This window comes from Mesocricetus auratus, unplaced genomic scaffold (assembly GCF_017639785.1).
Source record: "Mesocricetus auratus isolate SY011 unplaced genomic scaffold, BCM_Maur_2.0 Super-Scaffold_100021, whole genome shotgun sequence".
Classification (NCBI taxonomy): Eukaryota; Metazoa; Chordata; class Mammalia; order Rodentia; family Cricetidae; genus Mesocricetus; species Mesocricetus auratus.
The window spans coordinates 17659976-17921876 of NW_024429202.1; the positions used below are offsets into that span (position 1 = coordinate 17659976).

The 261901-nt window shown below is 42.9% G+C and overlaps 2 protein-coding genes across 5 annotated transcripts; one reads left to right on the forward strand and one right to left on the reverse strand.

The window, feature by feature from the left end:
• Nucleotides 1-27901: 27901 nt before the first annotated feature.
• Nucleotides 27902-119234, forward strand: B3gat2 (beta-1,3-glucuronyltransferase 2). Of its 2 annotated transcripts, XM_040729138.1 has the most exons (4): nt 27932-28596; nt 74537-74681; nt 115006-115154; nt 115232-119234. In XM_040729138.1, exons 1-4 carry the CDS (start codon nt 27997-27999, stop codon nt 115316-115318), a joined length of 981 nt encoding a protein of 326 aa, XP_040585072.1. In that variant the 5' UTR covers nt 27932-27996; the 3' UTR covers nt 115319-119234. The 2 variants fall into 2 exon arrangements, with proteins under 2 accessions (XP_005072480.2, XP_040585072.1); XM_005072423.4 differs by lacking the exons at nt 115006-115154; nt 115232-119234 and adding an exon at nt 77589-78133 and having other exon boundaries at nt 27902-28596.
• Nucleotides 115709-197560, reverse strand: Smap1 (small ArfGAP 1). Of its 3 annotated transcripts, none has more exons than XM_005086523.2 (11): nt 197321-197560; nt 168901-169034; nt 157847-157932; nt 151426-151501; nt 145906-145986; nt 140793-140873; nt 131904-131994; nt 122874-123001; nt 119384-119549; nt 118343-118650; nt 115709-116642 (listed from the first exon to the last, which is right to left on the reverse strand). In XM_005086523.2, exons 1-11 carry the CDS (start codon nt 197436-197438, stop codon nt 116508-116510), a joined length of 1404 nt encoding a protein of 467 aa, XP_005086580.2. In that variant the 5' UTR covers nt 197439-197560; the 3' UTR covers nt 115709-116507. The 3 variants fall into 3 exon arrangements, with proteins under 3 accessions (XP_005086580.2, XP_021078962.2, XP_005086581.2); XM_021223303.2 differs by lacking the exon at nt 197321-197560 and adding an exon at nt 183262-183347; XM_005086524.3 differs by lacking the exon at nt 145906-145986 and having other exon boundaries at nt 197321-197559.
• Between the last annotated feature and the right edge of the window lie 64341 nt (nt 197561-261901).

Genomic DNA, 261901 nt, shown 5'->3' on the forward strand with positions numbered 1-261901 from the left:
TCAAGAAATTTTTAAAAGGCAAATGAGAGCCTTAGAAGATGTTCTGCATGGACTAGAGAGTGATTTGTGATGGCTGTGTTTTCTATTTTGAATGAGTGATTCTGTTAAATATCTAGTAAGTTGAAGTAAAAGAATAAGTAGAAAAAGTCTCCTGATAGAGATAGATGATAGATAAATAGAAATAATATAGATAGATGATGATAGGTAGATGATAGATAGATAGATAGATAGATGACAGACAGATAGATAGATGACAGACAGATAGATAGATAAACATCATCCAGATAGGTACATAAAACATCCAGCAGAAAAACCACAGAGGAAAACCCTTTAAAGCAGCAGGATGGAGTTCCCAACAGAGACCATCTAGGGTGGAGCAATGAGGCTTCCAAGTAAATGAACAAAGAGACACAACAGACAGATAGAACATCATCAAGTCAAGCTCTCAGAACATCCAGCACAAACCAACTGGGGAAACTGAGGCAGCCAGCTGAAATTCCTGACTTCAGTTTTGACTCCATGGCTCCGCCACACATATCTGAACTTCCGGCTTATCCCTGCTGCAGGCACCTCTGTGTTGTGGGATAAACAAAAGGAACCAGAATCTGTTAGAAACAGTTCCCCTTCTAGCTACCCTCAACGGCACAAGGTTTTTTACTCTTGAGTTGCTCTGGAGAGGCTATTCCCACCCCAAACTAAAGGTCTTGGGAAATACTTTGGTGCAAATATACTTGTGTCTGAAACGAGGTCGGGTGCAGTCCTGCTTCTACTTGTCACCCAGCTTCTCACAGAGAGCTCAAACCGCACGTGACACTTTATCAATATAATGTACGTGACAGTCCCCAGAGAAGATCAAACAAAAAAATATCTGTGAACCTAAATATTCGTATTGGGAAATAACTCAGAGTAGGGGAAAGAAAAAGAAAAAAAGAAGGAGTAATGACAGCCTGTGGAATTATGGGTACTGGTCAGTGAGAAAGTTTTGCATTGTGGGATTGACAGAAGAAAGAACGGAGAAAGGGATAGAAAGCTTATTTAGTAAAATAATTCCTGAAACTTCCCTGATGGCAGCTAATTGGTGCTAACCTTTACCTGAAGTCGTGATTTCTATCATTTCAAAGCCATCGTTATTTAATTAGAGAAAAGTTAAAGGATTTCATTGAGTCTGAGGCTAACCAGAGTGTTTGGAAACTGGCTTTGGAAAGTGTAAGTGCACGGGTAACGCAAAAATGGCCATGGTTCCAGCACTCGGGAGCCAGAGACAGGCGGATTTCTGTGAGTTGGAGGCCAGGCTAGACTAACAGCCTCCAAAACAATACAGAGAAACCCTGTCTCGTAAAAACCAAAAAAGAAAAAGAAAAAATGAAAAAAAATGGCCATGTTTATGGATGGCAAAACGAAGTGACTTCTCACGGGCTTTTGCTCTACCTAGATTCCACCGTTGCCTTTGGCAAGATTAGCTGTTCCATGAGGTCCAGAGCTGCTCCTGTCTCTGCCTCCCCAGTATCAGGATTTCCAGCTCACATTGCACCGTGTTCCGTTTTTCATGTGGGTGCTAGGGATTCAAACTCGGATCCCCGTGCTTGCTCAGCAAGCATTCTTCCTGAGCTGTCTTGTCTCATCAGTTCCATTGTTTCTTATTTTGTTTGTTTCATTTTGTTTTTGACACAGGCTCTTACTCTGTAGCTCAGGCTGATCTGGAACCCTCAATAATCCTCCTGCCTCTGTCTCCTAAGTGCTGGTTTGTAGGAATATGCCACTACACCCAACCCTGGTCTCTTCTTAAAAAAAAAAATATGTGTGTCTGTGAGTATGTGCACATGAGTGTAGTGTTCATGGAGGCCAGAAGAGGGCATCTTATCCCCCTAGAGATGGAGTTACAGGCAGTTGTAACCTACCTGATGTGGTGCTGAGAACCAAACCCAGGTCCTCTGTAGGAACAGTACCTTCCTGCTCATAACCACTGAGCTATCTCTTCAGCCCCTCCCTCTTGTTCTCTCTTTGTTTCCTGTTTTACAATGTGAGCGGTTGCTGCACCCCTGTACTCCATGTTTGGCATTGTTATGTAGCGCCCCCAGGAGGGGTCTAAGGAAATAAGTCCACCCAATATTGGACAGAAGCCTCTGGATCCATGAGCTAAATGAATACTCATCTCTGTCAAGCTAATTATCTCTGTTATGTGACCACAGTAGGTCAGAGCTGACATCACAGTCCCTGACTTGATTTCCTCATACCACCTATTGGAAACGTGATAATGTGAACATCGTGTTTATACCCATCCACACAGCCAGTCCAAGGAAGTCCCTGTCACTCCCCACTGCTGCTGTTGACAGCCTGAACATACCAAATGGTTTCAGGCCTGCTGTTTTCAAACTTTAAAGCATTTTGCATTTAACTCATTTACAACCATTTACAAGTCCATTAGTGAACTTTTGAGACAGGCCAAGTGTCATTACCATCATCTCACGTATGAAGGAACTGCTCCAGAAACCGCTGTCATATCTCTCCTCCAAAGTTTCACAAAAAAAAAAAAGAGAGACCTAACCATGCTACTGTGAAGAATGTATTTTTTTAAGTGCTGCTTTTATTCTGTGGTACTCTCTACTATTGAGATGCAGATGCACTTTCAGTCAGGCCCTAAGATAAATTAGCTTCTCTATACCAAGGATTTCACTGGACTACCTGACAATTATAAACACTTAAGGCTACAAATTAGCAGGTGCATGTTGAGGGCACCAGCAGAATACTAAAAAGAAGCATTCAGAGTTGTGTCAGCAAACTGTGTCCTAGAGAGTAATGGACAGCCCAAAGCTATTTAAGCTTCCTGTTTCTCATTCAAAGTCTCCCACACTATATCCCTCACGACAATGAAATGCTCCCACAACTTCATCTCCCACTGTGTTATGGCAAGATGCGAAGATTCATTCTTTTCTTATTTATACTGCATTGCAGCATCAGCCCCAATTACCCACGCAAACTTGATTACCACAATGAAGATTAATTAGCTATGATGAGCCTACTGACATGAACCATAGCCTTTGAGTCTTTCGTGATCCTATCTACATGAGCTCAGGATGGTCTTCAAGGAAAACCATAGACGTTAACAAGAAGCATAGACTAGCTATTTCTCTGTGAACCAAAGGTATGCCTGCAATTAAATCCAGATCCTTCAAAGTCAGCATCATGGGAAGACCAGGCAGTGGTGTTTGGAAATAACTCAAGAAGTCTTTTGAAAGACACATAGATTTGTCTCACTATGGCCAGACTATGAATATGATTTGCGTATGCTTGCAAACACTCTATGATGTCACCAAAATAGATTTTTCCCAAGCTTGATTCTAGACAATACAGAGATAAACTTACTCTAGATAGTCTTGGAAGTAGCCGAAATTCAAGTCTACCCTTAAAAAATAAAACTTTGATATTCAAAACCGATGAATCCAGCAGACGCTAAGTGTTCAAATAGGGTTATTGAACTGAAATAATGTGAGCCGATCTCTTGAGACAGGTACAGAATTATTTCTCTTGTTCTTTATTGTGCTTTCACTCAGCTCCCTCTCAAGTGCTCAGAGCCAGCTCGTTCCCATTTGGAAAGAGAATGGAGTGTTCTTCTTTGTTTCTTTTTGGTTTTTAAAGCAAGATTTTGCATTTTTTTGTTTATCATTTTAGATTTATTTTATTATTTTTAACTGTGTCTAGGTGTGCATACCTCCATATGTGGGTATATGTACGTGAGCACAGGGACCCATAGCGGCCACAGTTGTCAGGTCCCCTGGAGCGGGAGTTACAGACCTTTGTGAGTGCTGCCACTTGTAGCTCTAGGACTTGAACCAAGGTCCTCTGGAAGAGCAGCCATTGCTCTAGATGCTGAGACTTCGGCCCCTAGAGTGCTCTTATTTGTTGAATATCAGAAAGTGCTCACTGGTGCATTTCTCTTAGCTCTCAAGCCTCTATTATTACTCCCATGTAATACTTGAGTAAACTGAAATCCAGGTAGATTCAGTGCCTTGGTAGTGAAGGAATTGGGTAGTGAAGCCAATTTGAGTTTACAGAAGAACATTCTTTTGCCTACACTGATGAAATAAAGCAGAATGAAAGCCCCGTAATCTAAACAATGTTAACCAAAATAAAAACACAGGCACTGGGGGGATGGCCATCAGGAAGGCGAGTGTCTCCCCAACATGAGTACCTGAGCTTGGGTTCCAACATCAGAGTTAAAAAGCCTGCAGTCCAGTGCTGGGGAGGTAGAGACAGGAGCATTCTGGAACTTACTGGCCAGCCAGTAGAGTCAAATAGTTGCACACCACATTCAGTGAGAGACCATGCTTAAAAAGCAGACAAATAAATGAGGTCAGGCTGAAGATATACATTCCAGGGGTGAAGAGGGCTTGCTGCCATTACAGAGGACTCAAGTTCAGTTCCCAGAATCCATGTCATGTAGATCATAACTGCCTGTAACCCCAGCTGCAGGGTCTGGCACTCTTCTGACCTCCACCAACAACTTCCTGCACACACTCCTACCCAACACACACACACGCACACACAGAGAGAGACAGAGAGAGACAGAGAGACAGACAGACAGAGAGAGAGAGAGAGAGAGAGAGAGAGAGAGAGAGAGATGCTCAACTGCCAAAAGTCATGTCCTAAGCATAAGCAGGAGGCACTGACGTCAGGACTTCCTACGATCAGCCCCCCTGAGTTCTCACAGTTCTTTATCCACTTAGCTTTCTAGAGGGTGAAGAAAAAGGGAGGCCTCTTGTTCTCCTCAGCCATTACCAGTGTTTTGTCACATGAGAGGAAAACATCAAATGCACTTTAGGGTAGCAGCCTTTGCAGAAGGAAGTAGGGCACACTGTGTTTATCAGGCAGCACGGAGAGTTGCAACACAGAGGGCCTGGGAACAAGCAATGCATCCTGATTAAACGAACGAACATTACTCACCAGCTCAGCTCAGGCCCATGCTGTTAACCCTCTGAGGGGCCTCTCCGATAGCTCACCTGGAAAGGAGAGAAGAGGAACTTTCCCTGGACGCTACACCAGCTTCCCAAATTCAAGGCGCATGTTTAATATAAAAGATTAAATTATACCAGGCAGTAGCGGTTCCACAGCAGTTTCTTGGCTTGCTATCTGTGCACACATAAACACAGTAACATCTTTAAGGGGGAAGCCGGGGAAAGTGTTTAGCATGGCTAGGTAAGATTTGCAGCAAAAACAGGCATAGCATCAGGGTAGTTAACTGTGGAATGCATACAATGCTAAGATATATTTTTCGTGCATATTTTCTTCTTCCTAAAACATTAAGATAGTAATGGACATTCCTCTCAGGGACTTTATCTGATGTGCACTCTATTATTGTTTTCACATATAGGAGAGAATATGTATCATTCATATCACTTCAACATATATGTGCACAGATGACACGTGTAGTGTTCGCCTTGGCAAATGCCTTGATTCCATGCATTTATTTTTCATTAGAAAAGCTATGATTTGGTATACAAAATTTTCGGAAGAACAAAGATTGCACCTAACGCGTTGTGGTGCTGAGTGTTGTCAATTTGACAGAGTCTAAACTCACCTGGGATTCTAGGCCTCTGGGCATGCGTGTGGGGGCTATCTTGATGCTCTTAATTGGTGTGGGTAAATCCCTCATAACTGTGGGTGCGTCCATTTCTTGGCAGGGTGTCCTGGGCTGTGTGAAGAGGAGACCACTAATTGGGCACGAGTGTGCTTACCATCATTGCTGTCTTCTGACTGCGGCTACTTCAACACCTGCTGCCCTGACCTCCCCAACGCGACCTGTGAGTTAAGATAAGCCTTTTCTCCCCTGAGTTGCTGTTGCGACAGTATTTTTATCACAGTGACAGGGAAAAGAAGCCAAGACAGGTGGTGAAGCTGAAGTAGACATGCAGGTCTTGCCATTTTCAAAAGAAATCCGTCTAAACTGTCTGATACTTCTGACTTATTCAAGGAAGTATTGTCCTTTCCATGCCCGCTGTCTGGCATTGTCGTGATAGACATTAGTTTCAGTACGTGACATTTAGATTTCCAGTCATGACCATTAGTGGTAATAAAAATGTAAATACATTCCCCATATTTAGATAATTGGGAGTCCACGAGTCTCTGTCACAATGGCTGTCACTTCTCAAAGTGCTGGCTTCCCAATGAAGCCCTAAACACTGTACCTTTGCTTACTGCCCTCGCTTCCAGATTGCATGCTCAGTACGACACACACACACACACACACACACACACACACACACACTCAACTCCAGCTTCTTCCTCCTTTGCATCTAATTACCTGCCTTCTGAAACTGTGGCTGTCCCGAAGATACTGAGGACCAGTGGAGAAACCAAATAACCAAACCAGTGAAATCAGGTTTGACAAGACGCCAAGTGTACTAAGGCACGTTGCAATCCCATCCTGTGGATTCTCTCAGCACCAAAAGGGCTTTCCTTACTTTAAATACATAGATATTTAAGGCACCATTAAAGATGTCAGCTGTCCTCCACTAGGTAAATGGAGCAGGGTTTTTCTACCTCCACCTAGTAATTCTGTTGAAATATCACTTTTATTAAAATTAGATATTCTCACTAGGCTCTAGTCACCCTGTAAATTGGCGAATGAGTCACCTCTCTCTCCTCTCTCTCTCTCACACACACCGTCTCCCTCCTTCCTTTCTTTATACCCTTTCACATAATTTTAATGTACTCTTTCTACCAAAAGTAATTGACTGATTGGTTTAATGAAAAAATTCTTCACCCACATTTTACTGAATTTTAGGAAGAAAATTCAATGTGAGAGTTATCCAAATTTTCTTTCCAGGTTAGGAGGAAATCACACACTCCTAACTGTAGTGACAGACCCCCAGAATAATGAGGTCTCCATCCACAATTAACTAAATTAGCCAGGCAAACTGAACTTAACAAGAAGTCCCTAGTAAAATATCTGTCTCTTTGTATGGAAGTCGTTAGGGGATTTTGTTTACTATAAGCCACTACCACCAGAACAAATACATATGAATAGAGCTTTAATTCTTCTAAATCAACTTTTAAAAATATGTGTCCTGGTTCAGTAAAAAGCCAGCCACATCCCTGGAACCTTCTATATATCCAATTATGTTGCGGTTCAAATTGATGTGCACAATGATAGCCTTCAGCCATCAGGAGCCTCAGTCACCTAAGAAAAAATCAATTATGTTCTGTGCCTTCCATCCACTGGAGTATAACAACAGCAATAAAACTGCAGGATAGTTCTTGACAATAGCTGAACCACAACCACCTTTGATTAACTCTGTGCTGACCTCAGAGTCCAGCCAGCCCAACCCTTCTTGATCAGACTCTACCATAGCAAACTTTATCGTGTGCTTATTTCTTCTTTCAAATGTCTCACATGGGTCTCTAGTGTTAAGACCTACTGTGCTGTGGATTTCTGAGATATTATGCAACCTACCTAGTGCCAGGAGATATTTGTCTGATTTGAAAACTCAAGCACCTCAAAGAAGATAAAACCAACTTAAAATTGGTTAGAGACACAAGAGACAGTTTAACAAAAGTAGTAAACTGAAGACCGTGAGTGACAGAAGCACCAAAATGCAAAACTATTAAAACCCTTCAGGTGAAGCAGTGGGTTTTGTCATTGTCCTTTTAGCAAGCTTGCCTTTGCTCTATAATTCTTCATTTCACTGAAATTCTCCTCCGATGTTTGCAGATCATAAAATGCCTGGATACTGGAGACTCAAGGCTCCGAGAGCCAGTCAGTGGGATTGTAGCCACAAGTCTTCAAACACTAAGGCCCAGGGCAAAGAGGGGTAAAGACACAGGGTGTCCCTTCTGCACTGTTACTGTAGAACAGCCTCGATGTAGAAGAGTGTATCTCATCTGTGCTTCTTAAGTTTAAAACCAGCCTGAAAGATAAAATCCCACGGGTTAGAGAGGTGGCTCAGCGATCAGGGGAACTCATTGCTCTAGTGGAGGACCAGAATTCTGTTCCCAACACATTAGTCAGCTTACACTATTAGCTCCAGGGAATCGGATGCCCTCTTCTGAGCTCCAAAGACAATTGAAGATGGAGGTTTCTGTCCCTCCTAGTCCCACAGCCGCTTTGCCCCAAATAAACACACAAAGACTTATATGAATTAATAAACTGTTGGCCAGAGTCTAGGGTTTCTTATCGGCTACCTTTGTCACTTGCCCTCATGTGTACTTACACACACACATACACATAAATAAATATTTTTTAAAGTATAAAATCTTCACTAGCAGAAGCCAAATACAAACTTACAGTATGAACAAGAACCATGTCTATAAATTTTTCTTTCTCTTAAAATATAAATATTGATTTAAGTCCATGCCATCTGGACTTGCTGCGGAGGGGCTTCCTACAGAGACTGTCACTTTCTCACTTGCCCTCTAGATATATATGTGTGTTCTTCTATGTCCAAGAAGAGGCTAAGTAACGGATATTGACCTTCTTGCCATATCCTAGGGCTGTAACACTTAGAATGTAGGAGGCACAGAGGTCCTTGTACTCACAGATAAGCACTAGTGTGTTAGCACACAGGGTTGTTCCTTCAAGGGAAGGAGTGCATGACCTGTTATCCACTCAGAAGGCTGGGAGCAGACTTTGCATTCTAGCCTGGTGACCTTTGCACTGCCTGTGTGGCCTCACTAGACCCTCCCCAGACCTTTATCATAAACTTGTTTCTCTCAGTCTATAAAACCTGTCTTTATGAAAGGTGTCACATGTACTTTACATAAAGTCTCAATGTAGTCACATCTGATCTTTATTTAGCTTCCTTTGTTCCTGTAGGACATCTGTGTATGCTTTGTTGTGCACATGGGATCCAGCTAGTTATCACTAGAAGTTTTCACCAGATTATACTGTGCTTAAATATTTCTAAAATAAACCACTGGGGGGGTCAAACTCCTGAAGTTTGAATCAACACCAGAAACGTATTGATGTTGAAGTGAACTGCCTTCCTTTGCTGGCCATGTCGGTTGTAGAGACCCCTGCATTGGAGGAAGATAATCTTAGGCTGAGTCAGTGTTTGGGTACACAGGGAGGAGGGTTCTGTTGAAAACATCTCCTGATTTAGCTAACACAAGAGAGTCAGGGGGCAGAAACCAGTCAAATGATAGTTTACCTTTTTCTGTGACAGGTGCAAGTCTCTTAGGTGCTTAATTAAAGAGTGGGTGTGTGAGTCCTCAGAAGAGAGCTTTGCTGTATTGTCAATAAACTGTAGTCAAATTTCAGAGTATAATATAAGAATACTACTGATGTAATTAATGAAGCAACGAATACCATAAGTACAAATGAAACTGGAAAAAAGGGGGTGTTATTTAGATGTTTTCCCATGTTAGGAACATGGAAATTTTGAAATCTTTCACATCTCAACAAATGAAAATATGATATATTAACTGTGAATAAGGCATTTGGGAGCAATAAAATAAACAAGGGAAATATAAAGCATCCACATAGACCAACACATAGCAAAAGTGATTCAGCTGTGTTCCAACTTGCATGTCTGACTGTGGTGGTTTAAGGGACATAGATTCTAAAGTCTATGGAACAAAAAATGCTTTAGGGGCTGAAGAGATAGTTCAGTCAGTGAGGTGTGTGCCTCCCAAGCATGAGGACTGCATTAGATTCTTAGACCCCACAACCGATGCCTGGTATGATGGTGCACACTTGTAATCCTGGCAGTGAGGAGACAGGAGGGTCATTGGTGCTACACGGCCAGCCAGCCTAGCCTTGGCAAGAACCAGAGTAATAATGAGGCTCTGTCTCAAAGGAAGTAGATGGTGTTCCTGAGGAATAGCACCCAGAGTTTGTCCTCTGACTTCCACACATATGCACACGCTCACATGGACGTATTTGAAAAGGCCTTGAAAGGGGACTTGAAGATGGCAGCTCAGTTTTTTTTTAAACATCACTGATGACTGGGGTAACCTTAAATGCTAAAGCTCTCCAGCCTCCATGCCCTCCTTCGGAGACCAAAAGGATTATTATCTGCCATCCCACAAATTGTGTGGATGTAGTGTAGTTTAGGTTTCAGGATTTTTGTGTTTGGAATTACTGTGAAATGGCTTGTATTATCAGGTTCCTTTTCAGTTGAAATAAAATCCATGGTAATTTGTTTAGAAAATTGAAGGAGAATATGAACTGTATGAGAGGGGAGAACCCTGTGAAGGATTTGTTCTCTCTGGGTGGAACTGTACCAATCTGTCAAACATATCTGGTTACTCTGAGTCAGTTTTTGTTTTTGTAAGTATTTTGAGAGAGGAGAGAAGAGTTGTTGAGATATAAGATCATTATAATGGCTCAGACTCAGGTCAGTATGATAAGCAAAAGAAAAATACATGAATTCGGCTCAGAACCAACACCACACACACCAACCAGAGCAGGCTCATACATGGTACCAGCCCTCTATCGTATCACAGAGTGTGAGGATATATGTTGCATACACTGCACTGGCATGCAGATTTGGGGCTATAATTAATGTATGATATAAAGTATGTTGGGGTATCTTTTATGTGCATAGCCTGTGGGGGAGACAAAGTCCTAAGATGTGGAACTTCTAAGAGATGCTGAACTTCAGTTGGGCTCCCACACCTATGCCCAGACCTATCTGTGTCTTTTTTTTTTAATAAAATACAACCCTAGCAAAGAACCTACTAAGTCAGCATAGCAAAAGCTTCCATGTGTCATACTGATCACACTCTGTTCTGATCAGGTTCCTAATCCTCCACCACTATGTCTGATCACATAGATGGTCTTGAGGAAGGATCTTGAAGGTTAGATAAGGAAGAATCTGCCCTGGTCCTGATGTTGCTAGTTTTAGGTTGCTCTCTGTTGCTGTGATAAACAGCATGACCACCCGCAACCTGGTGAGGAAATGGTCCGTACCACCTACAATGGGCTGGGCCCTTCTAAAATCAATTAGCAATCAAGAAAATGCCCCACAGGCCAATCTGATGGAGGCAATTCCTCCGCTGAGATCCCCCCCTTCCCACGTGTGTTGTGTTGACTCCAAAAGTAACTGTCACATTTCCTCTTACCAGTTACCCATCTGATGGCCCAACCTCCTCCTTGGTTCCAACTCCTACTTGCCTGAAGATATTCAGAGTTTTCAATATTTATCCCCACGTTATGGCCTCAATACATTGCTCACATGAATAAAATCTGTCACTGCCTTTTCTGGTTTCTTTTTTGCCCTGGTGCTAGGAATCAAACCCAGGACCTCATGCATACTATACAGATAGATATTCTCTCACCAAGCTACGTTCCCAACCTCAGTTCACCATCTGTAACCAGTGGGTTGAATATGTTTTTTTAAATATTCTTCCCATGAGGAATGCAAACATAGCCAAGGGTTAGGAAGGAAGTTGGAGGAAAATGACAAATATCTACAAAATGCTACTGTGAGAAGATACTAGTAAACACTATAACTGAAGTACAGTGTTGAATGAAGGTACTACCTGGGAGGAATAAGAAATCCCCCAAGCTTTCATTCAATTCTAGGCTTTGGAATTTAGGTACAACTCTTGATAGAAGGGTCCAGAGAGACAGAGCAGAACATTTCAAGACAAGCTGAAAAAGATAGATTCGAGCCTTAGTCTGTGCATACTGAGTGGGGGAACCATTTCTTTGTGTACCATATCAGAGGCTGGGATGTTCACGAACAAGGTACTGGTGGGTTTGCTGGGGGTTGCTCTTTGTTTCTGATATAACGCCTTCCTTCTGCATCCTCAGGTGACAGATTAGGAGGTGGGGGCACCTATCTAAGGCTGACCCTACAGGCAGAAATGAAAGAAGAGCTGGAGCATTGATAAGGGCATCCATCTCAGCACAGAGGGGGATTCCTCATGACGAAATCACCTCCCAAAATGCTTCATCCCTTAATTCCACTGCAGTGAAAATTGTTTCAATTGGAGTTGAGGAGAGACACAGAAATGTACCCTCTAACACTGAAGTGTGTCAAGAAAACAGTGACCACTGGCCCAACATACCTTGTTACACACACACACACACACACACACACACACACACACACACACACACAGTTTTAGCTATTCCACAGTCCCACGGCTGCTATTCTAATGAATTTCTTTTTTAGAATAACTTAATCAGTTGCCTTAAAACTTAATAAAATATTGATGAAACCTTCAGTAATAATTCTAATTTTTATAGTAAGAACACAAAAACCTAAGCACATTCATCTTTTGCACCAGCTGTGACTGTGCAGCGCTCTGCTGAATGTCCATGAGAAATGATCACAAACCATTAAATTAACCCCTTTTCCCGAATGATCACATCTCAGTTTGGCAATTGCAAGCTGTACTATGGTAATTTTTATATTTAATAGTTATGGTGGCTAGCTCTTCATGAAATAATCGATTCATACACAGAGGAATAAATTGGTTTTGCAGCCCAGAAGTAGTGAACTAAACAAATGAAGTGAAATAAAATTTGATTATAATAAATCTAATGTGGTAAGTGGCATATTTAATAAAACCCATTGCTCCTCATAGATAAGAAATCCCTGACACAGATGTGTCAAATAAAATGTTAATTACATCATTGGAAAATTACATAATAGCTCATCTTTAGTGGAACAGGTAGGAAGACTTCTACATAATTACTTCATTGAAAAATTAAGTAGTATTATGTTTTATATAAAAAGTTATGCCAAGAATCTGAATAAAATTTTAGTCTAGCTTCCTCAAGGAAAGTATATTATTTTCAAGTGCTATAATACAAAATTTTTTAAGTAGATAAAATAAGTCTGTGGTGATATCTTGCTTGTACAAATAAAGCCTGCCTGAAGATCAGAGAATGGAGCTTGCAACTAGCTAACCATAGAGGTCTGGAGGTCTGTAAAGACAGACAGGAAGTGAGATGGCAGGGCAGAGGGAGGATATAAGCAGGCAGAAACAGGAAATTGCTCTCTGGTCTGCTGAAGACGCAAAGAAGGTAAGTGTGGTGGTGGCTTGCTCCTTCTCTCTGATATCTCAGCATTTTCCTCTATGTCTGATCCTGGGTTTTGTTAGTTAGGCCAATTAAGAACTCCTTTTCCACAAATCTAGCAGAACTATTTGAAATTCATACTTCCAAACTACAATTGTAAAGTAAAATTCACTTATTCTAGATACATTCCAAGATGATAGATCAAAACCATGTCATTGCAGGAATCAGAAATTTTATTTGAAAGATGAATTATTCTTTTGCATTTCTGCTCCAAACCTGTATAAATTAAGATGAGAATTTGTATGTCACAGTATTTGTTGAGATATGATTCTGGAATTGCTTGTTCTTATTCTTCATTTTGAAATGAATTTGGCACACAGACATAATTGTTTTCCTGGATTTTGAGATATATTATGTGTATGTATGTATGTAAGTATATCATAGTTTTCTTCCACAATTACTTATAGAAATTTGGAATGTTATGTAAAATATTATAAAATAAAGTAAGAAATGATGAGGAAGGTTGGCTCAGCGGGTGAGGGTGCTTGCTGTGCAAGCCTGGAGACCTGAGTTCTGATCCCCAGCACTTACATAAAAGCAGATGCTACAGTGCAAGCATCTGTAATCCCAGAAGCCTAAGGGAAGTGGGAACAGAGATAAGGTTACTCCAGAACCACAGGGGCCAGATAATCTGGCTTACAAAGTCTCAGACACCCTGTTTCCAGAAAGAAAGAAAGGAAAGGCAAGGACTGACATCTGACATTGTTCTGTGATCTCTGCACTCCGATCATGACATGTACACACACACACACACACACACACACACACACACACACTCACACCCTTACAGACATACATCACACTCATACTCACATAAACACACACTCGCACTCTCACACACATACACACATGCATACACACACTCACATAAATATATACACACATGCATACAAACACTCACACACAAATACATCCACACACATACACACTCACAAACACACACAAATTGATGAGGAAAACAAAATAGATTTGAAAGGGGAGAGAGTACTGCGAAGCCAGAGTAAGGTTTATACACTGGCATGCAGCATGAAATCTTTCACTCCTCATGATCTTACAGTGACAAGCCTTAATTTTGTTTCTAGGATTTCTTTTGTTTGTTTGGTTGGTTGTTTGGTTGGTTGGTTGGTTGGTTGGTTGGTTGGTTGGTTGGTTTTCCCAGACAGGGCTTCTCTGTGGCTTTGGAGGCTGTCCTGGAACTAGCTCTTGCAGACCAGGCTGGTCTGGAACTCACAGAGATTCAACTGCCTGTGCCTCCTGAGTACTGGGATTAAAGGCGTGTGCCACCACCGGCCGGCTGTTTCTAAGATTTCTAAGAAATTGTTATGCAGAGCACACTGTGTATCAGAGGGTCTTACAGGAAATCCTGATCTGAACACAGAACCATTTCTAGCCCCACATACCCTTCCAGTCAAAATGTGGGCTTCCGAAAGTGGGCAATGATTTGGGGGCCGCTTTGATGGGTAAGGAGAAGTGGTAGTATGGGATTCCCACAGCGGGGTCTCAAAATGTGATTCAGCCTCTACTGAGCATGCTCTCTCACTCTCCTTGTCCCTCCACTGTGTTCTGTCTTCCTCCCCTTCCCTCTGGCCTCAGATGTGGAACCCAACCAATATGTATAAAGAACCACACACCACACACAGAATTCATTTCTTGGAGGCCTGGAGTCTTCCGAATGAGCCTGCAAACATCATGGAGCAGACAAGCCACCCACAGTTTCTTCGAGGAATTCCTGGGGCAGAGATTCATGACCAACATAAACGATCCTTTTCCACAGTAAGTTTTAAGGTCATTTATTAGCCCGCAGAAGAAACCTTGAGACAAAACAAACCGGTAGACACTCATCCCATGTTTGAGAAGGTTTTCTCCCCTGGGCTCTGATGGAGAGAACAATATAAGGATGGGGTCCCTCACAATATTTTCAGAGTACAGTTCTGTGGTGTCACCCTAGTGACATTTTGGAGAGACTGAGTGTGATTTACAAGGGCAGAGTGGTTGAAACAAACACAGGAAGGGACAGGAGTGTGGTTTACATTCATAGCTCTCTGATGGCCTGACCCTGTGGAAAGGCAGGCTGTGATAGCCACAGGCCGCACTCTCAGGGATACCTCAGATGTTATACCACTGCTGGGGCTGGGGAAGGAAAGGAATAGCAGGCAACTTCTACTCCTTCATTTTCAGTCCCTACTTCAAAGATTTACTTGAATAATGCCAGTTTTTTTTTAATGAGGAGTTAGTGAAGGACGTGGGGTTTATGGATGAGCAATAGAGCACGTGCCTATCATATGCAGACCCTGCATTGGATTCCCAGTACTGGAAAAAAGAAATAAAAAACATTAGTGAGTGTCAGTGATGGCGCACACCTTTAATCCCAGCACTCAGGAGGCAGAGGCAGGTGGATCTCTGTGAGTCTGAGGTCAGCCTGGTCTACAGAGCGAGTTCCAGGCCAGCTAGTGTTACATAGTGAGACTCTGTCTCAAGAAAAAAAAAAGTAGTTATTGAAGCTTTACCTGTACACGGGAATTTATATCCATCGTCTTACAAATCTGAGGCATAGATTTTTTTTTAACTTTTTCCCTTTGTGGGCTTCTGCTTGAGTGGTGCTCTCTGCCAGATACAGCATTTAGGTGCTCCTTATTGCTTATATAGCAATATTCACCAGTATCCTTTACTCAGCTCTGAGGTGTGTGTGTGTGTGTGTGTGTGTGTGTGTGTGTGTGTGTGTGTGTGTGTGTTGATTAGGGAGTGAACAGGGTTTGTGCCATTCTGATTGGCTGAATCCCCTGATGCTTGTATTATTCTAAGTACCCAGCAATGTCTGTCCAGTTTGCACAGATTCTAGAGGTTTCAGTGTCCCCACATATGCTTTATAATGTCTACAGCTGTGTGACAGACTGAGCATGTGGCAGCCTCCGGGGGTGGCCTCGCTTTGCTGGTGTTATGTGTGAACTCCATCTCTCTTGCTAGCCTGAAGAGGCATCCTTTCTTTTGGGAGAAAGTTTGATTCATAAGAAGTCTAGCAAGTTTGCTTCATATGGCCAGGTTCGGTTCAGACTACAGATTGAGGTAGGTGTCAAATCCACTTAGAAAATTGAAATGGGATGCCTTAGGGCAGCAGGGTTCCTGGAGCCAACTGTGTGACTTTGCCACCTCCAAACACTTCCGTGTTTAGGAGCAGACAGGAGCAAACTTTGGTTTCATTAACTAAGGAATTCCACCTTGTTGGAGGTCAACTCTAAATCGGTGGGTTTTGTAGCCATTTCCAGCAGCCTGAAAGAGTTGCCCTGAAGGGAAGCTCATGAGACTGGGGAAGCTTGCCAGAGTCTTGGAGCTCAGAAAAATTACAAAATTCACAAGCCCCTCCCCCGAAGCCGAATAAGCAGCAAACAATTGCATGGGAAGGTATAACACGAATAATAAAAGACTGATACTGGGGTTCAAACTTCAAGCTGAAGATTAAGGAAGCAAATCAGCTGACCACCAGCTCTCACCTCCACCTCAGGCTGAAGGGCTGATCCATATACAAGCTCCTCACCAAGCCTCAAACTGCTGCCTCTCCTCAGTGTGGCTGGAGAATGAGAGCCTCCTGACACTGATTTATATACCTCTCATGAGTCCTGGGATTAAAGGTGTGAGCTATAATTCTCTTTTACACTGATTCAGTCTTGGGTAGATCCGGGTGGCCTCAGACTCAAAGAGATTTGTCTACCTCTTAATCCTGAGTCCTAGGATTAGAGGTGTGTACTCAGGACTCAGCTTCTGGCTGCTGGGATTAAAGGTGTATATCACCATCGTCTGATCTCCGTAGCTTGAGGCTAACTTTGCTTTCTGAATCCTCCGGCAAGCTTTGATAAATCATATAAATATATCACTACAGGAAGGTGATTGCTCAACAGAGCTGCCTGTATGATGGACAGGGAACTCCAATGATTCTGCTTTTACCAGTCATCTCCCATGCTGGAGTTGGCTTTTTGGTGATTCAGCTGCCTCTGAGTCATGCACCCCTTATCCATGCTCTTGAAGTAACCAGTAAACCCATTGGCTTAACAAGCTGGAATTGGGTAGGACAATCTCCTTGTCATCAGTCAGCACAGTTCTAACCAAGGATATCATCTTGTTTTTTGGGGGCTCTGAGCCACCTAACAATAATTATTATTACCTGAACAATGTGACATAGGATAGGGTGGGGCGTTGGGTCACATGGTATCAGCTTGCACGCTAAGGGACTGGAGATGAAGTCAGCCACCTCTGTGGGTGGGAGTACTCTCTGGGAAGTGAGAACTTGGTGACTTCTCAGGGCAGGACAGTAGGAGGCACTGTTTAAGATTTTCCTGGGCTCAGTTTCCTGGACTGGCATTCATTATTTCGGTTTGTTTTAATCCTTTAGCAAAACTGAGCATAGAAAATTCAAGTGGGCTCTATAAGTTCTTCTACCAAAGAATTGAACCCAAGGATGATATTGGATCTTCACATTTGTAATTGATGACTGATTCAACACATTTTTCCCAACCATGAACCTTCCTAGGTAGCAAGAATAAGGAAGTCTATAATGCTTACTTTATTTTTATGGAATTGAACACTGAACCCAGGACTTCATATGTGCTAGGCAGACATTCTATCACTGAGCTATGTTCCCACCTATCGACTTTTTGAAAATAGTAATAATTTTCTTATTTTTTAATTATAATTGCAGCATTTCCCCTTTCCCTCTCCTCCCTTGAGCCCTCTGATACACACCCCTGTGCTCTCTCAAACTCACAATGTCTTTAACTGCTTTTATATATACATCTACATGTATATATAATATATATTCCTAAATGCATATAGTAGCTCAGTCTGTAAAATGTTGTCCATATGTATATGACCGAGGGCTGACCTTTTGGTATTGGATAGCCAGTTGGTGTGATCTTTCCTGGGAAGACTCCCCCCCCCCCTCAGCCTTCCCCGTGGCCCACACTTCTTTGTCTAGGATTGTGGCCTCCAAGTCTCCCCACTTCTGTGTTAGCATCTCCATTGGTATCTGCTATGTTCCTGTCCTGTTTAAGCAACCACTATGTACTTGTAAATCACAACCCATGGCACCCTGGTAAGCTAGAAAAATAGGGCCTGGGGGGGGGGGTTGGAGGGGGAAAGGGGAGGAGGGGAAGGAGAGGGAGCTGGGATTGACATGTGAAACAAGCCTGTTTCTAATTAAAAAAAAAAAAACAGAAAACACTTTGACCAAAAGTAAAATGATGATGATGACGATGACGATGATGATGATTATCAAGGAGTACAGGAGAAATAAAATAGAAGTAGGACAACGAACCAGGAGCAAGTTCCTCAGCCGGAATTCACAGACTTTCTGAGGCTGTGTCAAACAAGACGAGTCCAGCATAGAGAGGCAAAGTCTTGTAATGGGATCCACACATCCGCTGGAAGGGCACTGCCTGAATCCGGGAGTGGATCTCAGTCTGGAAGGGACTGCATTTAGCTTTCTCTCATTCCCTTCAGGCTTCCCAGAGGATAGAAGAGACCCAGTCACAGATACCTTGCAGCACCCCAGGGCTTCTCCTCAAAGGCCTCATATTAGCTAATTTTCTTGTGGCTGGGTCAACATACAGGACGAGCACAACTTAAGGCTTATAGTTGATTTGGGCTTATAGTTTCCGGGACCATGGTCCCTCGCGGCAGGGACGTCATGAAGGCATTCACAGTTAACAGGTAAACACTGTGCTCGGTTCGCCTTCTCCGTTTTATTCTCTCCAGGCCCCCAGCCCACCGAATGCCCCTGCCCACATTTAGGAAGTGTCTTTCCGCCTCAGTTAACCGAATCTAGAGACTTACTAACAGACATGCCCAGGCCTTTGTTTCCGTGGCAATTCTAAATGTTGTCTTTTACAATCAAGAGCAAAGGGCCAGGTGTTAGGCATTCCTTTCCATTTCCTTCTACTCTAGAGTTCCGAGAAGGCTTGGGAAGCCTAGACGAGATCTTAATTAGTTTGTTTTTTTAACTCATGTAACATTTGCAGATTTAGCGCCTGCTCAGGCCAATTTCTCTCAGTCTTCATGAGGATGGGAGGCTGAGGGAGCCATACACCCAAGCCTTCAATTATGACTTTATCCCAAAGTAAGTAACCAATCTGAAACCAGGCTACTGAAAACGTGGTGGAGAGAGGGCATGTACTAATGGGCTTCCTCTGTCTCTTTAGCTTTCGTTCCACTTAAATGCACAGACTGGAGGATGACGCTGTCTGTGCTCAAAATGGTCTTTCTAGTCAGTTCCACAGGCCAGCAATCTCTGGGAACACCCTAGCAGGCACACCAAGAAAAGTGTTTTAATAATTTCCCAGGCATCCCTTCCCCCATCAACTGACAGTCAGGATTATCTGTCAGACACATGAAAAGACCGCTTCATAAATACTGCCGAGTATTTTATTAGACATTGAAAAAAATAACACTTACGTATCACTAAGACAATGGCAACTTCTGATGTGTATGTGACTTTATTTGGAATGAAATAAGTGGGAAGCAAGCTGATGTTGGGGATGAGGGGAAGAAAAAAGCAAAATAACAGTGAGGAGAAAATTAAAGCAGTCCGGATGCCGTGTGCTAGAAGCGTGTCTACCAACAGAGCGCGCTGAGGGATGGACGCTGTACAGTTTCTAGCGCTGAGGATTCGTCTTTCTCCTGGTTGGCAAGAGCCTTTGTTAAAGGACAAGTGTAGGGAGAGATCTTATGCACCCGTAGCACTGACCACACCCGTGTGGGTGCGTTCATAGATACCTAGAACATACGGGGCATAAAAAGAGCTAGGGGGATGAGATTCTCTCTCTTTGGGTTCCGGTTTTTGGCCTGGAGAGCAGCCTGTGGACCTTTGGTTCTCGGCTTTCTTGGCTTCTCATGGAAGTGATTTCCTCCTCAATAAGATATCATAGGACATCCCTATCTTATGTATCTTAATATTTCCACATTAGACATGGACCCATTCCTGGGAATCCCCAGTTTCTCCACCATCTTACATCTCCTACAGAAGGACCGTAAATGCCCCTTTCTCCCCAATTGCCCCAGCTCTGATACAGACAACCAAGACACTCCTCTCCTAGATCTAGATAAGCATTTTTGTAGTGTTATTCCTGTTTAAAAAGGAGGTCCACTCACGCACTGTGGAAGCCAATTCTCAGGAAATACTGCCCTGTTCCTCCCAGTTCCTATTGTTATAAAGGGACAAAACCGGGTGGGCCAGTACTGAAACCATAATCTTCTGTCCGAAAATCCAGGCCTCTTCACCACTAATTTGTGCTTTTGCATTACAATGACTACTTGATTATTTAAAAATGCAAGCAATCAGTCTTATTTGAATTGTCACCAATTCCCTGCCTGTTGATTGACCAGAAGTGTTCCTTTTTGGATGATGATGATAATAATAGCAGTCAATTCTTACTGGATACTTACTGTCTTATTGTTCTAAGGGTTATCTGTGTCCCAACTCATTTAATCACAAGTTCAAATGCTGAACAACTTACATTTACAAATCAATTATCCATTCAGCTTGAGATAGTTGTAAAAGTAGTTAAAGAAATATGGGTGGGCTTTGGAATGAAAAGCATCACTGATTTTAACTTTGTAGCATTGTGTTTAAGTATGTTTGGTGCATCAAACAGAACCTATTTCGTGACTGCTTTTTATAAAGCATCCCTTGGTTTTAGGGGCAATACCGTTATCGTGTTCATTTATCAAGTGTAGAGGCAAGTTTAGATAGATGTGACTAATGAGTGGTTAGGCACCTAAGATGGATTTGGGACCCATTTTATTGAGGTAGCACTTTTCCCTAGGATTTTTCCATGTTGCCACCCAAGAGTTTCAACATGAGTCCCAAGTAATCTCTAAATACTGCAGGAGTCATGCAGACCAGGCACAGTTCACACATTTAGTCTGGGTGTTTTATTATGACCAATTTCAAACTAATCAAGTGTCCAGATCCTGAACAATAAGAGGACCTCAACCATAATAGCCCTGAGACCCAGGCACTGGAGAGTAGATTAGCACATGCCCTTCATGTGGAGTGAGAGGGCTTTCAAGTTGTGGTAGGTGAAGTGTGACTCGCAGCAGTGAGGCTGTGGTTTGTGAATGATGACTTTGTTGGCTTGCTGGCTTTCTATTTGAATAGATTTCTGAGGCATTTATCTTGAAAAAAATAACTATACTCAATTTCACATCCTGTATACTATTTCTACTTTAAATTGCACTCTCTCACTGGGCTCCTTTGCCAACTAGGTTTCTGTGGCTAGAAGGTCTTCACCAAGAAGACCCTGGCTATGAACCAATAGGCAGAGGAGTGAGAAGAATCAAACCTCTCTTCATTCTGAGGGATTCATCTTTCACTTAGACAGCAAACACATGTCCAGACCACATCACACTTAATTTGGCTCTGAAGAAACAGAAACTAATCAAGTCTGGCATTTCAATTGTATAACTGCAGGCTCATAGAGAAATATTATAAAAATTTTTAAAAAGCCAGAAGATTACCATATTAGAAGAAATTGAACTTAAAAATACAAACTGTGTTCCCTTGTTCTGGTTCTGAGATTGATGGGTGGGTTGCTGATACAATGTGTATTTGTGTACAGGGACTAGATTTGCCTATGAGACAATGAATTGAGAGTGCTGTCTTCTTTAAGAAGACACTAGAAATATTAATCCTATCTACATGTACCTTGTGTGTGTGTTGTTCTGCCCAAATTCTGAACCCCAAAATCACCAAGAGACCCATTCCAATGCAAAAGCAAAGAGTCTTTTATTGTTTAACGAGTTAACTTTCTTAATTTGGACCCTTCATCCATTCATCATGGTGGTGGAGTGAGAAGGACCCGGAGAAACCTCGAAATGGGGAATTTATTGGGGTGTGCAAGGGGAGTGTCTAGGTGTATGCAACAGTCTCAGGATTGGTGCACTTCTGGGCCTGGGCGACCTGTTCTGTGTTGATTGTCAACTGGTTGCTATGGCTTATAGGCCCTCCCAAGGTGGTTGCTATGCTCTGCATGCCACTGTTACTCCACTTTTACCATAAGGCACATCCAGAGCTGCCAGCTAACTTCTGATTGGTTCCTTGCCACATGGAGGATATCTGACTTCCTAGTGACTAGGAGGTGGGGCAAGGTCAGGCAAGCACATGTTGCTGAGTCAGGGGCCTTTGTCTTGCTGGGTCTTTTCTGCAGTCTGTCATGGCTGCTAAAGCAGGGGACTGGGTGAGGGTCTGATCCCTTCACTAAATACACACACACACACACACACACACACACACACACCACACACACACACCACAAACTGGTCACAATAAGAATCAAGAAGAGAATAGGATATTAAAAGTTTAATGCAGACCTGAACAAGGATGACACCAATAAACATGAGAATGTAGAAGGGGGAAATCGCACTTTTAAGTGAGAATCCCTCCAGTCCCAGGGGATCTGATAATCTCTTCTGACCTCCAAGGGCAGCAGACACGTGGAACATAGGCATACATACATACAAGCTAAACATTCATACACATGAATATATACATAGGCATACACACATGCAAGCTAAATGTTCATACACATGAATATATACATAGGCATACATACATACCAGCTAAACGTTCATACACATGAATATATACATAGGCATACATACATGCAAGCTAAACATTCATACACATGAAGAGAAGAGGGATTTGACTGAATAAACTGCATTTTGTTCACAGCTGCAAATATCGGAAATTTTAAGAAAGCATTCTAATTTCAAACAATTCTGGCCTAACATGATATTTGTGGAGAGTTCAGATGCATGAAAATAAAAACAAATGAGCCATTTAATATGTGATCTGAATGTCATGTTTCTGACAGTGATCAATAAAGCCGGTGGTATCCCTGAAATATGTTGCTAGAGTTACTTGACATAATTCTTTCATATAGCTGTGTCTGATATTTGGACAGAAAGCACTTCTGTTCATGTGCATGTCTGTATGGTTTAACTCATCACCAACACTCTCCCATTAGATCATCATTCACATAGATTAGTTGTGAGTCTCTCTATAAACTGAACTGCACAACTACATTCTCATCATATAGATATTTTAAAATACTTAATTGTATAAGGATTTTCTTCCTTGATCTCTTTCTTCCTTGACTAAGAATACCAAGGATGTCCCCAGTGCTCACTTGAAGGTTGATTTAGTCACACTAGCAAAACCCCAGGCTCAAACGTCAAAAAGGATCAGTTCAACTCCGTGGGCTAATCGTGCAGCAGGAGTCATTGCTGCAGATGCCTCATCACAGCAAAGGCAAATGTTTAGTCATTACACATGCTTTCTGTTAGCTCCCTAGATGGGAATTTTTTTACCTTTGTGCATTTGAGAACAAGTGAATGCAGGAATGCCAGCAATCCAAGGCTTCATTAGTGCAGAAGAAGCAACACTCACTCCGCTACACAAATAATTAGAGAGATTAAATGAAAATAAACACGGAGAGACTGAGCAGAGGCTCTGAAGTTAGGTAATTATTTTAATTACTCTAGTGGCTTCCACCAACCTTCATTATCAACCACAGATCAAATTTCAACTCTTTTATCCAAGGATAGCATGAGCATGTGCTACCTGGAAAGGCACAGTAGCCACCCAGAGATGATACTTCAGAAGCATGACATTTTCCTTAAGCTCTTATCTCTAGTAGTTTCCATTTCAGCACTTGATAAATTCTACATATTTTAAATGTGATACATTTTTACACTGGAAAGTATTCAAGTCTAGACCTTTGTTTTTCTGATGGACATTCTTAGTAACTTAGTTTTGACATTCTTAGTAACTCAGATTTGATCATGGGTGATTTGGGGTCACATTTTTTTCTGTCAGAAAATGAAAAGCAGTATGGCGTATTCTGCCATTTGAAATAAATGTCACTTGGAATCATACCATCTTTATTATATATTCTTTATTTAGGGTGATTTCACCTTTACATTTCTCTAACTTAGGAAAAGACCATACTACATACACCACCTGGAACCCCCTCCCTAAATGTGGGGCCACTAATGCCAGTCTTGCTCAGAAACATTTATTATTTTATCCTTGTGACAATTATGATTCACAGAGATCTCCAGGGTAATGCCAATTCTTCTAGAAAATATCCAACTTAGCCTTTTTTAATCCTTTCAAAATCCCATGGAGCATATTATACGTTACTACCCCATTTTCCAGATAAGGAAACTGAGCCACAGTAGAGAGGACAAGGAGTGGGGAAGGAGAACTGTGAGGAAGAGGAATGGATGAGAAAAAGCATAAGGATGTGTATGAAGAAGACATAAGGAACCCACGACTTCATATATGTATTACTGACTTTTCTGTTGCTGTGATAAAACACCATCACCAGAGTGACTTATAGAAGAGTTTGTTGAGGCTTACATTTTCAGAGGTTGGGGAGCAGAGGGGGTTTTCACGGGCAGCCAAGCATTTTCCTCTCAGAGCCTACCCCCAGGACACACCTGCTCCATCAAGGCCACACCTCCTAAGCCTTCCAGAGCAGCACCAGCCGGGGGGACCAGCTGGAGTGTTTAAATACGTGAACCTAGAAGAGGCTTCTCATTCGAAACACTGTCATCTGCTAGCCCAAGAAATAAAACCTAATTTTGAAAAGTTAAGCAGACTTTCAGAGGCTCATTGACTCAATTTATACAAATAGAAAGTGGCCTAACTTAGCCCGGGCGTTGGTGGCGCGCGCCTTTAATCTCAGCATTCGGGAGGCAGAGGCAGGCAGATCTCTGTGAGTTCGAGGCCAGCATGGTCTACAGGGCAGGTTCCAGGACAGCCTCCAAAACAAAACAGAGAAACCCTGTCTCAAAAAAAAAAAAAAAAAAAAAAGAAGAAGAAGGAAAGAAAGAAAGTGGTCTAACTGACAACCAAACCTAGGAACCAAGACGATCCCCAAGAGAGGAGATGAAACTGGACACAAGTTGAGGACTGTGCTGGATAGTTTTATGCCAACTTGACAAGCTAAAGTTATTTGAGGCTTCCTTGCCTGGTGGTGGTGGCGTTCACCTTTAAGCCCAGCACTCAGAGGCAGAGGCAGTGGATCTCTGTGAGTTTGAGGCCAGTCTAGTCTACAAAGCCACACAGAGAAACCCGTCTTGAAAAACAAACAAAAATGCCTCCGTAAGATCAGACTGCAGGCAAACCTGAAGGGCATTTTCTTAATTAGTGATGGGGGAGGGCACTGCCCGTTGTGAGTGGTGCGATCTCTGGGGTCTATAAAGCAGGCTGAGCAAATCATGATTAGCAAGGCAGTAAGCAGCACCCTTGTGTGGTCTCTGTTCCAGCCCCTGCCTCCAGGTTCCTGTCCTGGCTTCCTTCAATGATGGACTACAATGTGGAAATGGAAGCCACTTTTCCTCTCCAGCTTGCCTTTTGACCATCGTGTTTCGTCACAGCAATGGTAACTCTAAGGCGAGGACAGTGACAGTGCTTGAATGTGGTTTAGGTATTGTTTGGTATCAGCGAATTTTATATGCTAACGTCTCACGTTAAGTTCCATGTGTAACTGGTTTCCTCCTATCTTTGACTAGCCCTGTTCTGGAGAAAGCACAATTCAGTGCAGGTTTGATGGTATAGTGGTCTAACAAAGATACTCCTACTTACAAAGGTTAGTTGTGTTTTCAGTATGACTCACTAACCACCGACTTTTACTCCCAGTGTCACAAGGCATCTCTCCTCAACCAAATTTAAAATGCCCAAGAAAGTAGGGGAGGTTTCAGTAGCCACTTTGGTAAAGGAGGAGATTAGACGGATTTGTGTGTAACCTTCAAGAAAATAACGAAAGCTTGTACCAACTTCCCTCCTTTCTCTCTACACCGGCATGGACATCTCATGGCCTTGGGTAGAAAGCGGGCGGGGTGTCTAATGGAATCATCGTTCGCAAACTTGGGACTCACCATCCTGCACAGCTTTGGGTTCTGGGTGACACGGAGAAGGTGGGACCAAAGGGCAGGACTCAATCGTGCAGCAAGGACGAATTTTGAAAACTCGCTCCTGGTTTTCGACTATCTAATTGGGCCGTTCTGAATGCTCAACAGTCACGTAATGACAGACACTGGGCCCAAGTGAAGGATGGACCTATGTGAAGAGATGTGTGTGGGGCATCTACCCCGGTACTCTGCTTGCCCCACTCCACCCCCGGATGTGGTCAGAAGAATTTGGAAGGTTTAAGATTGAGAAGGTCAGATTATGGAGGAAGAGTGACTCAGAAGTGATTTCTCTGGGGCGGGAATGGGTGAGGAGCGGTGAGTCCCTGAGGCTCCCTTGGGTGTGTCTAGCAGCATGGCCCCCTCATAAGGACAGCCTGGGGTTCAGCCAATAGATCCTCAACAACCAAGCATGGCTCTGCTTGGCGTCCTCTGGCCGGCCCGATTGATGGTACCATCTTCCATCCAGAAAGACCAGTCATTTGCAGCCAGGCTGTGCTGACGGGGTGTGTGGTGAGGAAGCAGCGGGTTATAGCCAGGACACCCGCGTTCTAGTTCCATTCTGATAGTTACTACTGACCTCGGGAATCCTCCAAGTCTCCATCGTCCACTCCCTTCATGCAGAAAATGAAGGTGACTCCACTTGAAGGCCTCCTTGAAAGGAACCCAGGAATCCCAGTCGCGAGGAATAATTCCTAAGACTGCAAACACGGAGGGCTCCAACGTGAAGAAAAATAAGTTAAACGTACTCAGCTGGAGTTTTCAGAAATTCATCCCCCAGAGATTCAACTGTAGCCGACCAGCGCCGGTTCCAATTGATTCCTTGGAACCGGCTGCCACACACGCCTAGCACCTATGTGCGACACCCCTCCGGCTCCGTGGGCTTCTGATGATCTCTCCCTTTCATGAGAAAGCGGTTTTCCTTGCTGAGATTCTGTACACCAACCCCACAAGCTAGGAGCCAGGGAAGGGACCGGGTTTTTTGCCCTGTCTGCCTCTCTCCTCGGTCTCCCCTGGTTAGGTCTCTGGAGTTGTCCGCACGTGAATGGGTTTCTTTGGCTGATCTCCAAAGACCCTGCAGCATTTCAAAGAGCTGAGCCCTCTTGGCGATCTGAGAACAGCATCCCCCACAGGCAGAGGTCGCTCGGCCCCCCAGGGACCATCCTCCCTCCCGCTGCCTCTGGCCGCCAGGAGCACCGAGCTCAGACCCCGCAGAGAGCCAGGGCCCTTCCCGCCTCCGCCCCGCAGCCCCTCTCCGCCAGTAGCAGCGCTGCTATCTTCCCACAGGAGCACTGGGAGGACGCCGGAGTCTGCAGCGCCCCCGCCCCCTCGCTTTTTCTTTCTTTCCCTGCTTTGGGATCTTGCTGTCTGGAGCCGGGAGAGGTTCCGAGAACGAGAGAGCGAGGGGCGCGAGCGCAGGTTTCTGCCGCGGCGCGCGAACGGAGCTGGCGGCGCAGCATCCACCCGGGATCGCAGCTGCACCGGCCGACGTGTGACGGAGGAAAGCGCCCAGCATCATCTGCCGCCGCCTTCTAAAGGGTCCCAGAGCGCTCGCCGAGGCCGGCAGCCGGAACCTCTTTGGCAGCAGGCGTGCGGGACAGGAGCGGCGGCGAGGCACGCGGGCTCCCGGGTTCCAGGATCGCACTCTGGAAAGAGCGCAGCGGGGACCACCGCCTCGCTCGCACTCGGCACAACTCCCGGGGCCGGTAGAGCGCGGCTGGACCGCGTCCAGATTCCCGCCGACTTCAACCAGAGTGACCCGCCGCTCCCGCCCGACCCTCTGCACTGCCTGGAGTTCCAGATCGCCCAGAATCTGCGCTGACCCGCAAGCCCAGATCCCCGCAACGCCGCGGGCCAGATGGAGAGGGCGCCTGCAGCTGCTCCCTGACAGCTGACGCCGCCGCCGCCGTCCGAGCTGCACACCGAGGTGTCCCCCCCACCCACCCACCCACCCCGAGGTTAGTCCTTGCCGGAAAGGGTGCCCGAGACGCTGGGGAGCGCGCACCATGAAGTCGGCACTGTGCAGCCGCTTCTTCATCCTCCTGCCCTGGATCCTGATCGTCATCATCATGCTGGACGTGGATCCCCGCAGGCCCGCGCCCCAACTCACTTCGCGCCCCTACTTCTCGCCCCACACAGTGGGCTGCGGGGGCTCCCGAATCCCGCTCCGACGGGGCAGCCTAGGGCGCGACGCTGCCGAGAGGCAGAAGCGCAACGAGTCTCGGCCTCCGCTGCAGGCGGAGCCGCGGTTGCCCACCATCTATGCCATCACGCCCACCTACAGCCGCCCGGTGCAGAAAGCCGAGCTGACCCGCCTGGCCAACACGTTCCGCCAGGTGGCGCAGCTGCACTGGATCCTGGTGGAGGATCGAGCCACACGCAGCGAGCTGGTGAGCAGCTTCCTCGCGCGGGCCGGGCTGCCCAACACGCACCTGCACGTGCCCACGCCGCGGCGCTACAAGCGACCGTGGCTGCCACGCGCCACCGAACAGCGCAACGCCGGCCTCGCCTGGCTGCGCCAGAGGCACCAGCACCAGAGCGCGCAGCCCGGCGTGCTCTTCTTCGCCGACGACGACAACACCTACAGTCTGGAGCTCTTCCAGGAGGTAGTGGCCCGCTCCCGCTAAGGGACAGGGGCGGTGGGACTCCGGGGGCCATAACCTCCCGCTGTACCTTGTACGCACTTTTGAGTTCCCTCTCAGTCCTCCGCGCACACATCCCGGACTCAGCGTGCAGTCGCTACGGATGGGCAGTCCCCAGCCTCCTCCTCTGGTTGTCTTGGGTGGAGAAAGGGTGTTGAGGGGACTTTGTGGGGTCCAGGATGGGAAGAGTCTACTTTGGGATTTCTTGCCCTGTTCGAGATTGGGCTCAGTAAATAGTACAGGTGATTTGCCCAACTGGATGGAGCCCAAACCTGGAGCTGAGCTTGATTTACTAGGAGGCTTTATCAGTGCTTACAGGTGATTCTGAATGGAGAGGCATGTAGAAGGGATACTAACAACTCAGCTTAGGGACCAATCTCTTCTGGTACAGCCAGCCCCCTGGTGCTAAATTAGTCCTTGGTGCAAATGCTGACATATATTGGGGGGCACTCCTTCCATCTTTTCCTAACGCTTTGGCAAGTGAGTTGGAATTGTTCTGCCCATCCTTAAGGCTTTCGCTGCCCCAGGCATCATCCAGATAGCCTGCCTCACCCCTTTTCTAGACCGTTCTCCGAGACCTCTCTGACTTGGAGTTTGTTAGGCCACTCTTGCTTGGAGAGAAGGCTGCCTTGTGTTCTCTGAGATCGATCCAGAGCGCCACCCACCCCCTGCTGCTGAAGTTGCCAGTGTTCCCTGGAAGGCCACCTGCATATGCACAGCAACAGCAGAAGCAGAGGCAGAGCCCGTGGTCTTTCTCAGAGCTATGATAAGGAGATTGGGTTAGTGGTTTTATCTGTGGTTTTCCCCAGTACTTAGTTACAGCTGAATGAAATCATGATTTCTTTGCGCCGTGGGACTTTAATTCTCCACCTGAAATTCCTTTGCATCCATCCTCCTATAGACTCCCCGAGTTCCTCCATTCCCCTAGGAAATTGGACGTTCAGGAAATACTGTCTGCGCAGGACACTGAGTTCATAACACAACCTGTGTGTCCAGCAGTCGAATACCCTAAGTGCCCCCTTCCCCCGCCTCCATGCTGTCCCCCAATGTCAGGCTGCTTTCTTGGTCTCGCGACCCTTCCTGTTTCATTTTTTGTCTGTGCGGTTTTCAAGAGTCTGTTTTTTGAAAGTTAGTTGCCACCTTCATTTCGACCCTCTCCTTGAATATAAGAAGAATGGTTATTCTCCATTCTCTCATTCCATGGGGCTTGCTTTGCATGTTTCCCCAGAGAAATAAGCTTGGTTCAGTGTATAGCGTGGCTTTTATTATACCTATGGTTAGAGTTACCAAATGATCGTTTTAAAGTTGGGCTTTTATTTTAAAGTGGAGTTGTTTCCTCTAAAAGGAGGGCTTGTGTTTTGGAGCAAAGGCCTTTGACTCTGAACGCTTGTCTATTTTTAGGCCAAGTCGTCTTCATTGCCCAACTCTGAAGTTGCTTTACCTATGATGTGTGGTCTCGTTTAAGAAAAAATAGTGCACATTGCTGCTAATTGACATTTGAGGGGGGCTAAACTGTAAGGGGGACGACTGCCTTTATCCCAGGGTTCAGCCTCTTGGCACGAGGTGCCAGAGGGGTAGAAAAGTTGGCACACATGGGCGGGGAAACAATCACATGCAGTCTTCCTTTGAGACTTCCCCCGCTGAAAAGAGGCTTTGTGTGGAGGATATTAAAGAGCAGGAGAAGAATCGGTGGATTTTTCCCCCATCGGTCTGTGGAGGGGGATTGGGCAATGATAAGAGGAAGAGGACCAAGTAGTAAGAAAAAAAAGTATTGGCAAAGAAAAATGTCATTATTTTAAAAATCAAGTGAAGCTTTGAAGACAGTAGCATTTCATACAATTAGAGATGGTGTAATCCTCAGAATAAATATTTTCAGACCGTGTATAGCTTGTTATGGGTAGATGTATGGCAGGTGTATTTTTTTTTCAGTGTAAGATGCAGGACGCACTGTATCTCCTGAACCTCTCTCGGACAGCAGTTTATGGCCTCTTTCCCCAGCACAGCCCCAGTTCCTGCCTCCCGGTGTGTGTGTGTGTGTGTGTGTGTGTGTGTGTGTGTGTGTGTGTGTGTGTTTTCTTTGTTATTAATGTGGGTTACATATTTCATTTTCCTATTACAATCCTTTTCCCTTTCATGAAACTCAACTTGATTAGTGAGGTTTATGCATCCTTTGTATATTTTCTAGAATTTGATGTTTATTTTCCTTTAAGCTCTTGGTTTGTTTGGTGGGGTGACTCACTCTGCATCCCTTCTGGAATTAATGATTCTATGTGGACTACAGTCTAGACACTGTTCCCTTGGAGAAAACAGCAAAGCCTATAAACTACTCAACACTGTAGCTTCTCAGGGGAAGAGGAAGGGAGGCTTCAGAACTCGGGTCTGTATCTCAGCACATGCAAATTCATTTTTTAAGTAATTCACAGCATGCAAGGAAAGAATGTCCCAAGTCAGGCTTCATCTTTTTTTTTTCATAGAGCTTCTAATCTCCATGGTTGGTGCTAAAAAAAAAAAAGATAAGATTAAAGGAGGGAAATTAACCAGGTACAAATTAGCTCACTAAGTATTGGCAGCAAATGAAGGAAAGTAAAGGATGAAAGGCCTCCAAATTAAATTAAAGACGCAACAGGCAATCTGCATTCAATTATTCCTCCCTGGTAACTGGAATACCATAAGTTTGGTTGTGGATTTTTTTTAACTCCTGTATGGCTAATTGTCAGCTTTCTGTTTCAACCGAGCCATGATGCCAGGGAAGGAATATTTGCACTGAACCATCTTGTGTGAACAGCCAAATGCATCTGCAAATGAAATTGCAAATGTGTGAGCCATAGCCTCAGAAGCTGCCTAACCAAGGAGGACGCAGTGGGGTCTTGTGCTGGTTTCAAACACCTCAACTACTAGTTCCCCCTGGGGACATCAGTGGGGTTTGTTTTGCACGATGGGTCACTGGTGATCCTGCCTGCCTGTCCACATTGATCAAGCTCTCTGGAAAAGCTTATTTGCAAAGGATTTAGGCTGCTTTAATGAAAGCCACAAGCACAGATAAATGGAACTGTATATCTGGTCATATTTTCCAATAGCACTATCGATCAGGTGTCTGTTCTTCAAGGCTTTCCCAAGCTTAAAGTGATGCTTTTCGGCTGACAGTGGTTTCACCTTTGGAGATGCACTGAATTGAAAGGTTAAAAAAAATAGCACTTTCCAAGCAACAAAACAAAAACTTAAATTAACTTTAATGAGACGAGGCGGGAAGACAAAACCAAGTAAGAGATTCCAGCATCAGGCACGTGAGTTAATGAGACTGTGTGGGAGGGGTTTTTGGGAAGCAGGTACTAAAGGGTGAAGAAGCCCCTGGTTGGGATTTCTTTCTGGATGCTCTTAACCTATTTGTGTGCTGGGCAGACAAAGCAACGGCATTTCATTCCATGGTCTTGCTGCTTTTGTAAAGCAGTCCCATGTTCTCCCTTCTGCAGGCTGCTCGCTGGAACCATAACCCAAAAGACATTTGGGTTTACCATGCTTGGCAGCCCCTCCCAATAGGCACTAAGCGCATCCTGAGAGGAGGCCTGATTTTCTCTTTCTTTCACCCTGACCTAGTTGCCTAGCTTAGGGGAACTCTTTGTAAAAAGCTAACAGCTTCTCATAGGTATAGCCTAGAAAGTCTGCCCAGAGCATACCCCTTGAATGTTATGTCTTCCTCTCTTCGAGTATGGTAATAGGCCATAGGACTGATAAAACGCAATTTTATTCTTTATTTTTTTTTTTAGTGACTGCAAAACTGCAGCCACTTTTTTCGATGTTCTATCTATAGTTTTTCTTTATGCTCTCTGGATGTATATTACTTGAATTATGGTTCTGCTTTGGTAGTTTTCCTCAGAGACCCGTGGCCTCTATTTGGATTTGGAGGTTTTAATGGGCCAGAAATAACAATTTGGTTTTAAAAGGCATTACCGACCTGCCTCTTCCCATTGTGTTTTTCTTTCTTTCTTCTCCTCTCAGCCCACTTTTCACTGATGGGTCTCTCATGAATAGGCATGAAGACATGCCCAGAGTATCATTTGGTGTGACGGATGTGTATCTTTGAAACATTTAGGTTGTTGTTTGCAGCTTCTTGGAAACCAGAGGAGGTGGCTACATTTTCCCCTGTCTGTTCCACTTGCCTCTAAATTACAAGCTGGTAAATTCTCTCTTGTGTGCACAGTAATAGAATAGTAATTGCGTTTAAGACATGCTGAAAAAGCCAATAGAACAAAAGTTGACGGTCTCATTTAAGCACCGCAGGTAGTGCTCAAGGTGTGTGAGTGCGTGTGTCACAGCATTCAGTACTGCCAAGCCATAGCTATTGGAACCTTTCAGAGTCTAGGATATTTTGCAGGCTGATAAGGAAGCACATTATTGTATGTTTGATTCACGGGGCTATCGAAGCATGAAATTTAGGTTTTGTATGGTTCTCAGATTCTCTCCTAAAACATAAGTAAGAATGTTACAGCGGCCCATAGAATGCTTTTCCAATTTGCAGAAGCAAAACCGTTATTGTTTTTTCAGTCACGCTTGCTGTTTTTTATACAGTTTTAAATAAATGTCAAAAATATTCTCTAGACCACCGTGGAAAGCCACAACCAACAAAATGCAGAGTTGTGGAGCCCAGTCTCAATCGACGCATCTGCGCTACAACTCCTGCACCGAAGGCTGGGGGAACATGGCAGAAGAGGAAGGCAGAAAGATTGTAACCAGCTGTGAGACTGTGTCTCCTAGAAGCCACACCCATGATCAGGGGACAGCGAGAGCCCTTTCTGTCCTTCCACCAGAGCTCAAAGTCAGATTACCAGCTTTGGCCGGAAGCAAGTTTTTTCACTATGCCATAGTTACATTGACCCAATGCTTGGAGTTTTACTTACAGTAACTCAGGCTCACCGTGCCTGCTCAGATAGCTATTGGCACCTCCTCCACCCCTCGATTTAAATAGGAGCACAGTCTTTTGATGAGTAAAGGGAATTTTAAACTAACGCAATTTCACTATGATTCAGTGTTTCCCACCAATTATTATCAACGGGGTTTTCGTTTTTTTTTAATGAAAGTACCCAAAGTACCTTGAGAAGGTCGTATAGCTGGTAGATGCAGAGACAAGAATAGGAACCCAAGTACCCTGGTCCAGCCTAAACTGCTGGCTACCCGGAAGTTCCTACTTAACATGCGCAGTTGTGTGAAACATGATGCGGAAGTGATGTAGAATCAGCAGAGTCTCCTGAGGCCCTGTCTCCACCAAGCTTGCTCTTCCTTCTTGACAACATCAGCTCTTTTGAACTATATGGGGCAGCGCTGGGGACTAAATCCAGGTCCTCATTCATGCCAGGCAGGTATTTACCCCTGAACTCCAACGCCAGCCCTGCATCCCTCCTTTTTTACTGTTTAAACTGACAAGAATTGCACACATGTGCACAACATGGCGTCTTGCTATTGAATATACTTTAGAAAGACCACAGGAGGTTAGCTAGCAGTCACCTTGCGTATCCTTTATAGTGACAATGCTTAATAAACTCTACCATTTTCAAGTATATAATGTCACTATCTGTACTCACCATGCTGCGCTGTATGTGCTCTGAATTTTCTCAATGAAATGTCACCTGCTTCAGTCAACAAACCCCAAGCTCCCACTACCCTTCCCATCTGATCTTAGAACAATTTCATATTCTCCCTCGCTATCTCTAACTTGTGGACCATTTGATGTTAGAGATTTTTTTTCAAGTCAGTTGAAAATTGCTGTTAGTATATAAACTATAGTCATAATTTCTGAAATCATGTGCTCTTGTGAATAGCTCAGAATCTCCAGAATTGAGGAGACAACTCAGTCAGTAAACTTAGAAGCACACAGACCTGAGTGTGAGCCCCACAAATCCATGTTTTAAAATATACTGGGTACTGGGTGGGGTGTGTTTATAGTCCCACATCCCAGGCCTCACTAGCCAGCCAGCCAGCCTAGCCTAAAGTTTCAGGTCAGTGTGAGATTTGTCTCCAAAATCAACAAAGAAAAGAAGATGAATGACACCTGAGGTCGTGTTCTGGCCTAAACACACACACACACACACACACACACACACACACACACACTTTTGAAGATAGTGAAGTATGTACATACCAAGAAGTTGATCTCCTGGGCTTCTGTCTTGTCAGGACAGACAACATTGGATGCAAGAACTTTTCAGGGCACAGGGATGGGTGATAACTGAGTTGTTTCAAGTAGGAATGTCGGTTTCCTGCTGGCCCAAGAGAGGATGTAGGGCCTGTTTTGGATATGTGGGTGGCAGATACCTGCTCCTGTCCCCTCCCTTGGGGGCACACAGATGTACTTCTAGGAACTATCAGTGCACATCAGCATACACCTGGTGGCCTACCATGGGCTGCTGATGGCCAGCGTAGTTAGAGCCACCTATGTGCTGGCAAGTTTATTCATGTTTTTATGGAATTAGCACTACCCCTGGATTAAAAGAAAAATCAGTGAATCACTAGTTGAGTCTTCTTGTATGAAAGAGAAGAAGAAAAGCCAGAACCTCAGAGACAGCTTTTCTGAAAGGAGAAATCATGCTCTCCACCCATGTCAGATTGCTTGGTCCCTCCCACAAATAACAAACTCAGTAGTTTTCCTCCTTTCTTTTAAACATCAATCTCCTCCATTAGTAGAAAAAAGAATTTAAATACTATGTGTAGACAATTTGAACTGAAGACTATTATTGTCCCTTCAGCTCTAATTGTAGGGACACATCCAGATAACTGAGTTGGTATACAGTTCTGTCATTGGGTAAATGTCATAGAGGGAACCAACATGGACCTTTATGTTACAGACCTATATGACTTCTTGATATGCATCAAGGACATGGGAAGCATGAGCTCCTCCAGCACAAGGTAGTATATTTTCCTGCCTTCTTTTGAGTGAACTTCATTCTAACATAACACTAAAAATCACAGTAAATACTCAACCAGTAATGAAGGCATTTACTACCGTTGACTACTTGAATTCCAAGTGCTGTTACAGTAATCTTCTGTTATAGCACCGGCTGCATGGTATGCTTGTTTATGCCTGTGGTGCCACAATCACATGAGGAATGTGCTATGCTGCCACATTCATTGGACACAGATGGGCAACAAGAGATTTTTCAGCCCTGTTATAATCTTATGGGACCTCATCATAAATAGTATCTGTGGTTGGTTGAGTTGTATCTTCATCTCTCCAATAAAACCAAGAGTGTTAAATGCTGGCCATTCTCCAGGTACTAAGACTCATTATCTAAGCAAGTAATAGTGTAGCATTCTACAGAGCCTCCTATATAACTGACCTTAAACATCACCCGTCAGCTGACATTTGAATAGGAGATATCAGTCTGCCTTCTCTGCCACGTGACACATAGGAATATAGCGTCTACTGTAACACTAGGCACTAGACTCAGGGGGAGACTCTCACTGAGCATGTGTCTGGACTAAGTGCACCACACTCTGCTGGTAAAAATGCAAGTGTCCTTTGTGGAGCTGGATTGTGGGATGAGCGGTTGAGGAAGTGACAATTATCTGAGAACTGAAGCATGAAGGACCTCATAGGGATGGCACAGGGAAAAAAAGAATTGTCTAGAGATGGAGCCACACTGGAGAACTGGAGGAGATAAGATGTGGAGTATTCAGAGGCCTGGCAGATGCACCGGCAGTGTCCGGGGCTGGCGTGGTGAGAGGTAGAGTGGAGGGTTAGGAGCCATGCTCCATCTCCTGCATGCCCGGGTGTGATCCTTCTCTTCCGGTGAGATTTAACATCTACGCCCAAGCCTGTCCTGCAACGACGTCTTCAGTTAGTCAGTGTTTGCAAGTGAGTTTTAAACCATGCCCGTTATAATCTTTTTCCTGGAAACTGCCACATTTTTGTGTAAATCTGAAACTTGAAAATATATACAGAGTGCAGAAGACATGATTTGCTTTTTTATTTAGCTTTTGTGTTGCATCTTGTTTTAGAATGCCTACTAGAAAAATGAACTTTTCCAACAGAGCTTGTATAAGATAGAGAGTAAATTGATAAATAAGTGAATATTGTCATGTTTATGTGTATTTAATATTGATTGGATCCTAATATGTAGCCCAGGCTGGACTTGAATTCTATCTTCCTGCCTGGTCTCCCAAGTGCTGGCATTACTGGTGTAAGACTCTGCACCCAGCTGATAGTCTAGTATTTGTATATCTAATAGTACCAAGAAACCAGCAATCCACTACTAACATTACCTTAAATAATGAGATAAATGTATTATGGCTGCTTCTCCAGCTAAAATACAAAGGTAGGGTTTTCTTTTATTTACTTCTGTAACTCCAGTGTTCAGAGCAGTGCTAGCATGTAGCAAATGCTCATTAAATATTTACTGAATGAATTATAGGAGATTTAGAAGCTGAAAGAATTTATTACCATAGAAGAAATTTGATACCAGGAAAAAAAAAGTCCTGCACCCAAAATGGCATTCAGGTAATAGTTTCAAAGTCTGTGTTAAGATCGAATTGAATCCCTTAAATAGCAACTTAAGAACTTTCATGCTACAAAGGGTCTATGAATATTCATGTGTTAGGAAGGTATCCATATTAATAGTCATGAAGGGGGAAGGTTTGGCAATGTAGCTAAGAGCCAGTTGAGTGTTGGGCTTCCACACCTACATGACTGGATGGAAACAGGGAGCACATATAGGCTTTGGGGAGCACACAGCCCCTGGTTCAAGTTCAGCTTCACTACTAAGTGGTTGCTTTGTGACAGTGAGGGCTTGGCCTCAGGGGACAGCTGTGAATGATGAGCACACAAGCTGTAAATGTCAATCCTTCCCGGTCCTCCCCTGTCCCTCCCCCTCGTCTCTCCCTGTCCCTACCCATCCCTCCCTGTCCCTACCCATCCCTCCCTGTCCCTACCCATCCCTCCCTGTCCTTCCCTGTCCTTCCCCTGTGGGGGAGTCATTGAAGGGGATGCCAGAAATGCACTGTGTCCATGGGTTATGGACCAGCTTCTGATACCTGAGCCATGCTTCTAGATCCCTTGTGAAAGGAGGAGACAGAGATAATTGGTTTTCCCAGGTTAGTCTAGACCCAAGGGGAACTACATCAGCTGGCCTCTTAATTACACCCTTGGGTGGGACCAGAATAAGTAAAGGGACACGAGGCTTATCTTCAAAAGACCCTAGGAAGAAATGAGATATGGGATGGCTTCTTACTTGCTATGATAAAATAGCATGGCCAGCATCAACTGGGAGAGGAAAGGATTTACCCCATCTTGCAACCTATCATCCCGGGAAGTCAGGGCAGGAGCTCAAGGCAGGAACCCAGAGATGGGAACGGATGCAGAGACCACGGAGGAGCACTACGTTTTGGCTTGCTCCCCATGGCTTGTTCAGCCTGCTTTCTTATACACTTCAGGACTCTGACTCTGAGCTGGTACCACCCACAATGAACCTGGTCTTCCCACATCAATCGCCAATCAAGAAAATGTACTACAGACTTGCCCATGGGCCAGTCTGGTGGGAACATTTTCTCAATTGAGGTTCCCTCTTCCAAAGCGACTCTAGCTTGTATCAAGTTGATGTAAAACTAGCCAGCACAGACAGTGAAAGGACGTTTGGGTTGAGAAGTGAAGGAAGGGTGTTCTTGGTTGGGTTAGGAGGGCTGAGGTGACTTCAGTCGAGGGAAAGCCAAGGCAGTAGCTTGCACAGAAGTAGGATGCTCAGCTTCCTTTTGTTTCTGTGTAGTCTTGACACATGGCACAGACACAGGGCATACTCACCGAATGATGGACTGCTAATGGCTGGCTTAGAGGGGTGAATTAAAGAATGGTGTCATATAAAGAGAGGAAGGGGGTTTGATGCTTAAGGCCATTTTCTGAGATATTGAGTGTTCACTTTCTACCCCTATTGGAAGAAGTGTTAAGATTCCCAATAGCTAGCTTTGCCTTAACCAGGACACTCCACCTCTGGTCTCCCACAGAGCTTTCTGAGAAGCAGGATTGGGTAGTAAGTTCCTCCCCTTTTCCAAATTACATTTTATAATTTCTCTCCTGCAGGAATGAAGATGATGGCAGAGAAGGGTTTGTCCACGACTCTCCTGGTGGCCTCCAGGCCTATGAATGCAAGGGACCACCCCTCTCTTTCAGTCAAAGTCTCTGTGTCAAGAGTGTGGCCACTGATGTAGTCCTCAATGTTTTCTGCCAGCAAGAATTTCTAAAAGGATTTTTATAAAATTATATACCCCCTAGCATCTGCCTTAAAAATTATTTAAAATAGGTGTAAAAAATGTGATCTCCAGTGTAATATACTAACATTTGTTCATGCAAGTTGTATTTATACGATAGAGCAACAGTGTGATACTCCAAACATTCATTTAGTAAACATAGCTTTAATACAATTTGGAGTGGTTTTTTTTCCTTTTTTCTTTTCTTTTTTTCTTTTTGTGGTGCTAAGGGTTGAATCCAATATAAGTTATGTTTCTTTTAATCAGCCTCTTTGACATGAAGTTATGTGGAAAAATTATTCCTAGAGTTTCTTAATTCTTCAGCTTTACACCAAAATTCGCACACGGTGACCCCTGTGCGGTGATGTATTGATGGCTAGATCTCCTTCAATTGGATTGAATGAATAATTAGAAACTTCTTGTCTCCCTGAAGGATTTATTACCCATTCATTAGAGACATCGACTTTCTTAATAAAGACAGCAATATTTCTAATTACCTTTGGTGCCCAAGAAGTTGTTATCACAAGAGACAGTGCATTTAGTAGAACTCAGGATGGATGAGTACGGTGCCCCACCGTGAAGTGAAGGCTGAGGGGAGGGGTGCAGTCTGCCCAAATTCAGTGGGTCAGCCTGGGAGGAGGCACTGGGGCACACTGAGGGCTGGGAGTTTGTTGACTCCCTTCCTGGTACTCGAGTAATTGGTGGACTGCCTTTGTACATGTTCAAGGAGCACACCCCAGTCCTTAAAACCCAATGGGCTGGTGAAACGGTAAAGAAGCAGATGTGGCCTCCCAGTCTGGCTGACCCAGGTACTCCACTCCAACAACCTCAAGGGAATGTACATAGAGGTACGCTTGTATGCTTGTGTGTATGTATGTGTGTGTGTTTGCAGCTATGTGCTAGGCCCCACCCTGGGCAGTCAGGGCGTGCTGCTGTTTAATTTTCATGGTGTCCCTGAGGTAGGGTAGAAGTTGCAAAAGCCCTAACGTTCGGCTTCCTCACAGGGCCAATAGAGATGTGCAGAGTGCCGTGAGAATTAGTGGCATGAGGCATGCTGGGTGAATGAATTAGTGAGGTGAGGCATATCCGGTAAACAGGATAACTTCTCTAGCTCTTTGGGCATCCCCTCCCCAGAAATCAGGGAACCCAAGAGCTGCAGAGAGGCTCCAGCCGAGAAGCCATCACAGATCTACCTCAATGCTAGAGCTGAAGCAATCTGACTCTCAGTGTCCCCAGGGTGCTGTCCTTGGGCTCTGAGCATTTCGGTCCACTCCATCTGTGGACCTGTTGTTCTAAATAAACTTGGCATTGAGAGATGAAAATGCCAGCGTCATTTTTAAAGGTCAGATGACAGTTTGGGGACATTCTGGTTACCCTACTGAGTTCCCCAGCTGCATCTGTTTCCACTGCAAGAGTGATCGTGAAGTTTCTGCCTTCCCGGGAGTTGTGGTCCTGTCTTAAAGAGAGCTGTGTGACATGAGCCATCAGAGCTAGAGACTCTGCCCAAGCTGCTCATTATTTTCTACTTCCTTTATTGAAAAATCTCTTTTCATTTCATCAGTGCGCTCGACTCTTTTCCCAGTATTGGTTTCTGCTGCTGGACAGAGCTCCGAGCAGCCTTTGTGGTTTTCACCTCTGTTGTCTCTCCTTTCCTGCTTGTGCTAGGGTTTACGAAACAAAAATGTTTAGATGCTGCAGTAATATGCTTGTTTCTAACGTGCATGTTCTCTCTTACATGGATCCTAGCTTCTAACTTTACATACAGCATTTCCATGGGAGTATGTGTAGAACCCAGAAACACGGAAAGGGACCCATGAGAGAGGGGGAACATTCTTTGAGAGAGAGAGGGAGGTTATAGAATGCATGTGGTGTGGAAGTAGGAGTGTGGACTCCAAGGGGTGGGAAAGTCTAAGTGGGGCGCAAGGAAGGGGCAGATCAACTGAAACTAAAGATGCGTGAAAGACCCTTAAGGAAATCTGATGTTTGATAAGTTGATCAGGAAATCTTAGACAAAAAGTTTAGACAGAGGTACCACGTGGGTGGATAAGGCTTCTTCCGGAAGTCATAGGTTATTAAACAAAAATCCCAGTGCTGGGAATAAGATACTACCAAATAAGTTGTTGGTGAGGGAGGCCACAGATGTTTCCAAAACAGTGCAGGCAATTGCCACTGCTGTTAGATGCCACGGGAATGAGATGATGCCCTGTTGCTGAAGACATCACATGGCTGGGCATTTGGACATAGAGAAACCAAACTGCATCAGGATGGAAGCCTCCTCCCTGATGGCTAGCCCACATAGTACCAGAAGATGCTGTATAGGTCTTTTTTGGGGGGGAGGAAATATCAACAGTCTTATGCAGATGTGTATCTTGTGTGTAATAATACCATCCACCCAAGCAAGATGAGACTCCTGGTACAATAATAGCATAATAGCGTGGCTTTTATAGGATAAGTACCATTTTCTGGTTGAATTTGATGCTCACTTCTGATACTGTAAACCTGGTCAAAGGTTATAGCTGGGGGGCCATGGGCCCTGGAAGAGAAGTTGTTGCTGTCGTTTTAGTAAATGGACAGGGTGAACCTATTAACCTGCCTTCAAAATAGCTATGCACCTGCCCATAGATTAGTGACGTCATCAACTTTGGTCCAGTAGTGGTCAGCAGTGAGTCTCAGTACTGAGACAAAAGACCTTTAATTGTCCAGCCATAAAGGCGATATTGGTATCATCCTTCCCCACCAAGACTCAGGGAAACATTGTGGAAGAAAGAGTGACTGAGAGCTGGGGGAAGGAAGGAGTGAGGTGTGGAATGCTGTCTTCTGAGTGTGACACGGATTGCACTCATTCTCACAGCAAGTGTAAGTCCCTTCACAAGAGCAACAAAGGATTCTTGACATCCTGTCATGGAAGGATGATCTGTCTTTTTTCTCTCTAAACATGAAAGGCAGTAAGGAGAAGGAAAATTGAGTTTTTCTGTTATTATGGTCTTTGTAAATACATTTTACCTTGGTAACATCCTGATATTTAAAATGTATATTTACCAGGTTAACATAGTTAACCTGGTGTGTATATAACCTAATATATAACCTGTAATGTACCATCTCTCTGAGTTGGACTTCTGAGTACTTTTGACAGGTGGAATCATTATTTAGACTTTTGTTTCTCTTAATTTCAATTAGCATTCATCATCTTAGTTCATTCACATAATAGCATGTCATCATTTCATTCCTTCCCAAAGCAGCATACCATCCCATCTTGTGCCTCTATTATACATTCTTTATCAGTCCATTCACCGATAAACACTGGAGAGGTGTTCACAATTTTACTATTGTGAAATGTCCTTTCTGGATTTTGCTACTATTATACAATACTGGTCTGATTATTGGTGTGCAAATACCTGCTAGCACCCTATTCTAAATTGCTTTGGAAACAAACATATAATTAGAAATGTTAACTAAAGCGTACAATAGTTCTATGTATAATTTCTTTTCTGGTACAAGAATTATTTTTGTTTATTTTTGAGATTGTAATTGAACTACGTTTCTTCCTCCCTCCAGACTCTCTGGTATACCCCCTCTCCATTCTCCTTCAAATTCATGGCCTCTTCTTTCATTAATCATTATTGTATTTGTATATACATATGTATTCCTAAATTTAACCTATTTAGTCCATATGCATGTTCTCAGGGCCTGACCATCTGACACTGGACAATCAATGGCATGCTTTCCCCTGGGGGAGGACCATCTCTTCAGCTCCCAGCTTTCCTCAGTTGTCGGTAGTTCTTTGTGTAGGGCTGAGACCTCGTGAGTTTTTCTCCATCCACTCCAGCATGTCTTTTGGTGACATCCTTGTTCATCTCATGTGTCTGCAGTCATGTTGGTAAGACTTTATAGGTATAACTCCGAAGTTACTAGAAGACACAGTGCATTCCCTGATCCTGTGGATCTTACGGTCTTCCCACCTCTTCTTCTTCAGTGTTTCCTGAGCCCTGGGTTCTGGAGTGTTTTGCACATGAATCCGTTGGAACTGGGCTCTTCAAGACTGCACTTCTATTGGTTGTGGTGCTCTGCAGTCGTCTCCATCTGTTGCAAAGAGAAGTTTCCTTGTCTTTGGATGTAAGGCAAATGACTATAGACTGTTGTTAGATTCGGTTGTTTGTTTGCTTGTTTGTTTTGAGGCAGGATCTCCCTATGTATTTCCAGCTGTCATGGAATTCACTATGTAGGCCAGGCTGGCCCTGAACTCAGAGAGATCATCCAGCCTCCATCTCCCAAGTGCCAGAATTAAAATCCCAATGTGTATCATTTCTAACACTGCCATGCTGTATTCTATAGTGCCTCTAACAGCTTCCATTCTCACAGACAGGGAACAGGGCAATGCCTCCATAACATAGACAACACTGGCTTTTGAATAAGTTTCAGTAAAAAAAAAGTCATAAAATCTTTCACCTGAGATGAAATGCATGCAATGTGATTTTAATGTGATTTTGCATTTCCCTGGTGTTTAATGAGTTGACCATCTCTTGATGCATGGCTTGGTCATTTGGAAAAGGTATCTATTCCAATCTTTTTACCTGCTTTTGAATTGGTTATTTTTTATTGTTAAGGTTTAAGAATTATTCCCATATTCTGGATATCAATTCTATGTCAGAGATATGTTTGCAAATATTTTCCCCTACAAATGGTTACCTTTTCATCATGTTCATGATGGCCTTTGGTGGGTAAGAGATTTTAATTTTGAAATTCATTTTTCCTTTTTTGTACTTCTTTATCATATTTGGTAAGTCAGGGAAAGACTGTCATACAGCCTCCTTCCTAGAGTTGTGTATTTTTTCGGTCTTAGAATGTGAGGTCTCGCTCTGTCCCTTTGCATATGAATGTTTCTTCACAGTACCATTAACTGAAAAGATTTTTTCTTTACTCTTTGGCTTATCTGCTGAAAATAACTGACCTTGTTCAAAATAGATCACGTGTTTGAAGGTTTACTTTTGTGCTATTTGTACAATTTTGATTAATGCAGCTTTTTATAAGTTTGAGTCAGATAGTGTGGGCCCTACAATTTTGTTCTTTTTTTTCAAAATTGTCCTGCCTGCTCAAGGAGCTTGCAATTCTTCATGAATTATTGATATGTTTCTTCTGCACACATTGGGGGACCTTTGGTCAAAGATTCCACTGGATTCACAGACAACTTTGGGGAGAATGGCATTTTTGCAGTATTAAGTCTTCCTGGCTGTCAATATGGGATGCTGTTCCATTTACCATGTCTTTCAACACTGTTTGGGTTTTTTTCATCCCCCCCCCATTCACTTCATTCTGAAACACTATTTTTTTTAATAATCCCTGATGATTTATAATTTGGTTTGGCTTTCAATCCAGGATCTGAAAATGTTTGCTAATAGAACTGAAAACTCCATGGGCTGGAGAGATGACTCAGCGGTTAAGAGGTGACTGCTGCTCTTCCAGAGGGCGTGGGTTCAATTATCAGCAACTCATGATGGGCAGCTTGCATACCTTTATAACTTCAGCTCCGGGCGATCTAATGCTCATTTCTGGACTCTGCAGTATCTGCTCTCTGGCACACATAAGTGTCTTAAATGTGTGGGTTTGCTTGTTATGAGCCAAAACCTCCATGACTGAAGAAGCATGTACAGCATATGCAGATTAAAATGTGTCACAGCATAGACAAATGGGAAGGGCCTTGCATACTGCCATTTGTACTAAGACAAGATACAAAGAGTTATACAGTTCACAGGGTCACTCATAGCAATCCAGGGCTTCTGAATTCTGTTCTGGAGAACAGTGGCCTCTGGGAAGACGTTTCCAAGCATGGTTATAAATCACTTGATTCGAGGTGATGCTCCCCTTTAGGGCTGACCCCAGGCAGGCATCAGAGACTAAATTCAGAAATAGAGGGAAGGGCTCCATTTTGGATCTAGGTCTATAAAATGTATTTGATACAACCTTTTTTTTCTAGAAATGTGATTGTTTTTTATTGACCATTTTTAAAGGGTTTGGGCTGGTTAATGGCTCATCAGGTAAAAGCATTTATTGTCTAAGCCTGAAGGCCTGAGTTTGATACCCGGAGCTCACAGTGGAAGGAAAAACCCAGCTTCGTAATGTTGTTCTCTGACCTCCACAGGTACCCTATGGCACATGTATGCCTTCACACACACACACATGTTAAGAGAAGCTTTTTCTTTGCTAGCCGCTTTGGTTTATCACCCGCCAGTCGCCTGGGCTCTGTCACATTGTAGTCCCCAAATAAAAACACAGGAGGATATATTAATTATGAAGCTGTTGGCCTTGCTTGTCTCTTACTGGCTAGCTCTGCTTAAGTAATTACCCCATAATTGTTAATCTAAGTATGTCTCTTACCGGAGAATAGTTCTGGGCTCCTACCCCATGGCGTTACATCTCGAACTCTCCTGTGTTTCTCCTTCCCAGAATCCTCCTGGACTCCTAGCCCCACCTATCTAGATTTCTATTGGCCAGACAGTGCTTTATTGACATATACACAGGACTTCCCCAACACACACACACACACACACTCACAAATAATAAAAATAATTATAAATATTATTATTAATACTATATTTCTATTACAACATACATACTTATACACACTATGTTATATTAATATATTAATTGTACTGTTATATTAGTATTAAATTAGCATAATAACATTAGTATTAGTATTATATAAAAGCTGGGTATCCCATCTGTATTCCCAGAGGACAGGGGAGGGACAGAGACATCAGGATCTCTGGGGTTCATTGACCAGCCACCTTTGCCAAAACAATGAGCTCCGAGTACAGCAGGAGACTTCATGTCAAACTATAGGATGGAGAAGATTGGAGGAGACACGTGTGTCCATCATTGGCCTTTAGCCTCCACAGGTGAGTTCTCACTCACCTGCTCCGTCACTCTCACACCCCCTGGAGATAGAACTGTTATGAGCCACCTGACTGGGGTAGGGAACTGAGCTGTGGTCCTCCATAAGAGTAGTTTAATACATGCTTAAAGCTATAACCTTTTCTGTAGGTGAATTTCAGCACCATCACACACTTTCTAAATTTTAAAGCTATTTTTAAAACTTAAGAGTACGATAGAATAAGTGTCAATATGATGTCCTCATTCAGGAATAGCATGTACATGCTAATATCCTCTCCTACCATTGCCCTGTCTTGTCCTCTCTTTCATTAGTCCTGCTCCATACAAAACTGGTTCCTCCTAATTTTATGTCTTATATGTACATATCTTAATGTCTCCATTCTACAAATCAGAAAAAATTCACACAGTATATTTTTTTTAGTCTGGCTTGTGTCATAGAATATTTCTACTCCCATTCATTTTCCTTTAGGTAGCATAATTTTAACCTGCTTTATGACTGAATGAAATCTATGATGTATGGCATATATCATATAATTAAATTGTGTATATATTAATTTTATATTTATTATTATTATTACATGTTTCCTAAAGGAACTTAAGTTAGAAGCAGAAAGAATGTACTTCAACATAACAGAGGCTTCACATAACAGACTTATAGCCAACATTATAGTGAGTGTAGAAATAGATTCGTGTCTACATATATGCATATATACACACATATATACGTATTCAAACACATGTTCCTTATCCATTCATCTTTTGATGGACATCTGTCCTGACTGCATATCTTGTGAAAATTGGCGTGACAGACATGTGTGTGCAGGTACTGTGGGATGTTAATTTAGATCCCTCTGGATATATGCTCAGATTACAGATGGTTATAAAGCCATCATGTGGGTGCTAAGAACTGACCTTGGGTCTTCTGTGGAAAGAGCAACTGTTTTTAAACACTGAGCCACGTCTTCAGCTCCATTTTTAGAGGTTTGTTGTTGTTGTTGTTGTTGCTTTTACTTGTTTGAGGAAAGTTGGTTGTGATTGCCATAGTGAACACATAGGTTTCCATTCTACCAGCAGTGTATAAGGATTACTTTTTCATACTTCTTTGCCATCATTTGTTGTCATTTACCTTCATGACAGCTACTCTGGAGGAAGCTCGATATATCTCTAATTTTCATTTCCCCTGATTTCTAAGGATATTGAATATTGTTTTATATATTTTGCCCACTTGTTCTGAGAACTCCTTTTTGGTTTATTTGTCCATTTACTGATTGAAGTTTTTTAGAAAGCACTGTGAGGGGTAAGACTACACATGGTAGACACTTTTGTTTCATTCTTGATTTGACAGTAAATTCTTTCAGCTTTCTACAATCACTGTAATGCTGGCCACAAGTCTATTACATGGAGCCTCCATTATGTTGAGATACAGTCTTTCTGCTTCTAATTTCCTTTAGGAATTTTATGATGAAGAGATATAGACCTTTGTTAAAGACCTTCCTGCATCTATTAAGATGATATGATTTCTGGCCCTGACCATTGATATGTTTATATTAATTGACTTGTGTATGTTGAACCATCCTTGTATCTCTAGAATGATCATCTTGGTTGTGGTAGTCTTCTTGCATCTTTGCCTGGTTATGATATCAGGATAAAGCTGTCTTCTTCAACAAGTTTCTTAGCAGCCCTTCTCTTTCTGTTTGATTGAACAGTTTGATTGTAGCAGGCTTTCTTTTGAACTAACAACTAGCTTCCAAATCATGACACAGAGACTTATTATTAGTTATGATTGCCTGGCCTTAGCTTAGGCTCCTTTTCTTGCTAGTTCTTCTAACTTACTTTAACCTGATTCTCTTCATCTATGCTTTGCCTTGGGGCTTTATACCTTTCTTTCATTATGTATGTCTTACTCCATGTCTAGCTGACTTGCAGTTGCCTGGGTCTGGGCAACTCCCTTTTTCCATCATTCTCTTCTCTCTTTTTTCTTGAGCCTAGGGTCCTCCTCCTACTTGTTCCCTCTGCCCACCAGCCCCTCCTATCTCTTGACGGCCTGCCTAGCTATTGGCCATTCACCTTTTTACTAGACCAATAAAGTGCTTTAAGCAGGCAAGGTAAAACAGCAGCACATCTTTATACAGTTTTTAAAAATGCAGCATAAACAAATGTAACACATCTTTACATAGTTAAACAAATGCGGCATAAACAGATATAACATATCTTACATTGTCAAACAGATGCAGCATAAACAATGTAACACATCTATACACAGTTAAAGTAATATTCCACAACATAAACAAATTTAACACACCTTACACAGCTAAAATAATATTCTGAAACATAAACAAATGTAACACATCTTTACAAAGTTAAGGTGATATTCCACAATAGAGCACTGATGGTATTCTTTAAAGGCCTGATAGAATTAGGTGAATTGCTCTGGTCCTTAGCTTTTCTTTGCTGGAAGACTATCCAATCTCATTGCTCATTATACACTTAAAAATTGATAGGACTTGATTTAACCTTGATAGGTTGCATGTGTCTTGGAACTTAGAGATCTCTTTTGCTCTAGATTTCCCAGTGTGTTAAACAGTTTTGATGTATTCTCTGATGTTGCTCTATGTTTCACTTGTATCTATTGTACTTTTCTTTTATTCATCTGCTTGCTTGTGTCCTCTCTTTGTCTTCTCATTCATGGTGTCACCCAAAGACAGCTTCTAGTGTACCATTATCCTGTGTCCATACACTATAGTGCTATGTCTCCATATTTCTCTCCTCAAAACATTTTCTCATTTCTCCTAAGTTATTCATGCAGGTTTTCTTAATTTTACTAGGTAATTCAAGGTCTGTTGACTTCCAAACACTGATGTGTCTTTTGCTTTGCAGTTGATCTGTAGTGTGTGAGCCATGCCTACTTCCACTCAGTTGATGTGTATTAGTATTTGAATTATATTCCAGCATGCTGGTGATGATGCTATTTGTTTTTGTGTGCATTCAGAAGAACATAAACTGTGTGTGTGTCTTTAGATCCAGTATTCTGTATATGTCAGTAAGACTGAGTGATTGTTCAGATACTCTGCTATGCCTGTTGCTATTTGGTTTTTTTTTTCACTCTACCAAGATGAAAGGAATAGCCAAGTTCTGACTATGTATATTCTTTCTGTTTTTAGGGCTCCCATTGTGCTTCCAAGTTCTTTGAATCTATGTTCTTGGTGCATATACATTCAGACACACTACTTTTTGCCTGATGGATTGACCTTCTTTTTCGTTATAAAGTATCCCCAATTTTCTTGTAATCTCTGCTTCGAAAGCCCCTTTGTTGATGTATTGTATTAATATAGCCATAATAGCTTTCACAGGCTTGCTTGTCTGCTATTTCATCCCTCATCCTTTTGCTACCTCCCCCTCTGTTCTTATACTTGGACATGTCAGCTGTAAATAGTATATAGTTAGCTCTTGTTTCTTTCTCCATTTTGCTTTTCTAATGCTCTTCTCCCAATTAAGAAGGCAATAATCTGTAAACAAACGCTTATTTCAATAGACCCTGCTGTGAAGCTCAAGCTGAGGCAGCAGCCCCAGCATTTTCTGGTTGATAATTGGACTTCTGCCTTAGGTTTTCTTTCAACATCCATTTGTATTTAATTTTTTTTTTTGCCCGAGTACAGATGGGTCGTTATAGCATTGCAAAGTAACTTTGGAAAACAAGATTTATTTCTTATGTATGTATATGTGTGTGGTGCGCATGTGTGCACCAGTACAGGTGGCCATAGATCCCAGAGGCAGTGTCAGATCCTCTGATGTAGGAGTTGTAGGTGGTTGTGAGTCTTTCTCAGTATTGGTGCTGTGATCCAAACCCAGGCCTCTGGAAGAGCAGTACACATTTGTAACCACTGGGCCATCTTCCTAGCCCCAAAAATAACTTTTTACTAAAGCCCTAGTAAGTTTACAGTTCTCTCTAGCAAACACCCTAGCAACCTAACCTGTGTTTGTCACCTTAGCGACCCTCCCCAGGTTTATTACTTATTTACTTGTCACGTGAACTGAGCACATTTTTCTACCAGGAAAACAAAACAACCCGCAGAATATAGTTTTCTTTCCTTTCCATTTCAAGCCTAGAGACAGAGCATGGCACTCTTTGTAGTTCCGTCCTCCCACTTATCCTAGTTGAGCATCCTCCCTTGTTCTGTTGACTTCCTTTTGTCCTTATCCTTGGGCATCTGTCCTGATTTGTACACAGCCTTATGAAGCATACCCTTTAAAGGCACATAATGCCATAAACGGCTTTTCCTGTTTCTCCGCGCCCTGCCTTGTCTTAAAAGTCTTATTATGTGGCCCTCTGGTGTGTGTTGCTTCTCACAGTGAAGCTTTTTTTTTCTTCAAATTGGACCTCTCATGAATGCTCTATTTATTTGGGGAATTAGAATTTGCCACAAGGTGCCTCTCAGTATTCAATACCACAGCACTCTAGAGGTTTACCAATCGGTGAGGGGGAAAAAAATTAAACTCCAGTCCTGCTGTTCAAAGAGATGCCTTAGTCAACGGTCACTGAGATGGAAAACTGCCTCTTCCTAGTGAATTGGTTATGTGTGAACAACCTTCAGCTCCCAGAATGACCTCCTTGGGGCCTATAACCTGCCACCCCTGCCCCTTGTCCATGTAGCTACTCATCCTTTTTAAGATGACTTAGGTTGATTTTTAAAAATTCATGCCACATACTCCCTAGTGTAACAGTCTAAAGCTTTTGGCCCTAGTCCTTAACTAATAGCCCAGAATAGTTCTTCTGTTCAGAAAGCTATTGACAGTAAGCCTCCTTTGGGCTTCAATGTAAAGAATACCATATATCGTTTGAACTCTGGCCCGGACAAATGACAGACATGACAAATAGGAAGTTTTTGGGCCTCAAATTATAAAACCCCCAACTTGACTCCCCTCGAATACTAAGCATGTGTTCTCACTGCATCCACAGAAGAGCTAGTATTTAGCAACTGCAGTGCACAAACACAGGAGCTTGGTACAGTAAAAGCCTGTTGCTTGGCCCCACAGTATTTGTTTGGTTGAACAAAGAGAGGCAGATGCCCCAGTGCTTCCACCTGTCAGGACATCATTTGTGATGTGTGTTTCGTAAAGTTGCCCTAGCAAAGGAAGAGGGTGGATGGATCATACAGGCTATGGCTAAGGACAAGGCTTGGAACTGATTTATGAGTTCTTGTGGCCATGTTCAACTCATCCAACACTTTCTGATTGAATACTAAGGCCTGGAGTTGTACTGGGAGGTAGGGAGAGGACATGGGATGAGGAGGAAACCATGTGGCAAGAAGTCTGTCACAAAGGCTGGCTGGCTGGCTGACTGGCTTAGTGATGCACCTCTCGTCCTGGTCCCTGGACCCTCCCATCTCTCTCCACTCTGCCATCTTCACAATGGTAGCTGCATCCTCTGGCTGGTTCACTGTTTGGTTGAGAGATGACTACAGTAGTCCCAACCGTCACAGCCAGATGTGGCAATGTACCAAATGAAAAAGGAATAAGGGAATCATCCCCCAAAGTCCTCTGTACATGAAATGACCAGAATTGCCAAAACCCAAACTAATCACTGACCAATGCCTACTGATCTCTAGCTCTGGTGTTTGGAAAGAGGCACCCTTTTTTCATTCATTTGTATGATAGTCCGGTCTCTATATGAATCAAGCTCTATATGAATAAGAGAATAGGAAATGAGGAGAGATGGTGAGCAAGACATCCTATAGTCTCTGCCACAGGTAGACACTGTATTGGTGCCATTTAGTTTCCATAATCAAACTTGTGATTTTTTTCCATGATAGCTCATACTATTCTTAGTGAGTTTGTGTCTAGCATTGCACATTTGCTGTTGCTGTAAAAGCCGCCTTCTGTTACATTTGTGTGCCTATGGGAAAGCTATTGATTTTCCAGTCACCTCTGTTCAATTTTCTTTTATCTGTGTGTCTGAGTAAACTGCTTAAATCCTTCTTTGAGCAATATTAGATGTTAATTAAATACTGGAAAAGAAACCCAGAGGTGGAATGATCTTAAATGGGAAAAGGTGAGACTGGGAAATAAGAGGGCCAGAGAATATTGTTTCATGTCTGTGAAAGGAGGAGAGCAGCTCATTGCCCGAGGAGGAAGTGGGATTCTGCGCCTTCTCAAAATTTGTTTCGAGAGAGTACTTTCACGTGGGTCGGCGGAGAGATACATGATTGATACACAACATTTAAGGAAAGCTGAGTACTGGAGAAAACTCTTTCCTCTCTTTTCTCTGAGAAGAATAAGTGTGTGGTTGATTTTATATGACAAAATTAAACAGAAGTACAAGAATCTCCTCACATAATTACACTCTATGCAGATGAGCGGAAGTCTTTGGATCAGTGTTAATTCAAGAGAATAGATGGAGGATGGCTGGGGCTTGTGGTGAACTGTGACATTTCTTATGTAGTGATGAAAGGAACAGCCACATAGATAACTCTGCCCCTCTCCATCCTCCTCACGTAGCACCACGGGGATTGTTTTAAAAAGGAAAGACATTATTATGCTTTCAGATTAGTGCTATTATAATACTTGAAGTATCAATTGGCTGTTTTGTACCTGAGTGCCTAGAACATGAAAATGCCCAAGGTCTAATGAGAATAGCCATCTGATATTGCTATGAAACCCTGTTGCATGACTGTCCCTGGGGAGGGGTGAACACATATCTATTCTCTCTAGATAACCAGTTCACCAGTAACAGACCAAAGAAACAATTCTAGCAAAAGTCCTACTTGGAAAACCAGTGAGTTTATTGGGGTTACTTACAGGAACATTGAAGACTCAAAGGCAGCTGCATTACTAGAAAGCACACCCCAATGTGGGAGAGAATTCACAGAACCTGCAACCCTGAACCCTTTGCATGACTTGAAGCAGCTTAGCAGGTCAGAGAACCTCTTTTCTTCCCAGAAGCCTTCACTGCATGTAATTTGGAAGCAGAAGGGCTTTGTGAGTCTTGTAAATTTCAGGGACTTACTGAGACTTGTGAGCTATTTACTCCTTGTGTGGTAATGGCCATGGTCTAAGCTATAATGTTTAAAGTTGAGCTTTCTCAAGCACTCTAAGGTAGAAATGCTTCAATTTGGAGGATATTGCTCCACCAAAAAAAAAAGTCCCCATGCCAGTGGCGTGTCAGATGCATTTTGGGAAAACACTGTTATTATGTGCTGAACACACTGCCAGCACTAACAGGCTGTCTGCCATGAAAGAATCGAGAGTATGTAGCAAAAAATCATAGGTAAATGAAACAACAGTTTGGCGTGTTAGAACGTGCAATGCTTGCTAGCTTATAGAAGTTTCCTGAAACACTAAATATAATTTATTTACAGTTTTCTTTTTTGATATCGACTTGAATAATATAAAAGTGATTAGTAATAGTTGTATTAATATTTTCAGTAAACATCAAAGGTTATTGCAGCATAGAGGCCATTGCAGGGAATCATGGAATAGATAAAGTTCACTTAACTCATTTTTTTAAGAAGAAATATATGTTGCCAGCCGTTATGGCACACATTAGGAGGTAGGAAGATTGCTGAATGCCAGCCTGGTCTACATAGTAAATTTGAGGCCAGCCAGGGTTAGATATTATAGTAAGACCCTATCTCAGAGGATGGGGGACTGTTGGGGGAGGAGATGGCATGGAGGGAGAGAGAGAGAGAGAGAGAATATGAGAATTTTCATACCAGGCAGAAGGACTCTCATGGTTGGGGTTCTCCCAAGCAGTCCCTTTCTCTCATTCTCCCTCAATACTGTCACAATTACCGTCCTACATCACATTATTATGTATATGCTTGATTCTCCACAGCAGTTGCTACTTCTTAGAAACTCTGAGGAAAACAGAAATTTAACTACCTTCACAATTTGGGGCCTGGTAAATGTGCATGTGGTTCGCGTGCGTCTCTGCACACACATACACACATGCATTTTGCAGTTTACTCTCGCCAGGAGACACCTGCATCCTTGGAGCTGCGGCATGCAGTGAGGCCACACATGCTTTCGTTCATGTGGCAATGCCAAACCTGGCAGCTCAAGGGAGTGGCCGTCAAATCTCTCGCTGCAGAAGTGCATCTTCATCTCATCATTATTCACTGACCCACAGGGTGCCACTCTGGGACAATGGGACTACTTTGCTTTATGGCGATTTTTTTACCCAGGAACAATTACTACAACTGTATAGCTTGTAGCCATTGGCTGTACTCTGCCCCTATCCACCCCCATTTGCTTTAATCCATCTGCGCCATTCATGTTGCTGTTCAAGTTGTATGGAAGCCCTGTAGACCAGCTCTGTATTCAATTACCTTGTCTGTGTTTAATCTTTGATCACTTTTTCCCCATTAAGCAAGATATGCCAGGCTCTTCTCGAGCTCTCCCTGTGCCAAACCTGGAATCAGCCACTTTCACATGAGTCCTGGTTTCTTTTGGTAGAGATTGCTACTTATAAGCCAATATCTGGATGTTAATATCTTATTGCCACTGAAGTAATCATTTTTCTAGATCTTGCTATCACAAGTCCATATTGAAGCCTACTACCTGGGCCAGCAACATGACTCAGTGGGTGAAGGTGTTGCAGCTGGAGATGGCCATCTCAGCTCAATGCCCAGAACCCACATAATGGAAGGAGAGAACTGGTTCCTGAAAATGCTCTCTGACTCCCAGATGTATGCTGTGCCATGCACATCACACACACACACACACACACACACACACACACGCACACGCATGCATGCACGCACATACACACATCCGTACACACAAAATAAAAATGTAAATAAGGAGCCCCCAACTTTTGTTTTAAATTATGTTGAGGTACAATATAACTAAAATAAAGTATATTCATTTTACATTTATTGCTTGCTGTGTTTTAGCAAATACATGAACCCCTGAAATCCATCATCTGGGCTTCCAGTCTTCCCCACTTAGAACTTTTCATGTGCCTTTTTCTCAGGATATTTAAGCTTATTCTAGAGCATCGTGTAAGTATGTAAACAGCATCATTTGTCTCACTTGCTTCATATATTGTATGTCTGAAACTTATGCATGTAAGTATGAGGTAGGAGTGTGAATGTGAGTGGTGTGTATGTGTATACATGAGAGAGTGTGTGTCTGAGGTAGGAATGTGTGTGTGTGTGAGAGAGAGAGAGAGAGTTTGTGAGTGAGGTAGGAGTATGTGTGTGTGAAAGTGTGTGTGTAAGGTGTGTGTGTGTGTGAGAGAGAGTTTGTGAGTGAGGTAGGAGTATGTGTGTGTGAAAGTGTGTGTGTAAGGTGTGTGTGTGTGAGAGAGAGAGAGTTTGTGAGAGAAGTAGGAGTATGTGTGTGTGAAAGTGTGTGTAAGGTGTGTGAGTGTGTGTGTGTGTGAGAAAGAGAGAGAGTTTATGAGAGAAGTAGGAGTATGTGTGTGTGAAAGTGTGTGTAAGGTGTGTGAGTATGTGTGTGTGTGTGTGTGTGTGTGTGAGTTGGCTTTAACTGTTTGTTAATTGCTATGCATCTGGGCTGTTTCCCCACTGTAGCTGTCATAAAAAGAGCTGCTATGACCACTTGGGTGCAAGGTTTGTACAGACACATGCTTTTCATAATTTTCTTTCCTGGAGATGTGTCAGAGGGTGAGTGGTTTTTTTAAGTCTTCTCACTTCCGTCTTCCTTGTGGATCAGTAATGGTTTCACTGTGGTTTCAATTTGCACTTCCATAATAACTGATGGCGAGCAGCATGGGTTTGGGTGGTAGTTGGTCCTTCATACACCGGTTCAAGTCTGTTTCCTCTTCTGAAACCTTGAGTTTGCTTCCTTTAAGATGTTGGAACTTGTTCTGTAGTGCAGGCTCACTATCTACTTTCTCTATTTTTCCTGCCTGAGACACACGAGCCTTGTGATTATAGATATGTGCCACCAGGCTTGGCTATGTGCCTTTAAAAAAACAACAGTTACAGGCCTGGTGTCATGGCTCAGTAGTACACTGTTTGAGTGGTACCCTCAGGTCCCACCAAAGGTGGGAGGAGAATGACTACAAATTTGTTCTCTGGCCCCCATAAACCCGTCATGGTGCATGTATACAATTGTGTGTGCACGAACACATTTGATGATGGTGATTAATAAATACATTTTAAAACATTGCACTCTAGGGTTTTGTATGCTCCAAACACTAGGGTTTTGCCAGATATAGTTGTCAAGATGTTACCTTTGACCTCTGAATTGCTTTTGAGGTTCTGGGTCCCTTTTAACAATATCTTTTGGAAAATAGCAAATTTTCATTTTGGTGAAATCCAATTTGTGTAAACTCTAGGGTTCGTATTGTTTTGTACTATCTAAAGGATTTTTGTAGATCCTAAGATCTTATTAATATTCTCCTATATTTTCTGTCATTAATTTATAAACTGTGTAAACATTAGCCTTTGTTTTTTGTCTGTGTTCCCCCTTCGAGGTATTTTTTATGAAGATGGAAATAAAGGAATTGAGGCTCTTTTTCTTTCCATTGTTTTAACTGGCAAAAGAAAACTGTGTGGCTCTGGAGAGATGGCTCAGCGGTTAGCACTAGCTGCTCTTGTAGAGGACCTAGGTTCAGTATACAAGCTCACATGCAGCCTAAACACTCATCGACATAAAGTCTAGAGCAATGTTTTTAAAGGAAAACTGTGGTATCTTCATGACATGCAACATGTTCTGACCTATGTGTACATATTGAGTTAAGCAAATTAGCTCATGTTAGTGCATATTCATTCCTGTGGTAAGAACACTTAAAAATCTGTTCTCTTTGCGATTTTAAACATGTTTTTATCAACACAGTCACTATAATGAACAGTAGGTCACTTAGCCTCGCTCCTACTATCTTAACTAAATTACTTGTTCTTTGACCAAAACTCTGCCATCCCTTTCTGCCCCGGTCACTGGTTACCACATTTTCACTGCCTGCTTCTGGGTGGCCTATCTTTTTCATTCCACATACAAGTGAGCTTATGTGGCATTTTTCTTCCCGTGCCCACGTTCCTGCACCCAACATGGCTCTCTAGTGTTAGCAATGTCACAAGTGACTGGGCATATTTTATTCATTCATCTGTTTGTGTATTGGGTATAGTTTTCTTTGCCGGTTATTCATTGGTGGTTGGTTTCAAGTCTTGACTACCTACTACAATAAATGTGAAAGCTCTTTTTGTATTTTGAAACTGTGCTCCTGCCATGCCGCGGCACCAGCCATGCATACCCTATGCAAACACTCTCCCCTGTGCTGATCTCCAATCCTGTGAATTTTCCTAAACACACCAATTTCTCATCCTGTGGATGTACACACAGTGGTGTGATTGCTGGGTAATAGCGGGTCTGATTTCACTCTTGTAAGGCATCTCCACACTGTTTTCCATAATGGCTGTACTGATTTGCGTTCCCATCAACAGCCAGCAAGTTCTTTTTACTCTGTATCAGTCTTTTTCTAGCACAGATGTCCGTTTGCTCCAGTCTTGTATATGGAAAACACTGTCCTTCTCCCTGCTTGCCCTGCTGCTGTTTCAAAAGTCAACTGGCCACAAGGAAATTCTTCAGTCTCCTCTGTTTATTTGCATATTCTCTTTACACTAAGTCCACATTGTCTTAATTACTGCAGCCCTATAATTAGCCGAACCTCCCCAGCTAGTCCCCCCTCCCCAAGTAGTACACCGCAGGATTCACAGGTTCACGCACCTTAAGTAATTAGTATAATTAAGGGAGGCTGCTCATGTATAAGCAGTTCCCTTCATTTTAAAACTCAGAACTTTCCAACACATATTTTCATTTGTTAAAGTTGTTAATCATGTCTGCTTTTCCCACATCTGCCTCATGGTTCATATTCTGGTTAACTTCTATCTTTTCTACACATACATATTAAATGCACAAGAGCATCCCGCATCTTCATACGCCTAGCAGTGTTACCTTCCTGCTTTCTTTGCACATAGCTCATTCAGTCTGTCTTCTGGTTTCTCACTCTAAGGGGGGGGGGTACGTCTCTTTCGATAGCATAGGCAGGTAGTGAATAAGGACTAGCACAAAGACTCAGCATTGGGGCTGGGATGGAGAATGGCAACCGCGAGAGGGGCTGGGGCTGACAAGAAAGGGACTTTGACACTCCATGCCACTATTGCCACACGAGAGGCTAGCCCCGTTTGCTGAATTTTCAGAAGCCTGGCATTTGAAAATGTAATCCATCTCAATTTTCTTTTTTCCATTCCCCACCCCCCGTACTTGCTGCAGGGGTTCTGCCGTGTAGACCAGGCTGGCACTCAGTTCATGGCCCTCCTGCCTCAGTCTGCAGAGTGCTGGGAGATAGGCACACACCATGACTTCGGGCAACACATCTCAGCTTGAAACCAAACAAACAGGTCAAATCGAACCTCCCTTTAGGGTCACAAATGGCTACATGTTCCAGCTTGCAAAGCCAGTCTGCACAAGCATAGGAAGGAAGCGGAAAAACATGACTCTGGAAAACACGGTAAGTCATCCTTGACGAGTAAGCACAGTGATTCCTTATGAAGTAGGTGTTTATAAACTATAGACTTTTAAAATCTTTATTATTTAATAATTTCATATGTGTATTTAGCATGTTTTGATCCTGTTCACCCCCATTATCCTTTTATACTCCCCTCCCACTCCTATGAACTCCTTCTCAAAGCATCTTTCTGCTTTTATGTCCTTAGAGAGAGATTGATTGATTGATTGATTGATTGATTGATTGATAGAGGAGTTCCCTAACTGAGTTTAACTTGGGCTTCCTGCATGTGTACAGGTATGAGGTTAGTTACTGGAGCGTGGCCAACTTACCAGTGGCCCTACCACTGAAGAAAATGACTTTCTTTACCCCCAGTAACCTTTAGCTGTTGATAGCTCCTTAGGGAAATGGGACCCCATGAGCCCCTCCCCAGTTAACGGTGACATTGGTGGGCCCAATCTTGTGAAGATCTTGTGCAGGTAGTTATAGCTGCTTTGAGTTTATGAATAAAACATCATGTCTTGTCATGACACTCTCCTCCATCCTCTGGCTCTTAGGGTCTTTATAGCCCCTTTTCCAAGACATCCCCTGTGTCTTGGAGGGGGCGATATGGATACCCCACTTAGGACTGAGCATTCATCAGTCACTCATCCTCATACTTTGGGCAGTTATGAGTCTCTGCATTGGCCACTGCCCACTACAAAATGAAGCTCCTCTGACCAAGATTGGAAACAACAGAAATCAACGGGTACAAACATAAATAATTTCAGCCATTTGACAACATGCCTATTTGGCTGATACAGCAGTAGCTACATTCCCCATGAGGGCCTATGACCCCAACAGCAGTGAGCTTTTGACTAGGTTTACAAAGCTCCTGGCATGAATTCTCTCCAGTGGAGCAGACCTGAAATTCAATCAGAAAGTGACTGGTCAACCCACGAGAATCGAGCTGTCCTCACATCGTTGGGGGGATTTCTTGCCTGGCAGGTTGGTATAGTAGCTCCAGGAGCTCACAGTCAAATAAGTTGGGAGGGATGTCTTTTTCCTCCTAGTGTCTCCCACAGTGCCTTCCTGCACTGTGAAAGCTTCCAACAGTTCAGTTCCAACTTGGTATTTCCACGTGCCACAAGTGTGTGCTGTCTTCAGCAACAGAGTCTTACCATCTAGTTCTGACTGGTGATGCTAATCACTTATGTTGTTTGGGGAACTTGTGAGGCCTCCCTGACCACAACACATAGGGAGGTACCCATCCTCAGCATCTGTATAATCAGAGCATTTGTTTCTAACATTGTCCTCAATGGTGAGACACCTAGCACCACTTTCCACAGATGCCCTTGAATTTTGGATGAATGTGCTAACATTCCATCAACAATTATTACAATTATTTGTCGATACACCGAAACAGTGAGTTTCAGACACTTTTTGCTTTTGTTTAACCTATGAGTAGCCACTCTGAGTCTTTTTGTTGAAACTCCATTTTGAGTATATGTTTTTAATCAGCTTACAAAGCAGTAGATTACCATACGGCTTTTCAAACATCTTTAGTTTTGGCTAATGCTCCCCCCCCCCACCTACTCTTCCCTTTATCCCCATCTTATATCGTCATTCCCCCATCCTGAGGCTCTTTCCCTTCCCTTCATCTCTCCTTTCTGGCATTCTGACCTCTACAGACACTCCAAATTAAACACTCAAAAGTCACAGCTAGGATCCGCATGTGGGTGAACACACGTGGTGTTGCTTTAGAAACAGGTTTAGATTAATTATACACTACAGAGTGTCCATGCATTTTGCACTCAGTTTCCATTACTCACACTAGTGCTGTAACTGTGGCACATTTTAGTAAGCCCATATTAACTATAGTCTGTTCTCCATTCCGATGCCCCGGGGTACTTTTCTGTTCCGGGATCTGTCCATGATTCCTCCTTGCGTTTGCTTATCCTGTCCCCCTTTGCTCCATCATTTCCTCTATAACCTTCACCAGGAAAAACATGCATGACTGATTTCTTAGTGAGTTGTATAGTTGCTTTTGCTCTCTCAGATTTTCGGCTTTGTGAGGTGAAGACCTTGGCTGTCTTGCTCAGAGATAAACACAGCATTGTGCATGTGGGTGGTAAATAGGAAGGAGTTGTTGATGGTGTAGATTCAGCCTTCTACCCCGCGAGACAGGAGAAAGGCTGACGATGTAGTCTTAAGGACATTTCTGCTTTCTGGCATTTTTAGATCCCCAGAATAATTTGCTTGTGCACCTCCAAAGTTCACAATGTGGAAATGGCACACTGTTGAAATTAAAAACAGGCAAAAAAAATCCAAGATTCAGAAAGTCATTAGGAAGACACCACGCAGAATGGTTGCATTGAGATTGCACACTAGTTGAAGTATGCCACTCGCTGAGGGTGCCTGTTAACCATTGCCATGGGAGGGACCAGAAACTCACAGTTTAAAGCTGCAGGAAGACAGATGACTCATGGAGCTGGACATCAGTAAGAGCCAGCCATCACGCAGTCCATTGGGGGCGCCCCCATCCCTCCCTAGAGGAGATGGTGATGCAATAAAAAGAAGTGTCACTGGCTCTTTCTGATTTACATGCCATTTTCCTGGGATTTGTTTTGTGTAATTGTTTTTTATTATCCCTTAGATGCCTGCTTGTTTTCTATGAGAGAAAGAAAGAGGGTGGATCTGGATGAGGGAGGGGAGGCAGGGAGGAATAGAGGGAGGAAAAACTATAACCAAGATTATTATGTGACAAAAATAATTTTCAATAAAAGAAAATATTAAATGAGTAAAAATATTTTAAGATGGTTACCGTACTCATGTAACTTTTCTTGTAGTAAAATTGTTATAATTGCTTGGGAAAAAAAGTGGGAGGAAATGCTGACTGTATCTTGTGTGTCGTTTGTTGCGTCGAGGGTGTGGATGTGAATTTAGCTGTTCAGTTATTACTATTCAAGCCCTGCCCACCCTGTCCATTTCATTGAAAGCTATGGCAGGAGGATTAGCTGACAGATTATTACATTGGTATTGAATAAACAGGAAGATAGTGCCTTTCGGGGCCAGACCTGTCCATAATATTGTAAATCATTTCCCTTCATAGCTTTATTTCTATTTTAGATTGGGACTCACACCAGGCACGTGAAGTTGTGGCTGTTATGTAGATGCTGTTTTGCATTAGGAAGGTAACAACATAGAAAAGCTTAAAAGCATGGAGAACATTTCAGGTATTAGAGGGAGCTGTACCATTTCTCCCCTTCTGAGACAAGCTGCAGCCAAGGAATCCTTGAGGCACGTGGGCTGAGTGAAAGGACACAGAACAAAGGTTAGATCCCAGGGGGAATGGAGAAGCCCTGTAAATAGCTGTACTATTTTCCTTTGAAATATCCCTGCCCTTTAGAGGACAGTGGTCCTGTATGGAAGGACTGAGTGAGTATCTGATTCCGTGACAATGCCTTCCCCATTGAATCTCAGTGCTCTGCCAGAACGCGAGAGCTACTGGACCTATTCAACACTTTAACTATTTAGATGACAATCCTGTAAAGAGAGAAGAAATTAGCACACTTGCAAACATCATCCTGCAGCATCACTTGACTTCCTATGGTCCTGCCCATCATCTCAGCATCCTGCCCTCTGCAAAAGTGAAACAGCGGCTGATGGTAGCCTGATCTGCTCGCGGGGCCTTTATTCTGTGGGCAGAATCCTGTGTGACTTTCATGGCCTCGTTTAAATGAAAAGCCTACACAAAACCAGCTTAAACTCTGTGGCCATGCTTAATAGTCCCCTTTTTAGCAGTCCTATTCTTGTGGGCTATCAGCGTCCCCGTGTGTGTGTGTGTGTGTGTGTGTGTGTGTGTGTGTGTGTGTGTGTTTACACGACCATGGGTGCTAGCCCTTGCCTGCCACGTTATTTGTCACAGGGTCTCTTATTTGCTAACAGTCTTCTGGGAATTCTGTCTTCATCTCTCATCTTGCAGTACAAGCACTGTGTTTCCAGACGCCGGCCACCTTCATCAACTTTGCATGGATTCTGGGGATCCAAACTCGGGTCCCTACACTTATTCAGCAACTATGTCATCTCCCTAGCCCTTGCTTATTTTTTTAATGATTGTTTTGCTTTTTATGTTTTAGAAACATTTTTGCTCATCAGTCATATTTATTGTATGTCTTTGTGTCTATTGCAACTGCCTCTCTCCTCTCTCTCTCTCTTGTGCTTGTGCTTGTGCGTGTGCGTGCGTGCGTGCGTGCGTGCGTGTGTGTGTGTGTGTGTGTGTGTGTGTGTGTGTGGTGTGTCCCTGTAGAAGTCAGAAGACAGCTCTTAGGAGTCTGCTCTCTCCCGCCACCTTGTGGGATCAGAGGATCAAATCCAGATGGTCACAGGCCCCTCAACCCACTGGGCCTCAACCCACTGGGCCTCAATCCACTGGGCCTCCTCGATGGCGTCTCAAAACACATTTGCCTTCTGCTCTTACCCTCCCTCCTTGATGGTGGCCACACCTCTTCTACATCCCCAGTACAACGTGTTGCACCACATTTAAGTGAGCACGTAGCATGTACACGCTTGCCAAGCATTATTTGGGATGTTGAGTGCAAAGCACAACTTTACATACTACCAAGGGGATAAGGTGATGGCTCAGAGATAAGGGCACATGGGGCTCTTGCAGAGGACCCAAGTCCAGTCCCCAGCACCCATACTGGGATGCTCTCAGTGGCCTGAAAGTTCCATTCCAAAGAACCTAACTCCCTCTTTTAGCCTCCACAGGCACCTGCACTCCTATGCATGTACTGTATACACACATACACAAACATACTACATTTTTTTAAAAAAATTAAAGACAGAAATCTGTGGTTTGTCTGCTCACTAATCTTTTACAGACTTAAAACTTTAGCACTCTAGGGGTAGAAGGGAATGATAGGAGATTATATAACCCCTTCCCAAAGAAAACACAAGGTAATGTTTTCAGTGTCTTAACGATATAAACCACTCTGCTAATGAAAATAACACATGTATACCAAGGTGAACTGGGTTCTCTGTGTGTTTGGAAGACAAAGACATTTTAAGTGGAGTATGTGAGTGGGAAGAACCTAACTGTGTAGCAAATTGGATTATGTTGTGAAAAGTTTGGTGAATGATCTGGTTTTTTACCAAACTGCAGAGAAGACTGGGTATGCAAATATATTAAATAGATGACCTGGGATTCGTTATTTTTGATTCATGACTTCGATCTCAGAGACAGCCCTGAGGTCCAATGAAGAGCTGAGTCCAGAAAGAGCCAGTGAAGGGAGAGAGAGTAGCCATGTTCCTGGGGAAGTTCATGGGAAAGGTGCTGTCCTCACCAAACCCATGTGTCCGTTCCATGCTGGGGCAGTCAGTGCTGAAACTGACAAAATGTGAACCTCCTATGGAAATGCAGAGGACACAGGACAGTGGAAACACCCTCAGAAGTGAAGGAAGCTGCCAGGGGACCCACACAACCTGGCCAGGGACTGACAGAGCTGTCATCACCCCGAACCACATGGCTTTGGCCCCAAGGTTAATAGATGGGCAAACAATGGATCTGAGCAGAGCTTCCAGAAGCAAACACACATAAATGTGCTCACCAGCTTTTTTTTTTTTTTTGCAAAGGTTCAAAGGTGATTCAGCTGTACCACGGCAATTAGGTACTTTTCACAGCAAACAGATGTCCATAGACAACAGGAGGAAGGGGAAGAACTTAATAAGTCATATTAAAGTCGCCATACAGATGCTCAGCCCCGTGTCAAAGGGAGCTGAAAATGGACCCTAGCTGTGTGATGATTTCAGGAAGGACTGCACACTTTGCTGCAGTTATAGTTAAAACTCACTGGAACTTTTCTTATAAAAAATTATAAAAGTTGATATGAGCTAGCGCAAGGTAATTGTAAATGATTTAGTATAAAAGTAACAGAAACTATAAAAATAGTCATTTCACATTTGAGGGAGAACAATGCAATAAGACTTTCATTGCCTGGGATGCTTCACGCCCTTAAATCTTTTTAGAACAAGGTGGGTTGTTAATAATAAATAGAATTGGAAAGCTGGGCTAATGGGGGAACTAATTACTTCACTCTCATGGTGTGACTTGCATTCCAATTGCATTGGGAAAACTCACCTGGTAAATCATTCTTTTTTTTCATAAAAATATTTCTCAATTTACAATCATTTTATTGTCACTTTTTACATTTTTAAATTAGCATACATAATAATGAGTTTCGTAATGACATTGTCAATCATGTATGTCTCTGTACTTTAAACCTATTCAAATCTCATTATCCTGACTTGTTTGTTCCACCCGCCCACTTGGTGCCCTCATGCCCCATGAATAATCAATCCCTGTTCTGTTATGTCCTGTCGTGTGTGTGTGTGTGTGTGTGTGTGTGTGTGTGTGTGTGTTTGGGGGGAAATTTAGTTATGTGTGTTAAGTTAGTTTCCTCATGGCTTACATGAAATACATGACACAAAAAGCTCATGTAAGCCATGAGGAAACTAACTTAACACACATAACTGAATTTCCCCCAATACACACACACACACACACACACACACACACACACACACACACACACACACAAAGAGAGGAAGTGTTTGCTATGGTTCCTAGTTCCAGGGTACAGTCAGACAAAGCAGGGACATCATGGCAACAAGAACGTAAGGCAGCTGATGACTTTTCATCTGCTGTCGGGGAAGAGAGGGACAGGAACACTTTGGCTCTGCTAACTTCCTCTTTTTTTATGCAGTCCTGCTCTACAGCATGAGGAATGATACTGTCTACATTCAAATGGGTCATCCCACTTCAATAATTCTTTCCAGAGTAATCCCGCAGACATGTTTTAAGGACAACACAAACAAGAGAATACCACATAGGCTTGTTTCCTTTGTGGCTCTAGAACAGTGGTTCTCAACCTTCCCAATGCTGCGCCCCCTTAATACAAGTTCTATATGTGGTGGTGACCACCAAACATAACATTATTTCACTGCTACTTCAAAACTGTCATTTTTCCACTGTTGTAAATTGTACTGTAAATGTCTAATATGCAGGGTATCTGACACATGACCTCTTTGAGGCGTCACAATCCACAGGGTGAGAACCACTTTTCTAGATCTTGTCAAATAGATGATCAAGCCAGGCTTTTTTTTAAATGTTGTCATTGTAGAGCATCAGAGTTTGCTACGTCTTCTGGTCTGTGTAGCATCCCTATACATACTATGGCTCTCTCTGCTGCCAGCATCTTCTAACTCCAGCTTTCTCAAATCTATACTGGAACCTTTAGAGTCTTTACAGTTGTTCTCTATACATGAATTTTTAATGTTTTTAAATCTAGAGTTCACCTATGAGGAATATGCATGTGATATTTGTAGTTCTGAGTCTGGCTTTTGAAGTTGATAGGATTGTCTCTAGCTTCCCCCACTTTCCTGAGAATGACATAAAAATTGTATTCTTGATGACTGACTAGAAAGAACTACACTGTGTGTGTGTGTGTGTGTGTGTGTGTGTGTGTGTGTTTCACATTTCTTTATCACTTATCTGTTGAAGCACATCTGGACTGACTGCATGTCTTGGTACTGTGAGCAGTGCTATAGTATATGTGGTTGGGCAAGCTTATGTGTGGTGTGCTGATCCCAGTTCCTGCAGGCATATGCTCAGGGACCATAACATAGATACATTTTTTAACATTTTGAGCAAACTTCATACTGCTTTCTCCAATTGCTAGATTAATTTAAATTCTCACCAACAGTATTTGAGGCTCTTATTACACACACACACACATTCTTGCTAATGCTTGTAGTCATCATTGCTATTGTGAGTTGTAATCTCAGTGTGGTTTTTAATTTCTATTCATTTATTTATTTTAAGACATGATCTCACTATGTAGCCCTAGCTAGTCAAGAAGTCATTCTGTAAACCATGCTGGCCTCAAACTCACCTGCCTCTGCCTCCCAGGTGCTGGGATTAAAGGCATGCACCACCATGCCTGGCTCTGGGTTTAGTTCTGATTTTTAATTTCCCTGCTGGTTAAGGATGTTAAACATTTTTCTCGTGTATTAATTGTTTCTGCTTTTGAGAATTGCCAGTTCATTTTCCCATTTATTGACTGAATGATTTGTTTTGAAGTTTCATTTCTTCTAGTCCTTTACAGATATTAATCCCTTGTCAGAGGTATAGTTGGCATCCATTTTTCTCGCGTTCTGTAGGCTGTCACTTTGTCCTGCTGCATGTGTCTTTCACTGTGCATAAGCCTTTTAATTTCATGTGATCCCATTTGTCAATTCTTGCTATTATTTCCTGAGTGGCTGGAGTCCTTTTCAGATATTCTTTGCCTGTGCATGAATTGTGAAGTGTTTTCCCAATGTTTTAAGCTGACAGTTCCAGTGTTTTGTTTTGTTTTGGGTTTTGTGTGTGTGTGTGTGTGTGTGTGTGTGTGTGTGTGTGTGTGTGTGTGTTAAGATCTTTGATCCATTTTGAATTTTGGTGTAGGGTGAAGTACATAGAACTAGTGCCATTCTTCTGCATGTGGATAGCCAGCATCGATTCTTCTCTAATTGATTTTTATTTTTTTTAGTGGCGTGTGTGCATGAGGCGGTGGGAGTAATACACACCTGTGAGTGCAGTTGACTGTGGAGGCCAAAGCAGTGGGATCTTCCTGGAGGTGGAGTTACAAGCAGTGATTGCACCTTGACCACTGAGACATCTCTCTAACTCCATTTCTTGGAGGAACTAGCTCTTCCTTTCAATGTACATTGCATCTTTGTCAAATATCTGTGACTGAGGCTTGGGGAACTTCTGGGTTCTCTTTCCCATTGGTCCACATGTCTTGTTTTGGTGCCAGTACTATGCTGTCCCTATATCTCTGTAGAATAATTTGAGGTCTGGTATTATAATACCAGCCACATTTTTCCTTTTGAATTAGATTGCTTTTATTATTCAGAGTCTTCTGTGCCTCCATATGAATTTAAGAGTTTTTTCTGTATTTCTATGAATAATGTCATCGTTTTGATGGGAATTGTATTGAGTCTGAAGGTTGCTTTTCAGGAATATAGCTATGTTTATTATATTTACTCTCCCACTCTTCAAGCATTAAAAGTCTTTACCTCTTCTAGAGTTTTCTCCAATTTCAGTGTCTTAAAGTTTTTCTTATAGAGGTTTCACCTCCTAGATTGATTCTTTTTATTGGGGGGGCGGCTACTGTGAATCTGATGGTGTCCTGATTTTTTTCTTATCACGTTCATTATTATTACTATATAGAGAAGCTACTGGTTTTTATATGTTGATTTTTGTGCTGGATAGTTTTCTATCAACTCGACACAAGTTAAAGTCATCTGAGAGGAGGGAATCTCAATTAAGAAAATGCCTACTTAAGATTAGGCTGTAGGCAAGCCTGTAGGGCATTTTCTTCATTAGTGATTAGTGGTAGAAGGCCTGGCCCATGGTGGGCGGGGCCATCCCTGGGCTGATGGTCCTGGGTTCTATAAGAAAGCAGGCTGAGCAAACCAGAGGAACAAGTCAGTAAGCAGCACCGCTCCATGACCTCTGCATCGGCTCCTGCCTCCAGGTTCCTGCCCTGCCTTCCCTCATTGATGAACAGTAATATGTAAGTGTAAGCCAAATAAACTCTTTCCTCTCCATGTTTCCTTGGTCATGGTGTTTCATCACAGCAATAAAAAAACCCTAACTAAGACAAATTGGTACCGGGGACTAGGAATTCCTATGAGAGACCTGACCATGTTGATTTGGGAAGAATTGTGGGAGGACCTGGAACTTTGGGTTAGAATAGTCTTGTGTGCTGAGAGCTTAGTGGATGTTCTGAAGGAGTTTAGAAAATAAGATTGTTGAGGGCAATACAGAGGAGGGTGGCCTGGCTTGTGAGGTTTCAGCAGGAAGCATAAAGGCTTTTTGGGGGGAGGGGCATTTGTTATTTTGAATTAAGATTCTGTGGTTCTGGTTGGCTGGGGTTGATGAATCAGCTGTTATTAACAAGATACCAGAACCACTGAAGTGAAACCTTTGCTTTGCTGGGGTACCCGATGCTGGTTGGCTGGAACTGAGAAATCGGTGGTGATTTAAGAAGAGACCATCACTGGGTGGTGGTGGCGCATGCCTTTAATCCCAGTACTGAGGAGGCAGAGGCAGGCAGATCTCTGAGTCCGAGGCCGGGCTGGACCAACAGCCTCCAAAACAATACAGAGAAACCCTGTCTCGTAAAACAAAGAGAGAGAGAGAGAGAGAGAGAGAGAGAGAGAGAGAGAGAGAGAGAGAGAGAGAGAGAGAGAGAGAGAGAGAGAGAGAGAGAGAGAGAGAGAGAGAGAGAGAGAGAGAGAGAGAGAGAGAGAGAGGAGAGAGAGAGGAGAGAGAGAAGAGAGAGAGAGAGAGAGAGAGAGAGAGAGAGAGAGAGAGGAAGAGAAGGAAAAGGAGGGGGAGAGAGAGAGAGAGAGAGAGAGAGAGAGAGAGAGAGAGAGAGAGAGAGAGAGAGAGAGAGAGAGAGGAGAGAGAGAGGAGAGAGAGAGGAGAGAGAGAGGAGAGAGAGAAAGAGAGAGAAAGAGAGAGAAAGAGAGAGAAAGAGAGAGAAAGAGAGAGAAAGAGAGAGAAAGAGAGAGAAGAGAGAGAAGAGAGAGAAGAGAGAAGAGACCATCACTGTTGAGGTGAAATCTCGAAAGTGTTTCCTGAAAGTCAGCACACAGAGGCTATGTTCCTGATTTGGCCAAGGTTATATCTCATGCTGGCAGCTGAACTTGGAAGTGAAGGAGTCACTCAGGTGGTCCTGGTTTTGAAGGCCTGAAGGGGGGTCATGGAGAGTGGCTCAGGCTTGGCGCTGTGTGGCAGGGATGGAGTCCCTGGAGAGAGCCCAGGAGAAGCTACTGGTGAAAGTGCAGCCCAGTTGCAGCAGAGACCCCAGCATTTGGAGATGCCAGCACCACGGGAGGACCAACATGAAGGCAGCAGCAGGGGAGTGGAGCCAGTTGGAGCCTAGAAGATGAGCTGTGTGTGCCGTAGAGGGCAAAGCTGGAGGAGTGATGAGTCCAGACCGTGAGTGGATCGTGGACATCGAACTTGGAGTTATTTACACCGTTGGTAGTTTGGTTTTGCTTTGACCTGATTGTGACTGTGCCCTGGCTCTTCCTTCTTAAAGTGGGAAGGTATTTAACTTTGAGTTTTACAGGAGCCCACAGTTGAGAGACTTTTGAACTTGTAAAAGAGACAGGATATTTTAAAGGGACTAAATTTTGAGGGTTTTTTTAATTTGTAAGACTGTGGGGCTTTCACAGTCATTTATGTTTCTAATGTGAGATCTCATGATGGATGAGAAAGGAAAAATTGTGGCTGAACAGTAGGGTGTTTGTGTGTCAAGTTGATAAAGGGTCAGTTGTGTTGGATAGTTTAATGTCAACTTGATGCAAGCTGAAGTCATCTGAGAGGAGGGAACCTCCTTTTTAAAACATGCCTCAATAAAAATGGGCTGTGGGCAAACCTGTGGGTGACAACCCCTTTTCACAGGTACTACCTAAGGCCATTGGAAAACAGATATTTACATTATGGTTCATAGCAGCAGCAAGATCACAATTACGAAGTAGAAATGAAAATAATTTTATGGTTGGGGGGTCACCACCACATGAGACACTCACTGTATTAAAGGGGCACAGCAATAGGATGGTTGAGAACCACTGCTCTAGGGCACTTTCTAAGTGATTGGTAGGGGGAGGACTCAGCTCATTGAGGGTGGAGCCATCCCCGGGCTGGTGGTCCTGGGTTCTACAAGAAAGCAGGTTAAGCAAGCCAAGAGAGGCAAGCCAGTACACAGCTCTCCTCTATGGCCTCTGCATCAGCTCCTGCCTCCAGGTTCCTGCCCTGTTTGAGTTCTGCCCTGACTTCTTTCAATGGTGAACACTGCTGTGGAGGTGTAAGCCAAATGAACCCTTTTCTTCCCAACTTGGGGTTTCATCACAGCAACAGTAACCCTAACTAGGACAATTGTGTATCTTGATACTTAGCTAAAAGTATTAAAACTCTTAGAGTTTTCTAGAGAAGCCTTTAGTGTCTTTTAAGTATTAGATCATGCCTTCTCCAAATAGGAATATTGATTCCTTCCTTTCCTGTTTGTAACCCTTTCACCTCTTCCTGTTTCCTTGATGTTCTAAAAATTAAAGCAGTAATCAATGTATTGACTAAAGGGAGAGAAGGTAGATCCCTTCATCTCAGTCCTGATTTTAGAGGAAATACGTGGAGTTTTTCCTCATTTAGTATGATGTTGTGGTAAGGTTCTCATTTATTGTATTAAAGCATTCTCCTGGAGTTTTATCATGAAAAGATATTGGAGTTTGTCAAAGGTCTGGTAGAATGGGAAATGAATTCGCTTGACCATGGCTTTACTTTCTTGAGAAACTTCTGGTTTCAATCCCATCGGTCTTTACACAGCTGTGTGGGTTGGGTGGGTCCTTTTGATAGATCATACAGGACTCGGAGCATATCTGTTCCTTTTAGTTTTTCCATGTTTTGGAATATGTTTTTGGAAGTGTTCCTTAATGATCCTCTGGGTTTCATTGGTGTCTATTGTAATGTTTCCTTTCACATCTGGGCTTCCCTTGGCTGTCTGACAATTTTATTGCTGTTTTCAGAGAACCAACTCTTTCTTTCATTGATTCTTTAAGTTGTCCTTCTAGTCTCCATTTCATTAACTTCTACCCTGATATTTATTATTTCTTTCCATTTACTCATTTGGTGTTTGGTCTATTCTCGTTTTTTGTTTGTTTGTTTGTTTGTTTTTGGTTTTTGGTTTTTTTTTTTTTTTTTGGCTACAGCATTGGGTGAATCATTGTATGTCTTGTTGCTGTTTGTTATATAAAACATTCATAGTTTCAAGCTTTCTTCCTAGAAATCGCCTTGCATCTTCTGGTAGTGGACCCATGTTTTATCAGGTGTGTGAGGCAAAATGGAGTTGGAGGCCATGAGTCGGTGCACCAGTCTGGTCAACCCGGCTGTCTTCCACACCTGACTGTGGTACTCTGGCCATCCACATGTTCTTCACTGCCTAGTTCTTTCTTTATGAGGTCACCTCCACCAGGTACACACGTGATATCTACAAAGAGCTCCTCATCTCCTTGGCGGCCTCAGTCTCCGCGAGCCTTCCTTCTGCTCTGGGTTGGCATCTGTGTAGGAGTCCTCAAGGGTACCCACCAGGCAGCTTCACCGAGCCCCTGCTTTTGTAAATTAATTTTTTTACCATCGCTACAAGTGTCCCACCTACTGTTTACAATAAAGGCAGATGTGTAACAACAACAACCAAAAAAACGTGTCTTTACTTCATCCCAAAGGTTGTAACTGGCTGTGCTGTCACTCTGGTTTTATTCTAAGAAAGCATCAATCGCCTCCCTGATTTCTCAATGACTCACTGATCATTCAGGAGTGTACTATTCATTTTCCATATATTGTTATAGTTTCTCTTGCTATTTATTTCTAATTTTAGTCTGCCAGAGTCCAGCTCCAGCAGGGTTATTGTGCTGCAGGAAGGATGTGTGAAGTCGGTATAAAAGGAGGAATCTGACCACCAGCTGTCTTTCAAACTGATAACCCTGACTAGACCAGGCCGTCTTTATTTATACAAGTTCTAGTGCGTTCAAGCATGAGCAATTTCAAAGAATCTCTCTTTAATCCTTTTCCAAGAATCAACAACATCAGAGAAATTTGTTTTTTTCTGTGAAAACTTTTTGTTCCCAGTATACTCAGGCATAATCATGATTAACAAGGCAAAACTAAGAGTTTCCATAAGAATAAGCATAGCAAAAGTTAGTGAAACCTGAAGCCACGAGCTCCCCAAGGTAACACAAGAGTTAGCAGTATTGTATCCATAGGTCCTTGCCAAATGGATGGGTTTCTCCAAAGGGCCTGCTGTCTAAGGAGCCCCGCTTGCAACACACCTATGCACCGTACCCAAGGGTGACAGCATGGCTTCCGCCATTCGTCCATTATTATCTGACAATACAAAAGAAACACATTACATTCTTGTGAATTTAAGACTGACTTTTACAGTTTACATGTGAAATGTCCCCCATAGGCTCGTGTGTGTGTGTGTGTGTGTGTGTGTGTGTGTGTGTGTGTGTGTGTGTGTGTGTGTACACTTGGTCCCCAGCTGGTGGCACTGTTTAGGAAGAATCTTTAAAAGGTGAAGTCTTGCTGTGACTTACAAGGAACTGCCTTGAGGAAGTCTTGTGACCCTTCTTTTTTTTTCCTGTTTTTTTTTTATTTAGGTTAGAAACAAAGTTTGTTTCACATGTCAATCCCAGCTCCCTCTCCCTCCCCTCCTCCCCTGCCCTCCCCACTAGGTCCCCCAGTCCCCCAACCAATCTTCACTCCGATCCCCAAGGAGGGTGAGGTCCTCCATGGTGTATCTCCAGTGTCTGTCATTTCATCCAGGGCTTGTGACCTGTTCTTACTTCCAGATTTCCTCTGCTTCTCAAGTGTGGACACAGTGTAACATAAGTGGGAGATACTTCTAGCTCCTGCCATTTATTCCTAGTGTCAAGATGGGTTATAGCTCTCTGGAACTGTAAGCCAAAATAAAAGTAAACCCTTATCTCTCTTAAGTCGTTTTTGTCAGCATATTTTTATCACAGAAATGATAAGATAACTAAGAGTGTGTTATAGCCTAAACTGTGTCCTGTTTTAGGGAAGGTCCCATGGGATGCTGAGAAAAGAGCCTGTAGCTTGCACTCTGACAGAACATTCAGTAGATGTCTCTGAAGTCCATTTGATCTATGGTGCAATTAACCCCAAAGTTGGATGTTTTCTGAGTGATCTATCTGGTGACAGTTATTGAGTCACTGATTATTATAAACATCTGGACTCATCGGGCCCTTATGTGCAATAGTGCTTATATTGCAAAATTCAATATGTCAGTGTGTAGTACATGTATTTGTAATTGTTATATCTTTCAGGGATTATTTCTTCTTTATCATGTCTGACAAATTTTTCCTTCAAGTCTACTTTGTTAGATATGAGTATGTCTTCTTTTCAGTTGTCACCTTCTGGCTTAGTCTTTGGTTTCCCCTTGATTGGAGCATAATTTTCCAACCTTTTACTTCCCATTCACCAATACCTATGAGTCATCTCTTGATGTTTTTGTTTTTGTTTCCTTTTTTTTTTGGTTTTTGGTTTTTTTTTTTTGATCAGCCAACTAATCTTCATTTTTTAAGGGGAAAAGTTAAATGTATTTACATTAGGCTGTCACTAAGCAGGCTAGTGATGATTCTTGTATTAATAGTTCTAATTGGTTCAAATATAGTTTGTTCATTTTCCACTAACTATCATAAAGTTTTTCTGATCTGCTGAAATTATGATTAATTTGTTCCAAGATTTTATTTATTTCTCTTGTTCTCACGAAATTTATTCTTCCCCGTGCTCATGTTTGTATCTTATTCCCCCTGTGCACAATTCCTCTAAGGTGATTCTTCAGAGGGTTGCCACCTTAGTTTTATTTCTTAGTTTGTGCTTGCCTTGGAAGGTCTTTATTCCCTTATCAATTTTAAAAGACAATCTTGTCAGGGATGTCTACTTTCAAGGCTTGAACTATATCACAGATGCTTCTGGAGCAGTTAGGGTTTCTGAAGAGAGATCTATTGTTATCAAGATGAATTTGCCTCTGTAAGTGAGTTAGCACTTTTTTCTTGGAGGCTTTAACATTTTCTTTGTTCTGTAATCTTTTTTCTTTTTCTTTTTCTTTTTCTCTTTTTTTAAGACATGGTCTCACTATGTTGCCCTGGAACTCTCCACTTAGACCAGGCTTACCTTGAACTCACAGAGATCTGCCTGCCTCTACCTCGTAGACAAGGTATGTGTCTACAGAAATGAAAAGTTTGGAGAAAGTCATTCTGAGTGACATCACTTACCGAATCATAAAGTTTTCTGGGACTAAAGTGACTCATTTTAGAAGACAAGAAGTTATATCTTAAAACATTTGATTTTGAGACAAATGGAAAACATTTCATTATCACATGCAGACTTCAAATAAGTGATATTTGGGTACTGACACCTAATTTATAGCTTCTTCCTTTTTTTCTAGACGGGGTCTATGTATCTCTGGCTGGCCTCAAACTCACAGAGATCCACCAGTACCTGCCTCCCAAGTGCTGGAACTAAAGGCATACACCTCTATATCCAGCAAATTTATTTTCTCTTAAAATCCCTGGGCCAAATGTCAAAAAACTGGGATAGGAGATTCTATTTGGAAACCTTAAAAATGTGAAACCATAGTAACTCCATTCCTGCCACATAGATCACTACACATTAACAAAACTCAGACACATCTCTTTCCCCTTTCATAGATGAGAACCACCCGCAAGGTTTCTGTCTGGCCTGTGGGTCTGGTTGGCGGGCGACGCTATGAGCGTCCGTTGGTGAAGAATGGCAAAGTCGTTGGCTGGTACACCGGGTGGAGAGAAGACAGGCCGTTTGCCATCGACATGGCAGGTGAGCAGTGTGCATGATGTGTTTGTTCCTGGTAGGCAGGGATGCTTCAGATGCTCCTAGAAAGAAGCTTTAAGATATCAATGTGCCTCATTCATCAGATGAAATATTTGAATATTTAAAATAGGTTCTTTGACTATTCAATTTGAAATTGAATTTGGAAGTGGTTAGAAAATAGTCATCCCTTTCTGTCCATTTATCTAACGAATGTTCATGTTATCAGTATTGGGTTGAGCATGAGGCATTTGGAGTAATGGAGCTGTGGCTCCTACCTCTAGCTAGTCTCTCAGCTAAAACCTTTTGGTACCTTTGTCTAGAAGCCTGATTAATGTATTAAAATATATCATGTTTATTGATAAATTTAATAATGAATTAAAATAAGTCATTTTAATATTTATTGGTAAATTTAATGGTTTATTAAGAAATAGCTAAAATATAATACTGGATTCTGGTTTCCTATGTATTCATTACTTTTTGAACAGAACTGTATTTTAAAGGTTTTCTTTCAGGGCCAACCAACTGAATCGAATTAGACCTGTGCAAACCACAAGTTTTCAAATACTGCTTTATCATGAAGGGACTCATTTTCTGTGGATTATAGAAAGTGATGCTTTTGATTGCTAGGCCAGGATGGGGTTTGGAACATGATGGTTAGATGGAAGACAATCACTGCCATCTATAACTGACAAGATGAAGTCAGAGAGGTTCCAGAATTGATCGCATCCATTACCAGCACTGTCTGTCAGCCTGGGCTCTCCCGATTCTTTCCTGCGTATTTCCCACCCACGGTCAAAACCTCTGTGCTCAAAATTCAGACATACTGTGCCCCAAACTGGACTTGCCACCTTTATTCTGATACTAAAAAGTTTAAGGGAATAAGATTGTAAAGAATATTAGAGTTTGAGGATGAAACTCTCACAGAGGACTGCATGGTGTATCTGTCACAATGCAGCATGGGAAAGAAAAATGATTTTTGGTCTGTATGTTGCAAACTATAAAAGAGCATAAATTTGAGGATATTTGCTATGGTTTCTGACCCCTCAGCTAGTCTAGATCCCTTGTTCCTGCGCCATAGCCCAGATCCACTCCCCAAGCCTTGATCTCTCCATGTCCTTGGGTTTTAGTTCTTTAAGTCCCAGAGCTATGCTGGCATTTCAGCTAAAGCATTTACCTGGGGCAGTTGAGAGGCAGGAGAGTCATGCTAGAGAGAGCCCAAGGATTGATCCTTCCTTCCTTCTGTTCCTTTTTAATGTGTGTGTGTGTGTGTGTGTACATATATGTGTGTGTTTATATGTATATATGTATATATATATGTGTATATATATATATATATATATATCCTACTGAGTCCATTTAGCATTGCTCATGTGTACACATGTCCTGGGCTGAGCATCAGGGATTGGACATCCAGTGAGGAAGCTTGTCCCTATGGGAAACGAACCCTCTCTCCCTCAGCAGCCATTGACCACCTGTAACTCTTCCGCTTGGGGTGGGGTCACATGGAATTCTTCTGTCCACATTGGCACGTCTGCCGGTGTTATTATGCCAGTCTTGTTCAGGCAGCTATACTGTTGAGAGTTCATGGGTACATTTTCTAGGTCATGTCTAGGGAATGCTCTAACAGCAGGCAATCTGAGCCTTTGGCTCTGACAATCTTTCTGCCCCTCCTCCCACAATTTTCTCTTAGGTGTTGGGTTACACTACAGATACATCATTTGGGGTTGGGGATCCCACTGTAAGCTATTTGATCCCGAGGATTCATGAAAGAGTCCTTTCCCATCCAGTCCCATTCATGGCTCTGGAAATACAAGACTAGCTAAGCATCATGCATGTTGGGAAACTGAGCATCCTTTTTGACGATGGTATAAGCTGGAGCAGAAAACTGCTCTGGGACACAGTGTCCTCCTGTGGTGAGAAAGGCAGTTGCATGAGAAGGTCACTGCCTGCCTTCCCCGGGTGGCACACCTTGATAAACACAAGGAGAAGAGTAGGTGCTGGGCATCCAAGTGAGGACCCAGGGCTACAGCAGAAGCCAGCTAACAGACCCTTGGTCCTGAACTTCCCTGGAGCCTGGTGCGGGGCCATTCACCAGAAAACCTTCAGGCAACAACATTGCCTTCCATGAGCAGTGTCAAGGTGAAAGCAGCTTGGGTAATTCCTAGCACTGGTTTCCATATTGATGCTTCTGGAGTTCAAGGAAGATATATGGGTTTGTGCTCTGGGAGCTCTTGTTGCAAGATGGGAGAGAGATGTTTTCACTGCTGAATTCTATGGGAACTTTTTTCTCTCTGGCATGGCCACTGTTTGGACTTTCTGTACGTCTTAATACATTTTCAAATCACAGTGAAACATTCACATCACAGCAAAGCGTGAGCTAGTTGTTTTCTTGGGAGTCTTCGCTTAAAATGGGAACAAAGTGTCACCTTCAAGAAAACTTCACTCACCACACGTGTTTGCTTTGCATCATAGTTTTCAGAGAATTGTTGATATTTTTGGAAGCCCGGAAGTGCAGGTGATCTGGTCGGTAAGATAATGAGCCTGGGTCTGAAGAAGTCTGCCCTCATTCTGAAACTTCAAAATGCTCATCTTGGTTTACAGTTCGCTTATGCAGCCTCCATAGGAACCAGATGCCGAGTTCTTGGGCCATTAGATCCATGTGGTGTGTCCTTCCTCATTTTCACGTTAGCGTGCAAAGAGGGAAGGAGGAGGGAGAGGGAGGGAGGGGGAGGGATGGAGGGAGGGAGGGGAGGGAGAGAACGGATATGAGAATGAGTGAATAAAATATGTGTGAATGAGAATATCTGGAGTGAGAGAAGGAGCCAGAGGCCACATCCTGCAGGGCACTGTGTTCAAATGGCTCTGTTATGGTTGCCTGTGAGGACTTTCCTGATGCTAAAATATCCCTGCCAGATAACACAAGACACCGCTTTGAAGCTATCACGTGTGCACAATGTTAATGAGAGAAGTAAAGACTGAATCTGGTCCACGAGGGCATTTCCTAACACTTTCTAATCGCTACTCCTTACGCTAACATCCGAGGAGAAGGCGCTGCAGACAGCTCTGCTGTGGCTTGCTGTTGTGTACAGCGTACACTGCTGTGCCAAGCCAACAGGACACCCTGGAGTATTTCTACTGGGCTGTGCCTCCGGCTTCCACTCCCAGAATAACTCTGGCATCTGACAGCTGACTCAAAGAGAGGCAGTCCACGCAACGTTTTTAGCCCTGCTTTGTGGGCAGGGAATTACTTTCAACTGACAGTCTCATTTTGGTCACTTCCATGGAAATGTCAGTGACAAACATTGCTTGAAAGAGCTGAGCTGAAGGTAATTTGAAGCCCAGCCAGGGGTCCAGATTTGCTGAAAATCAGAACTTTATGCTGAGATCCTTATACGGAATTATTTTCTTTACACACGCTTGCTTATATTTCTTTTTTATATTAAAATTTTTATAAAATATATTTGATCATGTTTATGCTGAATTCTTAATGTTTGCGTGTACCTGAGCATTGACTCCAGGAGGCTGCAGCAGGGCATTGTGCTCAGGTAATAATGGCATGCACAGTTCCTAGGTGAGTGACCGGCATGCCGTGGACACTTTATTCTGGTGAAAACCCAACTGAGTGCTCAGGCACTAATCAGCTACCGATGATCGGTGCGTATTCCACAAGTTTGAAGGTTTCAGACAGACACAAGGCACACCTTGGGGATCCTCAGGCTCAGTAAAGCTCTGAGTCTCTGTCACACTAATGTGTTCATACATAAAAGTGGAGGTCCAGTAAGTGATATCCCAAGGTCACCACTGATGTTTTGGATGTTTTGTGACCGACACAAATGAGATGTGGCCATGGAGTGTTTTCTCACGCGTGACTGACTAGGAATGTCTTCCCAGATGTCTACAAGTTCTCTGAATTCCCTGCCTGGAGTCCAGTGAGCATGGGTGTGTGGGAACCCTTAGAAAGGACGTGTTCATTAAAGGAGAGTGGAGTTGCCTGGCATTGTATCCTGGGAGTCAGAACCAGAGAAGACGAAGGTCCTGGGCTGCACCGTGAGCATGGTAGCTTGGAGAAAGGACAAGGAAATAAATGGTGCATCTGGCGGTTAAATTCCTCAGTTGTAGTTGATGGTGGACGTTAAGCTGAACGGTATCAAAGACAGGAGAACAAAGGGTGTTAGGAATAACGCTGGGGAAACTTGGCAGATTCCGTGGCAGGCGAGGGTGACTGAGGTAGGGGACAAACACGCCAGGCAGACAGAGCTTGGCGAGCAGTTTTATTAGAAAGGGGGGGGGGAGGAAAGAGAAAAGAGGTAAAGAGACAGAGAAAGGATGGAAGAGAAGAGGGAGACAGGAAAAGTTCTGTCAGCCCCAGGGGAGCAGCGGGAAGGAGAGGAGCAGGAAAGAGATGGTAAGTGGACAGACGTCTTTGTTTTAAAGGGGTCCTTTGCACCTGGTGCCGACTAGTGGACATGGAACCCTGGGCTGACCAGGGTACTGCCTGAGTGCATTCTGACAGGTGACTGGGGCAGACCAGCATGATGCCTGAATCCTTACAAAGGGGCTAAACTCAGTATGAATAATCTGTCAGCAAAATGGATGAGTTTGGGCTTCCGGTAGAGCCAACGGCGATGTTTGGTCTGGGAAAGGAGTGGAGACAGGACAGGAATACCAGAGGGTGTTGTGGGTGTGTGGGAGCCAAGAAAGGCTATAAGGAGATGTCACCGGAGGTATGAGAATAGACTGACCCCTGAGGGTCCCTTCAGGGTCCTGTTGTGCTACTTGGGGAAAGTTCTGGCTTTAGGAGTCGAGGTTGTTCATGTGGTTTCCATTGACATTTAGCGTTTGCTACCATTGGGCTTATCATCTTCCCAGGTGGCAGAGTTTCTAGACTCTGGGGCCCATCCTAGACCTTTGGGGGAAGTGGGTGGGCAATGGGTGTGGGGCTTAGAAGGGCCAAGGGTGACCAAGAGGTAAGAGAAAGATGGTGGCAATTTCGTGGGCAGGAAGATATTGTCCCCCTTCCTCTTCCTCCCCCACCCCGTGTGTGTGTGTGTGTGTGTGTGTGTGTGTGTGTGTGTGTGTGTGTGTGTGTGTGTTGGGTATGGTGGAATATGCATGTAATCCCATGGATGATAGAGATGGAGTCGGAAAGCTCAGGAGATCAAGGCTTTGACCATGCAGCAAGTTCCAGGCTAGTCTGAATTGTCAGAGAGACTGTCTCAAGCAGTAGGGGTGAGGGTGTAGGAGGGGAAGGGTTTGAAAGTCTACAGGAAGGAATTGGGTGGGGCACTAGGATAATAGATGGGCCAGTTCTCCTGGCAGAATCACCTCTTTCTTCTGGGTGAAAGATGGCGTTAGTAAATTAATTAACGAATAATTGATTCAAGGGCTGGAAAGGGGAGGTCTGGTCGTCAAGTGGGAGTGTGGGGGTCATCTGCTGAGTGTTAAAGGAAGAGAGAAGTGGCATTTGTCATTCTGCCGTACTTACGGGGCACACTTTTGACATTTTAGATGTCTCGTGACCGACACAAAAGAGATGAGACCACGAAGTGTTTCTCACATGTGTGACTTTTCCAGGACTATCTTCCTAGATGTCTGCAGCTATCTGACTCCCCTGCCTGGAGTCCACACAGGTGGACGCTCTGAGAAATGGGGTCGTCATTCAGCGAGAATAAAGCTGCCTGGGGTTGCATCCTGGGGGACTATCACCTCACATGGCCACCAGGGAGGGATCCAGGGGAAATGACTGCACTGAACCTGCAGGGAACCCCTAGCCACTGTCCCCGAGCCATCAGGGAGGGTGGGAGACCACAGAACTCAACACGGATGGCAGCATGAAGTGGAAAATACACTTGGGGTTAGTTTAGAGAACACAGAATGGCTGTTGGGCCAGACTCGGGACAGGTATGGACAGTCACCTGACTCTGCTACCCCAGTGCAAACAGAGATCAGTCTCTATGGGTCGCAGTTTGGGAACAACAGATGGGGTGTAAGTTATTCTTAGCGGAAAGGCAACCGGGGTCAATTGTGAGGACTAAGTGGTGATGGGTACGGTTCTCGGTGGTTGGTGGAGAGAAATGTTTCAAATAGGCGACAGGTGTGATTAGAAATACATTTGCAGCCAAATCCGTAGTACAATGTGAATGGTAGCTGAGGTGGGGGGCTCTGCAGCCATCTGTGGAGATGAGGGGAGTAGGAAGCTAGGAGGTGAGAGGCGGCCGTAAATACCACAGTCACCAGGGACATAACATTTTAAGGAGCCATTTTCCTTTATGGTCATGAGTCAGCAGACATTTCGATTTTGACACCCTTTCTGTTGTGTGATGTGCTGGTAACCAGCATTGTTAAATTTAAGTCTGGGTTAGTTTTAACTGCTGTCGTTTGTATTATTCTTTGAGTTGTAGTTTACGTTCAGAGAATACGGTAACCGTGGGTAGTCAGAGCTGCCTGATAGCCAGAAGAGCAGCTGTGCAAGCTTAGGGGCATGCACAGCAGGGCGTGGAGAAGGCCGTTCCTACCAATGTGTCTGAGTGGATGCTCGGCGGCTACACTGGCGTGGTTGGGGGTGGAGTCTGGAGTGACAGACACACTGTGTGTGGAGTCTGGAGTGACGGGCACACTGTGTGTGGAGTCTGGAATGACAGGCACACTGTGTGGGGGTGGAGTCTGGAGTGACGGGCACACTGTGTGTGGAGTCTGGAGTGACAGGCACACTGTGTGGGGTGGAGTCTGGAGTGACAGGCACACTGTGTGGGTGGAGTCTGGAGTGACAGGCACACTGTGTGTGGAGTCTGGAGTGACAGGCACACTGTGTGGGGTGGAGTCTGGAGTGACGGGCACACTGTGTGTGGAGTCTGGAGTGACAGACACACTGTGTGGGGTGGAGTCTGGAGTGACGGGCACACTGTGTGGGGTGGAGTCTGGAGTGACAGACACACTGTGTGGGGTGGAGTCTGGAGTGACAGGCACACTGTGTGGGGTGGAGTCTGGAGTGACGGGCACACTGTGTGGGGTGGAGTCTGGAGTGACAGACACACTGTGTGGGGTGGAGTCTGGAGTGACGGGCACACTGTGTGTGGAGTCTGGAGTGACGGGCACACTGTGTGGGGTGGAGTCTGGAGTGACAGACACACTGTGTGGGGTGGAGTCTGGAGTGACAGACACACTGTGTGTGGAGTCTGGAGTGACGGGCACACTGTGTGGGGTGGAGTCTGGAGTGACGGGCACACTGTGTGGGGTGGAGTCTGGAGTGACGGGCACACTGTGTGGGGTGGAGTCTGGAGTGACAGGCACACTGTGTGGTGGAGTCTGGAGTGACGGGCACACTGTGTGGGGTGGAGTCTGGAGTGACAGGCACACTGTGTGGGGTGGAGTCTGGAGTGACAGACACACTGTGTGGGGTGGAGTCTGGAGTGACAGACACACTGTGTGGGGTGGAGTCTGGAGTGACAGACACACTGTGTGGGGTGGAGTCTGGAGTGACAGACACACTGTGTGGGGTGGAGTCTGGAGTGACAGGCACACTGTGTGGGGTGGAGTCTGGAGTGACAGACACACTGTGTGGGGTGGAGTCTGGAGTGACAGACACACTGTGTGGGGTGGAGTCTGGAGTGACGGGCACACTGTGTGGGGTGGAGTCTGGAGTGACAGACACACTGTGTGGGGTGGAGTCTGGAGTGACAGGCACACTGTGTGGGGTGGAGTCTGGAGTGACAGACACACTGTGTGGGGTGGAGTCTGGAGTGACGGGCACACTGTGTGGGGTGCAGTCTGGAGTGACAGACACACTGTGTGGGGTGGAGTCTGGAGTGACGGGCACACTGTGTGGGGTGGAGTCTGGAGTAACAGGCACACTGTGTGGGGTGGAGTCTGGAGTGACAGACACACTGTGTGTGGAGTCTGGAGTGACGGGCACACTGTGTGGGGTGGAGTCTGGAGTGACGGGCACACTGTGTGGGGTGGAGTCTGGAGTGACGGGCACACTGTGTGGGGTGGAGTCTGGAGTGACGGGCACACTGTGTGGTGGAGTCTGGAGTGACGGGCACACTGTGTGGGGTGGAGTCTGGAGTGACAGACACACTGTGTGTGGGTGGAGTCTGGAGTGACAGACACACTGTGTGTGGAGTCTGGAGTGACGGGCACACTGTGTGGGGTGGAGTCTGGAGTGACAGACACACTGTGTGGGGTGGAGTCTGGAGTGACAGACACACTGTGAGGTGGAGTCTGGAGTGACAGACACACTGTGTGGGGTGGAGTCTGGAGTGACAGACACACTGTGTGGGGTGGAGTCTGGAGTGACAGACACACTGTGTGGGGTGGAGTCTGGAGTGACAGACACACTGTGTGTGGAGTCTGGAGTGACAGACACACTGTGTGGGGTGCAGTCTGGAGTGACAGACACACTGTGTGTGTGTGGAGTCTGGAGTGACAGGCACACTCTGTGGGGTGGAGTCTGGAGTGACAGACACACTGTGTGGGGTGGAGTCTGGAGTGACAGACACACTGTGTGTGGAGTCTGGAGTGACGGGCACACTGTGTGGGGTGGAGTCTGGAGTGACGGGCACACTGTGTGGGGTGGAGTCTGGAGTGACGGGCACACTGTGTGGGGTGGAGTCTGGAGTGACGGGCACACTGTGTGGGGTGGAGTCTGGAGTGACGGGCACACTGTGTGGGGTGGAGTCTGGAGTGACAGACACACTGTGTGGGTGGAGTCTGGAGTGACAGACACACTGTGTGGGGTGGAGTCTGGAGTGACAGACACACTGTGTGGGGTGGAGTCTGGAGTGACAGACACACTGTGTGGGGTGGAGTCTGGAGTGACAGACACACTGTGTGGGGTGGAGTCTGGAGTGACAGACACACTGTGTGGGGTGGAGTCTGGAGTGACGGGCACACTGTGTGGGGTGGAGTCTGGAGTGACAGACACACTGTGTGGGGTGGAGTCTGGAGTGACAGACACACTGTGTGGGGTGGAGTCTGGAGTGACAGGCACACTGTGTGGGGTGCAGTCTGGAGTGACAGACACACTGTGTGGGGTGGAGTCTGGAGTGACGGACACACTGTGTGGGGTGGAGTCTGGAGTGACAGACACACTGTGTGTGGAGTCTGGAGTGACGGGCACACTGTGTGGGGTGGAGTCTGGAGTGACAGACACACTGTGTGGGGTGGAGTCTGGAGTGACAGACACACTGTGTGGGGTGGAGTCTGGAGTGACAGACACACTGTGTGGGGTGGAGTCTGGAGTGACGGGCACACTGTGTGGGGTGCAGTCTGGAGTGACAGGCACACTGTGTGTGGGGTGGAGTCTGGAGTGACAGACACACTGTGTGGGGTGCAGTCTGGAGTGACGGGCACACTGTGTGTGGAGACTGGAGTGACGGGCACACTGTGTGTGGACTCTGGAGTGACGGGCACACTGTGTGGGGTGCAGTCTGGAGTGACAGACACACTGTGTGTGTGTGGAGTCTGGAGTGACAGACACACTGTGTGTGGAGTCTGGAGTGACGGGCACACTGTGTGGGGTGGAGTCTGGAGTGACGGGCACACTGTGTGGGGTGGAGTCTGGAGTGACAGACACACTGTGTGGGGTGGAGTCTGGAGTGACAGACACACTGTGTGGGGTGGAGTCTGGAGTGACAGACACACTGTGTGGGGTGGAGTCTGGAGTGACGGGCACACTGTGTGGGGTGGAGTCTGGAGTGACAGACACACTGTGTGGGGTGGAGTCTGGAGTGACAGGCACACTGTGTGGGGTGGAGTCTGGAGTGACAGACACACTGTGTGGGGTGGAGTCTGGAGTGACAGACACACTGTGTGGGGTGGAGTCTGGAGTGACAGGCACACTGTGTGGGGTGGAGTCTGGAGTGACAGACACACTGTGTGGGGTGGAGTCTGGAGTGACGGACACACTGTGTGGGGTGGAGTCTGGAGTGACAGACACACTGTGTGTGGAGTCTGGAGTGACGGGCACACTGTGTGGGGTGGAGTCTGGAGTGACAGACACACTGTGTGGGGTGGAGTCTGGAGTGACAGACACACTGTGTGGGGTGGAGTCTGGAGTGACAGACACACTGTGTGGGGTGGAGTCTGGAGTGACAGGCACACTGTGTGGGGTGGAGTCTGGAGTGACAGACACACTGTGTGGGGTGGAGTCTGGAGTGACAGGCACACTGTGTGTGGGGTGGAGTCTGGAGTGACAGACACACTGTGTGGGGTGGAGTCTGGAGTGACGGGCACACTGTGTGTGGAGACTGGAGTGACGGGCACACTGTGTGTGGAGTCTGGAGTGACGGGCACACTGTGTGGGGTGCAGTCTGGAGTGACAGACACACTGTGTGTGTGTGGAGTCTGGAGTGACAGACACACTGTGTGTGGAGTCTGGAGTGACGGGCACACTGTGTGGGGTGGAGTCTGGAGTGACGGGCACACTGTGTGGGGTGGAGTCTGGAGTGACGGGCACACTGTGTGGGGTGGAGTCTGGAGTGACGGGCACACTGTGTGTGGAGTCTGGAGTGACGGGCACACTGTGTGGGGTGCAGTCTGGAGTGACAGACACACTGTGTGTGTGTGGAGTCTGGAGTGACAGACACACTGTGTGGGGTGGAGTCTGGAGTGACAGACACACTGTGTGGGGTGGAGTCTGGAGTGACAGACACACTGTGTGGGGTGGAGTCTGGAGTGACGGACACACTGTGTGGGGTGGAGTCTGGAGTGACGGACACACTGTGTGGGGTGGAGTCTGGAGTGACGGACACACTGTGTGGGGTGGAGTCTGGAGTGACAGACACACTGTGTGGGGTGGAGTCTGGAGTGACGGGCACACTGTGTGGGGTGGAGTCTGGAGTGACAGACACACTGTGTGGGGTGGAGTCTGGAGTGACGGGCACACTGTGTGGGGTGGAGTCTGGAGTGACAGACACACTGTGTGGGGTGGAGTCTGGAGTGACGGACACACTGTGTGGCGTGGAGTCTGGAGTGACGGACACACTGTGTGGGGTGGAGTCTGGAGTGACGGACACACTGTGTGGGGTGGAGTCTGGAGTGACAGACACACTGTGTGGGGTGGAGTCTGGAGTGACGGGCACACTGTGTGGGGTGGAGTCTGGAGTGACAGACACACTGTGTGGGGTGGAGTCTGGAGTGACGGGCACACTGTGTGGGGTGGAGTCTGGAGTGACAGACACACTGTGTGGGGTGGAGTCTGGAGTGACAGACACACTGTGTGGGGTGGAGTCTGGAGTGACGGGCACACTGTGTGGGGTGGAGTCTGGAGTGACGGGCACACTGTGTGGGGTGGAGTCTGGAGTGACAGGCACACTGTGTGTGGAGTCTGGAGTGACGGGCACACTGTGTGGGGTGCAGTCTGGAGTGACAGACACACTGTGTGTGTGTGGAGTCTGGAGTGACAGACACACTGTGTGTGGAGTCTGGAGTGACGGGCACACTGTGTGGGGTGGAGTCTGGAGTGACGGGCACACTGTGTGGGGTGGAGTCTGGAGTGACGGGCACACTGTGTGTGGAGTCTGGAGTGACGGGCACACTGTGTGGGGTGCAGTCTGGAGTGACAGACACACTGTGTGTGTGTGGAGTCTGGAGTGACAGACACACTGTGTGGGGTGGAGTCTGGAGTGACAGACACACTGTGTGGGGTGGAGTCTGGAGTGACAGACACACTGTGTGGGGTGGAGTCTGGAGTGACGGGCACACTGTGTGGGGTGCAGTCTGGAGTGACAGGCACACTGTGTGGGGTGGAGTCTGGAGTGACGGACACACTGTGTGGGGTGGAGTCTGGAGTGACAGACACACTGTGTGGGGTGGAGTCTGGAGTGACGGACACACTGTGTGGGGTGGAGTCTGGAGTGACAGACACACTGTGTGTGGAGTCTGGAGTGACGGGCACACTGTGTGGGGTGGAGTCTGGAGTGACGGGCACACTGTGTGGGGTGGAGTCTGGAGTGACGGGCACACTGTGTGGGGTGGAGTCTGGAGTGACGGGCACACTGTGTGGGGTGGAGTCTGGAGTGACGGGCACACTGTGTGGGGTGGAGTCTGGAGTGACGGGCACACTGTGTGGGGTGCAGTCTGGAGTGACAGACACACTGTGTGGTGTGGAGTCTGGAGTGACAGACACACTGTGTGGGGTGGAGTCTGGAGTGACGGGCACACTGTGTGGGGTGGAGTCTGGAGTGACAGACACACTGTGTGGAGTGGAGTCTGGAGTGACAGACACACTGTGTGGGGTGGAGTCTGGAGTGACAGGCACACTGTGTGGGGTGGAGTCTGGAGTGACAGGCACACTGTGTGGGGTGGAGTCTGGAGTGACAGACACACTGTGTGGGGTGGAGTCTGGAGTGACGGGCACACTGTGTGGGGTGGAGTCTGGAGTGACGGGCACACTGTGTGGGGTGGAGTCTGGAGTGACGGGCACACTGTGTGGGGTGGAGTCTGGAGTGACGGGCACACTGTGTGGGGTGGAGTCTGGAGTGACGGGCACACTGTGTGGGGTGGAGTCTGGAGTGACAGACACACTGTGTGGGGTGGAGTCTGGAGTGACAGACACACTGTGTGGGGTGGAGTCTGGAGTGACAGACACACTGTGTGGGGTGGAGTCTGGAGTGACAGACACACTGTGTGGGGTGGAGTCTGGAGTGACAGACACACTGTGTGGGGTGGAGTCTGGAGTGACGGGCACACTGTGTGGGGTGGAGTCTGGAGTGACAGACACACTGTGTGGGGTGGAGTCTGGAGTGACAGACACACTGTGTGGGGTGGAGTCTGGAGTGACGGGCACACTGTGTGGGGTGCAGTCTGGAGTGACAGGCACACTGTGTGGGGTGGAGTCTGGAGTGACAGACACACTGTGTGTGGAGTCTGGAGTGACGGGCACACTGTGTGGGGTGGAGTCTGGAGTGACAGGCACACTGTGTGGGGTGGAGTCTGGAGTGACGGGCACACTGTGTGGGGTGGAGTCTGGAGTGACAGACACACTGTGTGGGGTGGAGTCTGGAGTGACGGGCACACTGTGTGGGGTGGAGTCTGGAGTGACAGGCACACTGTGTGGGGTGGAGTCTGGAGTGACAGACACACTGTGTGGGGTGGAGTCTGGAGTGACGGGCACACTGTGTGGGGTGGAGTCTGGAGTGACGGGCACACTGTGTGGGGTGGAGTCTGGAGTGACGGGCACACTGTGTGGGGTGGAGTCTGGAGTGACGGGCACACTGTGTGTGGAGTCTGGAGTGACGGGCACACTGTGTGGGGTGGAGTCTGGAGTGACAGACACACTGTGTGGGGTGGAGTCTGGAGTGACGGGCACACTGTGTGGGGTGGAGTCTGGAGTGACGGGCACACTGTGTGGGGTGGAGTCTGGAGTGACAGGCACACTGTGTGGGGTGGAGTCTGGAGTGACAGACACACTGTGTGGGGTGGAGTCTGGAGTGACAGACACACTGTGTGGGGTGGAGTCTGGAGTGACAGACACACTGTGTGGGGTGGAGTCTGGAGTGACAGGCACACTGTGTGGGGTGGAGTCTGGAGTGACGGGCACACTGTGTGGGGTGGAGTCTGGAGTGACAGGCACACTGTGTGGGGTGGAGTCTGGAGTGACGGGCACACTGTGTGGGGTGGAGTCTGGAGTGACAGACACACTGTGTGGGGTGGAGTCTGGAGTGACGGGCACACTGTGTGGGGTGGAGTCTGGAGTGACGGGCACACTGTGTGGGGTGGAGTCTGGAGTGACAGGCACACTGTGTGGGGTGGAGTCTGGAGTGACAGGCACACTGTGTGGGGTGGAGTCTGGAGTGACGGGCACACTGTGTGGGGTGGAGTCTGGAGTGACGGGCACACTGTGTGGGGTGGAGTCTGGAGTGACAGACACACTGTGTGGGGTGGAGTCTGGAGTGACAGACACACTGTGTGGGGTGGAGTCTGGAGTGACGGGCACACTGTGTGGGGTGGAGTCTGGAGTGACAGACACACTGTGTGGGGTGGAGTCTGGAGTGACAGACACACTGTGTGGGTGGAGTCTGGAGTGACGGGCACACTGTGTGGGGTGGAGTCTGGAGTGACAGACACACTGTGTGGGGTGGAGTCTGGAGTGACGGACACACTGTGTGGGGTGGAGTCTGGAGTGACAGACACACTGTGTGGGGTGGAGTCTGGAGTGACAGACACACTGTGTGGGGTGGAGTCTGGAGTGACGGGCACACTGTGTGGGGTGGAGTCTGGAGTGACAGACACACTGTGTGGGGTGGAGTCTGGAGTGACAGACACACTGTGTGGGTGGAGTCTGGAGTGACAGACACACTGTGTGGGGTGGAGTCTGGAGTGACAGACACACTGTGTGGGGTGGAGTCTGGAGTGACAGACACACTGTGTGGGGTGGAGTCTGGAGTGACAGACACACTGTGTGGGGTGGAGTCTGGAGTGACAGACACACTGTGTGGGGTGGAGTCTGGAGTGACAGACACACTGTGTGGGGTGGAGTCTGGAGTGACAGACACACTGTGTGGGGTGGAGTCTGGAGTGACGGGCACACTGTGTGGGGTGGAGTCTGGAGTGACAGGCACACTGTGTGGGGTGGAGTCTGGAGTGACAGACACACTGTGTGGGGTGGAGTCTGGAGTGACAGACACACTGTGTGGGGTGGAGTCTGGAGTGACAGACACACTGTGTGGGGTGGAGTCTGGAGTGACGGGCACACTGTGTGGGGTGGAGTCTGGAGTGACAGGCACACTGTGTGGGGTGGAGTCTGGAGTGACAGACACACTGTGTGGGGTGCAGTCTGGAGTGACGGGCACACTGTGTGGGGTGGAGTCTGGAGTGACAGACACACTGTGTGTGGAGTCTGGAGTGACGGGCACACTGTGTGTGGAGTCTGGAGTGACGGGCACACTGTGTGGGGTGGAGTCTGGAGTGACAGACACACTGTGTGGGGTGGAGTCTGGAGTGACAGACACACTGTGTGGGGTGGAGTCTGGAGTGACAGACACACTGTGTGGGGTGGAGTCTGGAGTGACGGGCACACTGTGTGGGGTGGAGTCTGGAGTGACGGGCACACTGTGTGGGGTGGAGTCTGGAGTGACAGGCACACTGTGTGGGGTGGAGTCTGGAGTGACAGGCACACTGTGTGTGGAGTCTGGAGTGACGGGCACACTGTGTGGGGTGCAGTCTGGAGTGACAGACACACTGTGTGTGTGTGGAGTCTGGAGTGACAGACACACTGTGTGGGGTGGAGTCTGGAGTGACAGACACACTGTGTGGGGTGGAGTCTGGAGTGACAGACACACTGTGTGGGGTGGAGTCTGGAGTGACGGACACACTGTGTGGGGTGGAGTCTGGAGTGACAGACACACTGTGTGGGGTGGAGTCTGGAGTGACGGGCACACTGTGTGGGGTGGAGTCTGGAGTGACAGACACACTGTGTGGGGTGGAGTCTGGAGTGACGGGCACACTGTGTGGGGTGGAGTCTGGAGTGACAGGCACACTGTGTGGGGTGGAGTCTGGAGTGACAGACACACTGTGTGGGGTGGAGTCTGGAGTGACGGGCACACTGTGTGGGGTGGAGTCTGGAGTGACAGACACACTGTGTGGGGTGGAGTCTGGAGTGACAGACACACTGTGTGGGGTGGAGTCTGGAGTGACAGGCACACTGTGTGGGGTGGAGTCTGGAGTGACGGGCACACTGTGTGGGGTGGAGTCTGGAGTGACGGGCACACTGTGTGGGGTGGAGTCTGGAGTGACAGACACACTGTGTGGGGTGGAGTCTGGAGTGACGGGCACACTGTGTGGGGTGGAGTCTGGAGTGACAGACACACTGTGTGGGGTGGAGTCTGGAGTGACAGACACACTGTGTGGGGTGGAGTCTGGAGTGACGGGCACACTGTGTGGGGTGGAGTCTGGAGTGACAGACACACTGTGTGGGGTGGAGTCTGGAGTGACGGGCACACTGTGTGTGGAGTCTGGAGTGACGGGCACACTGTGTGGGGTGCAGTCTGGAGTGACAGACACACTGTGTGTGTGTGGAGTCTGGAGTGACAGACACACTGTGTGTGGAGTCTGGAGTGACGGGCACACTGTGTGGGGTGGAGTCTGGAGTGACGGGCACACTGTGTGGGGTGGAGTCTGGAGTGACGGGCACACTGTGTGGGGTGGAGTCTGGAGTGACGGGCACACTGTGTGGGGTGGAGTCTGGAGTGACGGGCACACTGTGTGGGGTGGAGTCTGGAGTGACAGGCACACTGTGTGGGGTGGAGTCTGGAGTGACAGACACACTGTGTGGTGTGGAGTCTGGAGTGACAGACACACTGTGTGGGGTGGAGTCTGGAGTGACAGACACACTGTGTGGGGTGGAGTCTGGAGTGACAGACACACTGTGTGGGGTGGAGTCTGGAGTGACGGGCACACTGTGTGGGGTGGAGTCTGGAGTGACAGACACACTGTGTGGGGTGGAGTCTGGAGTGACAGACACACTGTGTGGGGTGGAGTCTGGAGTGACGGGCACACTGTGTGGGGTGGAGTCTGGAGTGACAGACACACTGTGTGGGGTGGAGTCTGGAGTGACGGGCACACTGTGTGGGGTGGAGTCTGGAGTGACGGGCACACTGTGTGGGGTGGAGTCTGGAGTGACAGACACACTGTGTGGGGTGGAGTCTGGAGTGACGGGCACACTGTGTGGGGTGGAGTCTGGAGTGACAGACACACTGTGTGGGGTGGAGTCTGGAGTGACGGGCACACTGTGTGGGGTGGAGTCTGGAGTGACAGGCACACTGTGTGGGGTGGAGTCTGGAGTGACAGACACACTGTGTGGGGTGGAGTCTGGAGTGACGGGCACACTGTGTGGGGTGGAGTCTGGAGTGACGGGCACACTGTGTGGGGTGGAGTCTGGAGTGACGGGCACACTGTGTGGGGTGGAGTCTGGAGTGACGGGCACACTGTGTGTGGAGTCTGGAGTGACGGGCACACTGTGTGGGGTGCAGTCTGGAGTGACAGACACACTGTGTGTGGGTGGAGTCTGGAGTGACAGACACACTGTGTGGGTGGAGTCTGGAGTGACGGGCACACTGTGTGGGGTGGAGTCTGGAGTGACAGACACACTGTGTGGGGTGGAGTCTGGAGTGACAGACACACTGTGTGGGGTGGAGTCTGGAGTGACAGACACACTGTGTGGGGTGGAGTCTGGAGTGACAGACACACTGTGTGGGGTGGAGTCTGGAGTGACAGACACACTGTGTGGGGTGGAGTCTGGAGTGACAGACACACTGTGTGTGGAGTCTGGAGTGACAGACACACTGTGTGGGGTGCAGTCTGGAGTGACAGACACACTGTGTGTGTGTGGAGTCTGGAGTGACAGGCACACTCTGTGGGGTGGAGTCTGGAGTGACAGACACACTGTGTGGGGTGGAGTCTGGAGTGACGGGCACACTGTGTGGGGTGGAGTCTGGAGTGACGGGCACACTGTGTGTGGAGTCTGGAGTGACGGGCACACTGTGTGGGGTGCAGTCTGGAGTGACAGACACACTGTGTGTGTGTGGAGTCTGGAGTGACAGACACACTGTGTGGGGTGGAGTCTGGAGTGACAGACACACTGTGTGGGGTGGAGTCTGGAGTGACAGACACACTGTGTGGGGTGGAGTCTGGAGTGACAGACACACTGTGTGGGGTGGAGTCTGGAGTGACGGACACACTGTGTGGGGTGGAGTCTGGAGTGACGGACACACTGTGTGGGGTGGAGTCTGGAGTGACAGACACACTGTGTGGGGTGGAGTCTGGAGTGACAGACACACTGTGTGGGGTGGAGTCTGGAGTGACAGGCACACTGTGTGGGGTGGAGTCTGGAGTGACAGGCACACTGTGTGGGGTGGAGTCTGGAGTGACGGACACACTGTGTGGGGTGGAGTCTGGAGTGACAGACACACTGTGTGTGGAGTCTGGAGTGACGGGCACACTGTGTGGGGTGGAGTCTGGAGTGACAGACACACTGTGTGGGGTGGAGTCTGGAGTGACAGACACACTGTGTGGGGTGGAGTCTGGAGTGACAGACACACTGTGTGGGGTGGAGTCTGGAGTGACGGGCACACTGTGTGGGGTGGAGTCTGGAGTGACAGGCACACTGTGTGGGGTGGAGTCTGGAGTGACAGACACACTGTGTGGGGTGGAGTCTGGAGTGACGGGCACACTGTGTGGGGTGGAGTCTGGAGTGACGGGCACACTGTGTGGTGGAGTCTGGAGTGACGGGCACACTGTGTGGGGTGCAGTCTGGAGTGACAGACACACTGTGTGGGGTGGAGTCTGGAGTGACAGACACACTGTGTGTGGAGTCTGGAGTGACGGGCACACTGTGTGGGGTGGAGTCTGGAGTGACGGGCACACTGTGTGGGGTGGAGTCTGGAGTGACAGACACACTGTGTGGGGTGGAGTCTGGAGTGACAGACACACTGTGTGGGGTGGAGTCTGGAGTGACAGACACACTGTGTGGGGTGGAGTCTGGAGTGACGGGCACACTGTGTGGGGTGGAGTCTGGAGTGACAGACACACTGTGTGGGGTGGAGTCTGGAGTGACAGGCACACTGTGTGGGGTGGAGTCTGGAGTGACAGACACACTGTGTGGGGTGGAGTCTGGAGTGACAGACACACTGTGTGGGGTGGAGTCTGGAGTGACAGGCACACTGTGTGGGGTGGAGTCTGGAGTGACAGACACACTGTGTGGGGTGGAGTCTGGAGTGACGGACACACTGTGTGGGGTGGAGTCTGGAGTGACAGACACACTGTGTGGGTGGAGTCTGGAGTGACGGGCACACTGTGTGGGGTGGAGTCTGGAGTGACAGACACACTGTGTGGGGTGGAGTCTGGAGTGACAGACACACTGTGTGGGGTGGAGTCTGGAGTGACAGGCACACTGTGTGGGGTGGAGTCTGGAGTGACAGGCACACTGTGTGGGGTGGAGTCTGGAGTGACAGACACACTGTGTGGGGTGGAGTCTGGAGTGACAGGCACACTGTGTGGGGTGGAGTCTGGAGTGACAGACACACTGTGTGGGGTGGAGTCTGGAGTGACGGGCACACTGTGTGTGGAGTCTGGGTGACGGGCACACTGTGTGTGGAGTCTGGAGTGACGGGCACACTGTGTGGGGTGGAGTCTGGAGTGACAGACACACTGTGTGTGGGTGGAGTCTGGAGTGACAGACACACTGTGTGGGTGGAGTCTGGAGTGACAGGCACACTGTGTGGGGTGGAGTCTGGAGTGACGGGCACACTGTGTGGGGTGGAGTCTGGAGTGACGGGCACACTGTGTGGGGTGGAGTCTGGAGTGACAGGCACACTGTGTGGGGTGGAGTCTGGAGTGACAGGCACACTGTGTGGGGTGGAGTCTGGAGTGACAGACACACTGTGTGGGGTGGAGTCTGGAGTGACAGACACACTGTGTGGGGTGGAGTCTGGAGTGACAGACACACTGTGTGGGGTGGAGTCTGGAGTGACGGGCACACTGTGTGGGGTGGAGTCTGGAGTGACGGGCACACTGTGTGGGGTGGAGTCTGGAGTGACAGGCACACTGTGTGGGGTGGAGTCTGGAGTGACGGGCACACTGTGTGGGGTGGAGTCTGGAGTGACAGACACACTGTGTGGGGTGGAGTCTGGAGTGACGGGCACACTGTGTGGGGTGGAGTCTGGAGTGACAGACACACTGTGTGGGGTGGAGTCTGGAGTGACAGGCACACTGTGTGGGGTGGAGTCTGGAGTGACAGACACACTGTGTGGGGTGGAGTCTGGAGTGACGGACACACTGTGTGGGGTGGAGTCTGGAGTGACGGACACACTGTGTGGGGTGGAGTCTGGAGTGACGGACACACTGTGTGGGGTGGAGTCTGGAGTGACAGGCACACTGTGTGGGGTGGAGTCTGGAGTGACAGGCACACTGTGTGTGGAGTCTGGAGTGACAGGCACACTGTGTGGGGTGGAGTCTGGAGTGACGGGCACACTGTGTGGGGTGGAGTCTGGAGTGACAGACACACTGTGTGGGGTGGAGTCTGGAGTGACAGACACACTGTGTGGGGTGGAGTCTGGAGTGACAGACACACTGTGTGGGGTGGAGTCTGGAGTGACGGGCACACTGTGTGGGGTGGAGTCTGGAGTGACAGGCACACTGTGTGGGGTGGAGTCTGGAGTGACGGGCACACTGTGTGGGGTGGAGTCTGGAGTGACAGACACACTGTGTGGGGTGGAGTCTGGAGTGACAGACACACTGTGTGGGTGGAGTCTGGAGTGACGGGCACACTGTGTGGGGTGGAGTCTGGAGTGACAGGCACACTGTGTGGGGTGGAGTCTGGAGTGACAGGCACACTGTGTGGGTGGAGTCTGGAGTGACGGGCACACTGTGTGGGGTGGAGTCTGGAGTGACAGACACACTGTGTGGGGTGGAGTCTGGAGTGACAGACACACTGTGTGGGGTGGAGTCTGGAGTGACAGACACACTGTGTGGGGTGGAGTCTGGAGTGACAGACACACTGTGTGGGGTGGAGTCTGGAGTGACGGGCACACTGTGTGGGGTGGAGTCTGGAGTGACAGACACACTGTGTGGGGTGGAGTCTGGAGTGACAGACACACTGTGTGGGGTGGAGTCTGGAGTGACGGGCACACTGTGTGGGGTGCAGTCTGGAGTGACAGGCACACTGTGTGGGGTGGAGTCTGGAGTGACAGACACACTGTGTGGGTGGAGTCTGGAGTGACGGGCACACTGTGTGGGGTGGAGTCTGGAGTGACGGGCACACTGTGTGGGGTGGAGTCTGGAGTGACGGGCACACTGTGTGGGGTGGAGTCTGGAGTGACGGGCACACTGTGTGGGGTGGAGTCTGGAGTGACGGGCACACTGTGTGGGGTGGAGTCTGGAGTGACGGGCACACTGTGTGGGGTGCAGTCTGGAGTGACAGACACACTGTGTGTGTGTGGAGTCTGGAGTGACAGACACACTGTGTGGGTGGAGTCTGGAGTGACGGGCACACTGTGTGGGGTGGAGTCTGGAGTGACGGGCACACTGTGTGGGGTGGAGTCTGGAGTGACAGACACACTGTGTGGGGTGGAGTCTGGAGTGACAGACACACTGTGTGGGGTGGAGTCTGGAGTGACAGACACACTGTGTGGGGTGGAGTCTGGAGTGACAGACACACTGTGTGGGGTGGAGTCTGGAGTGACGGGCACACTGTGTGGGGTGGAGTCTGGAGTGACGGGCACACTGTGTGGGGTGGAGTCTGGAGTGACAGACACACTGTGTGGGGTGGAGTCTGGAGTGACGGGCACACTGTGTGGGGTGCAGTCTGGAGTGACAGGCACACTGTGTGTGGGTGGAGTCTGGAGTGACAGACACACTGTGTGGGGTGGAGTCTGGAGTGACGGGCACACTGTGTGGGGTGGAGTCTGGAGTGACGGGCACACTGTGTGGGGTGGAGTCTGGAGTGACGGGCACACTGTGTGTGGCGTCTGGAGTGACGGGCACACTGTGTGGGGTGCAGTCTGGAGTGACAGACACACTGTGTGTGGTGGAGTCTGGAGTGACAGACACACTGTGTGTGGAGTCTGGAGTGACGGGCACACTGTGTGGGGTGGAGTCTGGAGTGACGGGCACACTGTGTGTGGAGTCTGGAGTGACAGACACACTGTGTGGGGTGGAGTCTGGAGTGACAGACACACTGTGTGGGGTGGAGTCTGGAGTGACGGGCACACTGTGTGTGGAGTCTGGAGTGACAGACACACTGTGTGTGGTGGAGTCTGGAGTGACGGGCACACTGTGTGGGGTGGAGTCTGGAGTGACGGGCACACTGTGTGGGGTGGAGGCTGGAGTGACGGGCACACTGTGTGGGGTGGAGTCTGGAGTGACAGACACACTGTGTGGGGTGGAGTCTGGAGTGACAGACACACTGTGTGGGGTGCAGTCTGGAGTGACAGACACACTGTGTGTGGAGTCTGGAGTGACGGGCACACTGTGTGGGGTGGAGTCTGGAGTGACGGGCACACTGTGTGTGGAGTCTGGAGTGACGGGCACACTGTGTGGGGTGGAGTCTGGAGTGACGGGCACACTGTGTGGGGTGGAGTCTGGAGTGACGGGCACACTGTGTGGGGTGGAGTCTGGAGTGACGGGCACACTGTGTGGGGTGGAGTCTGGAGTGACGGGCACACTGTGTGGGGTGGAGTCTGGAGTGACGGGCACACTGTGTGGGGTGGAGTCTGGAGTGACGGGCACACTGTGTGGGGTGGAGTCTGGAGTGTCGGGCACACTGTGTGGGGTGCAGTCTGGAGTGACGGGCACACTGTGTGGGGTGCAGTCTGGAGTGACGGGCACACTGTGTGGGGTGCAGTCTGGAGTGACGGGCACACTGTGTGGGGTGCAGTCTGGAGTGACGGTCAATGAAGAAGTCGGCCACAGTGCTGCTCAGGCTTCTGGCACCGCCCAGAGCCCCGTTGTCCTCCTAAGTAGTCCATCGCCCCAGAGCAGAGGCAGAAGCAAGCCTTAGGAGTGCAGCCTGGCTTCTTCGCTTACAAGCATTCAGAGGCTGCTCTGGGCTCCACCGGCAGAGTCCTGTCTGCCTGTGGCCTCCTGTCCTGCCAGCCTCGCCCCCTCTGCCAGATCTTGGGGTCGTATTTCCTTCAGCCCTGCCACCGCAGTCTGCCCCACAGATGCTTCCACCAGGAAGTCTGTCAGCAGTCCCACCCTGTCTGGTGTCCACATGCAGGCCGTCTTCACGAAGACGCCTTCGCTGTCACCCTAGCTTAGGCTAGCCTGGTCTCCATCATAACCTGCCGTACTGCCAAGTCCCTGCGCATCACAGCCGCACGACACTTCTCCACCGCCTTCCCACAATGGGAATGCAGCCTTTCTCTGCGTGGACAGAGCTATGGCCGCCCTGTGCCCAATCGTGCGTGTGCCATACCCAGGTACAAGAGGGGCTGAGGGCTCTCCTGTCCCAGAGGGCACTGTGCCTGCCCACTGCTGGATGAGCCTTCCAGGAAGCTATTGCTCGCGATGGCCGTGAACTCCAGGAAGCTATTGCACGCGATGGCCGTGAACATGGCGATTGCCAAGGCCAAGGGGTGGCCCTGGGCAGTTCGCAGGAGCTCTCCTCCTGTGGGTAGGCGCTCTGCTTTGTCTCGCTATTTGTCAGTAAGGAATTCCTCTTAGGTTAATTTGTTTGGTAAACCTCTCGTTTGGTAGGTCGTGCTCTGTAAAACTGGGAGGCATCTTGGATCAAACGGTCACCATAACCAAATCAGCAGGCAACACCAAGACATTTGCTTGCTTCCTGAGTGGAAATGTCGCAAGAAAGTGGAAGGGCCTCCTTGTTCCTTTGGAGCCATTGGTCACCCAAGCAAGCTGTTTTCCATGCCTGCACGCTCTGTACGGTATAGAAAGTCCTGGAATGGTCTCAGAGTGGCTTCGTGTGTCTTGTGGTGTCTACTAGCCCAAGGTCTAGAGGCCAACTTAGGACTCCCATCTTAGGTTGGTGTAATGTGGCTGTCCCTTGGGTTGTGGGGGTCTCTAGGAGAGAACTTCAGCTGTTGTGGGCAGGGTGGTGGCAGAGTGTCGTGTCGAACGGCAGCCCGCTGCTCACTTCTTACGCATTTGCAGAACGAAGTGCTTGTAGAGGTGCTCACAGGGCACCTGAGCTCACTGGGCACCTCGTACATGGCTGTGTGAAATGGAAACGGGTGAACAGCTGTGCTCACAATCCAGGAACTCTCTCTGGTGCAGCCGGTGAGGGGGAGGGGCGAGGCAGGGGTAGAGTGGGAGGATCCATGGGACTAGGGGTGGGGGGGCAGGTTCCAAGGTACACACCACTTCAATTCCAGCTGCTCTGTTTATATAATAGAACCCAGTAAGGCTGTGTTCAGAACTAAGAATGTGGGAAACCTATATTTTCCTTATGTCTTTGAAATCCAGCCAACTCAATAATTACATGTTATTTGCTGAGCATTTAGCAGGCATTCTTAGGTTCTCTGTGTGCCTTCCCCCTCTAATTCACTCAACATCTTGCTAGTTTCATCTTCCTCATTTCAACATATAAGCCTAATGCTAGACGTGATTAGTGACTGGTATGGGGATTAAGTGATTAAGAGTGGGGAATCCGTTATGTCCTTGTGGCTACAGGGCAGGCCTCCCTCTTGGCTTCAAATTGCACATCTCCACTTACAGCCAGGGAATCCCAGTCTTTGATCTCTGAGCCTCTATTTTTTTTTCTATGCAGAGAAAATGAGATTCTTCTTAAGATGTAGCAGCCGAGCACCTAGCAGAACACCATGAATACCCAGAGAATGTTATGTGTCCTCAGCAAGAAACACAATGAGGGTGACTTAGAGGTCAACCGATTTGCTTAGATGAATCGGGTCAGCGCTTTGATTATTACAGCAGGCAGATGTACGCAGGCAGCCGTGGGAAGGCGAGTCACTGACCCCCAGGTCCTACTTGGGCATCAGCAGGCTGCACATGGTAATGATCTAACTCAGAACATGGCCTTTTCCTGATCTATCGATGGGAGTTATACCTCTGGCCCTCGGGGTGGTGGAGAGCCCAGATGGTAATAGGCATGCAGATGCACCTGCTGGAGTCAGAAGCTACACCTGGCTCTCTCAGTCCAGTCTGAAGCTGGTAACTCCAGAGCACACAGACTCTGCTTTGGACCCATGGGCTTCGTTCCTCCGCTGGCGGGTGGCCTTTTGCTCATTACCATTCTGCGAGTTGCTCAGCATGCTGGCTGGCACGTTGAGCTAAATGTTGGCCCTGGCTTGAGATTAAACACCCCAAGAAGAGGGTGATCAATAAGGGAAGAAAACCATAAAAGATCATTAAAGAGTTGCTCAGAAGCAGGTATGTGTTCATTTTTATAATTTCCCGGCTGAGAAACCAAACAAACAAAAGCTTGCAAACGCAAAGGCCATTTATAACATTTAAATCAGTTTGTCTGATGCCTCTGGATGGTCTCCGAAATGCAGCCATGCGTTTGGCTGTTGGATGTACTCATAAGGAGTTAAAAGAGTTCTCATTTTTCCTACTTGAGTCACAGGGAGAAGCATCATTCTTCTTCACCACCCCCATTTTCCAGAGAACATCTGCAGATACGACTTAAGTTGTCAGTTCTGTTAAAGAAGTATAGCATGTGTTCATGTAAATAATTAGAATTAAGATCTTTGTTCTGGCCAGGCAGAACACCTTTAATCCCAGCACTTGGAGTCAAAGGCAAACAGATCTCTGAGTTCAAGGCCAGCCTGGTCTACAGAGTGAGTTCCAGGACAGCCAGTGTAGGTACACAGAGAAACGCTGCCTCAGAAACAGGTCTTCATTCTGTCTGGTTAAACCAAGGGGCTGGCTGGCATGGATGTCAGTTTTTCTTTGGCATGTGGATTTGTTGCTGTGGCTACCACACCTCTCTGTCTGTACTGGCTTCAGAAGCTAAGCTGAGGCCGTGCTCTCCCTAGGTTCCCCCGAGCAGCCAACCCCAGACACTCTAGTCACTTACTTCAAATGCTGTAACCAGCAACAACTACTAACCAGCCATTCCTGCGCTTTGTTATCAGACAGGCAAGTCATTGAGTGTGGCATGTGCTACCTTCTGCTCGAGTGTACAGTGTCTCCTGCCTTTCTGTGTTTGGCAAGGCTAATCTATGATGCAGTAATGGTTTTCTCTGGGAGGTCTTTCCTGATCTTCCACCCAGCCTAGACCTCCTCCGTGGAATCCTACACTTACTCGGATGTCCACAAGGTGGCGCCTGTGTCCCTGCTCTCCCGACCTCAGCCGGTGATTGCCTCTAGGAGAGGGCTTCGGTCTCCACTCCCAGTATCTCCAGGCTAAGCTTCTGTCCCTGAAAGTAGCAGCTGAAAGTGTCTGCTGAATTCACTCATTTTAACTCGTCTCCCTGTCCCACTCTGCGGATTTTATCAAAATGAAAAGCTAATGCCCCGAGGTTCTGAGACAACACTGTTGTTATTTCCTAACAAGGAAATTTAAAAAGGAAAGATGTCCAAGCTGGATTGCAGAGCTCACGGAGGACAGTCTTACCCACGGGTCCCCGTTGGGCTACACATCAAAATTCCAAGATGCCAGCCTCTGATTGGTTAGAGCAAACATCCAGGGGACGGGCCTGGTGCTGGTACAGGGACTGGTGTGTTTTATTGTCTTATGTAGTTCTAGGATGCCACCAGGGATAAAGATGGGCTGTGAAGGTGGCCAGAAGCTGTAACCGTGTCTCTCCTGTAGTTTGCAAGTTGTTCCAGGTCACAGTCCCACCAGAACCCTGCCCAGACCCTGCCCTGAGTCCATTCTGAGAGTCTCATTCCCAAGCCTCGGGTATACAGTGTGCAATGGGTTATTTATATAAATGTCTCTTAACTGAAAAAGCAAAGGGAGAACAGAGGCACAGGAGAGGATAATTTTTACCTATAGTAGCTGAAAAGCACAACCGACAGTCTAAGTGGAGATTGCCTGCCTCCTCTGAGAACACAGGTGGGTCTGTTGGAAGAAATATATGAGATTTTTTTAATTGACACAGAATTGCGCATATTTATGGGGTAAAATGAGATAGTTGGTACATGTGTCAAATTTGTCAGAGCCAAGTCAGAGTAATTATTAGCGTGTTCCTTGGTGGGGTATGACGGAATGATGGTTTGAGAGCAACGACACCCATAGTCTCAGGCACTTGAATGATGGTTTGAAAGCCACGACACCCATAGTCTCAGGCATTTGAATGATGGTTTGAGAGCAACGACACCCATAGTCTCAGGCACTTGAATGATGGTTTGAAAGCCACGACACCCATAGTCTCAGGCATTTGAATGATGGATTGAGAGCAACCATACCCACAGTCTCAGGCATTTGAATGCCTGGCTCCCGGCTAGTGGCACCATTTGGGGAGGCATAGGATGCATGGCCTTAGTGAAAGGAAGTGACTCTGAGGTTTCAAAGCCACGTGCCATTCCCAGTGCGCCTCTCTGTGCTTCCTACTCGTGGTTTAAGCTATGAGCGCTTAGCGGCTCTGTTGCCATGACTACCACCTGCTGCTGTAATTCCCTGCCATAATGGATACTAACCCTCTGGAACCATGAGCCTCAGTAAACTCTTTCCTCAGTAGGTTGCCTTGGTCACCGTGTTTCACCACAATAATAAAAAAAAAGTGCCTAATATGGAGGGATAGTTAGAACTTCCCTGGTAGCTGTTGTGAATGTGCACTATTGTCAGCCAGAGCTGCCACCTTGCACTATACGACAGTGGGACTTACTCGTCCTGACGACGATTTTGTGACCATGAACCAACCTCTCCTCCCCTTCCAGCTCTATCAGTCACACTCAGCTCTCTCCTGAAGTGTCTTCACTGGGATTCTTGAGACTGGGAACCATACAGCAAGAGCGGACAGCTATGAGGAAAGGGCACTAGGGACTAGGCAAGGATGCTCTGCCCCCGGGATGCTGAGGATCCAACCCAAGGCCTCTCCACGACAGCCAAGAGACAAGGGATCTTGTAAGTCAAAAGCACCAAGTCTGAATGCAGCCATAGCACAGTGGCTCCCAGGCCTGGGATCCACATACAAGAATGGGTGAATGTTACTGCTGGGAAGTCTACCGAATGGCAGCCAAAAGACAGAGAACTCTGTGGGAAATGGAGACACTGGTCAGTACAGATCGGAAAGGTTTCAGCAAGAATTCATGATCAGAAAATGAAATAGACATGAGTCAGTGAAAAATCAAGAGAGAACTAAAATGAATGCCTTTTCGTTTAACGCTTGAGGTCTATGAGGGCTCATCGCCGGGTCTGAATTTGAGCTCTGCCACCTCTAGGAGGGGGACATTGGTAAGTCTACTTCCCTTGCCAGGCTCTCTGTCATGTCATCACACTGTGTCCCGTCCCTGTTGCTATCTTTTACCTGGACCAGAGTAACCTTCTAACTCCGCTTCTGTTTTCACCCGCACCAATGATGCTAGCTGACCCGCCAGGGTCCTTTACCCTGTGGCTTCCCTTGGCTCCCGGGTGATGCAGTGCCCATGTTCCCCGCATCACTGCCTGGAACAGATTTGCCGCGATCCATCTACCCTCTCCTCCCATTTCATTGCTCTTGAGACCCACCAGCCACCATAGTTTTCCTCACTAGCACCATGTGAGAACAACTGTGTTCTCATCGTGTGTGATTATCATGATGTCTGATTAGTCATGACCAACCCTAATCACTCCTCTCTCCCTCTCCTGCACTTTACCTGGTATGTGTACTTTTGCTCCATGAGTAAATAAACAGACCCTGGGTTTAGAACTATTGTGTTGAGAGAGAGAGAGAGGGAGGGAAAGAGAGGGAGAGAGGGAAGGAGAGAGAGGGAGGGAGAGAGAGGGAGAGAGGGAGGGAGAGAGAGGGAAAGGAGAAGGAAGGAAGGAAGGAAGGAAGGAAGGAAGGAAGGAAGGAAGGAAGGAGCCCAAAATCCAGAGTTTAATTGGGGGAGCCCTGCCCTGCTTCTGTGCTGGGAGGTGGGGGGTGGGCAGGAGACTGGTGTCAGATTTCTGAACACTTGTATAAGTGATGCATGTTGATGGGAAAGATGTCCAGAATTGTAAGGGGTACCCTAGACATTTTTATCCAGTGAACTATCACTTTCTCAAACAAAATTAGCAAAAATACAGTAGCCAAAGTCAGAAGAACTAAAAACAGGGAGGGGGGATAGTTAAACCAGAAAAGGAGTGAGCAATGAGACCAGTGGCCCTTCCCATTTTGACTGAATAATGTCTATCATGGCATTAAAGTTTAAAGCACTTGGTTGGGATCGAGCATGTCCTGAAGGCCATGTGCCGAACATAGCTCGCCCGCCAGCTGCTGGGCTTTAGGGAACTGACTGGGTCGTAAGGACTTGACCTCAGCAGTGTGTTAATCTGTGGCTGGATTCATAGCATGATGACGGTTGGGAGCCAGGAAGACGAGAGTGTGGGATCTCGCCAAAGGGAGAGGGTCCCTGGGCATGAAGCTTAAGGACTGTCTGCTCCGTGGTCCCCTCTTCTTTACTCTGCAAGGAAACCACTTTTGCCACTGCTACACATTCGCTGCCACAATGTTCAGTCTCGGCCCCAAAGCCGTGGGGCCGAGCAAGCGCGAGCAAAGCCTTCTGCAATCACAAGCCAAGGAAAATCCCTCTTTACATGGATTCTCTCGGCATTTCCATCAGAGCTGTAAAAGGCTAACAGTCAGAATCCAGAAAGAGAAATGGTGTGAGGATGAAGTTTTAGATGAAAACTTGAGCACGTTTAAGTAATAACACCTGTCGTGGGAGAGCAGAAGGTGGGGTAAACCTCCATATGTGAGAGCCCTCAGAGGGGGAGTGTAGATCTGATTATAGATTAGATGATTACATTTGTGATAAGAAAGAAATGTCAACTCTATGTGCCTTAAACATTTAAAAATATAGTAAGGATTTAATAATGTAACTAAAAGACGTGTTTTTGTATTCGAGCAAGGAACAAAATGGAAAGAGAGCCAAAGTCATGAGAAGGGGATGTTTTATCATAAGATTAAGATCAATCAAGACATAAGCAGAATAAATGTGAAGAGGCTGAATTGCTCCAAGGTCAAGCACAGCAGCAAAATCATTTTTTCCCAAAGATTATTTTAAATCATGAATGTGTCTGTGTATCTGTGTGTGGGGATGTGCACATGAGAGCAGCTGCCCCGTGGAGACCAGAGGCATTGGATGCCATGGGGACTGGGGAACTGGTGAGCTGCGGTTCTGCGGGTGCTAGAAAGCAAACGAGACCCCTGCACCAGCAGTGCCTGCTCAGAAGCACTGAGCCATCTCTCGGGCCCAGAACCTTTGTTCTTATAAAAAAAAAGGGTTACTAGGTCACCATCCTAGCTCCGGGATAGTGAGAGACCCTGTCTCGAAGGAGAGAGAGAGAGAGAGAGAGAGAGAGAGAGAGAGAGAGAGAGAGAGAGAGAGAGAGAGAGAGAGAGAGAGAGAGAGAGAGAGAGAGAGACCCATGCTCTGACTTCTATCTGTGCAGACGTGCATGAACCCTACCTCCATGTGGACACACCACATATACACACTCACAGTTCAAAATGCATGCTAGGAGCTAGTAAATAGCAAACTGGATGCTAATACTGATGAAGAGGGAGAGAGGAGCTGGTGATGACGAAGGGGACAAAGCCTCAAGTTGGCATCCTGAACTCTGCCTCAGCTAGTCTGGAGAAGACCGTGGGACACAAAGGCCTCAGACGTTCTTAGAAGGTCAGGATGGAGAATGTCTGCCCATGCTGTGTCGTGGGTATTGCCTCCTCGTTCCCAGGAGGGAATCTCTCTACTCAGTCCACATTAATCAGAGTCCGCAGTACGAGGGGTTGTTTGAGGCTGAGGTACAAATGGAGAAATGGAGATATTCTTAGGTACAAATGCCTTGAGGAGGCTCCTGGCATCCATGTCAAACCTCGTTTGACTACAAGTCTTCAAGCTCTTCCAGGCTAAGATAAAGGAGGGTTTGAGCTGTGGGATTTTAGCTCTGAGGCTGTTGGGGACCTTAAAGAGAGGATGAGAAAAACATTTTCACAAAGCAAAATGCAAGTTGGCTTAGATGCCCGACTGGGGACAAGTGACAAGAAGGTCTGTGGGAATATCCAGGCGGAGCCCTAGACCTGCCTGGATGTAGGGGTCAGCTCCGTCTATTCTGCTCCTTTTTCTAGTGAGGCCGCCTAGGTCTCTGGTGTACACTGTTCATTGCCTGCAGGGCATAATTCCAACAGCCATATCTTTATTACTGTCCATGCTGTCTATGTTAAACACCCCAGTTAGTGAGCTCCCATCTACCTCTTTTCCCCAGCCCACCAGGTGTAGCTGCCACACACCTAGCTCTGCACTGCCTGCTGTCTCTGTGTCGCGGCCATAGGGATTTCCCTAAAACTGACTAATGAGCAACCTAGTCATTAGTACCTGTCGTAGAGCAAGAAAGGTCTTAGGAATGGCAGTCTGCCGTAGGTGGACAAAGCCTTGTCAGCCATCACGGTTACCCAGCCTAGTGCTTGGCATCATGCTGCCCTTCTTCCCCTGTGTAGGTGATGAAGACGTCAACTGTATCCAGACCCACATCTCAGCTTTCCATCTCTGAGTCCTCCCTCACTGCTGTCAGACCCTTGCATCATCTCCTCGTTCTGGTTTGCACGGACATCTTCAGCAACGTTGAGGATCTGGTCCTATTCATCTCAGTTTCCCTAGGAGGACTAGGTGTTCCCAGAGGGTTAGGACTGTGTCTTTACACAGTATCACCATCACCATAGCCATCTCCATAGCCATCGCCATCACCATCACCGCTAAAACAAGCAAGCAATATACTCATAAGGGCTCTTTGTTTTGAAGAGCCAAGGGTAGCCTCGAACTCCTGGTCTTCCTATCTCCACAAGTGCTGAGATTATGGGTATGTGCCACCATGCCTGTGAAGGTGTTCTGGAATGAATGAATTGACCCAAAGAAATTAAAAGTTGAAAGATGCTGTAATTCACAATTATGTTAGGGATAATATATTAAAATGAAGTACAATGGAAAGTAAAATTAATGAAACTAAAGAACTGAATGGAACAACTTCGTGTTAATGGATTAGAAGACCTAATACAGAGAAGCTTATGATAGTCTTCACACCAACCATACCTGCAGAATAATTGGTCAAAATCGTGCTTGTGCTTTTTGTAGATATTGAGAGCCATCCAGGAAAAAACAAGAGGTCTTGTCTGGTGAGGGGAGGTTGCTGTGCAAAGCTATCAGAGTTACCCATCCCAACTTGAAAATGGATGTTGTGTCTTTAGTAATAAACACACTCTAGGGCAGTGGTTCTCAACCTTCCTAATGCTGCAACCCTTTAATACATTTCCTTATGTTGTGGTGACCCTCAGCCATAAAATTATTTGCTACTTCATAATTATAATTTTGCTACTGTTATGAATCATAATATATGATATGTAGGATATCTGATATGTGGCCCTTGGGAAAGGGCCTTTCAAACCCCAAAGGGGCCTCTACCTGCAGGTTCTAGGGACTGGAGAGGTGGCTCAGTCCATAAAGTACTTGCCTCATAAAAACAGGACTTGAGGTTGACCTTCAGTACCATGTCAACTGTGTAAGCAAGGTGGCATTCACTTTGCAGCCTCAGGGCTGGGTAGGTGGAAACAAATGATCTCTGGTACTTGCTTTCAAGCCAGTCTGGTATAATCAGCAAGCTCCAGGTCCTCCCAACCCGGAAGACCTTGCCTTAGAAAACAAGATGGCAGCTCTGAAGAGCAACACCTGAGATTGACCTCTGACCTCCACTGGCACATGTACACATACATATGCACCCACATATACATGTGCACCTACATACATACACATACACACACCACACAGGTATTAGCATATGTTAAGTATATAGATTAATGAAATAAAACTGGCAACCAAGAAATACATTCTTACATTTATATAGGTCAAATGATTTTGCTACAGAAGCCAATGACAAAGAATATTTCTTTTAAAGATTGGTGCCCAAAGTTGGGAAAGCCTAAGCATACCATCTGTAGCAGTTTGAATGGGAATGGCCCCCATAGGTTCATATGTATGAATGTTTATTGGGATGGCACTATTTGAAAGGATTAGAAGGATTAGGAGTCTTGGCCTTGTTGGAGTAAGTGTCACTGGGAGTGGGCTATGAGATCTCAAAAGGACATGCCAAGCCCAGTCTCTCCTCCCACCCCCATGGATCAGGGTGTAGAACTCTTGGATATTTCTCCACCTTCATATCTGCCTGCATGCCACCATGCTTCCTGCCATGATGATAGTAGACTAACTACTGAAACTGGAAGCAAGCCTACAATGAAATGGTTTCTTTTCTCAAAATTGCCTTGTCATGGTGTCTCTTCATAGCAATAGAACAATGGCTAAGACACTGTTTTAATGGCCATGTGCGTAAGTGTATGACTTATACATGTGTGTGTGTGCACGCGCGCGTGTATGCGTGCATGTACTTTTTAAAATCAGAAGTATTAAAATTAACACATGCAATATTCCTTTTTCCAACAAGTTCAATGACTAGTGTGTGTGTGTGTGTATGTTTCAGAATTGTAATTATTTTTCTAAGTGGACAGAGAGATTTTTAAAATCAATTTCTATGAACAGCATTGAAAGGGCCTAGGGGCTAGAGAGATGGCTTGGTGGTAGTTAAGAACAGTTAAGCTCTTCCAGAAGACCCAGGCTCAATTCCCAGTACCCACAGAACTCACAACCATCTGTAACTCCAGTTCCAGGGGATCCAATGGCACATTCAGGAAAAACACTTATGCACATGAAATAAATTTTTAAAGAGTATGTCAAGAGTCCAGTACCACTGGTTAGTGACTCAGAAGGTGGTTAGTTCTTGTGATCAGATTATAAAGGCCTTGCTGCCAGAAACCATGCTGCAGGAAGCAGGAGTGAGTTTGGTCTGCAGAAGACCTATGAGGTTAGTGGATATGCCTAGTGAGAGAAGAGAGTGCGCTTGCAGGTCAGGTATGTGGAGGTGAGACCAAGGCGGGGGCTGTTCAGCAGGAGACACTGGTGACTGCTGTTGATGCTACAGACCAGGGGAGAAAGAGCAGTCTTGCTTCTTTTTGTACTATGTGCTTTGTCCGCATCTGTGTGACCTTTTTTGTTTAAAAAAATGGGGGGGGCGGTCTTGTTCTCCACTGCATTGCTGAAAAAAATGAGTGGCTATATGACGTATGAATGAACTTTGGGAGTCCATTCCACATAGAGGGATGCTCTCTCAGCCTGGACACATGGGGAAGGGCCTATGTCCTGCCCTGGATGAAATGACAGACTCTGGAGATTTCCCCCAAGGAGGGCCTCACCCTCCCTGGGGAATGATGTGGGGTGGGAGGTTGGGGAGGCTGGTGGAGGGACAAGGGAGGAGGGGTGGGAGAGGGAGCTGGGACTGACATGTGAAGCATTCATGTTTCTAATTTAAATAAAAACATATAGAGGGAAAAAATGAGTGGCTATATGTGTCCCATTCCAACCTACAAGAGTCTGAGTCAGTCTTTCCATCAGGAAGTAAAATGTCAGTAATAGTTTTCATCTCTTCTTTATTTTTCCCTTCTCTCCTCTTCCCTCCCCTTCCCTTCCCTCTTCCTTTCCCTTTGCCTCCCTTCCCTCCCATTCCCTTCCCTCTTCCTTTCCCTTTGCCTCCCTTCCCTTTCCCTTTCCCTTTCCCTTTTTCCCTTTCCCTTTTTCCCTTTCCCTTTTTCCCTTTCCCTTTCCCCTTCCCTTCCCTTCCCTGGATGCCCTTTATCAGAATGAGAAGGTTCACTTTCATTATTGGTTCAATGAGAGCCAACATCCTCCCTTTAGTCATAAAGATACTGAATTTAGTCAAATGAGCATTGACCATCTATCAAGACAGCTTTTCATTTTATATTTTCTAATAGTGAATTATAAAGCTGAGAATATGACCTGTGATCTTAGCATATGTGGTTATGGCTTATTGCCCTTTTGAAGGCTGGAGTGAATGTGAAGAAATGGGGGATTTTCTGCCTTTCTGTATGAGCTTTGTTTGCAGTTTTCTTGGAATGATTTGCATAGTATTGGGTATCAATGCAAGGCTGGTCTTCAGGATAATTTTCAAAGAATTCCTTCCTATTAATAATAAAAATTAGTATAGAACCTCTATCATTTGTTTTTTAAATGACTGCTAGTATATACCAGTGAGGATCTTTGGCCTTATAAAGTAGTATTGCAAGAGGGCTTAACTGTGAACTCTTGTTCTCTATTTGTCTATTCTAATCTGAGGTGTCCAAATCTCTGTGATAAATTAATACTTTTTGTTATTCATGTTCTAGAACTTGTTCTCTCAGTATTGCTGGTTTGCATCTTCTTATCAAGAAGGTATGGGAGGTTTGTTTATCAGTGTATTAATTACGTTCTGTTACTGTGATAAAGCATTGTGGTGAGAAGCCACTTACAGAAGAGTGTATTTGGTCTTCCAATTCCAGAGGAACAAGAGTCCATTGTGGTGGGCAGGCGCAGCAGCAAGCAGCAGGGTGGGTGGCAGGAGCAGGAAGCTGAGATCTCACGTTTTCAAAGTCAGGAAAATTACACAAGTAGGGTGAGGCTGTGCACTCTGAAAAGCCTGCCCTAGTGACATACTTCCTCCAGCAAGGGCTCATCTCCCAATCCTTCCCAAGCAGTGCCACTGGGGACCAAGAGTTCAAATACCAGAGTCCATGGGAGACATGCCTCATTCCCACCACCAGTCAACTTTCTTCATCTTCCTAAGAAGCAGACCTTACTGTACATTCGCTATTCCTTTCCTGTTTCCACTCAGTGACTTCTCTCTTACACTTAACAGTACTTTACTACTTGGTTTTGTTTGTTTTCTAGTGTATAAAAGTGGGAACCTCATCTTTCTAGTTTAGCGTTTAAGTATTTTTTAAACTTATTTTTGACATGCTTGGTGTAATGTTCTACATAGACTCAGCTACTTAGAAGGCTAAGGCAGGAGGTCTCAGACTAGTCTACTGGAGCAGCTGGACAACATAGTGACATCTTGTATTAAAAAAAAAAACTGAGCCGGGCGGTGGTGGCGCACGTCTTTAATCCCAGCACTCAGGAGGCAGAGGCAGGCAGATCTCTGAGTTCGAGGCCGGGCTGGACCAATAGCCTCCGAAACAATACAGGGAAACCCTGTCTCATAAAAACCAAAAACCAAACCAAAACAACAACAACAAAAAAAACCTGATTTGGGGAGATGGAACAATGAGTTATGTGCTTGCTACACAGGCATGAGAGCTGGAGTTCAGATCCTTAGCACCCATGTAAACAGCTGGGCGTGATGGCACATGCCTGTAAGTCCAGCATGGATGGGGGTTAAAGGAGAGGATCTGATGGGCTTGCTGGCCAGCCGGTTTAGCTAGTTGGTCAGCTCTGCGTTTAGTGAGAGACCCTGTCCCCCAAATAAAGTCGAGAGTGAGAGAAGAAAGTACCCACTTTTGACTCTGGCCTCTATACACTGTACACACAGTTCTACTCCCCACACAGACACACATGCAGACACACACACACACTGCTGTAATTTTCCAAATACTATATTAGACTCAGACTTCCATGTCTTTTTCACTTGCATTCAGCTAATCACTTTCTCACTTCCCTTGATTTGACCTGTAATTTACTCATAGTTTCCAAATATTTGAAACTTATTTAATTTTTGCTATTGAGTCTTTTGAATCCTACATTAGAGGTAGCATACTTTGTGTAATTTGAATTGTTTTAAGTTTTGAGGAAGTGGTTTATGTCTTCTACTATGCTTTGGCTGATAACATTCCAATCGTGTGAAGACTGTATAACATGTTATTATGGTTAGTGTGATCTTCGTTTAGGTTATGTTGGCTGACAGGGTTGTTCAGGCTTTTCTCTTCACTGAATAAAGGCTGGAAATTTTTAGACATAATTTCTTCATATATTTGTCTTCCTCTCATGTTTAATTCCAACTTTCTAACACGTCTTATTTCATTTTAGTAGTTTCATTATTACTTGTTCGTTACTGATGTCTTATTTTTTTAATGTCTTGTGTTAATCTACCCAAGATAATTTATCTTCTTGTATTTTTCCTTGTCTCTTTCTTATCTCTTAGCATGCTCGCATCTCTTCAGTCTTCTTTAATATGGAACATTTATAATCTAATGAGTATATTCATTATACTCTATAATTCTATCATCTATATCTTTTATGGATTTCTTTTTCTTTGTTATGCCATTTTATTTTCCTGTTTCTCTGTACATCATGCATTTTTGGTGCTGAGACATTTTGAATTTTAAATTGTTGGGTAATGATTGATATGTAATGATTGATAATGTATGTATTTGTAACATGAACACACAAACATAATATCTGCTGCATTATAAATGTGCAAATATTTTTTGAGCTTTGTACTGGGACATGACCAAGTTATTTGGAGGCACTTTTATCTTTTCAAGACTTGTTTTTAAACTTAGGCAGGAGCATCTTAGCTGTCAGAGCTAATCTGACCCCTCACCAGCCAGCCATCTGCCATGTTCACACAGGTGCTGCAGTTCCTGTTAGGTTGCTGTGCCGATGTAGATACTCAAGCTACATAAATGAACCTATCTTGTCCCAATGCGCACGTCCACTCATGAAACAAGATGCTACTACATTGCTGTGATCTTGCTGGTGAGAATGGCAGTGCTCCCCAGCTAAGTGATTCACCTCATCCATTCTAGTTCTTTACTTGGACTGGGAACTTCTGCAGGCATTAGCTGATCACATTAAAGACTTGAGAGCCTCTACTCACCAGCATAGCTTTTTGCTCTGCAAATTCTTGCTGCGGCTGGCTTCCTCAAGCTCTCAGTTGTCAACTAAAGGAAACTATAGTTTGGAGGGTTCCTTGCTTGTGGCGTGGCCTCAGAGTAGTTGTGGCCATTTTAGGACTGACATTTATCTATTCTTGGAGAGCTCTAGCATGTTTCATTCCCACTGTCTGAACACTTCTTGTTTATGTAATCCTTTGGCTTTTACAAGTAAAAGTGTTTTGCCTGCATGTATGTATGTGCATGCCTGGTGCCCACAGAAATTGGAGGGTGTTGGAGCCTTGACACTGGACTTAGATGATTGTGAGATACCACATGAGTGCTGCCCTCTGAAAGAGCAGTAAATGCTCTTAGCCAAATAACTATCTCTTCTCCAATTCCCCTGTGGTTTTCTCTTGTCTAGAAATTGAATAGATTGTTGGATACTAACATTCCACCTTGTTTCCAGTCGGCATTCAGTAAGTATGTAGTATATTGAGACAAGCCCTCCCATCTGCCTATTAGGGAATATGTTCTCCCTCCCCACTGTTAATGTCAACAGACACTTTTCATTGGCATAGCACATTTTTCTGTAACCGACCAGGCAGAAAATCCTACTCCTATGGTTTTTGTCTGGATCCTAATACCTTAAAAGACACAGCAGTATCTTTAAAGCGAAACCAGTCACTGAAGATATAATGCTTGAGGCACAAATACTTGCAAAACTGAAGAAAACACAAGCCACCCATAGCCGATTAAAAATCAATGGTTAGGAGCTAAAACTTCTGCCTGTTTCCAAGGGAGACCGCTTTAGCTCTCCATGGCATCTCATCCATGATTTCCCCCAGAGCAGCCCAGTTTGGCCTACTTACCTTTTGATGCCTGCTTGCTGGCTGTGACCTGCTTCCTGAGCAGAGAATGGGCAGAGCCAGCTAAGGTAAATGAAAGAGGAACATCTGGATTATGTCCTCCCTCCTCCAGTCCCTTTTGTTACAAAGTAGGTTGTTTTGCTCCCAGAATAAGTCGCTTCCTAAGGTCTTTGAGAGCACTGCTGTCCAGGTGAGTACCGTTCTCCAGTGAGAACAAGAGGGCACCCAGCTTCAGGGTGGCTGTGGTCTGTGCTTCGTTTTATGTAGCTCCACATTACTGTGAGATAGACATTCCTGAACCAGGGAAATGGAGAAAATACTCATCTAATTCGGATCTTTCAGATGATGAGCTTAACATCTTAAAGGACAATGAAGGAAAGTGGGTGTAAATGGTTTCATATTTTCAGATTTATGCATAATTTGGATCATTGTGTGTGCGTATGAATGTAGGGATATAAAAATCAGTGCCTTGAAGCCACGCAAAGACTATGGCAGAAGTGCCAGTATGACTGAGGACAGACTTCCATTTAAATAAATGATGAAGCACATGAAAGAAAGCAAATCATCAACATTAATCTGATCGGGTCTCATAAGAAAAGGCAGTTTATTAAGTTCAGGTTTTGGTTGTGTTGCTGAAGTCTTGTGCTTACCTAGCTGTGTCTGATGAAGACTTCAGATCTCGTATCAGTCACATGGCATGCATATGGCCTGGCTCTGCCCCCCAGAACTTTCACAAGCCCTTTACCTGTCTACTAGGATTTTTGCAGCTGTGAATAGTAGCTACTACCCAACCCTTGGAACTGTTTATACAATGGCATGTCTTTGCATATTGCAGTCTTCGGGACAGTGCTATGTCAACAGAATCTTTCTATTACCCTACAATATATACCAATGTTGAGTTTTCATAATCCACTGGAGATTTAAAAAATGGGGACATTATAGAGTTAACAAAGGTGAAGTGACTTGGCCAGTGTCCCAAATGCAAGGACCTAGAAAAACCAAAAGGCTGGTTATTCCAAGTTGAGTGTTGCTTACTGGGATGCTTGCATAGAGCACTGGTGGAGGACACTGGGGTCTGAAGGCCATTTTATGGGCTCTGTTGGGTTTTTGTTTTAATTGTTTCACTCAGCACTTCCTAGACCACATCCTGTTTGTGCTGAGCTAAGTGTTACCTGTTTCCAAGAGGCGGCAGGGTCCAGGGCATCTGGAGGTGACGGGAGTGATGATGTGGTCTTCTCGCAGCTCTTCTATTGCTGTCTGATGCTGTTACATTTCTCCAAAAAGCAGCAGAAATCTATGCTAAGAAGAGGACACAAAGCTCCTACGGAGAAGTTCCTGGGGGTTGGCTCTCAACCCATCTGCTCCTGGAGGTCCTGAATTTAGTGTCACCTTGTCAGGACCAAAGGCTCAGGCTTCATATTTGAAAAACAGTCACGTGTGGAGCCGGCTGTGGAGCGCTTTAGGAACAGATTACAGCAGGTTAAACAGCAACAGCTCCATCATATAGACCACTGGAGGGAGTGTATGCTTGTCTTTGCAGTGCTGAACTTAAACTCAATACATGCGAGGCCAGTGCTCCACCACTAAGTGATATCCTTTTTATTTTCAACACTCAAATACAAAAACTTCATATTGCCTGTACTGATTTCTAAGTTCCCTTTTATGTCTAAAGCGTGAAAGTAATGATTATAAATTAAGTAATACTTGCTTTTTATATGATCAATAGTAACTCTATTACTAATCTTCTCAATGTCAAGTCATTTGGAACAATGCTGACCTTGATGATAAAGCACATATGATATCAAAAGCAGTCAGGAAGGCTGGACCAGCACTCCAATACTACAAGCATGGTTAAGGCATCTGTCTGCAGCTACTCAGCTACAATAATGCAGAGCATCAAATGTGGTGCCATGGCAACCTCTCTGGGGTAGTAGCTTTTGAAACTCCCCTTCTATTATTAACAGACTTGACTTCATATTGTGGTAGGTATCCTCGGAGCGTACAAAATCAGTGACTAATTTTTCTTTGAGATTGTATGCAGGCAATGCTCCTACCCAAGTTTGAATACCAAAATCTAACCAAATAGAAGTTATTTGTACTTTCTGGTGTGGCCACAACTAAAAAGGGAAAAAGTACACCAATAATTCTTCTTCTTTATTTCATACAAAGGATTTGCTGTGAGTCTGCAAGTCATCTTGTCCAATCCTAAAGCTGTGTTTAAGCGCCGTGGATCTCAGCCAGGGATGCAGGAATCTGACTTTCTAAAGCAGATAACGACAGTTGAAGAGCTGGAACCAAAAGCTAATAACTGCACAAAGGTACTATTCACCTCCCTCACGCTGCTCGGCCTCAAGTGCTGACAGTGCGGCTGCTTAACCTGTCCCCTCCCCCGTAGGTTCTCGTGTGGCACACTCGGACAGAGAAAGTCAATCTAGCCAACGAGCCCAAGTACCACCTGGACACAGTGAACATTGAGGTGTAGACACCAAGACCAGCAGATGTACAAGAGGAAGTCTGGAGTTTAGGCTGCAGCTCATTCAGGTATTGTTCCTTTTCTCAGCCTTTCCTGTCAGCTGATGGACATCTGTTTAAAGAGCTAGCTGGATGCTACAAAATGTGTTGTCTTCATTTGTTCTGCATGTGTTCTCTAAAACGTAATTGGAAAGATTTTTGTACAATGAAGTTACGTGACATGTACGGCTCCTCCCTCCCTCAAGCCATCTCATAACTGATGGAATAGGTTTTAGAACCTGATGATGAATATTTTGTCAACTAAATAGTCCCAACTCTTGGTTTCACAACACAAAATATTTGGAAAGTGTTAGTGGCAGTGTACACTGTAGGAAATAAAACCCACAAATAAAAAAAGGTGTGTGGATTCATCTGTTTAATATAGGGAAATAACATTTTGTCAATACTAGGCACCATAAAATGTAAACACAATTACTGTCATAAACCTGGATATACCTTCAAGGATTAAAAGTGGCTTTGTAATAGTTACCCTGTGTGCATATAGTGCAGAAAAAAGGTCTTCATATTAGCACTATGTACATGAGAAGAGGTCCAAATTATAAGAGGCAGCAAAAATTTGAATTCTTAAATCATTAGGTTTTACAGTAACATCCAGGTTTATCTCCTTTCACTAATCACGTTCCCTGTTAAGCACATCATAACAACAGCACAGTGAAGTGAGTGATGAATAAAAGAATGATATACTAGAAAACAGTGTTCAGTGATACATTTACATTCTATTTATATGATTAAACATTTGATCATACAGTACCTTCCTACAGGATTACTGGCTAATTTGGGGGTGGGGTTTATACTGTTAGAAGTATTACTAACATGATAACTACTTCCCTTATATGCAAACATTAGAGCTATAATTTTGAGAATAAAACCGATTATGCGAGTTAACTGAGCAGCTTCTCAATGTGGTTTATGACATCATGGGAAACATGAGCAAAGCTGCCCTCCACAGAAGATGGGTTTCTCAACCTGCTTTCACATCAAATTTAATCAGCACAGACCACCACGGTCAATCAGGTAATTCTTAATGTGAACAAATGGGGGAAAAGAAAATACATATGTACATGAATAAACGGGAACCAGATGCCTTTGTAGCGAGGAATGTCGGGTGTTGGTTCTGGATGAAACTCTGCTGCGGCTTTTCACTTCCACAGCTGTGTGCTCAGAGTCTGTCCCGATGAGCTTCCAGACCACCCTGCTGTTGTGCTTGGGGGCTGGCCAAAACCTGTGGTCGGGTTTGCACTACTGAGACTCATGCCAGCCATTTGCTGATTCATCTGTGAAACAAATAAAAGGCTTAGTTTACGAGGACTATTTACCTCTCATTCTCTAGCTACAGCCAGATATTTCATCATTAATGTGAAAATTAGTTAAGCGCTGGCAAAGCAGACCACACACAAGTTATCTCTATACTGAATCTAATAACTTTGTTACTTATTTTTTCCTGTGTCTATGAAGTAATCCATACTTAGTTCGCTTTCTATATACAAATTTTTATCCCAAAGATTAACCATATTTGAAAAAAGTACCAAAGTAATCTCTGCATTTGTATCTGAGTATGAGTCCGTCCATCTCTCTTTCAACTACACAGGATATTTTTTTCTGTGATTCCCCAAGGACCAAGAAATTTTAGAAATTAAAACATCCTAAAATTACTCTAATATTTATAAAAACCTGTAATTCTCTATTAACATCCTAAATGACTTTAATATACTTTCTAAATGTTGAAAAGGTCATATAGCATGTTTTGGGTTTTGTATTGTAACAGCTAAAATTAAATTTCATTATATGCTATAAAATAAAAGATGTGTATTTTTTTCCAGGCTAGAGTTCAGTACATTTATCAGCCTCTTAGCTAATCCAGTGGTTCTCTCACTACCAAGGATGATGGAGCAGGAGAGGCAGGATTTACCATAATACAGTTCCAAACCCATGAGCAGTGTAAAGTGTGTTCTTTTTGTAAAACACAGTAACCACACCAGAGCTCCATGTGTCTAGAGGCAAGCAGATCACAAACACTCCCATGGCCTTGCTGACAGGACTGTGGTTCATCACTGGCTCATCTGTAATTTAACTGAATGCTCAGTATCCTGGCCACAGAAAAGCTGTCATTAACATCTGGCACTTGTAATTGTCCAGGTTTCCAGTGTGTACACAGTGTGGTTCGTGTAGTCCTATAAACCACACTTATAAAAAGAAATACCTCATAAGTACTTGTAAGACATTTGGTGATTTTGCTAATGTCCATTAGAAATCAACGTTCTGAAAGTAAAACTACTGGTCTTATAGGAACGGAGACCCCTAAGATGCAGGAAAGGCAATGTGAACATGAACGTTAATTCAAAAGTCTCTGACTGCACAGCTACAGCAAAGTCAGGACAGCATTTAATACAGAAATGTTACTCCTCGGCTTAAAACTAACCCAGATAGACATGGAATTTATGAGTGAGTACCCGAGGTAAGTAGGGTTTTACTATCATAGGGACTCTCCAGCCAATGGGTGCTCCTCATGCCCTAACCATATGACAGAGAGAGCCTTGATCCCTCATAAAACACTGCTTTGAGAATATGAAGCTGGCTTTCTTCTCATTGGTAAGAGTTAACCAACAAGAATCCAGGCTTACTAGTGAAGATAGCCTGAAGTGGATGACTAAATGACCCCACCCAGCAGCTGAGTAATGCTACTGCTAAGCCTTGCAGGTAGTAGATGAGGAGGAGGTGTCTCTCGTATGCTGTAAAAGATAAGGTCTAGCTAGTACAGGTAGATTAGGCATTTTTCACATTACAGGCTGAAATGGGAAAAGGAGAATCCTAATGTTTCTTTACAGAATACTCTTAAAAACAGTACAGTAAAAAGTCATTTATCTATCTGATAAACCCTCATGACGTCTATAAAACATTAGATTTCACAGCGAACTACTCAGAATATGCGCATGGCTTCTTAGATTTGAGGTGGTAGACAGTTCATGAGTCCTACCTGTGAGAGATTCCACTGAGGCTGCTGAGCTTGTGGCAGGCCAAACTTACTCTGTGGTGCACCCATCTGTCCTACCATTCCTCCTTGAGGGCCAACAACATTCTGAGGAAGTTGCATCACTCCAGTCTGTGCATTTCCCATAAACCCATTGGGCATGGGCATGCCCACCATCATGCTAGTATTTTGTCCCATCATGTTTCCTATAAGACCGGGAGCCGCAGGCACTGGTACACCCATGGAAGGAAAACCTTGAAATGCAGTCGCTGCTTGTGAGGTAAATGGTATATTTGTAGGTCCCATAAACACACCTGTATTAAGAACCATAAATTTAAAAAAAAAAAAAAGGTCAAAAAGAGGCTCTTTAATATGGCTGCACTCATCTCCAGATACAGAAAAGAGATAGCTTCCTGACCCACCGAGCAGACAGCTTAAAATAACCCATACCTTCAAAGCCTGTTATTTCCATAACACAGACAAATGTACTGTCTATTGTGAAAGGCAAATGCACAGCCTGAGAGTACATGTTGCTCCTGCTCACTCCCAAACCAACCAGGCAGGTAACCAGGTGGTTATTTCCTTTTATGAGGAAGTAGGTGGGTAGCCACACGGTTCCAGTCTATTTTTGAGACAAGTTTATTTTGGATGAAAGGGCTTGATGGATTAAAACTGAATGAATTGAATGCTTTTATTTCACTATAATGACAAGGCATTTAAGTTTTGCACATTTGCTTATTTGTTTGCCTGTAGAGCAAATAGAGGGTATACAAAGTCAAAGTTCATGTAAATCAAATTCTAGTGATTGTTCAAAGAAATTCATGTCCTATAAACTTGTAGAACAATATTAAGTGATATGTGAACAACCTGTCAAATGAATAAAGTTTTGTGAATCCTACATTGTTTAATTCTAATGCTTCATTCATTTCATTCATGTAGAGAAGCATCCACTACTACCATAGGAAAATGCAACTGATATTGCAGTTCAAGTGATGTCATCTATAATACCACTGTCATTCACTGGAAGCAGAGTTCAACATCAATTACCAGGAGTGCTTTGCTGTGTTCCTGTGCCATACAGAGATAAGATGGAGTCTTTGGAGAGTTGTTTCTTTGCTACTTCTTCTGACTTTGTAGTTTGCTCAGTGAACAGATCCAGATCCCCAGATGTTACAGTAGATAGGGTAGCAGCTGCTGGTACAGAGGCTGTCCCCTGGACAAACACCAAAGTAAACTGTCAATTTCTACATAACACAGTTTAGTACTTAAAATTCACATAAGATTATGAAATTTGGAGTAAATTACAACAGGTATAATTGTGATATCTATAAAGATCATTTTTGAGCCCACATAAACAAGAGCATCTAGATGAAGGTGCAATGTTTCACAATGTGACCTGTTATTGTAAACCAAGGAGACTGAAGCTCCTTATAGCCACATTCAGTAGCTGGGACACAGCAGCTTTTGCTCATCACATCTTGAATGCAATGGATCTGACAACATGCAGGTACTGCCACCATGTCTCTCAAGAACTAGTGTCACTTGGAATAAAGAATGTTACAACTTGCAGAAGCAAAAGGTTCTATAATGGCAGACTAAACTTTATCTACCTATTCAGGCATATCCTGCATGCTATTTTGAAGCAAATCGACACAAGTAATTTAGATATTTAATACAAACAAGTTTCCCCTTAACCTACTTACACAAAGGTAGAATTGCATAATCACAACTGACAGTCTTGCTTAATTTGTTTTAAATATGAAAAAAAGTAAGGATTCTCTGAAGAATGCTGGCTCACATTCTTCTCAAACTACAGACTGAGGTGAGTAGCAAGTGGAAGTTGAATTCACACATTCACTGTCCCGAGTAGGACATTCTGCAGTAAAATACTATCAAAGTATTTTATTCAAACTTGTTAAGCAGAGCCATACTTTGAACCTATTATGACTAATTGAGCAAGACTTATGTCTTACTTTGCAAACGCTCTAAAAATTAGACATGACAGAATACTAAAACATAGTCTCTTTTAATCTGACAATATCTTAGTTACCAATGAAGAAGCATAGGACCACAGAGGCCAACAGAATGCTTCCAGGCTAGACTAGATCCCTACCCCTGAGTCTTGGGATCTGTATGTCACCCACCTTCTGTCCTATGAAATGAGGACAGGCTTTGTAACCACAGGGCTTTTCACAAGAGAGTGTTAAGTATTAACTACTCAGTATTTATTGTTCACACTGATGACAAAATGGCATCACTACATGATCCTTTCATCACATTTCGCTTCTGTGCAACACAGGAATCTACTCAACCTCTTGGGTTCTTGATGAATGAGATTTCATCATGAAAAAAACCCAAATGGTTGAGGGAACACTAATTCTGGTCTCATAGTAGAGCAGTCTGACAAACATTCTCATGATCTGAATATCCAGTAAGTAAATATGAACATCTACCGCAACCCAGTCTAAGTGGCACAGCTAGAAAGCACCTGAAGTCTGCTTCTCTACCAGGGTTGTACTTGCCATCATCACTTCACCACCAAGGTAAAAGGAAAACCATGCTTGCCTGTTGCTTTATAATTCAGGTTTTCTGGCCTTTTGGAAAATCCCGGGGCTTAAACCATGGGCAGTTATCAGCACTTGTGCATGCCTACAGATTCTTTCTCACATATTCATATTCTGTGTCTCCTCCTCCCTTCCATGTGTGAGAAGACGGCAAAGGGCTGTTGTGTCCATCTTCTCTCACCCCATATGCATGCACGCTTTTGTCAACTATTTCCAGACACATGGTAAGCCCAGGCTATTTCATATTTGCACATGGGCAAAACTGTGATTAGAATTTACATATGATTAGAAAAATCAAAAATGTTCAGAGTAATTCATGATCTTAGTACTTAATCCCAATTAAAGCTCAATTTCATATACTAAAAAACCTACCACAATTAGCAACTTTCACAGTTTCAACATTCTTATGAATGCACACATATAAGATATCCTTTATTGGCAAAAGCAATATGTTGAAAATGTACTTAGATTTAATCTTAGCATGTAGTTTGCATAAAAGGCAATTCTTTTCATCAAATATTTTACAGGGCTCAATACAACCAGCATAAGCAGTAGTCAAGAAAAGAATTAAGATGTGTTTTTTAAAATGAACCACACAATGTTGGAGAGGCAAGTCAATAGTTAAGAAGAACACCCAGGTTAACTTAATTTCACAGCACCTTCATGGTGCTCACAACCGTTCTGAAAGATTCTATCAGCCTCCTTGAGTGAGTGGGTAGAGGGGGGGTGGGACAGGAGAGAGAGAGAGCACAAGCACCTTACCATGCTATGAGGTACTAATAAGAATGTACGAAGCATAAAGGTTAGTCTTTAGAACTTACCAGCTGGCATAAAGGTTAGAACTTGGAGTTTACCAACTGGCTGGCCTGTCAATGAAGATTCAGGAATCTACCTGCCTTCCTACCACCTCAGCGCTGTGGTTACAGACACATGCTGCTGTGCACAAGTTTTTGTGTGGGTGCTAGGGATCTGCATTCATGACTTAATGCTTACATATCAAGCATTTTATTTAATAAACCATCTCCCCAGTCTCTGTTTAGACATGAGTCGCAGCAGGAACTGAAAGGCCCAAAGCCACCAATAAGCTAGCTAGTTACCTTTCCTAAAATATATGCTATTGCTATACTTTGATAATAACTCATTGTAGCCTAATTACCAAGCAATTTACTTGTTAAATTCAAGGTAAGTACACAATAATTTTATAATAAATAATTATTCATCTCAATGAGACAGACTTGTTATTAAAACTTTTACATATTCCATATTTTATATATTGCATCTCAAATACTTTTCAGAAAACACAGTTTTCTGTGTGGGAGGGACTGACAGTGTTGCAGGCTTGCAAGTGACTTTAAATTGCACCCTGGAAGTTAACACTTCAACTGAAGGAAACTCTATACAATGCTACAAAAAATAATTCAGAATTCTTCACCATTAGTATTTTAAAAAATCTTATTACCACTTTCAACAGTTTTTATTTAATCATTCAAAGAGCACGATTTCATTTTAAGACTAACTTAAAACATAATTTAACTTCAGAGAAATACAAACATTTAATTTTCTAGAACCTACTCCAATCAAAATGTAATAATAAAGACAACGTTAGTAACAGTGGCTTGTGAGTTAAGCTCAGGTTGAAGTTGTCACCCCCACCCCCACATATGCATTCTAGATACTGTTGTTTCCCTGAAACAACGGCTTAAACTTGAAGGATGGCAAAGTCTGTCTGTACGGGTCATGACAGTCTATCTCTGTTGCTTAGCACCAAAGTAGCTGAAAACTATAAATCAATGTGTCGGAATAAAACTTTATCTGTTTAAACAAAATGAAACTGCAAAAGAAGTTTGCTAAGCCCTGGCCTAAAGAATAGATTTTCAACCAATGACTGCTCAGGGACAACAATTTCAAAGTTAAATTTCTGAAGCTTTTCAAAAAGAGGTGGTGGTCATACAGAACCACATTTCACTGCATACCTGAGCTGGGGGCATGACAGTTGCAGGTAAAGGATTAGAAATCATTGGTCCAAAAATGTCCAGATCGTCATTCAGGGGTGGCACTGTGGTTGTACTCCCATTGGTCACTGGTGCCTCAGCAGGACCATCTGAAAGGAATGTAGATTTTGTCAACATAGAATCTCAAGTTACATGAAACAGGATGCTTTATTTTAGTAGTTTTTTTTTTTTAATAAAAACAATTTAAAAGAAAACTGTGTTCCCTTCTATCCTAGGATCCACCCTCCACCCAAACACTTCATGTTCCTTTCTACCCTAGGGTCTACCCTCTGTCCCAAAGAGAACACTTTAGTGTTGTTTGCTTTCTCAGAAACCCTTCTGCTGCTTTCCAGGACTAACTCCAACCTCTTCTGAACAAATGGTTTCACACTACTCACAATATTCTGAGGACTTGTTTTTTTGAAATCACCAATGGTTTTTATCTAACCCCAGCACACACACAAACAACATACCCAATCCACTTTCTCATTATCCCAGACTTCTCATTGTATGGTATTTTAATGATAAGCTTTGGATGTCATTCCTATAAATATTCCTTATTACGACAAAAGCAACATGTAACAGAATTATTGAAACCAATTCGTAATAACCTTAATTAAAGCATTTCAACCTTGCAAATCAGTAAATATAAGTTGCCAATGGGTTTTTAAATATGCCATCTTTGCTTAACACCTTCAGCATGATTCACTGAAATTCCTCTTTCAATCCCTTTTGAAGGTTACTGTTTCTAAGTTTCAATATTCCAAAAGTACAGATAAGGACTCATTATCACCATTACTAACACCACATTGTCCTAGATGTTTTAAAGGATGTTTACATGTTGTCATTTTTGTCCCATGCAAGATAATGCTTTGGCGATCTCCAGGTACCATGGCAGAGACTGAAGGCGTCCTCGGTGCGGTCACCTAGTTAAGTACAGACGTTTGTGCTGCAGCGGTCTTCCCTCCCTAGGCTAGTGAGCTGTCTCAGACAGACTCACACAAATACAAAAGCCACAGGGTCACAGGACAAGAAGGAGCAGTAACAACAGGAAATAGGACCGAAACTCATGAAAATGTTATCATGAAACCCATTATTTTATTTAATTGATATAATACTAAAAATAGGAAGCCACGCAATTATAAAGACAACTAATTACAAAGGACCAGTTAAAATTCTGAAAATTAAGAGTAATCTTCAAATACTTAATTATTTGCACTAAGTTTGAAACAAAGGAGGAAAACATTTCAAAATCATTCAAATACTACTGATTCATTACCTTTCCATTCCACTGTCCTTGTACAAGATCCAGTTTATGTGTAGTTTCCAGGGAGGTATACAGATGGACAGGGTCATCAACAAACAAACTGAGATATGATCAGCCCTCAACTAATGAACAATATTATAAAGTACTAGGAGTTAAATACATTCTCCTGATCCAAGAATCACTATAGCATTTCTTTACTGACGAAATAAAAGCCAATAGAACACCAAGATGTTGAAAACAGTTTTTAAAATTTAGAGTTATTCAAATTAAACACAGTAAATCTTAATTAAAAATACATAAATCAGGATAATCTGGGTCTTGCTTGTGCATTTATATACACGTGGGCAAATATCCAGACAACTAGAAACTTCCTCTTCCAACCACACAGCGCATCCGCTTCTATGAGATAAAGGGGACATCTGTGCACACAGGTGATCAGAATCCACCATGGACATGCACCTTGCTGTGTAGTCCTTGCTCAGCTACGGAATGGTGATGGGAGCAGCCACTGTAATCACTATGTGGAAACAGTAGTTGGTGAACAATAAAAATAATGGGAGAGCCAGAATATGAGAAAAGCCTATGGGAAATTTAGCTGGGGACGCCATAAAAGACAACAACGTAGCACAGAGAACCCTTGAAAAAAAAGGCAATGAACAAACAGAAGAAATTAGAACAATGCAGTAAAATGAAGAAAGACTTTCAATCTTAAAGGCAAAACCAGACCTACAGCTAGTGGCTTGTGGGTAACTATTTACTTTCTACATTATCTTAATAATTCAGGTTAGTATTTTGTGAACTAAGTTGACTGATAAGTGAATTTTTAAACTACACATATAACAGAAATTGACCAAAATAAAAAACCAAGGTTGAAATATTTTCAACTATAGAAAAAAAGGTGTTAAATTGGTGTGACATATCAGGTATGTCCAACCTGTGACCCCATGCTGCATGATGCCCAATATATATTTGTTGACATCACTGACACAATGTCAAAAGGTTCCACACTTCTGTTCACAGGAAATACAATCATGCCCAGCAAGCATTTACTGATGTACTTCCCATTATAATGTTGAGAGATGCTTAGAAAGAAGGTAACAATTCAAATAGGACAAACTTTAACATCACCCTCTTACACTAAGAAATATTTATGATTCATAAGTGAGCCTGTCAATTCTAATTAGCCTTGGCTATACTAGAACTCATCTTATTGCTATAATCCAAATGAAGACACAGTAAACAAACACTACTTAGTGCCCACATTCACGATCCAAGCACCTACATAAGAATTTATAAGCTAATTAGAATTTAGAATACTTTGTATTTTAACAACACATTTGAATTCTAGTACTTCTCTAATCTCCATTTAGTCCTGTTAGCACCTCAAAGGTTTATAATAAGAAGAAAAGGATTTCAAGAAAAGTTAACAAACTGGTGCACCTGAGAAACACAGCTGCCAGCATCCTTGGCTAACTGCTCTTTGCCCACAAACTTCCACAGTACTATCTTCTTGGGTTACAAGTGCTTAACACCAGGGCTTCTCCTCTCCAGTTCACTTATGAAAGAGGCTGGAGTTCTCTAAGTCAGAATATGTTTCCAAGTCACTGTCCACGTTCAGCCCATTCCTGTTTTCAGAGCACCACACAAGACTACTCAAGAACAGAGAAGCATCCTTCACCAAGCACCCTGCTAGCTGGATCTGTCACTCTTTCTCCTACAGATCAGTTCCAAGTGTCTCGCCATATCACCTGATGGGTTCTCCAAAGCTGTCTGCTCAATGAAAATGCAAACAGACTACAGTTCATAAAATGCTCTTAAAAGAGACAGAGACGGGGAGGGAGAGGGAGGATGCACTAACAGCTATCTTTATCTGGGTAGTTGCCTTCTAACTGGGCTGTCACTGTAAAGGTGGCCACCATGAGCCATTAGAATTTACCTAAAATTAAGTATACACAGTACAAGCTGTTTTCTTTAATTAGCAGAAACACCAGCAAGAACATTAACTGATGAAATTAAAGAAAATAGAACTTAAATTAAACTTTAGCATCGATCCAGATTTCAAACTGAGTTCCCAGAAGCAATTACCTCATCCACATTTCTTCCTCCTTTAAAAGTGCAACTCTATTTCCTATATGCACAACTGTAAATACCCCTAGACTCTTCTGGTATTTACTAGTGTTCAGCAAACTGCCGGTGCTCAATAAACACTAACTGCATTCATCTTTTACTTGAATGTCAGAGGTGGTCATAATCTACTTGCACAGATAATGAAATAATGTCAAAGAGCAACATGAGATTTTATGCATCACCAATCTAGGTTAAGGTAGGTAAGAGGGTGATAGGCAAACAGATGTTGTATTTTTCATTACCATTTTTCACAGACCATGAACATTCAGCCTTTAGTACATCCTATCTCAATGAAAACTGCCAAGTCCAAGTCCTGTTACTTACTGAGCCAGCAAAGCCCAATCAGAATGGATCGGCTGTATGTGGGGCCAGCGCTGATCAAGTCAAGGAGGCTGCTGCCTCCATGAGATGCAGCCACAGTCTTCTTGAAGCTTTTAAAAGTCATTTAAAGCTTTTTTTCTTACTAGAAAGTTGTTTAAACTTAAAATACATCCCTTGCTTTATTGGCTAAAATAAGTCCCATGTGAATTAATTTATAAATTCAAGTCATCTGAAGCACTTAAATTCAAGCTTTAAACCTAACTTTACTTAAAAACTGTCTGAGAGCTAATGAGTGCTAGTTAGTTAGTTTATTTTTTTACTCTTTATTACTGAGAAATAGATAAGTGTTTTGGCTAGCTTGCCAAAAGAAAAAAATAACAGAAAACCCACTGAGCTGCCCTTAAAAGGTGATCTTTGCCCTCTGCACTGTCTGTCCTGCTCCATTTTACAAGCATGTGCCCAGCCAGCGGTCTACTATGCCAGGGGTAAATAAATACACTGCACCATCCCTACAACGGCCAGCGTTAAGATGGCTATTCTCTTATGAACAGACACTACAATACTGTGCAGAAGGGAGCCCTGCCAACATGCTGCCAATCTCTCGGGAGGCACACACATTGACAGCTGTCCTATGAGACTGCTTAGATGTGGCTTGTCAGATGTTTTAGCAGAACTGACTGCTAGTGTCTATACATACCTGTACCATTCCATATACAGCCTCAAAAGACAAGATCTCCCTTCAATATGAAATCAAATCATACATAAAAACAAACTTATTTCCAAAAGTTTAAAAATGGTGACATTCCCCATAGGCCAAAGACAAATAGTTCAATACTAAAGTATTACATGCATGAAATGTTTGGTAGAACTTTACCAGATTATAGTTAAGAGTAACGTAAAAATGGTGACATTCTCCATAGGCCAAAGACAAATAGTTCAATACTAAAGTATTACATGCATGAAATGTTTGGTAGAACTTTACCAGATTATAGTTAAGAGTAACGTAAAAATGGTGACATTCTCCATAGGCCAAAGTTCAATACTAAAGTATTACATGCATGAAATGTTTGGTAGAACTTTACCAGATTATAGTTAAGAGTAACATAGCGGCACAGATTAAGATACATGGGACTTGGTGAAATCTAGGTTAAATTTATTCAGGGAGAAGTCACTTACATAAGAAATGCAAGTTCCTGCTCCGAGAATCCACACCCAGGCTGCTCTCTGTGACCTGACCGGAACCAAGAGAGCAAGCTGGAGTTCAGGACCCCAGACCTAGCCTCCCCCCACCCCATCATATCTACACCTGTGACCACGCCTAAATGGGCGTGGTCAGTGCCACAGGTGCCAGCAGGGTAGATATCTCACTACAGATTAAGGCCAAAAAACATTTTTTTATTAAAGATAAACTGTCTGCTCTCCTAAGCTAAATAATAGTTGATTTCTCATGAAATCCTTTCTGGGTGCCAAGTACACATAATGTTCTTAAACACCCTCAGCAATTCAAAGGTGTAAGTGCACAGGTGTGTGCATACACACACACACACACACACACACACACACACAGTGCTGGGGGGAGACACAAAGAGTGCAAGCAAACAGGACTTCTGGTCAGTGTTCAGAAAAGGTCAGGCTGCTCTGCAGTGTTCATGTAGTATACACTTAAGTCAAAAAATCAAAAGCAAACAAACAAAACCCTGTAGGACTTGAAACCAGGAAAACCATGTTTCACACCAGCAGGTTGTGCTTCTCCTCAAACCTTCCACCTAAAGCATGGGCTCACCTTGAAGGCTTTAAAAGACACTTTCCAACTCCCCTCCTCAAATAAAGTAGGGCAGCAATCTTACAGGAGAGGAGGGCAAGCTACAATGGAGAAAATTAGTCTGTTATCTAAGGTAGACACCAATATGATCCAGTCTTAGGATCACTGGTTTCTCTGCGCTGAATGGGTTCGTTTTTAAATCAAAGATTTGTTTTTTAACTGTGTGTGTGTGTTTGTGTCAGGACAGGGAGGTAATGTGCAGGAGGCCTGGGGTCACAGGTGCCTGTGAGCCTCCTGACATGACTGCTGGGAACCAAACACAAGTTCTATGCAAGAGCGGGTGAATAGCAGCACATTAACTTCTGAGCCCCATCTCTCCAGCCTATAATAGTGCTTCTTGCAGTCTCTCTAATCTCATGAGTGTCAATGAACACATTAGATCCTATGCACAACAGTTTTTTTGAAGTATTTTAAGTGAATCTGGGAATCCCAATAACCTGAAGGAGTATGTGCTTTGAGTAAGAGTCTCCCCTCTTCCCTTCTCCAAAGCTCTATCAGCAAGTTCTTTTTCTGCCCTTCTTAATCCTTCCCATCCTTTGGAACTCTTCTAGAACATGAACTACATCTGCTGCCCACTGTCCTCACCACTAATATCCACCACATATTCCTTTACCTCTTCAAACATTTCCTTACTCTTCTTACCCTAAAAATCCTTGGTCTCCCCTGGAAAGTTTCCTAAAGCTCTCCCACTGTTTAAAATAAAAGAGTGCTGTTACAGCCAACAGAGACTCAACTAGTGTAAAAAAGATTAGCTGGTAGAAGCTACTTGATATTCTATAGTTGTTTTATAGATGGCAGTCGTTAACTGTTGTACAAACTGATACCAGTAGAGCTACCAACCAAATTCCCAAGACTGTACCAGCTAACAATCATTTTTTTCTTTCATGTTCGGATCTGTGGATCAACTGCAGTAGTTCAACTATGACCTCATTTGATCTGTTTTCAACTTTGTAGCTTACTGAATGTCTCAATGGCCAGTCATTTCACTTTTCTACTAGATCTCATCCCCTCGGGCTATTAGAAGAAACTGTTATGGCAGTTTTTCCTTGTCCAGGAACAGGATATCTGGCTACTCAATATGTTCACTTCTAACAATAAGTATCTTGTAATGTTACCATTAAAGGAAAGTTTCTTTCCTGCCCATATCTTCCTGTAGTTACTGCTCCCAACCCCTTTGTAATAGGGCAATATCTCTAAAAGACCATACATACATATTCGTTTTTTGCCTTTTTTGTTTTCCAGTTTCACTCAAATTCCACTGATCATCTTTACAGTTTCTTGAAGTTACTCTTGTTTATCTTTGTTGAGGCATTGACTTCTCAACTCTCATTCTGTTTCATCAGCCACAAGCATGAGACAACTGTTTATTCCTTCTTCTGTTCCTTACTTTAACTACATATTTGACAGCACTTGAATGACCATATCACCACTGAAATTCAAGGAATAACCTAAAGACAATCTTCAGGAGACTGCATGTGACCTGCTATGCGTTCCTATCCCTTTGCCACAGTTCACAATGAATGAGGACCCGTGGCTTGCAGGCCACATTTGGTCCTCTGACTTTTTTTACAAATAAAGTTTTAATAACAAAAACAACAAAAAAGAGAAAGTAGACTTTGAACAGAAGGACCCTGCATAGATGGATAAAGCTGTTTTCAGAAGCCATAAAGTTATTAAACAAAAGAGTGCCGGGGGTGTGCTAATTCCATATGAGGTGTTGGCTAGGAAGGCCTCAGGACCCCAAGCAATGCATGCCATTTCCTACCAGAATTACAAGACAAGATTCTATTGCTGAATACACTACATACTTTGGTTATAGAACTTAGAGAAATCAAACTAGGACTGAAGTAGAAGTTTCCTCTCAGCTGGTTAGGTCAAGAAAATACTACGCAAGCTTCTAGAGAAGAACTATCTTACTCATCATACCTGCACACTACACTACCAACTTAATAGACAACAGTGGCATGACTACAGGGAGTGACCAACAACTTTCTGATTGGATTTGAGGCTCAGTTTACATAGGATAAAAAAGGTCAAGGAAAAACACCCTGCTCCTGACTTGACCCCAGGACTAGGGCTTGAAATCCCACCAATCCCTGAGCACAAAATCCCACAATCCCCGAGCTTGCCCCAGAATCAGACCACAAAATCCACCACCAATTAATTCTCAAGTCACAGTGACTTTGTGGTGTTCCTTGGCTCCCAACTGTCAGGATACCACCTTTCAAACTGAGCTCCAATGATTCAGTTCTTAAGAAAGAATTTGTATCTGGTACTGTAAATTTGTTCTAAAGTTCATGACTAGGAAAGTCAAGAGACCCTAGTAAGGAAGACACTGTTGGGATGTTTGTTTACAAAATCAATACTCTATGCCTAAGAAAGTCTCTTCTAAATATTTCTGTTTATGCCCATACATTACTACTGCTGGTCAGGGAAGTGTCAGTCTGCAGTGAGTAGTGATTAAGAAAACTGATCAGTCAACGTCTTCGGATAAGTGCCTAACTGAAAGCTCAGTTACAAATGAGTTATCTGTATCACCCACTCCCCAAGCTCAGGGAATTTACAGAAGAGGGGGTGAAAGAATGTAAGAGGCAAAGGAAAGGGATGGTATGTTGTGGAATGCTGTTTTCCAGGAATCACCGACCAATGCACTCTTGAACACTCAGAAGCTCTAATTACCTACACAAGATTGGGTCTCTCAATATTTCATCATGGAGCAGGACGGTTCATGAGGCCCTGCCCCTCTCTGAAGAGCTATGGACATTTGATTGTTGTGGGAGGGAGAGACATTTTCTTCAGTGGTGAAGCCACTGATGAACTGATCGCATCTTATACACAATCCCTCATCCATACTCCTCTAAATAACCCTAATTAAACTCACTGGGTCATAAACAAGTAAATAAAGACATGGAAGTAGAAGGGGGACTCACTGAGAAAAGGTAGGGGCTCAGAAACAATGGGGGGAAATAAAAGAGGGTAAAGGAGGGGTTGGATATGGTCAAAATACATTGTGTATATGAAAATTCCATAATGAAACCCATTACTATGCATGATGTATATAAGACAAATTTTTAAATGCATTGCCTAAGTTAAAATAAAAATTTGAATTTATATATTTTATAATAAAGGTAATAAAGGTCATTCAGAATTATTTCACTAAGGAGTGTAGGAATCCTTTGTTTTTTTTAATTGAGCTAGGCTAGGAGGAAGAGGGGCACGACTCAATGTTTACTTAAATGTTGAAATGTCACATCTACCAAGCTTTGAAGATTACTTTGGTATCTTTTTCCCCAAGGAATTCATGACTTTTATTTCAGCAAAGAACAGAGCTGGCAGACACTGGCTTTTCTTATTAACATGTGCCTTTTCTGTGAGATCTCAGCACGCGTACCTGACCATTTCAAACCACATCTCTGCTGTACCACTGATTGGACGGTATGTCTGCTTCAAGTGGGCTCTCCAATCCATTACTCACCAAGTCCTAAGAGGTCAACAGTGGGCTCTGCAGCAGTTTTCGGGCTGGTGCTTTTCTTCGGCTCCAGTTGTTGATCTTCTTTCTTCTGCAGCTTTGAAGTCAATCATTAGATTGATTATTTTATTAATCAAATAAATACTTTAAGTTTCACTTATGCATAATTTTCATGAAGTTCGTATAAGGAATCCTAGAGCATTTATTATTTTTTAAACAAGTAAACATGGTCTTTGAACTTAATATACAATGAGACTACTACTGAATAGTGAATACAGAAATTTAACTCTAAATGATATTATGCCTTTTCCTCTGTTGCCTTCCTTCTACGTGATAGGCAAATGCTATCACTGAGCTACATACATTCCTAACTCCTCCTTTACTTGTTATTGGAATCAAAGTCTCACTAAGTTGCCTAGGTAAGCCTCAGCCTTCCAAGTATCAGAGACCATAGGACTGCATCACCAGAGGCACAGATTGTTTATATTTTTGTTTATTTTGTGTGGTATGTATGGGCGTGTGCATGCCATTGCATGTATGGAGTTCAGAAGGAAACTTTGAAGAGTAACTTCTCTCCTTCATCCATGTGGGTTCAGGGATAAAATTCAGTTCAGGCTTGACAGCAAGTGTCTTTACCTGCTGAGTCATCCCACCAGCAAGTTACACTTTTGAAGAATTGAATCACGCACTATTTCCTAGCTACTATTAACTCTTGTTAGTTGAGGCTGGAGGAGTAAAAGAAATTGACCACAGGTAAACGCCAAAATATTTTGACAATACATCTTTCATTTCACTATTACCCTGGTAACAGTTCATTTTCAGCTCAGAAATAGAAAACAGTACATGCAGAATCACTGTACTTTAATTTACTCAGCCTCTACAAACACCAGATAGAGAATTTGCCTTTTAATAAGGCAGCAGTCTTAATCTGGGGATCAAAAACCCTTTCACAGGGGTCACGTAGGACCAGCAGATCGCAGCTAGGCCGGCTGCTGGGGTGAGCCAACACTTAACCCTGGCTGGAGCTGGAGGGCTAGTCAGCGCCTCAGCTCTCCCATCTTCCCCACCAAGGTGAGTTCTTCAGCAAGCTCCCCCCTGCAGTTGGGGGGTTGGGGTCAGTTCTCAGCTTTCACAGCCTCAGGGCTGGCCCTCCCACACCCATACCTCCAAGGCCAGCTCTACTGAGTTGCCCAGGTGCAGAGGTCACTCTCCTGAGTGCTGCAGGAGATGCAAGGCCAGGTCTCCCACCTGAGGGGTGGGGTGGGGTGGGTGGGGGATCTCTCCCTTGCCCACATGACAGATGAGTAATAGGAACAGCTCTCACATCAGCCTCAGGTGTTGATGGGGGTGTCTCTGCAAGCCATGATGCCACGTGACAGATAAGTAATGCCTCCTCCTTTCTTAATCCCCTTTTGGATTAAGTGCACACAGTATATTCTTGGTCATAGTACATGCTGGGAAGGCAGGACATTTAGTCACTCCCTTCTCAGCTTAGTCACTATTTCACAGCTGTGTGACCAGTAATAAACTGCCAAGCCTGTATTTTTCAGATTCATGCAATGAATGAAAAGATCAATCATACCAAACTCAAGGTACCATGAGTACTATGAAATAATATATTTAAAGGCTTAAAAATGGTGTTTGCACCACGTTGGGCACTCAGTAAAGTTCTAGATGGTTTAATCCTTTTCAACAACACATCTAATTTCATTGTTGAGTCGTATGCCTTGATGCACTTAACTGGCGGCTTTTGAAACTACTTTCTACCAAAGCATTTACTGAGAAGATACTTCCTCACTTTCTATTTAAAAAAAAAGAAAATTTCTAATTTACAAAAAAGGGTTGTGAGCTTGCATGCTTATTGAGCAAAAGACTTTCTTTCATTAAGTAGGAAATGAAAGCTTTGCACATAAAGTATTTGGATTTTTTCCTTATTTCATTACTTCACTTCCAATAAAACTTTAAAAAAGACTTTAAAAACATTTCAGAAATTCCATGGGGAAAATATTTCCAATTTACCACAAAGTCTGTAACATACCTAAAATATGACTTTCTACCACAATGCATATATACTCTTTATTGTTTCAGTTATTTTAATAGTAACTAAGTATTAAAAAGCTATTACAACGTCAGCAGGTTCTTCATGATAGACTTCAGGGTATTTCAGCATATGTTATTTAACTATTACTGTCATCTGGTATTACTTTCTAGAAGACAATATCTTACTACTCAATGCATTCTGGTTTAAACTATGTAAAATAGTAAGAACAGAAAAGATCATCTTAGCTGTAAAAAAAATAAAAGTTCTTATCCCAAGCTAATGATTTGCTCATTTAAAGTTAGCTTTTCAGATGTCCAAGATACACTATATACTAATAAATGTCAGTCAACTGTGTTTATTTCTATACATAGCAAGTTGCTCAGGGTTTGTTGGTTTGTTTTTACTGTATGTATGTTACGTGTGGCAATACAGTCTGATGAAAATTAAAAGCAGTTGTTACGGTCTTACAGTATTCAAGAGAATATAAAGTGGTACAATCATTCTGGAAATTCTAGCAGAAAGGCTCAAGTTGGAGATATGCATACACTATGGTCCAAAATATATATAACTAGAAGACATAGCTGTATGTATGTATGTATGTATGTATGTATGTATGTATGTATGTATGTGTATGCTCACTAAACACTACAGGGATGTTCATACCAGCTTTTATTTATCAACACCCCAAGTCCAATACTACTTAAAACAAAATGAAAAGAAAGTAAAGTATGGTTTGTACAGGTAACAGAGCAAAGCTCAGGAATAAGGAATGATGATGCAGTAACATGAATGAACCTCAAAGTAAGTAAAGGTGGCATGCCTGATTCTACTTTACATACAAGTCTACAGGACAAAACTCACAGCATTGACAGAAATCTGAATTGTGATTAATGACAGAGTACAGAAGCACTATAGTGAGTGCTGATCTGTGTACTGCTTGCATAAGTGTGTAAAGCTGAACATTTTACAGGGATCACACAGGAGTCACAGTATAAACCAGTAAAAATGATATTTTTAATTCTATTTTTATTTATAAATAAAATCTCTAGTTATCAAATGTCGCTTATAGAAAGACAAACATTTGTATCGATAACAAATTTTTATTTTGTGTGTGACCTGCATGTATGTTCACATATTTGTATGTGCATATAGAAGCCAAAGTTGACACTGAGTATGTCCCCTAGTCATTCTCTCCTTTATAATACAATGAGGTAGAGTCTGTCACTGAGCCCAGCGCTTGCTCATTTAAGTTAGTCTGGCTAGCTGGCTTGCTCCTAGAAATCTGCCTCCTGTGCCCTGAGCCTACAGTCAGGCTACCATACTCGCCTGGCTTTTACTTGGGTACTTAGGTCTTCGTGCTTCTTCAACAAGTGCTTTATGGATGGAGCCGCCTCCCCCAGTCACATACACATTTACATAAAATCTTAAGCTTCTTCCCAGCATGGTGGATACACCAGCAACCAAGCACTGAGGAGGCCAAGGGGAGAGGTCTGCCAGAGTCCAAGACCAGCATGGGCCATAGAGTGAGACCAGGCCTTAAGAAAAGTATTTTTCCTTGATTCATCTCTCTCCTCCCCTCCCCCTCCCTCAAACTTAAGTTTTCCATTCTTTTCTTGAGTAGTATAGAGATGGAAACCAGTGCTTTGTCATGATAGGCAAATACTCTACCATTGAGGTTACATACCTAGCCTGATTTTCATCTTAAAGACAAAGTGCCACAAAATTTGGAAAGTAAGAATGTCATTTCAAGAGCAATTTCAAGTATACCTACTTGATATTTTATAATGCTGGTTTTAACAGGAAAAGAACACAGGAGTCAAGCTTTAGAATCTATAAGAACTACATCTAGTAGTTATTGATTATGTCCTTGAACTACAGCTATTAGTTGCATGATGATTTAGTTCAAACGGAGGAATATGAAAAAATAACAAAGGGGAGACTGGAGATTTAAAGCATTTATTTAAGAATACTTGAGAGATACCATAATAGAGGGAGTCATTATAAATTTGAAGAGAGATCTGGCACTAGTGAGATTTCCAGAAATCTACAAGGATGACACCAACTGGCAATCTAAACAATAGTGGAGAGGCTACCTTAAATGCCCTTCCCCAATAATGTGATTGAAGACTACCTTGTATGTCATCCTAGAGCCTTCATCCAGTGACTGATGGAAGCAGAGGCAGACACCCACAGCTAAACACTGACTGAACTCCCGGAAATCAGTTGCAGAGAGGGAGGAGTGATGAACAACGGGGTCAAGACCAGAAACCCACAGAAATAGTTGACCTGAACAAGGGGGAGCTCATGGACCCCAGACTGATAGCTGAGAGGCCAGCATGGGACTGACCCAGATCCCCTGAATGTGGGTATCAGTGAGGAGGCCTCAGCAAGCTTTGGGGACTCAGGCAATAGATCAGTATTTATCCCTGGCATCGAATGGACTTTGGGAGACCATTCCACACGGAGGGATGCTCTCTCAGTCTGGACACATGGAAAAGGGCCTAAGCCCTGCCCAAGATGATATGACAGACTTTGGAGATCCCCCATGAAGGGCCTCACCCTCCCTAGAGAGTGGAGCAGGGACTGGGTGAGAGGTTGGGGGGCGGGAGGGAGGAGGGTAGGGGGAGATGGGATTGACATGTGAAGCAAGCTTGTTTCTAATTTAAATAAAAAAAAATACTCAGCCAGACATGGAGGCACTTGCCTATTCTCCCAACACTAGAAGAGGCAAAACGAGTGAGAGTCCAAGGTCATCAGCCTCAACAAAACAAACAAAAGATCATTCCACGGTGGGGGAAAGTAAGCTTCTAAACAGCTATTGTAGGAAACTGAATCAATTTGTTGTTTATAATCTAATGAAGGGAAGAGAAAAAAAAACTAAAAAAAACCCTGGCTGGAGGTTCCTCTCTCATTTTCTCAATATTAAAATAGACAAAGAAAAGTCTTCACAAATTTTCTCTAGTTTCTAGACTAAAACACACATTGCTATTACTATCAAATTGGGTTTCTTCTCCGTTTTTCTTATTTACAGAGTACAAACATCTACTGCGATGCTCTCTTTGTGTTTTTCTATACAGAACATATATCTACTATGTGTTCTACTATGGAATAAATAAATTAAAAAGCAGTCAGTCAGAGTCTCTCTCTCTCTCTGTGCATGCATATGTGTGTGTGCATGCATATGTGTGTGCGTGTGTATGCACAGTGGAATACAAAATAGTGAGCATACATAAACTGTAATTGCACATGACTGACTCTTACAGATAAGCAAAATATAAAAGAATATTCAAGGAGATGTAACTCAGTGATATAATCTATGTTTAGAACTTGCATGTCTCCTAGATTCAATAATCAACACCACAAGAAAAACAAAATAAAAGATACAACATAATGGCTACTTTTTGTAGGAGTACACATTTTTCTTTGGAAAGGGTAGTGGATATATAGTTTTTGAGTTTCTGGCCTAGTTCTATTTCCTACCTTCAGTGGTGTTATATAGTTGGTAATTCTGCATATAAATTGAAAATTGCATATATGCATGCAAATGCTGTGTGTAAAAACCCAGGCACAGTTCTAGGCATACGTTAAATTTGTCAATAAAGCCAACTAACAATGACGGTGTTATTCTGACTACTCCTGTTACTATTTTTACTACAACTACACTTATGTTTCCTTTGTGGATGTTAAGCGTCATATAGAAATACCAGCTCACAGAGAATATGATGAAGAAGAAAAAGCCTACTTGTGGGGCAAAGCTTCTTCTATTGTGCTTGTACTTCCAGCTTCTCTATGAGAAATATCATAGGAACTCATAGTTTTGCCTTCTAAGTGATTCTTCTCTCAGCAGTGTCCTAACTGTCAGCCCCAGGAATCCTGAACCTCTGCAGGTTGAGTAACAATACCAAGATGTGGAGTGAGTTTAATGAAACCTGTGGGTTGAAGGGGAAGCAGTAGATGTTATGGAATAGAATATTTGTTTAAATAAAATGTGTTATATTTGTGTTGCAGAATAATTTTTTAGCTATATAAAGATGTGTCACATTTGTTTATGCTGCATATGTTTAACTATGTAAAGATGTGTTGCATTTGTTTTACCTTGCCTGCCTAATGTACCTTATTGATCTAATAAAAAGATGACTGGCCAATAGGTAGGCAGGGCTGGTGGGCAAAGAGAATAAGTAGGAAGAGGAATGTAGGCTAGAGGGAGAGCAAGGGGAAAAGAAAGGGAGACACCAGGGACCAGCTAGCCAGGTAGCCACCAGACAGAGACAGAGGAAACAGGAAAGTAGCACATACAGAATGAAAGAAGGATAAAAAGCCCCAAGGCAAAATGCAGATGAAGACAAATGTGCTAAAATAAGTTATAAGAGCTAGTGGGACAAGCCTAACCTAAGGCTGAGCGTTCATAACTAATAGTAAGTTTCCGTGTCAAGATTTCACGCTGGTGGCCCTGATACAGGTAAAAGACTCACTATTCACACACTCTAAGTCTTTTCAGGGTCCTTGCATAGAGACATCATTCTGAAATAACTGCTGTTGTTCACTTTCACAGCAAAACACAAAAGGGATTTGTGCGCAAGGGCACAAAACATTAGTCACTAACAAATGTGCACTACATGTTAATGGTGAGCTATCTTTTAAAGTGATCAAGGTTGTGTCTTGGTAAGTATAACAATAAGGCCTCACATAATCATTGCAACATTTCCGCTATTTTAAAACAAATGTAAAACTTAGTAGGGATTTTAAAATTCCTTTGTAACCAAATAAGAAATTAAAATAGATTTCATTCATAGCTTCTCACTGATATCTATTGAATTGAAAGTTACAAGGGAGATACAAAGGGTAAGAATTTAGTAAAGTGTCATTAAACAACATTTTAAAGTATAAAGAAAATAAAAAAGCATTTTGAAAACATAAAATAATTCCACATAGCAGGCTCGTCTTAGGGGTTTTAGCACAGAGTAAATTATTTAGTAATACATGGTGCAACAGTTTTTCTCTGTAACCTTGGAATCGCAATGGTAACAGGAATTTTGAGATGAAAAATATCATTTTACATGTAATTACCCAATGAGAGAGAGAGAGAGAGAGAGAGAGAGAGAGAGAGAGAGAGAGAGAGAGAGAGAGAGAGAGAGAGAGAGAGAGAGAGAAACATTAAGGTCTAATCCTACCCAAACATGGTTTTAGAAAACAAAATATGAATCTGTTATGTAATTATAGAACTACATAATATTACATGATAAAAATAATAAAATCAAGTGCATAGCAACATGACCACGACTTTGAGGAAAAGAAAATGTTGTCTCACTGGAACATTTAGAATGGTTGTATGGAAAAGGTGAAGGGAAGATGTCTAAGGTAAGAGTCAGGAACAGGAAACTAACCTTGCCAAAGTAACTCAGTGACTACGGAAAGCAGAGGTATGTGACCATGGAAAAAGCAAAATGGTGTCAAGAATGAAAGGAGAAAGCTAGGAAGTAGAGGTCAGATGGTGAACAATCTTGACTTCTGCATTGAAAAGCAGGAATCTTGGATACTTAGTAGTTATTCAGTGCTCAAGACTAGTTTTTAACTTTTTGAGAGCATAGCTCATTCCAATCAATGACATGAGGAAGAACCAGTATATACTTTTATTATACCCTATAAATAAAAACTGTAGCATGTCACTTATGCCTCAATAAAGTTGATTTTTCAAATTCTCAAAAGCTACAAGCAAGGACATTGCCTTACTAATCATTTTCTTCCATGTTTCCACACATGTACAATGAAACACATTCAAAACAAAGGCACCATAATTATACACCCAATCTCTTTACAAAGATGACTCCTTGAGTCTAGCTTATTTTTCACACCTTTCTTACATACTACTGCCAAAATAATTTTGCAAAAGCATGCCTCTAAATTAAGTGCACCACCTCCTTTGGAAACCCAAGTATTAGCCAGGTGTGATGCCACACATCTACCAGTCCAGCACTTAAGAGGCTGAGGAAGGAGGAGCTAAGCATGTGGCCTGGGAACCCAGGAGATGGCAGAGCAGATGTCTGCTGAAGATGTCTATTTCCAAGCCTGAGGACCCGAGTTCAATCTCCAGAGCCCACGTGGTGGAAGGAGAGCACCAGCTGAAGCATTTGTCTTCTGCCCTCCACACACCTTGGTGGACATGCATATACTTGTTAGAGTACACATGCAGCGCACGCGCGCATGCGCGCACGCACACAACTGAAAAATTTAAGAAAAGAGCTTGAGTCAGTCTGAGCTATAGAAGGGAGGGATGAAGAAAGAGAGAAAACAAGAACAAAGTACATTCCAGGATCTCTCCTCAACCAAGAGAATAAATGCCTATGATATGAGTTCAACCTGCCATTCTGGCCTCACTTTTCACTACTCTTCACATACAGACACAGGTTGTCCAAACTCACACTCTATTTCCGATTTCCAAAACCATCCTGAGGCTGCCTTTTCAGTCTAACATCTTTCCTTCCACACTAAAGCTACTCATGCTTCAAGATCTAGCTCATATGTTATGAAGCGTGGACTCCTCTCCCAGGTTTCTCATGTGATCCTTTCATTCTGTAAGCTTCTGCTCCTGTTTCACTGTACATAACAGCTAAAATCACCATTCTCAGGGTCACTCAGAGTTCTTGTTTCATGAGGTGCTCAGATGATGTGAACCCACATCTATAACTGACTAGAAACATGTAGAAGTTAGATGGTGATGCGCAATACGGAAGGTTAACTGCATAATTACTTGCTGAAAGGCTAATAATCAGCATTTCATAAATACCCAGAAAGTCTTTAATATAGGCATATGATAAGATGGTAATTGTAGATTATTTTTTAAAAAGAAATTTTACCTTTTCAGTTGTTAGTGGTTTGGCAGGCTTTTCTGGCTCCTTTTCTTTCTTTTTCTCTTCCTTTTTTTTTTCCTTTTCTTTCTAAAACATAGTCCAAAGTTTTCATGAATTTACTTTTTAAAACAGAAGCTTTCAGTTCATTTTTATAATGTTAGTTCAAATAATCATGAGAAAGACAGAAAAATCAAGTGCTTACATTATCCACATACTACTGAAATCTGAAAGTCAAAAGCAATTTCAGTTTTTCATTGAAGTTACATGCTAATGACAATACAAAGGATTACTCAAAACTTCAGGAGTGAAACAATTAAACTTCAGGGTTTGTTATAAATGAATAAGAACTCAATTCAGCAAATTCTCAGTACATATTTACATGAGGCTACACTATATATTTTCTTTTTGAGACCGTGCCTTACTATGTAACCCTGGATGTTCTAGAACTCAATCTGTAGATCAGGCTGGCTTGCTTGTTACTCAAGAGATCTGCCTGCCTCTGCCTCCCAAGTGCTGGGATTAAAGGAGTGGACCACACTCCCAGCAGTGCAGACTTGTGATATGGATAAAATACTATGTCAGGAAAACACAGGAGTTAAAATAAAAAGTCATCTTAATTTCAAAAGTAACCACAAAGTATGCTAACATAGTTTTATGTTTCTAAAAAGTATAGAGATTTTCACATTAAAAATACTAAGGACAGTACATGGGGCCAGAGCTAAATGACTGGTTAAGTAGTTGGAATAAATTATAATAATGGTATTATGGTGTTCACCATTTGTACTCCAAGCAGAATTAAGAACAGTAACAACAAATCTTAAAGGTCTGGGGGGGGTAGGAGAGAGAGAGAGAGAGAACTACATTAAACTTAGTCAAAATATCTAAAGACCCAATCTGTAGCTGTCACGTATAAATTAGTGAACAATAGTAATTCCTAGGCTATAATGTTAACTAACAGAACTTCAAAGGACTTAACCATTCATATAAAGTTCAAAAAAAAGACAAAAAATATATTCCTTTGAAGGTATGCATACCAGTATAAAATTACAAAATAATAAAACAATTTAAAGCACACACATACACAAATAAAAACACAAAATTGATAATGATGATAAGTGGAAAGGTCAGGATGCTAATTATCTCTAAGCAGGAAAAATGAAGTGATTAAAAGAGAGTAAGGTGAGAACTTTTGAAGTGACAATAACATTCAGTTTACACAGTATTAGTGACACCTATACAGCGATTGCTTATAAGTATTCAAAGCCAAATTTAATGCATTTATTTTTAAAAGGTATTAAAAACCTCAGACTATTGTAAACTATAAAGCAGGACACCAATACGAGAAACTTAATTTCAATTTCAGCACTTGCAGCAAAACATAAAAGGGAAAAAAAACCCTCAGCATTGGTCCCAAATTAAAAAAAAAATTTTTTTATAACAAGTATCTTTATGTCATAAACAGCAAGGCCTTCAATTACAAGCTTCAGAACAGCAGCAAAATTCTAACGCACTTCTGTTAATCTTTTTACAGCAAGCAGTTTAACAGTAAGCTGGTGAGTACATTTGTATACAGGCATCAACAAATAGTGTGTGTGTAGCATGAGAATACATGGCTAAATTTCTAGAACCTTTGTGTTAATATTTATTGTCAACTAGAGACAGCCTATAGTTAACTGGAAAGAGGGAACTTCAATTGAAGAACTGCCTTGATCGACTGGTCTGTGGCTGTGTCTATGAGAGAGTGTCTTGATTGGTGGGGAAGGGCTTAGCCCACTGTGAGGATACCATCCCTAGAGGTGGGGCTGGGTTACATGAGAAAGTACAAGCCAGTGAGCAACCTAGAAAGCAGCATTCCTCCACGGGTTCTGCTTAGAGTTCCTACTCAAGTCCCTGATCCAACTTCCCTCAATAACCAATTGTGACCTAGAAGTGTAAAATGAAATAAATCCTCTCCTCCCCTAAGTTGCTCTTGGGCATGGTATTATCACAGCAACAGAAAAGCAAATTAGAACAATCTAGATTTTAAAAAATTATATTTAAGGCTCCTTAGAACAACAATGCTCTCAAACCATCTTTTCAATCATGCTTTTCAAGAAGAAAATAATGTAACAAAGTTGTACTTTCTGAACACCTAAAGTATTAAAGCATAAAGAACAATGGATTTTAATTACCAAGTGAGTATAGAACACACAGAAGACCATCTAGGACACAGGTTATTTCTCAGAATACTTTTGAACTACTTGGAACTTCAGATTAGAAGTAAAATTTAGGATCCTGGGGGTCAACTAGAAGCATCATCTATATCTGACTCAATCATAACCCAAAGCAAACCTTCATTTCCAAAATACATCTATGCACACTTCCTTAGTGTCTAATTTAATCTTTGCAAAAACTGTCCAAAGCAACTATTGTCAATACTGTCTTCTTGCAAATGAAGAAACAAAAACTTAAGAAAGCAACACTCAAAATACAACAACTAATTAATATCCCTTTGTGCTGATGGACTGCAGACCCCAAGCGGCTCAAGTCTCAGGGCTCATACAAGTATAATGAGCTTTACCTGTTGTCATATTACAGCTGATATTTACTGAACCTTTATGTGCGAGGCAGGTACTGCTCTCACAACAACTTTATGAAGTAAGCAATTATTCCTACTTCATAAGAAAAATAAATTAGCAAAATTCATAAATTATAAAATGTCTTCCAGATATAATTAGTAAGGTTTAGTGAGAAGTTTAGTAAGTTGCTCCGTAACCTCTCAGAGCTGTTAGTTACTGCTATGGTTGGAATGTTTGTGGCCACTTCAAAATACATGTGTTGAGACTATCTCCCAACACTTTGAGACAATAGTGAAGAGCTGAGGGCCTTTGGGGTTAGTGTTCTTGTACAACAGGCCCCAGAGTGAGTCTTACCCATTTCCACAGCAAGGTGTCATTCTATGAATAAGCAACTGGGCCCACACAAGGCACAGGGCCTTGGTCTTGAACTTTACAGCCTCCAGAACTGTGAGAAATAGATTACTGGTGTTCATAAGCCACACAACACATGGTTATTTTGATACAGCAGCCTACAGAAACCAACTTATTTTTCAAGGAAAACATCACCAATAAAAAGGCACTTATTTTAATCACTGTGATTGGTAGGTACAAGGAAATCACCCAAAATAAATGTACTTAGTTACATTCAATAAGGGGTTAAGCAGTATGACTTGATTCCCTTTTATACTAAAATTTCAGTAAATGAAATACAGCTGATTCTGGTTACAGCATAATGATCCAGGACTGGAAGCAGCAATAACAGGGTGGATTCTAAACTAGATCAAGAGTCTGACCCAGAGACAACTCTTACCCATAGAATCAAAAGCTATTCAGGGAGGGAGGGGGAAGGGAGGGGGGAAGGGGGGGAGGGAGGGAGGGAGGGAGGGAGGGAGGGAGGGAGGGAGGGAGGGAGGGAGGGGAGACAAGCATGGTGGCACACACCCACAATCCCAAAACTCTAGAGGAGGATCAGGAGTTCAAAGTCACCTTGAACTACATTGAAACCCTGTGTCAAAGGGGGAGGAGACGAGGGAGGGGAGAGGAGGGGAGGGGAGAGGAGGGGAGGGGAGGGACTGACTCTCCCAGTGCCATTAACTCTCAACTATTCTCATGGAAATGGTTTTCAGGTGGTTCAGCACACTACTCAAATCCAAGGCTCCAACTCTCCTCCCTCTTATCTGTGAGCTGTAAACTTCTATGTCCAAGTATCTGACAGATGACTGTAACCTAATACTTAACATGCCCAATTTTGATTTCATCTCCTTTTCTATTATTCTCTTCAAATCAGATCCTTCAACTTATCTCACATGAAGATGCTTAAGTCGAAAATGGATGCAAAGGCTTCCAAAACACCCACACAGCTCACCAGTTATTAAACACCACATAGTCTACCTTACAATCTCTCAAAACTACACTCTTCTTTTCTCTGACCCACTTTAACATATGTCTGTTATTTTATCTCCAAATTAAGCCTGGTTCTTGAGCCTTTTTCTTCACTCCTTACAATAAAATTCATTTCCCCAGAAGCCAGCAGAACAGTGCTAGAACATGAAAGTCTGATCCTTCGCCCCTTCTCCTTAAAACTCATCATGAAAGTACCACAGCTGTCAGAGTACAGACCACTCTCCTTCAGTGAATTCTTAAGGCCTTCCCTCACTTTCCTCTTTCTCCATACTATTCAACCTGCCAATCCTTAAACACAGGACTCCAACCATACTTTTTTCACAAGCTGCTTTCTCTTCCTGGAATACCTCCTGATCCTTATAGCTAATGCCTATTCAAGAGTATAAGACCCATCAGAAGTATATTTTCTATACTAGTATTAGCAAAGCGATCTCAGTCACTGCATAAATACACTGCATTATAAACTGCTGTATAGTTACCTATTTCCCCCCCCCATTAGACTATAAAGTCCACAAAGGTACAGGTATATCTTATTTGTATTTGTGTCTCACAAGTCTAGCATGTCACTTATCAAGAAGTAGACACAGACAATGACAGAATCAAAAGAAATTAAAACTCTCAAATAAGTACACACAAGACCTGAAGACATAAAATACAACAGATAAGAGTACTTCTTACTACCTCCACTCAGAATATACACTAAAAATCATCACTGACATTTCTAAATTCATGAGCCAATAAAAACACATTTTTCCTATGTGACTGTTAGTATTGCTTCAAAAAAAAGAAAAAAGAAAAAGAAACTTGACATTAGCTTTCAAGTGCTTATAGTAACAGCACCATGTGTCAGAAAGATTTTTTTTTTTACCAAAGACCCAGAGATCAAAGAATTTAACAATGTATCTTTAAGTTCATCTATCTTTAAGGTAGTAATGGATATAACAAAAGAATGCTTAATAGCCCCAAATCAGTCACTCTAAAATTAAATTAGAATGAAACTCTTTACTCGTGCCAATAGCACAGGACAAGATTCAGTAAATTCATGTACTTGACGTTTTTCAATCTGGATTATCATTCCAAACATGACTTCTACTAGTGTTCCCAAATCGCAGCCCTGTGAGAGGAAGCCCACCTATCAATGAGCACCACAAATGCACATGTGGAAAACATTACTATACCTCTAATTTGTTTTTATCACCAGCAGCTTGCAGAGAAGGAGAGGATACCAAAGGCTGAAGAGGGGCATCAGAAGAGGAAATCTAGATGTGCAGATGCAGAGTTAGGAGGGAAAAAGAAGAGAAGGTGGTGATCAAAACTGACAAACACCAGAAAGAAACAAGCACTCATATGTTTCTGATCAAAAGAAGTTTAAAGAATTTTAACAAAGTAAAATATTACCCAAGATTAAGTGTCTATGTGAAATACTTAAAAAGACATAGTAAAGAATATATATTTAAAATAGATTTTACTAGGCTATAAAATTTAAACTGTAGTTAGATAGGATCATAGCAAGACTATCTTAAGTATAATGTCTCTGATAATTCATTTTCAGTCAAGGTTACCACTGAAACCCTAGTACACTGAAACAATAAAAAGTTTTATGCAAAGTAGTTTTTGCTTGTTTTTGCTGATAATAACTTTAGGAATGGAAAATAAAGCAGGGGAAATAGTAAAAAGTAATTAAATTTTAACTTGATGTTTAAGAAAGCAGAAGCAAAGGCAGAGAGAAAAGACTGGGTAAATGTAACAGCTGAGTAGTAACAGACTTATCACAAAGTAATTTATTCATGTCCTCCATGAAGATGGCATGCAAACAGAAGTCCCAAGGTTGCACCTGCTGGGTTACCTTAAAGCACTGAGACAGTCATATATAAGGCAGCCATTTACACACAAAAATCGATTTCACCTGAAAGCTTTGCATAATCTTCCTATCCACTTTCTTTTTTAACCAAAAAAATATAACTGAATACATTCATGAAACGCATGCTAAATCTTTGGCGCCATAAAACTAACATCTCTAAATTTCCTTGTCATACTGGTAGTGCCTACGGGGATTTAGAGTTGCTATTATAGGTGGGCTGTTATGTAAAGTCAAAATAATACTACAAGATCCCAAGTCATCTTTCAGTCTGCTAATTAATGACTATATATATATATATATATATATATATATATATATATATATATATATATATATAAGTTTTTTTTTGGACAGAGTTTCTCTGTATTGTTTTGGAGACTGTCCTGGAACTAGCTCTGTAGACCAGGCTGGCCTTGAACTCACAGAGATCCGCCTGCCTCTGCCTCCGAGTGCTGGGATTAAAGGCGTGCGCCACCCTATATTCTTGAGTCACTTTGGACATTTGTTTCCCCCTGGCACAGTGTTGGATCTGGTATAACTGTATAAACTAGTCATTTAATTAATTTAAACAAGCCTCACATAAAAGAAAATGCACAGCACATAAAATGTGGTCTTTCCATTAAGGAAAGGTCAAACTAGCCCAGAGCAGTGGCATACCCAGCACTCTGGACACAAGATTCTTTGTGAATTCCAGGCCAGACAGGGCTCCATAAGGAGACTTTGTCTAAAAAAAAGAATCTGGTCAAAGTGTACCTTAGAGCCGAACTTAAAACTGGTTGTTCCTAGAGATATTTATTGAAATTTTCATGTAAAATGGGATTAAAAATATAAGATCACTTAATACGGTAACTTGTATCACAAAACTTTTGTACAAACTTGTAAAAAAGCAAAACACAAATATAAAAGGTGAGAGAGGTATTCAGAACATCAAGAAACAAAAAGACAACTTATTGTAACAGTGCTTGTTTTCCTCTTCAGGAGGTGAAGAAAGAAAGGACAAAAGAAACAAACTGGGTACTTCTGAAATTTCAAAATCTCTCAAAACCATGTATTTCTCATACTCACTAAATACCCTACAGAGAGAGTACCACTGTCTCCTGGATTAGTCCTGGCTTCCCCAAATCCTTTCCCTGTACTACGTTATTCTCACATGCAAACCTGAATTTATATTTACACATATCACACAAGGACAACACCCTAAGTCCTTAACAAGATCCCACCTATCGTCTCTGCCTTTCCTTCCCTGCTCTGCCACACTCTTGCTCTTCAGTCACCTACAACTTCTCCTGGTCTCAGTTCTCTAGCCTGCCTCTACCAACTTTTAGAAGCCTCAACTAGGTGAAATGCCCACACTTTTATTAGTTCTTTTCTTTTGATTTGACATGGCTTTTTCTATGAATCTAAGATGGCCTTGAACTCACTTCAGTGGCCTAGGCTGTCCTTGACGTTGGGATCCTTGGGCATCAGCCTCTAGACCAGTGGTTCTCCACCTTTGGGTCATGACCCCTTTGGAGTAGAACAGCTCTTTCATAGAGGTTGTGATATCTTACATATCAGATATTTACATTGATTAGTAACAATAGCAAAATTACAGTTATGAAGTAGCAATGAAATAATTTTATGGTTGGGGTCACCACAACATGAGGAACTGTGTTAAAAGATCACACCATTAAGAAGGTTAAGAGCCACTGACTGGTCTAGACTAAGATTATTGTCAGTCAGCACCACCAGGCTGCCTATTGAAGCTTCACTCTCAATACAATGGAGTCCAGCAGGCGTGGTTCATAGGTACACTGAGGCTGTGGTACAATACTTCAGAAAACAACAAAGCTCACTGCTATTTTTTCACTGCAGTTCATTGCTTTCTATTTTGTCACATTTTGAAATATGTTATAGAAAGTCAAGAATTAAATCAATACTGTTTTAAAATTGTCTTCCACAGGAAAATAAGAATACTCTTAAAATAAAACAAATTAAAAGCAGTAGCACATCCTGACAATGCTAAAAATAACAGGAAACAGATAAATTACAAAAATAAGAAATTAAAACAAATTAGAGCTATTTAACATAGGAATTATAGCCACATAAAACTCAATAATCATGAAAGGTAGTTCTTAATCAGAATACAACTACTGTCTAGTGTACAAGTGGTTCTACTTCTTTCAGGAAATAACTTAGATATAAGGAATTCATATTGTGTCCCATATTTTTAAAGCCTAGTATAACCTCTGCTTAGAATTCTAGTTGCCTTTGAGCAATTTATAAATAACTTTTGTAAGTTTTTCGCTTCATTAGTAATACAAACTTGGAAGTATATAATCTTTTATTTTAAAATTTGTTACTTCTAAGCCTACAAAAAAATAAGAAAATATAGTATCAGTGCCTGTATAAAAACATTAATACCCATCATGTTAACAACACACATGCTTGTTCTCTACACACATTCATGAACATACATATGCAAAATGCCAGATTTCACATAACTCTTTGAAAATACCATGACATTTAATCCTAAACATTGTATTTTTATCACCATTTCCTATAAATGAAGAAATTACCGTAACAAACCATACCTATATATAAAAAGAAAACCAGCTCTCATCCAAATTAACATATAACCCCAACATCTAACTTGCTGAGAGTAAAAAACACAAAGTAAAAAGGTTTAGAATTTCACATTCAGGGTTTAAGACAAAGTAGTATGTTTTACAAAATATTCTAAATAATATTTCATTAAGTATATAATTAGTTCACTTCAAGATTAATGGAGCCTTAAATGCAAGCACATTATTAGTATCATTCTCAATAATTCATGTTAATTTATCCTTCAATAGCTTTTGTCTATTTCACCCACTGAAGGTGTAGTTCAAAGGCCTACAAGAGATATCTCCGTTCCGTATATCTGGGCATTTTAATACTTGGTTCCCTCATGAGATCTTAAAGATTTGTGTCATCTCCAGCTGGAGCCCTAGGCTCTCATCCCCCAGCTCCAGTTGCCCTGCCTGCCTGCCTGCCTGCTGCCATACTTCCCCAGTGTGGTGATGGATGTGAATCTCGCTGGAACTGAAGAGTAGGCCCAAAATAAACCCTTCCTTCTATAAGCTGCCTTGATCATGCTGCTTCACCAGAGCAAAATAAAAGTAACTCAACAGGAACCAAAAGAAAAGGCTAGTTTATTACATGAAAAATGAGATGAAAACTACTGTCTTAAACTGCCTGAAAAAAGACTTCATGAAATTAACTACCTTAATACCTGCTTATCAAATAAGGAACCAAAGGTCCAAAAATTGATTTCAATGATAGACAATTAGCCTTATGTAATTAACTGAGAAGGGAAATTTTAATCAGAAATAAAAATGAGATATAAGCAGCTGATTAATATATTTGATTGCTATAGTAAGGTAGCATCTATTATCATATGCTTGTTGATAATCAAGGGAAGTACCCAGCATTACTATGCTCTTGGGATATTCTTTATGTCTCAACAAACCCAAAAGCTTTTCTTTAGCATTTATTTCTCCAATTTCAAAGTAATTTTATGTTTCAAAGTAATTTTATGCTCCCCTCTTTTTTTTTTTAAACTGGTGGCTTTCTTCTTTTTAATTACAGAATTAATTGCTTTAATGAAAGGTCAAGTAAGCTGAGCCTGCTCTACTTTATAGGTTCTTAACACGACCCAAAAAAAAAAATCCCCAGCATGCTCTTGACCCCTTTTGCTCATCACTCCTCCCTTTCTACAACTGGATTCCAGGAGTTTGGCTCAGTGCTTAGCTGTGGGTCTCTGATTCTGTTTCCATCAGCTACTGTATGATGAAATATAAAATAGTCATCAATCTCATTATAGGGGAAGGGATTTAAGATAGTCTCTCCACTATTGCTTAGATTCTTAGTTGGGGTCATCCTGGTACATATCTCTGGACATTTCCTTAGTGCCAGATTTCTCTTTAAACCTATAATGGCTCCCTCTATTAAGGTTTCTCTTTTCTTGCTCTCTTCTATTCTTCCCCCGACTCAAATCTTCCTGCTCCCTCATGTCTTCCCCTTCCTCTTCTCCCCTTATTTTTCTCCTCAACCCCCCCCTCCCAGTTTGCTCAGGAGATCTTGTCCCTTTCCCCTTTGTCTCTCTTGGGTCCTCCTTGTTTCCTAGCTTCTCTGGAGGTGTGGATTGTAGGCTGGTAATCCTTTGCTCTATATGTCTAATATCCATATTTGAGTGACTACATACCATGTTTGTCTTTTTGTGACTGGGTTACCTCACTCAGTATGGTTTCTTCTAGTGCCATTCATCTGCCTGCAAATTTCAAGACCATGCTGGGGAAACCCACAGGAACAACTGACCTGAACAAGGAGGAGCTCATAGACCCCAGAATGACAGCTTGGAAACCAGCATAGGACAGAACTTGATCCCTTGCACGTGGGTCTCAGTTAGGAGACCTGGGCAGTCTATGGGGCCCCTGGTAATGGAACAGCATTTATACCTAGTATACGATTGGACACTGGGAGCCCATTCCCCCACAGAGGGATACTCTCAGTCTAGAAATGATATGACAGACTTTGATGATGATCCTCCATAGAAGGCCTCACCCTTTCTATGAAGCAGAACAGAGATGGGTTGGGGGGGGGGATCAGTGGGACATGGGAGAATGGGAGGCAGAAGGAACTGGGATTGATACATAAAATGAGATTATTTCTAATGTAAATTTAAAAAGGAAAAATCCCAATATTTAAATAGTTAAACATATACAACAATATGTTTTACAATAAACAAACTGAGCTATATGTTAAATGTTTGAAATCTACTTAACATCAATTGGTAAAAGTTGAAGGTTTTACTTACATTTGTAATAGCTATAGCATTTTTATCATAGTATTTCTTCTTTTCATATTTATCTCTGATGAAAAATTCTACTGCTCTGGAGACAGATAACTTAAGGAAAAAAGTGAGTTCAGTCGCATGTATATTTCCCTTTATTCATTCATCTCCAAATGGTCCACACTAATTGCCCAATCTCTACTTTCTCACCCTATTCTATACATGGTCTATAACCCGCTTTTCTTTAACCCCACAGAAAGTGCACATATTTCAGGAAAACTCATTCCAAAACAACTAAACAAACAAATCAACCCAATTTGTAAATAAAAACAACAGTATAATTCTTAAGTCCAACTCCACCACCACGCAACTCTCAATTTACCTCAGGTTCATTTTGCAAATCACTGGCATCCATGCAGAACTCAGAATATACCAAAGGTTAGATGCTACGTGCTGCACACTGATTTATTTAGTGCCTCTCAGAACCCAGCTAATATACTTACAGCCATTTTCACAAGATAAATAAGGAGTTAGCAACTCAGAACGAGTAAGCAGCTGATTCCAACATGATTTTTTTCCTACCTTACCAGCTATATCATGGGTGAAACTCAGAATTTCCTATAATAAATCAGTGGCCTTTTTTTTTTTCTGCAAAGGTGAGGAATGCAGAAGTTCAGTAACTAAAACTAAGGTTTTCACTTATAAAAAGAAAATGTTTCAGAAATTATCTGTAGTATGAAATATTTAAAAATTACATGAGGTTAAAGTTGATACTGTTTTATAAAAATAGAGGGTTAACAGAAAACTAGAAAATGTTTCTTTCAATTCCAATGAAATCACTTGAAGGGCTATGCTGGTTTTGGTTGTTCTCAGTTCTTATGAACCCTTAAAGCAAAAACACTCAGAAGGAATATGTGTGTGGTGTAAGTGTGTGTACATGTACATAAAGTATTTGTGCAAAGTACCAAATGCAAGTGAATTCTTCACTGTTAATTCTACCTAAAGTAAGAAATGACTAACTCTAGAGATCAGCACATTTTACGGAGCTGGTAAATATTTTAGGATTTTTCTAAGAGTATATATCCATGTTTTTTAACTACTCAACTCTGTATCTACAAGATTCCATGTAGTCACAGAATGTTGTAACTAGTGGATATAGCTGTTCTAACTAAAGTTCACTTATAGAAATAGATCCTTGGTTCAAATGTTTATAGTCATTCATGAATTCTAGTCTAATACCCTAGGCAAAGTACAACAAAGATGGATTTAAAGAACTGACAACATGACTCAGCAGTAAGTAAAAACGCTTACCACTAACCCTGACAACCTGTGTTCAATGCCAGGAACTCACATTGTAGGAGGGAAGAACAACCCCAACAGGTTGTCCTCTGACCTTCACATGCACCCCATTGCACACATGGACCAGATACTCGATAGATAGATAGATAGATAGATAGATAGATAGATAGATAGATAGATAGATAGATAGATAGATAGATAGATAGATATAGATAGAGCATTGTAACATATTTAAAGAGAGAACTGTCTATAAATTGTGAATACAGTCAACTCAGCAATCTCAAAAGAAATTTTTACTGTAAGTCTACTGATGCTAATACCCAATTCCCAAAAATGGGCTCCAATATAAAGTCACATTTGTGATGCTAGTAGGTACCTACCATTAACTGGCAGTTTCCTTAACTTTCAAGTTAGTTAAATATCAGATAAATACTTTAGTATGTGAAAGATGGGGCCGGGTAGTGGTGGCGCATGCCTTTAATCCCAGCACTCGGGAGGTAGAGGCAGGCGGATCTCTGTGAGTTCGAGACCAAGCCTGGTCTACCGAGAGAGTTCCAGGACAGGCTCCAAAACAGTACAGAGAAACCCTGTCTCAAAAAAAAAAAAAAAACAAAAGAAAAAAGAAAAAAAAAGGATGGGAATGCTGTCATCACAAGGTTGTTCAGAATTTTGAAAATACATATAAATACTTAAGCAATCAATAAATGAATGTATTCTATGTAATTATGTGCCTGTTTCATCAGTTATAGGATGTAAATAATATCTATTGAGTTATAATAATTAAATGTCAGACTCTGTGAAGTACAAAGTAAGAAAGAACATGCATGGCACACATTGCCATTTTAAATTTTAGCTCAAAATAGAAAAACATTGTGATATGAAATAGTAGAGGAGCATATAGCAACTACTGTATTAAGTGGTGACTAATAATAAACAAATGAAAAATGACAACAAAGCCAATAAATTTGGAGATCAGGAAGCATTAATCCTTTTTCTATCTCTTGATACTGAGATATATGTATGTACGTGCGTGCGTATGAACTTTGGTACACTGATATAAATGAATGACAGTGGAAATACAACAACAGTATTTTCAGAGAACCAAAGTAAAGAATATATTACTTACTAAAGTAGCTGTTTGGGATTTAGTAAATAAAAACATCAAGGTGAGTATGTATTCCAAGACCCTCCCTTTTTTAAAGCTACCACTTGAAAGACAAATTAAGTTCATATCTGTTCCCAAGAACAAGATCTTCCAGCTTCACATGCTGCTGACAGCTAGAAAGCTTTGAAGAGCTCAAAAGACAACTGCTTATGAGTTTTGGTGTACAACAGAGCTCAAGGAACTGAAGTAATTAAAATACTGAGATAAGACAAAATATCCTAATAATGTAAAGCTTTATCTTTCACTGAACACTAGTGTACATGCAGCCTATAATTACCTACATCTCACACGAGAAATGACAATAACAGCAGCATTTGCACAAACTTTATAAATTGTAAAACTTTGAAAAAAGCAACCAATCTTGTTAAAAATGTAATGAGGCCACTGTCATATGAATTTAACTCAGTCTGGCTCATTTGCCTACAGTTATATATTTATATCTACAAAAGTGCAGAGATAGCATGGTCAACAAGCCATGAGCTTTTACAAGGATGGACGGGTGGGTGGGTGGTCAGAAAAGAGGAAAGGGAGAAAGACTAATTTTTTTTCTTACTGAATTCCCTTATAAAACTGCATTTACATCTATAAAGGTAAAGGAATGTGAGGCGTTTTTGTTTGTTAACGTAGTGTTATTCTGCCGGCCTGAATGTCTGCCTTGTATCCATGGAGTCCAGGAGATGGTGTCAAATCCCCTAGAACTGGAGTCAGAGACAGTTGTAAACTGCCATGTGGGTGCTGGGAATTGAACCCAGTCCTCTGGGAGAGTAGCATGTGCTCTTAACTGCTAAGTCATCTCTCTAGCCCCAGCTTTCTTTTTCTTTTTCCTTTTCTTTCCTTTGTTCTCTCCTCTGCCCCTCAATCCAGCCCAGGACCGGCATACTACCAGATAAGCACTCTATTTATAAGCTGTAATTCCCATCCTGATGCTAAGTTTTTAAAGAGATTTAAGCTTTAGATGGAAGGCAGGCAAAACTGACTTTCTTATTAATCTCTCTAACCCAGCAGTTCTCAATCTGAAGGACACAACCCCTTTAGGGAGTTGAACAATGCTTTCATAGGGGTCATCTAAAACTGTTGGAAAACACTTACATTACACTTCATAATAGTAGCAAAATTACAGTTATGAAGTAGCAAAGAAAATTTTATGGTTGCGGGTCACCACAACAGGAGCAACTATTAAAAGGTTGCAGCATTAGGAGGGTTGGAAACCACTGCTCTAAATAACAGTGTTTGAGAGTAAAAGAAGAAATGATGGCAAATATTATTTTTGAGATAGGACTCATTATGTAGTTCAGGCTCAAATAATTCCTCATGCTGCAGCCTCCTGAAGTAGCTGTTAACCTGACCTTTATTTTTAGATAATATAACCACATGGTGGCTAAGCTCACGGTCCAAGAGTTGTCATCTTATATTCTAAACTTCAGTAATCATGCTTAGACCATGTCTTTCTCTAAACTTTTTCCAACAACTATTAAACTATCTTTTTATAAGGAGTAAAAGATCAATACCTCATATTAGTATATCCAATTTAGCAAATGCTTTGGGAAAAGTGATATTTACTCTGAAAAATTACTAAGTATGTCTGGCTATAGCTATGTCAGATTCTCATTTGTTTACTGGGCTGCAATTTCTTCTACTAATATATGCTATTCTTCAGGGTCTGTGTAGGCCTTCACTTTCAGAGAAGGAAAGAACACTCCAGATTCTCGACAGAAATGATAAAGGTTGTATATCACTGACTCCCCAATCTGTATTTCTTTATCAAGACTAGAATTTCCAGATATAAAATGTTACTGCCATGTAACATCTGATTCTGCCCAAACAATGGAATATGGTTAATTCTCTTTCATTTTCAACCTTAAACCTCCATCCATAAATGAATTCTTTCTTTCCATAAATAATTTTAAACTCACCCAAGATAGAAATTTAGGAATCAATTGTTTCAGTACCTTCCTTCTTCAGAATCAAAGCCAATCTCAATTCAGTACGACTGTTCAGGCACTCCTAAGTTCCCTCCTGTCCATTCTCAATGCTATTGTATAATTTAAACCTTCATCTGGAGCTGTATTGTTTTACATGACCTCTGCCTCCAGGATCTCCTCCTTCCTTTCTCCTTGCAGTAAAAGTATGTGTAGCTCTAACATTTCTCCGGCTTCACAATCCCCAGTGCGTTTTTCAAATCTTGAATCTCTTGGGGCAATCAAAGAATGTACAAACATGATGCTCAGTGCCTTTAATATGAACCCATTCCTTTTAAGCAACTCCTGCCCTTTGTCCCACAAACAAATTTTGTCATATTACAAACTCAATAGAGCATGCGTTTCTCACACCTGGACATTTTTGCTCTCATAATCTTTACAGCAGAAAGGTTACAGCCCAGTTCCCGAGGGGCTCCTTCTATGACGAAAACAGCATTGGCTCTCAGACTGCTACATTTATCAGAAGGGATTGTGTAGGGGCGTGGACAGGAGGGCAGGGACAGGTGAGGACATAAGGAAAAAGGAAAGCAAAAGCCCTCTCTCTTGGAAGCCAGCTACTTCTCAGCTTCCCAGCTTGTGTGTAAGTGCTTTCTCCTGTTAAATAAAATACTTGTTTCCTCATTGCATTGATTCCTTGTCAGGATTGGGAGCACAGAAAAATGAAAGGCTAACTGCCAATTACTAACTTTTCAACTGTAACTTCAAAGGCTTCTGTACAAATATGAAATAAATAACTTGTATCCTTGTGTAAACAGAGAATAATTTTTCTACAATGGTCATACAAACTATTTTACCATACAAATTGATAAGAAACTACATTTTTTCTTTCTTTTTTTGTGTGTGTGTGTTTTTGTTTTTGTTTTTCAAGACAGGGTTTCTCTCTATTGTTTTGGAGGCTGTCCTAGAACCCTGTAGACCAGGCTGGCCTCGAACTCACAGAATATGTCGGCCTCTGTCTCATGGGTGCTGGTATTAAAGGTGTGTGCAACCAACACCTGGTCTTGATTTAATTTTATATTCCAACTACAGTTCTCCCTCTCACCCCTCTTCCTACACCCTGCCTCCCCCACTCACCTCTTCCTATCACATTTATTTTCAAACCATAAATATTATCTTTATAGATCAAATCACTATGTACACACACACACACACACACACACACACAAATAATTTGGTTTTACACTACTAAAAACCAAATCATCATCAGGACAAACGAATTCTCACCATTTAGAAGCTGGAGACATACTAAGGACCTTATACATACTAAGCAAGCCATTCTACTTGGCTACACATTCCCCACTCCTGATTCTGACTATATAGCAAACCTACAAGGTGGCACATAGCGTAGGGCCTCACAGCACTACCTCTTGAGCACTGGTGGGATTGTAAGTATGCACCACCATGCAGGCAATTTCCATCTTAAATTAATATGATATACTTCCCATCTTTCTAAATACCAACATAAAATATTTAATGGTCAAAGTGTGTGTGGGGATACATTATTTATGATTTATTAAAGCTTGCCTGAGGATTCAGAAAGCAAAACCACCCTTAACTATAGAAATCAGGCAGTGGTACACACCTTTAACCCCAGGATTCAGAATTAAGAAGTAGATGGTCTATGTTAGCTCAAGGCCATGCTGACTATAGGAAATTGATCCAGTTCTAAAAGAAACAGCTCACACAAAGGTGATCTCAGCACCTGGGATCACATACCTTTAATCTCAGCACTAGAGAGGTAGACACAGGAGGATATGGCTGGGTGGAAAAATGAATACGAGGAGGAAGAGACAGGAATTCAGAGCTTTTTGCCTCTGAGGATTCATGGAAACAGGACTGCCATATCAGCAGGGTAGAGGTAAGATCTATTGGCTTGGCTGCTTTGCTTTTCTGATCTTCAGCTTGAAGCTTGAACCCCAATATCAGTCATAGGTCTTTTATACTTCATTCTACAAACGTGCTAATTCTTTTTGAAACATAATATACAAAATTTAAAGGATACTGATCTGTCTGTGGTCTTCGAAAGTTTTCTGGAAGATTGGCTTCATAAAGTAGTCTTGCTTTAGTATTTCCCATATCTTGCATACACTGTAATAAAAAAAGATGTCAGGTCTTTCATTATTCACACAAACAAAAGTAATTCTGGCACACACATACGAATCCTGCATAACAGTTACTATTTCCAACATGTATTTTCTCCTTAAGATAACAATTTAGATGCTAACTCTAAGGCTAATTACTCAAGTTCCAAATAAAGCCATTATATTCAGTCCTTTATCTTATACACACAACTCATGATTTCTCAAATATCTTTTCTGTGAAAGCAAGCCTACCTTTGTATTCACTACTTCCTAAAACTGAAATTCCTGGCATTTTGTGTGTAGTTCTAATATTTACTAAAATAAAACATTTGAACAGTGCCACCATTTCTAGGACTGACAACTTAAGATCAAATTTACCACAAAGTTTACTCTAGGATTTCCATAATTTACAGTCAAGAAGATTATGATGGAAGCTTGTAAAGAGACAGTGCTGACCTAGAATTCCACACAGTAGATTAGCTGCTGTGGAATTAACCCTTTGAGAGTCTACTGAAAGCTTTCCTCACACAAAGCAAACCACCATTGTGCCTTAATGGCTCAACATACATGCTCTAAATTGCACAGAATACCACTATAGTTTAAAAGTGCTCGCCAATGGTCTACTTGTTAAGGGCTACTCCCCAAAGTGGCACAATTGGCAGGCAGTGGGACCTCTAAGTGGAGCCCAGTAGGAGGTCATGAGGGCATCCCCTGGCTCATGGTATAACAGCTGACTTCACCATGTGCTCCCCACCACTGAATCCAGTGACTTCACTATAGTCAAAAGCAGTAAGGCCCAATCTTCATAGGGCTTTTCTGCCTACAAGTTCATCACTTCAGCTATAGTATAAACAAAACTAGTAACAAAACTCTTCCCTAGAATCTAAGAATTCAGGAAATATAAAATAAGTGTATAATCCTAGGTTTTTCTTTATAAGTTACAAGTGGCAACTAGCCAAATAGTATTTCCTTGATATTTTACATTACAAACTAAACATTTACTGACAAAACATTTTAATGTTACATAATTTACAGACAACTTGCATTCTTTAACTATTTTAATTAGAAGAAAGGTTCCGTTTTTTGCCGGGCGGTGGTGGCTCACGCCTTTAATCCCAGCACTCGGGAGGCAGAGGCAGGCGGATCTCTGTGAGTTCGAGGCCAGGCTGGACCGATAACCTCTGAAACAATACAGAGAAACCCTGTCTAGTAAAACCAAAAAAAAAAAAAAAGAAGAAGAAGAAGAAAGGTTCCGTTTTTATAATGTAGTTTCTTTGTCCTGATTTCCCAGACATAGACCTTACACTCTTGAGAAAACAATCTAGGCTTATCCACTATCTTTATGTTGGTCTTGAGTTGAAGCTCTAAAGAGGACATAGAAGTAGTTTCCTTTAAGTAACAACAACCATAAACGCTCACAACTGAAGGCTTGCTGGTGTCTAAGATTCTAGGATACACTCAAATCTGGACAACTACAGCCCCAGACTCTCGGGTAAACAAGACTGCTATTTCTCTTGAGATAATGACAAAGTGGAGGGAAGCACACGGCAACAGTGTAAAAGGAATGATACACAGATGAGGAATTAAAGATTTTTTATCATCTAGTCCTTTCAACATAAAGGAAACAGTCTAAGTAACTTGAGATACATCCCAAAAGCCTTCATGGTAGAGGAGAAAACCAACTTCTGCAAGTTATCCTCTGACCCCCACACACATGTTGTACACCTTGTGTCCATTGTGTCCCTAATAAATACATATAAAAAACTTTTTTTTTGGTTTTACGAGACAGGGTTTCTCTGTATTGTTTTGGAGGCTGTCGGTCCAGCCCAGCCTCGAACTCATAGAGATCCGCCTGCCTCTGCCTCCCGAGTGCTGGGATTAAAGGCGTGCGCTATCACCACCCGGCTATAAAAACTTGTATACTTTTAATTATTTGTAACCAAGAGGAAATGTCAGCTGGGATTATAAATGAGCTTTCTTCACTTTTATCTTCCAGTTTCTGGGAATCAAGCCAGCCTGTAAGTACTAGACATCGTTCTGAAAAACACACTTTTCCCATGCTACTGAAAAACACATTTTAAAAACCTGTTTTCAGTTATCTAGGAGGAGAAATACCTGTACTTAAGCCATCAAAAACTCAAATATATTGAGAATTTTGAATACTATCTTATTTACAATTCTTTGTCAATACCTTTTCTATTTCACCCAGACTTCAAATATGAAGAAGGAAGATAGATGTATAGATTATAAGTCAATATTTCTATTAATAATTTTAAAAATACTTTTTTAAGTCATTAAGAATTGAGTTCATTTAAAAATTAAGACTTTCAAAACACACAAAAATCAAACATCTGGTAAACAGAAAATGTGTTGATTCTTGAGAATGTTAACAAAAAACTACAAGATCATATTGAATACAAAGCCAATGTCCATTTATACTTATAACAACATAATAGAATATTAAGGTTCATAAGGGAACGATGTATTTCATAGTTAAGATATTCCATCTAGATAGAACATACTTTGAAGTTAACATTATTTACTTTTGTCATTAGATGCAGTCTGTTCTTGGGGATATGAACTCACCAAGCTTGGTTGGGCTATAGGTTCAAATCCCAGAACCATCTTCTATTCACACTGTACCCATTTATAGTAGCATAAATAACATTTAAGAATACCATAACCCGTTCGAGGCCAGGCTGGACCGATAGCCTCCGAAACAATACAGAGAAACCCTGTCTCGTAAAAACCAAAAAAAAAAAAAAAAAAAAAAAAAGAATACCATAACCAATTACTAAAAGGATTTTGCCCCTTTAGTCTACAATTTGTTTCTATGTTTCTAGGTTTTCAACATAATCCATAACTTAGTACATACAACACCACCAGCAGACATTACTTCAGACTCAACTTCAAAAAAATACAAATGTAACTGAATATCAACTTCAAAATAGACTGTCTAGCTGAATAGCCAAAGAGCATCTATGCTCCTACTGTTGTTACAGTGTAATGTAGATGAAGCTCTTCTATTTCTGAAACTCCCTAAGAACAAAACACTCAATCTTAGTTTAGCATGAAAAACAAACCTATATTCAATAATTCTGTTCTGGATGTTTTAGAACCTGAAAAGAATTGAGGTTGTCAATTTAAAGTTTGAATCTGCATTTGTTATTTAACTTGTCTAATTAGCTAACACAAAGATAAGTAAAATTAGCAAACTAAGAAAAAAAAAGCAAACTCAACAAGGATTACACCAACAGAGATGCTAAGGTTTCAACTTTACACAAAGAACTACAGACAACTAAGGAAAGCTGAGAATGGGAAACATAGTCTTCCCAGGGATGTGCACACCAAATGGTTATCCTAAACCAAACGGTCAGCCCTGAAAACATACAATACATACAAGTGGCATGCAGACTGTGCAGATAGTATCTATATATTTAAAACACACACACACACACATTCACATGCACACGCTCATGCACATTACAACAAACAAAAGAATTCAGAGATGAATTTCTATTTGTCCTAACCTAAAAAGTAAACTGGAAACACAGTTCTTCTAGGTCAGCAGCTCTGTGTAATGTGATTCTGGGATTCCTTGTCCCATCATCCCTTTCCCTGAGTATGTCCTCCTGTCTATCCTTGGAATGTTCCTGGCATGTAATCACAGAGATGCTAAGATGAATCTTCTCAGCAGACATTAAGAGTAAAACTAAGCTTTTTACTAATGTATTATATCAGAAAGTTACTTGCATAGTCTTCACTAATTTTTTGCTACTTGTCTTTTGAGATTTACTAGTTGGTTTTTACTCGGGGAGAGTGAATGGAGGAAAGAGTTATACATATGTGTGCACAGGTACATTCACTTGTCCATGCATGTGGTAAAGCCATAGAGGTTAATATTGGATGTCTTTCCTCAGTTATTCCGTACCCTTTGAGACAGTCTCTCATGAACCTGGGGCTTGTTGCTTGGCTAGACTGCCTGACTAGTGAGCTCTCGGAATCTGACTGTCTCTACCTCGCGATGCTGGGACATCTGCACTAAGCTCACATATGCAGCAAGCAATTGCTGAGTCATCTCAACACTCCTCTAGTTGCTTTTTAAAAATGTGACAAAATGAGTTGAAAAATAACAAAAAGCACATATTGTGAATGACTAGAGTATAATTATGCCCTCTAAGTTCCCAATGGCAAAACTATGAGATACCAAAATAATGAATAAAATCTTAAACATTAATGTTTACAGAAGAATGTTTAAAGAAGGATGCTGCATATCTCTGATAAATCTAGAAGAAAGGGAGAACTATTTAAACTAGGGCTGGTGAACTGTCTCAGTCTGTTTACATTTGCTGAGATTCCCAGCTCTCATATAAAGAGCTAGGCACTGTGCAGCATATACATACAGATCCCTGAAGCTCACTGACCAGTCAGTGAACATTCAGGTTCAGTGAAAAAGCATGTCTCAAAAAACATAAGAACATGTGGCACATTTCTTCAGTCCCAGCTTTGGGGAGGCAGAGGTATCTATCACACAGCCAGAAGTTCGGGATCAGCCAGGTCTTCACAGTGCTCTAGCCTCCACAGACAAACACACAAGAGCATACACACACCATTTAGAACTTCTACCTTATTTTCCGAGGAATAGACTGGAGGGAAGAAGAATCTGATGACCAAGTCAAAACATTCTTGTTCAATGATGTAAAAACATGTATCATCTAAATGTTTGTATGCTTATGCATAAAGTACTTCCAAGAATGACACACAAGGGCCGGGCGTTGGTGGCGCATGCCTTTAATCCCAGCACTCGGGAGGCAGAGGCAGGCGGATCTCTGTGAGTTCGAGGCCAGCCTGGTCTACAGAGTGAGTTCCAGGACAGCCTCCAAAACAATACAGAGAAACCCTGTCTCGAAAAACCAAAAAAAAAAAAAACAAAAACAAAAACAAAGAATGACACACAAGAAGCTGATTAGCATGACTGTTTCTATGAAAAATGTATGGCTGATGGTAGAATTAAGAGAATTCATTTCACAGTGTTGTAATCTTAGAGGTTTGTTCAATGCCTATATATTCCCCCAAACTGAATAAAATTGAGAGAAAGGACAGTAATTCTGTATTTTCCATAAAATAATACTAGTAGTAGTAGTAGTAGTAATAATAATAATAATAATAACAATAGCTCAGAACTGAGTTGGCGGTGGTGGAGAACACCTTTAAACCCAGCACTCAGAAGGCAGAGGCAGGGGACCTCTGTTGAGATGGAGGACAGCCTGGTTCCAGGACAGGCTCCAAAGATACACAGAGAAACACTGTCTCTAACAAACAAACAATAGCACAGAATTGAATGAGGAGAGGCATAAAAAATGTGACAAGAATAAAAGGTTTGCTAACACACTTCAAAACTAATTTGAAGTCAAGTGTATAATGAATCCAATCTGCTTCTGGGATTCTCATGACTTCTCTGCAGCCTAGGTTTTTTTTTTTTTTTTTTTTCTTTCTCCGAGACAGGGTTTCTCTGTGGCTTTGGAGGCTGTCCTGGAACTCGCTCTGTAGACCAGGCTGGCCTCGAACTCACAGAGATCCGCCTGCCTCTGCCTCCCGAGTGCTGGGATTAAAGGCGTGCGCCACCAACGCCGGCTATGCAGCCTAGGTTTTGAACACATAACATACACACTTTGAACTGCACAAGCTGTCACAGCATTTAGTGCCAATGAATACTGCCTGAAACACCTAGGCTAGGACTCAAGATGACTACAGAATGGTATAAATCCCTGTCTTTGTTGCGCATACAAAGTGTGTGTGAACATAATGGTATAATCACACAAAAAAAAGACTTTTGATGCGTTCCTACCATCGTTCCTTTTTGTGTAACAGTGTTTGGTTTGAAAAACTGTTGTTTAAGTTGCTGATATGAGTTCCATATAAAGCATAAAATGAATTCTGGTTTAGGATTAGGGCAGATTTTCCAAAAATTTCTGCAATGGCCCTAAGCATGCTTCTGCCATTGTGTGCTATTTATTTATACAAAATGGCATTCTTAGCATTAATGTTTATAAAATCAAAATATTAAACAACTCTGTTGAAGATGCTCTTTAGCTTGTAATATCAACTATTTGGCTAAGATTAAACTCTATATGTAACAATCAACAAACATATCCCTCAATAGTATGCAAATTTCCTTGTCTTTAACATCATAAATGGTAAACTCAAATATATGCTAAAGAATACCTTTAAAATAAATATCCTTATTTATTATCAATACTGTTGTTTGTATGCCATTTTACATACCTATAAACTCAACTTATGTAAATATCTCACTGGTGAACAGGTCACAAGTGAAGAAAAGCTTTAGAAGGAGCTGGAAAGAGGACTTAGCAGGAAAGAGCACTTGCTATTCTTGCAGAGGATCCAAGTTCAGTTCCCAGAACACACATCCAAGGGCTCACAACCACGTGTACCTCTAGCTACAAAGGATTTGATGCTCTCTTCTGACCACTGAGAATGTACATGTGTGTGAGTGTGTATAAAAACACACATAAAATAAAATCTTTAAAAAAAAAACTTACAGAAAAGCTTAAGAAGCCACAATCTTGAGGGAACTTAGCCGGTGCACAAAAGGACCTAAATCACAGTGGGGGACTTGATCCTTCGACTAAGAACAGTCTTCTGATGTATCAAAATGTTATGAGCCAAATAAAGGCATACATTTCAAAAGAAACTCATCCAAGTACATCGTACACTCAAAAATAGTTCAAAGCATATTCTTGGCATTTATTTACTACATCATTCCTCAATATGAGCATCTTAAAAGAAATACTACTGCTGCTTAGGATCTTATAAGTTTAATGTGTTTTACAGGGAAGGGAAGCCATTTACTCTATTCTCTATCATCAACAATTTAAAGATACAGAGTAAGATTTTCAATGACCTAAACTAATGTGTGGTTTGTTTGTTTTTTTAAAGAATAAATTATTATGAAAGGAGAAATGAATGCTGGTAGTTCCTAGAGAAAGCAAGTCTTCAGGTCAACTCCACCACTATTTGAAATTTCCCGCAACAGCTGTCCATTTTCTTCTCCAAAGGCATCAGTATTCCTTACATATGAGCAAGTCTTTCTGGACCAGTTTCAAGAGGTTCTGTGATCTAGACACTGGAAAAGAAGGTTCACCATATTTTGTCTTGGGAACTCTTTGAAATGTTTAATGTGTAGATCATTCCTTCAGTTTCATGAAACTGTTTGGGGAAGAGGGCCTTATTATCTTTTAATTAAATGTTTTAAAAAGTAAAAACACGAGCCGGGCGTTGGTGGCGCACGCCTTTAATCCCAGCACTCGGGAGGCAGAGGCAGGTGGATCTCTGTGAGTTCGAGACCAGCCTGGACTACCAAGCGAGTTCCAGAACAGCCTCCAAAGCCACAGAGAAACCCTGTCTCGAAAAACCAAAAATAAAAAAATTAAAATAAATAAATAAATAAAAAGTAAAAACACAGACTTTTACTGATGGCATGGGATTAGAGGAGACCTTTTTACAATTCCAAGATATTTTCAAATCCTGATTTATCTGCTGCAACATTTGCTAATTAATACAAATTGAGAGTATGCCTTCTTTTTTAAGAGGGCAACTAAACTAAGTATTGTTATAACAAAACTCTTTTATGTCATCTCTACTATGAAATTTACAGAATTCTCTAACTCAAAAATAAGCAATTACTTTCATCTTACATGCTTAAAGCCATGCTCAGGAGTTATCCTAGACTCCTCTGCCAGGGTCTTTATGACTTTTACCTTCTCTACATTTCTTTAAGACTTTTCCCACGTGTCATATCCATATATTAATAACTACAGCTTAACATCTAGCCACTAAGTTCCTGGGTTTTTGCAGGAGCATGTCCTTCAGACTAATTTTCTTAAAAGCAACATGTTACTTTTTCAACCTATCAAAATACCTCGACATCTGTATTAGTTACTTGTCTCCTTGCTGTGACAAACTGTTGTGCAAAAACAACTTAAGGAAAGGCAGGTTTATCTTGGATTATGGTTCTAGGGGATATATTCAGGGAGGGCATGGCAGCAAGAGCAGGAGGCAGTTTGTCACCCTACATCCAGTCAAGTGTCAAGAGATTCTTGACTTGGAGGAGTGCTTAGCTCACTTTCTCCTTTTTATTCAGAAAGGGACCCCAACACATGGAATGGTGCAACCCACATTTAGGGTGGTTCTTTCTCCCTCAATTAATCTAATTTAGATAATCCCTCAAAGACATGCCCAGAGTTTTGTTACCATGATAATTCTACATCCTAGAAAGCTGACAATTAAGATTAACCATTATAAGTGAAATTACTACTAATCCTGAATTACTACTTGTGGCTAGCACTCTCAAAAAGAAATGCATTAATATTTAATAATACAAGACAATAACCCTGAGCAGTAAATTGAGAAACCAACTCATCACAACAGAGTACCAAAAAGAAGCTAAATTAGCTTCAGATATTTCAGGGCAACAATGCTGAGGGTTTACATAATGGACAAATGGATCAATACTACTACTAATGAACATATTAGCATTTATTGTTTGTATAAAATACGTAGGATACTAGACTAGCTCAGGTTTCACCCATTCTAAATTACTTAATTCTCCATACAAAGCAGACAATATTACTCTTCTTATTCTACAAATAAAACATTGATGCCTCCTGAGACCAAGTACCCTGGGAAAACACACAAGTCTAACTTTGGCAGTCTATCTTAATGACTTTGTTCTACTGCCTAGTTGGAATCACTTCCCTTGAAATGTTCTAAGCCAAAATATAGACTGAACAAAACGTAGCCTGGAAAACTCAGCATTATCAACAACTACTTACTTGTTTAATTTGGCCATCTCAGAACATTTTTTAAAATGTTAGTAACTACTTGGCATAGCTTACAAGTACTCACTGGGCCCACCATGAAATGCTAGCTGGCCCACGGTGTATGTGACTGTGTTTTAAGTAAAACAAATGATTATCACTGGATTCCTGAGAACATCCTAGCCATACTTCTCATCATGGCACAGTGTGAAGAGAGGCCTGTGGACTATGGCCAGACAGAGTATTCACTGGTGACGAACAATACTGTCTCATATTCCATAATTCCTACTTCAAGAAATTGACAGGCAAGACTACATTTCAAATATTGTAAATTATTTGTTTTTAAAATCCCTAACTTCTTAAAAAGTCAGTACCTTGCCAAGTACCTATTATCATTTTACAACCAACCAGTTAACTACAGTTCTGATGGGGAAATTATGCTCTAAACTGTACAGCTACCTGTCTCAAATAATCTGTTATTCAAATCTTCTCAATGGTCTTATTAAAGCATTTCCAAATAATTAGCATATCTAATAAGTCTTGTCCTTGGTTTAAAATGAACCATTAGAAAGTATACATCCTTTTGTCTTCAATGTTACTTTAATCTACTCATCATTCTTTCTTGAGAAAGAGCGTATCATTTAGTTACCACATCTGCTACAGAGATGGTAGTAAGAACATTGTCTCATATGAAGTGTCCAAAAGTTCTTGGGCAGGAGAGGTGGATCAGGGGTTAAGAGCACTGGCTGCCCTTCCAGAGGTCCTGAGTTCAATTCCTAGCAACCATCTAAAACAGATCCAATGCCCTCTTCTGGCATGCAGGTATACATACATGCAGTGTACTCATACAGAAAATACGAATAAAAAATTTTTAAAGTTCTCCTTCTCTGAACTAATTTGTATGGTTTCTCCTCTGGGTTTTTAAAAATACTAAAAGGATATTTGCTTGTATGGCCTTTACCAGAAAAAAATCTCAGAAGATAATTTTAAGATAGAACTAAATACTTGACTTTATAGCCTGAAGATCTTTACAAACTCTGTTAACTTAATCCACAACCATGTCGGTCAATTTTTTTCTGATTCTGAGGCATGTCTGTGAATCACTGAAATCCAACTACACACCGTTGTCTTCTGTATCTTTGAGCTCTGCACCTGTAGCCTTTTATCAACTACAGACTTTTACAACTACAATAAGAAGGAAAACCCACATCTGTATTGAACATATATAGTAATATAGTATATAGTAGTATATACGCGCATGCGTGTTTCTTTTCTTGTCATTACTCCTTAAACAAAATAGTCTAACAGCTACTTGCATGACATCTAAATGGTATCCAACACTGTGAGAAAGTAGGAATGATTTAAAGCATGTGCATGAATGAGTATGAATGGCTATGTGCAAACGTTATTCCATCTATTAAAAGCACCTGAGCATCAGTGGGTTTGCCTATCTAGCAGGCATCCTGGAAATAACTTTTTGTGATACCAAAAGATGGCTATGTATTGATATATTCAGAATTTTTTAATGGAAATTTCAAAGGGTATAATAAAAATCAGTGTGATTTCACTGTGGGTTACACAGTAACACCAATAAAAGTAATTGTTTTTATATAGGCAGCTAACCTGAAGGATTACAAAGTAAGATTTTAAAGATTTAAGACTGTCACCCCGAGTTCCATGACAGCTTCCAAAAAACAACACAGACAAAGTTATGTGGCAAAGCTAACTACTCTATACAAACCAAAACTGGACAAAACAACATTTTCTCTCTGGACTTTCATCTCCAAACACCAAGAAAGTCTTCAAGTCCGTTTTCAGGCAAGAGATGATTTTTTTTTCCTTTATCTTTACTCACACTCCCTCTACTGGCAGGAATTAATAGTGGCAAATTTCACCAACCCAATCCAAACATTTTTAAATACTGTGAAATCAACATTTTAGACAAAAAATATATTTAAAACAGACTACCATAGATTCAACAAGAATTTAACATGAGTGAATAACATACATACTTTTGATATGGCATGTGTCATTTCAGCATATATTTCGATATTAATCCTTAGACACAAGGAAGATTAAGTATTTTTAAATTATTAAAATACATTTTTAATAATTTCTTGTTAAGTAATGTTTACCTGTATCTGTTCTGGTGTCCATTGGTCTAGGTTGACTGACTTGACCCTGGATATATGAACCCCAAGATTTCTATGAATTCCAGCACATCTGATGCAAATAAACACACCAATATTCCAGGAAGCCCATCGGGGACCTAATTAAGGGATGAAACAAGGAAAGGCAAGTATTAGAAAGTAAAACATCTTGACTGTATACTAATTGTATTCTAACTTTTATACAGTTGTTAATACACCCTCAAGTTTGTCAAATGGTACTGGCAACAGTTTCAGTGAATGCCATGTCATACATGTACTAAATGGTTACAAACCAATCTTTAAGTACCTTAGTCAGGACTGGGGAAATAGATCAGTGGGTAAGAACACTTGCTACCCATGCACGAGGACTTGAGTTCAAATCCCCAGCATCCATGTAAAATCTAAACACGGCAGTATTTAGTGCCCATAGCCTCAGCACTGTATGGCAGAGCCAGATACCTGGACAGTCAAGTACCCTAGCCAAAACTGTGAGCTTCAGGTTTAGTGAGAAACAGTTCTCAAGACAACATGGTAGACAGGATCCATAGGGACAGTACCAGACAACATCCTGTTTTGGCCTCCCATGAGCACATAAGAGTGTGCACACCCATATTTAGCATATACATCACACACAGAAAGAAAAGAATCTTAGTCACTCTGCTATTCTTGCTTTTCTAGAAATGTTTCCCTAACTTTGACTTTAAAACTAATGAATTCAAGCAGTTTTCTTTCTTTCTTCCTTCCTTCCTTTCGTTCTTTCTTTCTTTTCTTTTCTTTGAGACAGGGTTGCTCTGTGGCCAGGCTGGTCTTGAACTCACAGAGACCCACCTGCCTGTGCCTCCCAAGTGCTGGGACTAAAGGTGTGCACCACCACTGACCAGCTCAAACAGTTTTCATTTCACTTATTTGAATAGCAGCAATATGCACCTCAATGAAAAGTTCTTTATTAACAAAATAAGATACTAATTGAAATGTTAACAACAAATCAAATAAAGATTTTGTTTTATTTATGAGACAGGATCTCATTAAACAGCCCATACCTGCCCTCAAACTTGTGACTGTCCTGAAGCATCCTGAGTAGCTGAGATTCCAAGTGCAGAAGACCCTTTTTTTTTAAGTGTAAATATCTCTATGAATGGTATGCAGGCCTATAATCCCAAACCTTTGGAGGCTCAAGCGGGAGGGTCATGAGTTCAGAGTCAGTCTATAGCAAATAGCAAGAGTATATCTAAATAAAACGTAAATACCATTAAAAAAGTGTACTTGAAAGAAAAAATGCTCATCAAAGAAACATGAAAAAATGCATATTCTCAAAATGGTCTTTAAAAATACAAAGTTGTTTACAATAAGGAAAACAAGACTATCTCAAAAAACCTTATACCCAATGATAAACCTCAAAAGTATCAGATTTTAAAATGTTTTAAGAGGAATACAGAGTACTAACCATTTATGAAGGTGAAAGTATGTGAATATAGCACATTTTAATTGAAAGCTTCTCCATCTGTCATGGACTAAGGCAGGGTCTGGTACTGAGACATAAGGATGTGATCAGAGAAAAATACCTGGGAATGGAATGCAGGCAGCAGGCCTGGAGGGCACTGGTTGTTCTGAGCTACTCAAGGCAGGTGGTAAGAAGACAAGTGTTTGTTTCCCTAACACTGAAGGTGCATATAAAAACTGACCTTTTAGCCTTTAGTCCCAGCACTCGGGAGGCAGAAGGAAGACTGATCTCTGTGAGTTCAAGACCAGCCTGGTCTACAAGAGCTAGTTCCAGGACAGCCTCCAAAGCCATAGAGAAACACTGTCTCGAAAAAACAAAAACAAACAAACAAACAAAAAAACAAAAAAACTGACCTTCTATAAATGATTCAGTGATAATCAAAAAATTCTGCAGAACACTGCAGAGACACTAACATGAGTATAAAAACACAAGCCCTGACTCTTTTATTCTTTAAACTTTAAATAGCTTCTTTCCATTCATAATTTTAAGTTTTCTCAGGGTTATTTTCACATATTGCTTATAGAATTTTTAAGCGGAAAATTAAGTTTCTGGAAAGCTTCTGGAAAACATTTCTAGATTTCTAAAAATCATCTGCTCCTGAAAAATAACTACATAAGAGTCATAAATAGGTATTAAGCTTTAAATACCTAAAGCTGTTTTAAGTGTTTATTTTCATCTGTAGGTGAAGGTTAGTCTACAAAACCACACTGAAGCCAGTCCTTACAAAATAGTAAAAATTAGACACACTCCCACCCATTTCTCCTCCCCACAGAAAGAACGCACGCGCGCGCACACACACACACACACACACACACACACACACACACACACACCTCTATCTCTGAATATCCCACCGTAGGCTTAGGAACTGACATCTACAAACTGACACAAACTTTGGACTTCCATGACTAATCCAGACACAGTTGCCTCCTGCAGTTACCCCAACAACTTCTCACAATTTATTACATTACAACATATATAAACAGAAATCTAAACTAGATAAATAAGTAATTTACCAATTAAGTCTCAAACCAATGTCTCGCTGTATAAGAATTGATGCTTTAAAAAAAAGTTCTTAGAAGGAAAAGCAGAAACTATTGGATAAAACACCATTCTGAACTAACTGTAGAGTCTAACTATTCTTTTACCAAGTTCACAATAACAGATGTTTGACTAATGTCATTTAATGGTTCTCATATAACATATAATAGCACTGATAAATCAAAAATTTAACAACTACAATTATGGGGTAAAGTGGCCTTGTTTTTATTTTTAAACCAAGGAATACAAAGATTAAGACAAATTTTGTAACACATTAAGAATAGCAAACTATAATTATGTAAACATGCTTTCAAAAGTATAAAAGTGAACAAGATGATATACAAAGCAGTTTTAATAACATGGTACAGAATAGAAACAAATGTTTCCATTTGGCTTAAATAATGTGTTTAGCAAAGTAAAATAAAACTTATAAATGAAAAATATTTCTTAAGAAATTTTCTTTACACATTGGTTTGGTCTTCAGAGGATAAAAAACTAATGCAAATAATTTGTATCATTTGGTCAGGTATGTCAATCTGTCACTGGAACATAATAGTAATAGCACCATCAATAATTCTGTCATTTTCTTCAAGTTACCTAAGCACTGCATAAGGATATATGTTATAAATAAACATAAATATAACTATTAACTTCAAGGAACATGGGAGACACACAAATTTCAATAAAAAGAAAACATTTAAAAGTAATTTTTCTTTCCATGTCTGTTACGGCTAAAACACACTGAATTCCGTTTCTAGCCAAATACGTAAACATAATGACTAAAACAACTTCAAAGGCAAACAAAGCACATAAATCAGCATTCCTAAAGAGATAATTATCAAGAAATGGCAAATAAAACTAGGTAAGTGCCCTACAATGAACTTAGTTTACTTCTAGGAAAACTATCTGCTATGGCACAAAGATAAACTCAGACCAAGCTGGACTACATAACAAGACCTTGCCTCAAAAGTAAGAAAACAACATTGTAGTGGTTGTATAGGAGTAGTGGTGGTGGTAGTGTCCAGAACTGATATGTAAAATTCATATTGTTTAGAACACAATAAAAAACTTAACAGTCATTAAATTCCAGAAAGTGAAAAAAGCCAATCGACAAAAACTGATCCTGAATTTCTACTGGTAACAGAAGCACTGTTTTTACTACAGTAAAGAAGTTACTGACTTGTAGGAAAAACTAAACACATTTGGGTACATCTAAAAAAGATTCAAGTTATGTCTAAAATACTGGGCAGAATGGCACCAGTAGAAATACCCTGGGTAGCCGGGCGGTGATGGCGCATGCCTTTAATCCGAGCACTCGGGATTAAACAATACAGAGAAACCCTGTCTCATAAAACCAAAAAAAAAAAAAAAAAAAAAAAGAAATACCCTGGGTAGGTTATTAGATAATGCAGGAATGAGCACATGAAAAACATCTGACAATATCAGACTTAAGGAAAATGCAAATCAAAATAAGTCTCACAAGTCTGATGTAGCAGGCAGACCTGTAATCTCAGTACTTAAGAGGCTAAGGACAGCTCAGTCTACATAACTAGTTTAAAGCCAGCAAAGGCTAGCCAGAAATACTTCTCAAAAAATCAAAAACCATCAAATTAGCACTACACATTTAACAGAAAAACTAAAAAAAGAAAAATCACATTAGTAGTATATGTTACTTTCGCATCTGTTAACAAAACACCTGGCATAGAAAGCATTAGAGTAAAAGGTTATCTCACACATCCAGAGGGCTCAGTTCATAGTTGTATGTGATGAGATCAGGCAGGACACATGGTTGCAAGAGTATGCAATAGAAGACAAATGCTCACATCACAGAAGACAAGAAAGAGAAAGACTATAACCCCAAGTTCCTACCCCCTGGGACCTACTTCATCCAGCTAGGCCCCACCTCCAACTTTCTAAAACTGTTCAAAATAGTGCCAGCTGAGAATCAGCCTCAAACTGCACCAAGAAGGACAGACGGAAGGAAGGAAGGAAGGAAGGAAGGAAGGAAGGAAGGAAGGAAGGAAGGAAGGAAGGAAGGAAGGAAGGAAGGAAGGAAGGAAGGAAGGAAGAGAATTTGGAAAGTTAGGCCAGTTGGGTTTGCTTCATTTGTTTTTTTATGAATCTAAAGATATATTTACCAGACACAGTCAGAAAACTGCACTGCTGGCCATCTACCCCAGGACCTGGCCTTCAGTTTGCTTTCTTTTGTTGTGAGAAACACTATGGTAAAAAAGCAAACTGAAAGCCAGGTGGTGGTGGCGCACGCCTTTAATCCCAGCACTCAGGAGGCAGAGGCAGGTGGATCGCTGTGAGTTTGAGGCTGGGCTGGATCAACAGCCTCCAAAACAATACAGAGAAACCCTGTCTCGTAAAACCAAAAAAAAAAAAAAAAAAAAAAAGCAAACTGAAGAAGGAAGGAGTCCAGTTTACACATTATATATAGTCCATCGCCAAGAACCTAACCAAAGACAGAAGCTTGAAGCAGAAACCACGCAGGAACACTGCTCACTGCCTTGTCCTTCATACCTTACTAGTCTAGGCCCACTTGCCCAAGGATGACACTTCTCACAATGAGCTGGGTTCTCCTCAAGAAAATGCCCACAGACACACCCTCGGGCTCATCTGATGGAAGCAGTTCCTCAACTAAGATTCCTTAAATCCATGCCTCTGGCTCTGAGTGCACATGCACTCCTACACATACCCACACACAAACACAGATACACTGTGCTGCTTAGTTTTTGTCAACTTGACACAAGCCCCCTGAAGCTGGAGTCCCAGGTGGTTGTGAGTCACCTAATCTGGGTGCTGGGAACTGAACCTGTGTCCTGTACAAGAGCAGGGCATGTTCTGACCAAGTGAGCAATCTCTCTAGTTGCTATACAACATTTTTAAAGAAACAAACAAACAAAAAACCCAAGGCTGCCAAAGTTAAGCATGTGAAAGCAAAAAATGGGAGAAAGGCTTATATATTTATGAAAGGACAACTATAAGGTCTTTATGGTGATGTGGCTCTTCTATATCTTGACTTGAGATGCATATTTTTGAATCTACACATATGGAAAGATGTGTACAGATACTGATATATATACACACACACACATACACAGACAGACAGACAGACACACACACACACACACACAAACACACATGCACACACTTACTTAAGTATAATAAGTAAAACCAGTCATTGGTAAATTTTATCAATGTCCATATCTTGGTTGTGATAGTCTACAGTTTTATAAAATGTCATCACCAGAAACTAGATCAACTGTCTGAATTTTTTAACCAACCAAATACAGACTACGCTATCACTCACACTGTCAAAAGGCTGAGATTCTTTATGTACTGACTCACGTTTCTTTCCACTCCAAGCCCACCAAAAAGGAAATTACTTTCTAACTCAAATATGTAAAACAAAGAATCAAAATGCTAGAAATACTCAATACCCTACACTGAGAAAATTAATCATTTGGCAGTAAATGCATGAGAGCTGAAGTAAATTACATAGTACAGTAAAATCTTAACCATCTTCTATCCTACCAAAAAAATTATTTATGGAGAGAAAAATATACAATAAACTCAAGAAGCTAGCCACCAAAATACCAAACAATCCAATTAAAAAGTGGGGTACAGAACTAAATAGAGAATTCTCAATAAAGGAATCTAAAATGGTTGAAGATACTTAAAGTGATCAACATTAAGCCATCAGAGAAATGCAACTCAAAACAACTCTGAGATACCATCTTATACCATCCAGAATGGCTAAAATAAAAAACATCAATAACAGAGAGGATGTGGAGAAAGGGGAACACTCCTCCTCTGATGGTGGGAGTGCTGACTCATACAGCTACTTTGGAAATCAGTATGGCAGTTTCTCAGGAAAATGGGAATCAGTCTACCTCAAGATCCAGCAATTCCTCCTGGGCATATACCCAAAGAATGCACATTCATACAACAAGGACATATGTTCAACTATGTTCATAGCAGCGTTGTTTGTAATAGCCAGAACCTGGAAGCAACCTAGATGCCCCTCAACTGAAGAATGGATAGAGAAAATATGGTACATTTACACAATGGAGTACTATTCAGTGGGAAAAAAAAAAAACAATTGAATCTTGAAATTCCCAGGCAAATGGATGGAACTAGAAGAAACCATCCTGAGCAAGGTAACCCAGTCACAAAAAGACAAACAGGGTATGTACTCACTCATATATGGATTTCAGACATGGAGCAAAGGATTACCAGCCTACAGTCCACACCACCAAAAGAGCTAGGAAGGGGACCACACGACAGGAGGACTGAGACAGGGGAGGAATAGAGGAGGGCAAGAAAGGAAACGCCATGACAGAGGAAGCCAGTACAGATTTGGAGAGTTCTGGTACAGGGGAAATGTTAGGGGATCCACAGGGATAGCCCCAACTAAGAATCTAGGCAGTAGGAGAGGCTGCCTTTGATGCCCTTCCCCTACAATGAGATTGATTACCTTGGTTACCATTCCTAGAGCCTTCACTCAGTAGCTGATCGAAGCAGAAACAGGCACCCACAGCTAAACACTGAGCCATACTCCTGGAATCCAGCTGGGTAGAGAGAGGAGGAAGGAGCAAAGGAGCCAAGACAGTGCTGCAGAAACAAGTTGACCTGACCTAATGAGAGCACCAAGACCCTAGTTTTAAAGCTGGGTGTAGAACCAGCATTGGACCGAACCAAGTCCTCTGAATGTGGATGCCAGCTAGGAGGCCAAGACAGTCTATGGAACCTCTAACAGTGGAGCCAGTGTTTATCTCTAGGTCACAAATGGACTTTGGGAGCCCATTCCCTATAGAGGGATGCTTTTGCAGTCCAGATATGGGAAGGAGGGCCTGGGCCCTCCCCCAAATGATGTGATGGGCCTTGATGACTGTACAGGGCCTCACTACCCCTGGGGAGTGGGTGGGGGTGTGTTGGGGAGTCAGTAGAAAGCACTGGAGGATAGGAGGGCAAGGGAATGGGGGATGAATATGTAAATAAGAGTGTGTCTAAAAGTGCTCTGTGTGAAAAGGATACATGGCAAAGAAACAAATGCATTACAAATTTAAGAACATGCCAGGTATGGTGGTGCACGCCTATTATCCCTTAGGAGGCAGAGGCAGACAAATCTCTATAAGTTCGAGGCCAGCCTGGTCTACAGAGCGAATACCAGGACAGCCAGAGCTGTTATACAGAGAAATCCTGTCGCAAAAAAACAAAACAAAATTAAGAACAGTGGTTACTGCATGAAAAGTATAACCCTAATGCAACTGTTAAAGCAGTAAAACAAGCCAGGTGGTGGTGGTGGTGGCGGCAGCGGTAGCAGTGGCGGCAGCAGCGGCGCACGCCTTTAATGCCAGCACTCAGGAGGCAGAGGCAGGAAGATCTCTGTGAGTTCGAGACCAGCCTGGTCTACAAGAGCTAGTTCCAGAACAGCCTCCAAAGCCACAGAGAAACCCTGTCTCGAAAAACACACTGGAGGCACAGTAAAAACAATAGTAAAGAGGTAGAAAAGAAGATCAGAAGTTCAAGGCCAGACTCAGCTAGATGATGAGTTCATTATGGCCAACCAGGGCTCCATGAGACCTTGCCTTAATAAAATAAACGTAAAGTTTTAAATGTTACGTATCTGTGATTTCTGTAATATGGCTTTCCAGTCTGCATTGCCCAACACCACAGCACTGGCCTGAACATGACTATTAAACCTTGAAATGTAAGTAATGAAGCACACTGTATGTTTAAATACAGTTAAATAGACACATATAGCTAATAGCTTCCACAGTGAATAGAGTAGATCTAGAATTCACAGAAAAATTCAAACAATACAACTACACACACAGCCTCAATGCAGTATCAATCATTAGTATAATAGATTATTTCTCAACCAGGGTATTACTGACACTTTAAACAGAACAACTTACTATATATGACTATAGCAAAAAGAATATAATCCTTTTAAATATGAAGGGCATTTTCCCCACACTCTTTTATATTACTCTTAAGTTACAAAGTATTAGTTCATTCAAAGAAATTACTGAAGTAATTTTGTTTAATAGCAATAATATATTTCACCAGCAGAGGGCAAATAAAACACAACAAACTGCATTTAAATGTTTAGCAAGTTCTGTTGTGATCAAAGACATAAATATACTCACTTAGACAATATTGACAATTGTCAGATCTCCCCAGAAACCTAGTTTTGTTCACTTTATTCATCTATTCTAGTTAACTATCATCCCTCAAACAAAATAATTAACAAATGTCAACTCATATTTCAAAGGCTACTTACATATATACACTAACAATACTTCCTCAGCTCAAAAATAAATTACAAATAAATTTCCAGTGTATAAATCATTTGAATTCTAATGCAAAATAAACATTTGTTTCAAAAGTAAATTAAACACTGAAAAATAAATGAAATTTTGAAAAGGTGCTAAAAAACTGGAAAAGCACATTTAGCAATTTGAGAAACAATTCTAGCATATACCATTGGCCTCTGGCTTGGACATGCACCACCATGCCCAGTTTAGAAAATAATTTTGTATCAACTAAAAGCTACAAAAATAAAATGGGCCTTCTGACAACCCTTTACCTCATATTATATTTAATTTTCCTGACAAGATTGTCTTTTTAAAATTCCTTTTTTCTTGAGACTTCTGTTTTAGCTTCCTCTCTTCCTGACGCCTCCTTAAGTTCCTTCCATGATTCTATTTCCTTCTTGCTATATCTTGGTCATCCAGCCTCTAAATTAGACAAGCATCTAGTTAGCCTAGTCATTATGGCTTTGGCAAATTCATCTATGCTAATGACTCTCCAAAAGCAACCAGCCCTCTGTTTATCCTCTCTCATGATTTCTACCAGGGACCCAGACCTGCCTCTGGGAGAAAAGGCATCTTTTCCAGAGCTCTCCCTTTCTGGAAAAATTTTTTGTCACATTCTCAATCAAGTTTGATTCTATAACTCTTCAAAAAACAATCTTTTCAATTAAAAGCCATGCCACCCATATCTAATGTTGATTTTTTACTTTATCTGTACTTCTATATAACATTTCATGCATACACAACACTTTTCACACATATAGCCAGACTTCACTGTTTATGCCCTGCCTGCCTGTTTCTTTAAAACTAAGGCCCTGGTAAAGTAGCTGAGAGTGTGAAAAACCAGGCAGAGAGATAGAGTGCTAACTGGGAATGGTGTGGGCTTTTAAAACTTCAAGGCTCACCCCCAGACATACTTCCTAATCCTTCCAAACATTTCCACCAACCGTGGACCAAGTACTCAAACATATAAGCCTATACAGCAAGGCTTCCGCTGTATTATCTCTTACCAATATTATCTGCTCTCAAGAAAAGAAAGATAATTTTTATTTTGTAAAACGATTAACTACCCTTTCTTGAGACCTTCATAACATATTCTTGCACTGGCCTAACCCTAGTATTGTTTACCAAATCAAATATAATTCATAAATGCTTCCTATAAAGTAATAAAATGACCATACTCTTCTATCAAACTCTTTGCCAGACATTACTTCAGAAGCTTCTAACCCTGTAATGTGGGTCTCATCACAGATGTAACAACACTAAAGCTCAGAGAGGTATACACATGCAAAAGGAAGGAAAGGAAAAACAGAAGAGAGGGGGAGGGAAAGAAGAAGAAAGAAGGATGAGGGCAGAAAAATAATCAGAGCAAACAGCAGAAGAGCCAAGACTTTGAACCTTGAGTTTTCACTATCAAACTAGCCTGCCTCTCAATGGTAACAGAGCCTGGACTATCAATCCACAGTCAACTGAAGGAAGAATACTGTAGATAAACGCATTACTTCAGAACTATTGTTTTTACAGTTATTCATTAAAATTGTGAAGGAATAAATACATAAGCTCAGAATATTTTTAAAAAATGAAAAAATAAGTGGAAGGTTCTTTGTAAACTAATGGGATCTACAAATACCGAATTTTCCTACAGCTAATTAAGTTTTAACTACAATGACTATACAAGGATTTATACCAGAATTGTGATGGTGTAAGAGAAAAATGAAATTAAGCTTAATTCTCAAGAACAAGCCTTGTTTAAAAAAATAACCGTTTTACCTGACTATCCTAAAATTTAAACCTTATCAAACCTATAATTTGTTTTAGTTCAGAGTTAGGCACCACTCGAGAGTTTCCGAAAAGCATGTCAACATGTCAAAACTAGCAAGCAAAAAATCAATACTGCAAAACTGTTAGAGTTAGGTGTGATGGTGTACACCTTTAATTCCAACATTTCAGGGAGGCACAGGAACAGGCAAAGACTAGCCTAATCTACACAGTGAGTTCCAGGACAGCCCAGGGCTACATGAGACCTTGCCTTTTAAAAACACACACACACACACACAAACACACACACACACACACACACACACACACACACACACACACCTGTAATAAAAACACAAGCCACCCTACAAAAATAATTTATCAGATTTTTCTCATCAGGAAAATGTGAAATGAAAATGAAGTCACAACTTATCAAAACCTATAGCTATAGCTACCACTACTGCAGCTATGAGGAAAGCTGAGAGCTCGCATTAAAAAATCTCAAATAGCTAATCCAATAATACACCTCAAGTTCTTAAAAAAAACAAGAAAATGGCATAGTCATTAAGAAGAAATGATGATCAAGAAAGAAAATAATTAAATGTGGAGCCAAGCCGGGCGTTGGTGGTGCACGCCTTTAATCCCAGCACTCGGGAGGCAGAGGCAGGCGGATCTCTGTGAGTTCGAGACCAGCCTGGACTACCAAGTGAGTTCCAGGACAGCCTCCAAAGCCACAGAGAAACCCTGTCTCGAAAAACCAAAAAAAAAAAAAAAAAGGTGGAGCCAAAAGAACAATACACATCAACCAGAATTACTTTTTTGAAAAAAAAAATTTGTCAGATTAACCAAAAGATGCAAATTAATAAATTTAGAGTCAAAAATGGAGATATTAGACAGATTCCAATTAAAACCATACAACCATTATGGAATACTTTGAAACTTACATTCTGGTTAGTCACAGCACTTAGGAACAGAGGAAGAACTCCGTAAGTTCAAAAACAGTATGGTCTACATATAGAGTTCCAAAACAGTCAGGACTACACTATGAGACCTGTCTCAAAAAAATAAAGAAAAAAGAAGAAAACTTACATTCCAAAAAGTACAGAATATAAACTTCTGGACATAATACCTATCGAAATTAAATAAGGACTAGCAGGGTGGCTTGCAGCTAAAGGTGTATCTGCTCATGGCTTCCTGAGTCCAGTTCCTGGAACCCATATGGTAGAAGGAGAGACTTGATCCCTGCATTTATCCTCTGACTTTAACACGTCATGTGACATAATATATACATGTGATATAATGCATAAAGATAAACAATTTTTATTAAATAAAAGACAAACAGATCCTTAACAAGCAATGAGTTTGAAGGAGTAATTTTAAATAACTACTGACAAGGCCCCCAACTAGATGGATTTATCGCCTAATTTTACCAAACCATTAAGGAAGAGCTAATACCAATATTCCTCAAAGTGTTCGAGAACATAAGAAAATATAAACTGGCATAGCCACTACCATATGACCCAGCTATTGTCCTCTATATATATTCAAAGATTCCAGGTCAGTACACTTCAGAAATGTGTGTATATCCACACTTACTGTTGCACTATACACATAGATAAGAATTGCAAAAAGTCTAGATGTTCATCAGCAATGAATGGATAAAGAATGTTTTTACAGAGACAAATGTAAATTCTTTAGCCATAAATAAAATGGAATTATGACCTGTAGGAAAACAGATAGAACCAGAGATCATGTTAAGCAAAGTAATCCAGGCTCAAAAACACAAATTCTACATGTTTTCTACCATATGCTCATTATGTGACTGTGTGTCTACATGTGTATGTATGTATCTGCATCTGTTTGCCTACCTGTAGGTCTTGAAAGTGAAAAGGAGACCCTCAATGAGTGAAGGAGGTTTTGGGAGTCTAGGAATAATGGCATTCAAGTGACTTAAGAAGAGAAAGGGACCCATTATGAAGATGGAAGGAGTGATGACAGTGTGGGAAAGGAATTAATGAGATGTGTGTGGAAATGCCACAATGAAATCTATTTATATGTTAACTTATTAAAAAAAAGAACCTTCAAGTGTGTAAGCAAGTACAGCTTTTCTTATCCTTTACCCCTGCACAGTGTTCTACCACTTTCTGTAAAATGTCTCTCTTGACCATACAGGGTTTACAAATACCTTTCCTTTTTTGTTACTTTGGGGTTTTTGTTTCTGAGGATTCCTGCTTGTTTGTTTGGGGGGATTAAGCCCAGGTCTTTGTGCTCATAAGGCAAATAGTGCTCTACCATTGAGCTAAATGCCCACCCGTAAATACTTTTCTACATTGTTGACAAGTTTATTTCATGAGCTATCTGCCTTGTTGACAATGCAGCCATCAGCGAACAGGAATCAAATTTTGAAAGACTTTCCATTATTGTCAGATTCATATTTTAACAAAATGACTAAAGAGTTGTATAAAATCAGGACTCATTCTAATGACAGTTTTTTCAAATGCTGCCATTATTTAAATGTAGTCTGACTGGGATATCAACTCAAAATTTACCTCCTTTCTCACTGTGTACAATGAATACTAAATAACCTAAATAGACCTAAAGAAAATTAAAAGAATCTCAAAACTGAGTTAACTTTTTTTACAACGACTACACGGAGCATCTTAATCTGTGATCTAACAAAGGCTTACACGATATCTGAGTTCACTCCCATGTTGCCTCACTATGCCACAGTTTTGAGCAAGCCAGCAAAAGTAAATCTCCTCATCTAAGAAAGACACCAGACTAGATATATCACAGGTTCCTCTAACTCCAAACGTCATATAATTTCATAACTGTAATCCACACCAAACATCTTTCCAAATTCACCACCACTTCATACTCATAGCCTAAAACGTGAGAATACAGGGCTGGATGATTAAGAGTCTACCATGCCCAGAGGAATAAATGCTGTCTAGAATTATATATTCTCTTGGTCTGATTGAATAACCAAGATAAAATTAAGAACAGAGTTACAAAGACCTCTCCCTCCCAAACTGAAGGACAGATCACAGCAGAATATAAATGATCAGTAAGCATACTAAAATTATTTAATCACAAAACCATGATAGAAATATTAGCAAAATAATCATTTTCTCAATTTCATGGATCCTATTAAAAATATGAAAACCCTGGACCGATAGCCTCCAAAACAATACAGAGAAACCCTGTCTCGAAAAACCAAAAACATAAAAAATAAATATAAATAAATAAATAAATAAATAAATAGAAATATGAAAACCCTGTAACAGATTGGGTGCAGGTCAGTCAGCTGACATACTAGTGAATAGCTGGTCCCATAACTCCAGCCAATACAGATCAAACAGCTTTAAATGTGATACACATTAACACACACTTTAGATTTTATTCTCTAGAAATACTTAGGTATAGGCCGGGCGTTGGTGGCGCACGCCTTTAATCCCAGCACTCGGGAGGCAGAGGCAGGCGGATCTCTGTGAGTTTGAGGCCAGCCTGGTCTACAGAGCGAGTTCCAGGACAGCCTCCAAAGCCACAGAGAAACCCTGTCTCGAAAAACCAAAAAAAAAAAAAAAGAAAGAAATACTTAGGTATATACATAAAGTTTTTGCTATCAAGGATGTTTATAAGCATAAAAGTTAAAAAGCAAGCACCCAGCAGTCAGGGATAGATTACCTTTAAAACCTTTAGAGTATTAAAAATACTTACCAATAGCAAATATTCAGTGTAGAGAGTAACCAATTTCCTACAGTATGCCTTTTTCTCAGCAAATGACATCATCTCCTAATTGTTCCCTCATACTTCAGAACACTCAGATTCCTCAAACTGATGCATCTTTTTCTTCTGATGATGGGGGGAGGGGTTTCATTTTTAAGCAGCTGTCTAAGGAATCTAGTTCTTTCCAGGCAAAGCTGTCAGTGTTCCACTCATTGTGATGCAACTACTAAGGCAAATGCCATGAACAAACTGCTGGTTTCCTTTCTGCCTTTGAAAAATGGAAAACTGAAAACTCCACTTGGTTCCTTCATAGTTAAGAACTCTGCGGTGGTTAATTTTAGGTCAATTTGACGAAAGCTAGAGTCATCTGAGAAGAGGGAACCTCAACTGAGAAAATGCCTCTAAAAGGTCAGGCTGCAGACAAGTCTGTAAGACATTTCCTTGGGTAGTGATTGGTGTTAGTGTGGGAGGGCCCAGCCCATTGTGGGTGTTGTCACCCGTGGGTGGCGATCCTGGATGCTAAAAGAAAACAGACTGAGAAAGCAAAAGGGAAGAAGCTATCAAGCAGCAACTCAGAGTTTCTGAAAGGGGCCTTGTTGCCTACAGATGCATCCCCGGGATTCACAGGCTAAAGGAACCATGACAGCCAAAACCAAGCCCACTAGATGAGATTGAGATGGGAGTGAATGAAGACAGGAGTATCGAGTCAAGCGGGCCAAGACATTTATAAAAAAAGTGTGGTGGTACCATCTCTTGAGAGATTTTAAGTTTCAAGACTCAGTCTGGTCTATGTAAAGAGACTGTCCAAAAGAGAGGAAGAGGGGGGAGGGAGGGAAGGAGGGAGGAAGGGAAGGAAGAAGGGTTGGTAAGGAGTGCAAAACAAATGCCCACTGGAAAGCTCTAAATAATAGTCTGGAGGTCAGAATTCACCCAGCTTACAACTTCAAATTGTACAGTAGTACTTGTACCCTACATCAACAGCAGGTATTCAGAAAGTATCTGAAATGTACCCACTAAGGGTTTGATTCTAAACTTCCCTTCTTCCCCACAGTAGATATTACAATCTATGAATGGCAGTGGCATAGTATTTGCTTATTTTTATCTTTTTTTTTCTTTTTTAACTTTTAAGAGGGGGACACTTGAAGAGCGGGTAGGGGCAGATACAAAGAGAGAGATGTAAACCTCACAAAAATTTGAAAGCCACCTTCTATGAACAGGTCCCCTGAGAATTTTAATTATCTGGGTTTAATATAAAGAATAATTACAATCTCCCTATACAGACTTTATAAAAATGCCACTGATTTGCTGTGCATCAAATGATCCTTCTTTGATAAGGATTACAAATATAGTCTGAATGTGGATATTCATGATTTATATAAAAAAAAAACTAAAGCTCAGCTAGGTGGGAATTATATTTAAAAAAGCATTTTATACCGTAATATATGTATACTTATTTACTACTTAATTCTTTTACAGCTAGGTTTTGCTCTGAGATGTCTACCCCAGTGAACTGAGAGTCTCTGTATCCTCCTTCTCTATCCAAGTCAGGAACAAAACAATTTGCCCCAAGATCTGATTCCTCTGAAGGGTTTAAGAACAGCTACTTTTTCAAAAACAGCCTTATTACTCAGTCACATTAGAGTTAAGACAACCATAAATCAAAGGAAAAACCTTTGATCCAATGCCCAGCTGCCAATTAACAGAGCAATAATTAATTTTGGCAAAATAGCCATGAAAACCAAGGACTCTTTCCAATCTACAAATCTTTGCTATACAGCGCATTACAAACTCCCTAAGTCATTGGTATATAAATGGGCTATAGCAAGTACATGCTTATGAAACGTATGATCTGCTTTCTGCAACAGTCAAGGATGAAAATAAGAATAGTCCTGTCTTCAAGCAGCATACTAAACCAGAAGAGAAGCTCAAAAATACTTGACTCTACAATAAAGTATGAGGTTGCCCTCTCGTGTTTTGAATTTCTGGAAAATGGTGATCTCTAAGTCCTGGAAAACTAGCCATTCAACTCACACCAAAAATTCTAGTAACATAGAACCAAAAAGTTTTATAGATCCATAGCTCCTTGGAGTTCACAATATTTAATAGTATTCTTTTGGCTACTAATAAAATCTTACCTATAGGCTATATTTTTTGCAGTCACATAAACTATCATACTGCCTAACAAAACACAACTAGGGCACCAAAAATTCATATTACAAAGATGCTATAATCAGATTTAGAGCTATGTGTAGTGAATAACACAACCCTCCAAGAAAAACAAGCCAGACACAGTGATATACACATACCTGTAATCCCAGCACAGGTGGGAATTGATGCAGGAGAATAAAGAGCTCAAAGGCATAAACTCTGTGAGAGCTCAAGGTCAGCCTGGGCTACAAGAAACCCTACCTAAAGCAAAACAAAGTTAAACCACTGCTTTCCATGGGATTTTTGGTTGTTGTTTAATAATAATTAATATTTTAAGTGACTGGGCAGGAGTCCCAATCAAGGACTTTTCCAGGATCGGTTCTGAAGAGATGGCTCAGCAGTTAAGAGCACTGGTTAGATTCCCAGCCCCATACAGGCTCACAACCACCTCTAACTCCAATTTGAGGGGATCCAATGCCCTCCTTCCAGCCTTTGCAGGCACTTCACACATGTGGTACACAGACATACACGCAGGCAAAACACCCACACACATAAAATGTTAACAATAAGAAAAAGCGAACAAGAACAATTTACAAAATCTTTACTCAGTCCATTAAATTTATTTTCATGGACAAATAAAACAATTTAGGAATATAATATATGCTGCAAATCCACAAAGTACTATGATCACATTGACTCTAGAGACCAGAACTGTCATCCTTTTTTTTTGGGGGGGGGGGGTTCGAGACAGAGTTTCTCTGTGGTTTTGGAGGAGGCTGTCCTGGAACTAGCTCTTATAGACCAGGCTGGTCTCAAACTCACAGAGATCCACCTGCCTCTGACTCCCAAGTCCTGGCATTAAAGGCGTGCAACACCACTGCCCAGCTCACTTTGATTCTTAAAACTTGAATAAACTCAATTATTGGTTCTACTGGTTCTTTTTAAATAAATTCTTGGGAGTTTCTACATAAATGTGAACACTGCAAAGATAGTGTGAAATAACTTTTCCAATGCATGTACTTTTTAAGTAACTTCTGTAAGAATGGCTGGTTTTATGTGCAGGGTGGTGGTGGAGCACACCTTTAGTCCAATCCCAGCATGTGGGAGATAGAGGTGGGTATAAAATTTGCATAAACACACTCAAAGGTTTCCCTGCTTAACCAACACATCAAAACAACATTCATTCACCTCCTTGTTTTTCATTTTGTCTTTGCAATTTGCATTCATTGTAACTTTTTTTTTTCTTTTGGAGGTATGTAAGACTGGCTACTCTTATTTCCATGTCAGTTCTGTGGAAATCTTTCCCCCAGGAAGATACAGATTTGATGGCTTATTTCTGGATTATGAAAACTTTGAGAGCCAGTTAGTTAGCTCACCCTTTTCTGTAGTCATAATATTCTATTGGACAAAACTGTAATGTTTTAAATGCCATTGCCATTATGTGTGTTTATGTTTACATTTCTACCATGCCATAAAAAGTTGTTATTGCTGAAAAAAAGAATGACTGGTTTTAACTTTATTCATCACTGTCCTGTGCCATTTTAAATACATCTAAAGCAAAACCCTTTATAAAAATCTAAGTCCAAAAGCCTTAATGCAATACTTGGAAGACCTAAACGTTCAAATTCAACCTGGGCAACATAACAAAATCCCCAAATCAAAAACTAAATTTAAAAAATTAAGTTCAGTATACATTTTTTACCATCAATCCATTTGTTTTAGCCAAAATAATGACCTTCGGAGATGCCACTGTACTAATCTCTATCATCCCTATTAATGAATTATGGACACTATGATGACCGCATTATCCTGGATTATCTACATAAGCCAAATCATAGGGTTCTAAGATATAATGGTATAAGTAAATGAAGGAGGGGATTGAAGATGGCTTTGATGACGTCTCTGAAGGTAGAAAGAGGCATGTGCCAAAAAGCAAGAAAAAGGAAATCAGTTTTCAGAATTTCTCCCAAATCTTCGAGATGTAACAAAGGTTCACCAACATTTGCTTTTAGTTCAGAAGGTCTCATTTTGAACTTGACTTTCTGAACTATAATAAGATACACTATATTGTTTTAGGCCCCATAATTTGCAGAAATGTTTTCCATAAGTAATAGGAAGGACCACCAGTGGCCACTTAAATCATTAAGCATGCTCTGCTAGTTCTCTGATACAATCACCACTCTACATCACAAGTTGTCTTCAGGAGCACAAATACATGAACTAAACACATCAAAACTAAACTCTAATTCTTATGGACTTTCTTGTGTCTGAAGATAAAATTATCTGGAATATGATTTCCCACAGAATCCTTATTTCTTTTTAATCTGGGGTCTGAGATCATCATTGGTCTTTGAAATATTCACTGTACAAAAGATCAAGATCAGACATCTGAAATTCTATCATCAATCACCCCTAAAGCAACCACCTGGATCTCTTGTGAAATGCAGACTAAAAACTAGATGAGAGAGAAGAGACTACGAAAGTTTGTTAGAAAGTTTATAATGTTTGTAATACTCTTTCCTTTAAGCTCTCAAAATCCTCAGTTTTACCATTCAACATATGTGAATATAATGCTAGCACATGATCAAATAGCTTTACATAAAGCTTAAATGAAATAGAATTTTAAATAACTAAGATTACAGCTAATTGTGACTAAACAGCTCTATACTTCAAGCAGAAATTATTGAAATTGATACATACACAGGGGCTGGACATTAACCTACAGAAGCTTTCTGTAAAATGAAGAGTAAAAGGAGGCCTTGCAGGGCCAGCAATGACTCAAGAGAGTAAAGGCATTTGCCACCAAACCCAGTGACCTCGGTTCAATCCCAAGACACACACAGTGGAAGGAGGAAACCAACTTGTGCAAGTTGTCCTCTGATCCCCACAGCCCTATCATAGTGCATGCCGTCCACCACCCCACACACAGACACATAAAGCTAAGCTTTAAGGGAGATGGGGTTGGCAGGTAAAAGTGCTTACCATGAATGCCGGCCACCCTGAGTTTATTACCACAAACCCCACAAACATATGTAAAGGTGGAAAGAGATAACCCGCAACTACAACATGCTGACCATACAGCACACCCGCCACAGCACATGTGTATACAGGTATGCACATGCACGTGTGCGCACACACACACTCACACACACACACACACACACACACACTCAAATGCACAACACAATAATCTTAAAGGGGATGTTTTTCAGGAGGCTAGGGAGATATCCCAGTTAAGATTCTTGCTTTGCCAACAAGCTCAAAATCTCAGCAACCACATAAAACATTGGGCATGCTGTGTGCTTGTAATTCTAGCACTGCAGGACAAACAGGCAAATCCCAGGACTTTGAAGGCCAACCAGTCCAGCCTAAATAGCAAGCCTCCAGTTCAGTGAGAAACTGTCTCAAGTGACTAAAGTAGAGAGCTAAAAGGAGGCACTGGCATCCCCTTTTGGCATCTGGGTCCACAATAAAACAACTTATAAAGTAAAGGTAGTGATCAAATGACAGTCCCAGCTGGTTAAACTCTATTTTAAAGTTATGGTAGTTCTACTTCTAAGTACAAAGATATATATGAAAATGAAGACATTTTCTATCTTGGCAATATTCTTCAGTCATTCTAATAATCTCTTACATCTCATACAAATTTTCAACAACAAAGTTGTGGTTTATCCATCATTCCATCATTTACAAGTGAAAGGTTCAGGCATTACGCTGGCCTGCCCTGTTACCTGGCAGGATGCACTCAGGCAGCACTCTGGCCAGCCCAGAGTTCTGGGAGAACCATGCAGATGCAAAGGACCCCTTTAAAGGACTGACCCCTGCCCACTTATGCTCTCTTTTACTCTCATCCTCCTCTCATCCTCTCTTCCTCTCGTCTTTCTATCTCATCCTCTCTCATCTTCTCTCTGTCATGTCTGCGTTCCCCCATTTGGGTCTCACTATAATAAACTATGGTTAATATGCTCTCCATGGCTTGTGCTCCGTCTATCAAACTGGTCCTTATTCCATATGCTCTCTCTCACATCCATCCATCCTCTCTCCCTCCCTTCCTTCCCCCTCCCCTCCCCTCCCCCCCTCCTCTCCCTCCCTCTCTCTCTCTCTCTCTCTCTCTGCTCTGCCTGCACAGGTTAGTTACCCCTAACTCCCCCCTTTCCTTCCCTGTCCACCAATAAAACTCCACGTGGGACCGTTGAGTCACGGTTTGTGTCTCCTTACTGGGTAAGCCTAGACGTTTTAACAACAACAAGGTTAAGAGAACAGACATTAGGGCTAGATCTCCTGGGTCTAAATGCCCACTGTTATTCACATCCGTGCTATCCTGAGCTCTGGACTGTATATATTCTTAACTAACAAACTAGGCTCTAGAGCCAGTCACAGTATGCCAGACTTCAACATGTTCTGTATGATTGATTACACTGGAACATATACATTACCAATTTCGTTGAGAAGTCTCTAAGATCACCCCCAGATTCAGCAATTTGCTAGAGTTCAACACTGAGTTATAGTTGATGCTGCTATTATTACAGAGAAAACGATGGCAAGCACAATCAACAAAGGGCAAAGATCTACACAGCAGTCAGGAGCAAGGAGTTTTCTTCCACTGGGATTACTGTGGACACAACTACTGTAGCAGTGGGTTCTAACAACACAGGAACTGGTTCTAGTCACGCTGTCACTGCTGCCTTTACATATACAAATGAAAAACTACAGAGGGAGTATTCAGCGAAAACAAAAACAACTTATCTGCATACCAGCAGATTAGTAGATGCACTGGTTCCCTATTGTGATTCCCAGATCCTAAAAAAGGATCTGAAATGTAGTAGTCACCTAAACCTTTTTTTTTAATGACAAAAAAAAAAAACCCTAGCTCTACCACTTCTTGGCTATATAGCAGTAGCAGATATTTAGGATCTAGACTGTTTCCTCACCAGTAAATAGGATGAAAGGAGCAAGGAGCACCTCAAAAGGTGGTTTGAGAATTAAGTATCTCCAAGAAGAAATGATATACATTTAGTATTATATGTAATTTTTTAAACCTTGCCCAAGTTACACTGGAGCTAACTCACCTCTAACCTTATGAACCTGCCGTCTATTAACTGATAAGGGTTTGATGTTTATTAACATCTTTAGCTTATAGACCACACTTAAAAAAATGTTTGCAGGAACAGTATTCAGCATGGTGCTTAATCTTCAAAATGGTGTGCTATGGTTAGATGTAGTCTGACCATCAAAGATTCATTCTATGTGATGATGTAAGAAATAGTGAACCTTTAAGACATGAGCCCTCTGAGCTGTGGAGGTAGCTCACCCACAAAAACACGATAGCCTGACTTTAATCTCTGGCACACATGTAAAAGCTAGCACAGCAGCCGGGCGGTGGTGGTGCATGCCTTTAATCCCAGCACTCGGGAGGCAGAGGCAGGCGGATCTCTGTGAGTTCGAGGCCGGGCTGGACCAATAGCCTCTGAAACAATACAGAGAAACCCTGTCTCGTAAAAAAAAAAAAAAAAAAAGCTAGCACAGTGGTGTACTTATTTAGCACTAAGGAGGTACGGACAGGTGAATCCCTGCAGCTCACTTTGCCTATCCAAATCTGCAAGGCCCAGATCTCAGTCTCAAAACACAAAGCAGATGGTTCCTGAAGAATGATACCCAAGGATGACATCTGGCTGTCCCGTACAAACACACACACACACACACACACATTCACACACAAAAGAAATGAACCATTATAGTAGGTGATTAGGAGCACTCTACTTCAAGGCAGCTCTCACTGGATCTTACTAGTTCCTGTAAGTGTGAGCTGTTGTAAGAGCAAACCTAAATCCTCCCACTCTCTGGCTTCCTGTCTAGGTGATCTTGCCTGACATGATCTCATACACATTTGACACAGATAAGGGAGCCCGCCCCACAGCCTCTCAAGCTATGTACTCTTTTCTTTAAAGTATCAAACCTCAAATATGTGGTGACTGCAGCAGAAAGTAATATAGCCCAGAAAACACTGACCTGACCTACAAGCAAAATTGTATGTTACATAAACCCTTTACAGTGATTACTTTCACTGCTCTGTAGTCAACTTTTCTGATAATTACAACTTAAATAAAACACCCTCTATATTACTTTGGTCGTCGCTGGGAAAACTGAAAATTCAGAGTAAAAACGGCTTGACTCCATCCAGCAAAAGATCACTAGCAGAGGTACCATTAGCAGTAAGGAAAGCAAGCTTGAGTCTATGACTTACATAATTAGAGCACCAACTGTTTTACAGCCTCAATAAAGGTGTTTACATTGGTGTTTGTGAAGAGTTCAAATGGGGGGGGTAAGATTATATGTGAGAGAGAGAATTCCTGTGTGTATGTGAGAGTACTGTTTAAGAGTGAGACAATGTTTGTGTGAGAGTGTATGTGAGTGTGTGAGAAAGTGTGTAAGAGTGTTAGAATGAATGTCTTTGTGAGATAATGTGTGTGAGAATAAATATTTGAGAGTGTCTATGTGTGCATTTTACAGAAGAATTACCAGAATGTAATTCTCCACTGATGAAGTCAAATATTAAAACAAATAATGTAAATAAATTTTTGAGGAACAAAAAGTTAGGAAAGAAAAAATACAGATTAAGTTTTAAAATAGTATGTCAGAGAGAGACCAGAGGTCTCCACTCCAGCTCTGGAACAAGGGGTCTGGACAAAACATTAGAGAAAGCCTCGGGATCAACAGAACCCTAAGGATAACAGAGGCACGAAGACTAAGGTTCAGCATCTGAGGAACCTTGAGATTGACAGCTTCTTAAAATGAATTCTAATCACACCCCTCTATGTGTATAAACTAATTCTGTAAGCATAAACATCAGCTCCTCAGGGTAAACTTTGCTTTTCAGTAAAGGTTCCTCTAGAAGCATTTTCTCCAACAAGTGTAAAATAACACACTAAAACATGTTCTCTAACCCACCCCGCCCCCCTTAACTCTTGGGACTGGCTCTTACAAGCAAACAAGCTCAGCTGTTTCTACTTTCTGAAGAGATTAGAAAGAGAAAAAAAAAAAACTCCCCAAAAGGCAAGGTGTCCGAACAGATTAGACTCTGCCAATTACATGCACGCAAAAAGCACAAGTGTGTAGCTCAAGCCATACCCTACAGCAGGGACAAGTGACAAAAATGTCTAATAGATAATGTCTCAGTCACCCACCTATCATTGATGGTGAGAATGCAAAGCAGCCCTGATAATGAGGCAATGACAATACTGGCAGGATGTATGGCCTTGCAAGTGAAAGTTCAGAAATTACTCCTGAGTTTTACCTCCTGCAGTTTTCCCAAGGATTTCTTAAGCCCCTAACAAAAAACAGATGCAGTGGCTCTGTTCCCTGCTCCACACCCTGGCTCTACACTGGCATTACATGAACTACTTACCCTCACCCTCTGACTGCTAGTAAACATCACCTCAACAACTGACGTCCCCCGCCTGCTTCTTCCTCTGATTTGCCGCTATCAAATCTGATCATATTTAAAGACAGCTCACCAAAATAAAATGGCCATACAGAAAGCACTTCTACCTTTCATACACCATACCCTGTGTATACATATAGCTGTGTCCTCTAACTCTCGTACTACCTAGTAAAAGCACTCTGTACCTTAACTCACAAGAGTCCTGTGATTAGCAGGGTTACTGCAAACACCACTCCCTTTTACACACCCAGCCTCCTGTCACTAACTCCTCGTTCACTCTTCCATCCACTCACACCACCAAAAGGTTATTTGTGAGTTCCAGTTACCTACCAAACATCATTCACTGTGCTTAGAGCTGAAGAAACTACTCCAAGTGAGATAAGTAGGATCTCTTCTCCTTCAGAGCTATAAGTCAACAGAAATATGGAGTGCCCAATCATTACTTCAGTAGTATTTTAATTACGACTGTGGTAAGACAGATTCAGGGAAATGTCTCAAGTGTATAATGAAAGCATAACTCAGTCTGAGAAGATGAAGGCAACTGTTTCCCTGGAAAGGACATTTAAGCAAAATGTAAAGATGAGTAGAAACTGAGCAAGGAAACAAAGGCTCAGAGGTAGGCCTAGGACTAGAATGTGCAAAGGCATGGAGGCCACACTCTGCGGATCATGGAGAGTGGATGCACAAAGCTCAAGGCCCAGAGAAAGAGCCAGGAAAGAAACAGAGGGTTACTGCTAATAGCTGCTACTCTTGCTTACACGTAGCACACTTTCAGAATTACTCATTTTCAAATATTCAGTCTCCGTTAGCACACACTTTTCAGTCTTACAAATGGTTCTGCCCCCAAACCTAATCCATTGCTTTACTGGCCTCAAGACATGTGGAATAAAGAAGTGTTTGATGTACACCAGCAGCTTACCCTCTGGAGACCAGAAAGTCAGAATAAAATGAACAATAGGGTTCAAAAACAGACTGAGTCTTTGACTGCCCTAAAACTTACTACTGAGCAATAAAATCATTTCCAATTTTTAAGTATTTAAAACAAATCAAGGCCAGTTTTTCTTATGGATAGTTTTAAATTCTGAAACTAAATTTAAGATGGCAGAGGGAACATCATGTTCTCACTGCCCCATACTGCCATCAATTAATAGCCAAGAGAACTGCTTTTAAACTCCTACAGAGACAAAGACTCCACCTGGGAGTGCTTACTCTCTCTCCGGCCATACACTGTATTGAAGAGCAGGGTCGAGAGCAGGAAGCAGCCAGCAGCCGGCACCTGTGCTATCATGTTCTCCTTCCTTACTCACCCTGTCAGTACAGGAAATACAAGCTAGTGACTAAGAAAATGTCAAGATCCAACTGGCATTCCTCCGCTAATTATTGGGAGGTAACAGAACAGGGCAACCATTAACCCTAGGCTTTAGGGTCATGTTCTCAAAGAATGATGGGAAAACAGTTTTTGAAAGTAAGAAAACAGAATTAACTAGGAAATAGTTGGGTTTTTTTTTTTTTGGTTTGTTTTGTTTGTTTGTTTGGTTTTACGAGACAGGGTTTCTCTGTATTGTTTTGGAGGCTGTCGGTCCAGCCCGGCCTCTGCCTCCTGAGTGCTGGGATTAAAGGCGTGTGGCCAGAAATAGTTTTAAGACAGTAAAAGTTCAATGAAATTACTATTCAGTGAGGGAAATACTAATACACAGAATGGAACCTTTCAATAACTGATCTAAGATCATGTCTTTCATGAATACATAGAACTTCACAATCTAAATTTATTAGTTACTGGCATATATAAGACTCAAAAATCATACAAAAGCCAAGAATTCTACTATAATCAGCTCACCTATAAAAGGGACAGAAACTCTACAGAAATATATTTAAAGTTATACAGTGTGTAGCAATGTATGCTCAGGAGGACGGCATAAGGAAATCACGAGACTCGGGCCAACCAGGACTACATATGACCAAGGGGGAGAGACAGGGATGTAACAGTAGTAAAATACCTGCCTACCATGTAGAAATCACTGGTGTTTGATTCCCACAGTTTGAGGGGGTGCAAACACAGCACATGCGCGCAAATACATGAACCTGACACACACTATAAAATCAAGTCTAATTGAGATTTTTTTAAAAATCGGCCATACCTGTGACTATTTCCTGAAGTATCAAGATAAAACAATGAAATAATTTACAAAAATGTTTTAACATCGTTCTATATTTAGTAGAAAAAATAATCTTTCTAAATCATAACAACAGAGTTCATGACCCTCAAATTTTACCCACTTTCTCCACTTCTCAAGAAAAAGGAAGGGTGTGTGTGTGTGTGTGTGTGTGTGTGTGTGTGTGTGTGTGTGTGTGTGTGTGTGTGTGTGTGTGTGGTGTGTGTGATGTGTGTGTGGTGTGTGTGGTGTGTGTGTGTGGTGTGTGTGGTGTGTGTGTGGTGTGTGTGTGGTGTGTATGTGTGTGTGGTGTGTGTGTATGTGTGTGTGGGAGGGGGTGTGTGGTGTGTGTGGTGTGTGTGGTGTGTGTGTGTGTGTGTGGTGTGTGTGTGTGGTGGGTGTGTGTGTGTATGTGTGTGTGGTGTGTGTGTATGTGTGTGTATGTGTGTGGGGTGTGTGTGTGGTGTGTGTGGTGTGTGTGTGTGTGTGTTAAAAAGCAAAACTTTTTAACTTAAAGAAGAATAAGACTGTTTTCCTTCCATCTCCCAAAAACAGTAAATGAAAAACAAGATATTAACACATTAGTGAAAACCTGATTTTCTGCAGGACTGTTTTGGAGAAAGCAGAAATTTTAAAATTTCTCCTATACACAAAAGGAAATCACTGACTTAGTTAATTTTTAAAAATGTGTATGGGTTTTATGTACCTGTGCACCATTCTGCATACCTGCTGGCTACAGGGGCCAGAAGAGGGTACAGGGAGGGCCCCTGGAACCGGAGTTACAGAGTGAACTGCCATGTGGATGACAGGAATCAAACCCAGGTCCTCTGGAAGAGCAGCCAATGTTCTTAACCAACAGCCACCTGGCCAGCCCTGAATCATTTACCTTTTAATTACAGCTTTCCCATTTACTAGCATCATTACTTACCTATAGAGACTCAAGATGATAAAATATAAACTAACTCTAGCCCCTTTCTTTTTCCTAGCTTCTGAAAAACCATTTTTGAGTGTTTTATGAGTAAAGTGATAAGCAAGTAACTGAGCTTCAATACAAAACAGCAATTCCAAACAACCACAGGCAGAACCAAGTATCAAGCAAGCAAATGTGACCACAGAAACCAAACATGACTTTCCTTTTAAATGTCTTGCCTAACGATTACATAGGGTAACTACACAGCTGACTTAGCCGAGTGACTATAATATTGAAAAGTGCTTCATAAAATTTCCAATTAAAGTATGTATATGTGATTCTTCCCATAAGCCAGTAGCTGTTATGACAGAGCAATAATGCTGATGCTATGACACTCAATTTATTCAAATACCACCAGCCTACTGCAATGGACTCTTTCCACAGTATTGAGGGAAAACAGTAAAACCTCAAGAAAGTATGTTAAATAGTGCAGAAATCATAAGCAGTATTCGCAAAGACTGCCTCTGCTCTAAGCAACTACCTATTTCACAGAAAATAATCAAACAAATGTATTTACAATAAATATTTTCCTAACTACATAGTTTTTTTAACATCTGCAACACACCTCTCCATATTTTACTTACAAGCCATTAAAAATAAATCACATGCCCAAACAAAACATATCAGCTAAAAATAGTGTATCTATTTCAAAGGCTCAAGCAGAAGCCCTCCAACTGAACTAAAATGGGTCCCCCCCCATCTCTGTATCTTTAAAATGCACCTTCACGTTTATGAGGCAGATAGACCAGTGTCCATACAGTCTCCAATGGGTCGTCTGGGAGAACCTAAAGACTAAACTCTTTATGAACATAGCCCACTTTCCACACGACACATGCAATCAAACACCTCTTCGCTATAACACCCAGAGTAAATATATGCGTGCATATGTTATAGATAATGTACACAAATAATCAAGAGCCTTTCCCGATTAGGTCATGTATGCAGTGAAATTCCAAACAGAAGTAAACGCCCTGTGCAGAAGCTGTCAGGTGGGCAGGCAGGTAGGGCTGCACCTGGGACACCACACCGGGGAAAGGGAGGCCATAGTCACGCGGGAGGGTCCAGAAGGGGATAGGGACCTAAGGGCGGCTCCACCCACGGGGCGGCTGAGGCTGAGGCAGGAGGGCTCCCACAGCCCTCATCAGCACCACCCCGCCGGCGCCCTGAGGCGGTGGCAGCATCGCGACAGCGGGCGGCTCGGAGCCCGAGGCTGAGGCCGGCCGCCACCTCCGTCCGAGCCCGGGGCTGAGGCCGCCAGCCCCGCCGTCAGGGCCGCGGAGGGTGGGAAGGTCACGGCAGCAGGAGGCCCGGGCCGAGCGGCCACCAAGCCCGCGCTACCTTTGGCCTCGCAGTCGGCGCAGTACTTGTTGTCCTCCTCCCTCAGCAGTTTGGACAGGATGAGCTGGTGCTGCTCGTTCAGCTTCTGAGCCTTCTCCCGACAGGAGCGTGTCGCCATGTCGGCGGCGGCGGCGGGGCGGCGGGCCGGGATGCGGGCGAGCGGACGGCGCTGGGGGAGCCGGGCGAGCGAAGGCACCTGGCGCCGCTGGGGCCGCGGGCGGACTCGGCCCAGGAAGCGGCGGCGGCGGCGGTGGCGGCGGCGGCGGGTGGAACCGGAGGAGGGGCGGCGGCGGCCGAGGCAGCGCCGACGTGTCCCGCCTCCTCGCCCGGCCCGCCGCACGCTCCGCCCCAGCCGGCAAGGGGCGGGGCGGAAAGAGCCGCGACTTCCGGGAGGACGGAGCGGTGGGCGCTGCGCATGCGCCGAGCTGCCCGGCGTGCGGCGTCTCTCCCAAGGTGATTCCAGAAATCGTCTGGCACTAGCCAGGACGAGCTTCCCGCTCTGGAGGCGTGATTGTCGCTTGAGGTCTCTGAAGACCTAGAAATGGAAGGCTTCTTGCCAGGAGGCGACTTTCATTTGTTTCCAGGCCTTTGTTTTGGCTATACAACACGGAAAATGTTCAAATTATAGTTAATATTGGGTATATGCATAGATAGATCCCATGTTTGTGCAGCGGCAGTTCGGAAACTATTCTAGAACCTAGAGATGGGGCTAAAAGTGTCTTACATTTTACGGGAAAGTAGTAATCTTAGTAGTGAAATATTTGAGAGTTGACATTTATTGTGTGGTTACTCTGGTGTTAACTATTGGCTCATTTAACCCAAACATGCAGTGGTACTAATAGCCTCGTATACAGGTATGTGAGACAAAAGAGTCAAGTTACTTGGCCGTGCTATAAGTGGAGGAGTTAAAACCAGGCAATAAACCCCACCGGGGAAGAAGTGATCGAGGCACGAAATATAAAAGGGCTGTCACTTCAGCAAGAAACAGTGCGCTGCTAGGATTCCTTCCCCGGGAGAAACTTCAATCTATTCCTTTTCCTAAAGTCCCAAACACAAACTTAGGTACAATTCCACCAAAGTTCCCAGGGAAAGCAATAATAAGCTTGTTAGGCTTAAACTTACAGAGTAATGGATAAGGGATATGGGCGGGAGCATACGTGACCTTAGGTAGTAGCCACACTGGAAGGTCTTTGCCCAGCAGGGATATGAATTCTCCAGGGCTGCCTAGTATGAACTCCCTCCTTTCTTTTTCCCCCACCTACATCCTCTGGCCCCTCCCCAAGATCAACTAGCTGCAAGTAGGGTAGAATCACATACAAATGTTTGAGGGGGTGGTTGGTTGGATATTCCAGGAAGGGTCCCATAACCCTCCCTGTCCCCTCCTAGAATGATAGTCAGCAGACTCAGCTGCAATGATCTTTTGCAAGCAAGCCAAGCAGAACTCCTCAAGGCTGTGGCAGTTTGCTTCAGAGGCTCCTCCTACCCAACACAATATAAACAAACAACATTCTTCCTTACAAGAAAAAAGCCTGGTGGCAGCTCACACCTTTAATCCCAGCACTGGGGAGGCAGAGGCAGGAGGATCTCTATAGTTCAAGGACAGCCTGGTCTACATAGTGAGTTCCTGGACAGCCAAGAATACACAGAGAAACCCTGTCTCAAAAACAAAAACAAAAACAAAGCAAAAAAAAAAAAAAAAAACAGAAAGAAGGTATTCTGATTACAGCCCATCAGGGTCAGTGGGCTTGAATTCAGTGAAACAGTTGGAATTGTTTGGCCCTTTGTGGATTAATATTAGCAATATTATGTGGGGCTTATGTAAGCAGAATGAACATAGCCTTGGCTTGTGATAGAAAAGATGCTGAAACTGGCACTAAGCAGGATCCTCCATGTTACACTCTACCTAACCCTCTTGGGCTTAAGATTCCAGAGGGGTAGGAGTCCATTGCAGCAGGGTTACAGGACTGTAAGCGGCAGACATGGCATAGGGAGCACAAGCTGAGGGCTCACATCTTGGGAGAGCAACCAGGAAGCAGAAGAGTACACTGGAAACTTATGGACGCTTTTAAAACTCAAAATCTAGCACGCCGGGCATTGGCGGCACACGCCTTTATCCCAGCATTCGGGAGGCAGAGGCAGGCGGATCTCTGTGAGTTCGAGGCTAGCCTGGACTACCAAGTGAGTTCCAGGACAGCCTCCAAAGCCACAAAGAAACCCTGTCTCGAAAAACCAAAAAATAAGAAATAAAAAAATAAAAAATGAAAAATAAAAACAAAAGTTATTCATTCTTTAAGAATTCCATACCGACCATGTATTTTTTTAGCCTATTCACCCCCCACTCCTCCTCTAACTCCTCTCAAATCTACCTCTAATTTAGTATCCTCCAGTCTTTTTTGTAGTTGTGTGTGTGTGTGTGTTGTTTTTTAGAAAACTCACCAGTTTTTTTTATAATGCCCGTATACTCGTGGCTGTGGAGCTATCCACCCTACCAGGGACCACATCCCTAATGAAAACTAATTCTCCCTCCTTCAGCAACCATCATCTGTCAATGGCTACTCAGATAGGGGTGGGGTCCACAAGCCCCTCCCACCCACCATGCTGAATTGTTGGCTGGCTTGATCTAGTGCAAGTTTCTGCAGGCAACCACAGCTGCTCTTGAGCTGGTGATCGCACTGGTGCCATCATGTACAGAAGACAGTGGTTTGGCTGATCCTCTCCTATTTCTGCCTCTTTGGAGTCCTTTCATGCCCTCTCATGGTGGTTCCTGAGTCTTTCAGAGACAGAGGGTACGATGTGAATGTCCTATTTATGTCCATCCCTCTTCTAACAAAGCAGTCTAAGAGTCTTACCTGAACATAATATGCACTCATATCCCTCTCTCAACAGGGAACCTAATAGCCTGTGCGCAACCTAGGAACCCTACCCACCTGCATCAAGCTGAAGGCACACGCTACATTGATCCAAGGAGAAGTTTCTCCTCCCCTGACAACCATCAATTTTGGGCAGTTTCTGTCCACACATAATCCCAGTTATGTCTGGGTATGGGCAGGGGGCCATCCAACCTGAACAAGTTTTGTGCTATAATGCAAACTGTGTCGCCAATTGAACTTTTAGGAAGACTCTCTTATTTATCATTTTGTACCTATGCATAATTAGGCATTCATATTATTAAAATTAGATGTGTTATGGGAAGGAACACATGCAATGAGAAAATGGTTACATAAACTAGATTCCTAGTAACCAAACTTCCCCTTCCTCTTCTTGAACTCCACAAGACAAAGCCCCAAATACAAATTGGGGTCCTTGAGTATCCTCACTCATGCAGCCTGCTGCTCTCTTGTACTCCATTTTGGTTTTTCTGTTGTTTTGCTTTTATTTAAGTTTCCTTGCTACTTTTGTTAGTTTTTTTCTGTAGGCTTTTATTTCATTCTTGAATAAGAGGCCAAAAGCCTTCAAAGATCCATCCCAGGTCCTAACGTCTTGCCACAAAGATGCTCAGCATTTAAGCTGCACAATTCTGAAAAATAAAAGGAGGACCTCAGAGTGAGTTTCAGTAAATAGAAGGAAAACTGATTCAAGTTACTAGGGAGGGAAATATTAGGAAGAGGCATACAAAGAACATTAAGTAGCTTGGGAAACAAAGAGGAACACAGGGGTACCATGAAGGGTGGAATAAGATTTAAGGTTAGATAAGGCAAGTTTGAGGATATTACGGAAGACCTGGGCAACCAGACAAAGCAATCCTTTCTCAACACAGGTGTCAATCGATTCTGCAGTGTAGACAGTAGCACAATAAATGGCGCCTTAACATGGGGGAGCAGGAAGGTTGAGTCGAGGTAAGAATAAAGGAGAGCAGGATGAGAGATAACATAATATATGGAGTCATTATAGGCTTGAAGAGAGATCTGACACTAGTGAGATCACCATAGATCTACAAGGATAACACCAACTGGCAAACTAAGCAATAGTGGAGAGACTACATTAATAGCCCCTCCTTGATGATAAGGTTGATGACTACCTTATATGCCATCCTAGAACTTTCATCCAGTGGCTGATGGAAGCAGAGACAGATACCCACAGCTAAACACTGAACTGAACTCTGGAACCCAGTGACAGAGATGGAGGAGTGATGAGCAAAGGGGTCAAGACCATGATGATGAAACCCACAAAGACAGCTGACCAGATAATGGGAGCTCTTGAACCCCAGACTGATGGCTGAGAGGCCAACAGGCGACTGATCCAGAGTCCATGAATGTAGTATCAGTGAGGAGGCCACAGAAATCACTGGGGCCTTGGGTAGTAGATCAGTGTTGACCATGGTGTATGAATGAACTTTGGGAGCCTATTCCAAATAGAGGGATGCTCTCTCAGCCTGGACACATGGGGAAGGGCCTAGGTCCTGCCCTGGATGAAATGACAGACTCTGGAGCTCCCCCCAAGGAGGGCTTCACCCTCCCTGGGGAATGATGTGGGGACTGGGTGGGGGGCTGGGGGCTGGGGGCTGGTGGAGGGACAAGGGAAGAGGGGTGGGAGAAGGAGCTGGGATTGACATGTGAAGCATTCATGTTTCTAATTTAAATAAGAACATATATTGAGGGGGGAAAAAGATGCCTTAATCCAGCAATAACCAGTTAAGAAAGACTATTTTTAATGCCCCACTCTGCCCTCTGAAAGCTTTGCTCAGCACTATAAATATTCAGAAAGCAGAGGGCAGGCTTACCCACTAGTGAATGACGCATAGGGTAGACTGAAGGAGCCAAGGGATATAAAATTCATACTGCACACACAATGTTAAATGTTTTTGTAGCTACATCTAAAAATAGAAAAAAAAACCTGATATTCAGAAAACTCATTTTAACAGCACATTTTAACATCAATGTATCCAAAATATCATGTTAACATGTAAGAACTATAAAAAAGTATAGAAATGTTTTAATTCTTGTTTTCATGGTGGCATCAATATACAATGTGTAATTGTGTGTTTTTATACTGACAACTCATTCCTATCTGGTATAACCAAACTTCAAATGCTCAACAGTGACAGTGAATAATGGCTATCTTACTGAAAAGTATTCCTCTGGATAATCATTCTAGAAGCCACTGAGTTAGACTTGGTTGTACTTTAAGGTTGTAGTGGGAAGAAAGAGAGTGATACAAAGCCTTAGGGAGGAAAACAACATCTCACTGATTTACCAATAGTTGTCGTTTCTACCCCACTGGTAGCCAAAAGCTTACCATCTACTCTTATATACAAACATAGGAAGAAAACATAAGCGCACTGTAAAATCTGTAGCAACTATAAAACATGGAATGTCCTGTAGCCTGGGAGAGAATCCAGCAAGGCTTCATAGAGGAGATGATGCCTAAACTTGGTTTGGGGAAATGCAGGAATTCAAGTGAATGAAGATGGAAAAGAGAAAGCTGAATGGCTTTTTAAAAATGTATACAGACTCATGAAAGCGCAGATTCTATGAAAGACATATGATCATAGGAGGCTACAGGAATCTAGACTATATGCCGAGAAGGTGAAGGTGGGACAGGGCCCATGGCACGAACGATAGACGGAAGCCACGGAGTTTAAGCTGTGACACAAGTTAGAGGGTTTGAATGTCGGGGGCATGAGAGACAACGGGCGCTTTTTTACTGGGAGAAAATGACGCCAGAGGCTTTGTCCTCCCAAATACAGTGACAATGTGGAGAGCCTGGTTGGGGGAATCTGTTACCAGAGGGACAGATGATAGAACCGCTACAATAACAGTTCAAGGAGGATCTGGTGAAGGCCTATTTTAAGGAAATAGCATAGGATTTGAGGGAGACAGAATCAAGTGACATTTTAAAATTAGAAGCAGCAAAATTTGGCAGCAGACTGTGTGTGGGGTGAGTGAGAAAAAGGAGGTGAGAATAGCACCAAGACTTCTAAGTCGGGAGACAGGTAAAATTGAGACGCCATTAACCCAGACCAAGATGATAGGGCCAGGCCCTTCCGTATGGCCGCAACAGAGCTGAGCTGGTGGCTCTAAACCTCCTGACACTCTGCCCATTCACAGTCCTACTGCCTGTCACCGTCATACAACAATCTATCTTCTTCACCAAGGACTTCCTAGTCAGTGGCATTGCCACCACCAGTCACAGCCTAGCAGATATGACACACCAGTAAGCAGAGTCATATAGTACGGCAGTGTCTGTCTCTCCAAGATTTAGGTGTCCTGTTTTCTGGAGGGGTTACCTGGCCCCCCAAAAAAAAAATGACACCACTTCTCTCTACAGCCTTCAAGTTTGCCTTTGAGGATAAATACATATGTTGCTGTGGGTTTGTTTTTGGTTTTTGGTTTTGGTTTTGCTTTTTCTTTTTTTTTTTTTTTTTTTTTACGAGACAGGGTTTCCTCTGTATTGTTTTGGAGGCTATCGGTCCAGCCTGGCCTCGAACTCACAGAGATCCGCCTGCCTCTGCCTCCCGAGTGCCAGGATTAAAGGCCTGCACCACCACTGCCCGGCTTTGGGTTTGTTTTTTATTATTTAAAAATTCATCACCAGGCTGTTGAGAGGTGAGCAGACTTAGCAGGAAAAAACATTGGTCATCAAACCTAACAACTTGAGTTTGGTCTCCAGAACCCACGTAATGAAAGGAGAGAACCAACTACAAGTTATCCTCTGACCTCCACATCCATGTTATAGCACCATCCTTGTAGTAGCATGTGCTCCTACACACCACACACACACACACACACACACACACACAGTTTTAATGTTACACCAAAGAGGCCTCCTCCTCTCCTTCCCTCTGCCACTGTGCCTCTTACTCCTGACTCGGTCTCTCACCATGTCATCTCACAAGACTTTCAAAATCAAATGATGGCCAGCCAAGAAATAAAAACAAAATCACCCCCCCACCCTGATTCACAAATCTTAACAAAACCGGGTACAACTCCAAGACGCTGAAGGAGAATCACACACAGTCTACAGGGATTCACACATAATGGGACAAGTGACAGGCATGCTGAGTCATGGTCATCCCTCAGTCTTTCCAGATGGAGCTGAAAGTCTTAACCCCTGGAGAATTGGTCTTGTTTAAATTGGGAATCAGACTTGTTTTTCACCTGCTCTAAATTGGGTGAATTGACTGTTTGGGTAATAGACATATAGAAGTTTTGGAAAAAGAAAAAAAAAGTTTCACCAGAGAAGGCTGCTCTTTGTGGCTCCTAAAAGCTATATAGAGCCAAGCATTGGTGGTACACGCCTTTAATCCCAGCACTCAGGAGGCAGAGGCAGGCAGATCTCTGTGAGTTCGAGGCCAGCCTGCAGCCTGGTCTACACAGTGAGTTACTGGACAGGCTCTAAAGCAATACAGAGAAACCCTGTCTGGGGGGGGGGGGGGAACTGTATAGAACACTTTTATGATCTGTGATCAAGTACTGGTATACTCTTCTTCACAGAAAGAAATAGTGAAATATATATATATATGTATATATATGCTATATATACATATATAAATAATTACATTGGTTTATTTGTGTGTTTGCGAGTATGCTTGCCATGGTGTATATGTGGAGGTCAAAGGACAGCCTTTGAGAGTTGGCTCTCTCCTTCTATCATGTGGGCTACCAAGAATCAAGTTCTGGTCACCAGGCTTGGTGGCATGTGCCTTTACCCACTCACTGGTCCAAGAGTAAAGCTTCTGTTGACGATGACTCACACACCCCTTCCCCACCTTTCTTCAGAAATGAGTTCTTTCCCAATACTCATTACGAAGCAAGTGTCTACCTATACAAGGATTCACAACATTCCACTGGTCAACACAGGAAAAGGAATTTCTCAACCTTTTAGCACAACAACAGAGACCCTGAAATGTGTTTAGAGGGTCATACTTGCTACAAATAGCCAGCAGAGCACAGCCGATCTCAGTCACTGCAATGCAGCCTTGGAGACCAGAAAAGCAATCTTCATACCATCTCTGAAGGCAAAGGCCTGACCCAACCATAGCAGGAGTGGCTTGTCCTCAAGTCTGACCATGGAAGCTCTTGACCTCTAGACTTCATTCTCCTAAGCACTTTGTTAAAGCATAATTAAATAACTGTGGGCAGCTTTTTTGAACTTGCCCCCTTCTCATCCTGTACGTTCCCCAAACCACTGACTTTTTTTTTTTTTTGGTTTTTCGAGACAGGGTTTCTCTGTGGCTTTGGAGGCTGTCCTGGAACTTGCTCTGTAGACCAGGCTGGCCTCGAACTCACAGAGATCCACCTGCCTCTGCCTCCCGAGTGCTGGGATTAAAGGCGTGTGCCACCAACGCCCGGCTCAAACCACTGACTTTTTACGGGAGGGTTGACAACTCCTCATTTCATTTAGCCAGCCAGTCAAATTTTTGAGTTCCTTCTTTGTCCCAAGTAGTATGCTATGTAGAGGGAGATAAGAATTGATGCATAAGCGGGGGAGTGGTAGTACACAGCTTCAGTTATATCATTCAAGGCGTGGTGGCAGAGGAATGAGGAGTTTGAATATAGCCCAACATGGGCTATATACAGGGAGATCAATCTCAATCTCTCTCTCTCTCTCTCTCTCTCTCTCTCTCTCTCTCTCTCTCTCTCTCTCTCTCTCTCTCTCTCTCTCTCTCTCTCTCTCATAAACACACACACACACACACACACACACACACACACACCCAAACAAACAAACAACCCACAAGAACTGGAAACAAAAACACTCATAACCTCACCCCTTGCGTCTATGCAGCTGGCAGACCATTTTACACAAAGACCAGCTTCCCCAGCACTTTCAATGCAGAGCTAACGCACGTGAAAGCCCTCAATGAATGAGTAAGTGAGATTGGATGTCGATACCTGTATATGGAGATATCTAGTGCCTGGGAGTGAAACAAGGAAATGTAACTCAGAGATACGTTGCAGGAAGTTTCCTGGAATAAGTGCTGTGACACCCAGGAGTGAAAGAGAGGAGATGTCACTGGTATACCAAAGCCAGGAGAGCCCCTGAAAGTCTGCTTTATAGTCTCATTTTATACTCTGAAATCACAAGGTAGGGCAGGCCCGCAAGCAGGATTTCACAGCAGCATACTTGGCAGTCAGCAGGTTGTTAAGGGCAATGACCTATTGTTTCAGCTATTCCTTCATCCTCCAGGTCATTCCGTTCCAGATAGCCAGTGAAGTCATGCCTGGCAAACAGGCAGGACAAGCAGTGCTTTAAGCAAATCACTAAAGAAATTGGTATTTAATAATTGGTCTTTTCTACCTTATTCTACTTCGTATTTATATTTAAGATACACACACACACACACACACACACACACTTGAGGCAAGCTCTTACTATGTAGCCTTAGCTGGCCCACAACTCCCAATATAGACCAGACTGGCCTCAAACTCACAGAGATGCTCCTGCCTCTGCCTCTTGAGAATTACAGGCATGCACCATCATGCCCAGATGAAACATAACTTTTCAGGCAACTTTTAAAAAAATATAATCTAATATACACAATTCTGTTTTATAAACCTTGCTTGCAGCCCCCCTTTTTTTTTTTTTTTTTTTTGGTTTTTCAAGACAGGGTTTCTCGCCGGGCGTTGGTGGCCCACACCTTTAATCCCAGCACTCGGGAGGCAGAGGCAGGCGGATCTCTGTGAGTTTGAGGCCAGCCTGGTCTACAGAGTGAGTTCCAGGACAGCCTCCAAAGCTACAGAGAAACCCTGTCTCGAAAAACCAAAAAAAAAAAAAAAGGACAGGGTTTCTCTATGTAGCCTTGGCGGTCCTGGAACTAGCTTTGTAGACCAAGCTGGCCTTAAACTCACAGAGATGCACCTGCCTCTACCTCCCAAGTGCTGGGATTAAATGTGTGCATGAGCCACTACTGTCTGCATTTTTTTTCTTTATTTTGTTTTGTTTTGTTTTTCGAGACAGGGTTTCTCTGTGGCTTTGGAGGCTGTCCTGGAACTCGCTTGGTAGTCCAGGCTGGTCTTGAACTCACAGAGATCCGCCTGCCTCTGCCTCCCGAGTGCTGGGATTAAAGGCGTGCACCACCAACGCCCGGCTTGCATTTTTAAAAATTCTTTGTTGTATTTAATCATTTATTAGTGTGTGTGTGTGTGTGTGTGTGTGTGTGTGTGTGTGTGTGGACACACTAGAGCACTGTAGTGTGCATACAAAAGTCAGAGGACAGCTCATGAGAGTTTATCCTCTCTTTGCACCCTATGGCTTCTGGGGACTGAACTCGGGCCATCAGGCTTGGTGGGATGCAGCTTCATCAGCTGAGCCATCTCGCTGGCCCTATTTCTATCACTTCTAATTTACTTCCAATCTGGATCAAACGCCATATTTTATTTGGTATCCCGGTCTTTTCCCCCATTTAGTAATAAATTCCACGGAATCTGCCTTTCAGTTTAGAAAGGTAAATCTAAGGAGTCACAAAGGTACAGTCAGCTTCAAAGTTGAAAGTGACACTAACAACAAAACCTAAAGAGGTCTGACTGTGTGCACTCTGCTGTCCCAGATCGGACCTGGCAGGGATCCTATGTCAACAGGCTCAGTCACTAGAGGAAAGACTCAAAGGTAAGTGGATAAGTTATTAATTTTATGTAAACAGGAGACATAAATCCAAGCTAAAAGATACATGGACAATACACTTATGGGGGGGGCGATCTGCCTTGAATCTGGCCCTGGCTATTTGAGTAGCAATGCTTCTATTCTACTTTGAACAACAATTCCTCTTCCCCATTGAATGCGTTTTTTGAGAATGACTGCCAGCCACAGCCATTATATTGCACTTGTGACCACTCAGTTACTTTCCTTTTGAAAGCCGAGCTTCAGAGTAGGACCATCACCAAGAAGCAGCAGCAAGGGGTCACTCATCTGCATAGAAACAGAGTCCTCCCATCCTGCTCTCTGATCCCCACAGCCACTCCAGCTTTGGTCCTTTCTAAAAACTGACTAGTCAGCTGTCCCTGATTTTCTGATGACTACCTGTCTGTCTTCCAATGCTTTCCTCTTTGTTAGGAAAAGAAATCAAACTAAGACAGATTCAGGGAGTGCACCGCCATTGCTGACAATGGGCACCCATCTGAATGTGTGTGATCTTACACGACATTAATACATGGACAGCTAAGCTTCAGTTTGATTATGCTCAGTGAGGAGACCGTGGGATTAGATCATTAGGGCAAAACCACCATGAATGGGATTAGTGCCATACACTAGGGGCCCAAGCACCTACCAAATGAGAATGCAGGGAGAGGAGGACATCTTTGAGACACACACTGTCTAGATGGTCTATTCTTGAACATCCCATCCTCCGAAGAGTGAGCAACAAGATCATTTTGTTTATAGGCAATTCAGCATAAAGCTTTTTGTGATATCACTTCTACTTCACTTCCAATCTTGATCAAACACCTTGTTTTATTTGATACATCTGTCTTTTCCCCCACTTAATAGTAAATTTCACAGAATCTGACTATGACCATGAAAGAATATGGCCTGTTTTTCCTAGCCTTTAAAAAGAATTCATAGCCGGGCGTTGGTGGCGCACGCCTTTTATCCCAGCACTCGGGAGGCAGAGGCAGGAGGATCTCTGTGAGTTCGAGACCAGCCTGGTCTACAGAGCGAGTTCCAGGACAGCCTCCAAAACAATACAGAGAAACCCTGTCTCGAAAAACCAAAAAATAAAAAAATAAAAAGAATTCATTCCTTTAAAGGAGGCCTTTGTCATTAGCAATCTGGCTATGACGAAATATTTTACATACATGTGAAATTTTCTCCTAGTGTCATGTTTTACCTTCTTACCAAAATTATCATCTCTATAACTTTAAACTAAAAGCAACAACATGCTAGCAGGAGTGAAGAAGGAAATCATTTAAAATAAAAATTGTTTGTCCCTTGTCACCTTAGAATAGACAAAGATTTCTTAGGGCAGAAGATGTACCGGCATACAAGAAAAACATTGAAAATAAAACATTTCAAAGTTTTAAATTTCCTGATCTTCAAAACAATGTAAAGTGAAACCCACGTGTGGTGGCTCAGACCTTTAATCCCAGCACTTGGGGGTATCAGTGTTTAAGGCCATTGTCTGTTACATAGTGAGTTTGAGGTCAGCCTAGTCTACAACATGAGGCCCTTTTGAAAGAAAACAAAAAGGCAAAGTAGATATAGAGGGTGTGGTGGTTTGAATCAGAATAGCCCCCATAGGCTCATATTTTTGCATACTTGATTCCCAGTTGGTGGACAGTTTGAGAAGGATTAAGAAAGGTGGCCCTGTTGGAGGAGGTGTCAGAGGGACAGACCTTAAGATTTAAAAGCTTGTCATTCTCAATTCCCTCTCAGCTTCCTGCTTCGGATCCAGATGTGAGCTTTCAGCGGTTCCTGTCACTGTGCCTTTGCTCTGCCATCAGGGACTCTAACCCTCTGAAACCATAAGCCTAATTAAACCCTCCCTTTGATAAGTTGCCTTAGGCATGGTGTTTTGTCACAGTGACGGGAAAGTAACTGAGACAGTAAACATATTTGAGATACAAGAAGAAGACAAAAGATTGGCAGAGAAAATGTGTAAGGAATTCAAAAGACATTAAGAAAATGAAAAATGGCCCTTAAAATAATGAAATATTCAGAGATAATGTAAAAGGAGATATGTGAGTGATCTATACGCCTGTCATCTGTCACTAGGGACATATAAAGAAAAATCACGGTGAGGTGCTACTTTCACCTTGCTAGAATGACTGAATTTTTTTAAAGATTGACAATATTAATACTAAGTAGGTAAACAACTAATACTCTCATTGCCAACTGGAAAACAAATTATAGATATACCTATTTCTATATTCTAACAATTCTATTCCAAGAGAAATGAAAATAATACGCACAAAAAGATTTATACAAAACCATTCACAACAGCTTTATTATATTTGCTGTATTAGTCTAAGCTCTCTAGAGGAATAGAACTTACAGAATATATATATATATGTATATATATATATGTGTGTGTGTGTATGTGTGTATGTATGTATATATACATACATATTTACTAGAATGTATGTGTATGTGTATGTACACATATATATTTACTAGAATGGCTTACAGGTGGTGATCCAGCTAGTCCAACAATGGCTGTCTACCAACGGAAGGTCCAAGAATCTAGTAGCTGTTTAGTTCACAAGACTGGATGCCTCAGCTGGTTTTGGTATATGCTAGAATTCCTTCTTTAAGTAGGCTCTAATGCTAGTGAAGGAATGAACTTCTAGGGAGAGTGAGAGCAAGCAGGCCAGGCCGAGAGTGAGCTTCCTTCTTCCATGTCCTTTATAGAGGCTGCCAGCAGAAGGTGTGGCCCAAATTAAAGGTAGATCTTCCCACCTCAAAGATCGAGATTAGAAGTGAGTCTTCTCATTTCAAATGACTTAAGAAAAAAAAATCTAGCCGGGCGTTGGTGGCGCACGCCTTTAATCCCAGCACTCGGGAGGCAGAGGCAGGCGGATCTCTGTGAGTTCGAGGCCAGCCTGGTCTACAAAGTGAGTTCCAGGACAGCTTCCAAAGCCACAGAGAAACCCTGTCTCGAAAAACCAAAAAAAAAAGAAAAAAAAAAAGAAAAAAAATCTTTCACAGGCATTCCCAGCCACTTGGTTTTAGTTAATTCCAGATATAGTCAACTTGACCATGAAATTAGCCATCACACTAGTCAAAGCCTGGGAAAAAACAGGTATTCATACACAAGAGAATGAGTGAAGGATTGGTGATGTTACACTGTGGAACACGGCTTAGCAATTAAATATAACAAACTACTGATGTGCAAAACAACACACATGGGTCCCAAAAGATTACATGCAGTTAAAGCCTAAGCAAAAGGATATATATTGCATAATTCTAGCTATCAGAATTAATATATGGCTATAGAAATCAGACCTATAATGGGCTGTGATGGCCAGGATGGAAAGTGACTAGACACTCTGTGTTTGTAAAGCTTTCTGAAGTTATGGAAATGCTGTGTATGTGTGGGGGGGGGCAGGGATCAAACCCAAGGCTCTGAGCTAGATGAGTACTCTACCACTGAGCTACATACTCAGCCCTTGGTTATTGAGGAATTTTTTACCTATGTAGCGCAAGCTGACCGTGAACTTGCTATGTAGCTCAAGGTCACCTCAAATATATGATCCTCCTGGGTGGGTGTAAAGGCCTTGTCTCATTAGGAATCTTAATTGTATCTTATTTGGAGTGATGATCCATCTGGGTTTATATTACTGTATAACTCCTTTACCTGTATCCACAGGATAAGTACATTTTGTTGTGATAAATTACACTGCTACAGAAAAAATATTGAAAACGGTATTACGGAAGATTACATGGAAGCACCAGGAAACTGAGCATAACATGCCTTCATTCTTATACATTATTTTGTTTTGTTTTACTCTGCTTTTAGATAGGTTTTCATTATAGAGCCATCGCGGGCCTGAAACTCTGATCTGGCTATCCTCAAACTCTGATCACTTTGCTTCTACCTCCTGGGAATGAAACTGCACCACCCCACCCAGGCTTTATTTGTTTTCCTTGAGTCTGTGCTGAGCATTCCTCTCGGCTCTTAGAAGTCCAGTATGCATTTCTGCATAACCACCAAAGCATCTCAGCCTCTACCCCCCCCAGCCCCCTCAGCCACCCACCTCCCTTATCCCCCTACTCCCATGCCTCATGCCTGCTAGAAATTTCTCTTCTAAATGCTGTACATATTTGTAGTGGAATACCATCTAGTCATAAAACATAAAAATAAGTGGGGTCCTATCACTTGTGAGAGTATGAATTAAACTGGAGAACACTATATCAAAAGAAATGATAAGGCACAGTAAGACAAATGACACATATTCTCATATGTATGGGATATAAAAAAGTGGATCTTACAGAAGTAGAGAGTAGAATTGTAGTCAGGAGAGGCTAGGAAGAGTGTATAAAGGAGACAGGAGGAGAAAGATCAGATAAAGTTAACCAAACTAAGCTAAGAGAGTGAGTCCCAGTTTTCTGCAATGCAGTGACAACAGTATACAGTAATTTATACTGTGTTCTATGAATAACCAAAATATATATATTTTGGTTTTTCGAGACAGGGTTTCTCTGTATTGTTTTGGAGCCTGTCCTGGAACTCACTCTGTAGACCAGGCTGGCCTCGAACTCACAGAGATCCGCCTGTCTCTGCCTCCCAGTGCTGGGATTAAAGGCGTGCGCCACCACCAATGCCCAGCTTCTATGGAGAACTAAAAGAAAGACATTTAAAGCTTCCTTGACCAATGAAAGGGGTGGCTATACTGATTTCCCTCATTTGATCATTACAGATGGTATGCATGTATTGAAGTACCACACTGCATTCCAGAAATGTGCATGTTTATTATGTGTCCATGAAAAAGAGGTATAACAATAAGCATAATCTTCATGTAAGAAGCAGAAAAACCTCTCTCTCTATTGGGTTACTCCTCTTGCTGGTGTTGAGCCTCAGCCCAGGGTTCTGTGGCTCTCTCTCAGTGTGTGTACTCATCCAGGCTCTACTGTCCCAGCTTCGTCTTTTAATTGCTCTCTGAGGCACTAGCATAATAATGCTTGCACGTGCCCAAAGCCACAGGTCCTGGCAACTTTGATGGGCAGTCTCCCCAGACTTCAAGAATCCTTGCCAAAGTTTTTTTGCCCTACCACCCTTCAAAAGCTTCCCATCACTTCTGGTGCCATATTTTTCCATCTGCCATCTCCCACTCCAATTGTACATTTTCACCTTGGTACTCTACCCTGGCAACTCTGACCATCTGCTCCGCTTAGTAGGTGCCAAATCAGCATCTTTCTTGTCTCCATGCCTATCTGGCTTTGATCCTCTAGAGCAAAGAGGGCGAGCTGTCCTGTCTCTGCACCCAACAACTCCTTAGACATCACTGCCACCGCAGGCCCCTCAACAGAAGGTGTTCAATGGACTTCAGACCTGTCATGCAAGCCACATTCCTATAATCCCTAGGAGAACATGGCATTATGTAAGAGTCAGTCTTGGCTAGGCACATGTTTATGATCCCAGCATTGGAGAAGCGGGGGCAGGAAGATGGCTGCAATTTGGAGGTCAATCTGATCTACATATTCAGGTCCAGGCTAGTCTGGGTTGGGGGTGGAATGGGGGTGGGGTGGGGATGGGAATGGGGGTAGATAAGAAAGTCACTCTGCAAGCCCAAACTCAACTTCCTCCTAGTGTTCAGGATCCACTTTCTTTTTTTTTTCCTTTTTTTTTTTCTTTTTTTTTTTGGATTTTTCGAGACAGGGTTTCTCTGTATTGTATTAGAGGCTGTCCTGGAACTAGCTCTGTAGACCAGGCTAGCCTCGAACTCACAGAGATCCGCCTGCCTCTGCCTCCCGAGTGCTGGGATTAAAGGCATGCGCCACCACCGCCCGGCCAGGATCCACTTTCTAACTTCCCTCCCTCAAACATCAGCAAGTTCAAAAACTCAAAGAATCTTCTTTGAGTCATTCCAAATAAACAAAATGCCCAATAAATGATCCAGCTGGTTCAAGTCTTTCTTTAAACTATCTCATATAATAGATATCTGAGAAGCTACCATTTAAAATAGTTTTAGCTCATCAGCTCCTTCAGGCTCGATGGACCATTGTTTTCAACAACCCTTGACCCGGAATAACAAGATGACACTTTCTCAGGCTCCATGGAAGTCACTTCAAAGGGCAGGGTCATCAGCTGTCAGCCAGGAAGAAAAAGCAGCTTCAAAGGCCTAAAGTTCCCAAGGCGCTAGCAGGTAAAGGGCTTGAGTCTGCCTTCTTATGTTCATTCATTCATTCATTCATTCATTCAAGAAACATGTTTTGATCATAGACTATTGACTAGTCAGTGGGGATATATTTTTTATATTTTTTTTCTGGGGAGAAATGAATCCAGCCAGGGCACCAATAACCAACTAGAGAAACAATTTTGGTGAACCAATGACTTTGAGCTTCTTCAAGGAGAATGGGTGAAGGGATACTTACAGGATTAGGGAAATTTGAAGGCAACTACATCATCAAAATGAACATTAGTAACCCCAAAACAGCTGCACTAAAGAAAAGTCGCACACCAGCATAGGTGATGGAATTCCAAAGCTCCTAGATGGAACTCTAGCTGTGTTAGTTTAACAGCCCCTGAGATCTCTGCAGCTAAGACAAGACTGCGTGGGAGAAAGGAGTGGCTGTAATCTCAAATGTTTGTAATCTCATAGTTTGAAGATCTCCCCCTTACTCCTCCCATGAGGGAATGTTAATAGATGCCATATTGTGCTCGTGTCTTAGGGTTTCTATTGCTGTGACAAAATCATCATGATGGAAAAAGCAAGTTGGGAAGGAAAGGGTTTATTAGGCTTACACTTCAGCATTGCTGTTCATCCCTGAAGGAAATCAGGACATGAACTCAAACAGGGCAGAATCCCGGAGGCAGAGACCATGGAGAGGAGCTTCTTACCGACTTGCTTCCCGTGGCCTGCTCAACCAGCAGCCCAAAGACGACATCACCTACCACATGCTAAGTCCGTCGCCCCACCCCATCACTAAATGAGAAAATACCTAACAGCTATTTCTCGATAAGGCATTTCCTCAACTGAGGCTCCTTCCTCTTATGACCTCAGCTTGTGTAAAACTAAGGTCCTACTGCTGTGAAGAGACACCATGACCATTATCACTGTGGGAAGAAGCATGGAGGCATGCAGGCAGACATGGTGCTGGAGAAGGAGCTGAGAGTTCTATCTTCATCTTGATTTGCAGGCAGCAGCAGGAGTGTATGCCACACTTGGCATAGCTTGAGCATACAAAACCTTAAAACCAAGCCGGGCAGTGGTGGCGCATGCCTTTAATCCTGGCACTGGGGAGGCAGAGAGAGGCAGGCGGATCTCTGTGAGTTCGACACCAGCCTGATCTACAAGAGCTAGTTCCAGGACAGCCTCCAAAGCCACAGAGAAACCCTGTCTCAAAAAAACAAAACAACAACAAAAAAACTTCAAACCGGCCTCCACAGTGACAAACTTCCTCCATCAAGGCCACACCTCTTAGTAGTGCCACTCCTTGTGGGCCAAGATTCAAACACAAGAGACTATGGAGGCCACACCTATTCCAACCACCACAGAGTCTAAAGATGACTCATAGTGATCTAATGATCGTGGAAGCAACGATCTGAAGCGAGGGTGTTAATACTGTGAGGACTCCTGAGGAGAAACATGGCCCTTGACATGGGACTCGCCTACAAGAAAAGATGCAAGCGGGCTGACCAAAAACGAAGTGGTGTTTGTGTCCAGGGGTGGGCCGAAAACATTCAGTGTTCACATTCAAAGAAGTACCTTGTATAGCTAGAATGAGAATATCAAAGGCTTCATGGTAAAAGATGAGGCTGGGGCAAGTGGCCAGGGACCAAACCACAGAGGCCTTTGTTGTCCGAGAAGCTAACCACTCAGTTCTCCTATCAGGAAAGCACATGTGACAAGCCAGCTGAGCTGTTGCCTTTGTGGATCTACTGCCATGCTGACACTAGGGCACACTTCCCCCGGGTCAGTAATTCACAGCCAAACCTGAACGTCAGCGGGCATTTGGTGTGGGGATGGGTAACTACTACCAGACAAAAGGGTCCTTTAACAGCAACATTGGCTCAGAGCCATACTGACCTGGCCAGTGTGTTCTCAGAACTCTTGTGGCAATCTGAGGCTCTTCCTGTCTAGCCCGCCTTCCTCTTCCTGAGAGCTGTGTGGCAGTCTGACATTCTCCAACTCCCACTCAATAGGTACATCTCCCGAGAAACACCATTCACAGCTAGTCCCATGCTAGCATCTGTTTCTTGAGGAACTCGAACTAACAGTTTGTTCCCCATGGTTGGGATTTTTTTTCTTTTATTATCTCTTCCACATCGCACCCTCCCCCACTGTAGTTTCCCCTCCCTCTGCTCTTTCCCATCCTCCTCCACACCTCCCCTCTCCCCTTTTTGCTTTTTAACTTAAGAGCAGCCAGAAGTTGTGTATTTAAAACTCTGGGCTGACATCATCAGATTTATGGCTTGAGGGAAAAGAAAACAACTTACTGGCACCAATGTGGGGAATAGATTGAAGGTAGGGAAGAATGGATGCAGGGGACAGGCTAACTCTCTCTGGCAGAGTCTGGATGAGATGATGGTGGTTAGGTTAGGGTAGATGGAGATGGTTAGGGTAGTGGCGATGGAGATGGTCAGAAGTGGCTGATCTGGAGAAGTAGCAGGGAAGTAAAGCCAGCAAGACACAGAAGTAGACTATAACTGCAGGAAGACAGAAGTTTATCACCATGGAGACGAGCCCGGATTTGCCCCCACAAGAAAGGCAGCAACCCCAAAGGACAAACCCCAATGCTTTAAAGTAGTGTGGTCAAGCTCTTAGTCAATACAGTGGTCAATTATATAAAAGTAGTATCTGGGAGAAATGATGTCTTGAAGTTATGGAGAACAACAGCTCACATAAAGGCTGAGGATTTATGGTTCAGTGGTAGAGTGCTTGCCTAGTATGCATTAGTAAAGTTATGGGTTTAATTCCCAATAGTAATAAATAAAATAGATAGATGACAGATAAGTAAAACAAAGTGTATAGTGACACATACCTGTAAAACTCAGCACATGGAAAGCAAAACCTGGAGGATCACCCAAGTTCAAGCCCTGAGAGAGCATTGGGTCCCTCTGAGCTGGAGTTCCATGCAGTTGTAAGCCATTTTACATGGCTACTGGGATCCAAACTTGGGTCCGATGGAAGAGTAGCAATTAACTGCTGAGCCATCTCTCCCTCATTCCCATTTCCACATTTTTATTAATTTTATTCTCCCTTCCTAGAATATTGCCCTCTGTACCACTCTGTAGCCTATGACAATATCACCATCTGGACAATCGAATCTCTACTTCCCCACAAGGACTCCTTAGATTGCTTCTGCCTTGATCTGTCACTCTTCTCTGCAAATCCTAATTGATCAAATAGTTTTCAGCTGCATGATGGGTATATATGTATATATATACATATATATACACACATACATACATATATATATATTGGCTTTCCACAAACCTTGTTTTCCACAACTAGATGGGAAATTCCTAGGAGAAAGGGAATCTGTCTTATGTCTATTGCCTTATGGAATATAAATTTGAACAGTGCTTTTGAGAATAATACCTTCTAAGAGGAGACCTCCCCACCACCACCACCACACAATTAACAGGTGACTGAATTGAACGTGGGCATTATCTCCAGCCTCAGGGTCCTATGAAAGAACAACGAATAGGCTACCACTTCAGAGCTGTTATCTTTTGGGGTTGTTTTTCTGCATTTGTTTTTCAGTGGGACAGGCCCTGGCTAGGAATCTGACCTCCAAACTAAAAGTCCGGTGATGGGTAAACTTAGCAAAAGGAGGGGAAGGCATGAAGGATTCTGAGTTGACATTTCACCAAGAATGTAGAGAAAGAGGAAATAGATATCCTGATTGTGTGGGAGAGGCAAGTGTCAAGCTAAATCATTGGCTTACTCCTTAGAGACAATGAGAGACCAGCAGAAGTGAGGCTGGACGCTAGGGTCTTCAATCCTGAAAGTGTTTTCTAGGGTGTGTGTTATTGCTGAAAACTCATGATTAACTCAGCAAATCACTCTAGCACCGGTGGTTCTCAATCTGTCTGATGCTGCCACCCTTTAATACAGCCTCTCATGTTGTGGTGACCCTCGACCATTAAATTATTTCATTGCTACTTAATAACTGTAATTTTGCCACTGGTATGAATTGTAATGTAAATATTTCATATGCAGGATATTTGATATGTGACCCTCAAAGGGGTCATGGCGCTTAGGTTAAGAACAGTCTAACAGCCGGGCGTTGGTGGCACACGCCTTTAATCCCAGCACTCGGGAGGCAGAGGCAGGCGGATCTCTGTGAGTTCGAGGCCAGCCTGGTCTACAAAGTGAGTTCCAGGACAGCCTCCAAAGCTACAGAGAAACCCTGTCTCAAAAAAACCAAAAAAAAAAACAAAAAAAACAAAAAAAAAAAGAACAGTCTAACAGTCTTGGGCAGAGAAGATGCATAGTAATGAAGTACTTGCCTTGCAAGCATGAGAACTTGGCTTTGATCTCAGGAACCTATGTGAAAATGCAAGGGCATTTGTAATCCCAGAGCTGGGGAGGCAAACATAGTCAGATCTCTGGGGATTGCTGGTTAGTTTTAAGTCAATGAAAGGGCCTGTCTCAAAAACAAGTTTAGATGACTCCTAAGGAATGACACCCAAGATTTTCCTCTGACCTATGTATGTACACACACACACACACACACACACACACACACACACACACACACACAAGAAATGGAGACTTTGAATAAGTGGTTAAGACATGAAAGCTGTGAGCTTACACAAGAAACTTGGAACAGAGTCTTTCTGCCTGCTGATGACACATAGAAGCCACCATATGTGAGGATCAGACCCTATCTAGACACCAAATCTGTTGGCACTTTCATTTTGAATTTGCTAACCTGCAGAGCTGTAAGCTTTTCTCTTGACTATAAATTTACCCAGTCTAAAGCATTTTCATCCTAGCAGTCTCTATGACAATTTTCTTTTGTCTTACTTATGGTCCTTTTGTTGGAGATAAAGATTAAGCTTTTTTTTTTTTTATCAGTAGACCAATTGGGAGTCAGGATGGGGCCAGAGAGGCTGGGAGATGTCCTTGTGGTCCATTCCAATGATATCCTGTCATCTAAGGAAAAGGCCTGTGAAGGGACATTAGCCTCAGATCCCACTTAGAAAAATTAATAAGGATACCTATAGAAACAAATCAAGGTTGTCACTGTCTCTTGCTTCTCTGCTTGGAAAAAAAAATCACAAAAGCATGTAATTTAGTGACCATGATTAGTATGGGCTCATTCTGTAAATAAAGATATAAAGACGAGCTGGGTTTTTTGGTTTTTTTTTTTTTTTTGCAATTCAATAGCCATGTTCTAAAACTATAGTTAGTGAAAAGTAATTTTACAAGCAAGTCACTAAGCAAATGCTTCTTTGTATGTGATTTGTCAAAAGTAAAAATAGCAACACTCTCCAATCAGCCCACAATACTAATTAGTCCTTGCTTAAATCTCATAAACGGTTAGTCAACTTCATTTTAGAAAAGGCCAGCTGTTTTTGTGGCAAGCTCCTGGGAAGAAAAAGGCAGAGAATAAGTTGTGTCTACCAAGCTGTTTCCTTGCAGGCTCCCATCGAGAAAGCGTGCATCCCAGTGATGCAGCTAACGTAGAATTTTCTTTAGACATAGCTGAAGCTCTAATCATCCAGATCCCGCTGTGGGAGCAAATGAGTTCCAAATATAAGGCTGGCATTTTGCAAAGTGCATTAACTCCTGCAAGTCAGCTGACCCCAAAATAAACACCCTGGAGCTGCCACTGATGGCTGTATTGATTCATCAGAGGGCAAGAGAAAGATGGCAGGCTGCAGTGGTCACTTGGGAATGCCTAAATGGGCTCCCAAGTGACATATTTACATTTAAAGAGTTTCCAGGTGACTAAAAACAGCTCATTAAGTCAGTAAGCCAGCCTCAATGTTTCCACCTGGAGTTCCTTCTTTGATGGGCAATTGAGTAGACTGTTCAATATCTGAGCTTTTGTCTGGCTTTCCTCACTAGCAAAATGCACAGGCATTTTCCGTTTTAAGGCTGAATAATGAAATGGAGTTTCATAAAGGCAATTTTCTGTGAAATCAAGTCATCTTTGCTGTTTTGTTTTGTTTTTTTTCTGCCTCTCACTGACCATGAATAACAGTGTTTATATACACTGGTCCTAGGAATTGAGATGGAAATGGATCAGTAACATGTACCTTTGAGTATTTTTTTTTTAAAAAGGAATATAGGCAGAAAAAAATTGGAAACAATACATTTAGTTTAGTTTGGGGAATATTTTCTTGGGAAAGGAGCTCAAGCAAGACTCTTTATGCAATTTATATAAAACTGCTAGAGAGTTAGAAACAGCCTAAATGTCAATGAGTGAATGGATGAGTCACCTCTGCCAGGGCTGTGTAATGACCTATCATCTCAGGGCTGGTATAAAATTTATGAAGAATTTTTATAGCATGGAGCTATGTGATCATAATTACATTCTGATTAATTTACAGAAGAAAAAATCTGGATCAAAGCACAATGCTGAGAGAATTTATTCTTCGGGAAAAAAATCTGTGACTAAATTTTTCTAAACAATTTTTTACCTACTTTTGTAATTTTATCCATACGTATGTGTGAATGCATGACACTATGTAAGTGCCTATGGAGGCCAGAAGTGGGTGTTGGATTCACTATAACTGGAGCTACAGATGGTTGTGAGCTGCCATGTGGTTGCTGGAAACTGAGCCCGGCTACTCTGGAAGAACTGTCGGAGTCGGAGCTCGTAATTAGTGAGCCATCTTTCCAGCCTTTCGTGACTCTTTTAGATTTGTTCTCTTATCTGTAGTGATTGAGGCTTTAGCATATTACAGGTTCAAACTAATTGTTTTTCACTTTTCACAATACAAATACTAAGCCTGGAAAAGTGCTTGGACAGAAATAGAACAGTCCCCAAATGCAATGTTCTTGGTTTGATTTTCTCAGACAGCCAACACTAAGAATGTCTTCACTGTATCAGGCTTACCTCCTTCAGTTTTTAGTCACACACCAGATTCGGCTACATAATTTCAGAGCTCAGTGCAAAAGGACAATGCATGAATATTGCTTTTAAAGGCAAGTCCCCAAAAAGGTGCAGTGAAATATGATAATACATAACATACATAGATTTCCCTTTTTAAATGCCTCATTACTTACAGTAGTAATTGTGGGGAGAGATTTTAGATACCCGTGCCATGGCTGATTTGGGTGTGGCTACAGGTGCATTCGGTGTGGGAATAAAAGGCTGTGCAGGAGAGACGCAGGCTCTCTTTCGGGCTTCCGGTCAGGTCTCGGAAAGCTGCTGACTCACCTGGGTTGCCAGTTTCTCTTCTAAGTACCTTCCACAATAAATAGTTACCTATACGCTCATCAAGTGTGCGATTTATTTTACAGCGATAAGGAATAATAGCTATACATGAAATAAAACATTGTTGTGTGATTTTGACTCTTCCCAGGAAGACACAACACACTCATCCATTCGCCCCAAATAGGAGGGCTATGACAGACCAAAGTCTGGATACCAGTTCTATTGGGGTTAATTACAGAAATATGGGTGAGGGGTTACTTACAAGAACAGAAATGACTCAAAGATAGCTAAAACACCGACGCCCACACTAGCGTGAGGAACAGCTCCCCAAATCTGGAAATCCCCTGGAGCACACTGCACAGCCTGCAGGCAGCCCGGTTGGGCACGTCCTTCCTAAGTGACTTAGTTGGCCGGAGCCTCTTCCAAGCAGCTCAGCTGGTCTTCATTGTTTCTGAGCAGTTCAGCTGCTGTCTGCTTCTTCAGGTGACTGGGCTTGTCTGAAAGTGACTCCCAGCAGTCTTTACTGTTGGGGAGGGAGGGACCTAGTGAATGTAATCAGTTTCAGGAACTTCCTGAAGCTATCCTGATTTTATCTAATAACAATATTTTGATTTATTAATGGAATTAATCATGATTTTACTTAATAAGATCAGCGAGACTCTTAGTAATGGAGAATATGGAGCCTGAACCAGGCATCTTATGTAACCGGGCTAGGCTCCTCGGGTGGGACTGGGACACAAAGTCTATGACCCATAAGCTGTCCTGCCTGCAAGATGTGCTGGGGTAATGGAGGCTCAGAGCTTGTGGGCGTGACCAACAATGCACCATGAGAGGAAGCCCATGCCCCATACTGCCTGGATGGCTAGGATCTGGAAGCTGGATAGATAGACCTAGCGTAAAACCAAATACAACTGAAAAAAAAAAAAAGCGGCTTCCTCAGGTAGCTGATGGGAGCAGATACAGAGACCCACAGCCAAACATTAGGCAGAACCAGGGGGAGAAAGGATTGCAGGAACCAGAGAGGTGAAAGACACCAGGAGAACAAGGCCCGCAGAATCAACTAAGCAGGGATCACAGGGGCTCACAGAGACTGAGGCGACAGTCACCCCGCCTGTATGGGTCTGAGCTGGGTCCTATGCTGTGGCTGTTTGGTGTTCTGTGGGACTCGTAACAGTGGGAGGGAGAGTTGTGAAGTTAGTTTTTTTCTCTTTTGGTTCTTTGGGAGGGGGCATCACCCAGGTCCCAAATAAATCACACACTGTGGCCGATTCTTAGTTATGAATGCCTGGCCTTAACGTGGCTTAGTTTCTTGTCAGGTTTTCTTAAATTATCCCATCTACCTTTGCCCGTGACTTTTATCTTCTGCATACCTTACTTTCCTTCATACTTCTTGGCTGCTGGTGTCTGGTCCCTGATGTCCTCCCCTCCTTGTTCTCTTCACTGTTCCTCATTTCTCCTCCTATTCATCCTCTCGGCCTGGCAGCCCCGCCTATCCTTGCTCCTGCCTCACTATTGGCCGTTCAGCTCTTCATTAGGACCAACCACTTGTTCTAGACAGGCAAAGAATCACAGCTTCACAGAGTTAAATGCAGCGTAAACAAAAGTCACACACCTTAAAACAATACTCTACCGCAGGGCTGTCTCCGACTTTTTTGCCTTCTACTGGGTTGCCTTTTCAGTCTTGATATGAGAATTTGTACCTCGTCTTACTGCATATTGTTACGCCCGGGGGTTCAGCTGACATCCCTGGGAGACCTGCTCTTCTCTGAAGGGAAATGGGTGAGCAGTAGATCTGGGGGAGAGAGGATGTGGGAGGAAACTGTAAGGAGGGGAGACTGTAGTTGTGATGTATGAGAGAAGAGTAAATGAATAAAATTAAAAATAAGCCGGGGGGGGGTGGTGCACACCTTTAATCCCGGCACTTGGGAGGCAGAGCCAGGCAGATCTCTGTGAGTTCCAGACCAGCCTGGTCTACAAGAGGTAGTTCCAGGACAGCCTCCAAAGCCACAGTGAAACCCTGTCTCAAAAAAAAAAAAAACCCCAAAACAAAAAAAGTATAGTTAGAAATGTAATAAGTGACTTTTTATTACTGTACTGCATTAATTATATGGCCTTTTAGAGGCAGGTGTGGCTCCCATCTATAAACCCAGCACTCAGCCTGCCTGAGCTACAGAATGAGACTGTTTCTCAAACAAGAACTTCTGGCTCACTTTCCTATAACTCACTAAGTTATTGAAATGTTTTTACTTTTAGAAGCTTCATTTTAATTAAGATGACTGGGATAATGTCATTTGCTCCCTTTAAGTGCAAAATTGCAAGCTATTTTTAAACAACTCAGTTTTGAAATGAATCTACTGATTTTTTTTTTTGGTTTTTTGAGACAGGGTTTCTCTGTATTGTTTTGGAGGCTGTTCTGGAACTCACTCTGTAGCCCAGCCTGGTCTCAAACTCACAGAGATCTGCCTGTCTCTGCCTCCCGAGTGCCAGAATTAAAGGTGTGTGCCACCACTGCCCGGTTTAACTTTTTATTGAAACTGTTAATAAGAGGGTTTGATTTTTTTGTTTTTTGTTTTGTTTTTGCTATAACAGTGAAGTAAATTACTGATAAATCGAGCAGCTGAAATGGTTCAGCAGGTGGAAGAGGCACTTACTGCCATTCTTGATCCTCTGAACCCATGGCGAGAGGAGAGCACTGATTCCTGTGAACTATCCTCAGATCTCCACACATACAGCATGGCATGCTCGAGCGTGCGCGGACACACACACACACACACACACACACACACACACACACAGAGTCTCTAAACTGTGAAACGGCTAGTGAGATGGCTCCTACCAAACCTGACATCCCAAATTTGATCCCTAGGACCCACATGGTAGGAGGAGAAAAATCAACCCCAACAAGGGTACACACACAGACACACAAATAAGTGTAACTTTCTAAACCTTGTTTTACCTGTGGAAAGTCAGCTTCTGGTTGTTTGGCTGTTAGTCTTGTCTTGTTTTGCACCAGTAAATCTGAGGTCCACACTGTGCATCCTAAACTGGATCCTCTCTCATCAGTCATCAACCGAGAAAATACCCTATAGGCCAATGTGGTTCTCAATGGAGGTTCCCTCTTGCCAGATGACCCTAACTTGTGTTAAGTGGGTACAAAACTAGTCAGCACACAAACCATTCTGATAGCTCATGGACTCCTTTTCCTCTCACGCACTAGACACTATGCCTAAATGCCTTTCTTACTTAGCATACAAGCCCAGAGCAGTCTCAGTGCTGAAGACTGTTGTGTGTGTATGTGTGTGTGTGTTTATCTAAGTTGTTCTATTACCAATAAAGAACCAAGAGTCAGATATCGGGGTGAAAACCTGATAGATTAAAGAAACTGTTACAGCATGTGTAAATATAGAAAAGTCAAGAGTCAAAAGGAAACCTGAGGGGTTGGAGGCAGAAGAGATAATCATTGCAGTGCTGTCATGTGTGATGAATACGGACCGAATCTGGACACAGTGAGAGCCATAGCCTTTCTGAACACAGGTACCCAGGAGCTAAGGCTGACAGGACCAGTGAGGGCTTGAGGGAGCACTCTTCTGATGCTTCCATTCCACAGCTAAAATATGACAGTTAGCTAGGAGCAAAACCAAGAAGTTGAAGATTTTAGGGATATGGAAATATAGTCACTAGGACAGGTGAGAGAATGACCTGATTGGGGGGGGGGGGGGAGATGCTGGGACTATTAACTAACTAGGGCCTCCTTGAACTTGGTGAACTTAAATTTAAAACAAAACTTAAGATTCCCTCCCCCCCTCCAGCCATGTTTGAGAAGAAGAGAAAAGTGTGGAGAATTTTATCTAACTCATGTGGAGCTCTGCCTAGTCACCATGAAAGGAGGTGAGAGGCCGGAGGTGCATTCAAAACAGATGCTTGCCATCCATCATCTATTGGAGCGAGATGAGGTAAAGGGCCGCACAGGGGTGGGACGGGGACAGGCTGCAGGGGTGGAGTTAAGGACCGCAGGCACTGCATACCAGAGGGGGTGAGCTAGAAAGATAGGGTGGCCGGCTGAAAGTGCAGGCCTTGCAGAGACGGACAGATAGACAGAGAGTCAGACAGACAGACACACACACAGACAGAGTCAGACAGATAGACAGACACACACACACACACACACACACAGACATAAACAGACACACAGACACACAGAGAGTCAGACAGACAGATACACACATACACGGACAGAGAGACAGACACACAGACAGACACACAAAGACAGAGAGTCAGTCAGACAGACAGAGAGAGAGAGTCAGACAGACATATAGACAGACACAGAGAGAGAGAAAGAGAGAGACAGAGAATCAGTCAGACAGACAGACACAGAGAGAGACAGAGAGACAGACACACAGAGAGTCAGACAGATAGACACACACACACACACACACAGAGACAGAGAAAGAGACAGAGAGTCAGTCAGTCAGACAGACAGACAGACACACACACACACACACAGTGGGTCTGTGATAAGCCTTAAGGTCTCATTGGGAGTGAGACAGACAGACAGACAGACAGACAGACAGACAGACACACACACACACACACACACACACACACAGTGGGTCTGTGATAAGCCTTAAGGTCTCATTGGGAGTGAGACAGACAGACAGACAGACAGACAGACAGACAGACAGACACACACACACACACACACACAGTGGGTCTGTGATAAGCCTTAAGGTCTCATTGGGAGTGAGACAGACAGACAGACAGACACACACACACACACACACACACAGTGGGTCTGTGATAAGCCTTAAGGTCTCATTGGGAGTGAGACAGACAGACAGACAGACAGACAGACAGACAGACAGACACACACACACACACACACACACACACACACAGTGGGTCTGTGATAAGCCTTAAGGTCTCATTGGGAGTGAGACAGACAGACAGACAGACAGACAGACAGACAGACAGACACACACACACACACACACACACACACAGTGGGTCTGTGATAAGCCTTAAGGTCTCATTGGGAGTGAGACAGACAGACAGACAGACACACACACACACACACACACACACACACACAGTGGGTCTGTGATAAGCCTTAAGGTCTCATTGGGAGTGAGCGGTGGCAAGGGCTGTTGAGAGAGGGTAACTAAGCAGACTGGAATGGAGGAGTCTGGTGCAGAGGGCAGATTCGGGAAGGATTCTGATCCAGAGCTACGGGCGCCCGTGAAGTCTCTCTCCCACTCTTCACAGGGCCAGTTCCACACGATCCCTCCTTTCTTCACGCCGTCAGCACAGTCTCTCCCCTTGCTCTCGCAGATGTCTTGCTTCTTTGTGAGAAACAGAATTCCCCTAAGAAAATGAAATCAGTCTAAGGAGGACCCCGATGCACTCACAAGCGCTAGCTCCCCACCTGCTGGCATCCTTCCCTTGGGCCTGCACGACAGACCTTTGCCCTGCCTAGCATTCCTGACTTGCATCTCTGGATCACTTCCTCCATGATCCTTACTCTGTTGTGGTTTTGCCCGGTCCCTGACAAGAGCTAGAGGCCGCCACACTGACTGCATTCTCTCTGGACTGAGCTGGGTAATCGTTCCTGTACACCAGGGTCAGACCTGGGACCTGGTGTACACTAAGCATATTCCCCAGTTACATTTTAACTAGTCTCCCAGCTTCTATCATGCCTCTTCCTACTGCTTTCCCACAGATATGCCCTCCTTATCAGCCAGGGTGATTATTCAAAATACTACAATAAAACTGTATGTCACATGCACAAGATTATTCTCATTTCCTGCTCCAAACCTCCCAGAGACTGCAATCACCTTTAGAATAGTGTCTGTAAACTTCATCATCATATGATCTGACTATTGCCCATATGATCTGACTTTGATTCCCCAACCCCGCCCCCTCCTTGTGAAGACCGCTTAACACAACATTATCTCACACCAGCCCCTTCACTGTTCCCCTCACGTCAGGAACTTTTCATTGCCCCTCTCTCTGCTTGGCTTTGCTTTCTCACTCCATTCTCTTTCAGTCACTTCAAAAGCGACCTTTCCTAAAAACAAAGCCCACACCACTGCAAACTCCCTCTCTATCCCATCATTCATCCCAATTACCCCATTGAACTTTGTTTTCTATATGTACTTGTCTGTTTGTTGTGATCTTATGATATGTTGACACATGTGTTTTGCTGCTGTTATTTTCCAGAGTTCCCGGGTCATAACCTTGATTCCCCACCACCCAAGAAACTATAGACGTTCTCTTGGCCAAGCAGGGCCATAGAAGGGCTCCAGAGACGGCTCAGTGGTTAAGAGCACTTGTTCTTGAAGAAGACTTGACTTTAGTTCCCAGCACCTATAAGGAGGCTCACAGCCATCCAGACTCCAGTTCCGGGGATCCAATGTCTTTTTCTGACCTCCAGTGGCACATGGTACACATATACACATGCAGGAAAAACACTCTTGCAAATAAAATGAAATAAAAAAGATGGATCATAGACACTAATCTACCTTTCTGTCTTGAAGATAATTATAAAGTAACTCTCCGAGCCTTTGCCAAAATAATGCAGTTATTAGACTGAAATCAAAAGATTTCTGGTTCAGTCATGGGGTTTCCAGAGCAGAAGGACAAGAAAAAGAAAGAAAGGCTGGGCGTTGGTGACACACGCCTTTAATCCCAGCACTTGGGAGGCAGAGGCAGGCGGATCTCTGTGAGTTCGAGGCCAGCCTGGTCTACAAGAGCTAGTTCCAGGACAGCCTCCAAAGCCACAGAGAAACCCTGTCTCGAAAAACCAAAAAAAAAAAAAAACCAAAAAAACAAAAACAAAAACAAAAGGAAGGAAGCAGGGAAGGAAGGAAGAGAAAGGAGAGAGGGAGGGAGGGAACAAAGAGAGAAAGCGCATCCCTGATCTACCCTTGCCATTCCAGACGGTCCTGAGCCATATCCTGAAGGAAGGAACGTTGTGCAGAGGCCAAGAAGAGTGAAGAAGCAGGCCTCACTGAGGCTCCCTAGCAGTTAGCAACGCGATCGACCCATGCTAACTTACGCTCTTCTTTTCCTGTCACGTCTCTACAGAGCTGTCCATGTATCATGCCTGTGTACTGAGTCCTCATAAAAGACAGCTGAGCACAGGGACTGCCGTGTACCTTCCTGTGCGTGTCACTCTGTGCCCGCTGTCATACATACGCATATAATGAATCAGTAAACGTAGGCATTTCTGTGAGTTTTATGAGAGATTCAAGCAATTAATTGTACTAGTTAGGTTTCCTGTTACTGTGATTTAAAAAAAAAATGACCAGCTAGTCAGTGATGTGCATGCCTTTAATACCAGCACTTGGGAGGCAGAGACAGGAGGATCTCTGTGAGTTCAGACCATCCTGGTCACAGACCAACCTGTGAGTTCCAGAACAGCCAGGGTTGTTTCGCTGGTTTGTTTTTGAGCTTAAAAGTTGCAGTCTGAGCCGGGCGTTGGTGGCGCACACCTTTAATCCCAGCACTCGGGAGGCAGAGGCAGGTGGATCTCTGTGAGTTCGAGGCCAGCCTGGTCTACAGAGTGAGTTCCAGGACAGCCTCCAAAGCCACAGAGAAACCTTGTCTCGAAAAACCAAAAAAAAAAAAAAGTTGCAGTCTGTCACTGAGGGCAACCAAAGCAGGAACTCACGGCTGGAGGCAGGAACTGAAGGAGAGACCATGGAGGAATGATGGTTACCTGGCTTGCTTCCTTGCTTTCCTTGCTTTCATCTACCTTGAACATGCTGCTCAGGTGCAGGGCTTAGGGATGGTACTTCCCACAGTGGGCTGAGCTCTTTTCTATTAATTACGGCAATCAGGCCAAATTCCGTAAGTGAGGCTCTCTACCCCAGGTGATTCTAATTTGTGGCAAATTGGAATTAAAGTCAACCATCACATTAATCAAACCAAAAGAGAGGATTGTGGGGATTCCAACCTAAGGTTGGCAGATCAGAAACACAAGCCAAACATCACAGGGCTTGTAGTTGGCATTTGAGGTACATGTGAAACGACTTGGGATCTGACACTGTTTTCAACAGTATCAGAATTGAGTAGGATTAGGGGACTCAAGCCTGTGTCCATGGCAGAATTGCTTGCTTCCTGGTGAAGACAGTGTTTGCTTTTGAGGTCATAGAAGTCTTCCTTGTTGATTATTGTGCTGTAAGAACAGAGGAAATGCATGTATTTTGTTTTTCCCCCCAACACGCTTATTTATCCCCACAGTAGAATATAATTCCCAGCAAAACAAGGAGTGCGCTTTCTCTACTACATTCCGATCAACTTCTAGTTATAAATAGTTACTAAATAACAGTTATTAAACACTGAGTATGGTGGCACACTATAATCCTAGCATTCAGTGGGTGCAGACAGAGGATCAAAAGCTTAAGGTTTAATTTTTTTTATCTCCAGAACCCACATAAATGCTAGGTAGCAAGGTCAGCCAGCCTGTAATTCCAGCCTCAGAAGGCAGAGACAGGGGGTCCCCAGAGTAAGACTAACGATACAGCGAGACTAACCGTATCATCTATATGATTTAACCAAAAGACCTTGCCTCTACAACTAAGTGGAAGAGCAACAGAGGATGAATATTCTGTCTACCTACACGAGTGCACCCATGCACATGCAAAACACACATGTGCACCACACACATAAAATGAAAAATGCAGCTATTGAATAAAAGGGCTATTATTAAATATGTACTGAAAGAATATTTGAATAGGGAAGAGACACAAAAAGCGGCTGTAGTTCCTGGTCTTCAGAGCTGCCATGACACCCAATGCCTGAGCCTCAGATTGGGTGACTCTGAGATAATGATAAAATGAAATGAAAAAGGACACTTTATAATCTCGTCTAAGCACAAACAAGGATCGACTGTGGTGTGGCTTCCTGGTAGAGGGCTTGATTAGCTTCCATTAGAGTCCCTGGGTTTTATCACAAGCAACATAAAGAAAGAGGATGGAGGAGGAGGAAGAGAGGAGAAGAAATGAACATAGGGAGGAGAGGAGGAGGAGGGGGAGGAGGGAGAAGGAGGATGATGAGAAGGATGTGTAGAAGACAAAAATAGAGTTAACAAACCACTCCTGTGATACCAAACACCTCTCTGGAACATGATGACAGAAGGTTTCGCTTTTCAAGTTACTGCTTCATCTTCACTCTAGCCTGGCCTTCCTTCGAATAAGACTGACATAGATAACCAATTACAGAACTTCCTGCTTTTTGATAGCAGCCAACATGGACCAAAACACCTTCCATTCATCCTTCAGCTCTCTCTTGGAGCATTCGAGCAAGGGGCAAATTCTATCACACGTTCTTGCTGAGTTCCTCTTACATAAAGGCCCCAAGATTCCCCATGGCACACAGTTTCGCTCACAGCAACGAGTAACACACACACTGTGGTCATGGATCCTGGTGGTCTTGGGCAGAGAGCATCATCAGCATAGTGATGCCCCAACTGGGCTTTGAGTTGAAAATATGGATGATCCTTTCTGTATATGTTCCTGTATTTTCCAAGCTTCCTATAAAAAGCAAGAATTAACTGGGATCTGAATAATAACATATATTTAAGCCAGCTGTAGTAGGGCCTACCTGTAATTCTAACACTGAAGAGGTGGAGGCAGGGGCATTACAAATTCAGGGCATAACCTTGACTACCTAGCAATATTAGACTAGCTTAGGCCACATCAGACCCTGTCTCAAAACAAACAAACAAAAAGACTATTAACATATATTTAGTTTTAAAATTACAATTAAAAGAATTTAAGGGATACATAAACTCTTAAATGGGGAACTGGTTTCCAAGTCAACAGTGCAATAGCATGTTGCAGCTGAGTACACTTAGGCGAATTATTTTGTTGTTTTGAATAACAGGGGTAGAAAAATGTAGACCAATTGCATCTTTAGGAGCTTTAATTAATACTAGGTCATAGTATAAAATATAAATTTTATTATATGATGCCATCATTTTTTTCAGAGTGTTGCATTGATGCACACTTCCAACAGCCATGTGAAAGTTTTCATTTGTTCCACACCACATCCTGCATTTAATAACTATCCCATTTTAATTCTTGCCAATATGATAGCTCATTGTACCATTAATTGGCATGCCACTGAATTTTTTTATGTTTAAATCATTAACGTTTTCAATTCTTTCCCTTTCTGGGACATTTGCCTATTTTCAACTGGGTGGTCTTTTTGTCGTTGCCACAAATATTTTTTACTAAACATACATTTTGGTAACTAAAAAAGGAGATTTAATTAAATTTCTTCCAAAGTAATGTATTTAACCTGATATATTAAAAAATACAACAATAAGTTGCTTATTAAAATACCATGTATGCCAATTTTTCTTATCCTTTTCATGGTGTTGGACAAATTATTTTGATTTTTTTTTTTTTGGTTTTTCGAGACAGGGTTTCTCTGTATTGTTTTAGAGGCTGTCCTAGAACTCGCTCTGTAGACCAGGCTGGCCTCGAACTCACAGAGATCCACCTGCCTCTGCCTCCCGAGTGCTGGGATAAAAGGCGTGCGCCACCAACGCCCAGCAGACAAATTATTTTGAAACACTGATTCCTTCATCCTTGTAAATAAATTGTGAGTTGTGAAATTTCCCCTAATGAAGATTTCCTTGGAATCAATTTATAAATACACACGTCAGTATCAAGCGCATTTAGCTTGTGTCTGTCCAAAGCTGCCACTATGGAAGGCACTTAGTGTGTGTTTCAGTTGCTTTTCTCACTGTTGTAACAAAATTCCTGAGAAAAGCAATTTAAGGAGGTGACAGGTTTATTCTGTCTCACAGTTTAAGGGTGCAAGTCCATCATGGCAGGGGAGGCCTGGCTGCAGGAGCCTGAGGCGGCTGGACACACTGCATCCACAGTCAGGAAGCAGAGAAAGGGAAAGGCTGGTTACTCAGCCCAGGCCTTCACCCCATCGATGGTGCCATCCACATTCATGATGGGTCCCCAATCCAATCAGTTGACAGTGAAGAGTAATCACATCTCTACCCCTTGTCAACTTGACATTCCAGCACATCCATTTAAATGCCGTCAGTCCATCCCTGGCCAGTAAAAACTCATTTTCATCTCATTAAAGCAAAATGAATTTAGATCATCTCTAAAAGTCCTTGTAGTTTTTTTTTTTTGACAGTCACAGTATTCAAAAGTTCAAAGTCTCTTATGGGACTCAGATAATCTCTTAACTGTGAGCCCCTATTTTTGTTTAAAAAAAAATCCCATGCTTCCAATATACAGAGTAAATATTGCATTTGCAAAGGGAAGCATGAGCATAGCAAAGAACCATCAAAGCAAGCCAAAATCCAGGGGAAAACACCAAATTCCAAAGCTCTGCATCCAGCCCCTGGGGCTTGTAATGGAACCACTGGGCTCCAAAGAGCTGGGGTAGAGCTTAAGTGGCCCCATCCTCATGCTTTGCCACCCATAACACACAGTCCTTCTCTTGGACAAGCTCTACTTCATGTCTACAGCTTTCCTCAGTAGACGGCTAGTGGTCCTAGCAGTTTCAGTATCTTGACCTTCATTTTCTAGCTTCACACAATGGCCTTTCAGGGAATGGGATTCTACCACACATTGTCCCACGTGCTTTCTGGAACTTTGGTGCAAATTTCTATGACCTTGGTCTACTTGCTTTGGACTGATCATTCCTTGTTGAGTCTGTATTTCTCCTTTTTAGAACCAGCATGTCTACTCTGTACCATTATATATTGGGAGTGACTTTTATTATTATTTTAAATAGGCTCATGGTTAAGAAATTGCTTTGTGTCTCAGAAGAGACTTTGGGCTTCAGAATGCTGTTGGCCCTGTTATAGATATGGAATATGTGTACTTTGCATTATGAGATGAAAACAAGACTTTAGGTATATGGAATCTTATAACTTAAAATGATGCGTTCAGGTTAGCAGTTGACAAAGTATCCAGTTACAATGGTTATCTTCCCTGTCACCTTGACTAGATTTAGCATCACTATGGAAACATACCTCTGAGTGTGTCTACAGGGGCATTTCCAAAAGAGTTTAACTGAGAAAGTAAGTCCCACTCTAATTGTGGGCAGCAATATTTCACAAGCTGGGGACCTAGACTGAATGAAAAGGAGAAAGTGAGGGTAATAGCAGCATTCATCACTCTGTGATTCTTTTTTTTTTTTTTAGATTTTACCAGGCAGGGTTTCTCTGCATTGTTTTGCAGACTGTCGGTCCAGCATGACCTCGAACTCACAGAGATCCGCCTGCCTCGGTCTCCCGAGTGCTGGGATTAAAGGCGTGCGCCCCCACCGCCCGGCTGTATCTCACTTTCTTAACACAAGTCGTGTCCTAGTGAAGTCTCCCTGAGTTTGTCTCAGTCAGACTTCTTTCTTTTAAGACAGGGTCTCACCATGTGGCCCTGGACCTGGCTGGCCTAGAACTCACTATGTAGATCAGGCAGGCCTCAAAGTCAGAGATCTACCTGCCTCTGCCACTGGAGTGCTGGGATTAACCGTTGAGTAATGTCTTTATTATTGCTAAAATCCTGTTTTATACTTCAGGAAAAAATTAGTAAGGAACAGCTGAAAAGAAAAAAAATATATATATATATCCCTCAGCTGAGAGGTAAAATAAGTAATAAAGAAATAATATTTTGTAGTTTATTATTAAAGCTGTCTCATACAAATATTAAATTGGATATAAAATATGAGGGTGAAGTAATAACCTTTGGCATTAAATGGCAATGAAATTACTGACTCAAAGCAGCCTGGCAATAAAGTGCTCTTTCCATTAAGTGACTTTTAAAGAGCCTCACCTTCCCGGGCTGGCGTCTGCGCAGAATGACTAAGCAGCACTTCGTTACCATACGTGGGCCTCTTTTTTTTAAAAAAAGATTTATTTATTTATTACATATACACCAGATTAAATTGTAGATGGTTGTGAGCCACCATGTGGTTGCTGGGGAATTGAACTCAAGAACCCTGGAAGAGCAGTCAGTGCTCTTAACCTCTGACCCATCTCTCCAGCCCCCTGTTTGAGCCTCTAATGATGCATATTTTAGTTCATCTTTGGGGAGCTTTATGCTGGATGTACGGTCCTTATACTGCACAGGAACACACGGGTAATGTCCTGTTCCTGCATCTGAATGAGGCTCCAGCAATAATCCTTACCTTAGGGGAAAAGACTCTCCTTTCCTCCAGGGTCCTATGTAGAAAGGGTGTTCCCAAGCAGTACCATGAACCGTGTTTACCAAAATTACATTTGAATAGATCTATATCATTAGTATTTTATAAATAAAGATGTTTTAAAAGTTCAAAAAGAAAGCCGGGCGGTGGTGGCACACGCCTTTAATCCCAGCACTCCAGAGGCTAGCTCCAGGACAGCCTCCAAAGCTACAAGAGAAACCCTGTCTTGAAAAACCAAAAAAAAGAAAGAAAAAGTTCAAAAAGAAAATTAAAGATGGAACAAAGTGAGGATGGTCGGGGATACACAAAACTGAACAGAAGTCAATCAAATAAACCCATGTGATAATTAATGCTGTCAATTTGAAAGAATCCACAATTGGTTTGGACACATAGGAGAGAAACTTCCAGGAATGCCTGAGGAGTAACTACATTAGGTTAGTTTTGACCTCAAATCTATGCCTGTGAGGATTATTTACACTGGATTAATTGAGATGGAAAACCCATTATTCCAGAACAAATGAACATTTCAACTACAGAGGGGAGGTGACCTATTTAAGCAGGCTTTGAACACAGTACTTTATATACTTTTGAAAGACCTCAGCATCAAAGCGCCGGGCACTGAACCGAACCCTCTGCCCAAGAACCGGGGCCAGACCACTGGCTGCAAATGCAAGAGGTGATTTATTGAGTACACAGGCGCCTGCGGATGCTACTGCAACTCGGGTGCAGAGCATCCCGGGCTTTCAGGGAGTACAATATTTATAGAGTTTCAATGGTTACATAAGTAACAGGCATTTCATTGGCTCATCTTGGGGGCAGGGGTAGTTCCCACGGACTAAGTTTCCTGGTATTACTTTATGAAAGACCCAGGCATACTTCAGCAATTATTATCCTGGTCCCATGACTACTATGGTGATCATAGACACAACTGGGGGCAAGGGTAGTTGCCAAGGACTAGGTGTCCTGGTATTGTCATATGAAAGTTCCCAGCACGCTTCAGTAATTATTATCCGGGTCCCATGATTGCTATAGTGATCAGACACAATTGGGGGCCAGGGTAGTTGCCAAGGACTAGGTTTTCTAGTATTGTCATATGAAAGTTCCCAGCACACTTCAGCAATTATTATCCGGGTCCCATGACTGTTATAGTGATCACAGACATCCTGTTTTGAGGGTGAAACACCTGGTCTGGGTTTCTTTCATTAGGCAACGGCCTGGCCTTGCTTTTCTTTTCCTAAGGGGTCCTGGGTAGGGGTCTTTCACTTTAAATGGAAGAGGAAAAAAATTTAAAAAACTACCAACAAATCTTAAATTCTACAATCAGCTTCTTTGTTTTTTTCCTTTTCCTGGAGGGGTTTCTATCTGCAGCGGGAGATAAGAAGGTAGTTCGGTTCAACATAACTCAGTGGCTGGTGTTGGTTCACAGAGAGTCAGACCTCTAGTAGTTCATTTTAGACACATTTAAGTACAGTACAATTTGGGAAAAGGTTTCCTGGAGTAGCACAAGGAGAGATAATTACATTGAAACTGAAAAGTAATCATTTCTTCCATGAAGATGGGTTCTTAGCGGCTATCTAAAGGGCCAGACCTGAGGTGAAGTTAGTCATCTCCACCATTAGCCACTTCCAGTCCTACCAGTGGGAGCCTGGGGAAGCCCCAGCCATCCAGACAGCACAGAGGTCACCTAGACTACTAGCCACCTCCAGCCATGCTTGTCAGAGTTTGTGGGAGGTAGGTATGGCCTGGCCTTACAGATAGCACTGGGGTCACACAGGCTATTAGCCACCTCTGTTCCCAGCCTTCTGGGTAGAAAAGGGGTTATACATTTCTTCCACTGAAGAGACATCCCTGTGTGTTTAACATTCCTGTTTTCCCTAGAGTTAATCTATGAGCACAAGAACATTTGCGCTTCCATTATCCCCTCCTCTGATTTTTTAAAGATAGAGGCTGTCATAGAGGCCAAGGTTGAATGCGTTGCTTCTATGGCTAGTCCAACTCATAAAATCAAGCATAAGAGAAATATAAGAATAGCTAACAGAGGGCCAAGGGAAGAGGAAATCCATCTTAATTGTGATGGCCATTCAAAGGTCACTTGAGAGATTTTGTCTTTTTATGAAAATTCATTTGACCATGAGAAAAATCTGATATATTAGAGTAACACATGTCAGGAAATTGTTGACAACCAAGATTACCTGTGAGTGAAAAATAATCTATAGTAGCTTTATTTTGTGAAACCATGTTCTTCAGTTGGTAGTAGTATTACTAGTCATACAAGTCACCTTAGAGACTTAGACTTCTCTTTGTATTTCGGTAACCATTCTTGGGACTGGCAATAAAAAGGCCCAAAAACAATCCTTAGTATGGCAGAACATCTTACTGTCTGTTATTACAGGTGTGTCATTTATCCCCCTTGACAAAAAAACATTCAGATTCTACACTAACAAGCTAAGAATTAACATGTAATACGGTTGGTAAACATAACAGCATCATTTTTAGGGTCAGTAATATGGTGCCCTTGTTGTTTCCCCAAAGTCTCAGCTTGATGAGTTAAAGTCTTGATGCCTTAGGGCTGGAGAGATGGCTCCATGGTTAAGAGTACTGACTGCTTTTCCTAAGGACCTAGGTTTGATTCCCAGCGCCACACTGCTGTTCACAACTGTCAGTAATTCCAGTTCCAGGGGACCTGAAACCCAGTAATTTCAGTTCCAGGGGACACAACACCCATGGCAACACACCGATGCATATAAAATAAAAATACATTTTTAAAAAAAGTCTTGATGTGCCAGGTGTTGGTGGCGCATGCCTTTAATCCCAGCACTCAGGAGGCAGAGGCAGGCGGATCTCTGTGAGTTTGAGGCCATCCTGGTCTACAAAGCAAGTTCCAGGAAAGCCTCCAAAACAATACAGAGAAACCCTGCCTCGAAAAACCAAAAAAAAAAAAAAAAAAAAGTCTTGATGTGCTGGGCGTTGGTGGCGCAGGCCTTTAATCCCAGCACTTGGGAGGCAGAGGCAGGCGGATCTCTGTGAGTTCGAGGCCAGCCTGGTCTACAGAGTGAGTTACAGGACAGCCTCCAAAACAATACAGAGAAACCATGTCTCAAAACAACAACAACAAAAAAAAAGTCTTGATGTCTCTCTCCCCAAGTTACCAGCTTCTGCTTTGTCTTGGAATGTCTTCTCTTGATGGGCTGTTGTCTATCTTCAGACGTTTCACTTGTCTTGTGGTCTTCAGGCTGTTGTCCTTGTTGGATGCATCACAGCAGGAGTCATCTGGGATTTTTGTTCATTTACCAGGAAGACATAAGCATAACCTCTCTCGTGATGGTAGAAATCAGGCTTTCCATTGAGTAATTTCTAGAGCTTTTCATTTAACATATACTTTCGGTTGTGTCTCCTTTAGGACAAAATGCTTTTCGGCAGCAGAAAAGGCACTATCCTTTAAAGTGAAAAAATTAAAAAATTAATGTTAACATAGGTAAATGTGGCATAGAATATGAGGATTTGGGTGGATATAAATATATATATATATATATGTCCCCTTTTGAATTTTGAATTTTAAAATTTGTCATTTAAGTATCTGATGGTGTTGTTTCACAACAGCTTGACCCTGTGGGTAGTAACATGATTATTATTTCACAAATTCTAAAATTCTTTAAAGCGTTTGTTAGTATCTGCAGTATCATTATCAGTTTTTAGTTGTAATAGGAGTCCTTAAAAGAACATGCAGAAAGAGCTATTTGACAACATTGAGTTTCTGATATGACACCTGGTATTTTTCTGGAGTCTCCTGGGCCCCCTGAGGCTGTGCTCTGACTAGCTAAGGAGAGGCACTCTGCATGCCTGAAGTGCATTCCAGCACAGATCTCCACATACCTGACAGCAGAGAAGGAAGGCTTCAGACACAGACAGCCCTAGTTCCAGATGTCAGGTCAATGTTAGAGTCACTCACTAGTAATTATGCCCTAGGAGCTTGGAATAAAAAGCTTAAGAGCTTCCTCTAGCTTCTTCACCTGCCACAGAGTCTGATCATTTATCAGACCAGGGGTGAGCACAAAACTAAGAAACAAACAAAATCTACTTGATAAACAGTGGCCATTAACTTTTAAAGATTTAAACTTAAGGCTATAAGATTTGAGATCTTTAAAATTCCGGATAATTTTAATTGTGAGCTCGAGAAGACACAATCTTTTTTGTGAGGCATGTGAAAGTTTACATAAAACATATGCTACTTGGCCTTTTGAAGGGCCATCTGAAAAAGCATTGAAAGCAATCTTTTAGGATTTTTAGATGTAATTTTGGCCACTACTCATGGGGTATCTTCAAAAAAAAAAATCTTGCCGGGTGGTGGTGGCGCACGCCTTTAATCCCAGCACTCGGGAGGCAGAGGCAGGCGGATCTCTGTGAGTTCGAGGCCAGGCTGGACCGACAGCCTCCAAAACAGAGAATACAGAGAAACCCTGTCTCGAAAAAAAAAAAATCTTAAAAGGGGATCTTTGGGATAGTGGCTATCTATGATCCCCAGTAACATGCTAATGCAACCTGCCACTTATTATCAGTGTGGAAGAAATAATCAACCTGCATTTTATTTTGTGGCACAATTATTTCCATGTACTCTTTGCCAGTAAGTGGTTTAAGATGTGCCCCCCTATCATTATTAGGTCAACAATTTCCTGTAAATAAAGGGGTGTAGATTATTGTGGAGAATTATGACTTGCATAAATTTCAGTAACACCATTATTTTTTGTTGATACATAATTCCAGAATGAGGAGGGAGGAAGGAAGGGTACGTAATTGACGAGGAAGTGAGGGATTAATTCTATGTGCCACAGATTCAGCAGCAGCATGATTTAATATGCTAATAACCCACTCTGCTTCAGATGTTATATTTCTTATAGAATTTAACTGAGAGTCTCCCGAAAGCAACTTGAAGAGTGATATTTCGATGGAACCTCCTCCACCTTGGCTCCAGCTCTCTCTCCAGACTCCGCCTCCCGAAAGCATGTCAAGCAGCAGCTCCTCCCTTGAGATACTCGGGACCACGCCTACAGGGTATTTAAGACCCACTCCCTAGACCTGCCACGTGATCTCTCCTGCCTTTCCTAGGAGTCACCAGGGAGATGCTTTGCTCTGTTTATTACGTCTGGGTTTATTGACTTGACTTATCGCATCAGAGGAGGAACCCAATAACCGGGAATCCAACACTTATCAACTTGGTGCTGAAACCCGGGACCAAATCCTTAGTAGTGATAGGCAGATAAAAAGGATATCCCACTGACATGCCCCAAATTTTTCAAATGTGCTCTTTTAGTTTATTTACTATCAAGCATTGATTAGATGAGCAGGAGAATGGCATGCATATAATAACCAATACCTCAGGAAATTTAAACGACACCAGTTTAGGTGCTTTGTGTCATAGTTTCAGTTGTTCCTGAATTAGACGTTGGGAAGGGACTGTTGATCTTCCTATACTGAATCAGTCCTGCTGTAAGGGAAAATGGACAAACCCCTCCCCCCATACAAACAAAAACTAAGCTTACAAGTCTGACTGAGAGGAAACATTCACCCTCAATTAACCATCATGGGTGGGTTGGAGCTGCAGCGAGTGACCCATCAGTGACATTTCAAACAGAATGATGCTCTCCAAGCATTACCTTCAGGTGCTTGTCACCGCTTCACAAGTATTTATTTCTATTCCTAGACATTTATTTTGTTTTTAAGTGTGTATGTGTTGAGCTGCCTGAAGCTGGTGCTACAGGCAGTTGTGAACCATCCAACATGGGCGCTGGAAACTGAACTCAGTAACCATTGAGCCAGCTCTCCAGTCCCTGTCGCTTCTGCACTTTGCGTTAAAGGAGGCATTTGTATTTAGACCCTTTAACAGGGAACTCTTATTCAAATCCGGTTTCACCTCAGTGCAGAAAAAAGCAACCTAGCCTCTCTGGACAGTGTTGGACGCCACTGACTGGGTGTGGCTGCCATTGAGGAGGTTATGCACCTCAGTGAGCAGTGCTCAGGGGGGGTCTGACTGACTCAATAGAGCAGAAAGTGCTGCCAGGTGTGACAAAGCTCTCAGGATTCTCCAGTGACATTCCATCACTCCCGGCGGAGTCCAAGCATCTTCCTACATCTTACTGCTGGTTCCCAGGGACAAAGACGTCAGCAACCCTTCTCTGTGACTCTGAAGGAAGAAGCTCTGTTCTCTAGATCAGACAGTGATGAAGTGTCCAGCTAAGCCGCTGGGGCGTCGTCAGAGGACCTGGAGGGTCTCTCTGAAGAGACCATCACGGTGCTGCACCTGCCAAGTGGTAGTTCCCCAAGCGTATACAGTGGGCAAGGACTTGAAGCACACCTAGCCTGTGCAGTTCCTGGGAGATGAAGAGGCTGTGCGTCAAGACACTGAGGCAGCGGCCCTCCGGGCAAGGCTAAGTAGGGAAGCAACACAGGAAGGCCACTACCCAAGGAACTCTCTCTGTGCTAATACGTTTTTGGTCAGCTTGGTATAAGTTAGGGGCATCTGGAACCAGGGAATCTCATTTGAGGAAATGCCTCCATAAGCTTGATTAACGATTGATGACAGAGGACCCAGCCCATTGTGGACAGGTCCACCCCTGGGCAGGTGGTCCTGAGTTACATAAGAAAGTGAGCTGGGCCGGGTGGTGGTGGAGGCGCATGCCTTTAATCTCAGTATTGGGGAGGGAGAGGCAAGCAGATTTCTGTGAGTTCGAGGCCAGCCTGGTCTACAGCGGGAGTTCCAGGGCAGGCTCCAAAGATACACAGAGAAACCCTGTCTTGAAACCCACCCCCCCAAAAAAGGAACAAAGACAAGAAGGAAGGGAGGAAGAGAGGGAGGGAGGGAAAACAGAGGAAGGAAAGGAAGGAAGGAAAGAAGGAATCTGAGTGAGCCACAGAGAACAAGTCAGTAAGCAATATTCCCCCGTGTGCTCTGCTTCCCTTCCTGCCTCCAGTTTCCTGCTTTGGCTTCCCCGAGTGGGGTTTCTAGTGGTAGCTGTAATAGTCTCATATATGTCACCAGTATAAGCATGCCTCTTACCGGCACAGGTTAGTCTCTTTGGCTTCCTGGATCAGGAATCTCTCCTGCTAAGCACTGCAGAGTCAATCCTCTGCCTTGTTTGGTGACAATGAATTGCCCCTTGACCATGTCCAAGTGTTTCTCACTGTGCCTTATTCATGCATCAGGGTCCAGTTTCAGTTGCTTGGTGCTGTCCAGTACTGGTTTTGAGCACAACTGTACTATTTCCAGATCAGTATAATAAAGGAGCAGTGTACAATTAAAAAAAAACAATGGAAAGTTTCTCTTTGTAAAATATTTGTGTAAACATAAATGCATTTATCTGTCCAAGAAGGTTTAAGTACATGTGTTATATATCATTATTAATTATATTACCAGTAGTGCAAAGTTACTACAATGTTGTAACTCTAGAAACACAACGTGGCATAAACTGTGTGAAAGCAGTAGTCAATTTTTTGGCTTTGTTTTGGGGGGGGTCTCTTTTGCTTTCATGTTAATTTGAGCATTCTCACAAAATAAGGCTAGACTCCTCCTGGAGCAGACGAGGTGATGAACATGTTGTGGGTATGGACTGATGACTTGCCATTCATTTCGAGATGGTCATTAATGCACCAGTGACAGTAGTTTGAAAGCTACGTGCTGGTCTACACAGCAGCTCATCGAAGAAATACACCAAGGCCCAAAAGGTGGCTCAGCAGGTAAAGGCACTTGCCACCAAGCCTGGCAACCTGAATTCAATCCCTGGGACCCATTTGGTGGAAGGAGAAAACTGATTCCCAAAAGTTGTGCTCTGACTTCCACATGTGCACAATGGCTTGAACCTGTCTCCTCGTCCCCTACTCCCTACACACACATAGACACACAGACACAGACAGACAGACAGACACACACACACACACACACACACACACACACACACACACACACAGTCATTTACTTGGAAGGGGGTTAGTTGATGATTGTTTATGTAAAACCAGCACCCTAGGGGCAGAAGGCATATTCAACACAATCATAGAAGAAAACTTTCCCAACCTTAAGAAAGACATGCCAATGAAGGTACAAGAAGCCTACAGAACACCAAATAGACTGGACCACAAAAAAAAATTCCCTCGCCACATAATAATCAAGACCCCAAACACACAGAATAAAGAAAGAATATTAAGAGCAGCTAAGGAAAAAGGTCAAGTAACATATAAAGGCAGACCTATCAGAATTACACCTGATTTCTCCATGGAAACTCTGAAAGCCAGAAGGTCCTGGATAGATATTCTACCTACACTAAGAGACCATGGATGCCAGCCCAGACTACTATATCCGGCAAAGCTCTCAATCACTATAGACGGAGAAAACAAGATATTCCATGACAAAACTAGATTCAAGCAATATGTGTCCACTAACCCAGCCCTACAGAAAAATTTGGAAGGAAAACTCCAACCCAAGGAAGCTAACTACAACCAGAAAAACATAGGCATTAGGGAATCCCTCTCTACCAACAGCCAAAAGAACAAAGGGGCGAAATTCCACACATAATTCCATCAACAACAACCATTGCAAATTGAAGAAGGATATGCAATCAATGGTCATTAATATCCCTCAATATTAATGGCCTTAACTCACCCATAAAAAGACACAGACTAGCAGAATGGATTCGAAGACAGAACCCTTCCTTCTGCTGCATACAAGAAACATACCTCACCCTCAAAGACAGACATTACCTGAGAGTTAAAGGTTGGGAAAAAATTTTTCAATCAAATGGACCCAAGAAACAAGCAGGGGTAGCAATCCTAATATCAAACTGGATTTTAAAATAAAATCAATCAAAAGAGATGAAGGAGGTCATTACATACTCATCACAGGTGAAACCCACCAAGATGAAGTGTCTATCCTGAACATCTATGCCCCAAATACAAAGGCATCCACATTCGTAAAAGAAACATTATTAGAACTTAAATCTCATCTAAAGCCCCACACAGTTATAGTGGGAGATTTCAACACACCACTCTCACCACTAGACAGGAATACCAGACAGAAACTCAACAAAGAAGCAAAGGGTCTAATAGAAGTAATGACCCAACTGGGATTAACAGACATCTATAGAACATTTCATCCACATAAAAAAGAATATACCTTCTTCTCACCACCACATGGAACCTTCTCAAAAATCGACCACATACTTGGCAACATATCAAACCTCAGCAGCTACAAAAAAATTGGAATAACTCCATGCATCTTATCAGACCACCATGCTTTAAAATTAGAATTCAACAACAACACAAATTGCAGAAAACCTACAAACTCATGGAAATTGAATAATGCTCAACTGCACCATCCCTGGGTCAAAGAGGAAATAAAAAAAGAAATTAAAGACTTCCTCGAATTCAATGAGAATGAAGGCACAACATACCCAAACCTATGGGACACTTTAAAAGCAGTGCTACGGGGGAAGTTCATAGCACTAAGTGCTCACATGAAGAAACAGGAGAACAGTTATACCAGAGAATTAACATCACAGCTGAAAGCTCTAGAACACAAAGAAGCAAACTCCCCCAGGAGGAGTAGACGCCAGGAAACAATCAAATTGAGGGCTGAAATCAATAAAGTAGAAACCAGGAAAATAATACAAAGAATCAATGCAACGAAGAGTTGGTTCTTTGAGAAAATCAACAAGATAGAAAAACCTTTGTCCAAACTTACCAAACAGCAGAGAGTGAACATGCAAATCAACAAAATCAGAAATGAAAAGGGGGACATAACAACAGACTCTGAGGAAATCCAGAGAATCATTAGGTCATACTTTGAAAACCTGTACTCCACAAAATTCGAAAATTTAAAGGAAATGGATGACTTCCTGGATAGCTATCACTTGCCAAAACTAAATCAGGAACAGATAAGCAATTTAAATAGACCTATAACACCTATGGAAATAGAAGCTGTCATCAAAAGTTTCCCAACCAAAAAAAGTCCAGGTCCAGATGGCCTCACTGCAGAATTCTACCAGAAATTCAAAGAACAGCTTATACCAATTCTTCTCAAAGTGTTCCACACAATAGAAGCAGAAGGGTCTTTGCCAAACTCTTTCTATGAGGCTTCAATAACCTTGATCCCCAAGCCACACAAAGATACAACTAAGAAAGAGAACTTCAGACCAATATCCCTCATGAACATTGATGCAAAAATACTCAATAAAATACTGGCAAATCGGATCCAAGAACACATCAAAACAATCATTCACCACGATCAAGTAGGTTTCATCCCAGGGATGCAGGGATGGTTCAACATACGAAAATCCATCAACGTAATCCACCATATAAACAAGCTGAAAAACAAAAATCACATGATCATCTCACTAGATGCTGAAAAAGCCTTCGACAAAATCCAACACCCCTTCATGATAAAGGTCTTGGAGAGATCTGGGATAACAGGGACATACTTAAACATAATAAAAGCTATATACAGTAAACCAACAGTCAACATCAAACTAAATGGACAGAAACTCAATGCAATTCCTCTAAAATCAGGAACAAAACAAGGCTGTCCACTCTCTCCATACCTTTTCAACATGGTACTTGAAGTTCTAGCTATTGCCATACGACAACAAAGGGGGATCAAGGGGATACAAATTGGGAAGGAAGAGGTCAAACTCTCACTGTTTGCAGACGATATGATAGTTTACATCAATGACCCAAAGAACTCTACCAGGGAACTCTTACAGCTGATTAACACCTTCAGCAAAGTGGCACGCTACAAGATCAACTCAAGAAAATCAGTAGCCCTACTATATACAGATGATAAAAGGGCTGAAAAAGAAATCAGAGAAACATCACCTTTTACAATTGCCACAAACAACATAAAATACCTTGGGGTAACGCTAACCAAACAAGTGAAAGACCTGTATCGTAAGAACTTTGAATCTTTAAAGACAGAAATTAAAGAAGCCCTCAGAAAATGGAAAGATCTCCCATGCTCTTGGATAGGTAGGATCAATGTAGTAAAAATGGCAATCCTGCCAAAAGCAATCTACAGATTCAATGCAATCCCCATTAAAATCCCAGCACAATTCTTCACAGACCTTGAAAGAACAATAATCAATTTTGTATGGAAAAACAAAAGACCCAGGATAGCCAAAACAACCCTGTTCAACAAGGCAACGTCCGGAGGCATCACCATCCCTGACCTCAAGCTCTATTATAGAGCTATAGTCCTGAAAACAGCTTAGTATTGGCACAAAAATAGACAGGTAGACCAATGGAATCGAATTGAAAACCCGGGTATTAACCCACACGCGTACGAACATCTGATCTTTGACAAAGAAGCTAAAAATATACAATGGAATAAAGAAAGCATCTTCAACAAATGGTGCTGGCATAACTGGAGACTGGCATGTAGAAGAATGCGGATCGATCCATGTTTATCGCCATGCACAAAACTTAAGTCCAAATGGATCAAAGACCTCAACATAAATCCAGCCACACTGAACCTCTTAGAAGAGAAAGTGGGTGGTACCTTTGAACAAATTGGTACAGGAGACAGCTTCCTGAACATAACACCAGTAGCACAGACAGTGAGATCAACAATTAATAAATGGGACCTACTGAAACTGAGAAGCTTCTGTAAGGCAAAGGACACAGTCAGCAAGACAAAAAGGCAGCCCACAGAATGGGAAAAAATATTCACTAATCCCACATCTGACAGAGGGTTGATCTCCAAAATTTACAAAGAACTCAAGAAGCAAGTCTCCAAAACAGCAAAGGACCCAATTAAAAAGTGGGCTGCAGAACTAAATAGAGAGTTTTTAATAGAGGAGTCTAAAATGGCTGAGAGGCACTTGAGAAAGTGCTCAACATCCTTAGCCATCCGGGAAATGCAAATCAAAACAACTCTGAGATACCATCTCACTCCTGTCAGAATGGCTAAAATCAAAAACACCAATGACAATTTATGCTGGAGAGGATGTGGTGAAAGGGGGACACTCCTCCATTGCTGGTGGGAGTGCCAACTGGTTCAGCCACTTTGGAAATCAGTATGGAGATTCCTCAGAAAAATGGGAATAAACCTACCACAAGACCCAGCAACTCCACTCTTAGGCATATATCCAAAAGATGCCCATTCATACAACAAAGATGTCTGTTCCACTATGTTCATAGCAGCTTTATTTGTAATAGCCAGAGCTTGGAAGCAACCTAGATGTCCCTCAACCGAAGAGTGGATAGAGAAAATGTGGTACATCTACACAATGGAGTACTATTCTGCAGAAAAAAATAATGGAATCATGAGATTCGCAGGCAAATGGATGACACTAGACGAAACCATCCTGAGTGAGGTAACCCAGTCACAAAAAGAGAAACATGGCATGTACTCTCTCATATATGGATTTTAGACATAGATCTGGGGAGTGCCAGCCTACAATCCTATGGCCAGAGAGTCTGGGAAACAGAAACTTCATTTAGTGGCTGATCGAAGAAGAGGCAGACTCCCTTGGTTAAGTACTGAGCTGAACTCAAGAAAGCCAGTAACAGAGAGGGAGGACTGATGATCAAAGGGATTAAGACTGGGCTGGTTTAACCCCCAGAAACAGCTGACCAGACAAAGGTTAACTCTTGAATCCCAGGCATCAGCCTGGGAATCCAGCATGGGACTGATCAAGACCCCCTGAATCTGGGTGTCAGTGAGGAGGCCTAGGGAATCTATTGAGCCTTGGGCAGCAGATCAGTACCCATCCCAAGTATACACACGGACTTTGGACTCCCATAGAACAATGTGAGGTCCACTCTCACCCTGAACTCTTGGGGAAGGGTCTAGGCCCTGCCCTATATGAAATAACAGACTAAGGATACCTGCATGGAGGGCCTCAGCCTCCCTGGGGGAATGAGGGGATAACGAGGGGGGGTTGGGGGGAGGGCACGGGAGGAGGGGAGGGAATGGGAGAGGGACCTGTAACTGACTTGTGAAGCAACCTTGTTTCTTATCTAAATTTAAACTGGAAAAAAAAAAAAACCCAGCACCCTAGCAAACTAGAAAAACTAGAATCCTGTCCAGTTTGTGAGAACTCCCTGGAATACAGACCTACTCCTTTGGTAGGTAACCAGCACCATCTCCCAGCTTCCTCACCCCTGTTTTGGACACTCCAAAGGTGGAAAGCTGAACAAGACTTGGGCTGGGTGTCACCCTTGTCCCTCCCTGAAGGCTGGGAGCATGGGGAGGTCTTATGCTTGCTGCCTTTCCTCCTGTGAGCCTCATCTGCGTGTGAGACAGGACTGGGAGGGGACAAGAGATGTCCATTCTCTGGTTTCCTCGCTGTGCAAAACTCTGTGATTCTTCTACCAATAGGGTCATTTCTTTTCTCTTGCACCTCAATCAGAAGGCTTCCCTGCTGAAATGATTTGATAAGCCCGAGTTCCTGGTTTGTAGGGATTCACTAGAGAAGTCATGAATAGCACATTACTTGGTTACAGCTGATTCTCAAAACCCTGGAAAGCAGCTACTCCCCAAACAGGCTTAAACACGAATTCTGTTATTATTTTCTTTTGCTCTCGATATGCCTAGGATTTACAGAGTGTGAGCAGAGCCCCATGCTGGGTTCGGAACCAGTTTTAGTGAGGGTAAGACCTTTCTCTTCCGTTGCTTTTCCTTCTTCCCCAGGGAAGTCTTGCGCCTGCTGAGTGAGACTCTGGGGCTGATGGTGATGCTGCCATCTGCCAGAAGGAGCTGCTGCCTCTGAGGTCTCAGTGGCTCCAGAAGCTCTGGTTACCACTTCCCTCCTCACCATGCAAAGCTCCAAATGCTCCCCAAATATAGCCACTCCTTCTGCTAGCATCTTCACTCCCAACTTCTTCTAACCAAAAGTCCTCAAAGTTGTCATTAAAACTGGAACAGATTAACTTCAGTTGCTGTAGGGTTTTGTTTTCATATATAATATTCTCATTACTTTGTATATATACTGTGGCAATCTATATTTTTCATATCCTTAGGAGGTATGGTCAATTTTTAAATTATTTAGCATTTAATCACAGTTTATAATCTACATCTGATGATTAAACAGTTGAGGTACCTGTGAGTCAGTTCTGGTTATTATCTTTACCGGGGCTTATTATCTTGGGTCATTGTCATTCTTGCTAGTCACTGCTTTAGGGATATTATTTGTGGGAGATCTGTGGGGATAAGCATGTCAGCTTAGTGGAGCCGTTTTCTTTGCTTCTACAAGTATATGAAGGGGCCAGCCATTGGGAAATCATATCATATTAATTCATGACCTAAAGTTCCATAGCCCATGCTATATTACTAATCTCTAATATTTGACCTATGCTCCCATCAAATTGATACAAAAGGGAACCTCTTTAAATCCTGAAAGGACCTGGTTTAGACAAAAAATTATTTCACTCACCTTAAACGCCTTTTACCTGACATAGATATTAGGTACTGTCTTGGGGTTTCTACTTCTGTGAAGAGACACCATGACCACAGCAACTCTTACAAAGAAAAACATTTAACTGGGGATGGCTTAGAGGTTCAGATGTTTAGTCCATTATCATCAGGGTGAGAAGCATGGAGTCACACAGACAGACATGGTGCTGGAGAAGGAGCCGAGTGTTCTACATTCAGATCACAGGCAGCAAGAAGAGAGAGCAATTGGGCTTGGCTTGAGCACTTGAAATCTCAAAGCCCATTCCCAGTGACACACTTTCTCTAACAAGGCCACACCTACTACAACAAGGCCACACCTCCTAGTAGTGCCACTCCCTATGAACCTCTGGGGCCATTTTCATTCCAACAACCACAGACACTAACAACAGCTTCAAGGGGAAAATGGGCTCTCTCACCTTTTCCCTTTTCTTAGTCAAGTCATTCTCCAGGACACTAACAGCACTTTGATGTTTTGGGGGCAGCTACCTATGGGAAGATGTGTGTTACATTTTTACTTAGAGGTATCTGTTTTTCTGCTGCTTTGAGTGGATAAGTTAGGGGGAAAAAATCAAAACCCCAAAACAAACTTGAGCTGGTTAATACCACTATAGTCAGATATGTCTATGTAAGTCTGAGAAGATTGAGAGCCAATCTTCTCATAGGAAAAGCAATGTTACAAATAGATCCTTGAGCTCTTTCTATAAATAAAATTCCCTTACAAATTAAAAGGTTTAGTTTTTACTGACCACTTACTCTGCAGCAAAAAATAATCAACTTTATTATTAATGAAATTCTCAACTTAAAAATAAAATTATTCTTATCAGAGATAACCTCCACATACAGTCCCATCTTTTAGGCTTGTCTGACCTCATGTTTTCTTAAGAAATTCATTTTTTACTTAGTTGGTAATTTGTTTGTTTGTTTGTTTTGACTAGTTGTGTTTGGTTTTATCCTAGGTCTTTGGGGTTTCTAGTCTCTGGTTGTTGGTTAACCAGGCAGTGTCAGGTATGGATTCCTTCTCATGGAGTGAGTCTTATGTCAAACCAGACATTGCTTGGCTGCTTCCACAAGTTCTGTGCCACCATTGCCCTGGAATATGTCGCAGGCAGGACAGACTGTTAAAGGTCAAAGGTTTTGTAGCTGGGTTGTTTCCATGTTTCTTTTTAGGTAGCCTGCAGAGTACCTTCCTTAACCAAAGAGACTACCATGTAGGAGTGAAGGCTCAGTGTAGGTACAGCTCAACTTCTCCATGTTCAATGAGTTGTATGGATGTTGTCCTCAGCAATGTGGCCCCTCAGTCAGTTTGTGGTTAGTTACCTTTTGTCTTAGCATTAGTCTAGGTTGTTAGGGGATTTCCATGAGACTGCCCTGGCCAACAGCTCAATTGATTGCAACATTTACCCACCTTGGGAAGCCTTGCCTGGTCACAAGAGATGGACAGTTGAGACTCCATATCCCCCATTACTAGGAGTCCTCATATGATCACCTTCACAGATTTTAGGAAGTTTCCACTACACTAGATTCCACCACACCCCACAAATGCACCCCAATTCCAGCCATTTCTCCCCACACTCTTTCCCTCTATCCCATCTCCCCACAACACTTCCTCACTCCGACTCTCACCCCCACCACTCCCAGTACACCAATAAAATCTATTCCATTTCCCCTTCCAGGGAAATTCTACATCCTCTGCTAGCTCCTCTTTACCTAAACCCTTTGCGTGTACAGATTGTAGCTTGGTTATCATTTACTTAATGGCTAATATCCACTTAAGTGAATACCTTATTTGTCTTTCTGTGTCTGGGTTACCTTATTCAGGATGATTTTCTTTAGTTCTATCCATCTGCTTGAAAATTGCATGATATCATTTTTTTTAAAACAGTTGAGTAACTCTCCATTGTGTAAATGTACCCCATTTTCTTTATCCATTCTTCTGTTGAGGTAAATCTAGGTTGTTTCCAGTTTCTGGCTATTATGAATAAAGCCATTATGAACACAGCTGAATAAGCGTGGTTAGCGTACAATGAAGCATCCTTTGGGTATACGCCCAAGAGTGGGATATAGTTGGGTCTTGAGGTAGATAGATTCCTAATTTTCTGAGGAGCCACCATATTGATTTCCACAGTGGCTGTCTTAGTTAGGGTTTCTATTGCTGTGAAGAGACACAATGACCACAGCAACACTTACAAAGGAAAACATTTAATTGGGTTGGCTTACAGTGTCAGAGGTTTAGTCCATCATCTTCATGGCAGGTCCTGGAGAAGGATCTGAGAGTTCTACATCTTGATCTACAGGCAACAGGAAGTGAACTGTGTCACTGGGAGACCTCAAAGTCCACCTCCACAGTGATACACTTCCTGAGATCATGCCTACTCCAACAAAGTCACACCTCTTTTTTTTTTAAGATTTATTTATTACATATACACTGTTCTACATGCCAGAAGAGGGCACCAGATTGAACTGTAGATGGTTGTGAGCCACCATGTGATTTCTGGGAATTGAACTCAGGACCCCTGGAAGAGCAGTCAGCACTCTTAACCTCTGAGCCGTCTCTCCAGCCCCAAGTCACACCTCTTAATACTGCCACTACTTTTGGGGGTCATTTTCTTTCAGACCACCACATTCAACTCCCTGGTCCCCATTGGCTTATAGCCATATTATAATGCAAAAATGCATGCAGTCCAACTTTAAAAGTCCCCATAGTCTATAACAGTCTCGAACTTGTTTAAAAGTCTAAAGTTAAAGTCTCTTCTGAGATTTATGCAATCTCTCAACTGTAGTCTACTGAAAAATAAAAAAGCACATCACATATGTCCAACATATATGGCACAGGATATACATTACCATTCCAAAACATAGGGAAGGGAGTATAGTGAGGAAATACTGGACCAAACAACACCCAAACCACTGGGGTAAACTCTGAAGTCTGTGTCTCTATTTCTAATGTCAAAAATGCTCTTCAGGTCTCAACTCCCTTCAGCTTTGTTAGCTGAAACACACTTCTCTCTCTTGGGCTGGTTCTACTCCATGTTCGCAGCCCTCCTCAGCAGGTAACCCATCTCTAACATCTCTGGTCTCCAAGGCAATACAGGCTTCTCCTTCACAACCGTACACAATGGTCTCTCTAGGCCTCCATTCATGAACACCCCTAAACATGCCTGACTGCAGCAGCTTTCCTTAGTCCTGGAGGAATATCCTATAAACCCTTTCTTCTGTGCTTGATTCTAAAGCCAGAACCACAGCTGGAGCTGCCAAGTTCCGCTGCTTGCTGGGGTTGGAACTTGACCCCCTTGTTCAATTACATCCTCACCAGTTTTCTGTTTTCAGTGGTTTCCTTCACTGCCTAAGCTTGTTGTCCTGAAACCGGATTTCAAATTTGGAGATCCACAAGCCTCTGCCTTCCAAGTGCTGGAATTAAAGGTGTACACCACCACACTCAGCTCTAAACTTTCCTTTAATTCCTTTTTGCAAGTTGGAAATTTAGCTGGGTGGGATCTTGTCTTGAGGTCACCTTTCCCTTTATTCCATTTCTTATCTGTTTATATCCTTGAATACAGGACTTAGTTCCATTCCATTTCATTGAATTAATCATCAAAGGAAGTCAGTACAGGCGCTCAAATAGGACAGGAACCTGGAGGCAGGAGCTGATGCAGAGGCCATGAAGGGGTGCTGCTTACTGACTTGCTCCTCATGGCTTGCTCCATCTGCTTTCTTATAGAATCCAGGACCACCAGTACCACCCAAAATGGACTTGGCCCTCCTCCATCAAATCACTAATTAAGAAAATACCTTACACAGTTGCCTACAGTCGATATTATAGAGGCATTTTCTTAGCTGAGGTCCTCTCCTCTCAGATGATTCTACCTTGTGTCAAGTTGACATAAAACTAGTCAGCACAATTGCTAAAACTGACCAGTGGATTTCTATTTGATGTGGCTGCAGAGCTCAATTTCCTACAGCCTTATCCTTTTGTTTTGAGGGGAATTTTTGTGAAAAAATAAAAGTGGTTTAACAATTTATTGATAGTTATACTGTCAAATGTATAATATGTATAGCTATAGTTTGCCTATTTTGTCTTATTTTGGGGGTTTTTCATCTGTGCATCTGTGTCAAGATGGCTTGATGACAGAACAGTGTACACAGGTTTCCATTTGGAATCTAAGTGGGAGGTTGCTATTTATGGAACTTAAAAATTTTAGACAGATTTTAGCTGTAAAACTAAGGAAAATCATAATGGTGATAGCAAATGAATTTCAGCAGAAATGGAGCATTTAAAAATATTTTTGCATAACTGGGAAGAAAAAGTATCCACCTTTGCCTACCTTAGCCCCCTTGGTGAGTTCCCTTACTGCCTATGGAGACCAGTAAGGAAATAATTTCTTCCCCAAAATTATAAATAGGAGGGCTGGGAAGAAGGTTCAGTGGTTAAAGAAAGCACTTGTGGTAAAAATCTAGATGACTGGAGTTCAGGGCCCAAGATACCCCTCCATACACACACACACACACACACACACACACACACACACACACACACACACACACACACATGTGCCAGGTAGGGGTGGTAACGTATCTGTAATTCCAGCCCCTGAAGGCAGAGACAGGATTCCCAGAGTAAGCTAGGCTGGAAAGACTAGTCATATCCATGAGTTTTGGGTTGGATCGACATACTTTGCGTCTCTAAAAAAAAAAAAAGAGTCATTTGAAGATGATTCTGGACAGCAACTTTGGGATTCCATATGTATGTACACACACACACACACACACACACACACACAGAGGTACTTGAAAACATGCACTAATATATACACTACACATATAAAAATAGGAAAAATTATGTGGCATGCATTAATGAAGACTTACAACTACAAGTTTTTAAGTTAGTAAGTCTGATTACTAGTGGCACTTTTGACTATTGCTTTGACTTTACTCTTTTTTGGATGGGAAGTTCACATAACTTTCAGAAGTGTTTAAGCACAGAAAATAAAAAGGAATGTGACTGTAAAACAGTAGCAAATTGCAAAAGTAAAGACGAGTGAGGTACTGCCCAGAGAAAGTAGCCTGTAAGTAAGTAATGGCTGGAGATAGGAATGGCCAAGAGTGTATGGATGAAGATGCCAAACATAATTGACTAAAAATGACCTCATGCACCCAGGTATCTACCAACCCCCTTACTCATGTTATTGGGGTAGTGGCAGTGGAGTGGGGAGGCCTATTCCCCTCTTTGAGTTAGGTAAGAGTCTACAGAGATTTTGGGAAGGACCTCTCTCTTTAGCTGATTGCTACTAAGAATCAGAAACAACCAAGCCTGACTGGCCTGATGAAGGGCCTGTCACTACCAGGTTTACCACAATGATCTTGTGCTTTATCATGGGTTGAAATAATCACCTCCAATCCTGGGGCGTCCGGATGTGACTATGAAGGTTAAACTTGATGGCCAACGTGATGGAGTTGAGAATTGCTATGGAAACAAACCTCTAGGCTTGTCTGTGAGGAATGACCTGAACTAGATTAACTGAAGGGGAAGGACCCTGAGTGCTATTCCAAGTGGTAAGTCCTTTAAAATGTACATACAAGCAACACTTATCAGGCTGCACGTGTGTGTGTGTGTGTGTGTGTGTGTGTGTGTGTGTGAAACAACAATTAAAAAATAAGAGAACATGCATGGAAAGGGATTGAACGGCATGAGAGGGATTGGATGGAAGACAGGGAGGGGAAAATATGTATTTAGATTTTAGATACAAATGAAAAAGAGACACCTTACAAGCTCGCACCTTTGGTCTCTACCTCCCTCCTAACATTCCACTGAAGTATAAATTCATCAATGGACGGATCCAATGATGATTTTAACACCTTCTATTCCAATCACCTCTGAAGACAGACCTACCTCTGATCATGGCTGCATTGAGGACCAAGTCTTCGATACACGAAGCCTCAAGGGAAATTTTCTGTTTTAACCACAACAGCCCTACTCCAGTCTGACTGCTGTCCTTGTAAGAGGAGTTCGTGTGTAGACAGAGCTGGGAAGAATGCTGCATTTGTGGCAGATATTAGCATTGCACGTCTGTTGTGGCATGGTGGTACCCTTGCTTGTTAGGGGCTGTTCTCTTAGGCATGCTGCTTAGAGTGGAGTACAAGCAGGCATTGCTCATCAAATGACAGACTTGATGCAGTTATCTATTTCTCTCGAGGAGTTAGGAGTACTCAACAGAGAGTGTACTGGCCTCTCCTTCCTAGGTCAGTGGAAGACACAGATATGGTATTCCTTCCTCGTGAAGCCATACTAATCAAAGGAACCCAGTAGCTTTGATTCACGCTCCCCACTCCACTTAATAAGTTACTCTGTTACATTTTCATGAAGGTGTTCCCTGATCTGTACTGTCTCAGAACAGCTGCAGTTACTCCAGGAGTCAGATGTGAGTAGCAGGGAGTTCACAGGGCATGGAGGGGCAGGAGAGTATGGTCTGCCTCCTATCACCATCCCTAATGCCCAGGTCAGCATGTTGACATCAGCATCCCAACTCAGGGAATTAGGGGGTAAGGGAGTGGGGAGGGTGTCAAAGGTAACTCACACATTGTCCTGGGACAAACATTCTTTCCCAGACTTGCTGGCACAAGGTGATCCCTGTCAGGAGGGTTGTGACAGCAACTTGAGTTCCAGTCACAATTAAAATTAGACTGGGAGCCGGGCGTTGATGGCGCACGCCTTTAATCCCAGCACTTGGGAGGCAGAGGCAGGAAGATCTCTGTGAGTTCGAGGCCAGCCTGGTCTACAGAGCAAGTTCCAGGACAGCCTCCAAAGTCAGAGAGAAACCCTGTCTCGAAACCCTCCTCCCACAAAAAAAAAAAAAGGAATAAAACAGGCTCCCAGAGACTCATTTCCACCCGTCCAAAGGAAAATAACTGGACATATATAGATATACGGTACAAAGAGAATTAAACTGGTAATAATAATCTTTCTGACGCAAAAACGTAAAAAAATTTTGAGTGTCTTCCTTCCTTCCTTCCATCCATTTTATTTTTGTTTTTCTGGAGACAAGGTTTCTCTGTGTAGTCCAGGCTATCCAGGAACTCACTCTGTAGACCAGGCTGGCTTTGAACTCACAGAGATCTGCCTACCTCTGCCTCCAGAGTACTGAGTTGAGTGTATTTCTTAAACTTCATGAAAACCCTCATTGTAGTCTTAGGTACAATGCTCTTCACTTGAGATGACTCAAAACTGGAAGGCAGTGAGAACATTGAGGAAAGCTTGCTGTCACATTTAAATACTGTTTTGTGTAGGTATATTAATTATACATAACAGGTTTCATTATGATATTTTCACCCCTCCAGACCCCTTTCTATTTCTGTGTCCCGTGTGTGTGTCCTCTGTGTATGTGTGTGTGTGTTCGTGAGAGTGTGTAGTATGCATGCATGTGTGTGTGATCTGATGAGTTTCATTGGGGTTTTTTAGGGAGGCATAGACACCTTACCAGTGGTTACATCACAGAAGGAAATATCAACTACTGAGTGTGTATTAGTACCCATGACAGGGCCCTGTGAGTCTCTTCCCCTTCTGTCTTTTTTTAAAATTAAATGTTAATTAATCTATTATTTATTATTTTTGTGTATGTACTTATGTGTGCACACATGTTTGGAGATAGGAGTCGGTTGAACTCATGACGTCAAGCTTGGCTGCCGGTGCCTTTACACTGGTCCCAGTTGGCTTCCTCATAAAATAATACATGTCCATAACGAAACCATTACTTTGTGTGCTAATCTAAGAGGCTAATACAATGCAACATAAAACATAATTCCTCCATGATAACAATCACTTCTTTTTACCTTCTACCGGAGCTGGCCTGCCCAGCCAGGAACTCATCTCAGGACATTGAGTTAACTCCTCTGTATCAAAACGGAGAGAAAAAGTATGAGAATATGAATGAACCAAAAATGGCAACTTGAGGAATACCCATATCTCTTATGCTTTGGTAAATACATGGAGGGGGCATATATTATTCTGTTCTCTTCTACTTTTGTGTATTTTTTATTTCCATAGTAGAAGCTTAATTAACAACACAAAGATGATATTCAGTAACTTGCTTGCTGTCAAGAGATAATGAATCTACTGATATTATTAACATAATCTATACATTGACATGCATCTTAGCATCACAATGAATCTATTAGATCAATGGGCAGTAACTGTGGTATGAGAAATATTACGTAGTTAAAGGAGGAAAGAGAGTTTTATGAAAGAGCTTGGAGTCATGATTTGAGTCTTGAACTGGTTCTCAGCATGCCCTAAAAATTTACTTTCACACATCAGCATCTCTTCTGGGACCCGTCCCTGACGTAGTTACTCAGCTTCTGCAGTGGGGACCAGTGGAGGAGAGGCGTGGGAGTCCTGACAGGAAATGTAGCAGCTCTCTGGGTCACAGTGATATCCTCACAGGCAGCTGAGCCATGCCAGAACATCGGAGAAGTCAGTCTATCTTCTGTTACTATTTCAGCCTTTTACATTTTTGTTATTCTAAACACTGGAAAATGTCTGATCATGGCAAAGAGTTCAGAATCTTTTCTTTTTATATTCCGTTACTTTGGCACTTACTGTTCTTACTGATCGGTTCCTTTTTCTACTAAATTTGTTCCAGATTTCTCAGTAAAAATGAAACAAATAACTTGGGGTACTCTAGGTAAACTGATTGGTTCTCAATCGTTAAGTTCGGGGACAGAGAGATGGCTCAGCAGTTAAGAGTACTTGCTGCACTGGGTGGTGGTGGCGCACGCCTTTAAATGGTGTGTAACCTGAGTTCCTAGCATTCCCTCTCCCTCATAGATCCATCTCACAATGTGTTTACAGAAAAAGACTTCTTCAGCTTGTTTGTCTTTTGAGACCGGGTTTTACTATGTAGCCCTCACTATCTTGGAACTCACTGTAGACCAGGCTGGCCTTGAGATCAGATCTACCTGCCTTTGCCTTCTGAGTACAGGATTCTTTAACTTTTAGGCTTGTTGTAACATGCACTCTGTAAAGCTATGTAAAGGGAGACAGATTTCTTAGAAACCTGTAGTTTCCTTTTATTCTACTTGATAAGTCAGAATAGCTGAACTAATATGATAAGCTCATGCCACTCTTGTCCTGCACTTGGAAAATTCCAGTCCTTATCATAAAACTACCATTTGATGCTAAAAAATTGGTAGTAATTGTTATCACAAAGTTTTCTGTCCCTCTAAACTAGTAATTTAAATTTTCTTTAGTGCATCATACTATAATATAGTGTATTATTTAGTTATAGCATGTGTGTGCGTGCACATGCATGCTATGATGTATGTAGAGGTCAGAGGACAACTTTGAGGATCAATTCTTTCTACGTTTATGTGGATTTTGAGATTTGAACTCAACATCAGATTTACATGGCTTTTACTCCCTAAGCCATCTCACCAGCCCCAAACCAATCTTTTCACCAATGAATGTTTATTTTTTACTAAAAGAGCATGATTTGAGGCTTGTTGTTACCAGCACAGTAACAGGTACTATTATATTTTGACCCATGGTAGGTCCAGCAACAGATATCAAAGTAAATAAAAATACCGGTCATAATTCTGTCCAACCAAAGCAGTAGATGCCCTTAACCTAAAACTTCAGCTTATAACCTCCCAATTCTGTGTGATCTTAAGTTATTTAAATTATGACTATGCTACAAACAGCTACATGCTTTGTGGCTATCATCTGATGGTCAATTATCCGTTGTTCTCTATAAGTTACTCATGCTAATTTGGGTCCTCTGAGAAACAGATGACAGGATCAAATCTGGAAGTTTCATTGGGGCAGATATCTGGTGGTGGTGGTGGTGGAGGGAAGTTGTAGGGGTCTGTGTGATCTCCACAGCAGCAGAGAAATGACTGATCCACAGGAGGGAAGACAGTTTCAGTTCATACTCAGACGCTGGTTGATTCAAACTTCCAGAGTCTGACCCCAGTGGCACAATAAAGCATACATATACACAGGGTGGTGGTGGCGCACGCCTTTAATCCCAGCACTTGAGAGACAGAGGCAGGCAAATCTCTGTGAGTTCAAGGCCAGCCTGGTCTACAGAGTGAGTGCCAGGACAGCCAGGGCTACACAGAGAAACCCTGTCTTGATAAACCAAAACACAACAAAACAAAAAAGCAAAACAACAACAAAAACATACCTTCATTGAGGAACAAAGTAAGCTCAGACGTGACTACAGTGAAACTCTTTGTAAAGTACATGTGACAGATTAAAGATGGGTTCTATAGATTGACTGGGGAAGGCTGGGGAAGGGCCTGGTGTGGTCTTTCACCACACAGCACGAAGGTCACCAGGCTGGAATGTACATTCACTCCCAGCCCTCCGGGCAGATAACAGGTATGGCATTCCTTCCCTTGAAGAAACAAGCCTGTGTACTAACAGTTCAGGTTCCCCTAGTGCAGTGATTCTCAACCTATGGGTCATGACCTCTTAGGAGTGGAACAACCCTTTCACAGGGATCACCTAACACCATCAAAAACCACAAGATATCTACACTACAACTCATAACAGTAGCAAAATTACAGTTATAAAGCAGCAATGGAACTAAGTTTATGGTGGAGGGTCACCAAAACATGAAGAACTGTATTAAAGGGTCACAGCATTAGGGAGGTTGAGGACAACTGCCCCAGTGCTTATCTGTGAGCACAAGGACGTTCATGCCTCCTACAGCAGGTACGTCCTGACACCAGTGACATGGAGGATTGGATGCAAAGGACCTCAGAGAGGATCAGTGTCGAAAAAACTGAGCAGTCAATGGGGCAGCCAGTTAGACAGCGGACTGCATTAATCACCCTGTGTATTTGTTACTTCTCTTGTTGAGGTGGTAAAATACCCTGATAAAAGCAACTTCCGGGAGAGAGGGTTTATTTAGACTGATATTCCTAGTCCATCATGGTCACATTGAAACCACAGTCAGGAGGCAGGAGAGGAGAAAGGATGAATGCCCATTCTACTAGTTAGTTTTATGTCAACTTGACACCAGCCAGAGTCATCTGAAAGGAGGGAGTCTCTATAAGAAAATGCCACCATAACGTTGGGCTGTAGGCAAGCCTGTGGAGAATCTTCTTAATTAGTGATTGATGAAGGTCGACCCAATCCATTGTGGATGGGGCCACCCGTAGGCTGGTGGTCCTGGGTTCTATAAGAAAGCAGGTTGAGGAAGCCAGGAGGAGTAAGCCACTAAGCAGCATTCCTCCATGACCTCTGCATCAGCTCCTGTCTCCAGGTCCCTGCACTGTTTGAGTTCCCGTCCTGAATTCCATTGATAAACTGTGATGTAGAGGCATAAGCTGAATAAACCATTCCCTCTCCAAGTTTCTTTGGTCATAGTGGTATTTTTTTTTTTTGAGACAGGGTTTCTCAGTGGCTTTGAAGCCTATCCTGGCAGTCGCTCTGTAGACCAGGCTGGCCTCAAACTTACAGAGATCCACCTGCCTCTGCCTCCCGAGTGCTGGGATTAAAGGCGTGCGCCACCAACAAAACTGGTCATAATGTTTTATCACAGCAAGGCACCCATGCTCAGCCAGTTTCCTTTTTAGTCCAGGTGATGGGGCTGCCCTCCTTCAAAATCTTCTACCTCAAGTGACCTCGTCTAAGTGATCCCTCACAGGTGTGCCCCAGAGCATGTTTCCTAGGTGATGAGATCCTGTCAGCTTGACCATCTACCTAACATTACCCTGCATCTCATCCACAGGATCACAATGGCAGACCCCATTCGGTGGCAGAAGGGGTCTGTGTCGACTCTGCTTCGCATTTGATATTGGGATCTGTTATTTTCATGGCTGTCATATCATTTTCAGCAAACATCAACCCGATAGTCTTTAAGTTTTCTGACTAATGATTCATGGATGTGAACGCAAGTGTTTTTACGCCATCAGTATTACCTGAGAGCGGACGTAAGTTAAGTTACTTAAAGCAAGAACTTTCATACTCATTTATTTTGTGTGTGCACATGGAGGTCAGAGGACTCCTTCACGGCTTGGTTCTTTTCTGTCACCATGTAGGTCCAGGGTATGGAAGGTCATTAGACCTGGCAAGTGCCTTTACCTGCTGAGCCATCTCTCAATCTCACTAGCCTGAAGATTGTTGTTATTATTAGCAAAGGTTTTATATCTTAAGATTTTGTTAGCCATTGTGTGTATAGATACATACATACGTGTGTGTATGTGTGTGTGTGTATGTGTGGTGTGTATTTTTTTCCCCTGAGACAGGGTCTCTCTTTCTATATATCTCTGGGTGTCCTGGAACTCATTATACAGACAAGGCCTACCTTGAACTCACAGAGACCCACCTACCTTTGCCTCCCAAATCCTGGGATAAAAGGAAGAAGTCCTACCTACTGTGTATTTTAAACTTGCTTAGAAGTCTACAAACTTTTTCTTTCTCACATATTGTGATAATTAGTATAGAGTAGCGTAATTTTGATTTCTTATCGTCTCTTACTAACAATTCAAAATAATTTAACATTTTTCAGAAGGGTAATTTAGTAAATGTTCACTAATTTAGGAGGTTGACTAAATTACGGAGTATTTTCAAAATATTTTTATTTAGAATCTTCAAGAAAAAGAACAAGTGTTGGTGGCTCACAACCATTTGTAACTCCAGTTCCTAGGGATCTGACGCCCTCTACTGGTCTCCAAGGACACTGCATGCACATGGTGCTCAGACAAGCACAGCAATGCACATAAAATAAAAAACTTTTTTTAAAAAAAAGGAACTAATGTTGACTCAAAAGCAAATCTAGTTTAATTAGCATGCAAATCAGTTTCTTGACATAGTTCAAAATGTTTATCCACTGGCTGGAGAGTTGGCTCAGCTATTAAGAGCACTTGTTGATCTTGCAGAGGACCTGGGTTCAATTCTTAGGACCCACACAGCAGCTGACAATCTATATCTCCAGTGTCAGGGAATCCAATGTTCTCTTCTGACCTCCTCAGGCACCAGGCATGCATAGGGTGAACATACATACACTCAGACAAAACACTCATACACATAAAATAAA

Excerpts from the sequence above, each read along its gene's own strand:
- Smap1 (XM_005086523.2), bottom strand. The coding sequence starts at position 197,438 with ATGGCGACACGCTCCTGTCGGGAGAAGGCTCAGAAGCTGAACGAGCAG. Across the intron at positions 151,502-157,846 it reads CGAAGACCACAGACAGATCA|AGCAGTAGAATTTTTCATCA; the intron begins GTATCCTTTAAA and ends ATCTGTCTCCAG. Across the intron at positions 131,995-140,792 it reads AACCACTAACAACTGAAAAG|CTGCAGAAGAAAGAAGATCA; the intron begins GTAAAATTTCTT and ends TTGACTTCAAAG.
- B3gat2 (XM_040729138.1), top strand. The coding sequence starts at position 27,997 with ATGAAGTCGGCACTGTGCAGCCGCTTCTTCATCCTCCTGCCCTGGATC. Across the intron at positions 28,597-74,536 it reads GTCTGGAGCTCTTCCAGGAG|ATGAGAACCACCCGCAAGGT; the intron begins GTAGTGGCCCGC and ends CCCCTTTCATAG. Across the intron at positions 74,682-115,005 it reads GTTTGCCATCGACATGGCAG|GATTTGCTGTGAGTCTGCAA; the intron begins GTGAGCAGTGTG and ends TTTCATACAAAG.